The sequence below is a fragment of the Crinia signifera genome, chromosome 12 (genome assembly GCF_055691185.1).
Source record: "Crinia signifera chromosome 12, ASM5569118v1, whole genome shotgun sequence".
NCBI classification, from domain to species: Eukaryota; Metazoa; Chordata; class Amphibia; order Anura; family Myobatrachidae; genus Crinia; species Crinia signifera.
In genome coordinates, this window is record NC_139228.1 from 47,228,516 (window position 1) to 47,504,816 (window position 276,301).

General features: G+C 43.8%; 1 protein-coding gene across 1 annotated transcript; it reads left to right on the forward strand.

Moving 5' to 3' along the window:
* Nucleotides 1-81,934: 81,934 nt before the first annotated feature.
* On the forward strand, nucleotides 81,935-242,116 carry LOC146049537 (uncharacterized). The gene is made up of 9 exons (XM_083166070.1): nucleotides 81,935-82,088; nucleotides 86,302-86,519; nucleotides 140,415-140,539; nucleotides 162,218-162,312; nucleotides 166,265-166,439; nucleotides 206,375-206,479; nucleotides 211,596-212,713; nucleotides 235,136-235,274; nucleotides 240,448-242,116. Exons 5-9 carry the CDS (start codon nucleotides 166,391-166,393, stop codon nucleotides 241,575-241,577), a joined length of 2,541 nt encoding a protein of 846 aa, XP_083022196.1. The 5' UTR covers nucleotides 81,935-82,088; nucleotides 86,302-86,519; nucleotides 140,415-140,539; nucleotides 162,218-162,312; nucleotides 166,265-166,390; the 3' UTR covers nucleotides 241,578-242,116.
* The last annotated feature ends 34,185 nt before the right edge of the window (nucleotides 242,117-276,301 follow it).

Here is a 276,301-nt window from a genome sequence, read left to right on the forward strand (position 1 = left end):
ACAGCTGGGATAAAAATGTTTCATTGATTTGTGTTATGAAAGGGACATATTACAGAATGGTTATATACCACAAAAACCCATTTAAACACAAAAATATACCTAATAAATATTTCTAATCACAATATTTTAATCTTATATTAAATAATAGCCAGGAAGGTATAATAAGCCCCCGGAAAATATATATGCACAATAATGAATTTTTTGGTGACATTCACCAACAGTGGGTATAGTGGTCCACAAGTATAAATATGCTTTACTGTTTTGTATATTTAAGAATGTACTGTACTTTGATATTTATCTGCATGTAAAGTGTCAACATGAGTTACATATATATGCTGATTGTTGCGCTGCAAATACTGGTACCACTCTCCCATTGTTTACTAGACGTTTTTTGCCATTCCTTGTTTTTAAATGTTTTCAATCATCCCCTTTTTTGCTTCTTCACGTAGATTGCACTTCTGAATGCACCCGTATGCTTACAAGCAACGTGCATTCCATATTGACCCCTCACAGCCGCCGTCTGAGAGCCGTAGGAGACGCCAGCGGGTTGCCCTGACAACCATGCTGCTGCTGGAAGTCACGTGGCTACTCCCCCCGCCGGATGCCGGTCCCCGGGCTCAGCGCGGCGCAACAATCACATAAGTGTACCTCTTGCTATTTAAACTGTGTCATTTTTACCAGACTTGTGTTAGGAGCTGCGAAGCGGTCTCCCAGCGGCGCGTCCCGGCCGTTGCTAAGCAGCCGGGACGACGCCGCGTCATAGCGCCGTTACAGGGGGACAGTGTTAGGAGCAGCACACGCTCCTTCCACCTCCGCCCGGCGATTTCTCAGCAGTGCGTCTCGGCGGTTGCTAGGCAACCAGGACGCCGCTGCGTGAGGACACGGCGGGCTGTGTTAGGAGACCCGGATCACTCCCACTTCCTCCCCGGCTTCAGCGGTTGCCTAGGCGACGGGGGACGCCAGGCGGCCACGGGGAGGAAGGGGTTAGCTCTCAGCTGCCCTCAGCCATCATTAGAGTCCGGGACTAGGCATTGGCTGCCTGGAGTATTTAAACCCTTCCTTGACTATGGCCGACGCCGGTTATAGTTCTCACTACCTGTGCAGAGTGTTCCCGGTTCCTGAGGAGATTCCTGCCTGTCAGCTCGCTTCCTGTCCAGTGGGTTCGCCTCAGTTGTCCTGTCTTGATCCTGGTTCTCCTTTACCTGTCCGTGGCATCCCTACTCGCTACATTTCAGATAAGTTGAGAAATTCGTACCATCATTTTCTCACTACACACGCTGTACTTTCATCACAAGCTGTGTACGCTGGTAGGGGGTCAATGGCGTTTTTGATTGTTTATACTACCGTAGAGCATTGTTGCCATTCTTGATTGTTTATACCACCTAAGAGCATTGTTGCCAGTGATAGGATTATTCATTATTGTGTTCGGTCCATCCCTGTGGAACCGCTTTCCTGCAGATGGTTTTGAGGCTCCTGGCTTGACGAGTTTATTAGTTAGAGGTTCCCCTTGCTCTCCGCTAGCCTTGACAGACGCGTTGTCACACGTAAGACCTGGTGGCATCGGGGTTAGAGCCGGAATAACTGTCTCTCTCTGACGCGGCTATTATAGGTGAAGCCTAGCACCACACGCGTCCGTCAACTGCTGGTTAGAGGCATTGGAGTTAGGGGAGGCAGGACGCCGCAGAACCCTAACAACTTGATTGTTTTCTGCACGACTTTGCTATGTTGCCATTTTGCAACTATCAGCTGTCCTGATGAAGAAGCGCCAGCTCCGAAACCGTTGACGTACAGGCTGAGTTGTTGATTTTTTTCACTGTGTTATGATTTGATTCAATACACCGTTTTTTCACGTTGAGTGCCGCCTCCTGTTTCTCCATTCATTTGGACAAATTTGCATATATATATATATATATATATATATATATATATTATATATATATATATATATATATACAAAGCAGGGATCCCCACGGGGAACAAGCACGTCACTGCAGCAATTTCTTGTGAAGAATAGATGTTATGATTTGATTCAATACACCGTTTTTTCACGTTGAGTGCCGCCTCCTGTTTCTCCATTCATTTGGACAAATTTGCATATATATATATATATATATATATATATATATATATATATATATATATATATATATATATACAAAGCAGGGATCCCCACGGGGAACAAGCACGTCACTGCAGCAATTTCTTGTGAAGAATAGATGTTTATTATGCCTCGACGGGCTGTTTCGGGGTACAACCCCTTCCTCAAGAGACTTCAAACAGGTACAAAAATCACCACAGTGTTACACATTTAAATACCCTCACCTTGCCGCCAAAACACCTTCAGTCACGCAAGACACACCTCCTCTGCACGTCAGCCGGCTCTGGCGCGCAGCAGCAGCATCACCGCCTCACACACGCTGCTCCGCTGCCATGACAACCAGACGCCGGCCGGCGACCCGCTCACATCACACAGACGGGAGCGACCGCTACTCTCACCAAGTGGGAGCTCCCTGTCTGCGGGACAGACCAGGCTTACAGTGAACTGTGTGTCCACGCTGACACACTCACTGATTGTCTCCTCGATCAAAGCCGGCACCCAGAACGGCTCGCGGCGTCTCTCACAAGCCGCTGCCACTCTGATGGTAACCTAGCAACCCATCAAGCTGCCATGACGTCAACCAGGAAGCACACGCCCACGGCTCACACCACGCCAGCGCTGCTCCCATGGTAACGCCACAGCTGAGTCAATCATGAGTGTAGATGTTACATACAGGGTATGGACTAAAATACAGCAACTTCATGAACATCCTAGAAAATATAACTCAAGACAAATACTATTAAGTGAGCGATCAATCACCATCACATGTGGCCGAACTGTCTCTCACACACAGTTCAAACCACATAGGCGAGTGGTCGCACACATCAACTAAGCTGTCATCCCGGGTGCTCACACCAACCCAGGTCGACAGCTCAGATGTCGACAAACCTTATGCTGTAGACAATATTGACACCCTTCATAAATTGAACATCACCAACAAGACTAATACCAATTACAAGAAAACATTACAAAGAAACAAAAAAACATAACAAATCATAAAAATAACAGCAATAAAAATGATATCAAATATGGGTAAAGGTAGGTATCAACATCATATCTCATTATACACAGACCCAAAGAATAGCCTTCGGTGAGCTTCAATATTTCAAAAAGCAGCAGCTATAAATAAATAAAGAACCTAAGCATTCACATAAATGAACTCCATACCAGCCGCTCATTTAAGCCATGGGGTGCAACTGTATTTAATGTAAAAATCCACTTAGCTTCAAGTCTAAGCAGTTTTTTATAGCGATCTCCACCCCTAATTGAATCGGGGACATGGTCTATAATCTGGTATTTTAAAGATGCTAAGGAATGGCCCTTTTCTTTGAAATGCATCGCCACCGGTTGCTCTGCCACTTTGCTAGTTATTTTACCACCGATGGAGGCCTTAATGGCTGAGCGATGCATCGCCATCCTTTCCTTGAACTTACGCGATGTCATTCCGACATAGCATAAGCCACAAGGACAGCTTACCATGTACACGACATAGCGTGTATCACATGTCAGAACATGTCGAATGGAGAATAGTTTGGAGGAATGAGGATCTTTAAATTTATTGCCAGTAACAAGGAAGCTACAAGTGACACATTTTGGACACCTATAGCACCCTGGTGCTTTCACACTCATGTTGGCTACATTTATTTTATCAAAACCAGACACATCAGTATGTAACAAGATATCTCTCAAATTCTGTCCTCTGGTGTAACATGCCAGAGGGCAGATTTTTCTAAAGACCGGCAAGTCCTTGTCACTGGCCAGAATCGGCCAAAGTGCCTTGCTGGCAATGGGTACCACTGTACTAGATGTATCAAACTGGGAGATAAATGGAAAAACCTCCCCTTGCTTTTTAATAGTGGGTTTTAATAAATCACTCCTCTTTAACTTTAATGCCCTCTCTTTGGCTATTTTGAGCGTATTGAGGGAGTACCCCCTCTGACGGAACTTATCGACAACTTTATCCAATTCCTGTTCCACTGAATCATGATCACTGCAGATCCGCATTGCCCTCACCATTTGCGAATATGGCAACCCCTTCTTTAGTGGAGGGGGATGGTGGCTACTGGCCAATAACAATGTGTTACGGTCAGTCGCCTTGCTGAACAATGATGTGCTGATCCTACCACCCTGGATACTCACTGACACATCAAGAAAGTCAATCTTACTATCACTAGTTTTAAATGTGAATTTAATTGGGGTGTCAGCTTCATTAATTTCAGCCATCATAGTATTAAACAATTCAATGCCACCATTCCAAAACATAAACAGGTCATCGATGTATCTGCAGAACGCCCGGATGTGTTGGCCATAGCGATGTTGGAAAAAGTGTTCCTGCTCAAACTTGAACATAAACACATTCGCATAGGCCGGAGCCACCGCTGCTCCCATTGCACACCCGGACGTCTGCAGATACATCTCGCCATTGAAAATAAAATAATTTTTGGTGAGGACCAATTCAAGCAACTGCAGGTATAAGTCAACATTAAATTGGAAGTTGTCTAAATTACACAAAAAGTTCCTCATGGCTAATAGTTCCGTCAGAGGGGGTACTCCCTCAATACGCTCAAAATAGCCAAAGAGAGGGCATTAAAGTTAAAGAGGAGTGATTTATTAAAACCCACTATTAAAAAGCAAGGGGAGGTTTTTCCATTTATCTCCCAGTTTGATAAATCTAGTACAGTGGTACCCATTGCCAGCAAGGCACTTTGGCCGATTCTGACCAGTGACAAGGACTTGCCGGTCTTTAGAATAATCCGCCCTCTGGCATGTTACACCAGAGGACAGAATTTGAGAGATATCTTGGTACATACTGATGTGTCTGGTTTTGATAAAATAAATGTAGCCAACATGAGTGTGAAAGCACCAGGGTGCTATAGGTGTCCAAAATGTGTCACTTGTAGCTTCCTTGTTACTGGCAATAAATTTAAAGATCCTCATTCCTCCAAACTATTCTCCATTCGACATGTTCTGACATGTGATACACGCTATGTCGTGTACATGGTAAGCTGTCCTTGTGGCTTATGCTATGTCGGAATGACATCGCGTAAGTTCAAGGAAAGGATGGCGATGCATCGCTCAGCCATTAAGGCCTCCATCGGTGGTAAAATAACTAGCAAAGTGGCAGAGCAACCGGTGGCGATGCATTTCAAAGAAAAGGGCCATTCCTTAGCATCTTTAAAATACCAGATTATAGACCATGTCCCCGATTCAATTAGGGGTGGAGATCGCTATAAAAAACTGCTTAGACTTGAAGCTAAGTGGATTTTTACATTAAATACAGTTGCACCCCATGGCTTAAATGAGCGGCTGGTATGGAGTTCATTTATGTGAATGCTTAGGTTCTTTATTTATTTATAGCTGCTGCTTTTTGAAATATTGAAGCTCACCGAAGGCTATTCTTTGGGTCTGTGTATAATGAGATATGATGTTGATACCTACCTTTACCCATATTTGATATCATTTTTATTGCTGTTATTTTTATGATTTGTTATGTTTTTTTGTTTCTTTGTAATGTTTTCTTGTAATTGGTATTAGTCTTGTTGGTGATGTTCAATTTATGAAGGGTGTCAATATTGTCTACAGCATAAGGTTTGTCGACATCTGAGCTGTCGACCTGGGTTGGTGTGAGCACCCGGGATGACAGCTTAGTTGATGTGTGCGACCACTCGCCTATGTGGTTTGAACTGTGTGTGAGAGACAGTTCGGCCACATGTGATGGTGATTGATCGCTCACTTAATAGTATTTGTCTTGAGTTATATTTTCTAGGATGTTCATGAAGTTGCTGTATTTTAGTCCATACCCTGTATGTAACATCTACACTCATGATTGACTCAGCTGTGGCGTTACCATGGGAGCAGCGCTGGCGTGGTGTGAGCCGTGGGCGTGTGCTTCCTGGTTGACGTCATGGCAGCTTGATGGGTTGCTAGGTTACCATCAGAGTGGCAGCGGCTTGTGAGAGACGCCGCGAGCCGTTCTGGGTGCCGGCGCCGATCGAGGAGACAATCAGTGAGTGTGTCAGCGTGGACACACAGTTCACTGTAAGCCTAGTCTGTCCCGCAGACAGGGAGCTCCCGCTTGGTGAGAGTAGCGGTCGCTCCCGTCTGTGTGATGTGAGCGGGTCGCCGGCCGGCGTCTGGTTGTCATGGCAGCGGAGCAGCGTGTGTGAGGCGGTGATGCTGCTGCTGTGCGCCAGAGCCGGCTGACGTGCAGAGGAGGTGTGTCTGGCGTGACTGAAGGTGTTTTGGCGGCAAGGTGAGGGTATTTAAATGTGTAACACTGTGGTGATTTTTGTACCTGTTTGAAGTCTCTTGAGGAAGGGGTTGTACCCCGAAACAGCCCGTCAAAGCTTAATAAACATCTATTCTTCACAAGAAATTGCTGCAGTGACGTGCTTGTTCCCCGTGGGGATCCCTGCTTTGTATCTTATCCTTGCAAAGGCACGCAGCACAGATGAACTAATTGTGGGAGTGCCGGTCCAACACACGCTATATATATATATATATATATATATATATATATATATATATATATATATATATATATATATATATATATATATATATATATATATATATATATATATATAACAAGTGGAAACGAACCGGCACTCAAGATTCCAATGGTAACTGCCTCGGGTGCCAACTTGCAAAATGGGTAGGGAAGTTGGAATAAGTGTCACTCCAGAGGACTTAATACAACGATTTTTATGAATAAAAATCGTTGTATTAAGTCCTCTGGAGTGACACTTATTCCAACTTCCCTATATATATATATATATATATATATATATATATATATATAGAATTCGGTTGGACCGGCACTCCAAGCTGAAGGAGAGTACTGGCGCTGGTGCCTTCACAGCTGATGGTGCAGCAAATTGTAGATGCAGGATAGGTGCGGCACTCAGCTTTCTCAAGAAAAAACGACAATACAGTGTCTTGTAGGTGATCACCTACAAGACACTGTATTGTCGTTTTTTCTTGAGAAAGCTGAGTGCCGCACCTATCCTGCATCTATATATATATATATATATATATATATATATATATATATATATATATATAGACAGAGGACTGGCACTTGGAACAGCGGGGGTCACTGAGTGGAGGTGCCTTCCACAGTATAAGTATAGCAGCGTATCTTCAGTTAAATGAAAAAGCAGGTTTCTCCAAATAAAGAAAGACAGGAGGCGGCACTCTCAAATCAAAACGTGGGCAAATGTATTCAAAACATAAAGTAGTGAGAACAGGTCAGCATAACAGTGTCGACAAGTTTCGGAGCATTTAGCCCCTTCCTCAGGACAGCTGGCAAAGCAACAAATCAATGCATATAGTGCAGAACAAAATAGAGATGATTTACAACCAGGTATAAATAGAGAAGCAAACTTACGTGACACGCTGTGTTGGCTGGGCGGCGGATCGGACCTCCGGCAGCTAGTGCACGTGTATGGTGACGTCAGACAGTAGTCCAGGCAACCGGCCAGCGTCTGACCCGGCGCTCAGACAGAGTCTGTGTGTGGACAAAAAAAGGTGAATGCGCATGGACACATACTAAGAAGAGCGCATGTGGCTAGTGCTATAGTTAGCAAGCATTAAAGTGCAGAGTGCTCCTTAGTGTTACGGGGGAGATTAAAAACAATTAAAATGAAAGACATGAAGCACTGGCAATGTTGCAAAATCAGTGCCGAGGGGCATGTTATGGAGATCACGTAAGTGGGCTTCTGTGACAACGATAGTTGGCAGCACAGAAGCGCACACATATGTAAGTTCTGTTGCTGTAAAACAAAATACATACTTATAACAGAACTATAATACACTAATTATGCATCATAATACAATATAGTGGCCCCAAGGTGTTTCCCAGAGGGATCTGTTGTCACAACATGGCAGCTGTCTATGCAGAATGTATACTTAGCAAAGACAGCTAATAAAAGGTAGACTAAAAGTTGACACAATAAGTTGTACTCTACATGACACTGAAAGAAACTTTAAAGTTTTAAAGAAATATATTTAAAGAGGTCTTTTCATTCAAACCACGGGGTGCCACCGTATCCAATCTATGGATCCAGTGGGTCTCCTTTTGCAGCAATTTATATATGAAATAAATGCAGACTGGCACTCCGGGGTCTTTTAAACAAGCGTGTTGTCACAGCAATGAAACCAACGTTTCGGGGGTGGTCCCCCTTTGTCAAGGTGTACAGGTACACCTTGACAAAGGGGGACCACCCCCGAAACGTTGGTTTCATTGCTTTGACAACACGCTTGTTTAAAAGACCCCGGAGTGGCAGTCTGCATTTATTTCTTACCAATACCCCTTCGGCGGGGCACCAGGGCAGCTGAGTCTTTGTGGAGAGTGCCGAGCCGCCACCACATACACATACATATACATATACATATATATATATATATATATATATATATACGAAGAACAGAGTGCGCCAATATCGTAACTTTCCACCACCTATATACAGACAATGTTCAATGATAGTACAAAAAATGTGTAAAAAATATATAATGACACTTATCACAATTTTCAGTGATTTAATACATAAAAAAGATAAAAACTTTTTTGTTTGAAGTTTGAGTCATTTTCACACGGTACATTGAAACACCCAACGTGTTTCGTCACACTGACTTCATCAGGGGTGACTGTCAATGAATAATGTGATTTTAACACATGGATCGACTTCCACTTGATAAAAAAAGGACCTCAGACGTGTCCTATTAGAGTGTGCAATTATGCCGCATCAATTTTTCATAAAATCAAGTTCTACCAACAGGGAGAAGAATAGAGGGGACACTTGCTTCCCAAGATTAGCCTTAAGCCCAATGTATAGGAGCTCACAGTCTGTCATCCACTGCTGATGACAGACTGTGAGCTCCTATACATTGGGCTTAAGGCTAATCTTGGGAAGCAAGTGACCCCTCTATTCTTCTCCCTGTTGGTAGAACTTGATTTTATGAAAAATTGATGCGGCATAATTGCACACTCTAGTAGGACACGTCTGAGGTCCTTTTTTTATCAAGTGGAAGTCGATCCATGTGTTAAAAATCACATTATTCATTGACAGTCACCCCTGATGAAGTCAGTGTGACGAAACGCGTTGGGTGTTTCAATGTACCGTGTGAAAATGACTCCAAACTTCAAACAAAAAAGTTTTTATCTTTTTTATGTATTAAATCACTGAAAATTGTGATGTGTCATTATATATTTTTTACACATTTTTTGTACTATCATTGTACATTGTCTGTATATAGGTGGTGGAAATTTACGATATTGGCGCACTCTGTTCTTCGTATCTATCCATTCCCACTCTTCCCCTACTAACAGAGGGGACACAACAGAGTTGCTGCCCAGATAACCTATCTGATAACAGCGCATTGAAGGGGTACCCTCTTTTTTCCAATATATATATATATATATATATATATATATATATATATACACATACACACACACATACATACACATACAGGTGTGGGTCCCGGCACTCACATGCCTAGGCATCTTATTTACCTTCTCTGGCTGTTATTTATGCCATAATTTATCCTATATGAAGAAGGCTTGTGGAGTGCCGCTGAATTGTACATATATATATATATATATATATATATATATATAGATCCAGATATTCTCACTCAGCAGAATTCAACGTTTCGAACCTTTTATTTAACGGTTCTTCATCAGGATATACAAAAAATATAACACACATAACCATATTTATACATACCCACAAGACCTCACCACCAATTGTGTCCAGCTTGTTTGGCGCCAATGTCCCGCTCAACACACCCCCAGCGTGACGTGCGCACCACGTGCCACGCCATACAGGAAGCAGGAACGTGTCACGTTGCCATAACAAACCTTTGTTACCATGGTTATCAAACACTGTGCTACCGCTCCATAGCAGAGCACACAGACGATCGAGAACGGCTCCCAGCAACAGACGCGGTGAGCGTCATAAGGCGCGTCATCACGTTCAGTCGCGTTGCCGCTGTCAGATCCAGTCAGTGCGTCCGAGGTAGCCATAGCAACAGTGCACCTATACAACAATAAAATAATCACAGTATAACCGACAAATACGCCGGCAACATAAGTGCTATTAGAAAACATACAATTCAAGATACATTAACATAGTTATGCTTCACCAACACCTGAGTAGAAAAAATACAGAAAAAATGACAGATATAAAAATATACAAAAATAACGTACATACATACAAGTAAATATAATGGATTATCGAGCAGCATACTAAATAAATGCAGAGCTGAACATATTTAATCAATCAAAATCAGGCATATTAATCCATGCATAATTTTACAATAACTTGAAAAAGCACATACTCAGCTGAATCATACTCGGACATTAGTGAATGTACAATTACTAGAGAAAACAATGCAAACCCCGGAATTCATTCAAGCCTCTAGGAGCTAGCGTTCCTAGACGCTGTATCCACTGTGCTTCACACTGTAGTAACATGCGTGACCTGTCACCCCTACGTATAGACTCCGGGATGTGGTCAATAATCATGTAACGTAACATGGGTATGGTATGGTGTGCCTCATAAAAGTGTCGCGCCACCGGTTGGTCACTGACACCCTTTTCCAAGGCAACCTTAATGGAGTGTCGATGGCCCGCCATCCTTTCTCTCAGTGTCCTATCCGTTTTACCGATATAGCTAAGAGAGCAGGGACAGGTAATCATGTACACAATGTACTTGGTTGTACATGTTACCCTGTGCCTGATGCCATAACGCTTACCACTGGACGGATGACAGAATGAATCTCCTGTGGTAAGTGACCGACAGGTGATACAGTTTAGACATCTAAAACAACCTGGTTTGGCACTTAAAAAAGATTCACTACTATTCTGCTGCAATTTACCAATGTATAAAATAGATTCATTCTGTCATCCGTCCAGTGGTAAGCGTTATGGCATCAGGCACAGGGTAACATGTACAACCAAGTACATTGTGTACATGATTACCTGTCCCTGCTCTCTTAGCTATATCGGTAAAACGGATAGGACACTGAGAGAAAGGATGGCGGGCCATCGACACTCCATTAAGGTTGCCTTGGAAAAGGGTGTCAGTGACCAACCGGTGGCGCGACACTTTTATGAGGCACACCATACCATACCCATGTTACGTTACATGATTATTGACCACATCCCGGAGTCTATACGTAGGGGTGACAGGTCACGCATGTTACTACAGTGTGAAGCACAGTGGATACAGCGTCTAGGAACGCTAGCTCCTAGAGGCTTGAATGAATTCCGGGGTTTGCATTGTTTTCTCTAGTAATTGTACATTCACTAATGTCCGAGTATGATTCAGCTGAGTATGTGCTTTTTCAAGTTATTGTAAAATTATGCATGGATTAATATGCCTGATTTTGATTGATTAAATATGTTCAGCTCTGCATTTATTTAGTATGCTGCTCGATAATCCATTATATTTACTTGTATGTATGTACGTTATTTTTGTATATTTTTATATCTGTCATTTTTTCTGTATTTTTTCTACTCAGGTGTTGGTGAAGCATAACTATGTTAATGTATCTTGAATTGTATGTTTTCTAATAGCACTTATGTTGCCGGCGTATTTGTCGGTTATACTGTGATTATTTTATTGTTGTATAGGTGCACTGTTGCTATGGCTACCTCGGACGCACTGACTGGATCTGACAGCGGCAACACGACTGAACGTGATGACGCGCCTTATGACGCTCACCGCGTCTGTTGCTGGGAGCCGTTCTCGATCGTCTGTGTGCTCTGCTATGGAGCGGTAGCACAGTGTTTGATAACCATGGTAACAAAGGTTTGTTATGGCAACGTGACACGTTCCTGCTTCCTGTATGGCGTGGCACGTGGTGCGCACGTCACGCTGGGGGTGTGTTGAGCGGGACATTGGCGCCAAACAAGCTGGACACAATTGGTGGTGAGGTCTTGTGGGTATGTATAAATATGGTTATGTGTGTTATATTTTTTGTATATCCTGATGAAGAACCGTTAAATAAAAGGTTCGAAACGTTGAATTCTGCTGAGTGAGAATATCTTTATTGGGGGAGTGCCGCCGTCTGGATCTGTATGCTGACCCTGCGGGGTTATGGATGGCACCCTGACTTATTCTTCTGGTTGAGGACGTGCTGCTCCCATCTGGACTTTATATATATATATATATATATATATATATATATATATATATATATATATATATATATATATTGTGTAGTACAAGATCGCACTCCATCCACCATAATGCAACTCCCAGGGTGTCATCCAGAATTGGCAAGCAAATTCGTATGTATAGACGAAAAAAAAGGACGCACTCTCCAGGTTTTTTTAAATGCAAGATAAAATCAGCTGTGTATTTGATAAGTCATCAAGAATAAAGTAACATGATATACTCAACGTTACGTAGCGTTTCAGTCCATCTAGGGACCTTCATCAGGAGTTGAACAACATGGGCATCCAATGATAAGGCACAGCGTGGACCACACAGCAGGTTCCTACAGCAGGTTCCTACTGTATATATATACACACACACACACACACACAGACACACACACATACATACATCAGTGGTTCCCAATCTTTTTTAAATCATGGTACCCTAGAGCAGGAGTAGGCAAGTAAATGTAATTTTAATGGAGCTGGGTGCTGGGAGTCACAACAACAGACTCCCAATCCCGGGTTATATACCCTGCTAATTAAGATACAGTTGACGCCAGAATACGCCATGGTCAGGACCTTGGAACGCACACGAATGCGGCTTCGGGGCCATGAACCGCATGAGCCGCACTTCTGGCAAGCCCGGAAGTTGTTGGCTCTACGATGAGCATCTATCCTTTGCGGTCCGGAGATGGACCGCGGTCCGCCAGTTGCCTGTCCCTGGCCTAGAGTATATCAAAATGTTTTCACGGCACCCCTAGGCCCACCAAACATTAATTAGATTGGGTTTATATCTGATTCCTAGGGTCAGTTATGTGGTAAAGGGCAGGATTAGCGTCTGTCTGTATACATTTTATTATTCTCAGCAACCAGCACCGGTTTTACTCAAAAATAATTACCAATAAATAATTTGAATTGGTGTTGGACCACTGACCCAGGGCTCCTCTGCAAGTGTCCCGAGGCACCCCAGGGAGGCACGGCACACAGTTTGGGAACCACTGACCGACATTATAGAAATGTTTGTGTGTGTGTGTATACACACACACACACACATATATACACACACATATGTGTATAGGTTCACACCAGCTCCAGCGTTCCTGTGTCTTGTCCTTTACTAGACTCCTGATTGTTGTATTTGACCTCGGCTTGTTCCTGACTATTCTCCTGCCTTATCCCTCGGTACCTAACCTGTGTTATCCGGTGTTGATCTCAGCTTGTCCAGTGACCATTCTGCAGCCTCATCCCAGTGTACTGTGAACTGTGCCTTCCTGTGTATGACCCGGCCTGACTCTGACCATTCATTGCTGCATCCCTTGGTACCGTATCTGCTCACCTTTTATCGACTCAGCTAGATCTCGACTATCCGCTTGCCTCAGTCCCTGACACCGCTTCTGTCCGACTGTTACCGACCCAGCTTGACGACCGTGCTCCTTATTCCTCAAACCACTACCACTCATGCAGGGCACCTGACCAGGGGGCCGCGACCGACGTGTCGGGAGCCACAGAAGCCCAAATCTCGCTTGGAGGGGTCACTGGCAGAAAACCCCCGGCACGGTTAGACTCCGCTCCCCTGTGTCAGGTCTAGCCAATCCCTGAGTGGTAGTGCACCCAAGTTTGTGACAGAATACTCTGGCACTAACTGGAATATGGATTCCACCAGTGGTGTGTCTCATAAAGAACTTCTGGAACTCCTGCTGGCCAGGGTTAACAAGCAAGAACAGGACCAAGCTCTGATTATGCAAAGCTTGCAAACTCTGCAGCAGCAAATGGACCTAGCTCTATCCTCTCCAACACCAGTGATTTCTGATCCAGAGTCCATTAGGGTGCTTCGCCTGCTAATACAGCAGTTAAAGGAGCTGCTGTCTAACGTCCTCACCCTTTTCACCAAACTGCTCGGCAAGTCTACTCTGGGTTTGGTGCTTGCGAGACCCTCAGATTCCACTCCGGGTACCCCATTGGCAAATACATCTGTGCCCTTTAAGGCCAAGTACGTGAGTCGGCCTCGTCCCCAGTTGTCAGATGAGGAACACCAGCGGCGCAGGTCCACTTGATTGGGGATTGCTCCCTACGAGAGGCCAGGAATAAGGTTATTGCTTCTGTGCCCACTCAGGAAGAGTTTCATGGCTATCACTGGGGTCCAAGAACTAAAATCTTTTTACCTAAAACCAGTAAAATTTCGATTCAGGCCCCAAGTGGGGGTCCACCGTCTCCAGCTCCGAGTAGGGTTCCACAGTCTTCATTTCCAGCCCCAGGAGGGGGCGTCTCAGAATGTCACAAGCCACAGGAGGGGAATCCGAGTATCAAGACCTGAGATGGGAGTCCAAGGGTGACATTCTATGGGATGAGATTTCTGTTTTTTGGCGTTAATTAGAAAACAAAATGGCGATATCGCATTTTTCCGTCAAATTGCCTATTTAATAGGATGCGCTAAGGGACTGAAATCGCATATTATGTGCGTTAAGACATGCAGACCAAAAGTGCGAGATAAAATCGCATTTATATCGCATCCAGATGTTTTCGTACAGAAAAGTATACAAATCGCTTATTTAATGCAATGCGTTTTCCCAAATCGCACTTTTAAGGTGTCTAATTATCGCACTTATTTCAGACCAGGTTCTGTTTGGCGATTTGGCCCAGAACTCACTTTGGTCAAGTGCACACATGGTTAATTTCAGCACAGGTGCCCTCATTTTCACTCAGAAACACCCCTACATAAACCCCAACATCATTAAGGACACCTGTGAGGGTTTGAGACATGGAGATTTTGCAGAGTGGTTTGGAGTTGCTTATCTGTGATGTGGCCCATTTGGAGGAGCTGCGCAGGAGGGAGGAAGCTGCGCGCCAGATCCAGGTAGCCCCCCGACTACTGCGTACCCCACGTATGTATCGTGCTCGGCTGTACCTGGACTCCCTCTCGGATCAACAGGTTGTGGGGATGTTTAGGCTGAACCGCATTAACCTGTTGGACTTATATGAGCAGGTGAGAGATGGGGAGGCAACTATGCAGTGTCTGGGCTGCACAAATTAATGTGTGCCCTCTACTATTTGGCCACAGGCTCCACTCAGTCTGTGACCTCATGGTCCTTGGGGGTATCACAGGCCACTTTCTCTAAGCATTTTACTCAAGTGTTACTTGCTTTAAAGTTGTGGCGGACATACATCAGATTCCCCAGTTCTGAGTTGCAGTGGCAGGACCACAAGTTGGCTTTCTATAGACTCTCAGCATTCCCTCACGTGCTGGGAGCTATAGACTGCACACACATTGGGATTAGGGCACCGCACGTGCGGGGCCACGTCTACGTCAATAGGCGTGGGCGGCACTCTCTGAACGTGCAGGTTGTTTCCAATGCTCACCTCAAAATCCTGAGAGTTGTTGCAGGCTTTCCTGGGAACTGCCATGACGCCAATATTCTGAGACACTCAGCCCTCTGGAACCGATTTACCGACCACCAAATGCCAGAGGGCTGGCTACCTTTTTACATATTACCCTGTCTGTCCTTATTTGTACCTGCTGTAATGTGTGTGTGTTTCCTGTTTCACAAGCATATTGTTCTTCTACCAGTGTCTCCTGTTTGCAAAAAACACATACCTTACCATATAAGGCAATCACTTCCTATCTGTGTTTTAGGTGACTCAGGATATGGGTGTGTTTCCTGGCTCATGACACCTTTGCGCTCCCCAGAGGGCCCTGCACAGCACCGGTATAATGAAGCCCATATTGCAACCCGCAATGTGGTGGAGCGCACATTTGGCGTTTTGAAGAGTAGATTCCGGTGTTTGGACCGGTCATCGGGTACGCTGCTTTACCACCCTGCCAAAGTAGTGATGATCATCCAGGCTTGCTGCATGTTGCACAACATAGCCCTGTCCCAACCTGCCTATGTGGAGGAGGAACATGCAGCAGTCGTGCAGAAAGCCCAACCTACCACACCTCGGGTAGTGAGGGGTACGCAGAGGGGGAATCTGGTGCGCACACACATCATCAGCCGTTACTTTTCTGGTAAGCACATGTGCCCTGTATTCCAAAATGTACCTTTGCTGTAAGTGTACTCATAAACAAATTATTTACCAATACCATCTGTTTCCACCCACATTTAGCCTAATACACAGAGCCCAACGGATGCAGCTGGTGGTGCTGACCTATCCCTTGCTGGTATCAAGCTTGTAAGTACATTTGATACATGTATGAATTACGTTTGCTGAAAAACATGGCTCACTGGTGTTGTGGAACTACATGTGCCAGCATGCCCTGACACACTATAACCATTATAGTCCAAACCATGAGTGTCAGAGCTTGCTGGAATATGTAGTTGCACAACCTTTGACGGGCTAGGAGTTACCCCACACTACTTTACAACAATCCCATTGTCATATACCATTACACTATGTCATAATTCACACAACAATTGGTTGATAAATAATACACTGACACAATGGTATGCAGTTAGACACTTTTACTGCAGTATACTATGTCAGAAGCAATCTGCATTTTTGCAAGTAAAACATTAAAACTGTCGGGGGATGTAACAAGATGTATAGCATATTACAAAATTATCAAAAATATGAGCTATCTTCTCCCACCATCAGGCAACCCTACACCACTTCTAGAACCTGCACCCAGCCCACCACAGGTCCTAATACTCCAACGGGGTGGGGAAGTGGGGGAGCCACTTATTGGGGTGCTAGATACACTACTGAGAGTTGATGCTGCGCCACCTCCGACATTGGCTTCCAGCTGCTGTAGTTGGGCCTGCATACCTATTAAGGCATTGGTCTGCGCTGTGCATGATTGGCTTAGTGCAGCTATACTTTGCGCAAGGCTGCCAATATGGCTATTCTGTTCCCTTACAGCAGAAGTTAGATCTGCAAAACAGGTGTCAATGCTATTAGCAATGCGCACATGAGTGCCTACACCTACCCGTACACTAAGTGCAATTTTTCGTAATTGAAGAAACGTGTCACGCATGTACCCCTGGATGTTACCTATTTGCAGGCTTTGGGAGGCCATAAATTCTATTTGTTTCTCCTTGAAATTGACCAAGGAGTTAGCTACTTGGGAAGCAGAAGCTGCTGTATGGGGTGTGTTTGTGGGTGGGGGTGGGTTGGGAGACACCCCACTTGGGGGAAGATCACTCTGTGATGAGGTCTGTATTTCCTCCTCTGCCGCAAAGGTCTCCACGGGTTCAAGAATGATGTCCATTTCGTCTAACACCATCATTGAAGAATCTGTTTGATCTGTCCCTAGTTGTATAGTACCTGTGGATACAGATGAAGAGGTAAGTACTGATGCATATATAGGCCAGACTCTCTTCAGTACTGTTTTAGAAAGGGCTTGAGATGCTGGACGCACATACCTAGGGGTCTTATGTACTTACACATGTACCCCGATACAGCATATAACATTGACATTAATAATAAGTCACATGCCTAGCTCATATTACATTCATTTCCGTTGCAATGTAGCAGCAGGAGATGAATGTAGTGTGAGATATTGTTGATGTGACATGGGTTTGTGTACTGTATGTGTAATGGCGTGTTTTTTGATCATTTACCTGCTTCCACAGATTCAGCAGCAACGGGCCCTCTTGTCTTGGATGCGTGAGCACTTCGGGATGGACAATCTGTGAAAGGAAAGATGGGCAGCCATTATGTACCTTGCAATGGATAAGCATTTACGGCAAACATGCATTGAAATGACATTAATGGACAATACTTCATTTGGATAAGGACTACATTATTTATTCCCCACATTTTTTTTTTTCAGATTATTTTGTTAGAGTATTATTAAACTATTGTACACATGACAACTATTGGATAATCTGTGGTACAGTATGTAGGCATGGCAGCTAAACCACCAGTACACCTCTGTGTTTTTGGCCACATACATGTTAGGCTGCTAGAAAGAATGTTACAGTGTTGATCAATATGAGCAGTTGTGGAACTACAAGGCCCAGCATTATGAGCAATTTGAAAGTAGGAGCAGGCAATTTCTTGTGCATGACCTTGCTGGGCTATGTAGTTCCACAGCAGCACTTTACTTAGCATAACAATTCAAGTGAAGACTACAGTTAGAAAACATTGGCATGTTTGTTTAAGATTGCATGTGGTCACACTTACCAGCTCTGGATGGCGTTTGCGGCCTATCAGTATCCGCCACGTGCATGCCAGGCAGGACCTCAGGGGGTATGATGCGCTTCAACTTCACCTCATAGGATGTGTAGCACACAGTGGTGGGGCTTCCTCCGCCAGTCTTGGTGGCCTCCTCCAACTCCATGGCCATTTTACTTTTCAGCTGCCTTTTGATGTCATTGAATCTCTTCTTGACATTTCTGACCAGGCGCTTGTGCTGACTTACAGCGTTCACCGCCTGGGTGATGTCCTTCCACATCGCCCTTTTGCGCTGTGCAGTGGTCTTGTGGTGAGTTTTCCCAAGTAACCGGTCAAACACAGGCATGATAGCCCGGACAAGCGCAGCATTTTCCTCGTAGGAGAATCTGAACTTTCGGCCACTTTTTGTGCGCCCAGCTTCTACCTCCTCCTCATTTTCTACTCCAGCCATGTACCCCTCCTCCTCCATGCCAGTGTCTTCCTCCTCCACACCTCCATCTTCCTCCACCTCTGACATGTGGCCCTCCTGCAGCTGCTGTGGGGTATGGTCAAGGTCTTGGCTATAGGATGGGGATGCCAGCAGATCCTCCACCTCCTCCTGCTGGGGCTGGACGGCCAGGGCCTGGTCTGGGGCTGGCCTTGCTGTGGCCATGCTGCCTGCCACACTGCTGGCTCTCCCACTTGGCTGGCTGCTGCCACTTCTCCCTCTGCCACTGCTCCCTCTGTCACTGCTCCCTCTGCCACTGCTTCCTCTGCCACTCCTCACTCTGCCACTGCTCCCTCTGCCACCAACACCTCTTCCTCTACTCACACTGCCACTGCTCCTCTCCATGCTCCTTACTTCCTATCAAAGAGTGAAATGGTGCCAGTGCCCCTTTATATAGGGGGTGTGATGCATAATGGAGGGGACAGAGGTGGGCCAATAGGTTGGGGGGTTCTTAGTCATGCGGAGACAGTTTTGTAAATCGCACTCCGGTTGGTCCAAAACTCGCACATGATCGGTGGAAGAAATCGCACTTTTTTGTGACTTAAATTCGCACCACTTCGCCGCAAATCGCACCACTTCGCACTTTTCAGCCTCCAAAGCGCATCCCATTAAATATGCGAATTAATACAAAAAAATGGGATTTTAAAAAGGGCGAATAGCGGCGATGTGGTGCGAAAAAAAAACATGCGCATTTATCTCAATCCATAGAATGTCACCCCCAAATGTGTGTCATAAATTTGGTATACAATATTAAAATATTAAAATGCAGTGTTTCCCTCTTAGTTATGTGCTTCTCTGTGTTTTACTATTTATGGTAGTGATTGCTTCGTATGTGTATCACCTAGGTGACTTATTATCAGTGTATTACGGCCATGTCACCATTAGATGGTGCTCATGGTCTGTTCCATGTTTATATATGTATTTTTATCTTCATAATCAGCGTGTCCTTTTAGGACTGCTAAATGTTGCTTTAGAATCAACCTAATATTTAGACAAATAAGGAAGAATGTGAACTGTAGTGTATGTGAAATATTCCGATATTTATGGATTCTTTGATTATACAGAAGGTGAGGAATAATCATAAATATTTGAATGTGAAATCAACGTGAAAAATAAATGAAGTTACATAAAATATGTTGAAATGCAAGCTAGATAAATATACCATAGATTTAAGTTTACTATATAGTAACTGGTTCGTGTGTACAATAAAACCAAGCTCCATCTGTTGAGGCGGGTTTGGATATGTGAAAAAATGTAAAAAACTACAAACTTAATTATGTGCTTATTACTAATGTTCACTTATCTCTACAGCTGTTTTTTCGCTATTACTGGTGGCTATATATTCCACCCTCTTGTAGTGTTAGTGCCTGTTTTATATGATTATTAAAAAAATGTGTATTAGTTCAATGTGTCTTATATTTTCTACCGTCTGTTGCCCCCTAGTGGCAATTTTACTACTATACTCCTCCAATGGCTTTTGTCATGTCTATTCTATCCATAATGGATTTCTAACTATTCATAAAAAGCATTTAAAGTTTAGGGCCTCATTTAGTACATTGGGGTTCACTGTGTTGAGCCTGCTGATCAATCGACATTCCAATTGTAGAAGTCTCTTGTCCCTGTCTCCTCCTCGCAGAGAGGCCGGGACATGGTCGATCATTCTGTACCGGAGAGTTGCCATTCCATGTCTTTTCTCTCCGAAATGTCGCGCTACAGCCTGATCGCTAGTTCCGCTGTGTAGTACATCCCTTATCGCCTTGCGGTGTTGGGCCATCCTCTCTTTGAATTGTCTCGCTGTCTTACCTATGTAGTGTAAACCACACGGGCAAGACAGCAGGTAGACCACATGTGTTGTTGAACAGGTCAACACATGTCTCATTTTAAACACTCGGCCTGTATAAGGGTGTCGGAATTGGTCTCCTGTTACCATGTAATTGCATGTCACACATCCCAGGCATTTGTAACATCCGGGTTTCTTTGTCAAAAAGTATGTTGGTTTACTGATTCCCAAGCCGGTCACATCAGTTTTCACTAGAAGATCTTTGAGGTTAGGCCCCCGTATGTAGCTTGGCATTAGACGTTTACCATGTAGGCTTTTAAGTTCAGGGTCAGTGTTGACCATGGGCCAGTATGACTTTACCTTCTGGGTGATCTTTGGACTCTTGGTCGTGTAATGAGTCACCCATGTCATTACGCCTTCTTTTGTCTCCTTCTTTTTGCTTTTAAGGAGTTCAGATCTATTTCTCCTACAGGCCTTTTGTCTAGATTTAACTAGAGCTTCCTTCTGGTACCCTCTTTCTATGAATTTATTGTGCATCTCTTCTAGTTGATCGTCTCGTTTTCCCTGGTCACTGTTAATGCAGCAGACCCGTAAAAACTGGAAATACGGTAGACTGTAGATGGTATGTTTGGGGTGGAAGCTATGGCTATGGAGGATGGTGTTTTGAGTATAGTTGTGTGTGAATTTGTCCATCTGCTATCAGGATTTGTACATCCAAAAAGTTAACACTGTTTCTACTGAGATTGTACATCAGTTTTGCTGCGCAACATGTGTTGTGTTTTTGTAGAGTTTCGATGAGTAAATCTTCTGATCCTGTCCACAACAACAGGATGTCATCAATGTACCTCATGTACTTAAAAAACCTTGTTAGAGATTTCTGTGTTTGTGCAGAATAACTTCTTCTCTACCGAATGCATGTAGGGGTTGGCGTATACTGGGGCAGCCGCCGATCCCATGGCGCATCCTGCGCTTTGGTTGTAAAATCGCCCATCATGCAAGAAACAGTTGTGGGTCAAGGTGAATTTAATGAGGTTCAAAAAGAACTCTACCTGGAGTCCAGAGTACTGTTCATTATCCTCAATTAGTTATTTTACTGCTTCCAAACCTTGCTGGTGGGGTATGCATGTATAGAGGTTTGTAACATCTATACTTGCCAGGACGAGGTTCTCAGGGACCTGAGTGATGGATGCCAATTCCGTTAGCAACATGGTCGTTTAGATAGGAGTTAGCAATCCCTACCATAAATAGTAAAACACAGAGAAGCACATAACTAAGAGGGAAACACTGCGTTTTAATATTTTAATATTGGATACCAAATTTATGACACACATTTCATGTTATTTTGTTATTTCTATATTTTCTGATAGATGCCAGAATGAAGTACTGGCAGACAGGCCAGCACAGCGTATGCATGAAGTCCTCAGAGAGGGCGCTGCGTCACTTCCGGCTGCGACAATCAGGAAGGAGAGCCCGGACGCCGAGAAGGGGACTGAATGGCGACGCTGACACAGGGACCAAGTAAGCTTTAAAACCCCGTATTGTATTCTTGTATACTGTTTTCTGTCCTGAAGGCGGGCTCCAGCCCGAAACATTGTAGGCACGTTACAGTAAAGGCTGATTTATAAGCACCTGGAGTGACGCTTCTTCTTCATTGATTATATCTATGCACTGGACTTTACCAGTGGACAGCGGGCACCCAGACCAAGTAATATAAGTGGAGCAGGAGCCAGTGGGGAGTGACGGGCTTCTCTACATTGTATATATGTGTGTATGTATATATATATATATATATATATATATACATATATATACAAATCCAAAGACTGCCGACACTCTAATGGTTAAATGTTCAACATGCTCCCGGTGCCAGATAATGATAGTGCACAAGTCCAAATCTCCCATAGATATGGGAATAAACGGCACTCAAGAGACTGAATGATACAAACAAAGCTTGTATTGGAGGTTAACAAGGGGGAACGTTTTGGGGGTTCAACCCCGTCCTCAGCCCCAACCTACAGCAAGGAGTAACCCACACAGATACAATTTATACTTACCTGACTCAAGGCTTCTCACAGACGCGCTGGCAGCATGCATCCACCCGGCGGAAGCGGTCAGCTCACTACTTCCTGTGTGTGACGCATACCTATGGTTGCTAAGCAACCCATAGCATGCGCTTCACTAACCAGGAAGTGTAGCGTTCCAAGGGTCTCGCACGGAGGATCAGACGTCTACCGCCTACTGATGGGAGCCAGGGTCAGGTGCAATATTGTAACTGGAAGCTGCAAACCGCTATTGATCCAGCTCCAGCCGAAGGACACTGCGTGACCAGAGGCATGGATCTACTACCTGGTCAGAGTCCTCATCAAGATCACATCGGGGTGGATGGTTCACTGGATGGTGTCTTAATCGACACAGGAGCCTGATGACATGCCAGTGTGTCCACACTGTGACCACAACTGGGCTTCATGTTCAATTGCGGAACAGCGCCTGCAATACATAGATAAATGACAATTACACATAAATTGTAAGTGGTTAAAGAAACATAACACACACACGAAATAGCAGACTAGAATATAAACAAATTTCCCAGAGGGTGGCCACTGAGCTCAGATCAATACTCAAGATAAGCTGTTCCAATTGATTTTTTCATTGAGGCCATCTGGGTGAATGGTCCCCAATCTGAAAATCCATTCAGATTCTTTGATCAATAATTTCTTTGATCTATCTCCTCCACGTAATGTTTCCACTACATGATCACTCATGTAGTATTTGAGGGAAGAGATAGGGTGACCACATTTTTTGAAATGACGGGCCACCGGTTGGTCCACCTCCCTGCCTCAAAGAGACAGGTTGATGGCCGACCGGTGAGCCGCCATTCTTTCCCTGAAGGTTTAGGTGGTTTGCCCGATATAATATAACCCACATGGGCATACAATGATATATACCACGTGGGACATCCGACAAGTGAGCACCTGTCTAATGTCAAACATCTTAGGCCTATGGGGATGATTAAATTGCTTGCAAGCAATGAGGTGCTTGCACGTTTCGCATTATAAGTAACTATAACAGCCAGGTGCTTTGGTGTAGGTATTTGGTGGTTTTGGAATACCTCTACCTGTGATGTCTGCCTTCACCAGGCGGTCCCTTAGATTAGGGCCTCTGCGAAAGGCTGCAAGCAGTCTAATCGCTTGCAGGCCCGGTAGATCTGGGTCAGTTTTGACGATGGGCCAGAGGGCATTGGTGGCATGTCTAATCACCACACTAGCCGTGGTGAAAGAGCTGGACCATGGTAGTACAGCTGCCTGATTTTTGTCACGAGGGGTAAGGAGATCCATCTTGGACATTCTCAGAACCTCTTGCTTTTGGAGTATTAATGTATTGAGGTCATAGCCCCGGACCGCAAATTTGGAGACTAAGGTATCCAATTGGGATTCCACTTCAGCAGGGTTACTGATGATGCAAGCAGCTCGCATCATCTGGGAATGTGGCAAGCCACGTTTCAGGGCTGGTGGATGGTGGCTTGAACCCATTAAAAAAGTATTCTTGTCCACGTCTTTGAAAAACACATCAGTGCCAATTTTGTTGTGGTTAATCGATACTGCAACATCAAGGAAATGAGTTAGTGTCGTACTAAAGGTGGCAGTGTACTTGATGGTGGAGTGGCCGATGTTAATGTCGGCAATGAGTTTCACAAGCGCCTCCTGTCCACCCGTCCACCCGTCCACAGGATAAAGATGTCATCTATGTAGCGGGTGAACAGGAGCAAGCTATCTCTGACTTCAGGATCTGCAAAAAATCTAATTTCCTCCTCAAAGAACATAAAGATATTAGCGTAAGAGGGGGCCTCTGGAGATCCCATGGCACACCCTCTTAGCTGCAGGTAGAACCCGCTGTCAAATGGGAAGTAGTTGCGTTGAAGTGTCAAGGTTAACAACTGTATAAACAACTCATGGTCAAAGATGTTGGGATCCAAGTACTGCATAATAAACCTGCGTACAGCCTCCAACCCACCATTGTGTGGGATTGAGGTGTACAAACTGCACACATCAAGGTAAGCCATGATGGTGCCGTCAGGTAACACATCGAATTGGTTCAACAATTGGAGAAAGTTGGTAGTATCTTTCAAAAAGGATGGTTTGAGTGGTAATAATGGTTGCAGTAAATGATCTAGCAGTTGAACAACATTTTGGTATAATGAATTTCGTGCCGAAATAATTGGCCTTCCTGGGGGTGACAGAGGGTCTTTATGGACTTTGGGCAAAGAATAAAGAACAGGAACCATCGGATGTTCATTGAAGACCGCTTTGAACATTTTAGACGACATCTTTCCGTCATTCACGGCCTTGGTGAGAATATTGAACAGTTCCTGTTGGTACTTGCTCGTAGGGTTAGCATTGAGTTTTTGATAGACGTGGGCATCAGATAATTGATTGTAGAGTTCTGTACGGTAGCTAGTTATATCTTGAACGACGATTGCCCCGCCCTTATCGGCGGGTCTATTAACAATGTCCTTGTACTAGCTGAGAGCACTCAAGGCTTGGGATTCGGGTATAGTGAGATTTTTTCTCATTTTGCTTGGTGCTGCCGAGAACTTTGTGACAGATTCGTCTAGTAGCCTACCGAATGTCCTGATTGATGAATTAGTTGATATCGGATCAAAGCGTGATTTCTTTTTTTTTTTTCAAAATTTGTTTATTTGCGAATCACAATACAATAAAGAAATAACTCCATAACACAGAGATAACAAAGTCCACATTTAGAATGGCAGGATCAGCTGTGATGCAACAAGAAAACAAGAACGTGATTCTGTTTTTAAGAGTTTTATAGGAAGATAAGAAGAAAGTGTGAGAAGCGGAAAGTGAGAAAGGGGAGAGAGAGAAACCAAGCGGCATGGAGGAAGTAGAGTGAAGGTAATAAGCAAGGTAGAAAGGGGAGGAAAACGAAAGGAGAAAAAGAAGGAGGGTGGGTCCTCGGTGGGATATGGCGGTGTTGGTAATATATCAGAGGTCAGTCGGCGAGGCTCGGTGTCATATACTGAGAGGGGAAGTGATCTGTTGGATCGATGCCCAGGGGGTCCATACCGAATTGAATTTTGTAGAGGAGTGTTTAAGGATGCTGGTCATATACTCCATGCGGTACACATGCCACAAGCGGGATATTATGGAGTGCATGGAGGGAGCCTCCGGCTTTTTCCAATCCATCGCAATCTGGCAGGTGGCCGCAGAGACCACATGACGCATCAATTTGTTTTGTGGCCTGGTGAGAGATGGGACATCCAGTGGTAGGAGAAAATATTTGGGGTCATTGGGGATGGGTGCAGGTAGTAGGTTTTCTATGTAATGGATAACCTCTTTCCAAAGGTCCGCTATCTTAGGGCATGTCCACCATATATGCATGAATGATCCTTCGGCATCGCATCCTCTCCAACACCTGTCTGATACATCAGGGTATATTTTGCTAAGTTTGGAGGGGACATAATACCACCTATAAATCAGTTTATAGGTGTTTTCTTTAATTTTGACACATATAGAACTTGAGGCAGCGTTGCCCCAAATCTCCGACCATTCCTCTTCACTTAGTGAACCGTTTAAATCTGTTCCCCAGGCCTTTTCAGAAGCAGGTTGCTGGGGGGTTGATTTATCAGTAAGCAACGTGTATATAAGAGAGATTAGTCCTCTAGTGGTGGACCGTCGAAGGCATAGTGTCTCAAAGGTAGATAAGGGCCTATTGGTGATAGTAGACTTCACCGTGGAGTGAAGATGTCTGAGTTGGAGGAACTGAAAGAAGTTCCTTGTAGGTACACCTTTGTCGGCTTGGATCTGAGAGAATTGGGGAAAGGTCCCGTCTTTAGTGATGTCATTAAGAAACATTATGCCTCTGTCTCTCCATGGGAGGAAAGCGGTGTTGTGCATGCCCGGAGGAAAGGCAGGGTTATGTAGGATTGGGATAATAGGAGATGGGTTGGGTGCTAATCTATACTTTTTGTTTGCGTAATCCCAAACCGATAGAGACCGTGACACTATTGTGTGAGAGGTAGTACCCTTGGGGCGCTTGAGTCTCGGGATCCAAAGGAGGGAAGAGACAGACGAGAGCCCCAATTCAGCTGCCTCAATATCCGTCCAGACCTTCCTTGCCTCGGGGTTACACCATTGAACACAGTGAGCTAACTGTGCTGCTATATAATACCGTTTAAAGTCTGGGATACCCAGTCCTCCGCTATGTGTGGGGCGTTGTAGCGTTTGCAGTCGGATTCTGGGGCGTTTATTTGCCCAGATAAAACGGGAAGTTTGAAATCTCAGGAATTTAAACACATAGGGAGGAACAAAGATTGGGAGGGTCTGAAAGAGGTAAAGAAGTCTAGGGAGCACATTCATCTTCACCGAGTTTATCCTACCTATCCATGATATGAAGTGGGAGGACCATGCATGTAGGTCTGTTTTGATTTGATCTAGAACCCTGGGAAAATTTGCCTGGAATAGCTGGTGGAGCTGGTGTGTTAAAAAGATACCTAGATATTTAATTTTCCGCTTGTGCCAGTTAAATGGGAAGGAAGTCTCCAATGTTAGTTTAGTCGGCCCGGGAAGGTAAAAGTCTAGGACTTCGGTCTTGTCAGCGTTAATTTTATAGCCAGAAAATTGGGAATATAAATCTATTTCGGTTAGTAGGGGCTGAAGGGATTGAGTTGGGTTTCCTAGAGACAACATAACATCATCAGCATATAGTGCAATCTTATGTTCAGTCTGCCCAACCCGGACGCCTCCGATATCGGAGTTGTTTCGTATTCTTGTGGCAAGGGGTTCCATTACTAGGGCAAATATTAAGGGTGAGAGAGGGCAACCCTGTCTGGTGCCATTTGCGATGTCGAAGGGTGAGGAGGTGCAGCGGTTGACTGATACAGTGGCAGATGGGGATTGATAAAGGGCTTGGAAACCTTGAAGAAATTTACCGTCAAAACCCATCCTTCTAAGGACCTGGAAGGCAAAAGTCCATGAGATATGGTCAAATGCCTTCTCTGCATCTAGTGTTAGAATTAAACATGGCAATTTCTGCTTATGTATGGAGTGTATTATGTCTAGAGCTCGTCTGGTGTTATCTGATGCTTGTCGGCCTGGGATGAAGCCCACTTGATCAGGGTGGATCAGGTGGGGAAGGTGGGTGGCAAGGCGTGTCGCTAGGATTTTAGCATAAATTGAGGTCAACATTAAGTAGAGATATTGGCCTGTAGTTGGCACACTTCGAGGGGTCCTTGCCTGGTTTCGGGATCACTATTATATTAGCTTGCAGGGAAGCTGGTGCAAACGATGCTCCATTCAGGATATTGTTAAACAGGGAGGTAAGTTGGGGGGCGAGTTCTTTTGCGAATACTTTGTAGTATTGGGCTGTGAAGCCATCGGGACCTGGGGCAGCTGAGGGGCGCATAGATTTAATAGCAGTAATGGTTTCTTCAGGTGTGATGTCTAGATTTAAGGCAGATAGTTGGCTGTCCGATATACTTGGGAGCAGTGTGTTTGAGAGATAGGATTGGGCCTCCACTGATTCTCCGGAAGAAACGGGGGGTGTCGGTAGGTTATATAAGGAGCTGTAGAAGTCTCTGAATTCTTCCACCATTACCCGGGAGTCAAATGTGGGGCCATTCAGTTTGTTGGAATGTAGTTTGTCAATGGTGGTCAGGGCTTGTTTGCGTCTTAACTTGTTAGCTAACACGGGGAGTCAATTTTATCTGATATGTCGTAAAACCGTTGGCGTAGTTTCTGCAGGGTAATTGCTGCCCGTCGTGAGAGGAGAGTGTTCAATTGGCCTTTGAGTTTGTCTATCTGTGCGAGGAGTGATGATGTGGGGGATATTTTGTGTTGGGCCAATAAAGCGGAGATTTGGGTTTCTAAAGAGGAGATCTCCTGAGCTGCTTTTTTCCGCATAATAGAGGTTTTAACCATTATATGGCCTCGTAAGGTAGCCTTATGGGCTTCCCATATAATTCCAGGGGCAATATCTGAGGAGTTCTTATCCTCGAAATAGTGTTGGAGGATCGTTCTGAGTTCTGTTAGGGTGGAGGGTTGTAAGAGTAGTGTGTCATCCAGGCGCCATTTACATGGGGTTGGGAGGCCCTGTAGGAGATCTAGTAATATATATACTCCCGCGTGGTCGGTCCAGGTGAAGGGGGTAATGCCAGCATCAGAGATTGAAGATGAGATTGAGTGGGATATGTGTAGCATATCTATACGTGAATAGTGCTGGTGAGGAGCAGAGTAGTGAGTGTAGTCTCTAGCTGAAGAGTGACACAGTCGCCAAGAGTCGCATAGGTTTAATTGTTTAAGGGAAGAGGTGAGGGTGAGGGATGCTTTAGAGGTGGTGTTCGTTGATCCAGTGCCTGTGGTGTTTGATTTATCTAAAGCCGGATTGATGACAGTGTTGAAATCCCCACCGAGAATAATGTGACCTTGTGCTAATTTCTGAAGACGTTGGAAAATTTTTTGGAAGAATGGAGATTGGTCTTGGTTGGGGGCGTATATGGAGATAAGAGTAACAGTTTCTGATCACAGTGTGCCTATTACCATTAAATATCGTCCTTCTGGGTCTGCTATCGTCTTAGAGTGGGTGAAGGGAACGTTGCGGTGAATTAAAATGGCAACTCCCCGTTTTTTACAGTCAGCTGAGGCAAAGAAGGTCTGGGAGAACTGCTTACCTTGCAATTGGGTGTGTGAGCCCGTAAGGTGAGTTTCTTGAAGGAAGGCAATGTCTGTCTTCTCCCGTTTGCAGGCTGCAAGGACAATAGTGCGTTTTTTGGGGGAGTTAAGCCCTTTGACGTTAATAGACAGTAATTTCAGAGCCATGATCAAGTTATGGAGCCAATGTGATCTCTAGTGTGATTAAACAACAGAAAGAACCACGAGAGGAAGGGACAAACGGTACCGAGGACCCACCTTAGAAGAAAGGGTATAGTGGGAGAGAGAGGAGGAGGGAAACAGAAAGAAAGAAACAATTTAGAGGGAGAAGAAGACAGAAAGTGCCCAAAAGGGCCGTAACCCTGTAGGAATGGGTTCCACTCAGGAACCGCTGCAGTAAATATTTCACAGATGAAGGTCATTGTTAGTGCAGGGTGCATGGGGGTGGTGGACTAAAGAACTAGTGTGACTAAGACAACCTGGTCCCATCCTAGATGGGGCGAACAAATCATTTAAACAGGGAACTAATCCCTAACTATAGGGAGAAAGTTAATGAACGTGCTACCTATCAGGGAAAGGAAAGGTGGGTGGGGAGTTACTAAAGATTAACGTGGAGTTAAACAACTATGCCTATTTACTCTTGCTGTGGTAGCTTAGGGAAGTCTGGGGATGGACTCGATTAGAGGTAGACATAACCTTTTGATAACGTGTTGAAAGGAACCAACATGAGTAATAAAAACAAAACCAAATTGACCCATTATGGGGTCTCCCAGGATATAGAAAGGATATGCTGTACAGTCTGTGGGTGATTTCAAACGAGCCAAGGGCCCACAGTTATGTCTGCAGCCTTGATCAGTATAGGCCAAGGGGGTATCCAAATTGACCGCAATAGTTCAAGTAGAGTCTACATCCCGGTGCTGGTGGCGGCCGGCCCGTGTCCATTCAGCTGTCGGAGGCCGTGGTCGTTGCGGTTTAGGAGAAGTTGAAGTGGAAGGGGTGTGAGGAGGCTCGGGGAGAAGGTCCAATTTAGCCAGCATCTCTTGACCTTGAGTCAGGGTCTTAATGGGGTACATGGTGTTGTCTGTGAATTCTTGGAGAAGGAACGTGATGTTGGCGAAGAATCTTGGTGACTGGTTGAAGGTCTCTCCGTTTCTGAATGGTGGAGGGGGCTAGGTCTTGGTAAATTTGCAGGTGCATTTCTTGGAAGAAGATGTCAGAGGAGTCTCGGGTGGCAAACAGAATTTTCTCTTTGGATTTGTAATAGTGTAGACGGACAATAACATCTCTGGGGGGTTGGAACGCGGAGGGTTTGCTTTTAAGGGCTCTGTGCGCTCTATCACACAGGCAATCGTTGTCTGTGAGGTCTGGGATCAGATACTGAAAGAAGTCTTTAAGAAAGGCTTGCAAGGCAGGGCCGTGTATTGTTTCCGCGACATTCCGGATCCTAATATTGTTTCTTCTGGATCGGTTTTCTTGGTCTTCTTGCTTTTCTTTAAGTAGTTCAATCTCTTCATGGAGTCGAGTGAGTTCTGAATCCATGCGTTGTTGTGAGCGACAGAGGTCATCCGTTTTCGTTTCTAGGGTATCCGTTCTGGAACCCAGGGAAGCAATCTCTGTTTTGAATTCTGAGACTGCCTTGGTGAGTTCGTGGCTGAAGGCTGATTGTACTCCTTCCAGCAGACTGGTCATTACAGCTTGAATTTGGGGATCAATGCCAGTTTCAGGAGAGTGTGGAGTAGAGGGCGAGTTCGATGGAGACCCTTGACTTGGTGCGCCTTTTGTTTTGTTTCCAAAAAAGTTTGCAGAGGCTGCCTGGCCTTTTTTGTTTTTTTGCGACATTGTGGGGGGCCACAGAGAGGGGGGTTGGGGATGGTACTGTGCAGGTGAGGAGTGGGGGTATAATAGATAGCACTTCAGTACATCAGGGGACCAGGTTGGTCATGTGTCACTTTACGGGAGCATTTGCGGGTGAAGTCGCACTAGCAGTGCAGCGTGGGAAAACACTGGGTGGGTGCAGTTATTGGGGCCTTGAACTCCGCTATTGAGTCTGGGAGTGGACTAGGCAGGTTGAGGCAGCCTGTTGGGTCCCCAATCGAGGCTCCTGTCTTGGTAGCGGGTGCACACCTGTATGCTGACAGTGGGGATATTATCGGTGAATGTATCACCTTAGGCCCTTTCACTGGTGCCACTTAGGGCTGGTATGGGGAGGGCAGGGAGTGTCAAGCAGATTTACTATTTTTTTTAATTTTATTTTATTTTATTTTATTTTTTTTATTTTTCTGTAATATTTGCAGGGCCAGTATAAATCTAGGTGGCTGTACAGCTGTGGGCCATTAAGGCTTGCTGGGCCCGATAGTGCTGCAGGCAGCAGCAACGGTGTGGGAGGGAGAGAATAGTGAGGGGAGAGATTTTATCCTCCAAAAAGATGGCCGCCGTCACTGCTGTGAGGCAGGGGGGCCTGTTTCCCTCACCTTGTTCAGTGCTGCTGCGGCTAGATGGCCAGGGGAGGACTCCTCCGTCTGGGTGGGAGGTTGAGGACCAGCTCCGGGCACCGGCGTGGGGCGTTTCTTCCGCGATCCACGCCACGGAGCCCCGATCCCGGCCGGGTTCCCCAGGCGAGTCCCCGGCTCCGGCTGCAGTACAGGCCTTCGGGAGCTGATCAGCGTCTCCCGGTCAGCGGCAATGAGAGCCGCAGGTGGCGCCGTCGGTGGGCGTCTGTGTCCTGGCAGTCTCCTGTGTCAGCGGAGGCAGGGGAGGCTCCGGCTCGTCGAGTGGTCGTGGCGGGGGAGCACCAAAATTGAGGCCCCGGCTCCAGCACAGTGGGAAGGCCGCAACCCGCAGGAGCACTAATAAGTGCTCCCCGGCTCCGCAGCGCAAACCCACCGGTGCCGGGGTGCAGGGAAGAAGGTGGTGTGCGGCTGTGGGCTGCAGGGATGGGGGTTAAGGTAGAGAATTTGGGTGCTTTAGAGGGCTTAGATTGGGAGCTCCTCTGGGCTGCGTCCTCTCTCGTGTCCCGTCAGGCCACGCCCCCCAAAGCGTGATTTCTTACAAAGAAACTTATGCATCGGATCATAAGATGTAATAGTGAGAGTGGATGGAAAGTGTTCCTTCAGTCGTAATTTCCGCAGCAGCTGGTGGTGGTCACGCTTCCATGTGAATGGATCGTGTTGGTTAGTTGGAACATACGTGAGGCCTTTGTTGAGTACTTGGACTTCTAAGTTGGAAAGCTCACGGGAGGACAGGTTTATCACAACTGTTTCTTGTTGATCAGATGAGGTGGATTGCGCCGAATTTCTTTTGTTTTGGCCCCCCCTACGGGAGGGCGCTTTGCGCTGTGGGAAGTACTGGGGGGCACCGTGGCTCCACCTAATGGGATTTATCCGGCATTGGTGGCATCGTCTGAATCAGAAATTATGAAATCACTATCATGGTTAGCTTCACGGGCCTCACGTTGGTGTCGACCTTTACTACCTCGAGCCTGCCATGGGCGGCGTCTCCTGTCATTCCCATCTTGGCGTTGATTTACACCTGATAGCCAGCTATAAACGCGGTTGTCATCATAGTCGCTATCAACTGTTGACTTCTTATTCCGCTTGAACTTGATAAGTTCATTTTTGTAAGCCTGGCATTGAGCTTCCAATTTGTCGATCCACGCCACATTTGAGGCATCATTAAGCATCACATTGTATTCCTTGGCGAGATCTGCTAGTTTGTTTCTGGTTGTTTGGAGCTCCCGTCCTGCCTCTTCTATCACCAACACCATCAGGTGGAGAGAGCAGTGATTTAGGATGCCAATCCAGCGTTGCACGAAGTCGGGGTTGTGTCGACCGATAGTGGGTGTGTTACGCACCCTAAACCCTCGTGCAATACGCTTGGCTCTGTAGTATTCAGAGAGGGAAGTACCATAAAGCAAGTAGTCAGTCTCACGTTGACGTAATCGATGTAGTTGATGATAGATGTCCTCAATAGTGGAATCAAGCCCAGTTATGGTCACTGTGGACACACCGGCATGTCATCAGGCTCCTGTGTCGATTGAGACACCATCCAGTGAACCATCCACCCCGATGTGATCTTGATGAGGGCTCTGACCAGGTAGTAGATCCATGCCTCTGGTCACACAGTGTCCTTCTGCTGGAGCTGGATCAATAGCGGTTTGCAGCCTCCAGTTACAATATTGCACCTGACCCTGGCTCCCATCAGTAGGCGGTAGACGTCTGATCCTCCGTGCGAGACCCGTGGAACGCTACACTTCCTGGTTAGTGAAGCGCATGCTATGGGTTGCTTAGCAACCATAGGTATGCGTCACACACAGGAAGTAGTGAACTGGCCACTTCCGCCGGGTGGATGCATGCTGCCAGCGCGTCTGTGAGAAGCCTTGAGTCAGGTAAGTATAAATTGTATCTGTGTGGGTTACTCCTTGCTGTAGGTTGGGGCTGAGGAAGGGGTTGAACCCCCGAAACGTTCCCCCTTGTTAACCTCCAATACAAGCTTTGTTTGTATCATTCAGTCTCTTGAGTGCCGTTTATTCCCATATCTATGGGAGATTTGGACTTGTATATATGTATATGGGACATTGTTTGAACCATATAAGAGTTGAATAAAGAACCTCTTGGAAATCCAACGTTTTTGGTTTTATGAACATTGATGTGACACATGGACATTTGATCTAGGCGCTATACCACCATTTGGGAAATATATATATATATCGGAGGGAGATGGGTGGCACTCGCGGACTTAAGTAATGCAGGGAATATCAAAAAGACTCCCCACTCAGCTTAGCTGTGCTTCAACGTTTCGATTTTATTAATCTTTTTCAGGAATAACAGGTAAGTGGTACAGGTACAGGTATATATACAGGTGAGGTAACCTTGTGATCAGGGTGTGGGGGCATGGTGATGACATCATAGGTGTGAGACACCTCGGTCAGCTGCCACACAACCAGTGAATTAGCATATGAAAACAGTGAATGGAACACAATCATATTTACATTATGTTGATACAGTGTAGCAGTTAAATCAATATAAAAATCAACATTAAGGATGCTGCTGGTACTAGCAAGATTGAAACTCAGCATGCTCCGTTGTGCGCATTTAGTAAAAAAGTTACATTTATATAACAGAGGTTACAATCAAACATTTACAAGTAACAGTTCAGTGACAGATATTCGTTTAAACCGTTCGTGATACTGTGTTTAAATTATGTATCCATTTGGATTCTAACTGAGGTAACCTTTTAGTGCAATCACCTCCCCTTATGTCGTCGGGGACAGTGTCGATCATTTTATGTCTGAGTGATGCCAAGGTGTGTCTATGCTGTTGAAAATGTTTGGCTACCGGCTGGTCTATTTTTTTACCCTCTAGGGCAAGTCTAATAGCACTGCGGTGCTGGGCCATACGTTCTTTGAACGTGCAAATAGTTTTGCCTATGTAATATAGCCCGCAAGGACATCGTAAGAAATATATAACGTATTTACTAGTACATGTAAATACGTGTCTGATGGGGATCTTTTTGCCCGTATGCGGGTGAACAAAATGATCCCCTGTTTCCACGTGTGAGCAAGTAGTACATCCAAGGCATCTATAATTGCCATTCTTTTTTTGTCAGAAAGTGTGTGCTGGACTTTTGTTTATATTTGGTAATGTCCGTGTGGACTAATTTGTCTCTCAGATTTTTTCCCCGTTTGTAGCAAGGAAGCAGTGATTTGTTGCGCAGGGTTGATAAGTCTGGATCAGCCTGTATTACTGGCCATGTCTGTTTGGCTGTTTTTATCAGACTATTACTGCTGGTCGTGTAATTGTTTACCCATATTACAGAATTAAGGTTTTTGTCTAGATTTGTTGTTCTTGCTGGGGTTTGTTTGGGGGCTGAGAGGGCTTTGGATTTAGCAATTTGAAGTGATTTATTGCTATAGCCTTTCTGTAGGAATTTTTTGGTCATGGTTTCTAGCTGGATGATTTCATCCGCTGGGTCACTACAAATTCTGTGTACTCTAAGGAATTGGGAGTAAGGTAACCCTCGTTTGAGGGATTCAGGGTGATGGCTGGATACTTGCAGGAGGTTGTTACAGTCTGTGGGTTTGCAATAGATGGAAGTTTGTAATTTATTGGCTTCTTTGATGACATTAACGTCCAGATAGTGAATGTTTTTATCTTGGATTTCAAAGGTAAATTTTATGTCAGGGTCAATGGTGTTAACATCACTCATCATTTCACAGAAGTCATCTTTGGACCCACCCCACAATATAAATACATCGTCTATGTACCTGGTGTAAAAGATGATGTTATTGCTATATTTGGCATTTTTGAAAAATAGTTCATTTTCAACAGTAAACATCATGGCATTTGCATATGCTGGGGCTGCGCAAGAACCCATTGCGCAGCCCAGCGTCTGTAGAAAAAAATCACCGTTAAACAAGAAGTAATTACAGTGTAGTGTGAGAGAGAGCAGTTCAAGAAAAAAAGAAGGTTTGGGACCTTATATATATATATATATATATATATATATAGCTGAATGGAAAAAAGGCGTTACTCAGAGACTGGATAAACTTCAATGCTTTATTGTGTTTCGAGCAAACTGCTCGTCCTCAGGGTTCAGTTTGCTCGAAACACTGGTGTCGGTCACCACACAATAAGGCATTGAAGTTTATCCAGTCTCCGAGTGACGCCTTTTTGCCATTCAGCTACATTTGGTCGCAGACCTGGGAGGCCACCAGAGCAAGTATATATATATATATATATCCAATGTAGGGGTGCGGCACTCGGACTAATAAAACAGGTCGAAAAAAGGAGATGACTACTCCATCTGATGAAGTTTCAGTTTATTAATTGTTTTCAAGTCATATATATATATATATATATATATATATATATATATTTATACAAAACGGTGGGGACCGGCACTTGGGTCAGCAGGGCATAGGGAGGTGCCTTCCACATAGAAGGTATATAGAAACGAATTTTCCAAATGAATGGAGAATAAGAGGCGGCACTCTCAATCCAGTGTACAAAAAAAGTGTATTCACAGCATGATTAAAAGTAGTCCAAAAACGCAGCCTGTGTCAACAGTTTCGGAGACATTCTCTCCTTCCTCAGGACAGCTGGTGCCACAATATAACAACAGGGTATTGCAGAAAACTAACAGAAGTGATCCTGTTGCCGCGCTGGGTCCGGAGGCAGGCTTCCGGCATAGGCTGTAATCACATGACTTCCCACTGGTGTGGGTTGTCAGGGCAACCAGCAGGCGTCCCCCCCGGGCTTCAGGACGGCAAGTGCAAGTGGACAATAGGGTGTGCGCGTTGCTGAATAGCCGCGCGCGCACTGACGTGATACTGAGAAGTAAAATATAGAAAAAGGGGTGTTAAAAACGTGTCAATAAAAAACGTATAAAAAACAAGGAACGCTCAATTTATCGAATATAGAATGATGTACAAATGTAGTGTTGGCCATATTAATGGGCTGAGAAAATAGATCACTATAAGTGTGCTGTTTGCGCACAATCAGAGTCTGCAAAAAATTGCATACATTATTATAAACATTCGTTATGCAAGCAGTGGCACACATTAATATTGAGTACAACACACTCTATAATATAATGTAATTAACGTAAGAAGGAACCCATTATGTATTCACTGGGCAAGCTATCATATGTATAAAGGTAATATATAGAATAGATAGTCTAAGCTTTACTTATTTACACTGAAGGCTATTCAAATATATAATCAGACCAGTTATATTAGGTAGTTTACATGGTTCAAAGGAAGATGTTAAGGGACGTTTTTTCATTTAAGCCTCTGGGTGCTGCTGTGTCTAAGACATAAATCCAGTATGTCTCACGTTGTAGGAGACGTTTGTGTCTGTCCCCGCCACGAATTGGTGCGGGGATATGCTCAATTATTTGATAACGTAGGCTAACCAGAGTATGTTGGTGAGCCTTAAAGTGGCGGGCAACTGGCTGGTCAATGTCTTTGCCAGCCAGGCAGTTCTTTATCGCTGAACGGTGAGCTGCTGCTCGTTCTTTAAATGGTCGGCTGGTTTGGCCGACATAATACAGCCCACACGGGCATTTGATGATGTAAATGACAAAGGGGGTGGAGCAAGTGACCACTTGGTTGATGGTATATTTGCGACCAGATCTAGGATGTTTAAAGAAAGAGCCAGTGTCTAAAAAACGGCAAGCAGTGCAAGCAGGGCATCTATAGCAGCCGGGTGCCTTAATTTGGGTGCCACTGGGTAATGGAGGGGTGAGGTTGGTTTTTACCAAGATGTCCCGAATATTTCGGCCTCTTTTAAAGCTGGGCATTAAGGTGGTTTGGGCAAAACACGGTAATTCTTGATCCGTGGTGACCATAGGCCATGTGGCATTAAGGACCCGTGGAAGTGCTGCACTGGTGGAAGAAAATGTTGTTACAAACGGAATTCTTTTCCTAGTATCAGGGGTTTTACTTTTGGATAATAGATCTGTTCTGGGGATCTTAAGAACTTCCATTTTCTGTTTGTTTAGCAACCGATAATCATATCCTCGTTGTAGAAACTTGTTAACAATGATGTCTAATGCCTGATCAAGTTGGTCATGATTGCTGGTGATCCTGGCAATTCTTAGCATTTGAGAGCGGGGTAAACCCCTCTTCAAACTGGGTGCATGATGACTACTATGGTGAAGAAGGGTATTCCTTGTCACAACTGAAGGGCTGGATGAAGTCGTGTGGTGTGTAGCAACCGGAGACGGACCAGAGGAGGAAGGATTAAATCGTGCAGGTTTAATAATAGAATTCATAAATGAAATAATACACACTTGAATACTTTCTTAAAGTGGCAGTTAGTGGTAATAAGACTTGAGCCAGCACGGCACTTTGAAAGAAGAAAAAGTTCATAGAAACAATAACAGTTCACATACTGCGGACAGCAGGCTGGGGTCTTGAGAAATGAAGAAATCCGGAAAGAGAATGTACTTGATGGTAATGAGGGATCCTTGAAGACTGAAAGAAGCTGGATGATGACAAAAGAATGGGAAGTTGCTTGGAAGCAGACGGCTTGAAGGGCTTAGGCCAGGAAGCTCAGGGATGCAGGCAGAGACCAGACTGTGGAGAGAACTGGCAGCGATGGGGTTAAGCTGAATCGAGTCCAACACAGAGCACTGAAGCAAGGCACCAAGTCAGGAGAGGTGAGTCAGAGAGCCGGAGTCAGCTGGGAGCTGTGAACGCCTCTGGAGACTCTTTGTACTGACACTGAACAGGCCTAGGCAGATCCCCTATATCCCTAGAGGGCGGCTGCCATTGGCTGTCAGGTCAGTATGGGCGGAAACCTCAGACAAGGACCAATCTGCTATTTGCCCTTAACCAAGATGGCGGCGCCGGCCTCCCGGCGCCCTTACAGCACATACCGCTACACTTGCCGGCGTCCCACGCTGCCTGCTGCCCACCAGACTGCCGCTGCCTGCTGCCGCTGAACTGGAGACCACTACACGCTAGCCGACGGCGGGCGCGAACGGGTGGGTAGTAAGCCCGCCGCGCACCGCCGCGGCTGAGTGTGACAGTACCCCCCCTTTCTGGGTGACCCCAGGGCACCTACGCACCTTGTGTGGATTCCTTTGAAAGAATTGTCTCACCAGACGGGGAGCATGGAGATCTGCAGCATCAACCCAGGAATTCTCTTCAGGACCGAATCCAAGCCACTCTACCAGATACTGAAGATGGGTATTGCGGCAACGTGAGTCGATAATGCGCTTCACCTCGAACTCTGTCTCTCTCTCTGAGCCAATCTTGGGCGGTTTAGGCACCTTTTTCTGATATAAGTTCAGTCGTAAAGGTTTCAAAAGAGACACGTGAAAAGAGTTTGATATCTTTAAGGAAGAAGGGAGCTGTAGTCTGTAGGCCACCGGATTAATTACCTGAGTGATTGGGTACGGCCCGATGAACCGAGGAGCCAGCTTCATGGATGGTAACCGAAGGCGTATATGGCGGGTAGACAGCCATACTCGATCTCCAACCTTCAACTTAGGAGCCGCTCTTCTTTTCCTGTCTGCCATCCTTTTATATCGAGCGGATGCTTTGAGGAGAGCGGTATGGACGTCTGACCAGATCTTTGCAAACCGTTGTAGGGAAGAAGCAGCTGCAGGGACATCGGGCAATGATAGATCTGAAAACTCTGGAGATCGGGGATGTTTGCCAAAGACAGTAAAAAAGGGAGTGGTGCCGGAGGATGAATGATAGGAATTGTTGTGCGCAAACTCCGCCCAAGGCAGAAGGTCTACCCAGTCGTCTTGAGAGGAAGAGATGAATAAACGAATGAAGGCTTCCAAGTCCTGGTTGACACGTTCTGTCTGCCCGTTGGTTTGTGGGTGGAAAGCAGTGGAGAACTTGAGCTTGACTTGTACAGCGGAACATAGGGCCCTCCAAAACTTTGCGACGAACTGCACGCCACGGTCAGATATTATTTCTTTGGGCAACCCATGGAGTTTGAAGATGGTGGAAATGAAGAGCTGAGCCAACACTGGAGCAGATGGAAGGCCTTTCAATGGGAAGAAGTGCACCATCTTTGAAAACCGGTCAACCACCACCCAAATTACTGTGTGCCCTTTGGAGGGAGGAAGTTCGCAGATAAAGTCCATAGACAGGTGGGACCATGGTTCTGTTGGTATGGCTAGAGGTAGAAGAGGACCGACAGGAGACGTTCTGGAGGACTTATGCTGAGCGCACTTTACACAGGAGGCGACAAAGGTGGTTACATCGCGACGAATGGTAGGCCACCAGTATGAACGCAACAGGAACATTAAGGTCTTCTGTGCCCCGGTATGCCCTGCGAAACGGGAAGCGTGTGCCCAGGACAGCACTCTCTTTCGGAGACTGAGGGGAATGAAGGTCTTGCCTGGTGGAGGTGAAGGCTGGACTGTTACTTGAGCAAAGACCAGAGGATCGAGGATGGGTCGAGGAGGAGTGTCAAGATCAGCTGAAGTTTCAAAAGAGCGTGAAAGAGCATCGGCCTTGGCATTCATCGTCCCGGGTCTGAATCTGATTTGGAAATCGAAGCGTTCGAAGAACATGGCCCAGCGGGCTTGACGAGCTGTAAGACATTGGGCGTGCTTGAGGAATGAGAGATTCTTATGGTCGGAGTACACAGTAATTTTATGTCGTGCCCCCTCCAGGAGGTACCGCCACTCCTCCAACGCAGATTTGACTGCCAGTAACTCCTGCTCTCCAATGGGGTAATTCTTTTCTGCTGGAAGAAACTTCTTGGAGAAGAAGGCACAGGGATGAAGCACCTGGTCCTCCCCTCTCTGCGACAAGATTGCCCCCACCCCCTCTGAGGATGCGTCCACCTCAAGAATAAAGGGTTTGTCGAGGTTTGGCTGAAGAAGGATTGGGGCGGAGACAAAAGCATCCTTTAGTTGTTGGAAGGCTTGGGAGGCCTCAGGTGACCACTGACTCGGATCAGAACCCTTGCGGGTTAGAGCTGTAAGAGGTGCAGCAAGGGTGGAGAAGTTCCGGATGAAACGACGATAGTAATTTGAAAAGCCCAGGAACCTCTGGATGCCTTTGAGCGTTGTGGGCGCGGTCCAGTCTAAGATGGCTCTTACTTTTTCTGGATCCATCTCTATCCCAGTGCTGGAGAGGATGTGGCCAAGGAATGGAATGGAAGTGACCTCAAAGACGCACTTGTCTAGCTTGCAGAATAATTTATTTTGGCGAAGGCGCCGCAAGACCTCAGCTACAGTTTGCCGATGGAGATGGAGGTTAGACGAGAAGATGAGGATGTCATCGAGATACACCACGATGGAATGATATAGTAAATCTCGAAATATGTCATTTACAAATTGTTGGAAGACGGCTGGAGCGTTGCAAAGACCAAATGGCATCACCAGGTATTCGTAGTGGCCATCTCGGGTGTTGAAAGCCGTCTTCCACTCATCTCCAGATCGGATACGGATCAAGTTATACGCCCCTCTTAAATCCAGTTTAGTAAAGATGGAAGCCCCTCGGATTTTGTCAAATAATTCGGTGATAAGAGGTAAAGGATAGCGGTTCTTGATCGTGATATCGTTCAGGCCCCTGTAATCGATACACGGCCGGAGGGTTCCATCTTTTTTTTTCACAAAGAAAAACCCCGCTCCGGCTGGTGAAGTGGACGGGCGAATGAACCCCTTATCCAAGTTTTCTCGAATGTAGTCAGACATGACTTTGGTCTCCGGCAGAGACAAGGGGTAGATGCGGCCCCGCGGTGGGAACTTCCCAGGTATCAACTCTATCGGACAGTCCCAGGAACGATGAGGCGGCAGGGTATCGGCACCTCCCTTGCTGAAGACGTCAGAAAAAGAAAGATATGGTGTGGGTAACGACAAGGGTGGAGCTGATGAAGACAAAAGACTGGGACCTCCTACTTCTTGAGGATTAGTTTGATGGAGTGGAATGACACGAGGCATGCAAGTAGTTAGGCAGTTCGTACCCCAGGCTGTGATCTCCATACTGGTCCAATCAATGTGAGGGTTGTGCTTAGTAAGCCATGGTAGGCCCAGGACTACCTGGTGTGAGGATTGAGGAAGGACAAAAAATTCAAGAGTCTCTTGATGTAAGGCACCGATGAGAACTGTCACTGGATCGGTTTGAAGGGTGATTTGCCCACTGCTGATGCGACTCCCATCTACTGCAGTGAGGGCCAACGGATGGGCCAAAGGTTGCACCGTCAAGGAATGTTGCTGGACGAAAGAAGAAGAAAGGAAGTTCCCGGCTGCTCCGGAATCTAGTAGAGCCTGGATCTTGATTTTTCCCTGAGGGCACACAAGGGTAACAGGAATGGTGGGCACAGTTGAAGAGGGAGATGAAAGCAGGACTCCTAACCTGACCTCCCTCGGGGAGGTTAGGAGCGGTCGTTTCCCGGACGCAGTGGACAGGAAGCCAACAGATGAGCGGAAGAACCGCAGTACATGCATAGATTCTCACGACGTCTACGGGACTTTTCCTCCACGGAAAGCCGAGAGCGGTTGATCTGCATGGGTTCGTCTGGTGGTGTGGTTGTGGAAGGCCCAGATCTAGGAACAGGAACAGCGTTGGTGGTGAGACGAGGGCGGAGACGATCGGAGCGATTTCTCTCTAGTTGACGCTCCTGCATCCGTAGATCTACTTTGTTGCACAAGGAGATGAGTTCAGCCAAAGTAGCAGGAGAGTCATGGGTAGTTAATTCGTCCTTGATACGACCTGCCAGCCCATTCCAGAAGGCGGAGATGAGAGCCTCTTCGTTCCACTTTAATTCCGAAGCCAGAGTCTGGAACTGCACAGCATATTGTCCCACTGAACGACTACCCTGGCGAATCCTCAGGATCTCAGTAGCGGCAGACGACACTCTGCCAGGTTCGTCGAAGATGCGACGGAAAGAGGTAATAAAAGCTTCATAGTCATTGAGCAGGGGATCAGCACGTTCCCAGAGAGGGGACACCCAGTCCAAAGCCGACCCTGCCAGGAGAGACACAATATAAGCCACCTTTGCCTTGGAAGTAGGAAAGTGAGAAGACTGTAAGGTGAAATGCACATCGCATTGGTTCAGAAACCCACGGCATCCTTTCGGAGAACCATCATATTTGCTGGGGGTTGGTAATTGCATGTGATGAGGAACTATTGGTCCAGGTGTAGAAACAGGGACTGGAACCTCTGGAGCTGAAGCCACAGAAACTGAGGAAGCCGTCTGGGGCGGAGCCAAGACCTGAAGGAATTGAGCCACTTGACGTTGGGTAGCCTCCACTTGCTCCAGACGAGCCATGATGCTGTGAAGTGCGTCCGCCATGGAAGCCTGTTCTTCACCCGACTCCATCGGGTCAGTACAAACTGTCACAACTGAAGGGCTGGATGAAGTCGTGTGGTGTGTAGCAACCGGAGACGGACCAGAGGAGGAAGGATTAAATCGTGCAGGTTTAATAATAGAATTCATAAATGAAATAATACACACTTGAATACTTTCTTAAAGTGGCAGTTAGTGGTAATAAGACTTGAGCCAGCACGGCACTTTGAAAGAAGAAAAAGTTCATAGAAACAATAACAGTTCACATACTGCGGACAGCAGGCTGGGGTCTTGAGAAATGAAGAAATCCGGAAAGAGAATGTACTTGATGGTAATGAGGGATCCTTGAAGACTGAAAGAAGCTGGATGATGACAAAAGAATGGGAAGTTGCTTGGAAGCAGACGGCTTGAAGGGCTTAGGCCAGGAAGCTCAGGGATGCAGGCAGAGACCAGACTGTGGAGAGAACTGGCAGCGATGGGGTTAAGCTGAATCAAGTCCAACACAGAGCACTGAAGCAAGGCACCAAGTCAGGAGAGGTGAGTCAGAGAGCCGGAGTCAGCTGGGAGCTGTGAACGCCTCTGGAGACTCTTTGTACTGACACTGTACAGGCCTAGGCAGATCCCCTATATCCCTAGAGGGCGGCTGCCATTGGCTGTCAGGTCAGTATGGGCGGAAACCTCAGACAAGGACCAATCTGCTATTTGCCCTTAACCAAGATGGCGGCGCCGGCCTCCCGGCGCCCTTACAGCACATACCGCTACACTTGCCGGCGTCCCACGCTGCCTGCTGCCCACCAGACTGCCGCTGCCTGCTGCCGCTGAACTGGAGACCACTACACGCTAGCCGACGGCGGGCGCGAACGGGTGAGTAGTAAGCCCGCCGCGCACCGCCGCGGCTGAGTGTGACATTCCTATCGGTCATCTTTGTGAATACCGTGGTTTCCAAGTGACCGTCTCTCAAATGGATAGACACATCCAGGTAATTGATTTGAATAGGACTAGTTTGCATGCGACTTTGCATTTCAAGAATCAGATGAAGCATCCTCCTCTACTCAGATCCCTTTAGGCAGAGCCACTCGGGCACGAGGACCCGCTCCGGACCCACCCGCCGTGGAGGGCAAACGGAAAGGCTCCACAAAACCGCCCATAAACAAAGCGAAAAACTAATCTTCAACCTATCCTCCACACCGCTGACCCCTGTTGAATACAATGTGCTATCCAAAGGCCTCTCCTTTGTTCCGACAACAAAACATAAAGAAGTCGAGTGGAAAATCGATCTGCACCGATTTAATCGGAACTTACGTGTTAAGGAGTTTTTCCAGCATCAAGCCCCGAGCACAGTGCCTGATACACATCAGGATTACCTTAGAATTCACAGCAAATCAACATTCGACCCGCCCTCTCAAAATCCGTCGCTTAAAACATTCTCACGCCTTTTAGACAGCTCTATCAGCAAACTAGACAAAGTGCAACCAGATCGCCATCACAACCTGTCAAAGGTTGAACATCAAGCACTTCAAACCCTGTCCAAGCGACAAGACATCATTGTGCGCCCGGCGGACAAAGGGGGCGGTATAGTCGTCCAAGACCGCGTTCAGTATGTTGCCAACTTAGATCTCCATCTGGCGGATATGAAAACATACAAAAAACTGTCCGGTGACCCAACTGCCATCTTTAAAAAGGAACTCGACCGCATATTGCTATCTGCGGTTGAAGAAGGGCACATTAGCAAGAAAGTCCACAAAACCCTATCCTCGGATTTCCCCATCACCCCAGTTATCTACTCCATCCCCAAAATTCACAAAGACTGCAATAACCCTCCGGTTCGCCCTATCATTTCTGCACGCGGTTCCCTCTGTCAACCCATTTCTCAATTCCTGGATACCCTGATTCAACCCCTGGTCATGTCACAACCATACTTCTTGAAAGACACTACCCAGCTACTTAACAAATTACAACTACTACAGGACATTCCATCTACTGCATTGTTAACTACAATGGACGTTTCGAACCTTTACACGGTTATCCCCCACTCCGAGGGTCTGTCTGTGATGCGTGCATTTTTGTTATCTAATAATTTTGATCGGTTACCTATTTAATTATTTCTATGTTTGTTGGAATTCATATTAACAAAAAATTATTTTCTCCATAACGGTAATTATTATTTACAGTTGACCGGGTGTGCGATGGGGTCCAATGTGGCCCCGTCGCTAGCAAATGTTTATATGTTTTTCCAGGAGACCAATTTTTTCTTTACAGATGTCAACATTTCCAACAAAATTTTATTTTATGCACGATATATAGATGACCTCCTGATGGTATGGGTGGATAGTCTAGAAAAATTGTCATCTCTTGTTAACAACATCAATATGTTAAACAACCCCATCAAATTAACCATGCAAACTAGTCCTATTCAAATCAATTACCTGGATGTGTCTATCCATTTGAGAGACGGTCACTTGGAAACCACGGTATTCACAAAGATGACCGATAGGAATACCCTTCTTCACCATAGTAGTCATCATGCACCCAGTTTGAAGAGGGGTTTACCCCGCTCTCAAATGCTAAGAATTGCCAGGATCACCAGCAATCATGACCAACTTGATCAGGCATTAGACATCATTGTTAACAAGTTTCTACAACGAGGATATGATTATCGGTTGCTAAACAAACAGAAAATGGAAGTTCTTAAGATCCCTAGAACAGATCTATTATCCAAAAGTAAAACCCCTGATACTAGGAAAAGAATTCCGTTTGTAACAACATTTTCTTCCACCAGTGCAGCACTTCCACGGGTCCTTAATGCCACATGGCCTATGGTCACCACGGATCAAGAATTACCGTGTTTTGCCCAAACCACCTTAATGCCCAGCTTTAAAAGAGGCCGAAATATTCGGGACATCTTGGTAAAAACCAACCTCACCCCTCCATTACCCAGTGGCACCCAAATTAAGGCACCCGGCTGCTATAGATGCCCTGCTTGCACTGCTTGCCGTTTTTTAGACACTGGCTCTTTCTTTAAACATCCTAGATCTGGTCGCAAATATACCATCAACCAAGTGGTCACTTGCTCCACCCCCTTTGTCATTTACATCATCAAATGCCCGTGTGGGCTGTATTATGTCGGCCAAACCAGCCGACCATTTAAAGAACGAGCAGCAGCTCACCGTTCAGCGATAAAGAACTGCCTGGCTGGCAAAGACATTGACCAGCCAGTTGCCCGCCACTTTAAGGCTCACCAACATACTCTGGTTAGCCTACGTTATCAAATAATTGAGCATATCCCCGCACCAATTCGTGGCGGGGACAGACACAAACGTCTCCTACAACGTGAGACATACTGGATTTATGTCTTAGACACAGCAGCACCCAGAGGCTTAAATGAAAAAACGTCCCTTAACATCTTCCTTTGAACCATGTAAACTACCTAATATAACTGGTCTGATTATATATTTGAATAGCCTTCAGTGTAAATAAGTAAAGCTTAGACTATCTATTCTATATATTACCTTTATACATATGATAGCTTGCCCAGTGAATACATAATGGGTTCCTTCTTACGTTAATTACATTATATTATAGAGTGTGTTGTACTCAATATTAATGTGTGCCACTGCTTGCATAACGAATGTTTATAATAATGTATGCAATTTTTTGCAGACTCTGATTGTGCGCAAACAGCACACTTATAGTGATCTATTTTCTCAGCCCATTAATATGGCCAACACTACATTTGTACATCATTCTATATTCGATAAATTGAGCGTTCCTTGTTTTTTATACGTTTTTTATTGACACGTTTTTAACACCCCTTTTTCTATATTTTACTTCTCAGTATCACGTCAGTGCGCGCGCGGCTATTCAGCAACGCGCACACCCTATTGTCCACTTGCACTTGCCGTCCTGAAGCCCGGGGGGGACGCCTGCTGGTTGCCCTGACAACCCACACCAGTGGGAAGTCATGTGATTACAGCCTATGCCGGAAGCCTGCCTCCGGACCCAGCGCGGCAACAGGATCACGTAAGTGCACTGTTTGCTATATATATGTGTATGTTACATCACTTCTGTTAGTTTTCTGCACTACCCTGTTGTTATATTGTGGCACCAGCTGTCCTGAGGAAGGAGAGAATGTCTCCGAAACTGTTGACACAGGCTGCGTTTTTGCACTACTTTTAATCATGCTGTGAATACACTTTTTTTGTACACTGGATTGAGAGTGCCGCCTCTTATTCTCCATTCATTTGGAAAATTCGTTTCTATATATATTTATATATATATATATATATATATATATATATATATATATATATATATATATATATATACATACATACACACACAATATCTTCACCAAAACTTGGTAGACAACATTTCAGCACCTTTTATGTGGTCATCTAAGTTTACCACACCATATACACAATATACAAATCATGCAACACAATAGTAATATTTTTATACTGTACTTGCCTCTAACACATTATGCCACATGGAATGAGTAAAAATTCACACAGACTGAGCCAAAATTCACACTATGGCACACGGATTGAGTCAAAATTCACGTTTTGCCACATGAAATACACACTATACCAAATGAATTGAGCAAAAATTCCCAATATGCTTCATAAACAGGGACATATGTACACCATAATGCCCATTACATGTTAAATCACACATCATAATGTTCATTACGTATCATGCCAAACACCATAATGCCTATTAAAAATTATTCTACATAAGTGCTGCTTACCTACATGCTCATTACCAAGGGTTCCATGCTCATTGCCAGGGGTTTTAAGTTTTTTGCCATGTGGGATTACATGCTCATTGCCAAGGGAGAATACATGCTTGCAGTAACTGGGGAACAGCCGCCGCTGGGCAGAAGTGACAGTCATTGACAGCCGGGCAGAGAGCAGGGGCCTGCCCGGCTCTATTCAGAGCACTGCATGTCCCAGCTATTTGAAATAATACCCCTTTCACACCAGAAAATGTAGGGACTTACCCAGGAATATTGTCCCAGGATCATGCAGGGCCCCTTTTACACCCCTTTTAAACCACCCCCTTTAACCAACCGGCTATAGCTTCGGAACCAACTAACCCATTTACAAGAGACCAGTATCATATTGAAGAACTTTTGAATGGGCTTCAAATGATTTTGAGAAATCTACCCTCAAACAACATGAACAGCCATGAAATTACATTTCAGAAATAAAAAAATCGGTTTACCCGCATTATCTGTGGAACCAATTAACCCATATGGACTGGTATCAGATGAAAGGCCCAGTGACTTGGGTTCGACTGAGATCAACCTCAAGCTTCTGTGATGACCGAGGGGGAACTGGCAGCCATTGAAACCGGGTGGGGGTCGGAATTAGCGGGTCCCATGTTATCCTATTGAGAAAATGTTCCGGCTTTGCGCGGCGGTATCTCCGGTTCCCGGGGGGGAGGCCTATTTGGAGAGTGGGCCTGGAGCTGTAGCTCCATCAGGCCAATTGTTAATCCAGCCCTGCCCGTCCCGAACATATAGTCTTGTATCTATAATTGCCTCTTAACTATGCTGTGAGGTTACGAGGTTCCACCGAGCAGATGAAACCAAAATACGGTTTATTTTTATCACAGCACACAAGTAGATAAAGACAGGAACAAGAGGCAAAATGTAGCATAGAAACATCCAGGTAGCAGTCCAAGTCCTTTTTAGCATCACAGTTCCAAATCACAAAACTATCACTATCCACACAGCAGTGATAGCAGAAACCTGTGTAAATCCACACAGCACCGGACGCTCCACACCAGAGCTTAGTAGGATGCCCCCCCCGGGCAAACAATGTGTTCCACAAGATCCAGTGGAGGGTATGACCCCTGAGCCAGGATTGTGACTAACATCAGAAGCCGGCATGTGTACAAGTCATTTTAAAACCTTCTAAATTCCCACGGTGCACATACCAAAAGTGGGCTTGCACTGGGTCTCGATTGGTGGATTCAAGAGTTAGGTATATTCCCCCAGGTAATCTACAGCTGTCCATCTGCTGCTGCCCCCCCTGCTCGGTCCGGTTCCAGTAAGTCTGCTAGTGACCAGAGATATGCAAGGGAGTGTCAATACAAGGAACAATAACCAGCTGATTGCGTTATGTGCTGATCACCCCCTGTGAAGATTGTCCCTCAGCTATCACTCTCCTGTAAATAGCAGGAACAATAGTATGGTAATTGGACATAACATGGTGAAATCATACACTGTTCTTTCCTGTCCGACCATATTTGGGCAATATACAGTCTAATACTATGGTTCTGGAAATACACACAGATTTGGGGAATAGAACAAGAGGGTACAGAAGGACTAAAAAGTACATTAACCACTACACCTAATAAAATATAATAATTACAGTCTTACAGTGAGTCTGATAACTTCACATTCCTTCCCCTACTATTTTAGCTATCAATTTCTGAGGAAGCCGCCGAGTCCCTAATGAGGTGGGGAAACGCATCACTATACATTGTTTTATTGAGCATCCTTTCTTTTCCCACCTCCGGAGTATTGGAGCACTGTCTCCCTGTTACCTGCTGAAAGAATAGTATTTCTGCAACAAACCAGGAGCCCAGGCTTCCAGAAACGGACTATTGCTGAGTACAGCTACCCGGTACATAAATACAGGTACAGGGAGATACCTCCCTTTCCTTTTTTTTGTGTCTGACCAGACAATCTAAACAGAGAGCTCATGCCTCTTTCTTTTCTATAGTGGACAGATCACCATTCATCCACTTTCCAGGGGGACATTATAAAGCTGGATAACAGCAATATCGCTCACCACCTATCCCCACTGGGACTTTTTTTAAACCACCCACTGTGTCAGATTACATGTTTTTTAATATATGTTTTCTTTCATAATATAAATCCTATGCAATTTTATATTTAATTGTGTACCTGATCACTGGCCAGTGAATATTAGTGTAATAAATATTCCCTTTGTATATACAATGTTTCCAGCGCGCTTTATGTGATTTTCTTTTCTTTGTTCTATGCATCTTTGGAAATAGGCATTTCCGTATATAAACGCTGCAGGAACCTGTTGCAAACCTATACATACATTTGATTAGTGTCTATTTGCAGCAGCGTATAGGGTTTATACCCACTTCTGCGCACACCTCCTCCTCCTGGATAACCTCCTTCCCCAGCTGAATATGCTGGGCAGCCTGAAACAAGACGTCATCTGTGACTGGTATGCTTGTGGCCTGGATGTTGGCGAATACTCCTCTAACCACGGTGATCTCCTCTCGGACGCAGTCCTCATAGATCCCCTGGCAGCAGGTTAATAATTCACCATCTTCCACCTCAGCAAAAGGGAAGCTGTAGTGCAGCTCCTCCTGGGGTGCCTGGCTAACGGGCCCAACTTCCTTCACTTTGGGGATAACCTCCCCCAGTATAGAACACTGACCAGCTTCTTCCCTAGGCTGTAGGAGAAGCTTTTGCAGGCGGTGCCTTTCATCAGCCACCCTGCGACACTGGTCTCACCATGCTGGGGTGTCCAGGAGCCCGTGATCAGTCGCCTCTTCCTCTGCCACAATAAAGCACTCCTCCAGATACTCCAATTGTTCCCACACACACAACTGTGCACCGAAATTGAGGATCCATGCCCGATAATCAGTAAATGCTTTTGTCGGATCCCCCTGATCTTGAATTATCTGCTGGACGATTTCCCTGCACGTGCAGGATTGGACGGGTATACCTCGCAGCTGACATTCTGCTATCAGCTCCTCCATACTCATTTATTCAAGGGCAGGTAGGGGCCCCCCTGACAATGACTCTTCTCTCGTGGTAACAAATAATTCTGTGGCAGACCCCTCGGTTGTCTGCCCAGATTGCAGTAGCCCCAATCTGGACCTTTCCTCTGGCTATGTCTGGGACATCAATTTATTCTCGGCTTGTCCTTCAGCCTCAGAATATTGTCCTCTTTGTAGTATTTGGGTCACTGTAGCAATCACTTCCTCTGTAAATTCCACAAACTCTGGCTCCCCCAGCAGATTCCACGAGGTGGCCTCACCTTTACAGTGCAGGAATGCATCCCCTAGGTAACACAACTTGTCCTGTATGCTGGATACTCTCCATCCGCTGATCATCTGCTGAGCTTCTTCCCAGTACTCCCAGATATACTGCATTTTTCTGAATATAAATAACAGATCCGGCTTCCCAGCCTGCCGATACACTGAAGAACCTCCATCCCTGAGCTCCTCTGCTCCTGGGGTCTTGAGGCATCGATTTTCTTTCCTTGGGAACATTTTCCCTTTCACAGGACTGACACCTGCTCACTTGCTGAACTTCACCTTACTGCATTTTTCGTTTCCTTATATATGGTCTGATCCTCTGTTCTCTGTGCTCGATGGTTGGTGTCTGAATGATCCCACTGTCGCTGCCGCCAAATGTGAGGTTACGAAGTTCCTCAATCACTCAGACACCGAGCAGATGGAACCAAAATACGGTTTAATTTTATCACAGCACACAAAAGTAGATACAGACAGGAGCAAGAGGCAAAATGTAGCATAGAAACATCCAGGTAGCAGTCCAAGTCCTTTTTAGCATCACAGTTCCAAATCACAAAACTATCACTTATTCCACACAGCAGTGATAGCAGAAACCTGTGTAAATCCACACAGCACCAGAAGCTCCACACCAGAGCTTAATAGGATGCCCCCCCCCCTGGGCAAACGATGTGTTCCACAAGATCCAGTGGAGGGTATGACCCCCAGGATTGCGACTAACATCAGGAACCAGCATGTGTACAAGTCATTTTAAAACCTTCTAAATTCCCACGGTGCACATACCAAAAGTGGTCTTGCACTGGGTCTTGATTGGTGGATTCAAGAGTCAGGTATATCCCCCCAGGTAATCTACAGCTGTCAATCTGCTGCTGCCCTGCCTGCTGGGTCTGGTTCCAGTAAGTCTGCTAGTGACCAGAGATATGCAAGGGAGTGTCAATACAAGGAACAATAACCAACTGATTGCGTTATGTGCTGATCACCCCCTGTGAAGATTGTCCCTCAGCTATCACTCTCCTGTAAATAGCAGGAACAATAGTATGGTAATTGGACATAACATTTTGGTGAAATCATACACTGTTCTTTCCTGGGTATTTCCTGTCCGACCATATTTGGGCAATATACAGTCTAATACTATGGTTCTGGAAATACACACAGATTTGGGGAATAGAACAAGAGGGTACAGACGGACTAAAAAGTACATTAATCACTACACCTAATAAAATATAATAATTACAGTCTTAGGGGAGACTGTATATATGAGAGCGCCACAACAAACACAGGGCTGGAGGCTGACGCCAGCCGCATGTCCCCGACAAACTTTGTCCCGCACACATACCCATGGAAACACCCATCATTTTCATGGGGATTTCCATTAAACACTGGGCATTCCCATGTACCATCGCTGCCACAGCCCTCTGAGAGTTGGGGTTTGCTCATGTGTAGAAATGAAACCCCGACCATCGGGCAGGAGCTGAATTATTTTCACTAAGAGTGACCAAGAATCAGCCCCATAATGTTCCCAGTAGCAGCAATGCCACAACCTGACAATTTAGTGCCCTGCAGCAGAAAAGGAATTGGTGCCACCACCACCAAACACACACACACACACACACACTAAAAACACAGATAGTGCGCACAGAATAATTTAGAACATGGGGAAGTGGTGTGGCCACATAATAGCACCCATTCACATTACACCGCGCAGTTGTGTACGTTATTCACATTACACAACAGAGTAGTGCCACTTAAACACATTGCGTCAGCTAGAGCCCCTTAGACACATTGCACCAGGATTATGCACACTGTATTGCCCATTAAACATTAACCCACTTACGGGGTCCTGCAGGCTCTGCCCATTTTCCCTGTGGCCCCCCCCCCCATCACACACATCCCCTCTGTACCCTCCCTTCTACATTGGGGGAGGGGACAAGCTGCTAGATGCAACCAGTGAGAGGGATTTCATCAGCCACCGCCATGTACTTCCTGCTATAGCCACAGCACAACACTACACGCACCCGGCCTGTGCCAGCACACATGCCCATCTATTGACCATCCCTACCTACATAGTGCCCACATAGTGTACTGGGCTGTTTGGAGGGGGGGAGAGAAAGGACAGAGAGAGAGACACCCCACTGTCTGTCTATTTGCAGCAGCCACATACACCAGTATAATTGGGAATGGGCACCTTATTTACGCAGTGTCACCACCGCTGATCAATTAACACCCCTTCAGTGACGGGGAGCACACCTGCCATGTGCCGGCTACTGCAGGGTATTGGAGGGGGGGTTTGATACTTTACTTCTCTCACAGATGTAGGGCGTCTCAAGCATTGGACGACCCCTACCTACATACTCATACTCACAGGGAAGGAGAACGTTGCAGCAGATTTTAGAGCGCAGGGAGTGGATGCCATGGTGATAGGAGCGCAGGCAGGGACCTCTGCACGCTGACAGCCGCTGAGCTGGGAAAGACTCAACTAATTCAGTCTATGGCAGACTTTATAAAAGCCTCCTACCATCTTAAGTTAAGCACTTTTGTCTAATATTTAAACTTGTATATGCAATATTTTTAGATAGGAAGTCCTCATATTTTTTATCTTTATATACATATATATTTTTTACAACTTTTTGTCCTATCCCCCTTATAGTATTTTTGTAATTTTATGTCCATTTTATTTATGTCACCAAAATGAATACAATTTTATATTTATACTGCAGTCTCATCCGTACAGTAATTAGTCGCCGCTATCTTTATCCATATGTCTACATTTTCTAAGTGATATACCTTCACTTCTTTTTAAAGATTGGCTGACACCCTATATTTAATAAGGGAATATTCCCTCCAGGAATAAATCAAATGCCGTGGTGCACAGCTGAATAAGTAAATGTACAGACCAGTCCAGATCAGCGGCACCCAGCGGACTTCTCACAGATGAATGACACAGGACACCAGAAGTGCAAGCTTTCGGGTTTATTCACCCTTCATCAGGCGGCGTACTCGTATTTGTATGCCGCCTGATGAAGGGTGAATAAACCCGAAAGCTTGCACTTCTGGTGTCCGCTGATCTGGACTGATATATATATATATATATATATATATATATATATATATATATATATATATATATATATATATAGATAGATATATATATCTATCTATATATATATATATATATATATATATATATATATATAGGACAATAAACCGGCACTCACTTTCTCCACTTATGTATCCTGCTGGGGTGCCTCCTTAGGATTGATACAACAACCCAATGCAATATTCTGGAACAAAGTAGCACTCCTCAGACTTCTTAGCAGGTAAAACTTAGTCCTTTATTTAAGGTGCCCAACGGCGTTTCGGGGCGTACCCCCGTCTTCAGGGACAAGCAGACAATAAAACCACATACACATACCAGTTATATACCATATACAAGCCAATCAAAAAACACAATTGATTAAAACTGTTACTCACAACACCTGTGCCAAACACAGACTCAGCCTTCCTTCCCCGTCCACATGGCTTCCCTGTGTCCCACAAATGGTGACGTCATAGCTAGTTGCCATTATGTTGCTTAGCAACTGGTATACAAAGAAGTAGCTTACACCTGATCACAGTGCTGCCGTGTGATCAGGGAGGGGAGGGCTGTAGGATGTAAACAGAAAACACATGATTAAAAACTTTGCATTGTTAAAATAGCACATGCACGTACCCAGAGCTGGACAAACTCCAAACCCGGGCAGGCATTTGCTTAATCTGCACTCATTTAAATGCTAAATAATTGAAAACTTTTTTTCAAGAATATTTTAAATCATATTAAATCTTTTTAAAGGGACAGTACTTATCTGTGCACAACAGTGTCGACCTATATGTCGACTCACAAAAAAATACCACAAAACTTCAAAAAAATACATTTTTAGTTATGCAATAATACTCCTTACATTGTTAGAACAGATCATCTCCTAGCAGTTATCCATTATGTACTCATATATCACAGAAAACATTGAAGGCTCAGATATTCATTTAACCCTTTTGGGGTAATGGTGTTTAGATTGAATATCCACCTACTCTCACATTGGAGCAAAGCACGGGCTCTATCACCACCCCTGGCTGTTGCCGGTACATGGTCTATAATGATTGCCCGCATACTGGCCACACTATGTTTGGCTACCAGACAATGCCGGGCTACCGATTGATCTGCTTTTTGCGTTTGCAATGCTTGTTTAATTGAGCTCCTGTGCATGGCCATGCACTCCTTAAATTGGCATTGGGTCTTTCCTATGTAGGAAAGACCACAGGGATATACCAACATATATACAACGTAGGAAGATGAACATGTTAAAACATGATTCATTTTAATTTTTGCACCAGAATGGGGGTGATTGAATGTAGAACCTACCATTAGGGTATTACAGGTTACACACCCCAAACATCTGTAGCAACCGGGTCTCCGTCTTAGAAAATGCTTACTCTCTTGTACGCTCATGCCTACAATATCTAATTTAACAATATAATCCTTAATATTGCGGCCTCTACTGTAACTAGGCATCAGTCTGGAATCTTTCAGCTTCACTAAGTCTTTATCTGACTTTATTATTGGCCACCACTTTTTTTCTTGTTTAGTTGTAATATTGCTGCTCACGTTAAATTTATTTACCCATGGGATAGTTTTGTCTAGATCTTGTTGTTTAGGGGTACTGCATAATGTTTTTTCTCTAGGGATCCAAAAGGGTATTTTCAGGAGTGAGTGGCTAATTGCCAAGCACAAACCTGCAAATTCCGGCGCTAAAAATAATCGTTTGTAATACTTAGGTAATAGTAGTTTAAATATATATAAACACCAATTGCTGCATGTGCTAAGTGAGTTAGACTGAACTCAAAAAAAGAAATGTAGAAAGTGGGGTTTAACACTTTGCGCTAATGGTGTAATTGTTGCTCTGGTAGATATTAGTGAACAATATGAAAACTGGACACACCTCTGAATTAAGCATATAATATTTAATTAGTACAAAATAAAGAAAAAAGGTAAAAGAGACAATAAAATAAGCAAATAGAGCTTATAAGTATAATAAAACATGCAGTAAATCGCTGAATGTACTGCACAAATAGAAAGCTATATATAGCAATAGCAAGGCTTAATTAACTGTTCATCACGCATGCAGATTAATTCTCCGTGTAATTGGTATATTTAGTAGCACAATCGCTCAAGTCAAGCTGAAAAGTTAGTAGTAGACAAGCTAAAGGTGATAAGCCCCTTTATATTGGTTAGCATGTATGAAAACACGCACAAGGCAGTCCAACGGGGTAACACAGTAGCTTATAGTAATTGAGTAGTTATCTCACCCTTCCGTAGTTGTGGGGAAGGAGGCGGGGAGCCTGATGTTTCTGCGGCTCAACCCGCTGGAATGAATGAGTAGCCGGCTCAGATGTTAATGCCGGATAGCGGGGAATAAATCTCAGTCCGCTTAGTTTGAAGTCGGAGGGGAGCAGGAGTACGGTACCATATAGTATAGCGTTGGCGTCCGTGCCTGTCGAATCAGGTGAATGGAAGGAGCCGGTGCTGGCGTCTCACTTTTTCAGGGACGTGTCGTCCAAACAAGCTGGGTTGAGCTAGGCTGGAGTAACGGAGAGTGCTGGCGTGATGACGTCACGTGGAAGTAGTAGGTGTCAACGCGTTTCGTCTCTATGGTAACAAGAGACTTTCTCAAGACGGATGTGGACTTCCATATTGTGATGCTATTTAAATGCTCAATGCTAATTAATCAATCAACAATTACTTATTTGCAATAAAGATAAAAATAAAAATATAAATAAAAAGCAGGTGTGTCCAGTAGTTACAGAACATAATACATAAATAGTGCATAGAAATATTTACATATAGGAATTTATAGATATATAGGTGCACTTGATTCAGTGCGTTCAGGAGATTTTTATCATTAAATGGATAATTGGCACAGGTGTCTGTGTCAGTAATTTCCAAAGGAGGGAGAGAGATATATGTCTTTTAGTTGTACGATTGTCAGCAACAGAGACAGATTAGGACACAATTGTATTTGTTGGAGAATTTATACAAAGTAGCCAAATATAAAACGTTATTGATTCAGGTAGCAATTAAAGTTTAAGAGGCAGTAGTTGCGCGATAGAGGAATTTAATTTACACATATATATATTTTCATCGCTAAGACCAAAGTAGTGATTGTAATCATAATAGCTATTTATATCAAGTGTTATGTAAATAATCATATAAATATTATAAGGAGAATAAAAAGAAATAAAATTCAAAGAAATAGATTGTAGGGATGCACATATATGAAATATTGGAGGAATAACTATATTATGTTTTTACATATTTAAAAAATCATGAAATTATGCAAAAAATTCCTTGCAAAAATTTTTTCTTGCAAAAAACTTTTTGCAAAAAAATTATATATATATATATATATATATATATATATATGAATCATTTGACAAGAACCCATAGGGTTATGTAAAACATAAGGCTGAGGTTATAAACCCTAGGAGTGGGGGGAGCGGCATCTGCAAACCCATGTCATCACGGGATAATCCCACGCAACAAAGGTAGATGCCGGTCGCCTCAGTCCTCATAGGTTGAACGACAGGCTATTTGGAGGGGGGGGGGGGAAGAGATATACAGAAAGTATATATATATATATATATATATATATCTCCCCCCCCCCCCCCCCTCCAAATAGCCTGTCGTTCAACCTATGAGGACTGAGGCGACCGGCATCTACCTTTGTTGCGTGGGATTATCCCTTGATGACATGGGTTTGCAGATGCCGCTCCCCCCACTCCTAGGGTTTATAACCTCAGCCTTATGTTTTACATAACCCTATGGGTTCTTGTCAAATGATTTATATATATATATATATATATAATTTTTTTGCAAAAAGTTTTTTGCAAGAAAATTTTTTTGCAAGGAATTTTTTGCATAATTTCATGATTTTTGAAATATGTAAAAACATAATATAGTTATTCCTCCAATATTTCATATATGTGCATCCCTACAATCTATTTCTTTGAATTTTATTTCTTTTTATTCTCCTTATCATAATATTTATATGATTATTTACATAACACTTGATATAAATAGCTATTATGATTACAATCACTACTTTGGTCTTAGCGATGAAAATATATATATATATGTGTAAATTAAATTCCTCTATCGCGCAACTACTGCCTCTTAAACTTTAATTGCTACCTGAATCAATAACGTTTTATATTTGGCTACTTTGTATAAATTCTCCAACAAATACAATTGTGTCCTAATCTGTCTCTGTTGCTGACAATCGTACAACTAAAAGACATATATCTCTCTCCCTCCTTTGGAAATTACTGACACAGACACCTGTGCCAATTATCCATTTAATAATAAAAATCTCCTGAACGCACTGAATCAAGTGCACCTATATATCTATAAATTCCTATATGTAAATATTTCTATGCACTATTTATGTATTATGTTCTGTAACTACTGGACACACCTGCTTTTTATTTATATTTTTATTTTTATCTTTATTGCAAATAAGTAATTGTTGATTGATTAATTAGCATTGAGCATTTAAATAGCATCACAATATGGAAGTCCACATCCGTCTTGAGAAAGTCTCTTGTTACCATAGAGACGAAACGCGTTGACACCTACTACTTCCACGTGACGTCATCACGCCAGCACTCTCCGTTACTCCAGCCTAGCTCAACCCAGCTTGTTTGGACCGACACGTCCCTGAAAAAGTAAGACGCCAGCACCGGCTCCTTCCATTCACCTGATTCGACAGGCACGGACGCCAACGCTATACTATATGGTACCGTACTCCTGCTCCCCTCCGACTTCAAACTAAGCGGACTGAGATTTATTCCCCGCTATCCGGCATTAACATCTGAGCCGGCTACTCATTCATTCCAGCGGGTTGAGCCGCAGAAACATCAGGCTCCCCGCCTCCTTCCCCACAACTACGGAAGGGTGAGATAACTACTCAATTACTATAAGCTACTGTGTTACCCCGTTGGACTGCCTTGTGCGTGTTTTCATACATGCTAACCAATATAAAGGGGCTTATCACCTTTAGCTTGTCTACTACTAACTTTTCAGCTTGACTTGAGCGATTGTGCTACTAAATATACCAATTACACGGAGAATTAATCTGCATGCGTGATGAACAGTTAATTAAGCCTTGCTATTGCTATATATAGCTTTCTATTTGTGCAAGACATTCAGCGATTTACTGCATGTTTTATTATACTTATAAGCTCTATTTGCTTATTTTATTGTCTCTTTTACCTTTTTTCTTTATTTTGTACTAATTAAATATGATATGCTTAATTCAGAGGTGTGTCCAGTTTTCATATTGTTCACTAATATCTACCAGAGCAACAATTACACCACTAGCGCAAAGTGTTAAACCCCACTTTCTACTTCTCTAGGGATCCCCAGAACTTTCTTTTTCAAAGTCTGGAGCATATTTCTACAATAGCCCCGCTCTACAAACTTTTCCACCATTTCATCCATGGATTTTTCTGTCTGAGCTGGGTCTGAGGTTATTCTCCTTACTCTCAATAATTGAGAGTAAGGAAGACCCTGTTTGAGGGGTGACGGGTGAAAGCTGCTGGATAGCAATAAAGTATTGCGATCCGTTTCTTTTGCATATAAAGAGGTCTCCAATTTACCAGAACTGAGAGAAATGGCCACATCCAGATAGTGTATCCTAGTGGAATCAATTTCAAATGTAAATTTGATATTACTATCTGTATTATTATGTGTGACCAATAAATCCTCCAACTGCTGCCTATCCCCAGACCAAAATATCAGAAGGTCATCTATATAGCGTAAATATAGATTAATATTTGATCTGAGGACACCACCTGGAAAAAATAAATCCATTTCAACAGAGTACATGTAACAATTGGCGTAGGCCGGAGCCACCGCCGACCCCATTGAGCATCCTGCAACCTGTAAGTAGAACTGACCATTAAAAATAAAATAATTTCTTGTTAGTATCAAAGATAATAATTCTAGGAACAGTTCTATGGGAGGACCTCTGTACTCTGGATTATTAGTAATCATGCGACGTACTGCCTCTACACCTGCACCATGAGGGATACAGGTGTAGAGGCTAGTAACGTCCGCACTACACAACAATACATCATCAGGCAGCACTTTTAGAGATTGTAATTTCAACAGTAAAGCCAAAGTGTCCTTTAAGTAAGATGGAATTTTTTGCACACAAGGATTCAAAAAGGCATCTAAATAAAGAGAAATAGGCTGGAACAAAGACTCACAAGCCGACACGATGGGGCGTCCCGGTGGCATGATCAAAGTCTTGTGGACTTTCGGTAACGAATAAAACAGTGGTACCTTCGGAAAAGCCACAGTCAAGGCTTTATGTAGATCCTCATCAATGAATCCCATCTCAAATGCATTCAGCAAAATTCTGTCCAGTTCCTTTTTATAAGCAATTGTAGGATCCTGTGGGAGCCGGCGGTAAGTCCCCACATCCGCCAGTTGTCTCTCACACTCTTCCCGATAGTCCTTTAAGTCCTGGACAACCGTAGCTCCGCCCTTGTCGGCACTCTGTATGATGATATCTGTACATTTTGATAAATTCTTTAGTGCCTCAAATTCAACCTTTGTAAGATTTTTATATTCCCTTGTTGTGTTTACTTCAGTTATATCAAGGTTTTCCAATAATCTAGTATAGGTCTTTATTGAAGGATTCTGGGTTATTGGATCAAATGTTGAAGCAGGGAGGACTTTTTTTAATTGACGTGGTACGGTATCTGGTTTGGGATCTTTCATTTTAGGATTGGAACTTCTCCCAAAGTATTCCCTATAACGGAGGGTCCTATTCAGTTTGAAAACGTCCAACTTCCATTGGAATGCCTCCTCTCTCACAGTCGGCACAAATGATAGGCCTTTAGCCAATACACAAATCTCCTCCTCCGATAGGGCAATACTGGATAAATTGATGATGGAATCTTTATTTATCTGCCGGTTCTTTTGTTTCTGTATCCTCTGGCTCTGCCCCGACCTCCTCGTCCTCTTCCTCTTACGGGTGGGGCGTATAGAGTGGAGCGAGTTTGTAGCCCCGAAGGGCCTGCCCCGTCCCCCGATACCTGAGCGGTTGATTCCGCCTCACTGTAGGATGTACTGGAATCCTCATATCGGTTGTGCACTGGGCGGGGCTTGCGGGGTCTCCGATAATTATCGAACCTTTGTTGGTTGCTCCCACTATTCAGCCAAGAGTATACAGCCCGTTGATCATAGTCTTTTTGAACTTTTTTTAGTTTTTCCTTTTTGAAGGTAATTAGATCACGCTGATATTGTTCCATCTGCGTATTCAGCTTTTCCAGCCATTTGGTATTTGTATCTGCAATAATGGTGGTCTTGAATTCCTTTTCAAATTTGTTAATTTGCTCTTGGGTGGACGCCAATTCTTTTGTAGACTCCTCTATAACAAGGAGGATAAGGTCCATAGAGCACTTATTCAATATGGCCACCCATTTGCGGCAGAACGCCACATTGTACCTGCCTATCGTAGGCATATTTCTTATGCGGAAACCCCTTGGAATTTGGTTACTCCGATAATAATCAGATAAACTGATGCCATGGAATTTGAAGTCACACTCTCTCTGTTTCAATTTTATCCATTGCTTGAACAAGATGTCAGTAGTAGGTGGGGCTGCTGTCTCGTCTAGGCGCTGTTTTATCAGGATGCCCTGAGCCTCCACATCAGAGTAGCTCCATCTTTCCTTGGCATCTTGTTGGATAAGATCCAGAGCCTCATCCATATAGGTCTCTGCTGTCATATTTGCACAGATCACTTGCTTTTTATTTGCAGTGAAAAAATTGTACTGTTCAGTGCCTCTAAAAACATGTGAGACACATACAAAAAAACGTGAAAAACTCACTTGAAGTACTGTCCCTTTAAGACTTTGTTAGCTTGCTGCTGTAGACTGGTTGTAGCAACTTTGGAGTTTTATAGCGGTGCCATGCCAAACAACTTGAGCTTTAGCCAAACTGCATGCATAGAGGACAATAAACCGGCACTCACTTTCTCCACTTATGTAATCTGCTGGGGTGCCTCCTTAGGATTGATACAACAACCCAATGCAATATTCTGGAACAAAGTAGCACTCCTCAGACTTCTTAGCAGGTAAAACTTAGTCCTTTATTTAAGGTGCCCAACGGCGTTTCGGGGCGTATTCCCGTCTTCAGGGACAAGCAGACAATAAAACCACATACACATACCAGTTATATACCATATACAAGCCAATCAAAAAACACAATTGATTAAAACTGTTACTCACAACACCTGTGCCAAACACAGACTCAGCCTTCCTTCCCCGTCCACATGGCTTCCCTGTGTCCCACAAATGGTGACGTCATAGCTAGTTGCCATTATGTTGCTTAGCAACTGGTATACAAAGAAGACGCTTACACCTGATCACAGTGCTGCCGTGTGATCAGGGAGGGGAGGGCCATGGGATCAAGCCACCGGGACGCCCCATCGTGTCGGCTTGTGAGTCTTTGTTCCAGCCTATTTCTCTTTATTTAGATGCCTTTTTGAATCCTTGTGTGCAAAAAATTCCATCTTACTTAAAGGACACCGGCTTTACTGTTGAAATTACAATCTCTAAAAGTGCTGCCTGATGATGTATTGTTGTGTAGTGCGGACGTTACTAGCCTCTACACCTGTATCCCTCATGGTGCAGGTGTAGAGGCAGTACGTCGCATGATTACTAATAATCCAGAGTACAGAGGTCCTCGTACAAGAGAGTAAGCATTTTCTAAGACGGAAACCCGGTTGCTACAGATGTTTGGGGTGTGTAACCTGTAATACCCTAATGGTATGTTCTACATTCAATCACCCCCATTCTGGTGCAAAAATTAAAATGAATCATGTTTTAACATGTTCATCTTCCTACGTTGTATATATGTTGGTATGTCCCTGTGGTCTTTCCTACATAGGAAAGACCCAATGCCAATTTAAGGAGCGCATGGCCATGCACAGGAGCTCAATTAAACAAGCATTGCAAACGCAAAAAGCAGATCAATCGGTAGCCTGGCATTGTCTGGTAGCCAAACATAGTGTGGCCAGTATGCGGGCAATCATTATAGACCATGTACCGGCAACAGCCAGGGGTGGTGATAGAGCCCGTGCTTTGCTCCAATGTGAGAGTAGGTGGATATTCAATCTAAACACCATTACCCCAAAAGGGTTAAATGAATATCTGAGCCTTCAATGTTTTCTGTGATATATGAGTACATTGTGGATAACTGCTAGGAGATGATCTGTTCTAACAATGTAAGGAGTATTATTGCATAACTAAAAATGTATTTTTTTTGTATTTTTTTGAAGTTTTGTGGTATTTTTTTGTGAGTCGACATATAGGTCGACACTGTTGTGCACAGATAAGTACTGTCCCTTTAAAAAGATTTAATATGATTTAAAATATTCTTGAAAAAAAGTTTTCAATTATTTAGCATTTAAATGAGTGCAGATTAAGCAAATGCCTGCCCGGGTTTGGAGTTTGTCCAGCTCTGGGTACGTGCATGTGCTATTTTAACAATGCAAAGTTTTTAATCATGTGTTTTCTGTTTACATCCTACAGCCCTCCCCTCCCTGATCACACGGCAGCACTGTGATCAGGTGTAAGCGTCTTCTTTGTATACCAGTTGCTAAGCAACATAACGGCAACTAGCTATGACGTCACCATTTGTGGGACACAGGGAAGCCATGTGGACGGGGAAGGAAGGCTGAGTCTGTGTTTGGCACAGGTGTTGTGAGTAACAGTTTTAATCAATTGTGTTTTTTGATTGGCTTGTATATGGTATATAACTGGGGGTTGGGATCGTTTGGTCGAATGCATTATGGTCGAATGTCATTACATCGAATCCATTAGGTCGAATTGCTAAAAGGTCGACATGATTCTAGGTCGACATGGGAAAAGGTCGAAATGATTCTAGGTCGAAAGGTCATTAGTTCGACAGGTCATTAGGTCGACAAGGTCATTAGTTCGACATTGTCTAGGTCGACATTCACAAAGTCGACATGGGGTTGTTCACTGTTTTTTTACCTGAATGTCAACACAGTCGACATGGACACAGTTTAAAGTGCACTGCATCCCCTCGCATCGCTCGCTGCGCTCGCTATGCGTCGGGCACGGTGCCTCGCTACGCTCGGCACACTATTTTATTCTCCCACCACGCCCTAGTGGATGGTAGGGCATGAAATACCGCCTGTCAGCACATGTCGGCTCAAAAAACAGTGAAAAACCCCATGTCGACTTTGTGAATGTCGACCTAGACAATGTCGAACTAATGACCTTGTCGACCTAATGACCTGTCGAACTAATGACCTTTCGACCTAGAATCATTTCGACCTTTTCCCATGTCGACCTAGAATCATGTCGACCTTTTAGCAATTCGACCTAATGGATTCGATGTAATGACATTCGACCATAATGCATTCGACCAAATGACCGCATCCCATAACGGGTATGTGTATGTGGTTTTATTGTCTGCTTGTCCCTGAAGACGGGGGTACGCCCCGAAACGCCGTTGGGCACCTTAAATAAAGGACTAAGTTTTACCTGCTAAGAAGTCTGAGGAGTGCTACTTTGTTCCAGAATATTATATATATATATATATATATATATATATATATACTGTATATCTCATGTATGTCCGGCACTCCATTCTGCAGTCCCCTAACTAGGGGAGAAGTCACTGGCCGGGGTGCCTACCTGTCAGGCTTGGATAAAGAACAGTTGTTTCCCTTAAGAAACTCATGCTGGCACTCCTCGGACTTTGTATAAATGGTGTTCAAAGGTTAATTGTGGCATCATATCGACGTTTCAAAGCCAATTGGCTTTTTCATCAGGGTACTTATAGCGGCGCCCCCTATGTACATCGTACGATGAACGCGTCGCATCGCATGCCATGTACCGGATGGCATGCGATGCGACGCGATTTTGACCCCCTATACGATGAAAAATCGTATAAGCACCCTAAAGGGTGCTTACAATGTTAAATGCACCCCCACGCCACCCCCCCACTATAAACGTGAACCCGAAGCGTGGCGAGCGCAGCGAGCCCGCGAGGGGCGGCGGTACGCGTCCTACGACCTTTTCATACCCCCACTATCCACGTCGGCGTGGAGTTGAGAATAGAATAGTGTGGCGAGCGCAGCGGATACCTTCACAGGTAAACGCGTCCCTTCGCGGGCTTCACAGGTATCCGCGTCCCCTCGCGGGGCTCGCTGCGCTCGCCACGCTTCGGGCTCGGTGGCTCGCTGCGCTCGCCACACTATTCTATTCTCAACTCCACGCCGACGTGGATAGTGGGGGTATGAAAGGGTCGTAGGACGCGTACCGCCGCCGCTCGCCACGCTTCGGGTTCACGTTTATAGTGGGGGGGTGGCGTGGGGGTGCATTTAACATTGTAAGCACCCATTAGGGTGCTTAACATTGTATAAGCACCCATTAGGGTGCTTATACAATGTTTAATCGCATCGCATTGCATCGTATGGCATTGTATGCCATGTACAAAGCCATACAATTTGAAAATTGTATGCCATCGCACACTATCGAACGAAATCGCGTCGCATCGCATACCATCGTATGCGTTATGGTATGCGATGCGATGGGCGCCGCCAAAATACACAAGTACCTTCATCAGGATACACAAAATGTGTATCCTGATGAAAAAGCCAATTGGCTTTGAAACGTCGATATGATGCCACAATAAACCTTTGAACACCATTTATACAAAGTCCGAGGAGTGCCAGCCTGAGTTTCTTGAGGGAAACAACTGTTCTTTATATATATATATGTATATGTCACACTTCTGAAGTAGCACTCCTCAAAGTAAAGATATTCAGGTGCACGCCACAAGCCTGCCAGCAGCAGGTCAAAACATCCACAGCGTAGAGGCGGCACACAAATCAGCAATAAATAGCAGGCACGGACCCTGTATTAGGTCAACGTTTCGAAGCTTTATTTGTAACGCTTCTTCCTCAGGACCAATATACAAAATACACCAAGTGAAAAACAAGAAATATATACATACATGTATGTATATATTTCTTGTTTTTCACTTGGTGTATTTTGTATATTGGTCCTGAGGAAGAAGCGTTACAAATAAAGCTTCGAAACGTTGACCTAATACAGGGTCCGTGCCTGCTATTTATTGCTGATTTGTGTGCCGCCTCTACGCTGTGGATATATATATATATATATATATATATATATATATATATATAGCATAGAACACCCACCGTGTCTCCCCGCAGGGTGGTGAGATTAAGAGGCGGCACTCCACGGGCTTGGTGTAAAATACATTTTTAGTGGTACATCAAGTAGGACAATGTTTCAAGACCACTCGGGGTCTTTTCGTCAGGTCCACAGTAACAAAATAGATCAGTGTACAGACAGAAATCAAAACGTCTTACCATTAGTGGAGGTATAAGTAGCTGCCTGTGTGACTAGCGTCTGACTCACGCTTGGCGTGGACACCCCGCACTTCCGGGTTGTTCCGTCAGGTCTGGCACGCCCCATGGGGGAGTGCTGACATCACGTCACTGTGTCTTCCCGTCAGAGCGGTGAGCAGATGAGTAATTATTCTGGTGCACATAGAAAACAAAATCAATAATACAGTGCTGGCAACTTAAACACTACAAACAACGTGATGTGCAAAATAAATAATTGAGTTTGTGTAAATGTAAAAAAGGGCGCGTATGTGTTGCGGAATGTTTGTGCAGAAAAAGCTGGAATGTGTACCGGACTGTGTTGAAGCAGATCGCAACTAGTGAAAGAAAAGAGGGGGGATGAACTGAATATAAATGTGACAGAACGTGGATGTGAATAAAAGTTAAAAGCAATATATGTATATATATGAATGTGTATAAATAAAGCATTAAAACATAATGCATAAATGAATAACTGAATGAATACATGAAGTCAGGGAAATAATATAGAGACACTAGGGATTCGTACTAACGTACGATATATTTATGCTTCCATATAATGAATCCTGCGTGTTTAGCCTGTAAATAAATATTAAAGCAATTAATTAGAAAGAGGCCTGTGTTTCTATGTGTCCCCAGGAAGGTAGTTCATAACTCCCGTATAGACTGGGACATGTATATTGTCCCGCCTGGGTGTTTGCGCTGCAAGTGCTGCTGTGTGCCGCTAATGCTTAAAGTATGTCAGAATAGGTAATTATAGTATATAAATCATCAATCCATGATACCACACGCTGAAGTAGGCTAGAAACATCAGAGTATTAGATACTGTTAAATGAATCAGAGCGATGGATTGAATTACAGAAAAATATTCCAAGAGAACTTTTCATTTAGTCCGTTCGGAGCAATGGTGTTTAAAGTACATTAAGCCACAAGGGCAAATTATGACGTAAATAATGTATGTAGTAGTACACGTTAGGGTATGTCGAATCAAATGTCTGTATCCAGTATGTGGGTTTTTTATGTAGGTGCCAGGTTCCATGAAACTGCATGTGGTGCAGGTCGGGCATTTCACACTTCCAAGTTTTTTAGCTGTTAAGAAAGTGTCTCTAGAGGGGGTTAAGTTGGTCTTGACTAGAATGTCCCGTATGCTGCGACCCTGTTTGTAGGCTGGCATAAGTACTTTATTTTTGAAGCATGGTAGCTCTGGGTCGGATGTCACCATGGGCCACAGTTGCTTGGTGGTGGGAGTCAACTGTGCACATCTCGGGGTGTACGTGGTGACAAAGGGAATTTTCTGTTCTATACTTCTGCGTTGCACATTCTTCAATAGCTCAGAGCGGGGTATCTGTAAGATCTCTCTTTTTTGACCCAGTAAGGATCTATAGTCATATCCCCGAGCCACGAACTTTTGGATCATCCCGTCCAGGGTATCAGATAAGACTTGATGATTGCTTGAGATCCGAGCAGCCCGGAGCATTTGCGATCTGGGTAAACCCTGTGTTAGTGCTGGAGGATGGCAACTGGCTTTTAGGAGGAACGTGTTGCGGTCCGTGGTTTTTTGATAAACCGAAGTCTGGATCATCCGTTTATCAAAAAACCACGGACCGCAACACGTTCCTCCTAAAAGCCAGTTGCCATCCTCCAGCACTAACACGGGGTTTACCCAGATCGCAAATGCTCCGGGCTGCTCGGATCTCAAGCAATCATCAAGTCTTATCTGATACCCTGGACGGGACGATCCAAAAGTTTGTGGCTCGGGGATATGACTATAGATCCTTACTGGGTCAAAAAAGAGAGATCTTACAGATACCCCGCTCTGAGCTATTGAAGAATGTGCAACGCAGAAGTATAGAACAGAAAATTCCCTTTGTCACCACGTACACCCCGAGATGTGCACAGTTGACTCCCACCACCAAGCAACTGTGGCCCATGGTGACATCCGACCCAGAGCTACCATGCTTCAAAAATAAAGTACTTATGCCAGCCTACAAACGGGCTTGCAGCATACGGGACATTCTAGTCAAGACCATCTTAACCCCCTCTAGAGACACTTTCTTAACAGCTAAAAAACGTGGAAGTATGAAATGCCCGACCTGCACCACATGCAGTTTCATGGAACCTGGCACCTACATAAAAAACCCACATACTGGATACAGACATTTGATTCGACATACCCTAACGTGTACTACTACGTACATTATTTACGTCATAATTTGCCCTTGTGGCTTAATGTATGTAGGTCAAACAATTAGAGACCTAAGAACAAGGATGGCTCCACAAATGATCCGCAATTAGGGCAGCCTTGGAGAACAAAGACACTAAAGGGATGGATCAGCCGGTGGCCCGGCACTTCAAGACCATGGGACATTCCTTAACCAGCCTACGATGCAAGATCATCGATCACATCCCTAATCTGACACGGGGTGGGGACCGCCAAAAAAAACTCTCCCAGTGTGAATCCAAATGGATTCACACTTTAAACACCATTGCTCCGAACGGAATAAATGAAAAGTTCTCTTGGAATATTTTTCTGTAATTCAATCCATCGCTCTGATTCATTTAACAGTACCTAATACTCTGATGTTTCTAGCCTACTTCAGCGTGTGGTATCATGGATTGATGATTTATATACTATAATTACCTATTCTGACATACTTTAAGCATTAGCGGCATACAGCAGCACTTGCAGCGCAAACACCCAGACGGGACAATATACATGTCCCAGTCTATACGGGAGTTATGAACTACCTTCCCGGGGACACATAGAAACACAGGCCTCTTTCTAATTAATGAACAAAGATGGAGTGTCTGCGCTGTTTTTATATATCTATTTGCACCATGGATGAAGTCACTTCACATACACAATTTTTGTCTGTTTCTAAATATTGATTTTCATATATTTATTTGTATAAAAAAGAGTTAATCATATAAAATACAATACAATTTTATAGGCGGCCACCTACAGATACATAAGATAATATTATAGCAACTGCATAACCATTTTATATATCATGCAATCGATATGTAAACAGAAAATGAATACACAAATACATATAAAAAAAATACATAGATATAAAAAAATGTATATATATATATATATATATATAAATTATTATATATATATGAGAATAAAAATAAACAGTGTTATACTTTGTGTTTTATAGCCTTGGGATAGCGAATGCTGTAGACTCAGTCCATGTATCTAGAATTCTGGACAGAGAATATGTTTTCTGAAGAAAGACTAAACTGGACGGGTCATAATTTTCGTATGGACCCTAATAGTCTTTAATTGTAGATACAGTCCTTTCCAATTAAAGATAGAATACACGTGAATAATTGTGTGCACAACCTTGTGCCTTTGGTTGGTTTAAGGGTATATACAGGGCCGGCGCTACTCACTCAGCAGCTCCTGCAAAGCAGGGAGGCGCCATACTGAAAAGGCGCTGTCTCCCTCCCTGCTAAAGCTGCCTCAGCCCTCACTGTCACTGCCTCCTGCACGCTGCCCGCAGCGCCTGTCTGACAGCTGGCGGCAGTATGGAGCGGCTGAGCTGCTCCCTGCACCGCGCACACACGGTCCTCCTCCTGCGACCTGCCCCCTCTTCCTCAAGTACACTTGCGCTGAGGAATGTAGCGCTGTCTGTGAATGCCTGGATGACATGTCATGTCCGAATCCGCCCCCTACCCATTGCTCCCTGCGCCTGTCAGCTGTCAATCAAATGACGAACAGGCAGCAGCGCCGCCTCCCCTTCCTTCCCTCTTCTCAGTGTGCTGTGCCGCTGCCAGTCCTCAACACTCCGCCCCCTCTATCTCCTCCCCTCTTCTTCCATCTCCACCTTCTCTCCCCTCCTTTCCCCCTCAGTCACGAGTGCTGCACATACTTTTTGTACTGCTTTCGGATCGCATTGCACACACATTGCTGCTCTCACCTGCGCCGCTGTATCACCTGCTTCTCACCGGAGTTCTCCTGGCAGCTTGGAGGGCGTGATGACGTGTAGTTTGGTCTGTGTTTCTCCCAATCAAATTGTGCTGGTGGTATTGGACACGGGAGATATAACAGGATCCAGGCAAATAATTTTTCTTCAGAATTGAAGGCTCTAAGCTGGGCGAACCTCTAACGCGTTTCGCCCTATCAGAGGGCTTTTTCAAAGAGTCACCTCTTTGAAAAAGCCCTCTGATAGGGCGAAACGCGTTAGAGGTTCACCCAGCTTACAGCCTTCAATTCTGAAGAAAAATTATTTGCCTGGATCCTGTTATATCTCCCGTGTCCAATACCACCAGCACAATTTGATTGGGAGAAACACAGACCAAGCTACACGTCATCACGCCCTCCAAGCTGCCAGGAGAACTCCGGTGAGAAGCAGGTGATACAGCGGCGCAGGTGAGAGCAGCGCCGGCTGTCCGGTTCCAACTACATGGGTGAGTGAGACGCCAGCCAACAACATCTACGCGGTGTCCTCCCCTACTACCCCGCTCACCGGAGGGACACTCCATTACCAGCGCAGACATCTGAGCACAGTGTGTGCAGAGAGACACTCCGCTGCCGGTGCAGATATTCACGCACAGTCCGTGCAGGTGAGAGATGCACCGCTGTGCAATTCACTTTTCCCAAAGGTATATACCCTTAAACCAACCAAAGGCACAAGGTTGTGCACACAATTATTCACGTGTATTCTATCTTTAATTGGAAAGGACTGTATCTACAATTAAAGACTATTAGGGTCCATACGAAAATTATGACCCGTCCAGTTTAGTCTTTCTTCAGAAAACATATTCTCTGTCCAGAATTCTAGATACATGGACTGAGTCTACAGCATTCGCTATCCCAAGGCTATAAAACACAAAGTATAACACTGTTTATTTTTATTCTCATATATATATATAATAATTTTTTTTATATCTATGTATTTTTTTTATATGTATTTGTGTATTCATTTTCTGTTTACATATCGATTGCATGATATATAAAATGGTTATGCAGTTGCTATAATATTATCTTATGTATCTGTAGGTGGCCGCCTATAAAATTGTTTTGTATTTTATATGATTAACTCTTTTTTATACAAATAAATATATGAAAATCAATATTTAGAAACAGACAAAAATTGTGTATGTGAAGTGACTTCATCCATGGTGCAAATAGATATATAAAAACAGCGCAGACACTCCATCTTTGTTCTTATATTGTCTTTATTCGTATCTGTCTAGAACCTGTACCCTAAAAAGTCGGGCAATAGACAGATTAGGTGTATCCACACTGATACACATGGGAGAACTGCAAGCTAAAATATAGATTGACTAGATTTGAAAATATTATAATTTAAATAATTATTTCTTCTGTATTCGATACTAATTAGCGCCCAATCTTCCACTAATTAAGTGGTCCCCCTTTCTTTCTAATTAATGCTTTAATATTTATTTACAGGCTAAACACGCAGGGTCCATTATATGGAAGCATAAATATATCGTACGTTAGTACGAATCCCTAGTGTCTCTATGGCCCTTATTCTGGTTGGTGCGGCCGGAGCCGCATATGCGGCTCCGACCGTGCAGGCGAATCCCCGCCTTCCATACGGATCGCCACCTGCCGTCTGTACGCGGATATGTGGCGATCCGCATGAAATTGGACGGGGATACGCCTCCTCCATGGTGGGAGCAGCCCCTGCATTCGATGGTCGCCGAACATCGAATGCAGGGCCGCACGCTCCACCAGGTCCCGCAACACAAGACCACACGGACACTTGTCCGTGTGAAATCTTGTATGGGGGCGGGCAGCTGACATCCGGCGATGTCAGATGCCAGCCCCGTACCCACGCGTCACGGCCTCATTACCATGCATACGCCCCGCGTTTGCATGGGAACGCCCATGAAACGCGGGGCGTATGCATAGGGTAATGAGGAGAAGTAGCCCCTCACGCCCCTCTACGCCCCCTGTGCGGCGTATAGAGAATCCTTGCGGCGAAATCGCCTGCACATGCGCAGAGTGACCTCTGCACATGCGCAGAAGATAAACATCGGCGGCCCGTACGCAAGCGGGAATATCCGCATCGATCAGAATAAGGGCCTATATTATTTTCCCGACTTCATGTATTCATTCAGTTATTCATTTATGCATTGTGTTTTAATGCTTTATTTATACACATTCATATATATACATATATTGCTTTTAATTTTTATTCACATCCACGTTCTGTCACATTTATATTCAGTTCATCCCCCCTCTTTTCTTTCACTAGTTGCGATCTGCTTCAACACAGTCCGGTACACATACCGGCTTTTTCTGCACAAACATTCCGCAACACATACGCGCCTCTTTTACATTTACACAAACTCAATTATTTCTTTTGCACATCACGTTGTTTGTAGTGTTTAAGTTGCCAGCACTGTATTATTGATTTTGTTTTCTATGTGCACCAGAATAATTACTCATCTGCTCACCGCTCTGACGGGAAGACACAGTGACGTGATGTCACCACTCCAACATGGGGCGTGCCAGACCTGACGGTACAACCCGGAAGTGCGGGGTGTCCACGCCAAGCGCGAGTCAGACGCTAGTCACACAGGCAGCTACTTATACCTCCACTAATGGTAAGACGTTTTGATTTCTGTCTGTACACTGATCTATTTTGTTACTGTGGACCTGACGAAAAGACCCCGAGTGGTCTTGAAACGTTGTCCTACTTGATGTACCACTAAAAATTTATTTTACACCAAGCCCGTGGAGAGCCACCTCTTAATCTCACCACCCTGCGGGGAGACACGGTGGGTGTTCTATGCTATATCTTCTTTTGGAAGGCACCGCGGCATTACAACTTTTATCTGGAGTGCCGATCGTCCAAACTCTACTATATATATATATATATATATATATATATATATATATATATATATATATATATATATATATATATATATATTAGAGATGTGCGGCGGGCACTTTTTCGGGTTTTGGTTTTGGATCTGGATCTCCCTTCGTGTTTTGGATCTGGATTGGTTTTGGCAAAACCACCCTTGCGGGTTTTGGTTTTGGTTTTGGATCTGGATTTATTTGGAAAAATGCTAAAAATTGCTAAAATAATAGTTTTCAGGCCTGTTTTTGCCGCTAAAGTGTTATTAAGCTCAATAACATTAGTTTCCACTCATTTCTAGTCAATTTTGATCACCTCACAGCTCACAAAATCGTTTTCATTTACTGTAGTAGGGCCAAAAGGTTATCCTGAGGTAGCTGGATGTCTAGGCTAGGCGACAGCAGTGGGCATCACATACAGGTGGACCTTACACTTCCAACCTGGCACATGTTAGAAGCAGAGCAGCACTGCAGGGGCAGATAGGGTGGCAGTTGAAATTGTCCTTGTAGCTGCGCTCCTCTGTTAGAAGAACCTCCACACAAGTACCAAGAGCCCAATGTGGATTGATTTTGCAGTTTGGCATGTGCAGCCAAGGAACAGTGGGCGTTTGGTGCAGCATTGACTGTGTCTGCAAGTTAGTATCTGTTTGTATCAGTTTAATATCTAATAAGACCACTATCTGGCGTGAGGTCAAGTGGTTTCTGGATGCTGGGAACAGTTGCCTGCTTATCAAGCTTGAACAGACTGGATAGGCGTGCATTCCACCACTTCACCACTTGACGTGTGTTCCTCCCGAAGCCACGCGCTTGGTCTAGTATGCTGACCATCAGCAGCTGTTGGGCCTTCTTCTTCCCAACCAACCATCCATCAATCCATCCATCATATCCCAATGATATGACCAATTCATGTGTGTTCCTCCCAAAGCCAGGCACTCGGTCTAGGAATGGATAAGACCATGGATGTGCCTGAGGACATTTTTTCACCCATTATGGATGAGGTGGAGAGCGAATCACCCATCTCCCCACCATTCATCCATCAGATGCCCAAAAAGTCTTTCTTGCTCCGAAGAGCCAAAAAAGACGCAAAAAGACGAGGAAGGAAATGATTGGTGGTGGCCCCCCCACCCAATAAATATATATATAATAATTAGAGGAATGGCGAAGACCACGGATGTCTCTGAGGACATATTGTCATTCATAATGGATGATGATGGAGAGCGAATCACCCATCTCCCCACCATTCATCCATCAGATGCCCAAAAAGTCTTTCTTGCTCCGAAGAGCCAAAAAAGACGCAAAAAGACGAGGAAGGAAATGATTGGCGGTGGCCCCCCCACCCAATAAATATATATATAATAAATAATTAGAGGAATGGCGAAGACCACGGATGTCTCTGAGGACATATTGTCATTCATAATGGATGATGATGGAGAGCAAATCACCCATCTCCCCACCATTCATCCATCAGATGCCCAAAAAGTCTTTCTTGCTCCGAAGAGCCAAAAAAGACGCAAAAAGACGAGGAAGGAAATGATTGGCTGTGGCCCCCCCACCCAATAAATATATATATAATAATTAGAGGAATGGCGAAGACCACGGATGTCTCTGAGGACATATTGTCATTCATAATGGATGATGATGGAGAGCGAATCACCCATCTCCCCACCATTCATCCATCAGATGCCCAAAAAGTCTTTCTTGCTCCGAAGAGCCAAAAAAGACGCAAAAAGACGAGGAAGGAAATGATTGGCTGTGGCCCCCCCACCCAATAAATATATATATAATAATTAGAGGAATGGCGAAGACCACGGATGTCTCTGAGGACATATTGTCATCCATAATGGATGATGATGGAGAGTGAATCACCCATCTCCCCACCATTCATCCATCAGATGGCCAAATATTTACTCTTGCTCCGAAGAGCCAAAAGACACCAAAAGACGAGGTAGAAAAAGATTGGCTGGGGCCCTCCCACCCAGCCCGACATCCGGGACATCCCATCCAATAAATATATATGATAATTAGAGGAATGGCGAAGACCATGGATGTCTCTGCTCCAAAGAGCCAAAAGGCACCAAAAGACGAGGTAGGGCCCTACCACCCAGCCTGACATTTACATGTCCGATTGTACAAAATAGAAAGAAAAATGACCAAGCCATAGTACAGAAATGCAACAGAAAAATCTACCAAATTATCAGTCTCCCAGGAAAAGGATCTGCAATGGAACCTCTGCAGAGAGTACAACTTACTCCACGCCCAAAAAGCAAAAGGTGATGAAGTCTTCAGAAAAGTCTTCCGAAAAGAAAAGTGAGGAAACCAGGGTGAAACGTCGATTAAGTGCAAAATCACCAACTGCTTTCCAACGTATCGACCAAAGTCCTGTAAAAAAGAGTCCTGCAAAAAATTCTGTACAAGAGTCCTACGAAAGACTCACCACAAAAGGAAAGCAAAGCGCTTGTCAATTCAAGTCAAAAAAATAAAAGGCGAGAATATGTAAAAGATATATTTAGTATCTGTTTGTATCACTTTAAAATCTAATAAGACCCCTATCTGGCCTGATTTTCTGATTAGTGATTAATTAATTATCATTTGCTATAATAAACTGATCGGTGAACTCTGGGAACATTTCCAGTCGCCTCTTCATTTATCACCTAATTGGTGGAGGGGAGGGGGTAGTTGGTGGCAGATGAACAAATTCCTCCACCTCTCTAGGACCCCAGGTTTGGAGATCTAGTCCACCCTAGACTGTGGTGTTTGTGAGGTCAATGAGTCTGCGACATCTGTCACCCAATTTACCGCTAAGGTTAATTTGTTTGGTATGGCTGGCTAGAGCCAAAAAAAGATGAAAAAAGAAGAAGAAAAACATTTGCTGGGGCCCTCCGACCCAGCCATCCATCCAGGACATACCATCCAAAAAGAAGTACGATAATAATAGTTAGGGTGAGTTCATGGATGTCCCCGATGACATCATTGAATCTATAATAGATGAGGTGGCGAGATAAATCGCCCATCTCCCCACCATTCATCCATCAAAGATTTTAAAATTAATGACGCTCCAAAGAGCCCACAAAACGACGCAGAAAGAGGTGCAAGATGACATTGTCCTTGGGCCCTCCCACCCACCCTTATGTTGAATACAGGACATACACAGTTTAACAAACCAATCATTTCAGCGACAGGGACTGCAGCGGGAGGGACTGTCAACTGTGGCTGAAATGATTGGTTTGTTTGGGCCCCCACGAAAAATAAAAGGCAATGGGCATTGCACAAACTGGCTTTACAAGAGGTCATCCTCAGCGTCAGATTCCTCAGCCTCATCCTCTTCTTGACACACAATTAATTCGTCGTCGCTGGAATCAACCAATACAGGAGGACTGTGTGCAGTAGGAGGACGTAAGTGTTGGCGAAGGAGGTCCAGTTCGTGGAATTTGAAATTCATTTTTATGAAGAGCATCTTCTCCACGTTTTGTGGAAGTAACCTCCTATGCCGATCGCTAACAAGGTTCCCAGCTGCGCTGAAGACTCTCTCAGAATAGACACTGGAGGGTGGACAACTTAAATAAAGCAAAGCCAGTTTGTGCAAAGGATGCCACATTGCCTTTTTTTCCTGCCAGTAATGGAATGGACAGTCTGACATACCTATATTGATGCTATCAGCAAAGTAGTCATCCACCATTCTTTCAATGGTGATAGCATCATAGTCTGTGGCAGTCGACGTGTCCATGATGCTAGGAAGCTCCTTCAGTCCGGACCAGATGTCAAATAGATTTCCGGACTGAATAGCAGTCGGTCTTTTAGGAAAATTGAGCTTTTTCCTCGCAACCCCTGTGGTAGAAATTGAAGGAGAAGTTGTGCGCCTGCCACGTTCCGCTTCAGCTGACAATTTTTGGACCAAGAGGTCTTTGCACCTCTGCAGATTTGTTCCCATTGGTAACAAAGACACGATGTAAGACTTAAACCTAGGATCCAGCATTGTCCCCAAAATGTAAAGATCTGATTGTAAGACATCCGCGACCCTTGGATCGTTGCAAAGGGAACTAATGGCGTGATCCACTAGCCCAACATATCTAGCAGAATCAGTGTACTTCAACTCCTCCTTCAATTTCTCCAACTGCTTCTGCAAAAGACCTATCAAGGGAATGACCTGGCTCAAGCTGGCAGTGTCAGAACTAACTTTGCGTGTAGCAGCCTCAAAGGGCTGCAGGATCTTGCACACCACGGAAATTATTCTCCACTGAGCTTGGCTCAGGTGCATTCCCGATCCTCTCCCTATGTCATAGGTCGAGGTGTAGCTTTGGATGGCCTTTTGCTGCTCCTCCATCCGCTGAAGCATATAGAGGGTGGAATTCCACCTCGTGACCACCTCTTGTTTCAGCTGATGGCAGGGCAAATTTAGCTTTTCTTGCAAGTCTTGCAATCTCCTGCACGCACTTGCAGAATGGCGAAAATGTCCACAAATTTTCCGAACAACGGACAACATCTCTTGAACACCCCTGTCCTTTTTCAAGAAATGGTGCACCACCAAATTTACTGTGTGAGCAAAACATGGGACATGTTGGAATTCGCCCACATGTAATGCACTCACAATATTGGTGGCATTGTCGGATACCACAAATCCCGAGGAGAGTCCAAGTGGGGTAAGCCATTGCGCAATGACTTCCCGTAGTTTTTCTAGGAGGTTTTCCGCTGTGTGCCTTTTACTGAAACCGGTGATACACAGTGTAGCCTGCCTCTGAATAGCAATGGGAGATGATGTTGCTGCTGCTGCTATTGGTGCTGCTGCTGAAGGCAATACATCCACCCAGTGAGCAGTCACAGACATGTAGTCTTTTGTTTGCCCTGTTCCGCTTGTCCACATATCCGTGGTTAAGTGGACAGTGGGTACAGAGGCAGTGGCGTAACTAGATACATGTGGGCCCCATAGCAAAATTTTGTAAGGGCCCCTATTTATCACCTTATGCTGAAAAATGTATACAGCATATGATACTTTGACAGGCAAAGTGGGCCCCCTTCTTCTCTGGGCCCCATAGCAGCTGCACTCCCTGCACCTATGGTAGTTACGCCCTTGTACAGAGGCATTTTTAAGGACAGTAACAACGCTTTTTTTAATGTCCGTGTACAGCCTGGGTATTGCCTTCCTGGAGAAGTGGAACCTAGATGGAATTTGGTAACGGGGACACAGGATCTCTAGCAACTGGGTAAAACCCACAGAATTAATTGCGGATACTGGACGCACGTCTATTACCAACATAGTTGTTATGGCGTCAGTAATACGCTGTGCAACGGGGTGACTGCTGGCATACTTCATCCCCCTTTCAAAGGATTGACTTACAGTCAGTTGCTTGGCTAAGTGATCAGGACTAGCATTCCTGGTCCCTTTCCTTGAAGCAGCAGCAGCAGCACCAGCAGCAGCAGCAGAAGCAACAGGTGTACCTGATAAGGATGCTTCTGAGGAATCCAGGATAGGAGAGGATTCAGTCAGGATCATAACATTGGGTGCAGGACTACTTCCCAATCCCATAATCTCTGAGGATGGGGATGATGCAGTTGTTTGAGGAGATTGCAGGACCTTGGATTTAACAGAGAAAGGGGAGCAGGACGGTGACGCTGGGCGGGCTGCTACATGTTTGTTCACAGTTTCTTTTGACAAAAACTTCTGATGGATGCGCTGCAAATGCCGTAACAGTGAGGAGGTCCCAAGGTGCTGCACGTCCTTACCTCTACTTACAATGGAATGGGATCATTCGTCAGACTGCATTTAGGTCTACAGTCATTAGGTCGACCCCACTAGGTCGACTGGCAGGAAGGTCGACCTGACTGAAGGTCGACATGGGCCAAGGTCGACATGACTTAAGGTCGAATTTGCATAAAGGTCGACATGAGGAAGGTCGACTGGTCATAAGGTCGACATGGGTTTTTCACTGTTTTTTTATCCGAATGTCGACACAGTTGACATGGACACAGTTGGCAATGAGAATCGGACCCTCGCATCGCTCGCTTCGCTCGCAATGCTTCGGGCACGGTGCCTCGCTGCGCTCGGCACACTATTTTATTCTCCCACCACGCCCTAGTGGATGGTAGGGCATGAAATACCGCCTGTCGGCACATGTCGGCTCAAAAAACAGTGAAAAACCCATGTCGACCTTATGACCAGTCGACCTTCCTCATGTCGACCTTTATGCAAATTCGACCTTAAGTCATGTCGACCTTGGCCCATGTCGACCTTAAGTCAGGTCGACCTTCCTGCCAGTCGACCAAGTGGGGTCGACCTAATGACTGTAGACCTAAATGCAGTCTGACGAATGACCGCATCCCCTTACAATAGCTTTGCAAACGCTACACACGGCTTCTCAGTTGTTGTCCGGATTTGGGTAGAAATAATTCCATACATACGAGGTGGATTTTTTGGTCTTTTGCCCTGGCATGACAATGGGCTTTTCCACACCCCGGACAACAACTGTCTCCGTCGGTGCCTTAAAACAAACAACATCATCCCCAACATCGTCATCATCCGCATCCCTCTGTGTGACAGCTTCACCAACAGAATCCACATCCAATTCCTCAGAAGCATCCTCAATAACCAGGTCAAAATCTTGACTGGGGATGCTCTTGCACACACTTGCAGAGGGCATGCAAATGGTGGAATGAACCTCCTCTTCACAAACAGTATTTGAAAGGTCCGGCTCACATATGGCATCCACGGACACACTTAGACTCTCCTCTGGGATTTGTGACATTTGTGAACTCGCCTTTGTCTTAAAAACTTTCATTCTTTTTTTTGTAGTAGCAGAAGGGCTACCATCATTCTTCTGAGACGCTGTACCATCAGTCAGAAACAAAGGCCAAGGCCGTAGCCTTTCCTTCCCACTGCGTGTGGTGAACGGCATATTGCCAATTTTATTTTTCTCCGCACGTGACTTAATTTTTTTTTTATGGACCATTGTAAAATTTGATTTCTGCTTTGCTTTTACATGGCCTCTAGGCCTTTGACCATCGGCCTTGCCATCATGATTCTGACTGGTGGTAGCAGCTTCAGAAGTTCTATCAGGTTGCTGATCTCCCACTATTTCCTCCTCCATCATCCTCCCCCCAAAAAAATTTTTTAATACTTTTTTTTTTTTTCTGATTTTTTACACTGGACACAGCCTGTGACACTGGACACTGCCCCTGGTCACTGGACACTGCAGCACGACACAGCCCGTTACACAGGATATATGTCGTCACACTGGACACAGGATATATGTCGTCACACTGGACACAGGATATATGTCGTCACACTGGACACAGGATATAGGTCGTCACACTGGACACTGGATATATGTCGTCACACTGGACACTGGATATATGTCGTCACACTGGACACAGGATATATGTCGTCACACTGGACACAGGATATATGTCGTCACACTGGACACAGGATATATGTCGTCACACTGGACACAGGATATATGTCGTCACACTGGACACAGGATATATGTCGTCACACTGGACAATGGATATATGTCACGCTGGACACAGGATATATGTCGTCACACTGGACACAGGATATATGTCGTCACACTGGACAATGGATATATGTCATCACAGTGGACACAGGATATATGTCGTCACACTGGACACAGGATATGTCGTCACACTGGACACAGGATATGTCATCAGTCGTCACACAGGACAGGACACAGGATATATGTCGTGAGTGACTTGTGACACTGGATAAGATATAGGCCGTCACACTGGACACAGCCCCTTGTATTAATGCTGCCCCTGTATGTACTACTCAGCAGCACTGCAGCCCCTGCGTGTGAGCACTGCAGCACGACACAGGATATATGTCGTCACACTGGACACAGGATATATGTCGTCACACTGGACACTGGATATATGTCGTCACACTGGACACTGGATATATGTCGTCACACTGGACACAGGATATATGTCGTCACACTGGACACAGGATATATGTCGTCACACTGGACAATGGATATATGTCACGCTGGACACAGGATATATGTCGTCACACTGGACACAGGATATATGTCGTCACACTGGACAATGGATATATGTCGTCACAGTGGACACAGGATATATGTCGTCACACTGGACACAGGATATGTCGTCACACTGGACACAGGATATGTCGTCAGTCGTCACACAGGACAGGACACAGGATATATATGTTGTGGATCTACACATACATCCCAGCATGCCCTGCAACAGTTTCAGCAATTCATTATATAAAATCTATGGCAGGGCATGCTGGGATATGTAGTCCCTCAATAGCTGGAGGGTCATGAATTTGACACCACTGCCATAAAGGAACAAACAACCTCCCTATGTATATGTATAGTACTAATTGCAGGCTTCAGCTGCACTCACTGGATGCTATTGTATTTGTGCTGAAATTACAGTGTGTGACCATTGACCAATGAAATTACAATTCTCAGAATGCTCTGTTTTACACTGAAATCATGTGACCCTCTCAGCCAATCGCTGGAAATGTCTCTGTCCACCTTACTTCCTGTTTCACGTACAGGAGTAGATTGAGCATAGAAGAATAGAATAGAAAAGCAGGGGTGAAGGAGGAATGCAATACCGTACACACATGGATGGTGAAGATGAATTAAACACATACTGATGGGGGAGGCATAATTTGTGGTAAAGTATAATGTTATTACATTATATAAAGATGCTGCACTGATAATGGGAAATATGTGTTTTTTTTCTCCTATAACTGCTATGGTTTTTAGCAATGCCAATGCTATTGTGCATCATTCCTTATTTTCCCTTAGCATCTCTGCATTTGTTATGACTGCATTAGCTAGGGTATATGGTCGATTACTGAAGGTTGACATAAGCATTTTGCCGACAATGGCTAGGTCGACATGCTTTTTTTCCCCACCTTTTTGTTCTTTTTTTTTAAGTCAACATTTGCTGACAGGCGGATTTTTATACCCTACCATCCACTAGGGTGTGGTGGGAGAATAGAATAGTGTGCCTGGAGCATGGAGAGCATAGTGTTACACTTTTCTGATGTCCATGTTGACCATGCTGACATTCAGAACAAAAAACACATGAAAAACTCATGTAGATCTTTTGACCTAGCCATTGTTGACCTAATGCTTGTCAACCTTCCAACCCTGTAGTACTAACCATGTCAACCTATTTCATGTGTTGACCTTCTGTGGTCGACCCAATGATTGTCAGCCTAATGACCCATACCCGTAGTGAGTTTTTCAGTCATGATTTTATATAGTATATGCACACTCAAGGCCCCCTTACATTTGTCCGACTTGTCATAACGACAAGTCGGACCCGATTGTCCCAGCAGCTCCCCGGGAGGGAACACATGCGATGGCACTTCATGTGCCAAGTTTTGCATGTGATGAATCGCATGCGATTTATCACATGCCACTCCCGGGGAGCTGCAGGGACAATGGGAGCGGGGGACAGCAGCAGGAATATGCCCGCAGAGTGGGCAGGGGGGGGGTCGGGGTGCAGGGAGCCGGGCAGGAAGCCGCTGGGCAGGGAGCAGGGGGGGGGCGGCGGCGCAGAGTACCAGGGAGCCGGGCAGGAGAACACGATGCAGCAGCAGCACTTCCAAAAAAAAAGAAAAACGCCATACAAATGAATAGGAGGCCATTGATTGGCTGAGACCTCTCTCAGCCAATCAGCGATTGGCTGAGAGAGGTCTCAGCCAATCACTGATTGGCTGAGAGAGGTCTCAGCCAATGAATGGCTTCCTATGCGTTTGTATGGCCCTTTTTTTTTTGAAGTGCTGCTGCTGCAGCGTCTTCTCCTGCCCGGCTCCCTGTACTCTGCGCCGCCCCCCCTGCTCCCGCTGATGCTGCCCGGCTCCCTGCGCCTGACTCTGGTAGGTCCCCTGTTGTGGGGGAGCACGGCTCCGGGCAGCACATAAGATTTAGCAAATCTTATGTGCAGCCCGTCCGACCTCCCATCTCCGATCCGATGCACACGGGGCCGCGCATCGGGTCGGAGGGGATGTCACCATATGCGATTTGGGACGATTTCACGGCCCGATTTGTCCGAATCGGGCAAAATCGTGCCCAAATCGCATAATGTAAGGGGGCCTTCATTCTAAGACCATAGGTGAAATTTAATAGGATGAGAGAATCAGAAAGTGAGAGATTTGGTAAGAAATCTCCAGGGTGTTTTTTAAAGCTGCAATCATTTACACTGCTTTAAAAAACTAGAGATTTCTTACCAAATCTCACACTTTCTGATTCTCTCATCCTATAAAATTTTACCCCATATTTCCTTTTATTCTGTTAATTTGAATGTATCAAAAAGTCTGTTGTAGGATAATTACAGTAGATATTCTATTTATGGCTAGGGGAAAAATATGCTGTAAAAACCAATTGTATTAGGGATCCTGGGATTGGCCTTAAGCATACACTATGCAATTTTGGGACGATTCCATCCGATTTAGGCACTTCAAGCCGATAACCGGGTGAAATCGCCCCAAAATCGCAGGTGTGTGATATCTGATCCGATCCGATGCGCATCGGATTGGATCAGGGAGGTCGGACGGTCAGCACATAAGATCACGTCCGACCTCCCTGTATGCATATGCCTGCCCACCTGACCGGCATATGCATGCAGACTGACCGGGGGAGCAGTGGGTGGGACAGCGGGACCCTGAGCGCTTAACTGGCGGCGCCGGAGGGTGCTGACCTGGCGGAGCGGTGTGATGATCACAGATATCATTCAGCAGCGCTATTTTTAAAATAACTGTCAAATGACTGGCCGTTTTCTGATTGGCTGAGAGCTCTCAGCCAATCAGAGAATTGCCAGTCATTTGACAGGTATTTTAAAAATCTAATAAACGCCACTGCACGTCCTGTCCCGCAGCGCTGCTGATATCTGTGATCATCACACTGCCCGGCCAGGTCAGCACTCGCCGGCGCCACCAGCTACTCGCTCAGGGACCCGCTGCCCGCCCCACTGCTCCCCCTGATGAGGATCACCGCCGGCCCCCTGCCCCTCACCGCCCACCCCCTGCTCCCCGACATGTGATAAATCACAAGCGATTTATCACATGTATAATTTGGCTCAACAAGTGCCAAATTGTATGTGAGCCTCCCGGGGAGCTGCCGGGCGGCTCACAGGAGAAATGGGTCCGACTTGTCCTAAGGACAAGTCGGCCTAATGTATGGGGGCATTTTTTTTACCTCTCTGGCCCTGGAAGAGGTGAGTGCGCAGAAGGACGCGGTTCTCCTCACCACCCGACTGCACACCAGGTCCCGAACAAGAAGCATGGTAGGGCTAAGGCGCCCCCAGCACCCTCACCCCCTCAGACGTAGCGATGTGCCCAGGTGGGAACGGGCTCTCCCTCTACTCCGTCGGGTTCCCAGCTGCAGTTCCAGTGGGGTGCCGGTCGTTTAAGGTGGTTCCCCTCCGTGCCTGGTCAAGCAGCTCCATTAACGGAATGCCGCAATAGCCTCACCACTCGGCTCCAGCTATAGAGCCCGACTCGGGGTTAAAGACAAAATATAAGCTCAAAATAAAAACACCTGCATGTTCCCCTAGGCAAGAGGAGCTTAGTGCTTGTGGTGGTATGAGTGATATAGATGCTCAGAGATCAGGTTGGCAATGGATATTCTCTGTTAAAATGCAGCCATCTTAGATGCCCCACCCACCAGGTTGGCGCAACGTCACTTCCGGCATGTGAACCCGGAAGTCGACTGAGGAGCACCATGGCTGGCGGATGAGAGAGCGGGCGGCACCTGGACGGGTAATGTGTATATATATGTCACCTTTTTGCACATTTACTATGTATGTCCTGAAGACGGGTAAATCCCAAAACGCAGTAGGCACTAGTAAATACTTTATTTGAAATCATCAAGACCCGGCGTGACATCTGTTTTGGAGGAGTGCATTGTGTGGGACCCAGTTCCCTCTGGAGGGGCACCCGGGCCAAGAGTATCTTTGGTGAACCAGGGTAGTGCCGGACATTCGTGCAACATATATATATATATATATATATATATATATATATATATATATGTATATGGGGCATATATAAGGAGACTTTCACCTGGCATGAGGGTATATATGGGGGGACTGGTGGGTAGGGTGAAGACTGCACTGCCTCTGGGTTCGGGAGAAGGGGTGGGCGGGGAGAGTGCACTGCCACCGGGTGAAGTAGATGCAGAAGAGAGGGGGTGCAGAAAGCTAAACCACTGGTGAGAAAGGGAATGCAGCCGCAGGTGAGAACCGAGGTGTGTTTTGAGGAAGGGGGGGCTGGGTTCCGTGCACAGCCGCAGGTGAGATCTGAGGGGAGGCTGGGTGCAGTCTTGGGCGGAAACTGGGGGAATGCAGGGGTGGTGCGGGTGAGAACTGGCGGAGTGTGCAGCTGCAGGCAAAAACTGGGGGGGGGGGGGTCCATGTGTGGTCCTGGATGTAAAACTTGGGAGGGGGAAGGGGCAGCGAGTGTCAACCGGGGGTTGTTCTTGATGGATGACGCCGCTGATATAAAAAGAGAGTGAGAACCAAGTGGGGTGCAGCCTCAGGTGGGAACTGAGGGGGGGCTTTTGGTGTGTGCAGGGGGGTGTAGATGAGAAGAGGGTGGGGCTCAGGTTAAAAGGGGGGGGGGGGGGTCAAGCCACAGGTGTGTACCAGAGGGGGGTGCGTCTGGGTGCAGCCATGCGGGGGAGGGTGCGGGTGCGGCCTCCTGTGAAAACAAGATCATTAGTTTATATGAGCTGTAATGTGTGCAATCATAGTATATATCCATAACTAAATGCTGTGCATGGTGCTAAGGCTAGGTCTAGCAGTGCATTAACCTTGCCACTGAGACCAGTGAGAAGCGCTTTATGCATATTTTGACAACTCTTCTTTTTAATTGCAGCACTGTAGACCTGATTCCAGAGTCCCACACCTACTGGCTGAATCTGTGATATTTGGCACTGTGCATGCTCAAAAGGCGTATTTATGCAAATCGCTGATTTGTGAGGCTATTTATAAAAGCACAGAAGTCAACGGCTCCAACACTTGTTTCTAAATGTGTTTATCTGGTCAGCATCGGTGCTTGCCTGTGTATGTAGACAGATTTCGGCATATTCAAAGGTAAGTGGTACATGCAAAGATCAGCAGATAGATCTCTTACCACCAGCTAAATGCTCAATATTATGTATTAAAGTAGTGTTTTTGCTGTTCACATACATTGCTACTAATTAGATTTTTTTCCATTCTGTCCTTTCTAAATAGGGTAAAACCTGATATAGTCATGATTTTCATTGCCACAATATCTAGATCTTATTGCAATTAGTTCTGGGATTTTAACTCCTAAGCTCCTGATATTAGCACACATACAGAAATATCGGCATTCATCATTGCTCAACATACAGTATGTGGTATGTACATGGCTGTAATTCCACACCCTGGGTGCGATTTTCTGAGCCAAAAGGGCACTAGTGGCCATATTGCAGCATTGATGAATGCAAGGGTAACAGGGAGGGGGAATCATCCATGAATTGGGGGATCTCACAGACGTCCCAATGTTTGTCAGCTCTCACTGCTGTGTCTGCTGGTACTGTGAACACAATCGTGGGACTGCGGGGAGTAAGGAGTAAGTGGTGGGGTAAGGTCTATGTTTGTAGACTTGTAATGGTGTTTGTGGATATATATCTACAAACACCATCACAAGTCTTCACAAGTCTCCTCCTTTGCTGGGAGTCGAGCGCACACCGCTTATACTGCACTGTCACTCCCGGCGGACGCTCACCAGCTGAACCCGGAAGTGACTGCTGTGGCAGTTGAAGCGGTGTGAATCTACAGCCGGCAGCCCTGCCAGCAGTGTGGGTGCCGGTGAAAACAACAGGAACTTGCAGTGAGGGAAGTCTAGTGAACATCAGCCTCCAGGGTATTGGGTATGTGTGTAATGCACCACCGGCAGGGTTAGAGACGCCAGCCCACGGTGCCATTCACACACTCACCTCGACCCCACGGATGCTCCACTCAGAGACCTTGCTTGTGGCTCCCCTTGCCCCACCTTCAATCTGTGCATTGCCCAAACACAGATTACAAACATTGACCTTACCCCTTCACTCTTCTCCCCGTGGTCGCACGATTGTGTTCACGGTACCAGCAGTCAGCAGACACACACTGGGATGTCTGTGAGATCCCCCAATTCGTGGACGATTCCCCCTCCCTGTTACCCTTACACCCTTGAAGTATCACTCATTCTTTGTATATCATATTGCACCTTTAAATTAAATTAACACCTTATACATACCTAACTGTGCATACCTCTTAATGTTTACCTAAACACTGGGAATTGATAGTTGCACCCATCCAATATAATGTTAGAAGGTGAGCGCGGGGCTAGCACCAATTTCATAAATATTGCATTTAGGAGTCTGGACAAACTCCAGCTCGGCAGCCCCTTCGGTCACAAGTTATCTTTAGCACTGGCACACCAGCAACTTCAATATTGATGAGTGCGGCAATGTCTGCATCTTTAAAGCCCCAATAGACATTGATGATTTATAGATAACGATATATGGTCATCGTAAGTCTCAATATCAATAACATTGCATGCCCTCGCAAATTGATAACAGCCCCCCGTTGCCTTTGGTGCATGCTTAATGTTGACTATATTGTCAACTATGCATGCTAGGGGTATGGGTCATAAGGTCAACGGTCGTTAGGTCAACATGCATCAAGGTCGACATGACTGTAGTTCAACGTGGGGTTAGAGCGACAATGATTGTGTCAACATTAGGTCGACAAAAGCATTAGGTTGTCTTTCACAAGGTCAACAGTCAAAAAGACGACATGGTGTTTTTCACTTTTTTTGTCCCGAATGTCAACGCATAAAAGAGTGCACCACGTCCCCTCACATGGCTTGCTGCTCTCACCGTGCTACGCTTAGCACACTATTTAATTCTCCCACCATGTCTTAGTGGATGGTAGGGCATGAAATACCACATGTCGGCTCAAAAAAAAAAGTGAAAACCCCCAGGTTGACCTGTTGACTGTCAACCTATTGCTTGTGTTGACCTAATGACCATGTCGACCTTCAGTCATGTCAGCCTCCAGTGGTCGAGCTAATGACTGTCGACCTTCCTCTTGTCAAGCTGGTGACTGTATACCCATGCTAGCGGGGGGGGGTGTGATGTAACTAAACAATATCATTAAAAATATTGATCTTTCAACTAGGAGCACAGCGAATTGTGTAATGTGTATGGTCGCTTAAGGTAAGGCTGCTGGACCAGTATCAAAGTATTGATTCGAATTTGCCGTTTATATGTGCCTTTGCAGCAGGGGTGTAGTGAGGGCGGACGCCGAAAGATCCCAGGGTGCCGGAGCCGTGCACCACCAGCTCTCCCGCTCTCCGCTGTGCACCGGCTGTCTGATGCTATGATTAATTCAAGTCTCCCACTGGACCGCTAGCCAATAGGCGCATGCGGTCCAGCAGCCATCAATGCTGCTTCTGATTGGCTGCTGGACTGTGTGCACCTATTGGCTAGCGGTCCAGCAGGAGACTTGAACTGAAAATAGCAGCAGACAGCTGGGCGCAGCAAAATTCAGTCCCCCTTGGCAACAAGCAATTTTAGACCCCCTTGACAACTAGCAATTTCAGTTTCCCTTGGCAACGAGTAATTTCAGTCCCCCTTGGCAATGAGCTATTTCAGTCCCCCTTGGCAACGAGCAATTTCAGTCCCCCTTGGCATCTAGCATGAAGCCCCTTGGCATTGAGCATGAAGCCCCTGGCATTAATCATGACATTTCTGTAGATGTTGGGGGTGGGATCCAATAACATCTATCACACTATGACTCCACCCAGCATTATACACACAGTCACAGAGTGACAGATCTGGCAAAATATATTATAACACGTACCTATATACCTTCCTTACCTCTCATCGTCCACGCCAGCAGCCGGGCGTGTGCTGTGCAATGGCGTCATTGCTTCCGGAGCAGCAGGAATGGCCTCATTGCACAGTGCCCACCTGGCTGCTGGCGTGGATGACGAGGGGTAATGAAGGTAAATAGGTAAGTGTTTGTTTTATTCACATTGTCTTCTGCAACTTGATAAAGCACTGGCTTGGAAACATTGGTGATTTATCCAGTATCCTGGTCTCAATTATTTGTTGTGTGCCACTGCTACTCTCATCTATTTTTCCAGCCCGCAATATCTGCAGACTGTGCACGGAGGGCACCACATTATTTTTTCATTTATTTGTTGCCACCTGGGAGTGCAGTTGTGCTCATAAGTTTCATAAGTTTCTTTATTTTCTCAGACGGTAAAGCTGCCCATTCTTCTTGGCAAAAAGCCTCCAGTTCCTGTAATTTCTTGGGATGTCTTGCATGAACTGCATGATTGAGATCTCCCCAGAATGGCTCAATGATAATGAGGTCAGGAGAATGAGTTGGCCACTCCAGAACCTTCACTTTATTCTGCTGTAGCCAATGAAAGGTTGACTAGGCCTTATGTTTTGGATAATTGTCATGGTGGAACGTCAAAGTACGTCCCATGTGCAGCTTCCGGGTTGATGAGTGCAAAGTTTCCTCCAGTATTTTTTGATAACATGCTGCATTCATCTTGCCATCAATTTTGACCAAGTTCCCAGTGCCTTTGTAGCTCACACATCCCCAAAACATCAGCGATCCACCTCCGTGTTTCACAGTAGGAATGGTGCACATCATAGGCCTTGTTGACTCCTCTCCAAATGTAACATTTATGGTTGTGGCCAAAAAGTTAAATTTTGGTCTCATCACTTCAAATGAATTTATTCCAGAAGTTTTGAGGCTTGTCTCTGTGCTGTTTGCAGTATTGTAAGCGGGATGCTTTGTGGCATTTGTGTAGTAATGTCTTTCTTCTTTCTTATGAGCCCATTTTTCTTCAAATTCCTCCTTATTGTGCATCTTGAAACAACCACACCACTTTTTTTCATAGAGTCCTGCGTTTCAGTTGAACTTATTTGTGGATTTTTCTTTGCATCCTGAACAATTTGTTGTGGCTGAATTTTTTGTTGGCCTACCTGACTGTGATTTGGTTACCACATAAGCCCTCATTTTCCATATCTTTATTAGAGTTTGAACACTGCCGATTGGCATTCTCAATTGCTTGGATATCTTTTTATATCCCTGTCCTGTTTTATACAGTTTAATTACCTTTTCCCACGGATCCTTTAACAATTCTTTTGCTTTCTCAGAATCCAGACACGTCAGTGCAGCAGTAGATGAAAGATGCAAAACTCACTGACCTTTTATACACACACACACTGATTACAAGCAAACAGATCACAGTGGAGGATGGTTACCTTTAGTATTTATTTTTTATTTATTAACAGTTTCTTATATAGCGCACACATATTCTGCAGTGCACACATATTCTGCAGCGCTTTACAGAGAATATTTGAACATTCACATCAGTCCCTGCCCCAGTGGAGCTTACAATCTATATTCCCTAAAAAACAAAGTGTTGTTTGGTACTTATTTTGCGTTGATGTCTGAATGCTGCTGGTAATTGATATCAGAAGGTTCACCCACCTTCTAGCAAATTGGATACAACAAGAGAAAAATCAAATACCCCTAGCACTTTCAGATAACTTACACTATAATAGCAAGGTAAGTGTCCTCAGTATATTGTGTAGAGGTACATAAGTCCTTGAATAATTCAAAAGGGAACATCAAATACGAGATCCCAATCCTCCAGTGTGAAATGGAAAGGGTGATGGTTTCAATCTCTGTATATTCTATAAAAGAAAGAGAAATAGTGCAACACCTTTTGCTGAAAGGGGATAACAATTTTATTTTTGCACTCACAATTTCGATATAATAAAAAGCATATAGTCACCAGCCGGTGATATAGTAGTGGGAGGTTACACCCAAAATTTCTTCAACGATCCTGCAAGGCTCCGGAAACCTCCCTTGGTCGTGTTGAAATCAAAGGATGACAAACAGAACTCCTCCAAATAAAACGGGTGATTCTACCAGCCACGGGAACACCTGCTTAATGCATTTCGGACCTTTGGGTCCTTCATCAGAAGAATAATGTTTCCCGTGGCTGGTGGGATTTAAATAGCAGAAAAAGGGCACCAAAGAAACTCACGTTCTCTGGCGCCAGCACTGGGACCGGAAGTGAACGGAGCTTCCGTTGGAAGTTGGACACGCACCTCTTGTGTGCGTTCCTGCGTTCCACCCCGAGTTCCTCCTTGCGTTCCGGCACAATGTAAACATACTATTGCACAAAGCCCAATGTTATAAGTTATTTACACTATTAACACAAATTAATACAAGCGGTTTCTTCACAGGGATTCTTTTCCCGCCGTCAGTCCTTATTCTTTTTCCAAAACAGTGGGGTCCCTTGACGGGGGCTGCAGGCTTAAATGCATTGATCAATTCAGGAACCAAATCTCCACTATTTATTATCAGTTAATTTAGTGTGTGCAGAGCCCATCCAATGTGTATATATATATATATATATATATATATATATATATCGAATAAACACAGGCGTCACTCCGGGGCTTCCGTGAAAAAACTTTTACTGTGTGGCGGTCAACGCCGTTTCGGGTTTCCCCGTCGTCAGGACCAAAATTCACAAACAACTATGTGATGCAAAGTGCAGTGCTTAAATACAGAAAAACTTACATTTGGACGCCCCTCTGCGCTGCTCCATCACCCGACCGAGGCTGCCGCTGTCCCTACTGGATCCACCCAGGAAGTGAATCGCCAGAACTCCGGGCGGGGAGGTCACAGTCAACTAGGGGAAAAAAGTGCAAAGTGCATATTAGTGCATACGCATAAAATGATGCATGATATAACAATATATTGAGAGAAGACATGCATATACAGTGAAATGATTAAAAATAAAGTGCTAGTGCAAACTGGTAAAAATGAAAGAAAATTTCCTCAGCTGACAACCTGGGTGGCCACTAGATGGCAGTGTGGCCATGCCGTGCAGAGAACAAATGTATAATCAATGACAATGTATACATGTATTAAATAAATGAAAAATATATGAATCACTATACATGTTCTGCTAACAGGTGTCACAATCTGTCACTACACCCCAGGACATAACATCACCTATGGTGGAGGATGTAGATGATGGCATAAAAAGTTATGCAAACTATTGGGTGTATGGCCACTGATAAGTGGTGAATTAATGAGAACTAGAACATCCTTCTCTAATCAAAATATAAAAGACAAAAAATATATACAGAGAAAACTGTGTAATGTGAATCATAGGAAGCTACCCAAATTGAGGGTCTCATTTAGACCGCCAGGCGTTAGGGTGCCCAGCCTATAAATCCACCGGCTCTCAAGCTGCAACAACCGTTTATCCCTGTCCCCACCTCTGTGGTTGTCAGGGATTTGGTCTATGATACAGTAGCGAAGGGTGGCCATGTTATGTTTGGCCTCTAGGAAATGACGGGCCACAGTCTGTTCGCTGTGGCCTTTGACAACCGCTGCCCTAATCGCTGCCCTATGATTGGCCATATGTTCCTTGAATGTACACCTGGTTTTACCCACATAGTTGAGCCCACATGGGCATGTGAGAAGGTAAACTACGTACTTGGATGTACACGTGAGAACCTGACGAATGTGATAGACTTTACCCGAATGCGGGTGTCTAAATGTGTTCCCTGTTACCATGTAACTACAGGTTACACAACCTGTACATTTGTAGCACCCTCCCTTTTTGGATAGGAAATGTAGTGGTGTGCTACGTATGAGGGAGACATCAGATTTGACTAGTTGGTCGCCAATGCTGAGTCCACGGAGGTAACCTGCCCTTAAGTTGGTCCCCACCAAGCTGGGTAAATCCGAATCGGTGTTGACCATGGTCCACAAATTTTTTGTTTTTTTATTAATAGTGGGACTTTTATTTGAAAAGTGGTTAACCCAAGTGATCACCTTATTCTGCTCGGATTTAGGGGCATTTTTGGATGTGGCTCCTGTTAATAGAGCATTGCGATCCAATGCACATGCTTTATTTTTGGCCGTTTGAATTAAGGACCATGGATAACCTCTTTGCAGAAATTTTTCGACCATTTGCTCAAGTTGGAGATCTCTCATATGGGGGTCGCTGTTGATCCTGCAGACTCGCAGGAACTGCGAGTAAGGGAGGCTGGTCATGGTGGAGGTAGGATGAGAACTGTTGAACTGTAGTAGCATATTTCTATCAGTTTCTTTAGTGAATAACTGGGTGCTGATTTTATTACCTGATTTTAGGATGCGAACATCCAAAAAATCTCACTGACAGGCACTTATTTTGAAAGTAAATTTTACCGGACTATTGGATGCATTATGATTATTCAACAGGTTGACCAGTGTCTCCTCTGGCCCTGACCAAAACAAGACCAGGTCATCAATATACCTGGCGTAAAAAATAGCATGTTGTTGGAATAAAGCATTTGTCAAAAAGATCTCATTTTCTACTTTGTACATAAAGGAATTTGCATATGAAGGCGCTGCCGGGGAACCCATTGCGCAACCTGATGCTTGACTGTAATATTTGCCATCAAACACAAAGATGTTGTGTGTGAGGGTGAACTCAAGCAATTGCATCAGGAAGCCAGGGTTGGGGCCACAGTACTTGGGGTTGTCTCTAATAAGATCACTAACCGCTGAGAGACCCTGAAGGTGGGGAATGCAGGTATAAAGACTTGTGACGTCTATTCCTGCCATGATGGTATGGTCAGGGATGTCCCCTAAGTTGTTTAATTTGACCAATAGGTCAGTGGTGTCTCTAAGGTAAGTACATGTGTTTTGTACACAATCCTGCAGGAAAACGTCCACAAATTTAGCGAGAGGCTCGCACAAAGATCCCCGAGCGGCTATAATAGGCCTACCAGGGGGTCTCAGGGCGTCCTTGTGCAATTTCGGGATAATGTAGAACGCCGGAATGGCGGGTTTGGGCCGCAACAGGCTTTTCTTCGCGTCCATAGGGATATGTTGCTGAGTAATGGCATTGTCCAAAATGGTGTTTAATTCATGGATATGACTCTTGGAGGGATCCCGATCCAATTTTACATAGGTAGTTGTATCCTGTAGTAATCGGTGACATTCTTCCAGGTAATAAGTAAAGTCCATGACCACCACCGCACCCCCTTTGTCCGCCGAACGGATCATGATATCTTTTCTTTCACTGAGCTGTTTCAACGCTAAACGTTCCTCCTGGGTGAGGTTAGGGGTCGGTGGGGTGGTGATGTTTTTATCAATGTTCTCTAGAACTCCAGAACAATTCCACGTTGAAAACATTCGCCAGAGTTCTAGAGAACATTGATAAAAACATCACCACCCCACCGACCCCTAACCTCACCCAGGAGGAACGTTTAGCGTTGAAACAGCTCAGTGAGAGAAAAGATATCATGATCCGTTCGGCGGAAGTTTTCTCTGTATATATTTTTTGTCTTTTATATTTTGATTAGAGAAGGATGTTCTAGTTCTCATTAATTCACCACTTATCAGTGGCCATACACCCAATAGTTTTCATAACTTTTTATGCCATCATCTACATCCTCCACCATAGGTGATGTTATGTCCTGGGGTGTAGTGACAGATTGTGACACCTGTTAGCAGAACATGTATAGTGATTCATATATTTTTCATTTATTTAATACATGTATACATTGTCATTGATTATACATTTGTTCTCTGCACGGCATGGCCACACTGCCATCTAGTGGCCACCCAGGTTGTCAGCTGAGGAAATGTTCTTTCATTTTTACCAGTTTGCACTAGCACTTTATTTTTAATCATTTCACTGTATATGCATGTCTTCTTTCAATATATTGTTATATCATGCATCATTTTATGCGTATGCACTAATATGCACTTTGCACTTTTTCCCCCTAGTTGACTGTGACCTCCCCGCCCGGAGTTCTGGCGATTCACTTCCTGGGTGGATCCAGTAGTGACGGCGGCAGCCTCGGTCGGGTGACGGAGCAGCGCAGAGGGGCGTCCAAATGTAAGTTTTTCTGTATTTAAGCACTGCACTTTGTATCACATAGTTGTTTGTGAATTTTGGTCCTGACGACGGGGAAACCCGAAACGGTGTTGACCGCCACACAGTAAAAGTTTTTTCACGGAAGCCCCGGAGTGACGCCTGTGTTTATTCGTTTTACATACGGTAGAGTCCTTCTACCTAGGAAGGCACCCGGGCAGTTACATCCTGAGTGCGAGGAGTGCCGGACACCCCCCTGGTTATATATATATATAGAGAAGGGGGTGTAGAGGTGCGCTCAAAAGGTAATATCACCAATCAACAATTGTAAAAATACAAAATTTATTTCGTACAATAAAATGGTTTAAAATACATATGTCATGGGTGATTTACAAAAATTGTTGATGGTTTACAGAGATTATTGAAGGTAGTAACTCATAATGATTCCGTACAATGGTGTAGATTTGATCATGCGAGATAACCCTACGCGTTTCGTCCACTAGGGACTTCCTCAGGGGTAATACACCAAGATCTATGGAATCTTTATGCATACAAATTGAAGTACACTCTTTGTGGATTATTTTATAAAGAAGAAAGAAGGTGTGGTCACCGTTGTGAGTCAAATGACCCGGTAGTGCTTCCACTGAAGCAAAACAGCAATATCAAAATTAAAAGGCGAAATGACACACCTCTCCGACTGAAGTCAATTTCAGGTAAGCAGTTGATTCCAAATCAGCTATCCACAGTCTCGATCAGCAAGGAGAGACGGGCTCCGGCCCGAAACACTGTAGACGAACAGTAAACTGTTATTATACTAGTACCTGGAGTGACGCTTTATTTCACCACTATCTACAAGCGCTGGTTCAGAGCCAGCGAACAGCGGGCACCCAGGCCAAGATACCCAGTGGAGCAGGGACAAGTGAGGAGTGCCGGACCTCGTATCATATATATATATATATATATATATATATATATATATATATATAATATATATATAGTGGGAGTAAGCGGCACTCAGAGATTGTAGTAAATGGTGGAATCCAATAGGAATATTTATTCCATGTGCGAGTAACAAAACGTTTCGGAGCTCGCAGGCTCCGTCGTCAGTTGAGAGTAAGCACAAACATAATTAAAAAAACAGTGAAATATATAGGGAACTTACCCGCCCCCTGTGCGTCCCGTCCATGCTCTCCCTCGGCGGCTTCCGGGTTGGCGCCGTCTCCGTGACGTCACTGGCGCAGGTTCGATGGTCGCGATGTTGACCTGCGCATCGTCACTGATGCGCGCTCCCGGCGGCCGGCTGAGGCGTCACGTGGGGCGGCTGTGCACTGCAAAACAAAAGCAGAGTGATATAATCATGTGGCCATGGTGCATGATAACAATAAACATTGCCCAACTAATGCTGTATATATAAAAAAAGACTGGTTTCCAAGTAAAAACAAAAGCTTAAGGGAAACTGTAAAACATGCAAAGAAAACAATAAACAAATATTGAGCTGGGTATGTGAAGAATAAGTGTGGTGAAGTGCTGCCACCTACTGGGCAGATAATATATAGGTCAAAATAATGCAACATAACAGAACAGACATAGTTAAAATAATGCAAACAGCATTAGGGGACTGCCCCTGCCACCTGTATCCACAGGAGGACATGTGCCCAAGCAGAGGGCTATCCTATGGCAAGGGGGATTTTCCTCACATGAGGGTGTAAGGAAAGGAAAGACTGATTATGTCTTTTCCGGGGCACTCTTTATTTATTTGATAGGTATGATAATGTTTTAATTTAAAAACTAACTTTTATTAGGTATACCTTAAAACGAATGGTGCTTGTCAATACGAAAAAAATGAAAAAAAGAGAATAATGCATACATAATCAAAATTCATTAAAATATTCGATCAGAATTATGATCACAAATTTTTAGTTATACAGAGGGTTATATACATTTTCCTCTGGTTTCCCAGATTTTGCCAGTTTGCGAAAATATTGCTGAAAAAATAGGAGATCAGTAATCTGTACTGCCCTATTTTAATATTAGGGGTATTTACTGCTCCCTGTCCCAGCACTAGTTCTCCTGCTTTCCGTTCCAGAAATGGGAAACAGAAAGGTCTGATTGACACCAAATTTATATGCTGCAGCTCAGATTTCCAATCTAGACAGTTTGTTTAAACTTTTGTTTCAACATTTGGTAACATTGTAATCAGTGATCTGTGTGTTGACACTTAAGTAGATACTGTTGCAAACCACACTCAAAAGGATTATATTCCCATGAGAGGGTTTGTGATCAGGTTTGTAAGGGATAGTTCAGAGAAAATATTTGTGTATAAAGGTAGTGCAAGTCTCTCCCTTATGAACCTATCCTATCCTATGGCCCATATGGGTCTGCTAAACAACAATGGGGAATGTACTGAAAGGTATAAACGATCCCCCAGTGTGGGAAGGGCACCATGTGTCGGTACATTGATGATCTGCTGATCATATGGAACGGGCCCCTCACTCCCCTAGAGGTCCTCATTACAGCACAAAATGCCTCTGACCATCCAATTAAATTGTCACTAACATCTAGTCCATTAGAGATTCATTTCCTGGACGTGAATATCAGTATAGCGCAGGAGCAGATACACACTGCACTTTACATCAAGCCTACTGATCGGAACACCATTCTCCGTCATAACAGCTTTCACCCCCGTTCCACTGTGGAAGGACTGCCATATTCGCAGTTCCTGCGCGTATGCAGAATTACCTCTGACCCCCAATTGCGTTCACAGCAACTGGATGAAATGCTGCACAAGTTTACACAACGCGGGTATCCCAGGGCCAACCTTACCAAAGCCAAGGATAGGGCGCTGGCACAGGATAGATTGGCTATGATTACTGACAATCAGCCCAAAAAAATGCAAACCCCAGCGCTACCTTGGGTCAACGAATACAGCACCTCCAGTCTGATTACCACCAAACTTGCAAAAAGCTGGTGGCCCATAATTACGTCCGATCCAGATCTTAAAAGCCTTAAAACCACCAGATTATTGCCAAGCTATAAACGCAGCAGTAACCTGAAAGATCGATTGGTAAAATTGGATATTACATCGTTTCACTCCCAGGCACCAGACAACGGGCCAATGGGTGCTATCGTTGCCTGGGATGCACCACGTGCAGTTCCCTTACACCTAGTACCATTATTCAGCATCCCCACACTGGGCAAAAATTTAAAATATGCTGGCCCCTGATATGTACATCCAAATTCATTGTATATGTGATCATCTGCCCCTGCGGCCTGTACTACGTGGGGAAAACTGATTGTACTTTCAAGGTCAGAATGGCTCAACACCATTGTGCCATACGCGCAGCCCTAAGTTCTGGCAAAAGTGAGCAGCCAGTGGCTCGCCATTTTGCCACATTCAAACACGGCATGGCGACCCTGCGATACAAGATAGTGGACCATGTACCATTTTCTGTTAGAGGGGGCAACAGATCTAGAAAGCTGTTACAGCTTGAATCCCAATGGATCTTTAAGTTAGACACTTTGCGGCGCCTTATAAATAAACGTACTACTACTACTACTGTTCGCATTTTCCATCCCAGCCGCACTGGCCCAGTCCTGGCAGGCAGCCTTTATATACATAGTAGGCACCCCTCAGGACTTACCTAGGCCTTCTCCTTCAGCAGGTGGCCCATACTTACCCGTTTTATGGTCACCCTTTCCTTTCCAGGGGATCCCACCTTTTTGGTGGGCTTTGTGTTGTCTTTTATACATTTTCTCTTTCAATGGTCCTGGTGACACAGCTCAACACTGGGATGTAGGAGGGTCCGAAGGAGCCAGGCACCTATCCTAAAGTTTTCAGAGGGTAGGCTCCTCCCCTACTGCATCCCACACTCTTCAGTTCGTGTTAGGTGCCCACTGGAGTGGGTGCTATTCTAAAGGGCTGCAGGAGCAGCTGAAGAATTAGAGTAGTTAGGGGAATTTTATTATTTTATTAATTTTACTCTAGCTAGGTAGGCACAGTGTGAGGATTCTCATAGTGAATCCTCACACTGCTAGCGCAGCAGGAGCTGACAGAAGCGCGTCCTGTCAGCTCACTGTGCACTGTGCCTCCCTGTGCAGCGCTTACAGCTTCTTTTAAGAAGCTGCCTGGGCTCCGGAGTGTCCTGAAACCGGCTTCACGCTTAGGTGGGGATCATGGGGGACAGGCGCTCCGTGATGGCGGCGGCCATTTTCTGCGGAGCTTACACACTGAGCTCCTGTATGAGAGGACAGCAGTGTTGTTACAGGCATGTTCCAAGTGGTCCCCAGCCGAGGGGGAGATACTGGAACTAGGAAATCCTACCAAGGGAGCGGCTGACTGGGGGTGGTCACGGACCCCGCAGCAGCAGGGACTTTGGTCTCTTCCCTCACTCTGCTTTTGGCGCCTTTCAGAACGCTTGCAGCGGAGCTGAGCTGGCTTACAGATCCTGGCAGAGTGTTTGGATTTCCTGGGCATTGTTTCCCCGCATCTGAAACCGACAGACAGCTAAGTGACTGAGTGCATTAAACCTGTATAATCGCTAGTACATTGTATGCACTGTGTAGTTCACTTTTCATCATGTCTGAGCAACATGCTGTGGTTTTGGGGGAGGGAGCCCTTATTGCACTGAGCGCTTGTAATGTGTGTACACAAAAAATTGTCCCTGAGCAGATGGCCAAGGGGGGCTTATGTAATACTTGCGCTGCTGTGAGACCCATGGGGAGTGAACCTCAGAGGGCAGAGCAGATTGAACCCGCGTGGGCTAGTGCCCTGGGCAGGTCAGTGAACGCTTTGGTGCAGTTACTGGACAGACAGAGTGATGTCTTGGTAGAATCTCAGAGACCTATGCCATCATCTCAGCAGTCCTCTGGCTCCTTGCCTCTTACCCAGGCAGATCCTGCCTTTATTCAGGTGATGCAGGATACTGCAAGGGGGATCAACAGGTTTAGTGAGATACTAGACAAGATTGATGTTGATGTTGCAGGGACCCCTAAAAGGTCTTATGCTATGCCTGTATTGGTAGATGAGGAGGAGGGAGCGTATACTGACATCCCCTGGGATCAGGGTGATGATTTGGAAGATACCTCTTCTGCAGGGGTAGAGGATCTTATTATAGCTGTGAAACAGGCTTTGAAACTTTCAGTGGAGGGTAAGACTCCTGCTAAAGGTGTGTTTAAGCGACAGCATAAGGAGGCTGTTACTTTTCCTTCGGATGAAGGTTTACAGGAATTGTTGGAAGGGGCTTGGAAAACCCCTGATAAGAGGCTGCAGATGCCTAAGAGATTCCTTAGTCTGTACCCCATGCCAGAGTCTCATGCGGAGCTCTGGGAAAAAGTGCCAGTTGTGGATGCCTCAGTGGCACGTTTGTCCAAGGCTACTGTATTACCAGTACAAGGCGGTGCAGCTTTCAAAGATCCGGTGGACAAAAAGCTGGAGGGAAACCTCAAGGCTATATTTGAAGGGGTGGGATTCACCCTACATCCTCTTATTGCTTCAGCCTGGGTCTCTAAGGCCATGATTGAGTGGGCTAATGATTTATGCACCATGCTACAGGCTGACCCTGGTGTATTGCTGCTGGCGGAGAAGCTTAAGACGGCTGCAGAGTATGTGTTGGAAGCAGAGGGAGAAGCACTCAAAATGGCAACCAGAGTGTCCACAGTGTCTATTAATGCCAGGAGAGTGCTCTGGCTTAAGGCCTGGGAAGCAGACAATGAGTCTAAGAAGGCCTTAGAAATTTTAGCTTTCAAAGGAAAGTTATTATTTGGATCAGAATTAGAGGAGATCATTAAACAAGCCACGGGCGGCAAAAGTACATTTCTGCCGGCCCCCACGGCTAAGCAGACATCCAGATTTTCTGCCTTTAGGCCGTCCTTTCGGCCCTCCCCTAGAGGTGGTGCGTCCTTTCGAGGACAGTCTTTTAGGGGAAAGTTTCAGTCTTCCAGGGGCAAGGCCCCGAAGTCTAAGTTTGGCTCCTTTCACAAGAAGCCTGCCACCAAAGGAGAGGACAAACCCTCCGCATGACTGTCAGGGGATTTGCCCGGCAGTGATAAAGGTGGGGGGCGTCTCTCACATTTCAGGGACACATGGGCTTCTCTAGACCAGGATGCCTGGGTGTTAGACATTATAGCCCAGGGCTACAAAATTCCTTTCAGAGGTCTGCCTCCGAAAAGATTTATCCCCACATCTTTGCCAAAGGAAGCTCGGCTCCGTACAGCTCTTGTTAGAGCAGCTCACTCCCTGTTAGAGAAGGGGGTGGTTACTCTGGTTCCCAGGGCAGAGTGAAAGAAAGGCTTTTATTCCACTCTGTTTCTGGTGCCCAAACCAGACGGGTCTTTCAGACCAATACTAAATTTGAAGTCTCTAAATGTCCATTTATGGGTAGACCATTTCAAAATGGAGTCTCTACGGTCAGTGCTCCTGAGCCTAGACCAGGGAGAATTTTTGGCGTCCATGGATGGCCAGGACGCATATCTGCATGTTCCTATATACCCAGAACATCAGGCCTTGTTGAGGTTTGCGATAGGAGACCTGCATTTACAGTTCCAGGCGTTGCCCTTTGGTCTGGCCACCGCGCCAAGGGTATTCACAAAAATAATGTCAGTGATGGCGGCTGTGCTGAGGCTCAGGGGAATCACAGTGATACCTTATTTGGATGACCTGCTGTTCAAAGCAGAGTCAGCAGCCATGCTTCAGAGTCATTTGGCAGAAGCCATCAGTTTTTTGCAGGGTCACGGCTGGATTTTAAACTTACAAAAGTCTCAGTTGGTACCGTCACAGAGGCTCCAATTCTTGGGAGTCATTCTGGATACCCATCTCCATCGGGTATTTCTCCCGGAGGCAAAGGCCAGGGATCTGGTCACCTTAGTCCAGGAGATTCTCAGCGCTCGGAGCATTTCAGTATGGAGGTGCCTCAAGCTGCTGGGGAAAATGGTGGCGTCGTTCGAGACGCTGCAGTTTGCCAGGTTCCACTCTCGGGTGTTTCAATGGAACATCTTGACGGCTTGGTCAGGAAACACACAGACCATGAAGTCGGAGCTGATAGTGCTGTCTTCGGACACTCGAGACTCCTTGAAATGGTGGACAGAAGTGGATTCCCTTCAGTGGGGTCGGTCATTGCAGACCTGGAACTGGCTGGTAGTTACTACCGACGCCAGCCTCAGGGGCTGGGGGGCAGTAGTCTTAGACCTCAGGCTGCAGGGCTTGTGGACTGCAGAGGAGTCGGCCCTACCGATCAACATCTTGGAGCTGAGGGCTGTCTGGAAAGTGATTTCCTTGGCTGGAGACAGGTTACAGAACCTCCCTTTAAGGATTCAGACCGACAATGCCACAGCTGTGGCGTATCTGAATCACCAGGGAGGTACACGCAGCAAACTGGCCATGTGGGAGGTGTCCAGAATCTTCCTGTGGGCGGAACAGAATGTTCCAGCTGTATCAGCTATATTCATACCAGGAGTGGAGAATATAGAGGCCGACTTCCTGAGCAGGGAGGAGCTCAAGGAAGGGGAATGGAGTTTAAACCCTCAAGTGTTTCATCAGATCACCTTGAAGTGGGGAACTCCGGATGTGGACCTGATGGCATCCAGGTTCAACCATCAGGTGCCCAGGTTCTATGCCAGAACGAGGGATCCACTAGCGGAGGCGGTGGATGCCATGACTATCCCCTGGGAGGGGAATCTCTTTTATGCCTTTCCGCCAGTACCAATGCTGGCGAGACTTTTAAAGAAAATACAGGCTCAGGCGATTCCGGTGATCTTAGTGGCCCCAGATTGGCCAAGGAGGTCCTGGTACTCGAGGCTTCAGAGGTTGTCTGTGGACTCGTGGCGTCTACCTCTGAGGCCAGACCTTCTAAAACAAGGCCCATTCAATCACCTGGATTCAGCTCGATTAATTTTGACGGCCTGGCTATTGAGACCGCCATTCTGAGAAATAAAGGATTTTCTGACGCAGTGGTTCACACTATGATTAAAGCCAGGAAGTCTGTATCCTTGGCAAATTATTATAGAGTCTGGAAGACTTACATTCGATGGTGTGAGAGACGGAAGTCACACACATCTCGTTTTAAGTTATCAAAAATGATGGAATTTTTACAAGATGGCTTCTCATCGGGACTAAGCCTTCAGTCATTAAAAGTGCAGATCTCGGCTTTGTCCATCTATTTCCAGAAAAGGATAGCTGTCTTACCGGAAATTCAGACTTTTCTACAGGGGGTATCTCGGTTGAAACCTCCATACAAACAACCAGTAGCGCCTTGGGATTTGTCGCTGGTTTTGGAATGCCTTCAGAAGGCACCCTTTGAACCTTTGAGGTCGGCGGACCTTAAGTTTCTCACATGGAAGCTGGTGTTCTTGTTGGCAGTGGCATCAGCTAAGAGGGTGTCAGAGTTAGGTGCTTTGTCATGCAAATCTCCTTTCTTAATTTTTCATGATGATAGGGCGGTTCTTCGGACAGTGCCTCAGTTTTTGCCGAAGGTAGTCTCTGCCTTTCATCTAAATCAGGAGATAATTCTACCTGTGTTTCAACCCCCAGAGGGTTCGAGAAAAAGGGACAAATTGAGGAATTTGGATGTTGTGCGTGCTTTACGCATTTATGTGGACAGAGTTAAGAGTGTCAGAAAGACTGACACCTTGTTGGTGTTGTATGACATACACAAAATTGGTTGGCCTGCATCTAAGCAGACCATTGCTAGGTGGTTGCGTTCTGTGATAGCATTTGCATACACCAAAGTGGGAAGGCCTGTGCCGGCCAGAATAAATGCGCATACCACCAGGTCAGTTGCCACCTCTTGGGTGGTTCGACATGGGGCAACAGCTGAGCAGGTTTGCAGGGCTGCCACTTGGTCATCTGTTCATACATTTGCCAAATTCTATAGATTCCATGAGTTCGCGTCAGAGGACGCATCATTCGGGCGAGCAGTGCTAAGAGCTGCAGACCTGAGCGTACCCACCCAAAGGACCGGCTCTGGAACGTCCCAGTGTTGAGCTGTGTCACCAGGACCATTGAAAGAGAAAAAGGGATTTTTGTAAGAACTTACTGTACCGTTCGAATCCCTTTCTCTGATATGGTCCTGGTGACACAGCGATCCCTCCTTTATGCTCAGTAAGTATGTCAGTGTTCATGATGTTCATGTTAAATTGGTTAAAGAAACATTTATTGTTAAAAAATGTGCATATAATATGTGCAGGCGTTTGTACTGAGTTAATGTATTCCAGTGGCTTTGAAAGATTGAACTGAAGAGTCCGGGATGCAGTAGGGGAGGAGCCTACCCTCTGAAAACTTTAGGATAGGTGCCTGGCTCCTTCGGACCCTCCTACATCCCAGTGTTGAGCTGTGTCACCAGGACCATATCAGAGAAAGGGATTCGAACGGTAAGTTCTTACAAAAATCCCTTTATTCTCTTTATTCCTCTTTCCTGACACATTGACATCTGCGCATGTACCCACACATGGTGCCCTTCCCACACTGGGGGATCGTTTATACCTTTCAGTACATTCCCCATTGTTGTTTAGCAGACCCATATGGGCCATAGGATAGCCCTCTGCTTGGGCACATGTCCTCCTGTGGATACAGGTGGCAGGGGCAGTCCCCTAATGCTGTTTGCATTATTTTAACTATGTCTGTTCTGTTATGTTGCATTATTTTGACCTATATATTATCTGCCCAGTAGGTGGCAGCACTTCACCACACTTATTCTTCACATACCCAGCTCAATATTTGTTTATTGTTTTCTTTGCATGTTTTACAGTTTCCCTTAAGCTTTTGTTTTTACTTGGAAACCAGTCTTTTTTTATATATATACAGCATTAGTTGGGCAATGTTTATTGTTATCATGCACCATGGCCACATGATTATATCACTCTGCTTTTGTTTTGCAGTGCACAGCCGCCCCACGTGACGCCTCAGCTGGCCGCCGGGAGCGTGCATCAGTGACGATGCGCAGGTCAACATCGCGACCATCGAACCTGCGCCAGTGACGTCACGGAGACGGCGCCAACCCGGAAGCCGCCGAGGGAGAGCATGGACGGGACGCACAGGGGGTGGGTAAGTTCCCTATATATTTCACTGTTTTTTGAATTATGTTTGTGCTTACTCTCAACTGACGACGGAGCCTGCGAGCTCCGAAACGTTTTGTTACTCGCACATGGAATAAATATTCCTATTGGATTCCACCATTTACTACAGTCTCTGAGTGCCGCTTACTCCCACTATATATCTCTGGAGGATTCTCACCCTCTTGCTAGAGGGCACCGGAGCCAGTCGTCTATTGGCATTTCCCTCAGTCCTGAGTGCCGGCCTCCCTGTCCTGTATGTATATATATATATATATATATATATATATATATATATATATATATATATATAGACATTGTAGGGGCTCTGCACACACTAAATTAACTGATAATAAATAGTGGAGATATGGTTCATGAATTGATCAATGCCTTTAGGCCTGCAGCCCCCTTCACGGGATCCCACCTTTCTGCAGGTCCTAGCACTATCGCTCAACATGGCTACAATACACATAGCTATAACATCAATGTTTGAATCCAGGCATGCTATCTGGTCTAAAGCTCACAGCAGACTGTGCTTTTATAGGTGAGCAGTTACCAACACACCTGTCACTAATCATCTAGGGCAGGGCTTGACAATTTTTTAAAAAATCTAGGAGCCAGGATGAAAATGTAGGAGCCAGAAAAAAAGTGACAGTGTGCGCCAAAAAGTAACACCATTATGCCTATTACACATGTCATATATCCATTACACATACCCACACGCCACAATGCCCATTACACATTATGCCACACACTGAAAAACCTTTTGCATACTGTACCACACACAATAATGCCCATTACATATACCGCACACACCGTAATGCCCATTACATGGTAAACCAAACACCGTAATGCCCATTACATATTACCACACGCCATAATGCCCATGGCATATTATGCCACAGTGCTATTTACCTACATGCTCATTGCCATGGGTTTGTGGCTTGATGCCAGGCAGGGGCAGACTGAGAAAAAAAAATTACGGGGGGGGGGGGGGCATGGGGGAGCCTCTGTTCTCTGGTGCCTCTGTTCTCTGGTGCCTCTGTTCTCTGGTGCCTCTGTTCTCTGGTGCCTCTGCGTAAGCAGCGGGTCCCCGTGGTGGGTTATAATGTGCAATACAACAGCCAGCATAGTGGCAGCCCGATAAAACAGGGCAGATGGACAGGGAGCTGGCAGCAGCATCTCTGTACGCAGTGGGTCCACGTGGCTTGCTATTATATCAGCACTTACAGCAGCCTTGGGTGCCCGTTTCATACACTTAAAAAGATGGCGCCGCAGTGGGTTATGTTCAATATAACAGCCAGCCCGGCAGAGCGGTGCAGAACTCTCCCGGCTGCCGCTGTATCAGAGCAGTTCAGCAGCACGCCTATTTCAAAGCTCAAGCACGGCTCTCGATTAGCTCTTGTAATAGGCACGCCGCGGACCTGATCTGATGCAGTGGCAGCCGGGAGAGTTCTGCACCGCTCTGCCGGGCTGGCTGTTATATTGAACATAACCCACTGCGGCGTCATCTTTTTACGTGTCTGAAGCGGGCACCCAAGGCTGCTGTAAGTGCTGATAGCTAGCCACGGGGACCCGCTGCTTACAGAGACGCTGCTGCCAGCTCCCTGCCTCTCCCTGTCCATCTCCTGACAGCCGGGAGTGTTGTGAACTGCGCTGCCCGCTGCTATCAAGCCACCACTCTGCCTGGGGGTTCTGCTTACTGGAAAATCTGGTCGCCAGGAAGCAGAATCTGGTCGCCATGGCGACCTGGCCCCCGGGTATTGTCGAGCCCTGATCTAGGGAACTGGTTAACATAAGCTATGATTAAGGTATGCTGTGCCGCTGTCACTACAAGAATCGTGAATCAAATTACAAACTGTACAATATAAACGTGAATAAAAACATAAACTTTTAGCGGTTTGCATCCTAAAACTTGAGTGGGTGTATTATTGTAAGACATTAAAAAGCATTTAAAAAGCATGATTCCGTTGTTTAGAATTGCTTAGTCTACCTAGGTGAAAGTGACTTATTACTTTACTTCTGTTTATTCACATACTGAGGGGATGTCTCCCATCTATTGGTATATGCTACGCGTTAAATTTACTTATTGGAGTCCCGAGTGCCGCGTCCTCCCCGCACCGTGTACAAGGGTGCTTGCTCAGCAAGTGAACCCCGCTGGCGAAGGCACCGGGCACAAAGACTCTATTTGGACCAGAGTGCCGGCAACAACCCACTGTATATATATACATATATATATGTATATATATATATATATATATATGTATGTGTGTGTGTGTGTGTGTGTATATATATATATATATATATATAGCCCTCCAAAAGGAAGTATGCAGATAGGTATACAGTGCTTATATATATATATATGTGTGTGTGTGTGTATATATATATATATATATATATATATATATATATATATATATATATATACATATATATATAGCCCTCCAAAAGGAAGTATGCAGATAGGTATACAGTGCTGGCGGCACTCAAACAGGGACTTCATACAGACAATTATGAGTTGAGACCATGATCAGCTAGTGCTAACCATTTTGGTACTTTAATTCCTTCGTGTTAGGGCCAGCAGAGGTGAAACCAGACCTGCCCTCTAACTCTATTGCCCCAGCCCGCAGTCAGCAAACACGTGCGGTACTAGTTTTCACCTTTAACCGCCCCGGCTGTAAGGGCGAATTAGGTCTGCCCAGACTCCATTGCAGTCAGGTCTTGAGATGGACAACGTGTTTACTGAGGCGGACCAGGTGCAAGAGGGAAGCTAACTTACCCAAGTATGGACAGGCTGGAACCATCCTGAGAAGGCCCGGGGGGGGGGAAGGACCCACACCAGATGCTATAGAATATCAGGGTAACTCCAAATGATAGGAGTTAACACACAGTAGCGGTGTAATTCGGTGTAACTGCAAGTGCACACAGAGGTGATATATGAATATATGTGAATGCAACAATGCACAGCGGTGGTATATAAATAAATACAATGGAGGACTCCTGACTTATCTCTGAGAATGGAAAATGGAGACCAGCACAGGAGACCCTCTGGACGGACCGGATGGACACCAGACGCCACAGCAGGAGAAGGCAAGGGCAGAGGGACAGGCACTTTCAAGACTGAGACACTGACACTGCAGGGAAACTTCTGCTGGAACCGGGAACACTCTGGATGTGGCAAGGCAAGACAGAACTCCTCTAGGACATAGGAGCTCAGACCAACTGACAAGCTCACAGGACTGGAAACTAGGAACTCTCTGGAGCAGGAACCTAGACAAAACAGGCTAGCACTGAGGACTAAACAGAACTATAACTGGCAGGGTCTGCATGCTGAGAACCTAACTAAATCACCTTGCATGCAGCCACACCCAAGAAGCAGGGTATGCAAGAAACCCAGGGAGCTGGATCCACAAAACCCGGAGTACCGATCCAGGGAAAACACACAATCTACAAACAGGTAAACGTAGCGCCTGGTGAGTTTGAAGTTTGCCCTTCTGAATTCCTTGGGGTCTTACCCTAATGTACCCCACAGAATACAGAAACGATATATGTGGATGGAATTCAGATACTAGGCGCTCTTCATATGGATGTAAAGAGGATCTGAAGATGATAGGGAAAATATGATATACAAAAAATTACTTCCCTTGGTGAACAAATGATGCTCTTTTTTTTTTGTTTGGACGATGTTTTCTCTCCAATCTTCTTTGTGTTCTCCGCCGGGTTTATTTGGGTATATGTAAAAGAATATATACAGGTATTATACATCCGGCTTTGCAAAACCGGAAGTGGGAGGGGATTCAAGAATATAAGGGAGAAGTGCACACAATAATCTGAGCCCTGATGAAGACACACATAGTCTCGAAACATGTTGACTCAGATCTAAGTGTGCAAGGAATGGAGGACCACAGCTGATATCGGGTGAGTGTGTATGTGTCAGTCCACTACCATTTGGGTCCAGAATACCATCTGGGAGTGTTGATTATACATTATCACCATCTGCATAAAGTTTGTGGTTCAAACAGTCTGGAGAAATATTTTAAACTGTGTCTGCATCGTTGTGTGTGTCAATAAAAAGTATTTGGGAGAAATTGAGAAAGAAAGATACCTTTTATGAGCTTCACATAGCAGATAACATCGTGAGTACGGGTGCGTGTCACCTAGTAGAAAGACACCTTGATATATGTGTTCAACCACTACCTATAGTGAGTTTGGTACGCTTGTGAATTTCTGAAAGAGCTGTCAGATACATCTTGCGTGTTAAGAGTAAAGGATATAACACATTGCCTGTAAATATTCTTTTACATATACCCAAATAAACCCGGCAGAGAACACAAGGATGATTGGAGAGAAAACATTGTCCAAACAAAAAAAGAGCATCATTTGTTCACCAAGGTAAGTAATTTTTTTGTATATCATATTTTCCCTATCATCTTCAGATCCTCTTTATGTCCATATGAAGAGCGCCTAGTATCTGAATTCCATCCACATCTCGTTTCTACAAACAGAATATGTAAACTGCACATTAACATTGATCCGCTGGAGGTGGATCATAACAGTACCCCCCTCTTGAAGAGGGGTCAAGGGACCCCAATACCAGGTTCTCCAAAACCCTGGCAAGAGGGTACAAACAAAAACAATAAAAACAAACAAGCTGACTACTGGACACAACAAGACTAGACAAAAATAAATTTACAAGCATGGCCAAGGCAACCGTCAGTGCCTCTTTTTATACTTCTTTTTCCCCTGTGCATGCTTGGAGACACCAGGAAAGGAAGAGATCTCTGGTTCAAAATAATCTTCAAAAAATATAGGTCGAGCAACCAGATGATTCTTCCCTTTCCCACCTGAATGCCTAGACACATTGGGAATCCCCTCAGCTTCCAAATCTGAGAAAAGACCATAGATTGGTTCCATTTCCCCTAGGAATTGAAACTTTAGGAGAGTTCCTGTAGGGAGAAGACAGTTGAGCACATCCAGCGGAAATAGCTATAGGCTGAGTCTTTTGCACTGACTGGCTTGAATGGTACACTGGGGTAATGGCACCAATGACCTCATTTGAGGCTGTGACTTTAGAGACCCCCTTAGGGGTTATGGTCTTCAGCATCTCATCTAGGACTGTGAGCCATTCTGAGGCAGTGGCCTTCGGGACCTCGGCAGACGCAGTGGCCTTCGGGACCACACTAGGGACCAGAGATTGAGACTGTGGGCCCCCACTCGGGGCTACCAACCGAGACTGTGAGCCCCCACTCGGGGCTACCAACCGAGACTGTGGGCCCCCACTCGGGGCTATCAACCGAGACTGTGAGCCCCCACTCAGGGCTACCAACCGAGACTGTGGGCCCCCACTCGGGGCTACCAACCGAGACTGTGAGCCCCCACTCAGGGCTACCAACCGAGACTGTGGGCCCCCACTCGGGGCTACCAACTGAGACTGTGGGCCCCCACTTGGGGCTATGGCCTTTGGACCCCCACCCTGGGCTCCGGGTCATAGGACCCTAGTTATATACTTGGCGCACTTGGGAACCTTTGACACCTTTTTTGGAAGAAGGGCTGCTTGGAAGCACTGTTTGAGGCAACTTGTCAGACAGTACCTCAGGACTAGAAGCATCACTTCTTCCTGACCTGCGGAGGGAACAATCCTTTATTAAGTGAGTAGCACATCCGCAGTACATACAGAGACCGTCCTTCTTTTGTCTCAGGCGTTCTGCCTCAGAAAGTTTAGGACGCAGGATACTCCGAAATCTTCCCTCAGATAATGGAGTAGGGATCACCTCAGAATTAAATAAATTCAACCCTGCTGTCTTCTCTGCTTTTAAGGAATGAGACATTTTATTGGAATATAAATCACCTCCAACTACGGCAGTCAGCTGACTTTTGTCAGAGGGTGATTTTGACAACTGCTCAGCCACAGTCTGCACAACCACTGATTGCCCAGGACTCTGATTACTGGCAAACACAGAAGGTGGAGAGCAAGTCATTCTTAATGGTGCCATTACCACTTTGTGTGCATGATTGGCAAAATTTTGATTTGTCCAAAAACTCTTCTCCTTTAATAGAAGTTTGCTGCTGCAGAGTATCTACTCTGATGGACAGCCCCAGGAAGGCTTGTAATATGAGGTTCTGCATGTCCTCATAATATTTCAGTCTGCCTGACAGGACTATAACAGAATCCCCCTCCATACTCTGACTGGAACCAGAAAACTGGACTGAATCATGCAGCTATACTCCAGCAATAGGCTGGACTGGACTAGACGGAACAAGACAGGACTGGACAAGACAAGGATAGCTCCAGAAATCTTTTGTTGGCCAGTTATAATGTTAGGGCCAGCAGAGGTGAAACCAGACATGCCCTCTAACTCTATGGCCCCAGCCCACAGTCAGCTAGTTTTCACCTTTAACCGCCCCGGCTGTAAGGGCGAATTAGGTCCGCCCAAGAGGGAAGCTAACTAACCCAAGTATGGACAGGCTGGAACCACCCTGAGGAGGCCCAGGGGGGGAAGGACCCACACCAGATGCTATAGAATATCAGGGTAACTCCAACTGATAGCAGTTAACATACAGTAGCGGTGTAATTCGGTGTAACTGCAAGTGCACACAGAGGTGATATATGAATATATGTGAATGCAACAATGCACAGCGGTGGTATAGAAATAAATACAAAGGAGGACTCTTGACTTCTCTCTGAGGATGGAAAATGGAGACCAGCACAGGAGACCCTCTGGACAGACCTGGTGGACACCAGACGCCACAGCAGGAGAAGGCAGGGGCACAGGGACAGGCACTGGCAAGACTGACACTGCAGGGAATCTTCTGCTGGAACCGGGAACACTCTGGATATAGCAAGGCAAGACAGAACTCCTCTAGGACATAGGAGCTAAGACCAACTGACAAGCTCACAGGACTGGGAACTGGAAACTAAGAAATCTCTGGAGCAGGAACCTAGACAAAACAGACTAGCACTGAGGACTAAACAGAACTATAACCGGCAGGGTCTGCATGCTGAGAACCTAACTAAATCACCTTGCATGCAGCCACACCCAAGAAGCAGGGTATGCAAGAAACCCAGGGAGCTGGATCCACAAATCCTGGAGTACCAATCCAGGGAAAACAAACAAGCTACAAACAGAATATGTAAACTGCACATAACATTGATCCGCTGGAGGCGGATCGTAACACTTTGTCAGAGTACAAAAAAGCAAACAATGAACTTACCGTATATACTCGAGTATAAGTCGACCCGATTATAAGCTGAGGCACCTAATTTTACAACAAAAAACTGGGAAAACTTATTAACTCAAGTGGGACCCTCACTCGAGTAGGCCGAGGGGGGGCGTTTTCAGCATAAAAATTGTTCTGAAAAAGTAGGCTTATACTCGAGTATATATATGGTACCTAGATAAGCTCCCTAACACCAACACCCATGCAGCAACAGTTCCCACGCTCCCCAGTGCCGACGAGCAGGGGTGACCTCATCACCAGCGCAGTCCGCAGCAGCCAGAGCGGGTTGTCATGGTAACCTGCATAAACAAAGAGTGAGTGAGATCAGAGGAGAAAGACGCAGAGTGAAAACACTGGGGAGACCAGAAAAATACAGTACATATTGAATAACAATATGGGGAGACAAGAAAAACACAATACATATTGAATAGTAGGATTGGGGGAAAAGATCAAACTGGGGTAGGAGAAGGGGGAGGCAAGAGTTACAGACAATATCCAGGACACTAATAAGGGTATTATCATGGGTAATTCACATGGTGTTTCAGGAATGTTAAATAACAACATGTATGTTACCTCATTACAGCTCTTAGATACAGTCAATCTTAGAGTAGGCGAAGGCGTGAATGATACAGGAGAAGGTTTAAAAATGGTAATTAGATCAGACAGCGGACGTGGGGGGGAGGAGGAATGTAGAGAGCCTATTGAGGGGGTGATAGGTATAAAGAAGATAGCAAGGAGTACAAATTAAACTAGGGGAGGAAACAAATACAACGTTAGGGACACAACTAAAAATAAACATAAACTAAAATGTTTATTGGCTAATGCAAGAAGCTTAGCAGGAAAAATCGGGGAACTAGAAACTAGTCACTAGGGACAATTATGACATTATTGGTATCACTGATACATAGTGTAATGAGTCGCACAACTGGGCATTAAGCATGAATGGTTATACACCCTACAGAAAAGATAGGGAAAATAGAAGGTGTGGGGGGGTGCCTTTATTAAAAAAAAATATTTAACATCGTGTGAGAAAGAAATGATCACTGGTGCAGAGGATGACAGCTCAGAGGCCGTGTGGGTAGAGATAACCGATAATAGCACAAAACCCACTAATACAATTCTAATAGGGGTACGCTATAGACCACCGAACATGAACGATAGGGACGAGTCACTACTATTAAAACAAATCAAGCAATCTTCGGACCAGGGGTAGGTATTAATTATGGGGGACTTTAATGTGCCCGATATTGACTGGAAAAATGACACCTGTAAAACAGCAAAAAGCAGTGGCTTCCTAAGCTTGCTCAAAGATCAATTTAATGCACAAACAGTAGAAGCTCAAACTCTCAATGAGGCAGTATTGGATTTAGTATTAACCCCTTCCTGACAGAGCCTGTTTTTGCCTTCCTGACAGAGCCCTTTTTTTCAATTCTGACATGTCTCACTTAAGTGGGGATAACTTTTTTTTGCTTTTACTTATCCCAGTGATTTTGAGATTGTTTTTTCGTGACACATTGTACTTCAAGTTAGTGGTAAATTTTCGTCGATACAGTCTGTGTTTTTTTGTGAAAAATACCAAAATATCGTGAAAAAATGGAAAATTTAGCGATTTGCAAAATGTTAAATTTTCTGCTTGTGAGACAAATAATCTTACCACTCAAAATAGTGAATAACTAACATAGACCATATGTCTACTTTATGTTGACATCATTATTTCAACTTCCTTTTAATTTTTTGGGACACTAGGAGGCTTACAATATGAATAGCAAATTCTCAAATTTTCAAGAAAATTTCAAACACTGATTTTTTTAGGGACCAGTTCAGTTCTGATGTGACTTTGAGGGACTTGTATGTGAGACACCCCCATAAATGATGCCATTTCAAAAACTGCACCCCTCACAGTATTCAAAACAGCATTTTGGAAGTTTGTTAACCCTTTAGGTGTTTCACAGGAATTAAAACAAAGTGTAGGTGAAATTTCAAAATTTCTTTTTTTTTGCAGATTTGCAATTTTAATACATTTTTCTAAGGAACACAGTACATTTTACTAGAGAAATGTGACTAAAAATTGATTCCCCCAATTCTTTTGTTTTCATAAATATCCTATATGTGGCCCTAGTGTGCACGGTGACCAAACCACAGGCTTCATAATAGAAGGAGCACCTACTTGATTTTGGAGCCTCCTTTTTATGAGATTATTTTTTAGGCACCATGTAGGTTTCTAGGCACCATAACATGCTAAAAGTTAGGAACCCCCCCACAAGTGACCCCATTTTGCAAACTACACCCCTCAGGGAATTCAGCTAGGGGTATAGTGTACATTTCAAACCCGCAGGGGTTTCACCAATTGTGGTACAACTGGGCAGTGAAAATGAAAAATTATTTTTTTTACACAAAAATGCAGTTCTGGCTCCAAATTTGTCATTTTCAGAAGGTATGAAGGAGAAAAAGCACCCCAAAATCTGTGCCCCAATTTCTCCCGAGTACAGCAATGCCTCACATGTGACCAAAAAATACCAGTTGGGTGCATGGCAGGACTCAAAAGGGAAGGAGTGATTTTTGGATTTTGCAGCTCAGATTCTGGTGGAATTTTGGTGGGTGCTATGTCGCATTAGCAAGACCCCCCAAGCACCAATACAGTGGAACCCCCCCACAAGTCACCCCATTTTGCAAACTACACCCCTCAGGGAATTCATCTAGGGGTATAGTGTACATTTCAAACCCCCAGGGGTTTCACCAATTTTGATACAAGTGGGCAGTGAAAATGAAAAATTACATTTTTTTACACAAAAATGCAGTTCTGGCTCAAAATTTTTCATTTTCAGAAGGTATGAAGGAGAAAAAGCACCCCAAAATCTGTGCCCCAATTTCTCCCGAGTACGGCAATGCCTCACATGTGACCAAAAAATACCAGTTGGGTGCATGGCAGGACTCAGAAGGGAAGGAGTGATTTTTGGATTTTGCAGCTCAGATTCTGGTGGAATGAATGGTGGGTGCTATGTTGCACCAATACAGTGGAACCCCCCCACAAGTCACCCCATTTTGCAAAGTACACCCCTCAGGGAATTCATCTAGGGGTATAGTGTACATTTCAAACCCCCAGGGGTTTCACCAATTTTGATACAAGTGGGCAGTGAAAATGAAAAATTACATTTTTTTACACAAAAATGCAGTTCTGGCTCACAATTTTTCATTTTCAGAAGGTATGAAGGAGAAAAAGCACCCCAAAATATGTGCCCCAATTTCTTCCGAGTACGGCAATGCCTCACATGTGACCAAAAAATACCAGTTGGGTGCATGGCAGGACTCAGAACGGAAGGAGTGATTTTTGGATTTTGCGGCTCAGATTCTGGTGGAATTTTGGTGGGTGCTATGTCGCATTAGCAAGACCCCCCAAGCACCAATACAGTGGAACCCCCCCACAAGTCACCCCATTTTGAAAACTACACCCCTCAGGGAATTCATCTAGGGGTATAGTGTACATTTAAAACCCCCAGGGGTTTCACCAATTTTGATACAAGTGGGCAGTGAAAAAGAAAAATTACATTTTTTACACAAAAATGCAGTTCTGGCTCAAAATTTTTCATTTTCAGAAGGTATGAAGGAGAAAAAGCACCCCAAAATCTGTGCCCCAATTTCTCCCGAGTACGGCAATGCCTCACATGTGACCAAAAAATACCAGTTGGGTGCATGGCAGGACTCAGAAGGGAAGGAGTGATTTTTGGATTTTGCAGCTCAGATTCTGGTGGAATTTTGGTGGGTGCTATGTCGCATTAGCAAGACCCCCCAAGCACCAATACAGTGGAACCCCCCCACAAGTCACCCCATTTTGAAAACTACACCCCTCAGGGAATTCATCTAGGGGTATAGTGTACATTTCAAACCCCCAGGGGTTTCACCAATTTTGATACAAGTGGGCAGTGAAAATGAAAAATTACATTTTTTTACACAAAAATGCAGTTCTGGCTCAAAATTTTTCATTTTCAGAAGGTATGAAGGAGAAAAAGCACCCCAAAATCTGTGCCCCAATATCTCCCGAGTACGGCAATGCCTCACATGTGACCAAAAAATACCAGTTGGGTGCATGGCAGGACTCAGAACGGAAGGAGTGATTTTTGGATTTTGCAGCACACATTCTGGTGGAATGAATGGTGGGTGCTATGTTGCACCAATACAGTGGAACCCCCCCACAAGTCACCCCATTTTGCAAAGTACACCCCTCAGGGAATTCATCTAGGGGTATAGTGTACATTTCAAACCCCCAGGGGTTTCACCAATTTTGATACAAGTGGGCAGTGAAAATGAAAAATTACATTTTTTTACACAAAAATGCAGTTCTGGCTCACAATTTTTCATTTTCAGAAGGTATGAAGGAGAAAAAGCACCCCAAAATATGTGCCCCAATTTCTTCCGAGTACGGCAATGCCTCACATGTGACCAAAAAATACCAGTTGGGTGCATGGCAGGACTCAGAACGGAAGGAGTGATTTTTGGATTTTGTGGCTCAGATTCTGGTGGAATTTTGGTGGGTGCTATGTCGCATTAGCAAGACCCCCCAAGCACCAATACAGTGGAACCCCCCCACAAGTCACCCCATTTTGCAAACTACACCCCTCAGGGAATTCATCTAGGGGTATAGTGTACATTTCAAACCCCCAGGGGTTTCACCAATTTTGATACAAGTGGGCAGTGAACATGAAAAATTACATTTTTTACACAAAAATGCAGTTCTGGCTCAAAATTTTTCATTTTCAGAAGATATGAAGGAGAAAAAGCACCCCAAAATCTGTGCCCCAATTTCTCCCGAGTACGGCAATGCCTCACATGTGACCAAAAAATACCAGTTGGGTGCATGGCAGGACTCAAAAGGGAAGGAGTGATTTTTGGATTTTGCAGCTCAGATTCTGGTGGAATTTTGGTGGGTGCTATGTCGCATTAGCAAGACCCCCCAAGCACCAATACAGTAGAACCCCCCCACAAGTGACCCCATTTTGCAAACTACACCCCTCAGGGAATTCATCTAGGGGTATAGTGTACATTTAAAACCCCCAGGGGTTTCACCAATTTTGATACAAGTGGGCAGTGAAAAAGAAAAATTACATTTTTTACACAAAAATGCAGTTCTGGCTCAAAATTTTTCATTTTCAGAAGGTATGAAGGAGAAAAAGCACCCCAAAATCTGTGCCCCAATTTCTCCCGAGTACGGCAATGCCTCACATGTGACCAAAAAATACCAGTTGGGTGCATGGCAGGACTCAGAAGGGAAGGAGTGATTTTTGGATTTTGCAGCACAGATTCTGGTGGAATGAATGGTGGGTGCTATGTTGCACCAATACAGTGGAACCCCCCCACAAGTCACCCCATTTTGCAAACTACACCCCTCAGGGAATTCATCTAGGGGTATAGTGTACATTTCAAACCCCCAGGGGTTTCACCAATTTTGATACAAGTGGGCAGTGAAAATGAAAAATTACATTTTTTTACACAAAAATGCAGTTCTGGCTCAAAATATTTCATTTTCACAAGGAATGAAGGAGACAAAGCACCCCAAAATCTGTGCCCCAATTTCTCCCGAGTACGGCAATGCCTCATGTGTGACCAAAAAGTGGCAGGACTCAGAAGGGAAGGAGTGATATTTGGAGTTTGCAGCACAAATTCTGGTGGAATTTTGGTGGGTGCTATGTCGCATTAGCAAGACCCCCCAAGCACCAATACAGTGGAACCCCCCCACAAGTCACCCCATTTTGAAAACTACACCCCTCAGGGAATTCATCTAGGGGTATAGTGTACATTTAAAACCCCCAGGGGTTTCACCAATTTTGATACAAGTGGGCAGTGAAAAAGAAAAATTACATTTTTTACACAAAAATGCAGTTCTGGCTCAAAATTTTTCATTTTCAGAAGGTATGAAGGAGAAAAAGCACCCCAAAATCTGTGCCCCAATATCTCCCGAGTACGGCAATGCCTCACATGTGACCAAAAAATACCAGTTGGGTGCATGGCAGGACTCAGAAGGGAAGGAGTGATTTTTGGATTTTGCGGCTCAGATTCTGGTGGAATGAATGGTGGGTGCTATGTGGCATTAGCAAGACCCCCGAAGCACGGTGAAATTATGAACCTAATATTCCATAGATGTGTGGTATAATTTAAAACACTCCTTTATACATAGGCCGGGTTTGTCGGGGCAAGTGTCACACTGGAAAATAGTTTGCTTTCTTATTCCCTTTTTATAGCAAACTTTGCACCTTTTTTGTGTCCTGCCCTTTTTTCCAGTGGAGGGGATTTCATCAGGAAAATGCTGCCCTGGTACAATACGGGGGCCAGTACTAGAAGTACTGGGGCCCTCTGCCTGCTGGTTCCCAAATATTAGGCCCTTTATGACTTCCTCTTGAAAGTGCATAAATGTCCCCCTCTGGCCGGTAGAACGGAATAGCACGTAAGCGTTATACAGTGCCATCTGGATGATATACACGGCCACCTTCTTGTACCAGATTTTTGTTTTCCGCAGGGCACTGTACGGCTTCAGTACCTGATCTGAAAGATCCACTCCGCCCATGTACCTATTGTAATCCAGGATACAATTAGGTTTTGAGGTGTGGGTACTGGTACCTCGTACAGGGACGGAGGTGGTACTGTCTCCGTGAATTGTTGTCAGTATAAGGACATCCCTCTTGTCCTTATATTTGACCAACAACATATTTTCGGTGCATATTCCCCTGCTTTCACCCCTTCTCATTACTTGGGCAATGTGCGTTTTTGGGAGGCCTCTTTGGTTCTTGCGCACAGTACCGCAAGCTGCTGTACCTCTTGAACCAAGGGCCTTAAACAGGGGGATGCTAGTGTAAAAGTTATCCACATAGAGGTGATAACCTTTATCCAGGAAGGGGTGCACTAAATCCCAGACAATTTTCCCACTAACACCTACGAGGGAGGGGGGGCATTCTGGCGGTTGAATTCTTGAATCCTTCCCTTCATAAACCCTAAACCTGTGGGTGTACCCTGAGGTGCTTTCACACAGCTTATACATTTTTATGCCATACCTTGCCCTCTTACTGGGAAGGTACTGGCGGAATTTAACCCTTCCTTTAAAATGTATAAGGGACTCGTCGATACAAATAAATTTTTCAGGGATGTACACCTCTTCAAATTTGGCACTGAAATGATCAATGACCGGCCTGACTTTGAATAGCCGGTCAAAGGTGGGATCATCTCTGGGTGGGCACTGTGCATTATCGGTGTAATGTATGAATTTAAGAATTGTCTCAAATCGAGTCCGGGGCATGGCCATACGGTAAAATGGAGTACTGTACAGAACATCTGTACTCCAATATTGCCTAATTTCTGGCTTTTTTACTATGCCCATATGAAACACCAGACCCCAAAACGTCATCATCTCTACTGCATCTACAGGGGTCCACCTAGCAAATGATGACGTGGGGTTTTGAGCAATAAACTGCTGGGCATATAAATTAGTTTGGTCCACCATTAAATTTATAAAATCATCAGAGAAAAATAATTTGAAAAAGTCAATTTCTCTGAGACCTGTGGAATCAAATTGGATTCCTGGCATGCCCAAAAACTCAGGAACCTGGGGCTCAAAATTGTCTGGTGGTGGGGTCCATACTAGATCAATTATTGGGGGGGGAATCTCAGCTGATCTACGGGGGCGTCTTTGAGGGGGTCCCTCATCAGCAGAGGAGGAAGAGGAGCTTAAGGCAAATCCTTCAAATTCCCCGCTTGCATCACTGCCTGTGTCAGAGTCAGAAGCAAGCATGGCATATGCCTCCTCCACTGAATACATTCTCCTGGATGATTGGGAGGACATTTGGGAGGACATTTGGGAGGACATTTGGGATGCCATTTTTATTTTTGTGTTACCGGTAGTGAAATGTTTCAACACGTGTATAGTGTAGGGGGGGGCACAAACTTTATTTCAATCCGGGGGGTATGTAGTGTGTAGTGTGTATGTGGTGCAGAAAAAAAAAAAAATGCTTTATACCAATAAAAAAAAAAAAAATGAAGGGGTTAAAAAAAAAAAAAAATGAAGGGGTTAAAAAAAAAAAAAGGAAGGGGTTAAAAAAAAAAAAGGTCCTGCGCCAAAAATTGAGCACAGATGTTGGTCAGTAACGTCTGTCACTGAACAGCGCTCAAAGGCAACAGGAATTTGATCAAAAAAAAAAAAAAAATAGATCAACCCTGTGCCGAAAGAGATGATCAGTGATGTACGTCACTGATCAGCGCACAGCGGCCACAGGACACCCACAAAATCACAGTGTGTGTAAAAAAAAAAATTAAAAAAATACCCCACAGCACACACACAAAAAAAAAAGGTGATCAGTGATGCGACACTGATTACCAGTGAGGTGCAGCAGGTGCACAACCTTTGGTGCAACTGACAGGTATATATAAAAAAAAAAACCTCTGTACCCCCAAAAAAGTTGCTGATCACCTCAGATATAGTGATCAGCACAAAAGGCGGGGACAGCAGACACAAAATTTAGCACTCTCTATCACTATCTCTCTATCTCTCACTATCTAACACTATCTAACACTCTATGACACTGCAGCAGCAGCACTCACAGGTATATCTATATATAAAAAAAAACCTGCGCCCCCAAAAAGTTACTGATCAGTTAATTTATACTGATCAGCACAAAAGGAGGGGGCAGCAGTCAGTTATATAAAAAATAGTAGCACAATCTGTCACTATCTCTCTCTATCTCTCTCTATCTCTCTCTCTCTATCTCTCTCTATCTCTCTATAACTATCACACTGCAGCAGCACAAAATATAGCACTCTGTCAGTAGGCCTCTCTCTCTATCTCTCTCTCTCTATCTCTCTCTCTCTATCTATAACTATATCACACTGCAGCAGCACAAAATATAGCACTCTCTGACACTATCTCTCTCTCTATCTCTCTCTATCTCTCTCTATCTCTCTCTATCTCTCTCTCTATCTCTCTCTATCTCTCTCTATCTATCTCTATCTATCTCTCTCTATCTATCTCTATCTATCTCTCTATCTATCTAGCTAATACTAATACAGTGCAGCAGCACAATATCACAGTATGGCACAATTATTGCACAGGATCCAGGAAGCAATCAGCAGCGATCAGGTAAGTATTGCAGCAAGTATTTCTGGTCAGTATGGCGGCAGGGGGGTACGGTGACCGCACTGCACGCTTTCCAGACCGGAATGGCGTCTGCAGTGCAGTCACCGTTAGTTTAAATCTCCCTCCTTGGCTGTGATTGGTCCGTCGGTCCGACGGACCAATCACGGCCTTTGGGGGCGGGCGGGGTGAGGTGGGGTGACACCAGTGTCACCCTTACACCCCGCGGTGATTGGTGCTGTACTTTACAGCACCAATCACCTCTGATCCCGTGTCACCGGCGAACGTTATTCGCCGGTGACACAGGAAAACGCTGTGAATGGCTGTTCACACTGAACAGCCAATCACAGCGATCGCCGACGGGGGGGCGGCATCGCAGCCCCCCCGGGGCATGCACGGACATGTCTGCTGTCAGGGACAGCAGACATGTTGAAACTGTCACCGCGTCTATAGACGCGGTGACAGTTTAAATCCATGACGTACATTTACGCCATGTGTCGGGAAGTGCTTCCCGACCATGACGTAAATGTACGTCAAATGTCGGGAAGGGGTTAACAAATAACATAGACTTAGTTTCAAACACCAAAGTAATTGAACATCTAGAGAACAGTGACCACAACATGGTTTCACTAGAAATCAACTTCTGTAAAGTGCATCATAAAGGACCGGCTAAAATACTTAACTTCGAGTTATTCAGGGAAGCGCTAAATAAAGTTGTGTGGAAAGAGGTATTTTAGGGAAAAAAATGCAGAGGAGATGTGGGATACACTAAAAAATGTGCTGGAATCTTTAACAAATTTATACCAAATTTTAATAAGGGTAAATTCAATAAAAAAAAGCCATCATGGTTAGATAAAAAAGTTAAAAATAACGTAAATGAGGAGGCGTTCAACAAGTACAAAGATTAAACCAAAATTTGTAAAAGGGTAATCAAAGCAGCTAAAAGGGAAAATGAAGAGCGCATAGCCACTGAAAGCAAAACCAACCCCAAGAAGTTTTTCAAGTATATAAATAGTAAGCAAATAATTAAAGAGAACATGGACCCACTAACCGATATCAATGGTAAAAAGTTTTATGGAAGATAAGGGAAAAGCAGAACTGCTAAATGGGTTCTTCTCATCAGTGTTTACTAGGGGAGAGTAGGCAGTGGAACGCACATGTACCTCAAGCGAGACAAACAAGCCGGATCTCAATATTGATTTCACAATTAAGGAGATAATATTGAGGCTCAACAAAATCAAAACAAACAAATCACCAGGGCCGGTTGGGATTAATCCTAGGGTACTAATGGAATTAAGGATGGAACTAGCGACCCCTCTATATTACATTTTTGATAACTCACTATCATCAGGAAAGGTACCAAAGGACTGGAGAATAGTTGAGGTAGTGGCAATATACAAAAAAGGAAAAAAGGACGAACCAGCAAATTACAGGCCGGTGAGCTTAACATCAATAGTGGTTAAAATATTTGAAGGATTCTTAAGGGATGGTATCCAGGAATATTTAGACCTTCATAGTTTGCTCAGCACTAACCAGCATGGGTTCGTGAAAAAAACGCTCATGTCAGACACATTTACTAGGCTTCTACGAGGACATTAGCAAAAACCTTGATAACGGAAACGCCGTAGATGTGATCTTCCTAGATTTTGCTAAAGCCTTTGATACTGTACCACACAGGAGGTTGATAATTAAATGGAGGAGTTAGGATTGGGGGCAAATATCTGTAGATGGGTAGGGAGCTGGCTGTGTAATAGAGAACAAAGAGTGGTTGTTAACAGCGCTGAATCAAATATGATCCCAGTATTAAGTGGGGTGCCACAGGGTTCGGTCCTTGGGGCAATCTTGTTTAACATTATTATTAACGATATTGGGATGGGGTTACCATGGGGTATCCATCTTTGCAGACGACACAAAATTGAGCAGAGTTATTAATTCACCTGAGGATGTCGCTGCGCCTCAAAATGATCTTGACACCCTAGATGAGTGGGCAAAAATGTGGAAGATGAGGTTCAATGTAAATAAATGCAAGGTTATGCACCTTGGGAGACATAACCAGTGTGCTAGTTATAACCTAAGCAGCCAGATGTTGGGTAATTCGGTACTGGAAAAAGATCTGGGAGTCCAAATTGATGACAAACTAGGGTGTTGTGCTCAATGTCACATAGCAACAAAAAAAGGCCAAAATAATTCTAGCATGTATTAAAAGGGGCATGGAAACTAGAGACTCAAAAGTAATTATGCCACTGTACAAAGCATTGGTTAGACCTCACCTTGCAATTCTCGGCCCCACACTATAAAAAGGATATCATAGAATTAGAAAAAATACAAAGAAGAGCGACAAAACTAATTAGGGGAATGGAGAATATAAGCTACGAGGATAAATTGAGACATTTTGAACTATTTACACTAGAAAAGAGACGTTTAAGGGGGGACATACTTAACATGTACAAATATATCAGGGGACATTATAAGGAACTGTCAGCAGAGGCGTAGGAAGGGCGGAGCCACCGAAACTCACGCTCCAGGCGCCGATTGGTGGAATGGCGCCGCCGGCCCGCCCCCCCTCCGCAAATAATACCTGCATAAAGTTAACATAACAGAGTCTGTGACACAGACTCAGTGACAGTCACACACTAGTAAAACTAACACGGCAGGCAGCGTGTCATGCCAAGCGTCATGGACGGAGGCCGGGCGGCTGACTCACTCACTCCTCGAGTCTTCCTCTCTAAATTGTTGCTGCTGCTCGGTCTGTCTTCTGGCAGCGCAGCGCAGCAGCAGCAGCAGCACTCCAGACTCCTCCCAGAGTCACCTGCCTCGCTCTGCTAAGCTGTAGCCTGGAGGAGGAGAAGGGTTTCTGCTACCGCCCGTGCCGCCCTGTTCCTGCTATTATCGCATTATTCAAGGTGGATTTTTATTTTACAGCTTAATAATGATGTTAATAAACATATTAATAAACTTGTGATTTGGGGGGGAGGGAGGGAGAGAGAGTGAGTGAATCTCTCTGGCTTCTGCTGCCTCCCTGATGTGCTGTATATATCTTTATTTATTTACAGCATCTTATAGCACAGCAGATTCCGTTACAGTGTCCTATATAGCGCAGCAGATTCCGTATCAGTGTCTTATATAGCGCAGCAGATTCCGTTACAGAGTCTAATATAGCGCAGCAGATTCCGTTACAGCTTCTTATATAGCGCAGCAGATTCCGTTACAGCGTCTTATATAGCGTCAGCAGATTCCGTTACAGTGTCTTATATAGCGCAGCAGATTCCGTTACAGCGTCTTATATAGCGTCAGCAGATTCAGTTGCAGCGTCTTATATAGCGCAGCAGATTCCGTTACAGCGTCTTATATAGCGCAGCAGATTCCGTTACAGCGTCTTATATAGTGCAGCAGATTCCGTTACAGCGTCTTATATAGCGCAGCAGATTCCGTTACAGCGTCTTATATAGTGCAGCAGATTCCGTTACAGCGTCTTATATAGCGCAGCAGATTCCGTTGCGCTTTACAATAGTAGACCGTGATAAAACAAACTGTGTGTATATATATATATATATATATATATATATATATATATAACTTGAAGAACACAGCGGCGGCACTTGGAGACTTGTAAATAAACAGCTTTATAAAATCATCAAACAGGTACAAACAAAGACCGACGTTTCGGGGGGAAGCCCCGTTTTCAAGGTGCAGGAGTGACCTTGAAAACGGGGCTTCCCCCCGAAACGTCGGTCTTTGTTTGCACCTGTTTGATGATTTTATAAAGCTGTTTATTTACAAGTCTCCGAGTGCCGCCGCTGTGTTCTTCAAGTTATCCACTCTATATTGGAAGGCACCGGAGCAGAAACAACCATCTGGGATTGAGTGCCGGTCCGCCCCCCCACGCTATATATATATATATATATATATATATACACATGTTAGCCACGCCCCCAATTAATTACCGGTTGGGGGGGGGGGGCGCGAAATATGCCCTTGCTCCGGGCACCATGGCACCTAGCTACACCGCTGACTGTCAGACACCCTTTTTACTGCTAGAAAGGAATCTAGGACATGAGGGCATGAGTTTAGATTAGAAGAAAAAAGATTTTGTTCCCTTAGTAGAAAAAAATTATTTTTGGTCAGAGCAGTCAAACTTTGGAACGATATTCATGGGGAGGTTGTGTCAGCAGAGACAATAAATACGTTCAAATTAACGTTGGATAAACATTTATTGATTAATAACATCCATGGGTACAATTATTAATCATAAACTGTCTGTAACCAAATACTATAAAGCAAGGGATAAGCTATTAAAAAAAACCTAGGTTGAACTTGATGGACGCAAGTCTTTTTTCAACCTTACCTACTATGTAACTGTTAAACAAGGATGTCTTCGGGGAGCTGCACTATGTATTAGGAAATGAATTTACATTAATATTAATATATTGGGGGACATAACTGAATATAATTTATTAGGTAATTCTACATTGCACATCACCTTACGATTTCACCCTTTGGGTATCAGTCGCATGTGTGATGCTCAGTGGTGCACCCCCGAGTTATAACATGTCATATTTACAAGAAGAGAGAAAAAGAAACTCTGGTGGGGTGCACTCTAGGTTCCCCAACTAAAGCTATTCTGTTAGATTATATTATTGATATTTTTTAACTTTTTTATGATTTTATCTGCTGTGCCCAATTAAGTGTAAGTTTTTGTGTTCTTATTTTTTATTTTATATTTTTTTTATGTATTTTAATTAATTAAAGAAAAATTGGTTGGACATCAGGTTTCGGCGGCTACATGTTCGGCGGCTAGGAGAGCCAGCTCCACTGCTACCCCCGTCCTCTTACCCTTAAACAAGGCTTTAAGCCTCTATAAACGGCACCCCCTGCTTCACACAGCCTGGCGGAACGCAGCGGGCGCATGGACAGGTATCTGGCGAACATGCCCAGCACTAAGAGCTGCACGCAAAGGGAGAGAGAGAAGAGGGACAGACTATCCAAGATGCCGCTGCCCACCGGAGCAAGCGTGTCCCGATCAGCGTCTCCTGCACTGAGTAGCTGCCCCTCTGAGGACGATCAGCCCAGGGAGAACAGACAGGTACTTACAGCACCTCACTCCCCCCTTATGAACACCTCACATACCACAACAGAACCGGACCCCACAGCCCCCGTCCTGTATGGGGATTTAATAGCTGCAGTAAGGGCGGCCGTGAGCCCCCTTCTAGACAAACAGACAGCAGACATGAACAAGCAGCTGGCGCAGCTACAAAAGAGGGTACTGATGACGGAGCATAAAATGGGAGAAACATTCGCTGAAGTCTTCAAAATGAAAAGTGTCACTGAGGACCATAGTAAAACTATCTTACAATTGCAAAATAAGGTCCAAGACCTGGAAAATAGGTTGAGACGGAATACCTTGAGGATAATTGGTCTTCCTGAAACAGTCAAGGGTCAAGAATTATATGACTTCATAAGTATAACTCTCCCTACTCTTTTAAACATCCAAGACCGGTGCACTGACCTGGTTATAGAGAGGGCACACAGGCTAGGCCCTCAGAGACCACAGGAGGGAGCCAAACCGCGTGCTATCATATTTAAGTCACTGAATTATTTGCACAAAGAACTATTTTGGGTCGCTTCCCATAAAATCAAGGACATTCAATGGAATGGCCACAAAATACTGCTGTTTCAAAATTACTCAGCCGAATTTACCAAGGCCAGGAAGGACTTCTCCCCTGTGTGCACTAAGTTAATTCAGGAAGGCCGGATGTTTGCACTTCTATATCCAGCGCGTCTGCACATATTCGAGGGCTCCGAATACAGGAACTTCATGTCAGCACCGGATGCTGAGGCATACCTGAGAGAAGCCACTGTGACCCAACACCCCTCACACCATATGTCTGATTGTGACTAAAGTGGCTAAGAAGATTCACTCCTGTTATACTCTTTTACATACGCCAGTCCCACCTACACCTGGGACACCATTGATCCATATCGAACACCTGAAGCATGGTTTTTCTTTTCATTTTGCCAAGTATACATAATGTCCTGCTTAACATTAATTGACTGCTATATAAGCCTGATGTACTGCACCAAACACGGGACGTTTATATAAGCATCTCCCTGTTGTTGACGTGCACGGACCTTATTTGACTATTCAGAGATGTGTGACAGGCTGTTACCCCGAGCACGTTATCTTATTTTTCTTTTTTCTTTTTTTTTTAATTCATTAGTATCACGACCACACTGACAAGAATACTCTCTATTGCTATTAGCCTGCTACGTACAAAAGCTACCACTACCCACAACATCACTGAACTAACTCGGCAATCTTACACGTGACTTTTTCTTCCTAGCCTTTTGCCACGCACACTAATTGTTTTGCTGGTCACTTTATGACTGACATTTCACCATCCAGACACACCCCACCATTTGTGTAACTTTATTTCATTTTTTTCTCTGTTGGTGACACATACTGAGAATGGTAGAATATTGAGTGTGGACGGTCAACCTCTGGCGCCATAAGGTGTCTTAATGTTGTATAAGACCGTTTAAATATATAATTATAGTATATACAAATTGGACGGCTGGCCCAAGGAGCCAGGCCTTTCACATAGGAATTTGATCATCATGATCATACACTTTCAAAATTTGTCACGGAAGTATTATCTACTAATGTAACATTAATGTACTTAACCCCCGCCTTCCCCTCTGACCTCCCTCGATATCTCGATCTATATCCCTACTATCAGAGAATGCCGTTTACATGTATACCTAAGGCAATGCTAGGAAAGTTTTATTATAAATGTAGAAAGAATCTATTGTATCACGAGCTATCATTATTTACACTGACTTCTTACCATGTCTCTTAAATTAGGCAGCTGGAATATTGGGGGCATAAACTCCCCCAAAAAAGAGGAAAAATGTGTTAATGTACATGAATAAATTACAAATGGATGTAGCATTGTTGCAGGAGACTCATCTGACTGCAGTGGAAACCCTCAAACTTGGCATCATGGGATGGAAGCTAGCAGCAGCGGCTCCATACAGCTCCAAGGCCAGAGGTCTAGCGATTCTGGTAAGAGCTAACCTACCCATTACGATATCCAGTGTGGTACCTGATCCAGAAGGTCGATATTTACTGTGCCATATGCTCTATGAAACTCAACCATTTTTATGTGTGTCGGTGTACAACGTATATTCTAAACCCTTCTTTTTAAAACTAATATCACTATTGACACCACACCTTGATATACCCATAGTGGTAGGTGGAGACTTAAACTTGATCACATCCTCTATACTTGATAGACAGATCCAGAATAAAAATCGCAATAAACTCCCAAAATTTGGAGTACAAGCATTTGCCACGCAACTGCAAATGGTTGACGCATGGAGGGTTCTGAACCCCATTGAGAAAGATTTCACCTGTTTGTCAGCATCTACTGGCCAATTATCTAGGATTGACTACATCCTAACCTCTACTACTCTATTACCTAAAATAGAGGATTCCCACATTGAACCAATCACATTATCCGACCCTGCGGTGGTTTGGATAAAGCTTAAATTAAATAAAGAACAATCCACTTCTATATCGTGGAGATGTCCCTCCGCACTGGCCACCTCACCTCAGCTAAAGGAGAAGATTAAAACTGCCTGGGACCAATACCATGATAATAATAAAATCACTTTAGACTCAGACCCACTTTTATACTGGCAAGCCTCCAAGGCCACCATAAGAGGCATCATTCTCTACCTCCCAGAGGCGAAACACAACCAAAAAATATATAGAAGCCCAACAATGCCTAACGGAATCATTCCAACAATTTAAAATACACCCGACCCAACCAAACAAAATGCAATATATACAAGCCCGAAATAAATATGAAGCACTACTCGCAAAAATGGAGGCATGGTACTCTTTTAAAAAATACTTTAGATTTAACAAGTATGGGAACAAATCCGGAAAGCTATTATCAAACCTACTGAAGGGACAACGTACCCCGTCCACTATCCACCCCCTGAAAAAACCTGATCTTACCAAAACAAAATCAGATGTAGAGATAGCCCAGGTCCTAAATGACTATTATAGCACCTTTATTCTCAACCTAACTCCGATCCCGCCGAAACTTCCACATTCTGGGAAAATTTGGCACTGCCACAACTTCCTGAAGTACACAGCGTGCCTTTAGCCAAAGACATTACACATCAAGAAGTGACAGAGGCCATCTCCAAACTAAAACCAAACAAAGCTCCCGGCCCAGATGGATTCGTATCAGAATACTACAAATTATTGCAACATAACCCTGCCTGGTTGCAGTTTTTAACTATCTTACATGCCAAGGCCATTCCCCCAAGCTTTAATATGTCAAACATACGAGTACTACCAAAATCTGGAAGAGACCTCTCAGACCCAGCCTCTTAAAGACCAATATCATTACTCAACCTTGATTACAAATTACTGACAAAAATCTTAGCAGAACGACTAAAGCTAATTATCCCCTTGCTAGTACACAATGACCAGACGGGGTTCGTTATGGGTAGACAACCTGTAACAAACATTAGACGAGTACTGGCAGTGATTTGTGACTCCCAGTGTGCTGTGTCGGAGAAGCCAAGGGCAATCCTATCGCTGGACGCTAAGAAGGCTTTCGACATGGTGCACTGGGATCACCTATTCCATACACTGGAGAAATTTGGCTTCCCAACTGTGTTTGTTACCTGGCTAAAAATTCTATACTCAGGTTCCTCCTCTAGGATAATCTGCAATGGAAGTATATCAGACCCATTTCCTATAATACAGGTACGAGACAGGGGTGCCCCATGGCCTTTTTGCATTGGCCCTGGAGCCCCTAGCGGTCACTCTGAGAGAGTCGCCACTTTACCAAGGTATCCAGGTGGGAAATGTGGACCTAAGGGTCGCTCTATTTGCAGATGATAGGCTGCTATTCTTCTCACACCCAGAGCACTCCATCCCAATAGCTACTGTATGCAAATAATACAGCATTTTGGCAGCTTCTCTGGCTACAAAATTAATGTAAGTAAGTCAGAACTTCTAATGCTACGCGGCATCGCTCCTGCTTTCCCGTTCTCCCCAATTCTACAAACTGTCAAACTGAAACCAAGGTACATCAAATACCTCGGAATACAAATACCAAACAAAACTAATCTCTATAAAATAAATTTCTCCCCGGCCATTACTAAGGCAAAACAAACAATGGAATCATGGCACAATCTCCCTCTTTCGCTTCTGGGCAGGGTGGAAGTAGTAAAAACAATTATACTCCCAAGAATAACATACTTACTGCAACTGCTTCCCATTAAACTTACCACAGCTGATATCATATTCTTTATGCAAATATGACCAAATTTATTTGGAAATCGGGTAAACGTAGCATAGCACTATCTAAACTTCAAATGCCTAAAGCGGAAGGGGGTCTAGCACCCCCAAATGTACCATTATATTCCAAAGCTCTTCGGACTAGTTACGCCATGGATTGGTTATTGGAATCAAACAAATTCTCTGTACACAGACTAAACTAGTCGCCGGGGGCATTACTTCACACACCTAAGACACACATCCCAAAACATATCTTCAGCCATCTCTTCTTCAAAGACACGTATGCCGCTTGGTGGTCCACATGCAAAACCCTTAAAATATCCCCAGTAAGAACACAATGGTTACCAATATGGGGGAACCCAATGTTTTCCCCCAGAATTCAAAACCCAGCATTCCAACAGGTGTACCAGAAAGGTCTAAAACTCATATCACAAGTATTCGATCCAGGTGGCCGAGTACTTAGTTACAGTACAATAAAATCAAATTACAACTTGAATGCACTAAGTATATTTCCCATAATGCAGTTACTGCATTACATAGCATCGCAACCCCCCGACACACCAGATCTGCAAAATGCAACCAAACTACAAAGCATTGTAACCAAATTCAATAGTGGTCGCTTTAAAGTCAGGATGATATACAATGAACTCCTTAGACCCAAAATACCTGCGTTACAAGAACAATCCAGGACACAATGGATTAGGGACATTCCTTTATTATCGTCCAGTGATATATTATTTAAATACATAAATAATACTTTACATATACTGCGATCCTCCATGCTACAGGAAACACACATGAAAATAATTCATAGGGAATATATCTCTCCGGCGCATCGCATTCACTTCGTCCCAGATGATCCGGGCTGTTTGAAGTTCGGTCTAGCCTCTGCAACACTATTCCATAATCTGTGGACCTGTGGAAAAATAAAGAAATTCTGGCATAAGACAATAAATACATCAGTACCACACTGGACATCAAGGCGACTATGCATCCCTTCCCCCTATTGTTTGCCAACTTTGATATATGGGAACTGAATAAACAACAACAAAAAGCAATTCCCTTTCTGACACTACTGGTCACAGTGGCCAAAAAACTCATCATGAAACACTGGCTATGCAGGAACCCCCCCCCATTTAACTGAATTGATCCAAATGCTGATGCACATCCGTAACTATGATAAATATTTTCATGCCTCTGCTCCTTCAAAGCTGCTAGAAAGATGGGGCCAGCTGGCGGACCCCAACAACAATACCATTACCCCTTAGAGTTTGAGAGCTGAAGTTGCGACCTGCACTGTCCTCACTACGAGACCTGTTAGAGACATGGACCCCTGAGCACGCCTAGATAACCTTCTTTACAAAAAAAGGGTAATATAGATCACCCCTCCCCCCCTTCCCTACTATTTCTCCCTATACCTCCCCCCCCCACAATATCCCCCCCCTGTTGTTATATATGTATTACAGCTGTTCTTTTAACAATGTGAACCATATGCGGACAGTATCCTCATTGCATACCGAACTTGCAGATCATTGATCGATCTGAGAGACAGTGCTACGCGAATATTCATATGTCACTTACTGTCGTGAATGTTAACTTGATTACTGTTCTGCTATTTGTTCTTTTTGACTGTTACTCGCAGTTGTAATGCTGAAAATGACAATAAATAGATTTGAAAAGAAAAGAAAAATTGGTTGAAAATTTCTGAGTGTGAATTTTATTTAAAACCAATAAAATATATGGCTGTGTGAAGAGAATTTTTTTGCAAGAACCCTGCGATTTTACAAAGTTGGTTATACAGACACTGGTATATCCAATTAGGGCAACCCTGTTCGATATTTATCGATATTATATCGATGGATGAAAAATTATCTAATTGATACATCTATGGTGTATTGTTGATAGGGTTATATGATGGTCAACTTTTCTTCATCGAAATAATATCGATAAATATCAAACAGGGTTGCCCTAATTGGATATACCAGTGTCTGTATAATCAACTTTGTAAAATCGCTGGGTTCTTGCAAAAAATTTATCTTCACACAGCCATATATTTTATTGGTTTTAAATAAAATTCACACTCAGAAATTTTCAACCAATTTTTCTTTAATTAATTAAAAAAATACATAAAAAAAATATAAAATAAAATAAAAAGTAAGAACACAAAAACTTACAATTAATTGGGAACAGCAGATAAAATCATAAAAAAAGTTAAAAAATATCAATAATGTAATCTAACAGAATAGCTTTAGTTGGGGGACCTAAAGTGCACCCCACCCGAGTTTCTTTTTCTCTCTTCTTGAAAATACTACTATGTAACTATATATATATATATATATATATCTACAAAAGAAACGATAAGAGCAAGCGCACTATAGTGCATGAATCAATTTTAAACAATTTATTGAAGGGTACACAGAAGATAAAACAGGTAGCGGGTGTCACGTACCACAACAAGCGGCACTAATCGCCGCAGTAGAATCGCATAAACTGCTTTTCCCAGCAGTAGTTTGTAGGAGAGGTTACACTCAATTGTGGCATCCACAGCAGCAGCGGTTGCGGTCTCACACCCCACAGGTTCAAAGTTCTTGGTCAGAGAAGACGCTAGGCCACGCCCCAACGCGTTTCGTCATCGACTTCGTCAGAGGGCTCCAATAAAGCCTGGGCTTCCAATAAAGAACTGCTTTTTACATTCGAGGTATTTGGTATTATTTTGAAGTATACGAATACTCCGTCTGAATATAAGTGACCTGCAGGATCACACCAATTTGGGACTATTTACCCTTTCTGGCTAGGTGGTACCATTTGAGCGCACTCTGGACACCCCCTTTTTTGTGCATTCTATCTTCTGTCTCTCACTAACAGGAGAGTCGTTCCAGAGGTGCAGCTGGTCGAAAGACCTACTCTAAGCGCAATTCCTGACCACATTGTTTGTTTTATATATATATATATATATATATATATATATATATATATATATATATATAGCCTCTCCAGGGACCGGCACTCCAAAATCTCCCAAACAACTGCCGGGTGCTCGCAGAAAAAAGAGCATACAGCCAACCACGAGTGCTGCGTGCACTCCCACGGACTCCCGAAAGTAAAACTCAGACACAGTGAACTGAAGTGCTGACGTTTCGGGATTTAATTCCCGTTTTCAAAGCAAACAAGCGGTGCAAGACAAATAAGAAGGTGAATACACTCACCTATATAGCTGAGAGAGGAGTCGCCCAGTTCTCCAGACGCCGTCCATCGCCGCCCCCAGTCCCCGCTCAGGTGACCCGGAAGTGCGTCTCTCGGCGACGTCATGGCAGCGTCCCTAGCAACCTAGACGTCCGCTCGGCTAGTTCTCTGGGTACGGCGCATAGTCTCGGCGTCCTTGTTGTCATGGCGACATAACACTGCAAAACATACACAAATATTAAAGATCGTGCAAAAGTGTATCATAAATAGAATGAATAAGCTGTGTGAAAAAACAAAATATACAAAATATTAATGTAGCAAAAATGATGAGAATCAAAATAGACAAATAATGTAGATAAAATCAGACGGACTAAAGAAGAAAGGAAGAGACAAAAGGGTACATGGCGCAGACTATAGGAACACGTTGAATGAGATCTGCTCATTCAACCCTCTGGGGGTAATAGTGTCTTGGTCTCCAATTGCAACAGTTTCTTCCCTCTATCACCTCCACGGATGTCTTCAGGCACCTGGTCAATAATCATATGACGAAGCATAGCCAGGCTGTGTCTCTCTGTCAGAAAATGTTTAGCCACCGGTTGGTCACTGTTGTTCTTCTCGTAGGCCTTTTTTATGGCCGACCGGTGTAGGGCCATCCTGGTCTTAAATGTCCTGATCGTCTTGCCCACATAACAGAGGCCGCATGGGCATTTTATGAGATACACCACGTGTGTACTGGTGCATGTCAAAGGAGTGCGGATGGAATATCTTCTCCCAGAGTGAGGGTGGAAGAACCATTTGCCAGCTGTCGTGTAGCTACATGTAGTGCAGCCCACGCATTTATAGCAGCCACCAGGTTTAGTACGAGTGAGAGGTTTACTTCTCTTGGTAATGTCCATCTTTACCAGCATGTCTCTGAGATTTTGTCCTCTGGTGTAGCAGGGCATAATTTGAGTATGCTTGAGTTTTTGTAGATCCTTATCACGTTGGACCATTGGCCAGAGCATCTTAGAAGTGTTGCGGATTGTGGCATCAGCCGAATTATAGCTGCGCACCCAGTGGATCTTATCTTTTTTCTTGTCATCCGGATTTATAGGTTTTTTTATCAACAACTTGTCTCTGGGAACTTGTTCTACTTTTTCTAGGGCTTGCTGGATCAGATCCTGTGAGTACCCTCTGTCTCTGAATCTAGAGGCCATTTTCTCCAGGTTGTCTTGGAGATTCTCAGTTTCACTCGTAATTCTTTTAACTCGCAATAATTGCGAGTATGGTAGGCTCCTTTTGGTGCTTTTGGGATGGTGGCTATCTGCCGCAAGAATGGTGTTGCGGTCAGTAGGTTTTTGGTATAAGTCGGTTTCAAGTTTTCCATCTTTGAAGTAGATGCGCACATCTAGGTATTGTACCTCCTTTAAACTCATATGAAAGGTAAACTTAATGGGACAATCAAGGATGTTGATCTTCTCCATCAGTTCTCTGAATGACGATTCTGTCCCTTGCCACAGGAGCAGGACGTCATCTATGTACCGGCAGAAGAATAGCAGCTTGTCCTTGCTTTCTGAGGTAAAGAATAACTCCTGTTCGATGACATGCATGTATACAGTATGTGCCTATGCACATCCTTGCTGGCGGGTCGCCAGAACGTACGCGCTGGCGACCCGCCAGCAGCCTCGCCAGCGAGGAGACTGAGACGCGCGTGCGTCTCACGCGCACGCGCGTCTCAGTCTCCGTCGCTAGCGTGGCGGAAACCCTGTCCGTCTCCGCCTCAGGGAGACGGACGGGGTTAGGGGGGGGTTAGGGTGGATGCGGGCAGGCGGCGGGGACCCCGGGTTACCGCCGGCAAGCCGGCGGGGACCCGGGGAAACGTTTGGAAGCGCCGTCGGAAGGGGGCGCGCGCGCCCCCTTCTCACGATCGCCATGGCGCTGGCGGGGGATGGCGGCTGGCGACGCCAGCGCCATCCCCTGCAAGGATGGGAACAGACCCATCTGTACATTCGCGTACGAGGGTGCGACAGGAGAACCCATCGCACACCCCGTACGCTGCAGGAAGAACTCGCCATCGAACAGGAAATAATTTCGATATAGGATGAGTTCCAACAGTTGCATCATAAAATCAGTCTGTGGACCCTGGTATGTGTGTACACTCCATCATCCTGCGCATGGCCGCAAGACCCTCAGGGTGGGGTATGCTCGTGTAGAGGCTGGTAATGTCCAATACACATAACCAGGTGCCCGTGGGTATGTCCCTAAGCAGATCCAATTTGAGCAAGAGATCAGTGGTGTCTTGTAGATACGTGGATTGGGTCTGCACACAAGGTTGAATGAAGTGGTCTAAAAATAACGCTGGTTTACTGAATAGAGATTCTCTGGCCGAGATGATAGGCCTCCCTGGTGGTCTAGTAGGATGTTTGTGTATCTTAGGTAAACAGTATATTATGGGTACCACAGGGAATTCTGTTTTCAGGTATTCTGCCACTTCGATGGTGATGATTCTATGGCTGACCGCTCGATCCACAATGATGTCTAGCTCAGCTTTAAATTTCTGGGTGGGATTGAATTTGAGGCGTTGGTAAACTTCAGAATTAATAAGTTGAGAGTAAACCTCACGTTTGTAGTCCTGTAAAGTTTGGAGTACGATGCCGCCGCCCTTATCCGCCGGCAGTATCATCACTTCATTCAGCGACTTTAAATGTTTGATCGCCTGCCATTCTTGCCCAGACAGATTGGAATGTTGAAGGGGGGACTGAGAGGTGGGGACATGGTAGTTGAGGGTTTTGATGAAACTGGTGATTGAAGTATTGGTGGATATTGGATCAAATTGCGATTTCTTTTTGAATTTAGAGTATTGATTAGTTGTCAAGTTCATACTTGAATCTTTATCTTTGAAGAAGTCGCGTAATTTGAGCTGGCGATGTAATCTGGTGGTTTCAATATGCCATTGTAGGTCTCTGAATTTGTTGGTAGGAACAAATGACATCCCTCGGTTTAACACTGATTTTTCCGCAGCCGATAACTCGATGTCAGTAAGGTTAAAGATGGCATTTACTTCCTGCCTTTCTTTTTGGTGGTTGTTACGTTTGTGTTGCCCACCTCTTCTGCTGGGTCTGTTGGCCCCCCGCGCGTTGCGCGGGTCCTCACCCCTAAAGGGGGTTTCTTGGAGTTAGAAGATTTGGTGGAGGAGCCTTCTTGAGCAGATGACTGTGAGTCGCTGGAGGTATCATAATTACGATTTCTCCTAGTAGTATATTTCTTAGGGCGAGCAGGAGGTCTATTGGCATGAGTGCCTGTCAGCCATGTATAGACATTGGCTTCAGCATAATCTCGATTCACTGTTTCAAACTTCTTTTGTTTGAACAGCGTCAGTTCTTTCTTGTATGTGGAGAGTTGTTTCTCGAGTTTATCCACCCAATCGGCAGATTTGTCTGCAATGAGTTTGTCCTTGTATTTAGCCTCATACTCTTTGCACTTATCTTTAGCTGCAGCCATTTCTTTGGCTGACTCTTCAACTACCAGAGTCATGAGGTCGAAGGAGCAGTTATTGAGTATTGCTACCCAGCGACGACAAAACTCATTATTAAATCTCCCGATGGTTGGGGTGTTCCTGACTCGGAACCCCCTGGGTATTTTTCTTTCACGAATGTATTCGGATAACGTCACTCCATGCATGAGAAAGTCAATTTCTCTCTTCCTGATTTTAAACAGCCCATTGTAGATATCCTCCACCGATAGTTCTCCCAGTACATCCGCCAATCTCTCCTTAAACAAAACTGACTCTGTTTCGCTGTCGGAGAACCTCAGTCTCTCTCCAAGGGGAAGGTCAATTCTGCTGTGAGCCCTCGGGTCTCTCCCATCACTCTCTGGTTCCGTCATGGTGCGGAGACCGTGAACCAAAGTGCTGGTGAATTAAAAGTCACTTGCTGTACTTTCTGTCCCCTTTGTTGGGGAAACAGCAAGGGTATACACTTATCTGCACGTTAGTGGATGCCGTGAAATTTCTCTCCCACTGAAGGTAGGTGCGGAAAGAACAGGGTGGTGGGTGCCTTGTCCAGGTAACAGATCCTCTGTGTGTAGGACATGAACCAAGAAAAAAGATAAGATCCACTGGGTGCGCAGCTATAATTCGGCTGATGCCACAATCCGCAACACTTCTAAGATGCTCTGGCCAATGGTCCAACGTGATAAGGATCTACAAAAACTCAAGCATACTCAAATTATGCCCTGCTACACCAGAGGACAAAATCTCAGAGACATGCTGGTAAAGATGGACATTACCAAGAGAAGTAAACCTCTCACTCGTACTAAACCTGGTGGCTGCTATAAATGCGTGGGCTGCACTACATGTAGCTACACGACAGCTGGCAAATGGTTCTTCCACCCTCACTCTGGGAGAAGATATTCCATCCGCACTCCTTTGACATGCACCAGTACACACGTGGTGTATCTCATAAAATGCCCATGCGGCCTCTGTTATGTGGGCAAGACGATCAGGACATTTAAGACCAGGATGGCCCTACACCGGTCGGCCATAAAAAAGGCCTACGAGAAGAAGAACAGTGACCAACCGGTGGCTAAACATTTTCTGACAGAGAGACACAGCCTGGCTATGCTTCGTCATATGATTATTGACCAGGTGCCTGAAGGAGGTGATAGAGGGAAGAAACTGTTGCAATTGGAGACCAAATGGATCCATGAATTGGACACTATTACCCCCAGAGGGTTGAATGAGCAGATCTCATTCAACGTGTTCCTATAGTCTGCGCCATGTACCCTTTTGTCTCTTCCTTTCTTCTTTAGTCCGTCTGATTTTATCTACATTATTTGTCTATTTTGATTCTCATCATTTTTGCTACATTAATATTTTGTATATTTTGTTTTTTCACACAGCTTATTCATTCTATTTATGATACACTTTTGCACGATCTTTAATATTTGTGTATGTTTTGCAGTGTTATGTCGCCATGACAACAAGGACGCCGAGACTATGCGCCGTACCCAGAGAACCAGCCGGGCGGACGTCTAGGTTGCTAGGGACGCTGCCATGACGTCGCCGAGAGACGGGTCTACGCAGCAACGCACTTCCGGGTCACCTGAGCTGGGACTGGGGGCGGCGATGGACGGCGTCTGGAGAACTGGGCGACTCCTCTCTCAGCTATATAGGTGAGTGTATTCAACCTCTTATTTGTCTTGCACCGCTTGTTTGCTTTGAAAACGGGAATTAAATCCCGAAACGTCAGCACTTCAGTTCACTGTGTCTGAGTTTTACTTTCGGGAGTCCGTGGGAGTGCACGCAGCACTCGTGGTTGGCTATATATATATATATATATATATATATATATATATATATAGATCAATTGAGAATATGCAAATGGGAAAAGTATCAATAATGCACAATATGTTGAAATACAGATATCATATGAGACAACTACAGTAATAAACAATGGGTCAGATGATATCAAATAAGACATAGCACGATGGGCCGAAGGCATGAAAAATCTGATATTGAAAGGAATCATGGTAAGTTTACAAGAAGCAAATAAGTGTCAAATATTTTTTAAGCCCAGAAGGGGCAATGGTATTGAGGTGGAAGATCCAGAAAGCTTCCTGCTGTAACAGTAGCTTGTGTCTATCACCGCCTCTGGTGAGAAAAGGCACATGTTCAACCATCCAATAATGCAATGTGGGCAAGGGATGCTTGTGGTCCTTGAAATGCCAGGCAACGGGTTGATCAGATATCGCTACTTCTAAAGCTATTTTTATTGAAGAGCAGTGAGCAGCCATCCGTTCTTTGAATGTCCTAGATGTCTTGCCGACATATAGTAAACCACAAGGACATCGATAGCATAGATCACAAACCTACTGCTGCACAGCAGCACTTGTTTATTTTTTATCGAACTACCCGATTGTGGGTGTTTGAATGACGCTCCAGTCTCCAGATGTCGGCAAGTTGCACAGCTGACACAACGGTAGTTGCCTGGTTTTCTGGTAAGGAAATTACCAGTTTGTTGTATACGGGAAATTTCACTTTGACAATATAGTCCAGGAGATTACAAGAGGGGCCGTAACCTTCCGGACTATCTTGTCAAAAGTGACATTTCCCGTTGTGTCCGCTGTGCAACTTGCCGACATCTGGAGACGTTTTCACTGTGCGTCTTTCTCCTCTGATCTCACTCTCTCTATTTGTTTATGCAGGTTACCATGACAACCCGCTCTGGCTGCTGCGGGGCACACTGGCGATGACGTCACCCCCACTCGTCGGTGCTGGGGAGCATGGGAACTGCTGCTGCACAGGTGTTGGTGTTAAGGAGCTTATTTTGGTAAGTTCATTGTTTGCTTTTTTATACTCTGACGAAGGAATTAAAGTTCTGAAACTGTTAGCACTAGCTGATCACGGTCTCAGCTCATCATTGTCTGTATGAGGTCCCTCAACTAGGGAATGATCCCTATTTTCATCAAAAGGTATCTTTATTGCGTAATCCAACAGACCACGTGTAGCCACTCCAATGGTAAACAAACAGGTTTATTTGTTTTTAAAATGTAGACCTCACACTCTCAAAAGCGGTGTCTTTGCTCCCTCACCCGAAATGAAAAAAGCAGGATACAGTCCATCCACAGATGGCAACAAGGACAGAAAAGTGGAGGTCCCAATTAGAAGTCTTTAAAACATCAACGCGTTTCAAACTTTAAAAGTTCTTCCTCCGTGTGTAGAATCTACACCCGGAGGAAGAACTTTTAAAGTTTGAAACACATTGGTGTTTTAAAGCCTTCTAATTGAGACCTCCGGCACTGCCCAACTGCCAGGCTAGCAAATGAAGAATTGCCCAGGTGCCCGTTCCAGGGGGTAACAACCCCATTGTGTAAATAGCAGCAAAAGAAAAACGTCACTCCGGGACTTGTGTTGGAAAAAAAACAGTGTTTCTTGTCAACAGCGTTTCCAGACTCAGCTCGTCTTCAGGACACTTAATAGAGTGCAACCAACAAAACAAATTTATAAGAGTGTACATATATCAAATGAATCAGCACACCCACCGGCGTCCAGTGCTCCGTCTGAGACTCCCTGCGACTTCCGGATTGCAGACCAGAAATTACGTATCACCGGCATCAGAGTGCCCAGCACCCCCGGGGGGACTGTAACAAACATAAAGTTGATTGAAACAATAAAGTTTATTTAAACAAACATTTTTTGACAATAAAAAAAACAGTGAGTTGTGATGACGTCACTGAGGTGCGTGTCCCGCACCAGCATCTTGACAGACACCCCTTGGGGCGTGTCAGGAAGCATAAACAAATAATAACCATGGGAACTGTCGGGGAAATGTAGTAGTAGTATTAGTAGTACATTTCTTTATAAGGCGCCACAAAGTGTCCGCAGCGCCGTACATAGCAAACAAAAAACAAATTACAAGGTAACGTACAGGGTGTGTTGATAAAATACAGCATAAATAGGGGTATAGCTGGTAGAACTAAAATCAGCATCAGTTCTGAAGTAGGTGTCAAAATTGTTGAGGAGACTGAAGATGAAGTAGAGGAAGGAAGAACAGGGCAGGAGCACTGGTGAGGTAAAGAGGTAGGGTGGGTATGTGAGGAAGGAGGGCCCTACTCATAAGAGTTAACAGACGTAAAAGAGGTGGGTGGAGGAACGCAAAACAATAGGATAAGTAGGAACGGATGGAGGGGTAGGGTAGGCAGGATAGGAGGAGCAAAAGAGGTTAGGAGGAGGGATAGGCCAGTCGGAAGAAGTGGGTTTTGAGGGAACGATTGAAGGAGGTAAGGGAATCAGAAAGCCTGATGGGTGGCGGGAGGTTGTTCCAGTGCAGGTGGGGGGGGGGGGGCAGCGCAAGAGAAGTCTTGGACATGGGAGTGGGAGGAGGCTATTAGGTGAGAGGTCAGTCTGTGGCGGAGCGAAGAGGACGGGAGGGAGTGTGGATAGAGATCAGTGAAGAGAGGTAAGGAGCAGTGGAGGAGGAGAGAGCCTTGTATGTGGTGGTGAGGAGTTTAAAGAGAACCCGCAAAGGAATGGGGAGCCAGTGAAGAGATAGACAGAGGGGGGAGGTAGAGATGGAGCGGCGGGAGAGGAAGATGAGCCTAGCAGCATCATTAAGAATGGATTGGATAGGGGCGAGAGGTAGCCCAGAGAGAAGGATATTGCAGTAGTCAAGGCGGAAGATGACAAGAGAGTGAATGAGAATTTTGGTCGCGTCAGTGGAGAGGAATGGTCTGATGCGCGAGATGTTGGGAGGTGAAAGCGGCAAGACTGTGAGAGAGCACGAATGTGGGGGGTGAAAGAGGGATGATTCAATGATGACATTGAGGCAGCACGTTTGGTCGGTGGAGGTGATCTCGGTTTCACCAATGCTGATGGAGAAAGTTGACGAAGAGGGGATGTTCGTGGGATGGAAGATTAGAAGTTCAGTTTTAGCCATGTTTAGTTTCAGGAAGCGTTGGGTCATCCAGGCTGAGATGGCCGTGAGGCATTTGTAGACCTTGGACAGGAGTGATGGGAATGGGTCGGGGGAGGAGAGATAGATTAGGGTATCATCAGCATAAAGGTGGTAATGGAAGCCATAGAAGCTGATGAGGTTGCCCAGAGAGGTGGTGTAGAGGGAGAAGAGGACAGGGCCAAGGACTGACCCTTGGTGAACACCGGCTGACTGCGGGGTAGTAGGAGAGGAGGAGCTCGGAGTGGAGACGGAGAAGGAGCGTTCGGAGAGGTATGAGGTGAACCAGGAGAATACCATGCCAGTGATGCCAAAGGAGCGGAGGGTGTTGAGCAGGAGAGGGTGGTCAACAGTGTCAAAGGCAGCCGACAGATCAAGCTGGATGAGGATAGCAAAGAGGCCTTTGGATTTAGCGATAGTAGATCGTTAGTGACTTTGGTCAGGGCAGTTTCAGTGGAATGTAAAGGGCGGAACCCGGATTGGAGGGAGTCTAGAATGGAGTAAGTAAGGTGGCTTAGGAGACGATTATAGGCCAGACGTTCTAGGAAATTGGAGGCAAAAGGGAGATGGGCCTGTAGTTGGACGGAGAGTTGGGGTCCAGATTTGATTTCTTGAGAATTGGGGAGACAAGAGCGTGTTTGAAGGAGGAGGGGAAGATCCCAGAGGATAGGGAAAGATTAAGGAGGTGAGCCAGGTGACAGCAGACCGGCTGACTGAGACGACGGATAATATTGGAGGGGATAGGATCGAGCGGGCAGGTGGAGGGAGAAGCGGATTGAAGGATAGAATGGACTTCAGCGGCAGTGGTGGGGTAAAATGAGGACAGGGGTGGGAAAGAGGGGAGTGTATATGTAGGAGGGGAGGAGGGAGAGGGTGAGGTCATGGCAGTGATGGCAGTCCTGTGACATACCACAATACACAATAAAAACTAGCTATATATGCTCAATATTTGTGCAGCTGATACAGTCGGGAAACCCATTTAGGGTTACATAAAATAAATGTATCTACATTTTTATATTTTACAGGAAACAATATACAGTAAACTTTGCTTCTAATTTAGCCCAAAGGGGGCAACTGTCTGTAACCAATCAATCCAACGTGCTTCCCTTTGTAACAAAACCTTGTTACGATCGCCACCTCTAATAGAAGGGGGAACCCAATCTATCATTTTACATTTTAAAGAGGCAATGGAATGATTCATTCGGATGCAATGCCTAGCTACAGGCTGTTCATTGCATGGTGAATGATCATAACAAGGCTTTTCTGATGTTAGAACGGTGTAAGGCCATTCGCTCTTTAAAAGACCGAATGGTCTTCCCCACATACAATTTACCACACTGGCATTTGATGTAATACACCGCATGTGTACTGGAACAAGAGCGGAGAGTGGATACAATATTTTTTTACCCGATCTGGGGTGGGAAAAAGAATCTCCAGGTTCAGGGTCATTGCACGTAGTGCAGCCCAAACATTTATAGTTGCCTTGTTTTCTAGTAAGAAAATGAGGAGTATGATTGCTTTTAAAGGACGAGATATTATGGACTACCCACTGTTTAATATTTTTGCCTCTTCGATAACCTGGCATAATGGTCTTATTTTTAAGCATAGTCAGGGAAGAGTCATTACTGACCACTGGCCATATAGACTTAGCTTTTTGTAGTATGTCAACGGACTTGGTGGAATAATCCATAGGAAATATCATCCTATAGGTAAGATTATTATATTTTTATATTACAATTCTTTTATTTTTTTATTTTTTTTTATAGTCTTTTTATTGGTAATTTTTCAATAAACATTAAACATACATAAAGAAATGTCTTTACTTGTCATGAATATTACATGTTACATTTTGCAGTGATTAAGCAACAAGTGTCGGTCTAGATAGACATATGATAAACATTAACCGTAGTAATCGGACTATAGACACACACATGAGGAGGAGGGATAAGGGGGGGGAGGTCAGCTATGGATCAAGTTTTCACTTCAGTTTACATTCTAACATATCTAAGAGCGATACAAATTCAGTTAGAAAGTAGACATACAACAGAAGCCTAAAGATAATGAAAGCGCACTAGTATACGCAGGAGGTCTGGATCTTTATGCTTGGCGGCTTGAAACAGTGATTGGTAAGAGAGTGAGTATTATCTCTTGGGGGGTTTTTTTGTTTTTGTTTTTTTTCCCTCTCTCTTCCCCAGAACTTCTTAGTCTGGAATTGGGGATGTGATTTTAAGATATGGGCATGCCCTCAGCCACTCCTGTCTCCCAAAAAAGCTTTGGATGGTATTCTGTGATTGCTTATCCATGGAGTGAATGAAGGCATCCCATTTGTTATGAAACGATTTTATTGATGATGCATCATTAGTCATCAGGGATTTTAAGTATAAAATTTGCAATAGTTTTGTTGTCAACTCTTGTATGGAGGGGGGCTGATCTCTTGGTCCAATGAACCAGGACCAGTTTTTTCGCCAAAGTTAATGTTAATATCCGAAAGGGGATACATTTAGACGGGTGAGGGGTTAGACACGTGGTGTCGATTTCGTAAAGGAGGCATACTTCGGGGGTGGGTAATACAGATATTCCTAATATTTGGTTAACATAATTAATAACCTTTGCCCAAAATCTCCGCACTTTAGAGCAATCCCAGAAGCAGTGAAAATATTTAGCGTTTGCCATTTTGCATTTGATGCAGTTGCCTGAATCTGGGTCTACCGTGGACATGTATTTGCGTTGTGCTGGGGCAATATAAGATCTATGAAGGAATCTTAGGTGGGTTTCCTGTAGATAAGCCAAATTCAGATGTCGAAGATATTTACCATAGTGTTCTATTGTAGTTAAAGTGATTTTGGCTGGCTCAGGAATGTCAGCCTTCCATTTTGTATAGAATTCTTGTAGGAGGGGAGGGTAATTATTATTTGCTTCTATTAGGAAGGGGTAAAGGTGTTTTAGTTTGTAATCTTTGGACCTCCGTAGCTGGAGGAGAGTAGGAATGATATGTGTCTTCTTGCCCATCAGGGAATCCACATTGAGGGTGTGGACATAATGTCTAACCTGAAGATATAGGTAAAAGGTTTTGTTGGGGAGTGTATATTTCCTTTGTAGGTCAGCATATGATAGGATGTGACCCCCTGGATCGAAAACTTTGCTTGCCTTATCAATACCCGCCATTTGCCAAATCTTGAATGTAGGATTAGTTAACGATGGGCTGAAGCCAGGGTTTCCCCATAGAGGTAAATATGGAGAGGAGTGATAGTCTTGTTTAAGTTGTTTATTCAGGCCTACCCAGATGTTGTAAGTGTCTTTGAATAACACATTTGAATATATATCTTTCGGGATAGTGGAGGGTTTCATATGTAGCAATGCAGAGGGGGAGTAGGGATCAAAAACTGCATGGTCTAAGGCAATATCTGTGTGTGTGGATTTTTCTAGCAGCCAGTCTCCCATGTATCTAAAAAATAAAGATTTAGTGTATAGATTAAAATCTGGTACGCCAAGGCCACCTTGAGGTTTAGGAAGAGTTAGTTTTGATAATGAAATTTTGGCTCTCTGTCCTTTCCATAGGAATTTAGATATTGCGGATGTGATTTTTTTTAAGGTCTGTACGTTGAATAGCAGTGGGGAGCATTTGAATCGTATAGAAGAGTATGGGGAATATCACAGTTTTGACTGCTGATGCTCTACCCATCAACGATAGGGGAAGAAGGTTCCAGGTGTTCATAAGATTGATTAGTTTGTTTATGGTAGGGGTAAAATTAATTTTATATAGATGTTCGATTTTATTAAATATATGGACCCCTAGGTATTTTAACTGTGTCGTTTTGGTTTTGAGTTTTGGTAAGATGGGGGAGGATGTTGGATCAAATGAGTAATTTCCCAATAGCATGATGTCTGATTTATTTAAATTGACTTTGTAGCCTGATTCAGCACCAAAGCCATCAATTATCGAGAGTATCGCCGGAATTGAGAACATGGTTTTTTTTTTTTTTTTTTATGATTTTTATTAAAGTTTTTTCAACCATAAAATATACAAGATAAACAACATAATGTTTGTTACATACTGTTAAAATCTTACAGAAATTACTATGTTACCTTTTATATTTTCTCTTTCAATGGTCCTGGTGACATAGCTCAACACTGGGCTGTAGGAGGGTCCGAAGGAGCCAGGCACCTATCCTAAAGCTTTTAGAGGGTAGGCTCCTCCCCTACTGCATCCCGGACTCTTCAGTTCGTGTTAGGTGCCCACTGGAGTGGGTGCTATTCTAAAGGGCTACGGGAGCAGCCGAAGAATTAGAGTAGTTAGGGTATTTTTATTGTTTTATTAACTTTCACTCTAGCTAGGTAGGCACAGTGTGAGGATTCTCATTAGTGAATCCTCACCCTGCTAGCGCAGCAGGAGCTGACAGAAGTGCGTCCTGTCAGCTCACTGTGCACAGGGGAGACGCTGTCTGGCCTCCCTGTGCAGCGCTTACAGCTTCTTTTAAGAAGCTGCCTGGGCTCCGGAGCGCTCTGAAACCGGCTTCACGCTAGGTGGGGATCATGGGGGACAGGCGCTCCGTGATGGCGGCGGCCATTTTCTGCGGAGCTTACACACTGAGCTCCTGTTATGAGAGGACAGCAGTGTTGTTACAGGCATGTTCCAAGTGGTCCCCAGTCGAGGGGGACCAGGAGATCCTACCAAGGGAGTGGCTGTCTGGGGGTGGTTGGCGCCAAAAGTCACGGACCCCGCAGCAGCACGGACTTGGTCTCTTCCCTCACTCTGTTTTGGCACCATTCGGAACGCTTGCAGCGGAGCTGAGCTGGCTTACAGATCCTGACAGAGTGTTTGGATTTCCTGGGCATCGTTTCCCCGCATCTGATACCGACAGACAGATAAGTGGCTGGGTGCATTGACTCTGTATAAGCGCTGTTGTACATTGTATGCACTGTGGGTTACTTTACATCATGTCTGAGCAACAAGCTGTGGTTTTGGGGGAGGGAGCCCTTAATACACTGAGCGCTTGTAATGTGTGTACACAAAAATTTATACCTGAGCAGATGGCCAAGGGGGGCTTGTGTATTGCTTGTGCTGCTGTGAGACCCATGGGGAGTGAACCCCAGAGGGCAGAGCAGATTGAACCCGCGTGGGCTAGTGCCCTGGGCAGGTCGGTTAATGTTTTAGTGCAATTGCTGGACAGACAGAGTGATGCCTTGGTAGAATCTCAGAGACCTATGTCATCATCTCAGCAGTCCTCTGGCTCCTTGCCTCTTACCCAGGCAGATCCTGCCTTCATACAGGTTATGCAGGATACTGCAAAGGGGATCAACAGGTTTAGTGACTTGCTAGACAAAATTGATGTTGATGCTGTAGGGACCCCTAAAAGGTCTTACTCGGTGCCTTTATTGGTAGATGAAGAGGAGGGAGCATATGCGGACATCCCCTGGGAGCAGGGTGATGATTCGGAAGATTCCTCAGCCGCAGGGGTGGAGGATTTGATTACAGCTGTTAAACAGGCTTTAAAACTTTCAGTGGAGGATAAAACTCCTGCTAAAGGTGTATTTAAACGGCAGCGTAAGGAAGCTGTTACTTTTCCTTCTGATGAAGGTTTACAAGAATTGTTGGAAGGGGCTTGGAAATCCCCTGATAAAAGGCTTCAGATGCCAAAGAGATTCCTAAGTCTGTACCCCATGCCAGAGTCTCATGCGGAGCTCTGGGAAAAAGTGCCTGTTGTTGATGCTTCTGTGGCGCGTCTGTCAAAGGCTACTGTATTACCAGTGCAAGGGGGCGCAGCTTTTAAGGATCCTGTGGACAAAAAGCTGGAGGGTAACCTCAAAGCTATATTTGAAGGGGTGGGATTCACCCTACGTCCTCCTATTGCTTCAGCCTGGGTCTCTAAGGCCATGATTGAATGGGCTAATGATTTATGCACCATTTTACATGCTGATCCTGGTGTATTGCTGCTGGCGGAGAAGCTTAAGGCAGCCGCAGAGTATGTGTTGGAAGCGGAAGAGGAAGCTCTCAAAATGTTTCCACAGTATCTATCAATGCCAGGAGAGTACTCTGGCTTAAGGCCTGGGAGGCAGATAATGAGTCTAAGAAGGCCTTAGAAACATTAGCTTTTAAAGGAAAGCTATTATTTGGATCTGAATTAGAAGAGATTATTAAGCAGGCCACGGGTGGCAAGAGTACCTTCCTGCCTGCTCCCGCGGCAAAGCAGACATCAAGATTTTCTGCTTTTAGGCCGTCCTTTCGGCCCTCCCCTAGAGGTGGTGTGTCCTTTCGAGGACAGTCATTTAGGGGAAAGTTTCAGTCCTCCAGGGGTAAGGCCCCGAAGTCAAAATTTGGCTCCTTTCACAAGAAGCCTGTCACCAAAGGAGAGGACAAACCCTCCGCATGACTGTCAGGGGATTTGCCCGGCAGTGGTAAAACTGGGGGGTTGTCTATCACATTTCAAGGAAGCATGGGCTTCTCTAGACCAGGATTCCTGGGTTTTAGACATTATAGCCCAGGGCTACAAAATTCCCTTCAAAGGTCTTCCTCCGAGAAGATTTATTCCCACGGCTTTACCAAAGGAAGCTCGGCTCCGTACAGCTCTCTTAAGAGCAGCTCACTCTCTGTTAGAGAAGGGGGTGGTAATCCCGGTTCCCAGGGCAGAGTGAAAGAAAGGCTTTTATTCCACTCTGTTTCTGGTGCCCAAACCAGACGGGTCTTTCAGACCGATACTGAATTTAAAGTCTCTAAATGTCCATTTGTGGGTAGACCATTTCAAAATGGAGTCTCTACGGTCAGTGCTGCTAAGCCTGGACCAGGGAGAATTTTTGGCGTCCATGGATGTCCAGGACGCGTATCTTCATGTCCCTATACACCCAGAACATCAGGCTCTGTTGAGGTTTGCGATAGGAGACCTGCATTTACAGTTCCAGGCGTTGCCCTTTGGTCTGGCCACAGCACCAAGGGTATTCACCAAAATAATGTCTGTAATGGCGGCTGTGCTTCGGCTGAGGGGAATCACAGTGATACCTTATTTGGACGACTTGCTGTTCAAAGCAGAGTCAGCAGACAGGTTGCAGAGTCAATTGGCAGAAGCCATCAGTTTTTTGCAGGCTCACGGCTGGCTTTTAAACTTACAAAAGTCTCAGTTGGTGCCGTCACAGAGACTCCAATTCTTGGGAGTCATTCTGGATACCCATCTACATCGGGTATTTTTACCGGAGGCAAAGGCCAGGGATCTGGTTGCCTTAGTCCAGGAGATTCTCAGCTCTCGGAGCACATCAGTGTGGAGGTGCCTCAAGCTGCTGGGGAAGATGGTGGCGTCGTTCGAGACGCTGCAGTTTGCCAGGTTCCACTCTCGGGTGTTCCAGTGGAACATTTTGACGGCTTGGTCAGGAAACACACAGACCATGAAGTCAGAACAGATAGTGCTGTCTTCGGAAACTCGAGCCTCTCTGAAATGGTGGACAGACGTGGATTCCATTCAGTGGGGTCGGTCACTGCAGTCCTGGAGCTGGCTGGTAGTAACTACCGACGCCAGTCTCAGGGGCTGGGGGGCAGTAGTCTTGGACCTGCGGCGGCAGGGCTTGTGGACTCCAGAGGAGTCGGCTCTACCGATCAACATCTTGGAACTGAGAGCTGTCTGGAAGGTGATTTCTCTGGCGGGAGACAGGCTACAGAGACTCCCTTTAAGGATTCAGACTGACAACGCCACAGCTGTGGCGTATCTGAATCACCAGGGAGGCACACGCAGCAAACTGGCCATGTGGGAGGTGTCCAGAATCCTCCTGTGGGCGGAACAGAATGTTCCAGCAGTATCAGCTATATTCATACCAGGAGTGGAGAATATAGAGGCCGACTTCCTGAGCAGGGAGGAGCTGAAGGAAGGGGAATGGAGCCTAAATCCTCAAATATTTCATCAGATTACCTTGAAGTGGGGAACTCTGGATGTGGACCTGATGGCATCCAGGTTCAACCATCAGGTGCCCAGGTTTTATGCCAGGACAAGGGATCCACTGGCAGATGATGTGGATGCCATGACTATTCCCTGGGAGGGGAATCTTCTGTACGTTTTTCCGCCAGTTCCAATGCTGGCGAGAGTGTTGAAAAGGATACAGGCCCAGGCAATCCCGGTGATCTTAGTGGCCCCGGATTGGCCAAGGAGGTCCTGGTACTCGAGGCTTCAGAGATTGTCTGTGGACTCGTGGCGTCTACCTCTGAGGCCAGACCTTCTAAGACAAGGACTGTTCAATCATCTGGATTCAGCTCGATTAATTTTGACGGCCTGGCTGTTGAGACCGCCATTCTAAGGAATAAAGGATTCTCAGAGGCAGTGGTTAACACCATGATAAAAGCCAGAAAGTCAGTGTCTTCGGCAAATTATTATAGGGTCTGGCAGACCTATATTCGATGGTGTGAGAGACGGAAGTCACATAAATCACGTTTTAAATTGACAAAAATGATGGAATTTTTGCAGGATGGTTTTTCCTCTGGGTTAAGCCTTCAATCCCTAAAGGTGCAGATCTCGGCCTTGTCCATCTACTTCCAGAAAAGGATTGCCGGAAGTTCAGACTTTTCTACAGGGGGTGTCTCGGTTGAAACCTCCCTACAAACAACCAGTAGCACCTTGGGACTTATCGCTGGTTTTGGAATGCCTTCAGAAGGCACCTTTTGAACCATTAAGGTCGGCGGACCTTAAGTTTCTCACATGGAAACTGGTATTTTTGTTGGCAGTGGCATCAGCAAAGAGGGTGTCAGAGTTGGGAGCATTGTCATGCAAGTCTTCCTTCCTGATATTTCACGATGATAGGGCGGTTCTTCAGACGGTGCCCCAGTTTTTGCCTAAAGTAGTCTCTACTTTCCATCTAAATCAGGAGATAGTTCTACCTGTGTTTCAACCCCCAGAGGGTTCGAGAAGAAGGGAAAAATTGAGGAATTTGGATGTTGTGCGTGCCTTACGCATTTATGTGGACAGAGTTAAGAGTGTCAGAAAGACTGATACCTTGTTAGTGCTGTATGACATACACAAAATTGGTTGGCCTGCATCTAAGCAGACCATTGCTAGGTGGTTGCACTCTGTTATAGCAATTGCATACACTAAAGTTGGTAGGCCTGTTCCGGCCAGGATTAATGCGCATACCACCAGGTCGGTTGCCACCTCTTGGGCGGTTCGACATGGGGCAACAGCTGAGCAGGTTTGCAGGGCTGCCACTTGGTCATCTGTTCATACATTTGCCAAATTCTATAGGTTCCATGAGTTCGCGTCGGAGGACACATCATTCGGGCGAGCAGTAATGAGAGCTGCAGACCTGAGCGTACCCACCCAAAGGACCGGCTCTGGAACGTCCCAGTGTTGAGCTGTGTCACCAGGACCATTGAAAGAGAAAAAGGGATTTTTGTAAGAACTTACCGTTCGAATCCCTTTCTCTGATATGGTCCTGGTGACACAGCGATCCCTCCCTTAAGCTCAGTAAGTATGCCAGTGTTCATGATGTTCATGTTATAATTGGTTAAAAAAAAAAAAAAGTTATTGTTGAAAAATGTGCATATAATATGTGCAGGCGTTTGTACTGAGTTAATGTATTCCAGTGGCTTTGAAAGATTGAACTGAAGAGTCCGGGATGCAGTAGGGGAGGAGCCTACCCTCTAAAAGCTTAAGGATAGGTGCTTGGCTCCTTTGGACCCTCCTACATCCCAGTGTTGAGCTGTGTCACCAGGACCATATCAGAGAAAGGGATTCGAACGGTAAGTTCTTACAAAAATCCCTTTATATGTCTCTTAAGCATCCATTGTCCGAAGTAAAGTTTTGATATTTCTAATAAACCTTAAGTCTTTTATTTTTCGGACTCCATTAGAGCGGTTAACTAGAGCTCCTGTAATTATTATGCATAGAAGGTATATAAGGAGAGAAAATTGAAACACAAACATTTCTATTATACTAAACATTTACACATAGAGACAAGACCGGGGAGACAAAGGGAAACAGAAAGGAATGTGTGAAAAAAAAAGGGGGGGGGGAGGTAGGGAGGGTGGGTGGGGGAAGAGAGAACATGGGGTTAGTAACATATAGCAGCATGTCATCTGCGAAAAGAGATACTTTTTATTTCGGATCCTAATATTTAATCCCCTGGAAGTCAGGGGAGCTTCGCAACAGCATCGCCAGAGGTTTGATGGCTATAGCGAAAAGCAGGGGGGATAAGGGGCATCCCTGTCTCGTACCCCTGTGGAGACTAAAATAATCTGATATCTGTCCATTGCACATAATTTGTGATACTGGTGAAGTGTATAGCAGCTTTATATAGGATATGAATTCCAGGGGGATACGGAACCTTTCCATCATGTTATATAAGTGGGGCCAAAGGACAAGGTCAAAGGCCTTTTCTGCTTCGAGACATAATTGCTCCAATAGGTGATAGGCCAGACTTGTTTTGAAGGTGTTGAACAGCTGCAGTAACCTTCCTAACGTTGAGGACCGAATGGCGACCTGCAATGAAACCTGTCTGGTCGGGATGAATGATGTCAGGCATTATTCCCTTTAATCTATTTGTCAGTATCTTTGCCAGGATCTTATAGTCCGAGTTAAGCAAAGAGATCGGTCTGTAAGATCCTGGCATTGTGAGGTCCCTTCCCTGTTTGGGTAAGATTTTTATATAGGCTGCATTGAAGTACAGGGGAGGGGTCTCAGATTGTAAAATGGCATTGTATACCCTGGTTAAGGGTTCTATAATTTGCGGAAGCATAAGCTTATAAAAACTCCCTCCTAACCCATCTGGGCCAGAGGCCTTTCCTGTTTTTTTTGTCTTAATGGTGTTAAGGACTTCCTCAGATGTTATAGGGGTTATAAGATGTTTAGTGTTTTCCGTCTTAAGTACAGGAAAGTTAAGAGTATTCCAACCAGGAATAGTGGCTCTTGGACTCATGGTATCATTCGAGGGAAGCTGGTTAGGGAGAGAATATAAGGAAGAATAAAATTATTTCATGGTGTGAGCTATCTGTTCGTTTGAAGAAGTAGAAGAGCCGTCTGGGAGTTTTAAAAAGTGGACAGTCGCCGATGGTCAGGTGCAATTAAGCATATTAGTAAGCAATTTGCCTGTCTTATTCCCAAAACGATGATATCGATAATTTATACTATAAAGACTTTTGTTCCCGCTCGCATGAAGGTATTCATTAAAATGGGTGTTAGCTATTTTATAGCTTTGTTTATTAGCTGGTGTGGGGTTTAGCTGGTATTGTGTATATGCACATGTGAGAGTTTTTTGAAGTCTTAGGAATGTTGATGCATGTGTTTTGTTGAGTCTAGCGGTATATGAAAGGATATTGCCTCTTAAGACCGATTAGGCCGTTTGCCAGAAAAGAGGGGGATTTGTGGCCGCATGTGACAGATTGCTAGAGTATTATTCTTTCCATCCATCCTTCAACATCTGTTTAAATTCACTAGACACTAAAAGGTGGGCGGGAAATCTCCAAATTTTGTTATGTGAAGTTTCATCTGATAAATGGATCTTAATCCATTGTAGTGAGTGGTCAGATATATTTTATGTATCTCAGATATATAGTTATGGGCTCAATTTCTGAGGAGGATATTTTAGCAAGCAAAGTTTTAGAGGTGAGAATAAAATCGATCCTAGAGAAAGTATGATGGGCTTTTGACAGACACGTGTATTCCCTTGCCGTGGGATTAAGTGTTCTCCACAAATCAATCAGCTTTAGGCGTTCTGACAGCTGGGGTATTCCCAACCTGGGCAAGGAGACAGTATGTTTCGGGTAAGAGGATCTATCCAGGGTCGCATCAGAAATTAAATTAAAATCTCCACATACCACCAAGGCCCCGTCAGTAAAAGGGGTTAATTCACTGATAAGTTGTGCGAAAAACCTTTTCTGATAAGATGTGGGGGCATTGACATTACAGAGCCTGTAATTTTTAGAGTAAATTGAAATGTGGGCTATTACATACCTTCAGTATCTATAGTGGTTTTAATAAGATCGTATGGGACTGACTTTTTTGTTAATGACTACACCCCTGGACTTAGAATTGTATGGGGCGGAAGCCATCAGCCTCCATCCCAGCATCTGAAGTTTAAGGACCTCTGTCTGAATTAAGTGAGTTTCCTGTAAAAAAAGCATATCCAGTTTTAACTTGTTACAGTAAACTAAAACCTTCCTCCTTTTCGCCGGAGAATTAAATCCCCCTACATTCAATTAACCAATTTTAAGTTCCGACATGGTGGGGGGGGACGGGACGGACCAGAGCTGAACGTATCCTAAGCCTAGACAATTAACTATTATATTACTCATGATTATATTTTGCAATGGGAGAGACACATGAGGAAGCGGGGAGACAAGGTACATCAACCAAACATGAAAACAAAAGCATAATAGAACATAAGAAAGGCGTTGAGGTGCGCCGCACCCCAACACTATATTTTTAGAAATCAACAGACCTCCATTGTAACAATTTAACACTAATGTTGATAATATCAGCTTTGGAATGCACATTTCCGTAGCTAGGCTCCCTCGTGGCCCGACTTGGGCTAACATTTTAAGGCCTTGTTTATTTAAATTTAAATGGTTTGACTGCTAGGGCAATCGGGCCAATCCCTTTATCAGGAGTGGCTTAGATATTTTGCAGTAAGAGGAGACGGGGAGGGGGGAAGAGGATGGGGGGGTAATAGGGCGAGCGGCTATAACATTTTTATCAAGCCATCATAAAGTAGATGTGGCTGGTTAACTTTAGCATTAAGAAATCAGTTCTTATCTGCGATGTCGTGATCAGACTGTAGTTCCCTTTCCCGCAGATATTTGGCTGCTTCTGCCGGTGAGGTGAAGTCATAATGAGTGTCATTGTGGAATATGCGTAGTTTCGCTGGATAGATGAGGGCAAATTTTTGTTTGTCTGAGATTAGACAAACAAAAATCTCTAGATGGGGGAGAAGGCTCTTCGGGCTTTAGTCACTTCGGCAGAGAAGTCTTGAAAGATGTGGATGGTTTTTCCTTCCCATTTAATTGAGGAGTGTTTTCTTGAAGCTTTCCAAATTTCCATTTTATGAGTGTAACTCAGGCATTTGAAGATAGTTACCCTGGGACGGGTGTCATTAGGGCATGGAAGTGGTCCTATTCTATGGACTCTCTCGATTACCATGGTGGAGCAGGCTTCTTGGATGTCCAGTAGTTGTGGTAGAGTGGACTGAACAAATTGATCCAGGGAGGGGCCTTTTAAAGTTTCGGGAAGACCCACAATTCTTAAATTGTTACGTCTGGAGCGATTTTCGATCTCTTCCACTTTATTGATCAGAGAGTAGTTAGCTTTCTCAAGCCGCTTAATTTCACATTGTGCATCTGCCATGTTTTGGGCCAATGCCCCAATTCTATTCTCGGTAGTGTCTACTCTTAGACTCAGTTGTTGTAGTTGTGTTTTGATGTCGCGTACAGCTTTGTTTAGAAGTGGGCCCATCGTGGAGGTAATGGCATCTACTAGGTCTTCATAGGTAAGGGCGTTAACCCTTTGGATATCTGAGTCTGGGTCTAGTGAGGATGTTACTGTTTTCTGTGAGGCGTGGGATGTGTCTATCGCCTCCTTATCTTCCTCTGTAGGTGGGATGATCCCTCTCTTCACCTGTCTCATGGTTTGCTGCGTTGAACGTTGAGGCTGCTGCGATGTAATATATTTGTCCATTGCTGCTGTTTGGTTTAATGTCCTCAGTAAGATAAATTTAAAGACAAAGAGACTCCTGAATTGGAAATACCCGTTCGATATTAAGTGATATTGAGCCTTTGGTTATGACTGAGTAACCACACTTGAATTTATCCAGGGGTCTTGTGACCTTTTAATTCAAGGGTATGGTAAAGGCGGGGGGGGGGGGGGTGATTGAGCTTCCCTTTTGTCTTTTTCCACAGGGTATAAAATGAGTGGAAACACCAGAGTTTTTTTTTCTTCTTTCCTTTTCCTGTAGCTATTATTTATGAGCCTTGATATGGGCCTTTCTTTGCAGTAGGTATCTTTGTCCCACTGTCTAAGTGTCCCAACGCTCCAGCCCTGGTATCAGGCCTTCAAGTAACAAAGGTTACTTTCCACTGTAGCTGTCGTGGTTGTTGGGGGACCCTCAATGGAATAGACAATCAAAATGCAGTCCAAATGTGAGAGACAGCAGAGGGGGGGGGGGGGATCAGTGGGTGTTGCCGAAGGTTCTTCTGGGAGCAGTAGTGCACCGAAATACACTCGTCATAGGAGTCAGCCTTTTCCTGTGTTTATTATCTGTGGGCCTTAGTAATGATTTTCATGAGGAATAGGGCGGCTGTATCACAGTCTATGCAGCACAGTGCTCCAAACCTGATTTCAGGCCTTCAATTAGGAGGGTTACTTCCACAGTATTGGTGTTAGTTGTTGGGACTGTGAGGAAGACTCTAATATAGGTGTTTATGCCACTTTATTTGTTGAGGGGGATGAGTAAGTAGGCCTGAAGTAATGCGGGAATCAGCTGGGGGAGATCAACGGGTGGTGCTGCAGGTTGATTTGGGAGCAGTAGTGCACCGGCTCTCACTCACCATGTACGCTAGGCTGGGACGCTTTCGGCATCTGCGGCAGCGGAGGAGTTAGATCCCGGAGCCTTCCCTTCTTAGAGTGCGGCGCTGAGTTTCCCCGTAGTTGCCGGGTGGCCAGCCTCAGGTCCGTGGGGCGGGAGCTTGCATCAGATGAGCCGCGGGAGACGCCGCAGGTAAGGCCGTTGCCTGGGCGTGTAGGAATCGCCGTAAGGTCCCGCAGTCTGCAGCTTGGAGGTGAGGAAGCATCCGGGTTGCTAACAGGCGAGTTAGGAGGCTAGATAGCCTTGTAAAGTGTCTTTATAGTCGGGCCGGGACGGAGCCTTGGAGTCGCCCTGCTACTCCATTGCAACCGGAACGCACTAAGATTATTTTTATCTCGAGGATAAAGAGTTTCTGCACTGGGGATACTTAAAACCTTTGTTTTAGCCTGCTGTAGGGTAGCCCAACTATAACCTCTCTTCAAAAATGTATTAATCATAGAGTCCATCTCAACAAGAGCATCACAGTCATTGGTACAAATCCGCCAGATCCTAAGAAGCTGACAGAAAGACAGGCCTCTTTTAACGCTGTTGTCAAACTGAGGAACCTGCCGAGTCGAGTTAAAGGCGTAGAAATGCGTATTTGAGTGAGCCTCTTGTCAGCTGGTCCCGCAGATCAGATGTTGAAAGCGCTGGTGGATGTACAAAAATCCTGTGATCTATATAGTGGAGTAATACTTCCATCCTATTATTTCCAGAGTGCATTTCTGGTAAAGGAGGGGAGAGACTGACCCAAACTTTGAACCCCCAAAAAAGTGCATTACCTTACAGTGATTTGGAACTTTAAAGTATGTGGGACTGGTAAATATAACATAGCCTTTGCCTCTGAAAAAACTTTTTGATAATCTAAAGCAGGGGTCCTCAAACTTTTTAAACAGGGGGCCAGTTCACTGTCCCTCAGACCGTTGAAGGGCCGGACTATAGTAAAAACAAAAACTATAAACAAATTTCTATGCACACTGCATTTATCTTATGATCTGCCTATACAGGGTGTTTACATGCTTGTACCCCAAGGGTTAAATGCTCATTGCATTCCCAGCAAAAACAGCACTGCTGCCTCTTCAGTCTCCCACCCCAGCGCTTGCTCATGTCTAGGATCACAAGCGGTGGCCGGGAGCTGCGTGTACCATCTCTAGTTAGTTACACAGCTCCGCAGCCACAGACCTTTCTGCCTCACCTGCCCACAGCACGGAGGAATACACGCCAGCACATACTACCAGCCTCGCGCTGTTCTGCCAAGGCTACCCAGGCCAGCAGCAGCATAGCCACCGGAAAACATGAGGAAGTGGTGTGCGTTTTTTTTTATGTGGCCGCGCACCATTCCTCGACTTCTATATATCAGCGTCGGGGCTGCTTGGCTGCGGAGCCTGGTGTATGAAAGGAGCGGAAGCAGGAGCTGTTTGCCTGCCTCCTGCTGCAGCCCGACACACCGCACGTAGGTGGGCAGTTCTGCTCGAAACGTGTTGGAGGCAGTGACTGTTTGGACTTTCATTGGACTGAACCTGACCAGTGCTAAGGTATTTGGGGCCACAGCAGGGTGCACTTCCGGACTGCATCCCTGCCTTTTTCCATCCCTTGCTGGCTCCAAATACCCTGAGGGGTAAGGATTCATCCTTTCTCTTTTTTAATTACATGTCATTTGTCTAAATAAATCTTTTTATGTTTTTACGAAACCTCTGGTGCCTGTAAATTATCACATTCAACCAATTTCAATATCAGTGATCAAGTCTTTCCGAGTGCCAGATTATTCTTTCCTCTATATATATATTATCTATATATTATCTATATGTTATCTATATGTTGACCTGTCCGTGTGGGCTCTCATATGTTAGGAAGACCGAACGACAGCTTAAAGAAAGGATTGCATAGGAGTTTGATAAAACAGGCATTGCTATCCCAAAAAGCTGATCAACCAGTGGCGCGGCACTGTTTGGCAGTGTTGCTAGTATGCGTGCCATCATAATTGATCATGTACCCCCTACTATTAGGGGTGGTAATAGAGCACGCACTCTCTTACAACAGGAGAGTAGGTGGATTTTTGATCTAAATACTATTGCTCCAAAAGGACTCAATGAGTACCTCAGCTTACAGTGTTTTCTATGAGTATTATACCTGTTAGTGAAATTGCATACACTATCGCTTTAAGAATGACAGGATATCGTGTTTTATCAAAATGCTTCATAATGCCATATAATGTATGTGCTGTCCCTTCACGTTCAGTGTGATTTAAATTACACTTGATTTTAACATCTCTGTTTTGAGGGCGTGGCCTAGCTGTGCAGGCAGCTGGTCGCACGAGCCAAGAGCTCCTGCTTAAAACCCTCAAATCAGCCCCTTAAAAGCCTCATACCTGGGGTTCTGCCAGCCCAGGGTCCGATCAGGAGCAACCCGGGGACGCGCTGACTGTGCGGGAGGAGTGCTGCGGAGTCGGGGACCAGAGAGATCCTGTCCCGCGGATTGCGGCCTTCTCCGGCACTGAAGCCGCGGCCTCAATTTGGAACCAGGCACCCGCCGTCTCGGCCCCGACAACTACGCCGCGGCGTGTGGCATCCGGAGGCGCCCGGAGCTGACTATCCCCGCCTGGTACACCGGCCGAGCGGGCGGTGGGGTCCCCGCCGCGGGAGAGGTAGGAGGCGCTGCGGGTGCTCCCCCCGCTCTGCGACGGCTGCTGCGGCCGTCACTCAGACTCAGGCGCGGGCCTGCCGGGTCCACAGGTCCTGCGGCTGCCCGCTCCTGCATATCGCAGGACAACACATACCGCCGGCGGACGCCCCCTCCCCCCCCCCCCCCTCAGACACTGGGGGGCAGTGAATGAGACACACTAGGCTGAGGCCTAGCATAAAACCCAAAGCAGGGGCCTCAATTTCCATGGCACCCACAGCAGCCTGCTCTGGCTATTACTACCCACAGCCACCCAACTCCTCAGTGGCCCTCATATGCCATCATATATATTATAACAACACCTCTGCCGGAGGAAAACCCTGGTCCCCCCCCTCCCCCCCTGCACTGGATCCTGCTGTTAATGCCTACAAGCAATGGGGCATAACTGACAATTTAGACATCATCCCTGTGTTCAGCCTGATATTTTTCTACAATACCTGCGAATGGCAACATACTGCATCCCATAAGATTTTATAGGCCTGCTATACAGTTACAATATACATGCTCTCACCCTGAGCCCCTCACATTACTGGGACACTCACTGTCTCTCATCGCCCCCCCCCCCCCACGTCCACTTTACCATGCTGATTTCCCCTGTTGTGTAACCTCACACGGATGGGCCTGGACTATTGCTGACCATTTACATTGTCTCTGCCCCGATCTTATCCTCTAATATGTGACTGCAGGTACCCTCGCTGCCACCAATGTGAGGCCCGGATGTCCGTCTAACTGCTCCCTGCGCATTGTTGGTCTTTTTTTTCTATATCCTTCTATGAAAAGATTCCTGGTACCTGCTTCAATGACCCCCACTGGTTCTGTCTCAGCCTCTCAGGACGGTACTACAGGTGGCAATTCTTCTGATTCTGACCACACTACATCCCGCTCTGCTTCCCAGCGGCGACGCAAAACCAAGTCAAACACCCCTATGCCTAAAATGAAACCCACCGACATAGCAGCGGTGCTGGGTCCCCTGCTAGATGAAAAATTGGCAGGCATCAAGGAGGCAATTGAGTCCACCTTGACTCAACTACAACACCACTCTGGCCGTCTAGATGAGGCGGAACACAGGATATCCTCCCTGGAGGACGATCTGCACACCGCACAACAAACAGTGGAATCCAACAAAAAGAGCTTGACGGAATGGCCACTAAATTGGATGACCTTGAAAACCGCAGTAGACGAAATAACTTGCGAGTAATCGGCATACCGGAAGTAGTCAGGGGATGTGAACTTCTAGACCTTCTCTCCACCTGGCTCCCAGAACAATTAGCCCTGGACCTGAAAGGGACCCCACTGGCAATAGAGCGAGCACACAGGATTGGCCCTGAGCGAAAACCCTCCTCTGGCCGCCCACGCCCCGTGATCATGAGACTACTAAACTATGCCGATAAAGTGAAGCTCTTAGATCACTACCATAAAACCGCAGCCGTCCATTACAAGGGAGACCGTTTGCTTATTTTCCAGGATTTCTCTACTGTAGTTGCCAACAAGCGCAGGGAGTTTGCCCCCATCTGCAAGCAGCTATTTGATACCAAAGTCAAGTTTTCTCTACTCTACCTGGCCAAACTGCGGGTATACGAGAATGGCAAGCCGCTCTTCTTTGAGGACCCTGAAGCGGCTAAGTCCCACTTCTCCCTCCCCGACACCTGACTTTATCTTCAATTCATATAATTAACTCTGCTTGTGGTATATGCACCCCCCTTTTTTTCTCAAGGTCCGGCCCGCACGTGCGGAGCGCTCACATACTCACGGTTTGCTCTTATGCATACTGTTATGTTTAGACTGTTTATTAATCTTTATATGTTTGTTTGTTATGTTGCCTGCCGGTGCTCTAGTCGCTGCCCTATCTGGGTTTACCCTCTCCTTGCTCGCTGGGACGGGAGGGGGCCCCTGCATACCTTACAACAACCTTTTATGATGTATCCGTCTGTGGGGATAGGTTGATATGCCACTTCATTCCTCTTCCCAATTGAATACTGAAGAGGATTCACAAATTACGTCCATCAATATTGTTTCTTGGAACGTAGAGGGGCTAAACCACCCCATAAAGCGTAAAAAGGTGCTCTCTCCCATTTAAAACGCCTGTCCCCCCACTCCTCCAGGAGACACACTGGCTGGATGATACCCGCAATACACTCCGTGCTCCCTGGATTGGAGAATGTATATCTGCACCATATAGCAACAAATCTAGGGGGGTGGCAATTTTGTTTCACAAAAATTTGCAGTATTCAGTAAATAGGAAATTTATAGATCCGGATGGGAGATTTATATTGCTAGATGTCCTGGTTGATGGTACTACCTATACTCTTTTAAACCTGTATGCGCCAAATATCTCACAACATTCTTTCTTTGCAGTCGTTCTAGAGAAACTTGTGTCTTGGGGTGGTCAAAACCTAATAATTGGAGGAGATTTCAACCTAGTCGTCGATCCATCCATGGACAGATCCGGGGTAAGTAATGCTCATGCTGGCTCTTCTACAAATCTTCTGTCCTCTTTCTGCTCCCAACTTGACATACTAGACCCATGGTGCATTCACAACCCCACGACGAAAGACTACTCCTTCTACTCCCACCCTCACTCATCACACTCCCATATTGACTATCTTTTTATCTCCCCAAGTATCTTCCCTAAAATATCCCAAACAACCATCTCCAACATTGTGATTTCAGATCACGCCCCAATCACTATGACCTTACAACTTTCCCTGCCTCTAATTTTCTCTAGATGCTGGCGTTTCCCTACATACCTCCGCCATTCCCATGATTTCTTATTACACCTAAGACATGCATGGCGGATGTACTCAGCAAACAATGAGGCCCACAAATCTAATACACCTTTGTTCTGGGGGGCCTCTAAGGCTGTTCTTAGAGGACACATTATGTCCTACACCCACTCAAAAAAAAAAAGAAATATCAAACTAGCCTGAGAGATGTCAGCACTACACTTACCTCGGCTTATAGGAACTACAAGCGACACGATACTGACACTAATAAGGAGATATACCTCTCTGCCAAACAAATATATGATACCTTTCTCACCGAACAAGCTAAGATGTCATATGATTTCCAACGGAATAAGTTTCACAGATTGGGCAATAAATCAGGCAAACTTCTGGCCAATTTGCTCAAGGGACAAAGGCCCAGAACGTGGGTCAATATGATAAACACTACTACGGATAAAGTAACTGATCCCTCACTTATATGCTCGGAATTCATGACGTTCTATAAAACCCTTTATACTAAAGGACCAGATAATGCACAAACGGGCCTATCCTTTCTAGAAAAAGCCCAATTGCCTACTCTCTCCCAGGGAGATAGGGAGCTTTTGGATAGCCCATTTACTGAACAGGAGGTGAAAGACACCATTTTAAATCCCTACCTAATAATAAAAGCCCTGGCCCTGATGGATTTGGAGCAGAATACTACAAGATGTTAAGCGAAGAGTTAACTCCGACTCTAACCACCCTGTACAACCATATCCTTCAATCCAAAGAAATGCCCCTCCGCTTCAATGAAGCAAAAATTATAGTCCTTGCAAAACCTGGCAAAGACCCCTCACTTGTCAGCTCCTATAGACCCATCTCACTCCTCAACCAGGATTTCAAAATCCTGACTAAGTTGATGGCCAACCGACTCCAGACATGCCTCTCTAGTCTAATTTCGCCCGCGCAACTCGGCTTTGTTAAAAGTTGGCAATCAGTACAGGGAATTAGAGCTGCTATTGCCGCCATAACACATTCGCGTACCCAGAAAACACTTACAAACATACTTATTAATTTTGTGCCAGCGCTGGCTGTTTTAAGAAAAACAATACGCGGTTCTAAAGATACAAATTTACAAATTTATTAATAATAACAACATCATATTAAAAACAAACAAGCTAAAAGGTGAATCGCTCTAGATGGTGCTATGTAGCACTGTATTATAGCATCACTTGCACAAGAATAATGGATTGTAAATTAGGCTGTATATTACCATCCCATTGCACCTGGTGGTTTTTGGAGCCAGGGTATAGTGAGAATGTGTCCGTGGTATGTCCTATAATTTCAAGGACTCAAGGTTCCCAATTTGAATGTCCTCTGATTGTCGTCTGGAAGGAATTAGGGACAAAGCGGATATCCCAAATGAACAATTGTAATCCAGGAATTCTTGAGGATCATCTAGGGATGGATGGACACGTCACTTGTGGGAGGATGGATGCCAATCGTACAGCGGGTTTTAGTGGTGCTCAACGCGTTTCCCTGGTATCACCGGCTTCATCAGGAGCAAGTATGTCTGTGGTGAGCTCAGAGCATGGTTTTTATACCTGTTTGTTAATTACCTAGGTGATTAACCTGTACAATCAATTATGTCTAAATAAATAAAACATATAGTTACCGGAGTGTCAGGCCTCTCCGTTGGACCGTATGAGATCCGGTCCAACGGAGAGGCCTGACACTCTGGTAACTATATGTTTTATTTATTTATATATATATACACCATCGGTATCTAAAACACTCGATTAGAGTATAAGTGGATCACTTCCGGGTCCTGTGACCCTCGCAAACATACTTCCTGTCTATGTATAATTTTTGTTGGTAAAAAAACGGTATTTGCACATAACAAAGTATATGCAAATCTAATTGACTGCCTCCTCCACAAATACCACTATGTAGATATTATAATATATACGCGGTTCTTATATCACAAAATGTTTTTAGACATAATTGATTGTACAGGTGAATCACCTAGGTAATTAACAAACAGGTATAAAAACCATGCTCTGAGCTCACCACAGACATACTTGCTCCTGATGAAGCCGGTGATACCGGGGAAACGCGTTGAGCACCACTAAAACCCGCTGTACGATTGGCATCCATCCTCCCACAAGTGACGTGTCCATCCATCCCTAGATGATCCTCAAGAATTCCTGGATTACAATTGTTCATTTGGGATATCCGCTTTGTCCCTAATTCCTTCCAGACGACAATCAGAGGACATTCAAATTGGGAACCTTGAGTCCTTGAAATTATAGGACATACCACGGACACATTCTCCCTATACCCTGGCTCCAAAAACCACCAGGTGCAATGGGATGGTAATATACAGCCTAATTTACAATCCATTATTCTTGTGCAAGTGATGCTATAATACAGTGCTACATAGCACCATCTAGAGCGATTCACCTTTTAGCTTGTGTGTTTTTAATATGATGTTGTTATTATTAATAAATTTGTAAATTTGTATCTTTAGAACCGCGTATTGTTTTTCTTAAAACAGCCAGCGCTGGCACATTATTTCTTTTTTCTCTCTATATTTGGGCCTGACAAACCCAGTGCCAGCAGCTGTTGATAGCGCGCCACACAGTACCTTTTTCCTATACTTATTAATTTGGATGCAGAAAAAGCATTTGACAAAATAGCTTGGTCACATTTGGATAGGGTACTGCACTTTCAGCACTTTGGCCCATCCTTTCGTGACCTTATACGTACCCTCTATGATACACCCATGGCACAAGTAACAGTTAATAATGTCACCTCCCTGCCATTTATTTTGGAAAGAGGCACTAGACAGGGATGCCCTCTGTCCCCTCTTCTCTTTAACATAGCCCTGGAGCCCCTTATACGCTACATTCTGCTACTCCCTGGATTCAAGGGAATCCAGATTGGTAATAGGGAACTCCATATTACTGCATTTGCGGATGATATATTTATTATACTTGACACCTGCTCTATTTCGATGCTGGAATAAATTTATCCAGACCCTACCCCCTGCAACTAAACTTGCTCTTAGGCAATGTTTCCAATCTACGACCTGGTACTCCTATCAGCTCCTTGGCAATAAAGACCCAATTCCCATATAAGACCACCTTTCTCCTCCCCCCCTCTTCGTCCTCCCTCCCTACTCCTCTTCTTACTCGAGCCTCTCCCATGGACGGACTGCCCTATGGATGGATCGGCGGCCTTGGGGACCGGGCGGGCACCAAAGGTTTGTTTTGTTAATGTAGTATATAGTATTTTGTCCACTGTTTTGGACAAAATTTAGTTTTGTTATGCACACACCTTTCTAGACGAGTCACAGATTATTGCATTTTATCGATATAAGGACCTTCATACTATATATGTGTATAGTAATCTGATACAACCCGCATAATCTATCTCGTGCAGGACAGACTCCTACTCTAGATACGTGTGTATTACTCTCGTGATTAGAATCGTTATATAAAGTTAGAAAAAGGTTTTTGAAGCTTCTCATTGCCCCAGACTATTACAAGATATAAGTGTGCAATTTTTTGTTCAAATACTCTTATACAATGTATATACATATATTCTCATTGTATACTGTCCCATCATTTAAGCTTCAATAAAATACATTTGAAAAAAAACAAAAAAAAAACATGTCTGTTTTGTTATTTGTTTGTAGGCAGCATCTCCCTCCCTGATCGCACGGCCATGCCGGTGTATATGTGAGCGTCTCTGTTGTATTTACATGTTGCTTAGCAACATGGGTGGCGATTAGCTGTGACGTCACAGATTGTGAGACACTGAGATGCCGCGCAGATGGGACGGACGGCTGCAACATGCTTCACACAGATGGTGTGAGTAAATGTTTTAATTGTTACTGTGATTTTATTGGCTATGGTGTTGTGTGTGTGTATATATATATATATATATATATATATATATATGTGCTGTTTGCATTGTATTATTGTTCTGCTTGTCCCCGAAACGCTGTTGGGCTATCCTAATAACGGACCGTTTTACTGATTAAGAAGTCTGAGGAGTGCTACTTTCCAAACTCACTTGTATGTATTGAAAGCTTCTGTCATGCGACCTTCCTTTCAAGAGCACGCAGTTATCTCAGAGCCTTAGAAATGACTGCAGACGGTCTCTTTCCAACAGGTTTATTCACCGTACCTTCCTTAGCTCGTTGGTCATACCATGAAACACAAATAATTCCTCCCCCTTATGGGAGGGGATATTACCAAATACATACATGTTCACATGCTACATTCCCTTAGTGTGGAGTTACAAAGTCTATAACTGGTTTGACGTAACTTTACTATGCCATCTCCGATGACATAGAAGAGTGTATTTCCCCATATGGGTGTCATTAGTAACCTTGAGTTATCTACAGAATCTGAAACTCAGAAGGAATATATCTCTTAACCCATTCAGCTTCCTGTACACAAGATAAGTATATATAATGCTAGTACATATGGGTCTTTATAATACTCTGTACTGACAAGACTTATGCTATGGTATAAGTAATATAATGTTGAGTAAGATAAACGCTATCATTTACTCCCTCCTTTTTATAATAATTAAACATTACAATTGAGATTACATTGTTTACATACAGTAGTAAACAAAGAAAAAATACAAAAAAACTATTATAAATATAAGAAAAACTCATAGTGGTCGGACATCTTACAATTCAAACTGCCTAACTATGCAAAGGATTAGTCTCATCAGATGGTTATATCCCTGAGAAAGGGTAGCTTCTCCCCCTAAAGTCAGAGGGCAACTGGCCGTTGGCTCACATCCATCGGAATAGACTGATGCTCTGCTTTCTGTGTCCTTCCAGGTATGAGTTTCTTGAACTTGGTTGTAGATGCTGCGGACTGACACTGTTTTAGACAAATAGAGAAAACACACATCAATACCTTGAAAGCAAATATAAGCAAGTATGCATAATCCTATAATTTTTTAGATCTTCATGATTTATCACTTGTGCTGCAGGTACTATGCGTCCTAGGGTGCAATTCCCATAGTCGCCATAAACAAACCACTTGTAGGCGTATTTCCCACATAAATAATATAGATTCTTTGGGAGAATTGGAGGTATGTTGTCCCACATTCTCCTTAAGTTATCCAAACCTCTTTCTGTCGTTAGACTATCAATTACAAACTCGTTGGAATTGCTTCCTGTCTCATTCATCAAATGTGATGGGGAAGAATGTCCACTCTCCTCCCCCTCCTGAAGTAGGACCATGTGAACAGATCCAACAGTTCGTAGTATTAAGGGCATTCCCTACCAAATTATGCAATTGCAACAACATGTTTTGGTTTTCTCCAGTAGGGGCCTTACATCATTCTATGCCTGTTTCCTCAGGTGGCTGTCCACAATACTCACAAATACACCTTGAGATGAGTGGTAAATTCCTACATTCATGGTTAGGGCTTACTACTTCCCTTTTTCTCACATAATGTGGTTTGGGATAGACTATAGAGGTAACTTGTACTGTACTATTGTTATTAACTTAATCTGGTGCCTCTAGTATTGTACATAACCATATTATTGCCACTATTGTGGTTGCCAAACACATAATACATCCCCATAGACTTTTATCGGGTTTGGGCCCCAATAACATCTCAGCAAACTGCATCTTCAAACTTAACTTTGTAATCGTTTACAATGGGAGGCATGAATCCATGTGTCCCTCCCCTGTAGCTTCACTGATGTTGGTGCAGTCAGTAGGACCTGAAATGGACCATCATATCTGGGCTCAAGCGATTTCCGAACATGTCTCTTAAGATACACCCAATCTCCTGGCTGGAGATGATGCGGATTGTTTTCTGCTGTAGAATCTGTAAAGTGTGTCCCCCATCTGACTCAATGACATCTGGGACACCATATCTACAGACAATTTCTGAGAGGATTTTCTTAGCTGTATTCCTTGCTGTGGCCTTTGCTACAGCGGAAGCCTCCACCCATTTTGATAGAATGTCCACTATTACAAGTGCATATTCATACATTCCACACTTAGGCCCCTGAATGTAGTCAATCTGCAGTCTCTGAAAAGGAGCTGTTGCTTTTGGTATTGCCCCTTGTGGAGTTTTTACTCTTATCCCTGGATTGCTTGTTCCACAGATCCAGCATGCTTGTGTATGAAGTGCTGCTGCTGATTGGAATCCCGGAGCAATCCATCTCTCTTTAGTAATGGCAGTCATTTGATGTTTCCCAAGGTGGGTCTGTCCATGAGTGACTTGGCACATGGCAGGGTATAGTACTCTGGGTAGACATAACAGTTCATCTTTTTTTTTTTTTCCAGAGCTCTGTTTCTTCATCTTTTGCCGCTCCTTTCCTTTGCCGCTCTGCTTTTTCCACTGGACCTGCTTGGTCTTGGAACTTCTTTAATTGCTGCATATCTGCCATGTGTTGTGGTTCTTCCGTTTCCGTCACAACCAAGTAGTGTCTTTTTTTTCTACTGGCTGGGCTTTTGCTGCTCTCTTAGCTTCTGCATCTGCAAGATTGTTTCCTCTTGTTTCTTTTGTTTGATTCTTTGTGTGTGCTTGAATCTTTATGATGGCAACTTTGTGTGGCTTCATTAATGCTTGAAAAAGTTTTTTAATGAGGTCAGCATGCTGTATCTGTTTACCTGTAACTGTTTTAAAGTCTCTGCTTTTCCAGATCAATCCATAGTCCATTGTCACTCCCCATCTGGAATCTGTATAAATGTTCGCTGTTGTATGCTCTGCGTGCTCCAATGCTTTAGTAAGGGCCACAAGTTCAGCTGCTTGTGCTGATAAGTGTGCTGGTAGGGCTCCAGAAGTTACTACTTCAGTGTCATTAGTGAAGGCATATCCAGTGTAGGGCTTGCCATCTTCATAGTATCTGGACCCATCAACATATAGTTCGTAATGAGCATTGGGTATGGGCATATCTTGGACGTGTGGCAATGTTTGGGTTTCTTGTTCCATCAAAGCAAGACAGTCATGGGAAAAATTTTAAGTATTAGTATTTTCCTTTTTTGTCCTCACTTTCAGCTTCTGTATCGACTTCCATTCTCTGGGCTGTGTTAGATGATACTGTGCTGACAGAAGGAATTGTCCCCTCATTCTCCCTCCTTTTGAACATTGATGTTCATACTCCTTTTGTTCCGACAACAGAGCTGGTAAGAGTGTCAGGATTGAGGGTAGTGCACCTCTTGATTGTCATGTTGGTTGCACACAATAGGGACACTTCGTACTTGGTGAGTCTAGCTGCTGAAAGATGTTTGGTTCTTGCTTGTTGTAGGATTTCTGTAACAGCATGTGGCACTTCTATAGTTAGTTCATGATTAAGAACAATGTCTATGCACTTGTCCTTCAATACAGCAGCCGCTGCTACAGCTTTAATACATGTAGGTGATCCTTGGATGATATTGTCAAGCCTGCTGGAATAGTAAGCAAGAGGTCTTTGTCTTGTTCCGTGGATCTGTGTTAACACTCCCAAAGCATGTCCTCTTTCCTCATGGCAATATAAGGTGAAAAGTTTAGAATAGTCTGGCAGGCCTAAGGCAGGTAAAGAAGCAATGGCCAACTTTAGTTGCTGAATTGCTTGAGCTATGTCTTCATCTGTTGGATGTGGACCCTCTGTTTTGATGGCCTTGTATAATGTTTGCATGTAAACTGATGCAAGAGGTATCGAGTCTCTGCAATAGCCCACCAGGCCCAGGAATGACCTGACTTGTTTCACAGTCTTTGGTACTTTGGCTTGCAGTATTAGCTGCTTTCTGTCTTCTGTCAGGTGTTTGATGCCTTGAGAGATACAATGTCCAAGATAGATGACTTTTTGCTTACAGAGCTGTAGTTTTTCTTTTGAAGCTCTGCAGTCTTGTTCTTCCAGGAACTTGAGTAGAGACACTGTTTCCTGTTGGCATTTGTCTTGAGTTGTAGTAGTTAACAAGAGGTCATCGACATACTGGATAAGCTGAGTTTCTTCTGAGAAAAAAGGGTCTTCAAGCCTGGAGAAACCAGTGACATGGCTTCAGAGTAGTCACTGGGACGATTAGCAGCCCCCTGGGGTAATCGTGTCCAGCAGTATTGTTTGCCATCATGTGTAAAAGCTAACAGTTCTTGAGAGTCTTTAGTGATGGGCACAGCATTTGCCAGATCGATCACCGTAAACCAGGCCCCTGATGGTGGGATCTGATTCAGCAAGGTGTGTGGATTAGGCACAATGGGACAATTAATTAACAGTCTCTTGTTGACCTCTCTAAGGTCATGAATCATTCATGAAACAAAGACGTCGACCCTGGAGATCTACTTTGAACAAGGATGCCGGACTGAAGATAAGCTTGTAGTTGCTTGGTGATGGCGACTCTTTGATTAGGATTCAGTGGATATTGCCTTACGGATACTGGCACTGCTCCTGGCTTTAGTTGCAGTTGGACAGGTTGTACGTTCAGCTTGCCAGTGTCCATCTTCCCCTTAGACCACAGCTTGTCCGGTACTTGGGATGTGATCCAATCTGGGAGGATAACTTCAGCAAAATCTGTAATAGATGACGGGGAGAGAAACTGCCTATACCCACAAATGACACAAAACAGACTATAAAGTCCACTAATGAGCACACAAGCTACACCTGTGCAGCCTAACAGAACACTCAAGCTATAGATCCATAGGAGTAGCTGTGCCCACAAATACAAGAACAAGTGAATAAGGCAAAACCCCAAAAGCTAATGCAAAACCTGGAAAGCTAATCCAGAGAGACCATACAAACTAAACACAGAACAGAACATTTCTAACGAAATACCCAAAACAGAAATGAGCCACTCTGTGGCTTGCAACAATGTTCCAGTAAAGTATCATTGTTCATATTAGGCTATGAAAGATAACATAGGGGTTTATTCTAGTTCATTCTTTCTGACAAAATCCTTCTTAGATGGACAAAACCATGTGCACTGCAGGGGGGCAGATGTAACATGTGCAGAGAGAATTAGATTTGGGTGAGTTTTTTTGTTTCTGTGCAGGGAAAATACTGACTGCATGATTTTACACTGCAATATAGATCTCACTTTGAAGAAAAAACCCACCCAAATCTAATTCTCTCTGCACAAGTTACATCTGCCCCACCCGCAGTGCACATGGTTTTGTCCATCTAAGAAGGATTTTGTCAGAAAGAATGAACTAGAATAACCCCCATAGTCACATATGAACAACAATAGGAACTGTGTTTATTTTAGCACTGCATTTTTAACGTAAAACTAAATTTCCAAATAATGTCATAGTAAAGAAGTATAACGTTCCCTTCAAATACTAAGTTCTTATTAAATGCACACATATGTGTTTGAGTATGTGTGTGTGTGTGTGTGTGTGTATATATCCACATATTTTCTTACTTTAAGGAAAAATTCAAGTAGTAATACCCAATGAAAATTAAGAAATATCTGATATGCAAAAAAAAAAACACTTAATTGTACTGAAAAGTTTGCTATGATTCTATAAAAAGAGAACAGAAATAGCAGTCAGCTCGTATCTTTAACGTTCTACTAAGGAGACAGAAAACAACAAATGTTACTGTCACATAATTGTTTTAAAAAAACAAATGAAACATACAACTTAAATACTGATCAGATTTCTAAAAGAAAAAGAAAAAGACAATTTTAAAGTCAGCGCTTCAATCCTAAAAAAATGATTCTTGTAGCTAGCTTACTTCAATAGCAGCTGTTGTTGACATCACATGCATTGAACATAAAAAGACATTCACTGTTACACACACTGAGTGTTCAACATAGAGCAGCTACGTGACCTTTCGTGACCTTTGGCTGTCATGCAGTCAGTTAAATCCTTAACATGCTTAAATGTTAAATACTGAATGTTTAAATACACTTTAGTATTAAAATTCACCAAATGCAAAGATCATAATTGCATACATATGAATTAGACATGCACATTAAACATTACAAATGACTACACACATGTAATGACACAAATTTGATGATTTTAGTTCATTACTTTGAACACAAAACTGTACATTTGATTCTGCTCATTAGTAATATAGGGAAAATTAAGATATTCATTTACAGTATTTTCCTGGCCAGGATACATTTTCCAAAATCACCAACTTGCAGACTTTCAAACATAAAGCTTTTTATTTTCTCAGATCAGTTGTTTGATCTGGGCACATATTTATTTATTCCTAGGATTTTTAAATAAAAACAAAACTTTAATTTCTTTTTATAGTTACTTTGGATGCCATTATTTTTATCTGGATTTTTATACTGTCTGTCTTTGTTTAAGATACTTATTTTTTATTCTTAATTGCTTGCGTGTCCTAGCCTCAGATAACCCATCTTTGGGTGGACTTTCAAATGACAACTCCTTAACTTTTCTTGTCTCATCATCTAATTCTTGTGACACTGTAAGCCATATATTAACTGTATCTATATAACCTTTTTCTGTAGCCAATGAGCGTTCGTCACTTGGAATCGCTTCCATGCGACAGGATCTAAACTTCTATCCTTATGAAAATTAGCCCTTCTTAAAATCGAAACGATCGATTTGATCGATTTCTTACCTTCCCTTTCTGCCACAACCTCTAGGGGGGAGCGCTCCATGAACCTTCCACTGTTCCCTCCCATTGGATTAATTACTTCCTGTGGGTGTGGCCTTTATCCACGTGCGTAAAGCAGTGTGTAACATTGTGCAGAAAGGTAAAACAACTGTGCTTCTATTGGCTAAAGTTTAATATAGATGCAGCTTTCAGTTCCCTGTTTTCAATCTAAGTCAAAATATCATAACCACCTATCAGGACAATAATATGATACCACTTTTATAACCTAGGCAGGCACCCTGTTCTGAGCACTTTAAAAATGTATTACTGCAAGCAATTCTGTTATATGCACCTTATGCTTGTTGCTAATTAAATGACAGTTAGACAGACGATCAGTCACTCACACCCCAACATGTATGTAAACACTTTTAGTTTTATAAGGGCTGTATCCTAATTAGTTCAAGATGGCTAAATCATACAACATGAAACATGTGCATGCATATTCTGACAAACAAATATAACACCATTCAAACAAACAAAAAAACAACAAAAAAATTAAAAATAAAATAAAAATAAATAAATAAAAAACAAACACAAATTATGCAGTCATATCCAAAGCTGTGCGATATCCAAATGCTCTATATATGGGTTTTTTATATGAAGTTTGCAAGAGAAACGCAAGTGTACATTTATGCTCTGCCTTCCAAAACAGGGATTCTGAGAGAGTAAAATATATACATATATTTATATATCTGAAAAGATATGGTGGGCGCTCCAATAGTGCAAAATTATCGCTGGTACAAAAGTATATTTATTTAAAAATCACATAAAAACACAGGGATGGGTGACGTACCACAGACGGCGGCAAACAAATAGCCGCAATTCAGACAGCATATAAATCACAAGTTGGAGTAGTTACACTCTCTCCTGGCTCCACGGTCACGCTTTGACGCTAGGCCAAGCCCCTACCGGTTTCGTCTCGGAGGACTTCGTCAGAGGGCTGGCCTAGCGTCAGGCAGACTCCTCTTAAATTCTATATGCACAGGTGTTGCTCATTACATCAGCTTTCACCTCTATTACACCGTTTGCAGCCTAAGTACAAAACACTGGCATAATGCATGTTTCAAAAGGCAACTATTTTTCACATGAAATAACTGATACATATAAAGATGCATAAACTGATGGAATAAAAAACTATTTCCTTTTGCAATTAGAATAGCAAAAGAGAAGATTATATTCTCTGGCTGAATACAACACTGTGTATGATCGGTATATAGTAAAAACAGAACTGGATCTTCTTAATAGAACAGACCCATATACATATATTAAAGTGTACATATCATCATGGAAAAGATCACATTCTAGAACCAATGTGAATCTCCCTCCATGAATTCTTATTTAAAAAGCTTAATCTAAACCACATTGGTTTCTGCTAAAAAAGCATTTTTGATAGACAGAACAGTGTAAACGATAACATTTTCATACAACCATCGATGAAAAATCGATATATATCGTTTTCAACAACATAAAATCATATCAAAAAATAAAAACTCAAAAAATCGATCGATGTAAACCCAATATATAAATGGGAAATTGATACAAAAAATGAGAAGAGAAAGAAGACACAATATATAAAATATTCCAAAATTCATGAGTCCCGATTTATCTCGGCGGGACATAACACTGACGTAATTATTTAGCAGAATAATAGGGGATAGTGATGTATACTCTGACCTTGAATATCAATTAATCAAAGAAATGCGCAACTGGTGGGATATAGAAACCATTGAAAATTATGTTAAATGCGCACGTGTACCGAGAGGTTTATGCTTGGTTAAAGAACCTTCATTCGGACAAAACAATGAAAAATTTTTAGAAGAATGGTATAGAATTCTTGATGAAAGCTCCCTGAAACTCATGCGTTTAATTATTTGCGAAAAAAAGAAAAATCAAAAAGAAATTGAAAACAACATCGCAAACCTAGAAGCTAAACTAGAGAATAAAAACCCTACAGAGGTAGCAGAATTTAAAGTGTACATTAGTGAAAAAATAATCAAAGTAGAGAGTGATGTAATACAAATAAAAGTAAAAAAATTTAAAAGAGATAAGGAGGACTATGACACCAAACAAACTAGAACATGGTTTAAAAAACGTAACGAATCAAGACAAAATAGATCCTCCTACAAACCGATAAGACAAAAGTGGGTTAAAAAATGGGAAGATAGACAGAACGATGCAATATATCCTAAACAGCAGACCCCGTTAAAATGGACAAAGGTAAATAGGGAAAAAGCATGGAGAAGAAATCCAGTCCAGGAGCCAAGATCTCCTGCACTACAAAATAGATTTCAACCTTTACAATCCGTTTCAGGTACCAGTAATTTTTTAGATCAGCGCCAAGGTTCAATGTTCAAACCAACCCCGGAGGTCCAGAACCCACAACGATGGGGCAAAAGAAATCGTGACGAAGGGGCAAGAGAGGGGGAAAAAATACCCACGTTCAAGAAAAGAACCCTGAATTAGAGAACATTGAGCCTAAAGGTATTTTTAATCTTTCAAGTATAACATTGACTGCACAACAAGTAAAATTATTACAGAAAGGGCTTTCTTTCGCCCCTGCAGCAAAACCCAATAAATTTGAGCTTTATGTCGACTTAAACCTGTATATAAGGAAGTTGACATTAAAGCGGCATTTTACAAAAAATAAAAATGAGATCACAGAAATAGGAACCCCCTCAATTGATCCAATAAATAAAACAGGTTTAAAAAAACGTAGCACATTTTACCCGGTGGAATCCAGGGGACCAAATGTCGATTTGTTTTTTCAACTGGTCAAAAAAGACCTGGAAAAAATCCATGACCAATTAAAAATAAACAAGTTTAATTTATCTCCACACGAAAATAAAGCATTAAAAGAACTCCTAGCAAATACAAATGTAGTATACAAACAAGCAGACAAAGGAGGAGGTCTAGTAGTAATGGACAGAGACAGTTACATCAAAGAGATGCTCAGGTTACTGTCCGATCCATTATCTTATAGGATTCTGCCAAAAGACCCCACGTTAGAGTTTTTAGATGAATTAAAAGATTTATTAAATAGAGGTCTAGCAGAAAAATGTATATGCAAAGACGAGTTCGAATACATGTTAAACAATAAACCTAGGGTGGCGACAATATATCAATTACCGAAAATACATAAAAATAAAACAGCGCCCCCCGGACGTCCAATTGTGTCCGGGGTGGATTCATTAACTTCGAGAGTATCGGAGTGGGTCGATTTCCATCTTAACAAATATGTACCAAACAAAAAAACAAAGAAAAAAGATGACTCTCTTTTTGGGGCACTCTTTAAATATTTTATAAATGATCTATTGATAGAATGTATTATAACATGATAATTGACAGTTTAATTACAGCTGGGTGCATTCATATTGCCAGCTCAACACTTGACCACATGAAAAAAATGTGTGAATGTATCAGCGGGGATATTTGATGTTCCTCAGATTGCGGGTTAACACAACCCTATGAGACATTCGTTATCCCCTGCTGAATTTAATGTGCAAGTGATACAATTCAAGAAAATTAAATCATAGAAATAAAACAATTTTTTTTATATTTTTCTAATGCAATTAAAAACTCGGCGAAATCTTAACATGCTTATGCTTTTTCTGATGGGATACCTCTGTTCATGACCCTCTTAAATAGAGGCATTCATATAGTCATGCTTAAGAATTGAGAGGAGGTAAGAATAGAGATAAATGCAGCTCACCAATAGATTTCCTTTGGTGGACCTTTTCTACTCAGCCGTGTGTCCGGAGGACAGTGAACGGAACTGAGAGGTTTTCCTCCAATTACCGGGATCTCTATTGGATGAGTGAAAGAAAATATGGGGATCTGCTGTTGCTGACAGAACCCAGGGGCACCCCTGTTAGTTAACCCAGTGCAAGGGTACTTGCTCTGGGACTGGCAGCAATGAGAGTCCCCTAGTTTGACGAGAGAGGAGAGGACAGTGTAAATATGTTATATTTATTTGATAATTTCCTTGGATACACCGGAATTGTTCCCTTTAAATCTCGTTAACAAATATTCTCTATGAAGGCTAATTAATCTGGTGATCTCTAATCAGGATGTGAAAGTTTCAACAATGTCATATTAGTGACAAACTTTAGGCTTCCAGATAGTATTGGTAATATCTACCTAATATTACACACTAATTAAACTGGCAACAATTTGAGAAGAGGGTTCTCTTATATAGTGTGTATATATTTCAGCCAGGTAATCCCCTTACACATTGCTCAGTGTGTATGCCAGATATTGGCGAATAGATCATACAGGCCTGGAGTGCACTGATATTATTTGCATGTATTTTGCCAAGTCATGAAGAATGTGCTGCCTATTCAGTAGGTCTAATGGATTTACAGGGTTCCACATATGGTATAAAAATTGCTCAATGTGTATGTCGGCCTAAGATACACAGGCTCTGGTCTATATATACACATGTGGAATACTCTGTTGTCTAATAGGCAGAGGTATACTACTTATGCCAGAAGGCAGCTCTATTGGCAAAATCACAAATATGTTCCACACTTAAGTTGCTTAAGGACACAGACCAAAATTACACACATTAAACATTCCATCCAATTGGGACAAATGTTGCCAAATGAGTGGTAAGATACCACAAAAAAATGTATCAATGCAATATGAGGATTATAGAGACAATTTTGCATACAAGCTGGATGTAAACGGCTAAGTTACACTAGCCTAAGATATCCAGACACGGATACACTTTGTCCAAAGACAATGTTGCCAAATTCAATGAAACATTTTCAACATCCTATACATAAAGAGATTCACTTAGCCTTTTAGTGACCCTGCTACGAGGTCTCCTCCGTCCCAAATCATGTGTAGGATCCCATCAGAGTTTAGGCATTTGCGTGATGGACGCGCGTTTCGCCTTGAATACTAAGGCTTGTTCACCCACGTGCTGTGTGTTGCTGCTGGACTTGTTTTATAGCGCTGTATTAGCCCTTCATCTGTGACGCAGGAGGTCGCATTCCTCCTGATAGGATAGTTACTCCTCTGGCTGCCCCACGTGGGACCGACTCGCTGTTTCCCCGCTTCCTGTATGTGTAAGTGTGTTTGAGGAACGTGATGACGTCCTCTCTCTGAGCTTCCCCACGTGTCCCCAGTACTCGCGCATAGAGCGTTGCTTAGTTACCTCCACACAAATGATCGTGATTTCGTAGTCCCTGCCTGTTTTCAGAAAGACGCTTTATCCCTACCAGTCTAGGTGTTTGCTTTACAATGAATCTATAATAGCATGCGTTCTTACTATATTACGTGTTAGGCTTTTTATGTGTGTGACCATTAAGTAGTTCTATACTCATTCTGAGGATATTTTAGTTATTCCCCTTGACAGGGGTGGTTAAGGTTTACAAGGATAAGAAATTAAAGTTCATTTATGGATATTTTATGAGATATGTGAAAAATACCAATAAATATAAGGAAATATTAATATTAAATATGTGTATGTGTTTTGTGTCCGTGACTATTAGATAAGGGGGACAAAATTTTTTTTTTTTTTTTTTTTTTTATATAGCACCCTAAACAGTGATACAAAAAGTTTTTTTTGAATATGTGATATTAATAACTCGGTGTGAATGTTCTTGTGTATTCATATAAGTGAGTACATATAAATTCTTATCTAAAAGAGATCTATATGTTCCCTTATTTTTGTGATCATATAGATGAATTGAGAAAATGAGTGTTGTGCAAACAAAAATTGTATGTTTGAGTGTGCAAAACTTAAAATACTGAAAAAAACGTGAAAAATAAGTAAAAAAAATGTATATATGGAATTTTTAGAAGAAGGAAAGTTATATCCTATGGCCATATATTCCTATTGATTTTTTATATTGTAATATGGTTATACCGCCTGATGGTTTATGCATATTTATTTCTTTAAGTAACATGCAGGGGATTCCCTACACCTAGATACAGTGAATCTGGAGGTCCTAGCTCTAATTGCTATATTAATTGGCATCATTCCTAGCTTGGATTGTACTTTGCAGGAATGAGTATGGTTTATGCCAACAGGAGGACCAAGGGGAGAGAGGACCAGATAGGGAGGCTGAGAATGAGAATGAAGGAGATAATGAGAGTGAAATACTGCCAATGGTAGTCAAGGGGAATTGATCCAGAGTTTGAGAGAAGAATATTTATTGAATGTTGTTTTGAGAAAGTCTGTAGTCTGATGTTATGATGATCCGGAAGATGGTCCCTCTACATTGTAATTCTGGCCTCAGATAAAAACCTGATAGTTTATGTACTCATTTAGGCCTTGTGGGGTCAATGCATTCAATCTAAATGTCCATTCGCTTTCTCTCTGTAGTAGGGTTTTCTGTAGGTCCCCGCCTCTGATGCCTAGCTTCACCTTCTCCAGGCCGAATACTCTTGTGCCTGTGAATGAGTTGTTGTGCACATGGTGGAAATGGCGTGCCACTGATGTCAATTTTTTGAATTTGGTGAGATCTGATGTTGCGTTTCTCACTGTACCCACATGTTCGAGAACTCTCTGTTTTAGGGCCCTGGTGGTCATCCCAACATATCTTTTGTTACATTGGCATTCGATGCAATATATGACTCCTGTTGAGTTACAGTTGATGAAGTTCCGGATTTGTATAGTGTTGCCATACCTGTCCTGTATTCGATCTTTTTTATACATGAATTGGCAGGCCTTACATTTCCCACATGGGAAAGATCCTACAGTTTTTTCAGTTTTTAATGGTTTTGCAAGGAAGTGACTGTGTACTAATTGGTCCCTTAGATTTGGTGATCGTCGCCAGCTCATTGCGACTTTGGGATCCAAGAGTTTATTCAGGTCTTCATCAAGAAGGAGGACCGACCAATGTTTCTGGATTATTGATTGAATTTGTCTCCATTCATTGCAATATTTGCCAACGAAGCGAATTTTCTCTATCGCGTTTTCCTTCTTCTTCCTATTGAAGATCAGTGTTTCTCTCCTGGTACCAGCTACTTCTTTTTGGGCTCTTTTAATCGATCTTTTGCTATAGCCTCTTTCCACCAGTCTTTCTGCTAATTCCTGTGCCTGTATCTCGAATATCTTCCTATCCGAACAGTTTCTCCTCAACCTGAGGAATTCTCCCCTGGGGAGGTTTTGCACGGTTGGGGGGAAGTGGGCGCTGGTTTGATGGAGGATGGAATTGGTTGCGGTCTCCTTTCTGTACAATTGTGTATGAAGATTGCCGTCTTGATGTTTATAAATCTTCAAGTCCAAGAAAGGTACCGATTCCTTGCTAATGTGGTGGGTAAGTGAAGGAGAATTGCCCAATACTTACTTAGTTATCGGGGTTCGTCCTCATCTATAATTACCCTTTTGACCTCAATGTGATTACTTCTTAGAATTCCGTGAGAGTTAACCCCGTATATACAGATCAATAACAGAGACCACGTATGCAAGGTGTAACTCTGATTTAATTATGACAAAACAACATATTTATACATAACATACGGCGCTGGTTCAATTACATGATTGGTTAATATTTGGTGCAGAGGTAGGGGAATAACAGCATCTGTTGGCTTATACGTCGCCTTGTAGGGGAGTGTGTAGCAAAGTTATGAGAAATCACAGAATGTACGGTTTCTGAGGAAAGTTACAGAGTACGGGATAGCAAGCGAGTACTGGAAACAAGCCAGAACATAACTGCTTGAGATAAGCAGGAACAGAAACTATAAGACAGAGAAACAAGATGGCTGATTAACCCTTCAATCCCCTCTTAGAATCAATGTCCTTTTTAGACAATTTGATTCTTGTAGATGGCATCTTGTTTGGTACGGTGAATTTTGACATATTCACCATAATCTTCTGGTGAGGGAGGGCTTTTGGCGAGATCAGTGTACATAGCAGGTGTTACATTATCCAGGTACTTGGAACCAATCTTCTTGCATATGGGAAAGACACAATATCCTACTATCATAAGTACGATAATTACAATGAGAATAAATATGCCTATTTGTGTTAGTGCGTGTTTCCAATCATTTAACCATCCAAACCAGCTACTCCAGGGGTCCGTGACACCTGAGTTCTTCTTGAGTTCGATGGATAAATCTTCTAGATGTTTAATAGCTAGGGTAGTTTTCCCATTAGGACCTGTGTTGTCTGGGATATAAGTACAGCATCCATCAACCTTACCTATGTACACACAGGTTCCTCCTTTCTCGGCAAGCATCATATCTAAAGCCATGCGATTCTGAAATGTCATTTGTGATGTAGCTTCCAACTGTTCAGCAATACCTTTCAAAGCGTCCCTAGTATCATTAACGAAGCGCTGTTGATTATAATATATGTAATTTATCCAGTTCACATTTTTATTGATGGTTACCTGGGGAAACAGGGACTCGAAGCCGGCAGCGACCTCATCACGAGCCTTAAATTCTTTAGGAACTCCCCGGGGAACACCAATAGTGTCTATGTATATGTGTGGATCGAAGCTTTCCTTTGGAGCTTCTCTTTTGTTTCTGGAGTTTGTGTTAGGTTTATCTGTGGGAGGAGGCTCAGGCAAATCGGCTGGGAGAATGTGTATGGGCATAATGATCTTTGCCAGGGCACACTCTCCTTTCCAAGGATTGTCCAGCTTTGTCCTGAGTCTCATGTCTCCACAAATAAAATAAATGTCTCCTAATGATTTTTTCATGGTGGGTACACTGATATGTCTTCGTTCAGCACAATACCCATCAGGAAACAATTTCAGATCTACAGTGTTTTGTGCAGTGCTGTTTGAGTAATAACATGTATAATTACCAGGATAAATGGTTATGGTACTACCAGGATTGGTATTCTTTACCATTATGGGATATTCTTTCTTCCATTGTTCACATTTAGTTTCTTCTACAATAGTATCAGTATACAGGCTAAAGAAACATTTATCTTGGTCTGAAGGTATGTGTATGGGCACCGTACCCAAGTGGGGTCTGGATTTTCCACACACATAACAATCAGTTTGATTAACTTTACGTGCATTATATTTCATCCATTCTAGCCAATAATTTACGTCAGATAATCCAGTTTCTATGGATATAGTGTCTTCGTAAGTGGGGTTGTTAATGGCTAACATTTCATTAAAAGTAGTGACATGTGGTTTAAAGAATGATGATGGTGTTTTAGGTTTTACAGTGGTTTTGAGGGCGGTGTATTCTGGGTTATCATACATGTCCTTTAAATGGAATCTTCCCCTTGGGCCCCCGCTTTCTCCTGATTGATGTTTACCCATGACATACAGTCCGGCATCGCCGGGGGCCGGGTTTTCTATGTTAATGATAAATTGGCTATTGCAAGTGCCCTTTTTTCGTAGGGACATACGGGTTAGTAAGGATCGACCATGGGACCATTTCTGGAGGCCAACATCGGGGCGATATCCCCAGTTTTGGCTGCTCTCAAAGACAGTGGTATCTGCTCTAGTGTTCCACCCAACAGCCCTCCATGAGTCGCAGGAATCTCCCCAGTAAGTGCTGGTGACACAGATATACACGTGACTTACTGCGTGTGGTGCGTGGTGGACATTACACAGCCATGGCAATGGTGGTTCTCCTCGGTTGCCGCCTTGATTATTTGAACAAAGTACAATATCACAATAAGAAAATATAAAAGTAGCGACAGTTGTACTAGAAGAATTATACCAGAAGGTAAAACGTCCATCATTCTGAGTAATATCAACTTCAGCAAAGCAGTTATAAAGAACAAGCCCGAGTAAAGTCGCTAGGGCTAAGGTGGGGGGAATCATGTCCTGTGTCGTTGTCCTCGGCTTCAGAATGTTGTATTTCTGATTCCTCGTCACTTCCAACCGGCAGTTCTTCTCCAGGTTGGAGGTCAGAGCCACTGGCCCCCGTTATTACCTCGTCCTGTTGGAGGTCAGGGCTGTCTGCCCTCGTTAGCACCTCTCTCGTCCCGTCTGTGTCAGTCTCGGGATCGGTGTCGACCTCTGTGTTGACGTGTGGTGGAGGTGGAATTTTCTTCACTCTGGATGCATGGATCCACGTTGGTCCTTCGTCGGTGAGGACAGCCGTCCTGGTAACCGCGACCACTTCTGTTTCTGGACCGTAGGTGAAGTCTCCTGGATGCTTATTTCTGGGTAGGATCTTTACAACGACCTTGTCTCCAACCCTAAATGGGTGAGTGGGTATCTGTGGATGAGAAGGATTCTTAAAGATAACATTTTGTTCAACTTCATTAAGTTTCTGTATTAGGGATCTGACGTACTCTTCTCTTATTATTTCTAAGTCTCCTTCTGTGGTAACTAAAGGTTTCCTTGCCCAGGGAGTGGGGAAAGGTCTGCCCATTAGTACTTCAAAGGGGGAGTAATCTAGAGTCTTTTGTGGCGTCATTCTAATTTCAGCCAATACGATAGGAAGGACTTGTTTCCATTTTGCAAATGTACCTCCTGTAGCTTTACGTAGTTTATCCTTAAGAGTACGGTTCATGCGTTCCACGATACCGGAACTTTGTGGGTGATATGGAATGTGAAATTTCCATTCTATTTGCAGTGCTTTGACTAGTTCTGCTGTGACTTTGGCTGTGAAGGCTGAACCTTTATCGCTATTGATTTGGAGCGGGCATCCCCAGCGCGGAATGATCTCTCGCGTGAGTATGCGGGCTACTGTTTTTGCATCTTCTGATTTAGTGGGATATGCTTCCGGCCATCGGGAAAACATGTCGACAATGACCAGGGCATATTCCTGTCTTCCTGCATTATTGATATGTGTAAAATCTATTTGAAGATGTGTGAATGGTGTGGTTGGGTATTCTAGATGTTGGTGTCTTGCTTTATTTGGGTTGTTTGGGTTGTTTCTAAGACACACTATACATCTACTGATGTACTGTTTTACAAGTTCTTTGGCATTAGTAATGTAGAAATCATTGGAGAGGAGTAAAGTAGTTGTTACTATACTATGGTGTCCTACTCCGTGGTAATGTGCTATGAACAATGATGCACTGGTTTGGGGTATACATGGTTTCCCCTCTTTGCAGATTAATCCAGTCCGTGGATTCTTCTGCAGTATTGGATATGTCCAATCGGATAGATCTGAATTAGAGGCAGCAGCCTGTAATTCTGTCAGTAGGTATGTATCATCTAACGAAGGAGGCGAGATGACAGCAAGAGTGAGGTTATATGTTGCTGTAGTGGCAGCACGTTTAGCAGCGGTATCAGCGAGAGCGTTGCCTTTGCTGATGTCATCCTTTCCTCCAGTGTGTGCTTTACAATGAAGGATGGCAATTTGAGATGGTAATGTAATTGCGTGTAAGAGATCTGTGATGAGTTGCGCATGTGATATGCCTTTCCCATCAGCGCCAGTGAAGCCTCGGCGTTGCCAGATCATACCATGATCATGAACAACTCCGTAAGCGTATTTGGAGTCTGTGTAAATTGTGACAGGTTTGTCTTTGTAAATGTGACAAGCTCGAGTGAGTGCAATGAGTTCTGCAGCCTGTGCTGACTGTAAGGGGATTGTCTTTGCTTCAAGGGTGGTGTTTGGAAGTTTAACCACTGCATATCCTGCCTGGTACGTGTTGTCATTGGGACGGCTGCAGGAGCCGTCAACAAATATTATGTCGGCATCGGGGATAGGCACAGTCGACATGTCTTGTCTGGGTGAAGTTTCTGAGTCAATTGTCAGAGTACAGTCATGTTGAGGCGGCGCCTCGTCGTCAGGTCCTTTAAGACCTAAAAGTGCGTTTAGTACAGGGACAGGTCCTTCTGAGTTTGTTGCGTATTTTACAGTGAGAGAAGGGTTCCCTAGTAGGAGTACTTCATAGCCGCTGAGTCTTTGGGCAGACATGTGTTGTGTGTGTAGACCTTTGAGGATGGAGAGGACATTATGTGTGGTATGTAACACAGTGGGATGTCCTAATGTAAGTGATGTGGACATCTCAACAACCATTGCACAGGCAGCCAGTGCTCGAAGACAAGCTGGCATTCCCTGCACAGTGACAGGCATTACCTTTGAGAAGAATGCGACTGGGCGCATTTTGCCTCCATGAAGTTGGGTTAGTACGCCCGCCATAGTTGTACATGTGTCCCTTGCAAACAAGTGAAATGATAACATATAGTCCGGGAGACCAAGCGCGGGACTCTGTACTAACATTTCTTTCAACTTTTCAAATGCAGAATACATTTCATCTGACCATTGTATAACCTTGGGTTTGTCTTTAAGTGTGCATTGTCTCAAGATATTATCATAGTAGGAACAATCAGAAATCCACTGTCTGCAGTAATTTACCATACCCAAGAAAGACAACATATCCTTCTGGGTAGTTGGGGTGACCAGGCCCAATACAGACTGTATGCGTTGTGGACTGATTTTCCTTTCTCCCTCAGAGAGTACAAAACCCAGGTAATTGACATGCGTTTTACACCATTGCAATTTTGCTCTTGACACCTTGTGTCCACATTCTGCTAACCAGTTTAACAATGAAATTCCATCTAACCGGCTGGCCTCCTCGGTGACACTACAGAGAAGCAGATCATCTGCATACTGTAGCAGGACAGAACTATGGGGGGGGTGCCATGGAGCCAATGTGGCTTGGAGGACTATGCTATAGACCACGGGAGAGTCAATATAGCCTTGGGGTAAACGACACCACGTTAATTGTTTACCTTCAAATGAAAAAGCAAAGAGTAATTGGGTCTCTGTGTCAATAGGAATACTGAAAAACGCATTTTTTAAGTCTATGACACTAAAGAAAGCTGCGTTTGCAGGGATGGCTGAGATGAGTGAATTGATGTCAGGTACTATGGGTGCAATAGGAACAATGAGATCATTTACTTTTCTCAAGTCTTGTACGAATCTAACAGAGCCATCGGCCTTAGCAACGGGGTTGATGGGTGTCGAGTAAGGTGAGACAATGTACCTGAGTATGCCTTGTTCGAGGAAGTCATGTATCATAGGTCTAAGACCTTCAATCTTTTCTGGTGAGAGTGGATATTGTCTGCAGAACACGGGTTGTGTATCTGGTTTGAGCTTGGCTTTGTATGGTGTACAGGGTATGAAGCCAGTGTCATGAGGGCCCTTGGCCCAAATTCTTTCATCAATCTGATCAAGGGAATCTTGTGATAAAAGAAAATGAGGTGATGTGACATGGAGTCCACTTCCTTTTGGGGAAGGTGTGATTGAGATGTGAAATTTACTAAATAAGTCTCGTCCAAGTAAATTTACAGGACATTCTGGGACGATTCTAAACCGGTGATGTCCTAAGTATCTGCCTTTGTCAGAATGTATGGTAACTGGGTCGGTCAGGTAGGTATCAGTGGGTATCCCGTTGATTCCCATTGAAGGAGTAGTCTTTTGCAGTTCACCATCATAGTTAAGGGAACATAGAACACTGGTAGTGGCCCCACTGTCTACTAGGAAGGACAGTTTCTTATCATCTACATATAATGTGATGAGGGGAGAATCTTCCCAGTGAGTAGTGAACTGTACAAAAGATGGGATACCCTCCTCCGGGCCCCGTCAATGGGTAGGGTCGGTCCAGTCAACTCTGAAACGTACGTGTTCTTGAGGTGGTGTAGGACCCTGTCGGGAAAGCCCTTGTTGGGGTCTTGGCGTGTAAGGTTGTTGTGGTTTCTGAGAAGGGAAAGGGCAATCTCTAGCCCAGTGTGTGTTCTGGCCACAGTTGAAACAAGTAGTCTGTTTATGAGCTGCGCCAGTGTTGTTGTAATCCCTGTTGTATGGTGGTGCACGAAAGGTTTGGTTCTGTGGAGGCCTAAAAGGTCTCCTGTTACTTTGTGGGGGTCCCCTATTTTGTCTATTGGGCGGACCCTTACTATTGTTCTGGAAGTTGTGAGTAGAGGAAACTGCAGTTTTCTTCATGTCAAAACAACCAGCTGATTCTTTCTCATACAAATGATCACTGAATTGTGGGATTTTATCAGAGGTCCAAGTGGAAACACTCTGTTTGACAGTGACAACTATGGATGGATGTAAATTGTTAATAAATGTGGATATGAGGAGTGTGTCCATCCCTTCAGGGTCGAGACCTGCTTCCTCAGACCAACATTTTCTAAATCTTTTCCAAAACTCAGTAACTGATTCAGTGGATTTTTGTTTACAAGCCACTGCAATGGGCAATGAGGATTTGGTTTTAAATACTCTGATCATTTCTGTGGATATCTGGGTCCACAGGGTTTTGATTCCTTCAGGATTATTTAGAGGATAATCCTTGGTATTCATTTTTCCGGGACACTCACCTATAGTGGCGACATTGTTCCAGTTCCAATTTCTATTGTGATCTGTGACATTTTCAATGATTAGAACAATGTCATCATGTGTGTATTTGCGGCCTGAACAAGCCTTCTTTAAATAAGCTATGGTGCCTGTGGGGCTGACATGAGGTTTAGGGCAGTGTTTGATAATTTTATTTAATTCCTCAATGTCCATGGCTTTTATTAAGAGTTGTTCTCCGATGGTCATGAAGGGACCCACAAACGTGGAACAGGCGGCGCCACCAGAGGCAGAATCTTCTGTGTCTGATTGCGCATCACCTGAGGTTTCCAGGTTGGTGCCTTTTCTAGTAACTCTGGGTTTTGTTAGGGAGCTCTGGTCAATTATGGAACCATCGGCAGATACTCTAGTTTCCCTTTGTTCTAATTCTTTTAATTCTTTTGCTCTTTCTTGTAATTCTAGAATGTATTCTTCTATTTCCTGTGAAGTGGGTTTTTTAACGGGAAATTTGTATTTATCATCAGTGGCTGGCTCAGAGTCACCACTGGAAGTTGATGCCCTCCGTGGTCTATCAGGGTGACCATCAATAGGAGGGGGCACTTGGTCCGGTGGGTGTCTTTCCGGCGCGGGTGGTGCGCCAGGGATGTTAGGTGCACTAGGATATAAGGTGTGGTGACCTATGGCTAACAGGTCTGTGTCTGTGAGTGAGGGATATACCGGACTGTAGGGGGGTGGAGATAGTATTTTAACTACTTTCTTAATTCTTTTTTCTTCTTTTTGATGTAATGATTTTGATATTTGTCTTATTTGTCTTTGTTTCTTTGTAATTGTGGTGTCATGCCAGAAGGGAGCAATGGTAAGCCATTGCTCGCCTCCAGCAGACATGTATTTCATGTCCCAAGATGGGTCTGCATCATACCATGGCCAGGCTTGTTTATCTCCAAGACATAAACCTTTTACCATTTCCATGTAGTATGGGTAATTTCCACCATCTCTGGGAAAGGCATCTTCACTTCCACAATTTTCGGTCCACCCCGCTAAATTATCTACCCAAGGGTCAATTAAAAAGTAATTGGTAGGTGAATTACGTGCCACGTAATCTTTACATGTTTCACTGGGTAGTGGAGGTGGGTAGACTACAGTCATTTTACTTTGTTTTGATCCCATATTTGTGTACAGTTCTATTATGATTCCGTGTGAATGTTTTCCACTTTTTGATTTGTTGTTGATGACTATAATCTTCACTAAGATCTATGAGGTTTAGAATCTGGCTACTTTCTGGTAATTGTTTTATTTGTTCAATAGATTTCGGGCAAATAATGGGATAGGTGAAAAGATTGATTGGTAGATCTGTCACGAAGGAAGGATAGAGTTGATCAATATATCTACTGGTGATTTCTGTGCGTAAGTGACAACCTACTATGAGGACTGCCTCATACACAATGCCATTAGAGAATGTTTGAATTGTGGATTTAAATCTTGTCCTTTGTTCGTTGACAGATACCAATATTGGATAATATTCTGGATTCTTATACCACAATATTAAACTACTTTGGCAACTATTGCAATTTCCTATCGGTGGACATTCATAATCTGACATGTAATATGAGAGCGTGAAAAGATTCAAAGTGTATGGACCAGGGGCGTCGTCACAGAGAGGCAGGTAAAACCTGTTGCAGCAGACTGTGAGGGTTAGTCTTTATCCAAACACTTATAGAATCATGTATTCACTTTAGACATCTCATAAATTGTTAGTTATATATGATTTGTTAGTGGAACCACAGACTGTCTATGTGACAGTGGATAGAGTCCAGTGGTTATAATGTGAAAACTGTATATGAAGCCTCACGTTGCGTTACTCCGAAGGGGAGAACATAAGTCCGCAAGTCTGTTGGCATACAGTAATCAATGAGACAATAGAGTTATTGTGCGTGAACTTACCAACCGCACGGCACAAAATTAAAACAGATATCAGTTGTGCGTAAACTTACCACCCACACAATGATATTATAATATAAAACTTATATTTTATAAAAGTGACAGTAAGGAATGGCCATGAAAAGGTTTTAAGTGATCAAATTGAGGTACTATGAATTAGTTTATAGACTCCCAGTCTCCTCGTACTCCAAGTACGGCAATCTGATCCCAGATCAGTCTGTGTATATAAAATAAAAGTTCAAGACTTTACTACGTGATCTCTGATACTCTCCGAGAGTAGAGTCACAGGTTCAGGTCGAAATATGTCTATGATCTTACATTAATTTCAGAGCAGACTCTGGGTCTGGTGACAGGTATGTAATAATAGACTTCGATCCCGGTGGCCGAGCCCCCAGCTTGAAGGAGAATTGCCCAATACTTACTTAGTTATCGGGGTTCGTCCTCATCTATAATTACCCTTTTGACCTCAATGTGATTACTTCTTAGAATTCCGTGAGAGTTAACCCCGTATATACAGATCAATAACAGAGACCACGTATGCAAGGTGTAACTCTGATTTAATTATGACAAAACAACATATTTATACATAACATACGGCGCTGGTTCAATTACATGATTGGTTAATATTTGGTGCAGAGGTAGGGGAATAACAGCATCTGTTGGCTTATACGTCGCCTTGTAGGGGAGTGTGTAGCAAAGTTATGAGAAATCACAGAATGTACGGTTTCTGAGGAAAGTTACAGAGTACGGGATAGCAAGCGAGTACTGGAAACAAGCCAGAACATAACTGCTTGAGATAAGCAGGAACAGAAACTATAAGACAGAGAAACAAGATGGCTGATTAACCCTTCAGTAAGCTTGATGTTCAAGTCATTGTGATTGAGTTTATCAATGAAGAGTAAAAGTTTTTCTTGGTCCCCTTCCCAGATTAGCAGGACGTCGTCTATATACCTCCACCATGCTATTACATGGTCCGTATATAGACTATTTTCATCATTAAAGACTGTCTCCTTCTCCCACCACCCTAAGAAGATATTTGCATATGTAGGGGCACATGCCGCCCCCATTGCAGTGCCCCTAGTCTGCAAGTAATACTTGTCTCCAAAGGTAAAGTAATTTCGGGATAAGATGAATTCCAGGAGTTCAACTAAAAAGGAATGAAATTCTGTGTGTCCTTCCATTTGTAGGAAATATTTTACAGCTCTTAGACCGAGTTTGTGCTCTATGCTGGTATATAAGGACTCCACATCTAGTGTAACTAGTATGTGGTGTTCCTCTAGCTTGATGTCATTGAGCTTACGGAGCACATCGGAGGTATCCTGGATGTAGGAAGGTACCCCCAATACATGATGCCGCAAGTGTAGGTCCACAAAGATACTTGGATGTTCTGATATTCCTCCTATCCCGGAGACAATTGGTCGTCCGGGTGGCTCCAAAAGGTTCTTGTGGACCTTCGGCAGAAGGTAGAAGGTCGGTGTTTTAGGATGTTCAATTTTTAAATATTCATATTCTTGTTTTATTATCACTCCAGTTCTTAGAGCTTTTTCAAGAATTCTGTTCAGAATTATATTGTAATTCTCAGTTGGATTGAATAACAGTCGTTTATAACACCTGACATCTTCTAACTGTCTGTTGGCTTCCTTCAAATACATAGTTGTTGGCCACAGAACAACGTTCCCACCCTTATCAGATGGTTTTATTTGTGTTCCGTCCCACTCTCTGATTTCCTTGAGAGCATTTTGTTCATCCCTCAAAAGGTTACTACATCCGTACATCTTCTTTTTCTTGATTGCTCCTTGTAATTGGTCCAAGTCCCTGGAAACTAGCTCTTGAAAAATTCTGACTTGTGGGCAGTTATGGTCCTGAGGGAAGAAGTTGGATTTCTTACGACAAAGAGGTCTTCCTATGGTACCAGTCACTTCACTTGTATTGTTCTCTGATTCTAGGTCAAGTTCCTCCAAAATGTTTATGGCTTCTAGATCTTGAGTATCAAAGACATCGAGTCCCATGTTGGTGTTTTCTTGTAAGGTAGAAGTATTCAAAGTTGGTAAGTCATCCTTATTCATGAAGAACTTTTTTAGGAGGACCTTTCTCCCAAATAATTTTAGGTCTCTCTCCCACTGGAATCGACTGAAGGAAATGGATGGTGAAAAAGATAAGCCCTTCTCCAGGACATTAATTTGATGTTGTGTTAATTCCCTGTCTGTGAGGTTAATGATCTTAAAAGTATTTAATGTTTCTTGTCCCTGGAGGGGTACTTGGATGTTCGCTGATAACTCCAATCCATTTTTTCGCGGTTTCTTCCTACTCCGCCTCGTCTTCCTGGTTGTCGATACCGTGCCCTGTCGCCATAAGCCCCCTCTAAAAAAGGAGGATTTGAGGAGGATGGTGTTGAGGATTGGTCTTTGTATGGATCTCTTCTATAATTTCCTTCGTTGTTGCTGGTTCCACTATTATCCGAGAAATCCTCCCCTCCTGATGACTCAGTTTCTGTTTGCGCATAGTTGGAGTCATCTCTTGGTCTGCGAGTACGTTTTCTGTATTCCATTCTACTCCATCTAAAGATGTTCCCGGTTTCGAAATCTCTCTTGTCCCTATTGAATTTATTCCGCTTTCTATTGATAATCTCTTGTTCATAGTTCTTAAGGTCTTTTTTCATTTTCTCAAATGATTTTTGGAAATTTGTGTCTTTTTGCCATGGTTCCAATTTTGTTCCTAGATCCTCAATCTCCTTCTCACAGGTACTGAGTATAAGATGGTTATGTTTTATCAACAGGGACATTAATTCATGGGAGCATTTCAAAAGGGTTTCTTCCCAATCTTTTGTGAGGGTTTCGCTAGCCAGTTGGAAGGCCGGGAATACTTTGGGTCGCAGACCCCTAGGTGTGATCTTGTTCTTCAGATAATTTTCTAGAGTTGTCATATCCCAGGCAACTCTTGCTCTCTTTTGTAACTTTTGTCTGAGATCCCCCAAATCCTCATTCCATTTCACCTGGGTCCGTTCCCCCAGGTTCAAATCAGGGAAAATATCCTCCAAGTCTTCCAAGTTTTTTCGCTTTGATGATAATTCGTTTTTTAAGGAGAAAGCAGCCATTTTTGCGTTTTCTGAGATGCACCCAGTAAGCTGTAAAGATAACTGTCGTTTTAAGTTCTCTATGTAAATAATAGCAAGGCAGAATATATTGCCTCTGTTGTAGGATTTATCTGAGTGTCGTGCTGAGAAAGGAATCTGAAGTTTAAATCAGTTTTGCTGTATCTTCACAAGGGAAAAAGAGGGGGAAACGGGGAAGGGAAAGGAAATTCTCGCACTGACTTCCTATGTCAAGGATTCCACAGCTGTCCTCAAAATGGTGGAGGAAATTAAGTGGAATAAAAATGCCAGTTGGGGGACGATTGACATAGACTCTTTGTATACATCGATCCCCCACGACAAAGGTCTAGAGTGTGTTTACAATGTATTATCCAGAGATTCCACCTTGGTTGAGGAAAAAAAGCGATTTATTATTAATTGTTTGAGGTTTGTGCTCAAATTTAATTATTTCACATTCCTAGGTGTGTATTATCTCCAGCAATGCGGGACGGCAATGGGGACAGTTTGTGCCCCTGGGTTCGCGAATTTATATTTAGGTGAATGGGAATGTGAACATGTATATGACAACAATCCATACAGTCATCTGATAACCCTGTATAAGCGGTATATCGATGACTTGATCCTAGTGTGGTCGGGCACACAGGAACAATTCACAGATTTTGTGAAATACATGCACAATAATACATACAATTTGTCATTCACCTATAAGTTTGAATCAAATACCGTAAATTATTTAGATCTCAACATCAATGTCCTCGAGAATCAAGACACCAACGAGTTTGACATTGAAACTTCCACCTTTTTCAAAGCTGTAGATTCCAACAATTATTTGGACTACGGGAGTTGTCACCTTAACAAATGGAAAAGTAACTTGCCTTACTCTCAACTGCTGCGGCTACGCCGCAACTGCAGCAGTCTGGAGCTATTTGAAAAACAGGTGAACACATATTGTGTCCGCTTTAGGGAAAAGGGATATCCTGAGAACCTTATCCAACAAGCTATAAATAAATGTAGAGACTTGGATAGGAAGGATTTGTTAAAATATAAGCCGAAGAATGAGAGAAATAAAGATCTTGTCTGTCCCTTTATCACAACATATAATACCAAGAGTGATGAAATAAGACGGGTACTGACCAAACATTGGTCCATAATAAAAATGGATCCCTATCTACAAGAGATAGTGGGAGATAGACCCGAAATTATCTTTAGACGAGCAAGTACCCTAAAGAGCCGTCTAGCACCCAGCCTTTTACAGCTGGAACTTAGATTGAGTACAACACCGTTACTATCATCACCACAGGGTTTTTTTCCCTGTGGTAAATGCAAAATGTGTTCTCACTGTTTAAAAGGAATTAAGAAAATTGAAGGGAAAAACAAAAAAGAAATGTGCTTGAAGGGTTTCATGAACTGTTTAACAACCCACGTGGTGTATCTTCTAGTCTGCCCATGTGGGAAGAAATACGTGGGGCAGACAAAACGAATGCTCAAAATTCGCATCTTGGAGCACTATCGTAATATTAAAAATGGATTAACAACCCACAGTGTCCCTAGACACTTTAAGAAGTGCCAAGCAAGTGATCCAACAGGAATGAGGTTCGTAGGATTAGAACATGTTACGTTGGATATCAGGGGGGGAGATAGAGAGAACGTACTGTTGAAGAAAGAATCATATTGGATATATGCCCTAGACACACTGTGTCCAACCGGATTAAACGAAGGGATGGAGATAACACCATTTCTCAGATGATATGAATATAAATGTAGATTAAACTCCATGGCCCATGTTTATTATGATATGATAACTGGGATCGACATTCTAACATAAAACATCCCCATAGAAATTCTTTAAAAAAATCTCCAAGATGCAGTTTTGAATATATCGATAATTATGTTATCAGTGTATTATTGTCCTGCAAAATTATGTACGTGTATAGCATAATACATGGGAGTACCTTTTTTGAAATATTTTCTGCTAAATAATTACGTCAGTGTTATGTCCCGCCGAGATAAATCGGGACTCATGAATTTTGGAATATTTTATATATTGTGTCTTCTTTCTCTTCTCATTTTTTGTATCAATTTCCCATTTATATATTGGGTATATCGATCGATTTTTTGAGTTTTTATTTTTTGATATGATTTTATGTTGTTGAAAACGATATATATCGATTTTTCATCGATGGTTGTATGAAAATGTTATCGTTTACACTGTTCTGTCTATCAAAAATGCTTTTTTAGCAGAAACCAATGTGGTTTAGATTAAGCTTTTTAAATAAGAATTGTTCATGGAGGGAGATTCACATTGGTTCTAGAATGTGATCTTTTCCATGATGATATGTACACTTTAATATATGTATATGGGTCTGTTCTATTAAGAAGATCCAGTTCTGTTTTTACTATATACCGATCATACACAGTGTTGTATTCAGCCAGAGAATATAATCTTCTCTTTTGCTATTCTAATTGCAAAAGGAAATAGTTTTTTATTCCATCAGTTTATGCATCTTTATATGTATCAGTTATTTCATGTGAAAAATAGTTGCCTTTTGAAACATGCATTATGCCAGTGTTTTGTACTTAGGCTGCAAACGGTGTAATAGAGGTGAAAGCTGATGTAATGAGCAACACCTGTGCATATAGAATTTAAGAGGAGTCTGCCTGACGCTAGGCCAGCCCTCTGACGAAGTCCTCCGAGACGAAACCGGTAGGGGCTTGGCCTAGCGTCAAAGCGTGACCGTGGAGCCAGGAGAGAGTGTAACTACTCCAACTTGTGATTTATATGCTGTCTGAATTGCGGCTATTTGTTTGCCGCCGTCTGTGGTACGTCACCCATCCCTGTGTTTTTATGTGATTTTTAAATAAATATACTTTTGTACCAGCGATAATTTTGCACTATTGGAGCGCCCACCATATCTTTTCAGATACAAACCACCTGTTGGATCCAGGAAGAACCTTTTGGTTCATAAATTGTGTGGAGCTGCCGGCTTTAAAAGCCAAAAGTGCTGTGAACTTTTGTGTGTGGAGGATTAACCCACCGTCATCCATTTTCATTGGATCACCAAAGGACTGGTATTTATACTGGGACATTGAATTACCCAACTGCGCACTGTACTTTGTTCCCATATATTTATATATATATATATATATATATATATATATATATATATATATATGCAATAAGATCGCACTCCATACAAAATATGCAACCGCTGGGGTGATGTCCAGAACTTTCCTTACAAGAAACAAAGTCCATGTATATAAAGACCAAAAAGACACACTCTCCAGACTGTTTGATGCAAAATAAAAAGCTGTGTATTTGTATTCACATAGACATCATAGTATAAAGAAGGGTACTCAACGTTAGCGTTTCAGTCCATATAGGACCTTCCTCAGGAGTTAGACAACAAGGGCATCCATTTGGGGTGAAGCACAGCGTGGACCACACAGCAGGTTCCTACAGCTGTAGGAACCTGCTGTGTAGTCCACGCTGTGCTTCACCCCAAATGGATGCCCTTGTTGTCTAACTCCTGAGGAAGGTCCTATATGGACTGAAACGCTAACGTTGAGTACCCTTCTTTATACTATGATGTCTATGTGAATACAAATACACAGCTTTTTATTTTGCATCAAACAGTCTGGAGAGTGTGTCTTTTTGGTCTTTATATATATATATATATATATATATATATATATATATATATATATATATATATATATATATATATATATATAACGAAGCGTGGTGGTCCGGCACAGCCGCTTACAGTAGCTCAGCTTGGACGGGTGCCCGCAGTCTGCATGCAATGCCACATAGAACTCCAAATACTGCAGCACTCCAGTTGTTTTCCAGGAATGAATGGAAAACAACTGGAGTGCTGCAGTATTTGGAGTTCTATATATATATATATATATATATATATATATATATATATATATTTAAAAGAGATTCCACTCACCTCAGATCCCTCTGTAAATAGCAGACACAAATGTACGCATTCCTTCCTGCTTCTGTCATCCGAGGACGAGCCACCACTGAAAGCGTCTGTCATGCGACCTTCCTTTCAAGAGCACGCAGATATCTCAGAGCCTTAGAAATGACTGCAGACGGTCTCTTTCCAACAGGTTTATTCACCGTACCTTCCTTAGCTCGTTGGTCATATACTTATACCATAAAACACAAATAATTCCTCCCCCTTATGGGAGGGGATATTACCAAATACATACATGTTCACATGTTCACATGCTACACTCCCTTAGTGTGGAGTTACAAAGTCTATAACTGGTTTGACGTAACTTTACTATGCCATCTCCGATGACATAGAAGAGTGTATTTCCCCATATGGGTATCATTAGTAACCTTGAGTTCAGGGGCAAACGCAGGATTTTCAGAAGGAGGTTTCCAGAGGTGCGGAGCAAAGTACGGAGATGGACACTTAGGTGACCCAGTATATGTTTTGATGTCCCGCGGGTGGTAGGGGGTATTATATCAACCGCTCAGCATGTAGGGCCTGGATCAGTAATTTCCACTAATTACCCCTTTACTGTACAGATGGTGGGAGATGGAGTGGAAGAAGGGGGCATTGGGCTGAATGAAGGGGCCCTGATACATAACTTCCAGGGTGGTAGGGGATGTTTAATATGCAGAGGAGGGGTGTATAGTGGAGTAGGCTTATTATTCATAATTTTCTGGTGGGAGGACAACTTGCTTGACTGCAGATATCTCCAGTTCCCGGAAATAGATTTCTTAGATTTTAATGGAATTAAAAACTAGAGAATCATACCTACCAAATGGTGTTAGGGACGAGGTGATCAGAGTTCAGGAGGCAGAGCAATCTGCCAAGGAGTATATAAAACCAGGTGTGTGGAGCTGGAGCAGTAACCAGCTGCTTGAAGGCTGATATCTCTGGTTCTGGAAAAAGTAGAGACAAGCTTCTAGTGTCCTTCAAAGGGGGAGAGTCCCAGATTTTGGAATATATCCTCAGAAAAACTCTACGTCAAACAGAACCTGAAATATCTGACTGGGAACAGCAATTAACAGGCTTGGATGGGGACCACTGCTTTGAAGTCAGATATCTCCGGTTCCCAAGGTCCGATTTTAAAAATTCTTGTACTTTTGGAAAGAGGGGACCCTCAGTTGCCCGTAGATTCCTGGGGGGGTTTCTGGGTACTCGGAAACCCCCCCTGCGTGCGCTACTGCAGTTATCTACAGAATCTGAAACTCAGAAGGAATATATCTCTTAACCCTCTCAGCTTCCTGTACACAAGATAAGTATATATAATGCTAGTACATATGGGTCTTTATAATACTCTGTACTGACAAGACTTATGCTATGGTATAAGTAATATAATGTTGAGTAAGATAAACTCTATCAGTATGTATGTATTTCTGCTTCTGCTTTGATAAAGGGGATCACACCCCGAAACGTTAACACATTACCTGTGTTTGGCTGTTTCTTTTGTGAAAACCGCAGGAGTGCACCTCTATTCTGTCTGGATACCTATTTCATTGAGCGAGCACCCCGGCCGTTATACCCTGGAAGGATATGGAGTGCCGGTCCCTACACTGCCATATATATATATATATATATATATATATATATATATATATATATATACACACACACAGAGGAAATCACAAGGTAGAAAGCTAGCTGGTATGGATACAATTCAAATGAACCCTACAAAAATGAATATCTCATTTTCCAAAATTACATACATTTAATTTGAGTAGTAATTTTCACTTTTTGTTTCCTTTTATTATTTTTCGTTGCACTAACTTTTGTAAAATGACATAGATACATTTTTTTTACAATTATTGGTGTATAAATATTTTAAAAGAACACAAAATGATTTTCTAGTTTGCGGATTTAAAACAACCAAGAGATACTAAGGGATCAGCGTTCATCTGCCCTGAGCTGTCACATGTGGAGGAAGCAGCAGCATTAATCCTACAGGCATTAGTGGGAATATCTGAGACCGTATGCAGCCAGTGGCCAGACACAGAGGGACCGGATTCCTGACCACACACTACTCTACCGCTATTAAGGACACGCATACCACTAACTTTTACTCCACTCGTAATTTCTGTGGATATTACAAATTGAGAGTAGGGGATACTCCTCAATGGTATCTGGTCCCTGGGTATACAATGTCTAGGTCGACCACTTGTGGTCGACAATGACTAGGTTGACACCCGTAAATGGTTGACATTGACAGAAGACATTAACATTGACACAAGCAAAAGATCGACATTCACATGGTCGACACTGAAAAGATTAACATGAGTTATTAATGTTTTTGTATTGTTTAAACATGCTTGGTTCATACTTTACCATCCAAGCAGGAATAGAGTTAGATTATAATAGCGTGTCAAACACAATGAGGACACTGTACACTTATACAGTGTCCATGTTGACATATACACTAAATAAAAGGTGAAAACTTGTGTCGACCATGGCAAAGTCTACCTAGGGTATGTCGAATTTTTAAAGGTGTCCACCTTGTCACTGTTGACCATTAGTGGTCAACCTATTGACTGTCTACCTAGACATTGTTGACCCACTATCCCAGAAACATCATAAATTAAAAGCTAATCAAGGGGTACAGGATAGAAAAAAGGTTAGGAACCGCTGGCTTATATGAATGGACAGGAATAAGAAATAACAATATCACTTGTGCTATGGAATGTTTCAACTGTAGACAATGTACATATTACATGATTTTCCAATTTTTCAAATGCTGATATGATATGGTCCAGCCCACACATGTCTCGAAAATATATATCTTATATATAATAGCCCAGATATGTCACTCTGTGACTGTGTGGGTTATTTTGGTTCACTCTTTGTGACAAATTCCTTCTTAGATGGACAAAACCATGTGCACTGCAGGTGGGGCAGATGTTACTTGTGCAGAGAGAATTAGATTTGGGTGGGGTTTTACTTCAAAGTGAAATCTATATTGCAGTGCAAAATAAAGCAGCCAGTATTGACAGATCCCTTATAGGCAGCAGAGCCAGGCCATATTATGAGCGCACAGGAACACGACACTGTGATCACACTTCATTCTAAATGTGACAGCAAATTCTTTACAGCATGATGAGAACTATTATTAAATGCACCCACCTCACTGCCAACCTGTCCCAGGCCCAGCAGCCTGTCTCGTTTTGACATCGCTGCTGCCGCCCTCCTCTTCCTGCTTGCTGAATGGAGCTCAGAGGCTCATGGGAATTGAAGTCGACTGGCCTTCCTGCTGCGGAAGCTCCGGTCTAGCTAGGACTACATATCCCAGGCACGCAGCAGGGAGGCCAGGAAGTGGGTGTGAGTAGTGTACTCATACATACACAGTACACACACACACAGTGCTGATAGATGATTTGTAACTAAGGGTAAATTCACAAAAAAAAGCAACCATGGTTGGACAAAAAAGTTAGGTCAGCAATCAACAATAAAACCAGAGCATTTCAATTCTGTAAAAATAACTTAAATGAGGCGTTCACCAAATACAAAGAATCAAACAAAATTTGCAAAGGGGCAATCAAAGTAGCTAAAAGGGATTATGAAGAGCACATAGCCACTGAAAGTAAAACTAACCCCAAGAAGTTTTTTTCCAATACATAAATAGTAAACGTATAATTAAGGACAACCTAGGCCCACTGACCGATATCAATGGAAAAAGTTTTATGGAGGACAAGGGAAATGCAGAACTGTTAAATTAGTTCTTCTCATCAGTGTTTACTAAGGGAGAGCAGACTGTGGAACGCACACATACCACAATATTGAATTCTCTACCGAGGAAATAAGGTACTTGTGGAGTATCACGGCTCCCCCGATGTGCATCGCATGCTAAAAAATCGCATCGCATGCGATCTTGCACTGAAATGCATCCAAATGCATTGAAATGTGCAGCAAACATGTTAAATGCCCCCAAATGTCATTTTTTAGAGTGTACCACCCCCACTATCAACGCCAACCCGAAGCGTGGCGAGCGCAGCGAGCCCGCGAGGGGAGTCAGTACGCGTCCTATGACCTTTTCATACCCCCGCTATCCACGTCAGCGTGGAGTTGAGAATAGAATAGTGTGGCGAGCGCAGCGAGCCACCGAGCCCGAAGCGTGGCGAGCGCACGCGGATACCTTCACAGGTATCCGCGTCCCCTCGCGGGCTTCACAGGTGTCCGCGGGGCTCGCCACGCTTCGGGCTCGGTGGCTCACTATGCTCGCAACACTATTCTATTCTCAACTCCACGCCGACGTGGATAGTGGGGGTATGAAAAGGTCGTAGGACGCGTACCGCCACGCTTCGGGTTGGCGTTGATAGTGGGGGTGGCATTTGGATGCATTTCAGTGCAAAAACGCATGCGATCGCATCGCATGCGATTTGATTGCATGCGATTTGATTACATGCGATTTTTGCTAAAAATAGCTTAAAAACAGTAAAAATCGCATGCCATCTCATGCCACTACATTTGGCATGCGATGGCATGCGATGGGAGCCGTGATACTCCACAAGTACCGGAAATAATATTGAGGCTCAGCAAAATCAAAACAAATTAATCACCTGGGCCAGATGGGATTCATTTTGTATCCCAATTGCACACTGAATGAGAAAATAACTACATATTAATCAGATAATACAGAGATTTTGGTTGCATATATCTGCAGATATAGGGCTAAGCCCCCAGGCCGTATGTCAAGGCCTCTCTATCACTGGGGGTCCCTAATACTGGGTATGGGTCTGGGGTGTGGGCCCCCAACATGCCGACACAGGCTTAGTACTCCAGGGCAGCACACAAATGAAAATTAGTAAGGATTAATAAGAAGCACATAAGTGCTATGTAGGGAAGTGAAGGTGGGATTAAAATACAAAATATATATATAATATAATTTGTCTGTAAAATACCAGAACCTACCAAATCAGCAATGGATATCTATACCAGGTTGAACTAGATGGACGCAAGTCTTTTTTCAGCCTTACCTACTATGTAACTATGTAACTATATACAATGTGATAGGAAAAATAAGAGTTATTTTTCCTATCACATTGTATATATTTTGTATTTTAATCCCACCTTCTTATTAACCCTTACTAATTTTCATTTGTGTGCTGCCCTGGAGTACTCAGCCTGTGTCGGCATGTTGGGGGCCCACATCCCATACCCAGTATTAGGGACCCCCAGTGACAGAGAGGCCTTGACGTACGGCCTGGGGGCTTAGCCCTATATCTGCAGATATATGCAACCAAGATCTCTGTATTATCTGATTAATATGTAGTTATTTTCTCATTCAGTGTGCAATTGGGATACAAAATGTTTTTTTGGTACTTCTTTACTTTCACGGCGCCAGCATGGCGCCGTGCGTCAGAGTCCCCTTGCGGGGCTCGCTTCGCTCGCCCACGCTGCGGGCTCGGTGGCTCGCTACGCTCGCCACGCTAATTAAAATCAACTCCATGCCAACATGGATAGTGGAGGTATGAACTATCCATGTTGGCATGGCGTTAACTCCGTTTATTTAACTTAATTAGTGGCGAGCGTAACCCGGAAGTACGCGTGGCGCCATGCTGGCGCCGTGAAAGTAAAGAAGTACCGTTTTTTTCCTAGACAGAATTACCCCTCCCTTTTGGCACCTGAATGACACACCTCTGCTTGAGCAGCTTACCAACAAAAGTGTTGTCCAGATGGGATTCATCCTAGGGTACTAATGGAATTAAGGGAGGAATTAGCTTCCCCTCTACACTATATCTTTGATAATTCACTATCATCAGGAAAGGTACCAAAAGACTGGAGAATAGCAGAGTTAGTGCCATTATTCAAAAAAGGAAAAAAAGGAGGATCCCGCTAATTACAGACCTGTTAGTTTAACATCAATAGTGGGTAAACTATTTGAAGGATTTTTAAGAGATGGTATCCAGGAACATTTAGACCTTCGTAGTTTACTCCGTAATAACCAGCATGGGTTCGTGAAAAATCGTTCATGTCAAACTAATCTACTTGGATTCTATGAAGATGTTAGCAAAAACCTTGATAATGGAAACGCTGTAGATGTGATTTTCCTACATTTTGCTACAGCCTTCAACACAGTCCCACACAAGAGGTTGATAAATAAAATGGAGGACATGGGATTAGGGGCAAATATCTGTAGATGGGTAGGGAACTGTCTGTGTAATAGAGAACAAAGAGTGGTCGTGAACAGTGCCAAATCAAATATGATACCAGTACTAAGTGGAGTGCCACAGGGTTCGGTTCATGGGCCCATTTTGTTTAACATTTTTATTAATGATATTGGGATGGGGTTACTCAGCAATGTATCCATCTTTGCGGATGTTACAAAACTGAGCAGAGTTATTAAATCATCAGAAGATGTCACCACGCTTCAAAATGATCTTGACAATGTAGATGAATGGGCAAAAAAGTGGAAGATGAGGTTCAATGTGAACAAATGCAAGGTCATGCACCTTGGGAGACATAACCAGTGTGCTAGTTATAACCTAAGCGGGGATGAATTGGGTAAATCAGTACTCGAAAAGGATCTAGGAGTCCAAATAGACAATAAACTGGGGTGTAGTGCTCAATGTAATTGTCACGTTTCGTGAAGCACCAGCTGGAGTGTAACGGAGGCTGGGTGCTTTGATATAAGGTTGTTGCATTAACGACAGAAGGGAGTGAAGCAATGAGATGAATTAAAACCTTATTTAATGAAGATACTGCGATACAGGTTGTAAATGGTGGCACAATAATATACTGTAGGTTATGGAATGATTAAAGTCAATAATACAATACTTTATTGAAGAGGATGGAGATGCTTGGTAATTGGAAGAATTATTGGAGGATTGGTTGAAGAATTGGATGATTAGTTTTAGGGTTAGATGATTGCATGAAGAATTGGATGATTGAATGAAGAGTTGAATGCTTGAATGCGGATTGGATGAAGAATTGGATGAGGGGTTGAATACTTGAATGAGGATTAAATGATTGGATGAAGAATTGGATGAAGGGTTGAATACTTCAATGATGATTGGATGATTGAAAGAACAATTGGATGGTTGGAAGAATAATTGGTTGAAGATTAAATGGTGAAGTTTGAATATCCTTGCTGGATTGGATCGTGGCTGGGGAACCGGGAGTGACCATGGAGAATAACCGTCAGGAGTGAGGAGAAAGATAAAACCCCTTTTGGGGCTAACCTTGTCCAGTCCATATTGGCGGCAGCAGGTTCCGTGGTACACAGGTGTAGCAGTGAGACGATCAGCAGGAGTTAGAAGGGAACTTCATCAAAGGCGCAAGAACTGTAGAAACCACTACAGACAGCCAGGAGTGAGCAATGATGCGTAGGCATGGACGTCATTGTACTGACTGACGGTCTTGCCTGGCCAGTCAGTACTTAAGGAGTGAGCTGTGCGGCGATTGGATAGCCGTTTGACAGGTGGAGGTGGAGCCCCACAGTACAGGTTGCAAGATCCCAAAAGATGGCGGCCGCCATCGGAGGCGACATAAACCAGCCGGCGGTGAGTGTGCGCAGCTGCACAGTTTGCCAACGTTTCCAGCCAGAGGCCTAACCAGGCACAGACACACATGGTGGCTCACATCTCACGCCACCCTTGCCCTGCATGTCACGGGAACACAAAGCACCACTGTCACCACGAGGTGACAGTGCGGGAATATGCACCCCACCAGCACAAGGAACAGGAGCGGAGGTGAGCGCCAGGGTAGGAGACACGCTATGAGAGATCCCATAACTATATACCTGCTGGGGGGTTTTGATCTGCTGTGTGCATATTACTGTACAGTATCTATCACACTGACGATGATTAATGGCACACATATGTCTGTGTATAGACATTGTTTTTTTTTTTTTATTGAAGCGCCAAGTACAACAGATACAGAATAAAACAATACAATCAAATTTTAAATGATATGGAATACATCGGACATTTTTCTACAATTTGAGAATGTATCATAGAAGGTCCTATACATTTTCAGGAGATATGAACAATATCCAGCATGCATTTTTTTTTTGCAGATTTTATTAGCAAAATCATTTGTTAGAAATTATAGAATACAATCAAATTCAAAAGTAACAAATGATGTGAAGTACATCAGACATTTTTTTACAATTGAGAAGGTTCTATACATTTTCAGGGTATATTAACAATATCCAGCATGCATACCTTTTTTTTTGTAGATTTTATTAACAAAATTATTTGTTAGAAATTATAATAGATCAAAGAAAATTAAAGAAAAATTGTGGCTCCACACCCCGCCCCCCCAGCCCCACCCCGCCCAAGGACAGTGTGTCTATATGTTTTTATTGTCTAATGTTATAGGTGGGTGCCCGCCTATTAGTCGCAAAAGGTACCACAATGTGTTTTTGAGACCTGAAATGCCCTGATTTCTCATATCCAAGGAGAGGGTTGCGATATAAGTTTCCCACATGGAAAATAACTTTTCCACCTTCATTTCTTTCTCCAGAGAAACCTCCACCCAATCCATACGAAATAAGTTAAAAAGTTTGGATTTAAACAAAAAACGGAAAGGTATTGTAGTAGAAATCCATTCATGGAGGATAGGCTCCTCCCCACAATTCAAAAACATACTGCAAGGGTAACTGGATTTTGGCAAAACATATGGGGCCCATGAGGGTATCCAGATGATAGATGGACATTGTATTGTTGACTTCATATCTGTGCAGAGTTTGTATATTCTCCCTGTGCTTCCGTGGGTTTCCTCTGGGTACTCCGGTTTCTTCCCACAATCCAAAAATCTACTGGTAGGTTAATTGCCTCCCAACAAAATGACCAATGCACCCACCCATGGCATCCCAGTATGCCCACATGCACATGCAGATCATCCGCACCCAACCCTCACCTACCCGCAACACCTCTGCACCTGCCCTTACCCCAGCCACAGCACCCCCGCAATGCTCCATATAATACAATATATAATCATATTTCATGCAATAAAGGAGTTCACAGGTTAAGAGGGCGAAGCCCCTTACAACGGTGTGAATAGCGCCCATAGAATAATCACTATATAATATATCTTTTATATATATATATATAGAGTTTAGATGGTCCCACTTTCGTGTTATCCCCAAATGTGATGACATTTACATGTATATTAACTTTAGCAAAGTGGTCATAAGATTATCCGATTATTCTCTTAAGGGCCACCATATAACAAAGCTCTTCTGTTATTTACTAAGGAGCCAGCCTCATCTATCCGTCTCTGGATAGCCATGCTGAGCTAACATCTATTGTTCTCAGTTGCAATACAATACATTGAAGAATACAGTAGGGGATTAACAGAGTAATCACATTACTCACTTAATCCTTTTAAAGGGCTAGATGTGGATGGCACCATCTGTATAACAAAGCTTTACCTGCGGTAAAATAACAAGCACTGACATTCTGCTCTGCTCTGCAAGTACCCCAATGCACCCCGGAGTGCCACGGCACACAGTTTAGAAATCACTGGTCTACAGTGTTGTTTTTTGGGGGAATGTTAAGAGACTGAACAATGGGTAGTCTATAAACTTCCACCAAAGAAAGGTTAATAATTAGATATGCATGTTCTATTCGTGAGATGCTTTATTAAAAATAACATTATAATAAAGTGGGTGTGGTATAACTGCCCGATAGTTGGGATTCCAGTGGTCAGTATCCCAACGTCTGTGTCCCGACAGGGGGACAAGCGCAAAGAAGCCCCTTGCGGGTTCGCTGCTGGCTCGCCACAGGTTGTATTCTCACTCTATGAGGGTCATGGACCCCCAAGAGGGAGAATAGCCCTTGTAAATTGACAGTTAAACAGTTTGGATTCTGACGTCGAAGTACTGACCATCGTAATCCCGACTGTTGCCAGGACATCCGACACCCAATAAAGTTTCATTCAGAGATCAAAGTGCCCATATTGTATAATTCTGCAATAAATCAGTTTCTAGGCAATGTTCCTTTTACCCTTTCACTCCGTATACTCCATGTTAGTGGAGTAATATTTATTTCCTATTATCTTACACAGGTTTAAACATGGATCCCAAGATTACACCAAAGAGTGAAATTGACAAACCAAGCACAAGTGTTACCCAGGATTATCCACAGCGCTTGGACTCTGATACCAACACAAGTGAGTTATCACTTTTAGAGCAGTGATGTGCCAGATCAGAAAGTAATTTAGACTTATGGTCTGACGTAGCAGGAGTCGCTTTAGACCAGTGGTCGCCAACCTGTGCTTGCGGTAGAAATCCTGGTGGCTTGACCACTCTGCAAACACTCGCCCGTCCCTCCATTACCCGACGCTGATTCCCTTCTGAGGGAAGGGGAGTGTATCCCTGTGACTGGGCCATCAGCCAATCAGGAATTGGCCCGCGAGCTTTGATTGGCTTACATCTCAGTCACAGGGAAGTGAGGGGAAGGGGAGATATGCTGTGGTCTCCTCCCCTCAGGAGGGCAGCGGAGGTGGAGACAGACAACCAGCAGGAAGACACCGGACTCTCCTCTCCCCAGCAGCAGCAGGAATAACAATGTTGAGTTGTGCTGCTGCTTGGAAATTGGGGGCATATGTGTTTCTTGCACAATTGGGGAATACCTGGCACTGCTGTATCTGGCACTATTGAGGACATATGATAGTAGGTCATGCCCCCTAATTTTGGGGCATGTGCAGATGTCCCTTCTCCTCTGCCTCCAGTGTTGGGAAGTATGTATGTGGCATATTGGAAATTGCAGTGTGTGGCATATTGTGTCTGGGGCATTGCGGTATGTGGCATAATGTGTCAGGGGCATTACAGTGTGTGGCATAGTGTGTAAAGGGCATTTTTCGATTATTATGCTGATTTCTCTTTTTTTATTTTTTTTAGTAGCTCTTCAGGCAGTTTATTTTGTCAAGGTTTACTAAAGCAAGTAAAACAGTCAAGTGGTAGTGTGCCCATAGCAACCAGCTAACTGGCATTTCGTTTTTGCGTTCTAGAAAATGACAAACAGAATCTGATTGGTTGCTATGGGCAGCCCAACCACTTGACTGTTTAGAAGCTTTAGTAAAGTTACCTCTGATTTGATTTGAAAAGGCACTAAGAAAATATCAAATACTATTTGACATATGTTTGTGTAAGTGTACAGTAGTATTTAAATTCTTTAGCTGAGAATAGGTTGCTTAGCGCTTTGAGCAGTCATTGGTGTCAGTGAATATTGGAGGCAATTCACCCCCCCGGCCAATGGTGGAGGTTTGTGCATGCATGAGTATGTGCATGTGCAAACCCCGAAGAGTTCCAAAGTTTGACTGCTCTGACCATAAAGACATTTTTTCTTTTGAGGGAATGAAATTTTCATTCCTCTAATCTAAATTCGTGCCCTTGCGTCCTAGATTCCTTTCTTGCAGTAAAAAGGGTGCTTGAGAGTTCCTTATATTTGCCCCTGATATATTTGTACATGTTGAGCATGTCCCCCCTTAAACGTCTCTTCTCTAGTGTAAATAGTCCCAGCTTGCTTAATCTCTCCTCATAGCTTAAATTCTCCATTCCCCTAATAAGCTTTGTTGCTCTTCTTTGGGTTTTTTTCCAATTCCATGATGTCCTTTTTATAGTGTGGGGCCCAGAACTGTACTCCATATTCAAGGTGTGGTCTAACCAATGCCTTGTACAGTGGCATAATTACTTTTGAGTCCCTAGTTTCCATGCCCCTTTTAATACATGCTAGAATTCTGAACACTGCACCCCAGCTTATTATCTATATGGACTCCTAGATCTTTTTCAAGTGCTGAAGTACCTAATGCCTCCCCGCTTAGGTTTAACTTGCACACTGGTTACGTCTCCCGAGATGCATAACCTTGCATTTATCCACATTGAACCTCATCTTCCACTTTTTAGCCCACTCATCTAGCTTGTTAAGATCATTTTGAAGTATGTTCACATCCTCTGTTGATTTAATAACTCTGCTCAGTTTTGTGTCATCAGCAAAGATGGATACATCGCTGAGAATCCCCATCCCAATATCGTTAATATATATGTTTAACAAGATGGGCCCCAGTACCGAATCCTGTGGCACTCCACTTAGTACTGGTATCAAAGTTGATACTGCACTGTTCACAACCACTCTTTGTTCTCTATTACACAGCCAGTTCCCTACCCATCTACAGATATTTGCCCCTAATCCCAGGTCCTCCATTTTATTTATCAACCTCATGTGTGGTACTGTATCAAAAGCTTTTGCAAAATCAAGGAAGACCACATCTACTGCGTTTCCATTATCAAGGTTTTTGCTGACATCCTCATAGAAGCCCAGTAAATTTGTCTGGCAGGAACGATTTTTCACAAACCCATGTTGGTTAATACTAAGTAAACTATGAAGGTCTAAATATTCCAGGATACCATCCCTTAAAATTCCTTCAAATATTTTACCCACTATTGATGTTAAGCTCACAGGCCTGTAATTTGCAGGGTCATCCCTTTTACCTTTTTTAAATATTGGCACTACATCTGCTATTCTCCAGTCTTTTGGTACCATACCTGTTGATAGTGAATTTTCAAAAATGCAATATAGAGGGGTCGCTAGTTCCTCCCTTAATTCCATTAGTACCCTAGGATGTATCTCATCTGGCCCTGGTGATTTGTAAGTTTTTATTTTGATGAGCCTCAAAATTATATAATCGTTCGAGAGATCCATATTGAGATCCGGTTTGTTTGTCCCAGTTGTGGTATCTGTGCTTTCCACTATCTGCTCTCCCCTAGTAAACACTGATGAGAAGAACTTATTTAACAGTTCCGCTTTTCCATTATCCTCTGCAAAACTTTTACCGTTGATATCTGTTAATGGGCCTACGTTCTCTTTAATTATTCGCTTACTGTTTATGTACGTGAAAAACTTCTTGGTGTTAGTTTTGCTTTCTGTGGCTATGCGCTCTTCATTTTCCCTTTTAGCTACTTTGATTACTTCTTTACAAGTTTTGTTTGATTCTTTATACTTGATGAACGCCTCCTCATTTACGTTATTTTTATAGAATTTAAACGCTTTTGTTATATTGATCCCACATTTCCTCTGCATTCTTACCTTCGAATAACTCTCCCCACTTAATTTCTTTTAGAGCTTCCCGGAATAAAATGAAATTAGCTTTTCTGAAGTTTAGTACTTTACCCGGTCCTGTATATTGTGGTTTACGGAAGTTGATTTCCAGTGAGACCATGTTGTGATAACTGTTCCCTAGGTGTTCAAATATGTAGTGTAGAGTGAAGGAAGAAAAGAGACAAAAGACAAAGAAGACAAAAATGTACTGCTTATAACAGTGAACCTATGCAGATCCTACCCTATAGAATAGAAGAATACTCCAAAACAACTCTAAACAACTCTAAGCAACCCGATAATTAAAAAAGCACAAAACAAATTGAGATACAGATTAAAAAAAAACAAAACAGTACAATAAGTGGCAAAAGAAGAAGACAAGAGAGAAACTTATAGTTTGATGCAGTATACTTGCGGTTTTATGCTTCCTCAGATGATCGTGCAGCTCCTTGCTTCGCAGCGTACCCCGTCCTTTTCCTGGTGCTTGCTTCACCTGACCGACCTGCTATTCTTCTCCTATCTCCACCTCACCTCCTCCTCCTCCACTGCACACGTGCGTCCTGCTCCAGGCTCCCTGGTGATTCTTCTTTGGTACCTGGTTAGGCACCTGTTTGATGGCGCCTGTTTGTCAGTGAAGTGAAGGTCTGAACTGGCCTGGTTCCTGCCCGAGGGTGTCCAGGCTTCACCTTGTCCCCCTGGAACCCTGGTGCAACCCTGGTGCTACTGTACAGCCCCTTGGACCGGTCCTCCTTGCCTGGTCCCCCTGGACAATAATGGTGCCACTGTTCAGCCCCTATACAGCCCCTTGGTGCCGCTGGTGCCACTGTACAGTCCCTCTCCCGGCCCTCCTTGCCCGGTGCCCGGGCCCCCCTGGAGCCCTGGTGCCGCTGTACAGCGAGATTCAGTGTGCAGCGTGCAGCTGACTCGCGTCTCCCCCCGCGTCACACATCGCGTCACTCAGCGTGTCACTCAGCGTGTCAGCGTCCTCTCAGTCTCAGTGTTCTAGGTTTGTTTTTTTAACCCATGGATACCTACATGGACCAAAGACGCAATATACACTGGGTGAGTATATAATTTATTTCCACAGGTACACCTATGGACATCTACTGATGAAGAGACAGGCTTATGGTGGACCCTATAAGTAAGTATGTATGGGTGAATATAGTATGTATTGAAGTTTTATTTTCTATGGTGTGTGTGTGATTTTAATGCCCCTCATGCTGGGACTTGTGGTTCTCCAAGTCCCTGCATGTCGGGAGGCTGAATGGGACTTGTAGTTCCACAACTTAACCGAATATTTATTAAATCTATTAGATATCAACCTGATGCCCATCGCCTAGGGGAACTGGAGACAAACCCTGGCTCCAGCCTGGACAGGAGATGCCCTGGAGGGAGGGACCCCTTTATTGTGGGGCCCGGGCTGACCAGTCAGGGGTTAATGTTTTGGCAGAGGAACTAGCTGTGGCATTTGCTGGCTGTTTGGGCCCAGTGCTGGTTTTCAAAATACAGGGGACCCCTGCTCTATTTGTCTCCCATATTTTGGGAACCAGGACCAGTCCATGAGCCTTGTGCTGGTTATAGAAATACAGGGGGACCACAGTTTTTCGCTCCACTGTATTTTTATACTGAGAAGCCTGCACGGATCTGACTGATACATGCAGGCTTTAGTCAAATACAATCATGATCAGATAAAACACAATGGCCACATATGGCCTTGTTCTATCGATGGTGAATATGGTTGACCCGGCCATGTACAGTATACATATGGCAGATTCAGCTGATAGTAAATCAGTCGGTCATCCAGTCCCGGCCATATCTTACATCAAATGGGTACAGATGAATGCATTTGTACCCATTCCAGCTTAGTAAATTTACCCCTATGTGTGCCTGTTCACTTTTTGTTTTGTGTTTAGCGGTCACCATTTCAAGGAGATGTGTATTTGTTTTAACAATTGAAATAAAGGTATAATTTTTAAATGTATTAATTTAATTAAGTTGTGCCCCAGCAAAAATAGTCTTCTTTCCCTACTCTTTTGGTTGTACTTATAAAGTTACCTGTTCTCAATCATAGATATAATCATGGATATCCTTAATATCTAGACTGTAATTTCAGATAATTTCACTAAAACCTTTCATAGAGAAGCAATTGTTTTAAAAACTTTACTACCATACATTTTTTGCTTTTCCACCAGAACCTGTTTGTCCAGGTGGATGTGAGTCACCCAGTTTAAAAGAAGAAGAGAAGAAAGATAAGTATCACCATTCACATCGAAAACTAAGATGGCGGAAACCTAGTAAACAAAAAAACATCACTTTAAGTTCTGCAGAGTCTGCAGGCTTTGAGGATGTAGATAACACAGCTGAAAACATAAATTCTCCAGAAGAAGGAACAGAAAGCCAAAATGAAGACAATGATAAAAGGAACAGTAGCAATCTTTGTATTCACAAATCCACAGTGGAGTCAAAATATAAATGCAGGAAACATAAAGATTCTTCAGAGCTCTCAAAGTTAACAATCCGTTATACACCTTACAAAGTACAGAAGACCTACATATGCACCGAATGTGGTCGGAGTTGTATCTCAAGTTCACATCTTATTATACATCAGAGATCCCACACTGGGGAAAGACCATTCTCTTGTAACGACTGCGGAAAAAGTTTTGCCAGAAAGTCATCTCTAGTGATACATGAGAGGATCCACACAGGAGAGCGGCCTTATACCTGCACACACTGTGGGAAGAGCTTCACTAGTAGTGCTACTCTGTCTACTCATATTAGGATCCACACTGGAGAAAGGCCTTACGTCTGCTGGGAATGTGGGAAAAGTTTCACCAGCAACTCCTCTCTATTTATACATAACCGGACACACACTGGAGAGAAGCCATATATATGCATTGAATGTGGAAAGACGTTTTCATGTACATCCGCTTTGGTCATACACAAGAGGGCTCACACGGGAGAGAAGCCTTTCACGTGTGAAGAATGTGGTAAGAGCTTTGCTGATAATTCTAGGCTTGTAAAACATAAGACAGTCCATACAGGCGATTGGGCATTTATCTGCACTGTATGTGGGAAAGGATTCACTTGTTACTCCAATCTTAATGTGCACCAAAGATCGCACACTGGAGAGAGGCCATACGCATGCAACAAGTGTGATAAGAGATTTGCCCTCAATAGGGATCTTGTCCGACACCAGACAACACACACCGGAGAAAGGCCTTATGCATGCTCTGAATGCGGAAAGTGCTTCACTCGTAAAGCTCATCTTACCACCCATGTCAAAATCCACGCCAGACTAAAAACAGTTAAGGTTCCTGAATAAACAAAATCAAGGTTATTTTTCCTACAGAATTTTATTGACTGTTCTCTTTGCCAGGTGTTAAGTGGAAGACCATTGTGACGGAGGCTCTTCAACTTTCCAATTTCTTATTCTTGTGCAAAACTGTATGTGGAATATTGTCACTATAGAAAAATACATGTTGCATGGCTCTTTCAATAAAAAGTAATAGCCAACATTAAGTAATGCAATACATAACACTTAGAGACTGTAGCTTACTATGTATTGTTACCTTTTATTAACTATACAGCTCTGTATATTCTGTTTAACCACACATTGAACAGTAATACTTCTTGCCCCTTCATTACTGTTTAGTAATTTTCAGGAGAGAAAAATTCAGTTTCAGGTTGAGACTCCCTTAACCACAATTCCAGAATATGAAATATTCTGGAATACGTAATTTTTATTATTTTATGAGACTGTGATAGTAGCACCTTTGCTTTCATTTGCTTCACTGTACACAAACTTTGTTTCATGCACAACATTTTTGAAACTCCATTCTAAATGTGACTATTCTGGGTAATTAACTTGGCAGAGTTGTGCATTGTCTACTCTAGTCACACTGCACAAAAGTGGAAGCAAGGAAGAGGTAAGCAACTATCGACCAGTGAATCAGTAGTAGGGAAATTGATGGAAACACTCTTAAAACAAAGAGTTGTAGAATATCTCAAAACCAGCAATTTACAGGATCCAAAACAGCATGGGTTTACTGGGGGAAGATCATGTCAAACAAATCTTATTGACTTTTTTGACTGGGTGACTAAAGTAATAGATCAAGGTGGGGCTGTAGATGTAGCTTATCTAGACTTTAGTAAAGCTTTTGACACATCGCAGACTGTTAAATAAACTTGAAAGCTTGGGATTGGATTCTAAGATCGTTGAATGGATAAGAGCGTGGTTGCAGGACAGAAAACAGAGAGTTTTAGTAAACGGAGTACAGTCAAAGGAGGGAAAGGTTACAAGTGGAGTACCCCAGGGATCTGTACTTGGACCGGTGCTTTTTAATATCTTTATTGGTGATATTGCAAATGGAATTGAGGGTAAAATGTGCCTTTTTGCAGATGACACACAGGTATGCAACAGGGTAGACACACCAGGAGGGGTAAAACAAATGATTGAGGATCTAGGCAGATTAGAGAAATGGTCAAGAGAATGGCAACTACAGTTTAATGCCAAAAAATGCAAAATCATGCACTTGGGTCTCAGAAATCCAAAGACTCAATATAGTATAAATGGCACTATAATGGAAACTACTGAGGAAGAGAGGGATCTAGGTGTCACTATTTCAGGGGACTTAAAAGCAGGTAGGCAATGTAACAAAGCAATGAAGAAGGCAAGTCACATGCTTGGTTGCATAGGGAGAGGTATCAGCAGTAGAAAGAAAGAAGTAATAATGCCACTGTATAGGTCATTGGTACGACCTCACCTAGAGTATTGTGTTCAGTTCTGGAGGCCATATCTCCAGAAGGATATAAATACATTAGAGACTGTACAAAGAAGAGCAACTAAAATGGTGCATGGCCTACATCACAAAACGTACCAGGAAAGACTAAAAGATCTTAATATGTATACTTTAGAGCAGAGAAGGGAAAGGGGGGACATGATAGAAACTTTCAAATATATCAAGGGCTTTAACAAGGTACAGGTGGGAGACATTCTTCACAGGAAGAGGAGCAACAGAACACGAGGACATGCACTGAAACTAGAGGGAGGAAGATTCAGGGGAAATGTGAGGAAGAATTTTTTCACAGAAAGAGTAGTAGATAAGTGGAATAGCCTCCCAACAGAGGTGGTAGACGCAAATACAGTAGTACAATTTAAACATGCTTGGGATAAGCATATTGATATCTTTACAAAAAAATAAGGATCAAATATGGTTTGAGGTAACTTGTTTAAAAAAAGGGGCAGACTAGATGGGCCAAGTGGTTCTTTTCTGCCGTCAAATTCTATGTTTCTATGTCTAGGTCAGGCATTCCCAACCACAGGAATCAAGGCATACCAACAGTGCAGGTTTTAGTGATATCCAGGCTTCAACACAGATGGAAACACAACGGGTGGTGGAGCGCTAGCACAAAAAATATAAGTTTGACCAATTGGGTATTACAAATATTTTATTTTGGCTAAAAGTTCATTGTCTTAAAAGCAATTAAGTATAATAGTATAATAAAAGTGTACAGCCTGAAATGGGATACACGATTAGTTTAAGCACAGATAAATACAGTTTGGGGTGTCTCACTTGTTCCTAGAGTTACTCTCCTGAGTTGGATAGTCACAAACTCCCACATATATTCTGATGGAAACTGGGGTGGAGGGTGTCCATAAACCTGCTGGAGTTGTTATATACCTGCTCCAGATTTTGTATGGATCCTTTAGAGTTTCAGTCCTTAATCAGGTAGCTCCAGATGTAATAGCAGGTGGTGGTGTCCCTTGTGATATCCAGTGTAAACGTCCAACAATTTAGAAGTATAGGGAGGAGGAGATTTGGTCCAAGTGAGGAATCCTTTTGTAATCCCAAGGTGGTCAGACTGTATACGCTCGGACTGACGCGTTTCGTCTTCCACAGACAACTTTTTCAAAGGTATATGATAATACCTTATACAGTACCTTTGAAAAAGTTGTCTGTGGACGACGAAACATCATTTTTCAAACCTGTAACATGACATGTAGAAGCTGATTGGCTGGCTGTTTATCACTCTCCATTTTAGCACTTTTTGAAGCTTGATACATCTGGCCCATTGAGTGGAAAGAAAACCTGTATGTAATTACAGCGGATGTCAAAGTACTCTACACGAATATCCCACATGAGAGGGATATTCTTAGGTTATTCTGAAGAAAATAAAGATTTCACCTAGCAATTTAATTTATTTGAACAAATAATCACTTTTTCTTTAACGGGGACTACTACAACCAACAAATTGAGATGGCCATGGGAGCATCATGGCTGAAAATGTGGCACTTTTTATATTGATGACGTGCTATTGGTAAAGGAAGACTTGGATACATTTAGTAAAGATCTGAATAAGTATCAGCTTAAGTTACACTTAAGCGAACATCATTCTCCCCTAAATTCATATATGGAATGGTCCTGAATTTGAAAGTTGTCACGGACGGCCGCGGGGCACGGCGGGTCCGGTACTCACCCCTTCGTGCCCGCCGCCGACTGTCCGTTCTGGGGCTCTGGTGTGGGCGCGCTGCTGTGTCCCGGCCAGGAGGCACTTTGTGATGGGTGCGGGTCCCTGTGAGTGCCAGGGGAGTTGTGACTTAGGCGGAGCCAGGAGGCCAGCGCCGCCATCTTGGATGTGGGCAAAATGCAGATTGGACGCCAGGTTCAGATTTCCTGACTTCCTGCACCGTCTAAACCAATGACAGCCGCCCACTATGTATTTAGGGGATATGTCCTGGTGAACTGGTGTCAGTGCAAAGGTTTCCTAGTCTTGTGCAGTTGGAGACTCCTGTCCACTGCAGCCTTCACCTCAGTCCACCCTGATACTGACTCTGGGAATCCTGACCTCTCAGTGCCTTCCTGCTTGTTCGCCGGTGATACCAGTGCTACCTGTCCGTGGGCCCCTGCCAGTACCCCGAAATCCGTCTGCACCCCACAAAGTGACATCACCTCCTGGGGTATCCTGCATCCTGGAAACCACCCGCCCATCTCCTCAGCGAAAAGAGCTAGAAAGCCAATAATGCAGATGTACACTTGTAGGCATAGTGTGAACAAGATAGCGTTGAAAATTCGGGTCCAGCTCATTCCGATTTGGAGCAAACCGCGTTGATATGTATACCATATGCCTTGCAATATCTCCTCAACGAAAAGAGCTAGAAGGCCAATAATGCAGATGTACACTTGTAGGCATAGTGTGAACAAGATAGCGTTGAAAATTCAGGTCCATCTCATTCCGCTTTGGAGTAAACCGTGTTGATATGTATACCATATGCCTTGCAATATCTCCTCAGCGAAAAGAGCTAGAAGGCCAATAATACAGATGTACACTTGTAGGCATAGTGTGAACAAGATAGCGTTGAAAATTCGGGTCCAGCTCAGTCTGATTTGGAGCAAACCGCGTTGATATGTATACCATATACCTTGCAATATCTCCTCAGCGAAAAGCTCTAGAAGGCCAATAATGCAGATGTACACTTGTAGGCATAGTGTGAACAAGATAGCGTTGAAAATTCGGGTTCAGCTCATTCCACTTTGGAGCAAACCGCGTTGATATGTATACCATATGCCTTTCAATATCTCCTCAGCGAAAAGAGCTAGAAGGCCAATAATGCAGATTTACACTTGTAGGCATAGTGTGAACAAGATAGCGTTGAAAATTCGGGTCCAGCTCATTCCGATTTGGAGCAAACCGCGTTGATATGTATACCATATGCCTTGCAATATCTCCTCAGCGAAAAGCTCTAGAAGGCGAAAAATGCAGATGTACACTTGTAGGCATAGTGTGAACAAGATAGCGTTGAAAATTCGGGTCCAGCTCATTCCGCATTGGAACAAACCGCGTTGATATGTATACCATATGCCTTGCAATATCTCCTCAGCGAAAAAAAACTAGAAGGCCAATAATGCAGATGTACACTTGTAGGCATAGTGTGACCAAGATAGCGTTGAAAATTCGGGTCCAGCTCATTCCGCTTTGGAGCAAACCGCATTGATATGTATACCATATGCCTTTCAATATCTCATCAGCGAAACGAGCTAGAAGGCCAATAATGCAGATTTACACTTGTAGGCATAGTGTGATCAAGATAGCGTTGAAAATTCGGGTCCAGCTCATTCCGATTTGGAGCAAACCGTGTTGATATGTATATCATATGCCTTGCAATATCTCCTCAGCGAAAAGCTCTAGAAGGAGAAAAATGCAGATGTACACTTGTAGGCATAGTGTGAACAAGATAGCGTTGAAAATTCGGGTCCAGCTCATTCCGCTTTGGAGCAAACCGCATTGATATGTATACCATATGCCTTTCAATATCTCCTCAGCGAAAAGAGCTAGAAGGCCAATAATGCAGATTTACATTTGTAGGCATAGTGTGAACAAGATAGCGTTAAAAATTCGGGTCCAGCTCATTCCGATTTGGAGCAAACCGCGTTGATATGTATACCATATGCCTTGCAATATCTCCTCAGCGAAAAGCTCTAGAAGGCGAAAAATGCAGATGTACACTTGTAGGCATAGTGTGAACAAGATAGCGTTGAAAATTCGGGTCCAGCTCATTCCGCTTTGGAACAAACCGCGTTGATATGTATACCATATGCCTTTCAATATCTCCTCAGCGAAAAGAGCTAGAAGGCCAATAATGCAGATTTACACTTGTAGGCATAGTGTGAACAAGATAGCGTTGAAAATTCGGGCCCAGCTCATTCCGATTTGGAGCAAACCGCGTTGATATGTATACCATATGCCTTGCAATATCTCCTCAGCAAAAAGCTCTAGAAGGCCAAAAATGCAGATGTACACTTGTAGGCAAAGTGTGAACAAGATAGCATTGAAAATTCGGGACCAGCTCATTCCACTTTGGAGCAAACTGCGTTGATATGTATACCATATGCCTTGCAATATCTCCTCAGCGAAAAGCTCTAGAAGGCCAATAATGCAGATGTACACTTGTAGGCATAGTGTGAACAAGATAGCGTTGAAAATTCGGGTTCAGCTCATTCCACTTTGGAGCAAACTGCGTTGATATGTATACCATATGCCTTTCAATATCTCCTCAGCGAAAAGGGCTAGAAGGCCAATAATGCAGATTTACACTTGTAGGCATAGTGTGAACAAGATAGCGTTGAAAATTCGGGTCCAGCTCATTCCGCTTTGGAGCAAACCGCATTGATATGTATACCATATGCCTTTCAATATCTCCTCAGCGAAAAGAGCTAGAAGGCCAATAATGCAGATTTACACTTGTAGGCATAGTGTGAAAAAGATAGCGTTGAAAATTCGGGTCCAGCTCATTCTGCTTTGGAGCAAACCGTGTTGATATGCCTTGCAATATCTCCTCAGCGAAAAGAGCTAGAATGCCAATAATGCAGATGTACACTTGTAGGCATAGTGTGAACAAGATAGCGTTGAAAATTCGGGTCCAGCTCATTCCGCTTTGGAGCAAACCGCTTTTATATGTATACCATATGCCTTGAAATATCTCCTCAGCGAAAAGAGCTAGAAGGTCAATAATGCAGATTTATACTTGTAGGCATAGTGTGAACAAGATAGCGTTGAAAAATCGGGTCCAGCTCATTCCGCTTTGGAGCAAACCGCGTTGATATGTATACCATATGCCTTGCCATATCTCCTCAGCGAAAAGAGCTAGAAGGCTAATAATGCAGATTTATACTTGTAGGCATTGAGTGAACAAGATAGCGTTGAAAAATCGGCTCTAGCTCATTCCGCTTTGGAGAAAACTGCGTTGACATTTTTTCCAAATGCCTTGCAATATCTCCTTAACTAAAAGAGCTAGAAGGCTGAAAATGCAGATTTAGACTTGTAGTCATTTTGTAAACAAGATAGCGTTGAAAAATCGGCTCCAGCTCATTCCGCTTTGGAGAAAACCGCGTTGACATTTCTTCCAAATGCCTTGCAATATCTCCTTAACGAAAAGAGCTAGAAGGCTGAAAATGCAGATTTAGACTTGTAGGCATTGTGTGAACAAGATAGCGTTGAAAAATCGGCTCCAGCTCATTCCGCTTTGCAGAAAACGGCGTTGACATTTTTTCCAAATGCCTTGCAATATCACAACGAAAAGAGCTAGAAGGCTGAAAATGCAGATTTAGACTTGTAGGCATTGTGTGAACAAGATATCGTTGAAAAATCGTCTCTAGCTTATTCCGCTTTGGAGAAAACCGCGTTGACATTTTTTCCAAATGCCTTGCAATATCTCCTGAACTAAATGAGCTAGAAGGCTGAAAATGCAGATTTAGACTTGTAGGCATTGTGTGAACAAGATAGCATTGAAAAATCGGCTCCAGCTCATTCCGCCTTGGATAAAACCGCGTTGACATTTTTTCCAAATGCCTTGCAATATCTCCTCAGCGAAAAGAGCTAGAAGGCTAAAAATTGCAGATTTAGACTTGTAGGCATTGTGTGAAAAAGATAGCGTTGAAAAATCGGCTCTAGCTCATTCCGCTTTGGAGAAAACCACGTTGACATTTTTTCCAAATGCCTTGCAATATCTCCTTAACGAAATGAGCTAGAAGGCTGAAAATGCAGATTTAGACTTGTAGGCATTGTGTGAACAAGATAGCGTTGAAAAATCGGCTCCAGCTCATTCCGCCTTGGAGAAAACCGCGTTGACATTTTTTCCAAATGCCTTGCAATATCTCCTTAACAAAATGAGCTAGAAGGCTGAAAATGCAGATTTAGACTTGTAGGCATTGTGTGAACAAGATAGCGTTGAAAAATCGGCTCCAGCTCATTCCGCCTTGGATAAAACCGCGTTGACATTTTTTCCAAATGCCTTGCAATATCTCCTCAGCGAAAAGAGCTAGAAGGCTAAAAAGGTACTCTTTACCTAGATGGGCGCCCGTCGCGGTCATCGCGGGTACATTTATGTCTGCCCACGACGCGACCGACGCGATGCCCGCGATTTCCCATTGAAACCCATGTTAAACATGGAAATCGTGTCGGTCGCGTCGCGGCCGGCCATAAATGTACCCGCGATGCCCGCGACGCGATGCTCCCGATTTACCATAGGAATCAATGTTAAAAGGCGCGATGGACCCGATTTTACTGTTAAATGGCTCAATGGACCCGATTTGGCCATAGGAATCAATGTTAAATGGGCCACAGAGCCCATTAACCCTTAAATGTCCCCCCCCCAATTTTTAACGCCACCCCACGATCCACGCCAACCCGAAGCGTGGCGAGCGCAGCGAGCCCGCGAGGGGCGGCGGTACGCGTCCTCCGACCTTTTCATGCCCTACTATCCACTAGGGCGTGGAGTGAGAATATAATAGTGTGGCGAGCGCAGCGAGCCACCGAGCCCGAAGCGTGGCGAGCCCCGCGAGGGGACGCGGATACCTTCACAGTTATACGCGTCCCCTCGCGGGCTTCACAGGTGTCCGTGGCGACGCCGACACCTGTGAAGCCCGCGAGGGGACGCGTCTACCTGTGAAGGTATCCGCGGGGCTCGCTGCGCTCGCCACGCTTCGGGCTCGGTGGCTCGCTGCGCTCGCCACACTATTATATTCTCACTCCATGCCCTAGTGGATAGTAGGGCATGAAAAGGTCGTAGGACGCGTACCGCCGCCCCTCGCGGGCTCGCTGCGCTCGCCACGCTTCGGGTTGGCGTGGATCGTGGGGTGGCGTTAAAAATTGGGGGGAACATTTAAGGGTCAATTGTGCCTATTTGGGCTCTGTGGCCCATTTAACATTGATTCCTATGGCCAAATCGGGTCCATTGAGGCATTTAACAGTAAAATCGCGGTCAATCAGCCTTTTTAACATTGTTCCCTATGGGAAAATCGCGGGCATCCCGATTTACCCGCGATGACCGCGATGACCGCGATTTTTACCCCCGACGACCGCGATTTCAATCGCTGGCGCCCAACTAAGTAAAGAGTACCGCTAAAAATTGCAGATTTAGACTTGTAGGCATTGTGTGAACAAGATAGCGTTGAAAAATCGGCTCCAGCTCATTCCGCCTTGGATAAAACCGCGTTGACATTTTTTCCAAATGCCTTGCAATATCTCCTCAGCGAAAAGAGCTAGAAGGCTAAAAAGGTACTCTTTACCTAGATGGGCGCCCGTCGCGGTCATCGCGGGTACATTTATGTCTGCCCACGACGCGACCGACGCGATGCCCGCGATTTCCCATTGAAACCCATGTTAAACATGGAAATCGTGTCGGTCGCGTCGCGGCCGGCCATAAATGTACCCGCGATGCCCGCGACGCGATGCTCCCGATTTACCATAGGAATCAATGTTAAAAGGCGCGATGGACCCGATTTTACTGTTAAATGGCTCAATGGACCCGATTTGGCCATAGGAATCAATGTTAAATGGGCCACAGAGCCCATTAACCCTTAAATGTCCCCCCCCCAATTTTTAACGCCACCCCACGATCCACGCCAACCCGAAGCGTGGCGAGCGCAGCGAGCCCGCGAGGGGCGGCGGTACGCGTCCTCCGACCTTTTCATGCCCTACTATCCACTAGGGCGTGGAGTGAGAATATAATAGTGTGGCGAGCGCAGCGAGCCACCGAGCCCGAAGCGTGGCGAGCCCCGCGAGGGGACGCGGATACCTTCACAGTTATACGCGTCCCCTCGCGGGCTTCACAGGTGTCCGTGGCGACGCCGACACCTGTGAAGCCCGCGAGGGGACGCGTCTACCTGTGAAGGTATCCGCGGGGCTCGCTGCGCTCGCCACGCTTCGGGCTCGGTGGCTCGCTGCGCTCGCCACACTATTATATTCTCACTCCATGCCCTAGTGGATAGTAGGGCATGAAAAGGTCGTAGGACGCGTACCGCCGCCCCTCGCGGGCTCGCTGCGCTCGCCACGCTTCGGGTTGGCGTGGATCGTGGGGTGGCGTTAAAAATTGGGGGGAACATTTAAGGGTCAATTGTGCCTATTTGGGCTCTGTGGCCCATTTAACATTGATTCCTATGGCCAAATCGGGTCCATTGAGGCATTTAACAGTAAAATCGCGGTCAATCAGCCTTTTTAACATTGTTCCCTATGGGAAAATCGCGGGCATCCCGATTTACCCGCGATGACCGCGATGACCGCGATTTTTACCCCCGACGACCGCGATTTCAATCGCTGGCGCCCAACTAAGTAAAGAGTACCGCTAAAAATTGCAGATTTAGACTTGTAGGCATTGTGTGAACAAGATAGCGTTGAAAAATCGGCTCCAGCTCATTCCGCTTTGCAGAAAACCGCGTTGACATTTTTTCCAAATGCCTTGCAATATCACCTTAACGAAAAGAGCTAGAAGGCTGAAAATGCAGATTTAGACTTGTAGGCATTGTGTGAACAAGATATCGTTGAAAAATCGGCTCTAGCTTTATTCCGCTTTGGAGAAAACCGCGTTGACATTTTTTCCAAATGCCTTGCAATATCTCCTGAACTAAATGAGCTAGAAGGCTGAAAATGCAGATTTAGACTTGTAGGCATTGTGTGAACAAGATAGCGTTGAAAAATCGGCTCCAGCTCATTCCGCCTTGGATAAAACCGCGTTGACATTTTTTCCAAATGCCTTGCAATATCTCCTCAGCGAAAAGAGCTAGAAGGCTAAAAATTGCAGATTTAGACTTGTAGGCATTGTGTGAACAAGATAGCGTTGAAAAATCGGCTCTAGCTCATTCCGCTTTCGAGAAAACCACGTTGACATTTTTTCCAAATGCCTTGCAATATCTCCTTAACGAAATGAGCTAGAAGGCTGAAAATGCAGATTTAGACTTGTAGGCATTGTGTGAACAAGATAGCGTTGAAAAATCGGCTCCAGCTCATTCCGCCTTGGAGAAAACCGCGTTGACATTTTTTCCAAATGCCTTGCAATATCTCCTTAACGAAATGAGCTAGAAGGCTGAAAATGCAGATTTAGACTTGTAGGCATTGTGTGAACAAGATATCGTTGAAAAATCGGCTCTAGCTTATTCCGCTTTGGAGAAAACCGCGTTGACATTTTTTCCAAATGCCTTGCAATATCTCCTGAACGAAATGAGCTAGAAGGCTGAAAATGCAGATTTAGACTTGTAGGCATTGTGTGAACAAGATAGCGTTGAAAAATCGGCTCCAGCTCATTCCGCCTTGGATAAAACCGCGTTGACATTTTTTCCAAATGCCTTGCAATATCTCCTCAGCGAAAAGAGCTAGAAGGCTAAAAAGGTACTCTTTACCTAGATGGGCGCCCGTCGCGGTCATCGAGGGTACATTTATGTCTGCCCACGACGCGACCGACGCGATGCCCGCGATTTCCCATTGAAACCCATGTTAAACATGGAAATCGTGTCGGTCGCGTCGCGGCCGGCCATAAATGTACCCGCGATGCCCGCGACGCGATGCTCCCGATTTACCATAGGAATCAATGTTAAAAGGCGCGATGGACCCGATTTTACTGTTAAATGGCTCAATGGACCCGATTTGGCCATAGGAATCAATGTTAAATGGGCCACAGAGCCCATTAACCCTTAAATGTCCCCCCCAATTTTTAACGCCACCCCACAATCCACGCCAACCCGAAGCGTGGCGAGCGCAGCGAGCCCGCGAGGGGCGGCGGTACGCGTCCTCCGACCTTTTCATGCCCTACTATCCACTAGGGCGTGGAGTGAGAATATAATAGTGTGGCGAGCGCAGCGAGCCACCGAGCCCGAAGCGCGGCGAGCGCAGCGAGCCCCGCGAGGGGACGCGGATACCTTCACAGTTATACGCGTCCCCTCGCGGGCTTCACAGGTGTCCGTGGCGACGCCGACACCTGTGAAGCCCGCGAGGGGACGCGTCTACCTGTGAAGGTATCCGCGGGGCTCGCTGCGCTCGCCACGCTTCGGGCTCGGTGGCTCGCTGCGCTCGCCACACTATTATATTCTAACTCCACGCCCTAGTGGATAGTAGGGCATGAAAAGGTCGTAGGACGCGTACCGCCGCCCCTCGCGGGCTCGCTGCGCTCGCCACGCTTCGGGTTGGCGTGGATCGTGGGGTGGCGTTCAAAATTGGGGGGAACATTTAAGGGTCAATTGTGCCTATTTGGGCTCTGTGGCCCATTTAACATTGATTCCTATTGCCAAATCGGGTCCATTGAGGCATTTAACAGTAAAATCGCGGTCAATCAGCCTTTTTAACATTGTTCCCTATGGGAAAATCGCGGTCATCGCGTGCATCCCGATTTACCCGTGATGACCGCGATGACCGCGATTTTTACCCCCGACGACCGCGATTTCAATCGCTGGCGCCCAACTAAGTAAAGAGTACCGCTAAAAATTGCAGATTTAGACTTGTAGGCATTGTGTGAACAAGATAGCGTTGAAAAATCGGCTCCAGCTCATTCCGCTTTGCAGAAAACCGCGTTGACATTTTTTCCAAATGCCTTGCAATATCACCTTAACGAAAAGAGCTAGAAGGCTGAAAATGCAGATTTAGACTTGTAGGCATTGTGTGAACAAGATATCGTTGAAAAATCGGCTCTAGCTTTATTCCGCTTTGGAGAAAACCGCGTTGACATTTTTTCCAAATGCCTTGCAATATCTCCTGAACTAAATGAGCTAGAAGGCTGAAAATGCAGATTTAGACTTGTAGGCATTGTGTGAACAAGATAGCGTTGAAAAATCGGCTCCAGCTCATTCCGCCTTGGATAAAACCGCGTTGACATTTTTTCCAAATGCCTTGCAATATCTCCTCAGCGAAAAGAGCTAGAAGGCTAAAAATTGCAGATTTAGACTTGTAGGCATTGTGTGAACAAGATAGCGTTGAAAAATCGGCTCTAGCTCATTCCGCTTTCGAGAAAACCACGTTGACATTTTTTCCAAATGCCTTGCAATATCTCCTTAACGAAATGAGCTAGAAGGCTGAAAATGCAGATTTAGACTTGTAGGCATTGTGTGAACAAGATAGCGTTGAAAAATCGGCTCCAGCTCATTCCGCCTTGGAGAAAACCGCGTTGACATTTTTTCCAAATGCCTTGCAATATCTCCTTAACGAAATGAGCTAGAAGGCTGAAAATGCAGATTTAGACTTGTAGGCATTGTGTGAACAAGATATCGTTGAAAAATCGGCTCTAGCTTATTCCGCTTTGGAGAAAACCGCGTTGACATTTTTTCCAAATGCCTTGCAATATCTCCTGAACGAAATGAGCTAGAAGGCTGAAAATGCAGATTTAGACTTGTAGGCATTGTGTGAACAAGATAGCGTTGAAAAATCGGCTCCAGCTCATTCCGCCTTGGATAAAACCGCGTTGACATTTTTTCCAAATGCCTTGCAATATCTCCTCAGCGAAAAGAGCTAGAAGGCTAAAAAGGTACTCTTTACCTAGATGGGCGCCCGTCGCGGTCATCGAGGGTACATTTATGTCTGCCCACGACGCGACCGACGCGATGCCCGCGATTTCCCATTGAAACCCATGTTAAACATGGAAATCGTGTCGGTCGCGTCGCGGCCGGCCATAAATGTACCCGCGATGCCCGCGACGCGATGCTCCCGATTTACCATAGGAATCAATGTTAAAAGGCGCGATGGACCCGATTTTACTGTTAAATGGCTCAATGGACCCGATTTGGCCATAGGAATCAATGTTAAATGGGCCACAGAGCCCATTAACCCTTAAATGTCCCCCCCAATTTTTAACGCCACCCCACAATCCACGCCAACCCGAAGCGTGGCGAGCGCAGCGAGCCCGCGAGGGGCGGCGGTACGCGTCCTCCGACCTTTTCATGCCCTACTATCCACTAGGGCGTGGAGTGAGAATATAATAGTGTGGCGAGCGCAGCGAGCCACCGAGCCCGAAGCGCGGCGAGCGCAGCGAGCCCCGCGAGGGGACGCGGATACCTTCACAGTTATACGCGTCCCCTCGCGGGCTTCACAGGTGTCCGTGGCGACGCCGACACCTGTGAAGCCCGCGAGGGGACGCGTCTACCTGTGAAGGTATCCGCGGGGCTCGCTGCGCTCGCCACGCTTCGGGCTCGGTGGCTCGCTGCGCTCGCCACACTATTATATTCTAACTCCACGCCCTAGTGGATAGTAGGGCATGAAAAGGTCGTAGGACGCGTACCGCCGCCCCTCGCGGGCTCGCTGCGCTCGCCACGCTTCGGGTTGGCGTGGATCGTGGGGTGGCGTTCAAAATTGGGGGGAACATTTAAGGGTCAATTGTGCCTATTTGGGCTCTGTGGCCCATTTAACATTGATTCCTATTGCCAAATCGGGTCCATTGAGGCATTTAACAGTAAAATCGCGGTCAATCAGCCTTTTTAACATTGTTCCCTATGGGAAAATCGCGGTCATCGCGTGCATCCCGATTTACCCGTGATGACCGCGATGACCGCGATTTTTACCCCCGACGACCGCGATTTCAATCGCTGGCGCCCAACTAAGTAAAGAGTACTGCTAAAAATTGCAGATTTAGACTTGTAGGCATTGTGTGAACAAGATAGCGTTGAAAAATCGGCTCTAGCTCATTCCGCTTTGGAGAAAACCACGTTGACATTTTTTCCAAATGCCTTGCAATATCTCCTTCACGAAATGAGCTAGAAGGCTGAAAATGCATATTTAGACTTGTAGGCATTGTGTGAACAAGATATCGTTGAAAAAATCGGCTCTAGCTCATTCCGCTTTGGAGAAAACCGCGTTGACATTTTTTCCAAATGCCTTGCAATATCTCCTTAACGAAAAGAGCTAGAAGGCTGAAAATGCAGATTTAGACTTGTAGGCATTGTGTGAACAAGATAGCGTTGAAAAATCTGCTCCAGCTCATTCCGCCTTGGATAAAACCGCGTTGACATTTTTTCCAAATGCCTTGCAATATCTCCTCAGCGAAAAGAGCTAGAAGGCTAAAAATTGCAGATTTAGACTTGTAGGCATTGTGTGAACAACATAGCGTTGAAAAATCGGCTCCAGCTCATTCCGCTTTGGAGAAAACCGCGTTGACATTTTTTCCAAATGCCTTATAATATCTCCTTAACGAAAAGAGCTAGAAGGCTGAAAATGCAGATTTATACTTGTAGGCATTGTGTGAACAAGATAGCATTGAAAAATCGGCTCTAGCTCATTCCACTTTGGAGAAAACCGCATTGACATTTTTTCCAAATGCCTTGCAATATCTCCTTAACGAAAAGAGCTAGAAGGCTGAAAATGCAGATTTAGACTTGTAGGCATTGTGTGAACAAGATAGCGTTGAAAAATCGGCTCCAGCTCATTCCGCTTTGGAGAAAACCGCGTTGACATTTTTTCCAAATGCCTTGCAATATCTCCTTAACGAAAAGAGCTAGAAGGCTGAAAATGCAGATTTATACTTGTAGGCATTGTGTGAACAAGATAGCATTGAAAAATCGGCTCTAGCTCATTCCGCTTTGGAGAAAACCGCGTTGACATTTTTTCCAAATGCCTTGCAATATCTCCTTAACGAAAAGAGCTAGAAGGCTGAAAATGCAGATTTAGACTTGTAGGCATTGTGTGAACAAGATAGCGTTGAAAAATCGGCTCTAGCTCATTCCGCTTTGGAGAAAACTGCGTTGACATTTTTTCCAAATGCCTTGCAATATCTCCTGAACGAAATGAGCTAGAAGGCTAAAAATACAGATTTAGACTTGTAGGCATTGTGTGAACAAGATAGCGTTGAAAAATCGGCTCCAGCTCATTCCGCCTTGGAGAAAACCGCGTTGACATTTTTTCCAAATGCCTTAAAATATCTCCTCAGCGAAAAGAGCTAGAAGGCTAAAAATTGCAGATTTAGACTTGTAGGCATTGTGTGAACAAGATAGCATTGAAAAATCGGCTCTAGCTCATTCCGCTTTGGAGAAAACCGCCTTGACATTTTTTCCAAATGCCTTGCAATATCTCCTTAACAGAAAGAGCTAGAAGGCTGAAAATGCAGATTTAGACTTGTAGGCATTGTGTGAACAAGATAGCATTGAAATATCGGCTCCAGCTCATTCCAAATGAAAAAGGGGTGGTGGTGACCCTGACCCCACAGAGTGGGTCTGGGTGCAGGTGCGCCTGGCTGGAGCTGTGTTTCCCTAGCTGCTGCTCTGGGACAGGATAGTTAGTCCTGTACTGAATGAACAAGAAAAGAAAGGGGTGTTGAGCTGCGCTTGGTATAACTTAGTAAAAAGTGAGGTCATGAAACCTGTAAAGTTGGGTGAAAAAAATGAGGGATTGGTTGATCTAGTACAAAAAGATTTAATGTCTAAAATACATATAGCCAGAATACATTGATAATTCTCTAAAATCACATAAAATTCATATCTCACCAACCAAACTGGGGAAAATGTATGGCCCGGAGAGTCCCAAGAGTCCTGTATAGGGCTGAGATGTAAATCGTCCTGTATGGAGCTGCAATGATATGCCCAATTGGAGCAGTAGGGAGGGAGGACCAGATGTAAGAATAAGGAGCGGCTTAAGTTGACACAGATTGCCGACTCCCTCCGCTGGATGGACTGGAGCGGGATGGGTCCTCTACCTTACTGTAGGAATTTGTAATCCAAATGGAAACAGTGGAGGTGGTATTACCAGACTGGGATCTGTGCGTGGCCCAAGAGGACCCCCAGGTCCTGGTGAGGCGTGATGGTTGTCTCCAATGTAGCAGATGGTGGGGAGGACTTGAAGATGTTGATAAGGAGCGGCCCAGGATGGCACAAATAACCAACTCCCTCCGCTGGATGGAATAGAGCGGGATACAGTCCTCGACCTCAACCTTGCTGCTAGGACTTGGTGGTCCAATTGGACAAAGGGTGGTAAGTGTGTGCACAAATAAGCACTTCCGGGTTCTTTAGGGTTACCAGTTTGGTATTCTGGAAGGAGATAGAAACCTGAGTCCAACTTTACAGGTTTCATTACCTCACTTTTTACTAAGTTATACCAACCGCAGCTCAACACCCCTTTCTTGTTCATTTTTTCCAAATGCCTTGCAATATCTCCTTAATGAAAAGAGCTAGTAGGCTGAAAATGCAGATTTAGACTTGTAGGCATTGTGTGAACAAGATAGCGTTGAAAAATCGGCTCTAGCTCATTCCGCTTTGGAGAAAACCGCGTTGACATTTTTTCCAAATGCCTTGCAATATCTCCTTAACGAAAAGAGCTAGAAGGCTAAAAATGCAGATTTAGACTTGTAGGCATTGTGTGAACAAGACAGCGTTGAAAAATCGGCTCTAGCTCATTTGATTGCATGCGATTTGATTACATCGATTTTTGCTAAAAATAGCTTAAAAACAGTAAAAATCGCATGCCATCTCATGCATGCGATGGCATGCGATGGGAGCCGTGATACTCCACAAGTACCTGAAATAATATTGAGGCTCAGCAAAATCAAAACAAATTAATCACCTGGGCCAGATGGGATTCATTTTGTATCCCAATTGCACACTGAATGAGAAAATAACTACATATTAATCAAATAATACAGAGATTTTGGTTGCATATATCTGCAGATATAGGGCTAAGCCCCCAGGCCGTATGTCAAGGCCTCTCTATCACTGGGGGTCCCTAATACTGGGTATGGGTCTGGGGTGTGGGCCCCCAACATGCCGACACAGGCTTAGTACTCCAGGGCAGCACACAAATGAAAATTAGTAAGGATTAATAAGAAGCACATAAGTGCTATGTAGGGAAGTGAAGGTGGGATTAAAATACAAAATATATATATAATATAATTTGTCTGTAAAATACCAGAACCTACCAAATCAGCAATGGATATCTATACCAGGTTGAACTAGATGGACGCAAGTCTTTTTTCAGCCTTACCTACTATGTAACTATATACAATGTGATAGGAAAAATAAGAGTTATTTTTCCTATCACATTGTATATATTTTGTATTTTAATCCCACCTTCACTTCCCTACATAGCACTTATGTGCTTCTTATTAACCCTTACTAATTTTCATTTGTGTGCTGCCCTGGAGTACTCAGCCTGTGTCGGCATGTTGGGGGCCCACATCCCATACCCAGTATTAGGGACCCCCAGTGACAGAGAGGCCTTGACGTACGGCCTGGGGGCTTAGCCCTATATCTGCAGATATATGCAACCAAGATCTCTGTATTATCTGATTAATATGTAGTTATTTTCTCATTCAGTGTGCAATTGGGATACAAAATGTTTTTTTGGTACTTCTTTACTTTCACGGCGCCAGCATGGCGCCGTGCGTCAGAGTCCCCTTGCGGGGCTCGCTTCGCTCGCCCACGCTGCGGGCTCGGTGGCTCGCTACGCTCGCCACGCTAATTAAAATCAACTCCATGCCAACATGGATAGTGGAGGTATGAACTATCCATGTTGGCATGGCGTTAACTCCGTTTATTTAACTTAATGAGTGGCGAGCGTAACCCGGAAGTACGCGCGGCGCCATGCTGGCGCCGTGAAAGTAAAGAAGTACCGTTTTTTTTCCTAGACAGAATTACCCCTCCCTTTTGGCACCTGAATGACACACCTCTGCTTGAGCAGCTTACCAACAAAAGTGTTGTCCAGATGGGATTCATCCTAGGGTACTAATGGAATTAAGGGAGGAATTAGCTTCCCCTCTACACTATATCTTTGATAATTCACTATCATCAGGAAAGGTACCAAAAGACTGGAGAATAGCAGAGTTAGTGCTATTATTCAAAAAAGGAAAAAAAGGAGGATCCCGCTAATTACAGACCTGTTAGTTTAACATCAATAGTGGGTAAACTATTTGAAGGATTTTTAAGAGATGGTATCCAGGAACATTTAGACCTTCGTAGTTTACTCCGTAATAACCAGCATGGGTTCGTGAAAAATCGTTCATGTCAAACTAATCTACTTGGATTCTATGAAGATGTTAGCAAAAACCTTGATAATGGAAACGCTGTAGATGTGATTTTCCTACATTTTGCTACAGCCTTCAACACAGTCCCACACAAGAGGTTGATAAATAAAATGGAGGACATGGGATTAGGGGCAAATATCTGTAGATGGGTAGGGAACTGTCTGTGTAATAGAGAACAAAGAGTGGTCGTGAACAGTGCCGAATCAAATATGATACCAGTACTAAGTGGAGTGCCACAGGGTTCGGTTCATGGGCCCATTTTGTTTAACATTTTTATTAATGATATTGGGATGGGGTTACTCAGCAATGTATCCATCTTTGCGGATGTTACAAAACTGAGCAGAGTTATTAAATCATCAGAAGATGTCACCACGCTTCAAAATGATCTTGACAATGTAGATGAATGGGCAAAAAAGTGGAAGATGAGGTTCAATGTGAACAAATGCAAGGTCATGCACCTTGGTAGACATAACCAGTGTGCTAGTTATAACCTAAGCGGGGATGAATTGGGTAAATCAGTACTCGAAAAGGATCTAGGAGTCCAAATAGACAATAAACTGGGGTGTAGTGCTCAATGTAATTGTCACGTTTCGTGAAGCACCAGCTGGAGTGTAACGGAGGCTGGGTGCTTTGATATAAGGTTGTTGCATTAACGACAGAAGGGAGTGAAGCAATGAGATGAATGAAAACCTTATTTAATGAAGATACTGCGATACAGGTTGTAAATGGTGGCACAATAATATACTGTAGGTTATGGAATGATTAAAGTCAATAATACAATACTTTATTGAAGAGGATGGAGATGCTTGGTAATTGGAAGAATTATTGGAGGATTGGTTGAAGAATTGGATGATTAGTTTTAGGGTTGGATGATTGCATGAAGAATTGGATGATTGAATGAAGAGTTGAATGCTTGAATGCGGATTGGATGAAGAATTGGATGAGGGGTTGAATACTTGAATGAGGATTAAATGATTGGATGAAGAATTGGATGAAGGGTTGAATACTTCAATGATGATTGGATGATTGAAAGAACAATTGGATGGTTGGAAGAATAATTGGTTGAAGATTAAATGGTGAAGTTTGAATATCCTTGCTGGATTGGATCGTGGCTGGGGAACCGGGAGTGACCATGGAGAATAACCGTCAGGAGTGAGGAGAAAGATAAAACCCCTTTTGGGGCTAACCTTGTCCAGTCCATATTGGCGGCAGCAGGTTCCGTGGTACACAGGTGTAGCAGTGAGACGATCAGCAGGAGTTAGAAGGGAACTTCATCAAAGGCGCAAGAACTGTAGAAACCACTACAGACAGCCAGGAGTGAGCAATGATGCGTAGGCATGGACGTCATTGTACTGACTGACGGTCTTGCCCGGCCAGTCAGTACTTAAGGAGTGAGCTGTGCGGCGATTGGATAGCCGTTTGACAGGTGGAGGTGGAGCCCCACAGTACAGGTTGCAAGATCCCAAAAGATGGCGGCCGCCATCGGAGGCGACATAAACCAGCCGGCGGTGAGTGTGCGCAGCTGCACAGTTTGCCAACGTTTCCAGCCAGAGGCCTAACCAGGCACAGACACACATGGTGGCTCACATCTCACGCCACCCTTGCCCTGCATGGCACGGGAACACAAAGCACCACTGTCACCACGCGGTGACAGTGCGGGAATATGCACCCCACCAGCACAAGGAACAGGAGCGGAGGTGAGTGCCAGGGTAGGAGACACGCTATGAGAGACCCCATAACTATATACCTGCTGGGGGGTTTTGATCTGCTGTGTGCATATTACTGTACAGTATCTATCACACTGACGATGATTAATGGCACACATATGTCTGTGTATAGACATTGTTTTTTTTTTTTTTATTGAAGCGCCAAGTACAACAGATACAGAATAAAACAATACAATCAAATTTCAAATGATATGGAATACATCGGACATTTTTCTACAATTTGAGAATGTATCATAGAAGGTCCTATACATTTTCAGGAGATATGAACAATATCCAGCATGCATTTTTTTTTTGCAGATTTTATTAGCAAAATCATTTGTTAGAAATTATAGAATACAATCAAATTCAAAAGTAACAAATGATGTGAAGTACATCAGACATTTTCTTACAATTGAGAAGGTTCTATACATTTTCAGGGTATATTAACAATATCCAGCATGCATACCTTTTTTTTGTAGATTTTATTAACAAAATTATTTGTTAGAAATTATAATAGATCAAAGAAAATTAAAGAAAAATTGTGGCTCCACACCCCGCCCCCCAGCCCCACCCCGCCCAAGGACAGTGTGTCTATATGTTTTTATTGTCTAATGTTATAGGTGGGTGCCCGCCTATTAGTCGCAAAAGGTACCACAATGTGTTTTTGAGACCTGAATGGACCTGATTTCTCATATCCAAGGAGAGGGTTGCGATATAAGTTTCCCACATGGAAAATAACTTTTCCACCTTCATTTCTTTCTCCAGAGAAACCTCCACCCAATCCATACGAAATAAGTTAAAAAGTTTGGATTTAAACAAAAAACGGAAAGGTATTGTAGTAGAAATCCATTCATGGAGGATAGGCTCCTCCCCACAATTCAAAAACATACTGCAAGGGTAACTGGATTTTGGCAAAACATATGGGGCCCATGAGGGTATCCAGATGATAGATGGACATTGTATTGTTGACTTCATATCTGTGCAGAGTTTGTATATTCTCCCTGTGCTTCCGTGGGTTTCCTCTGGGTACTCCGGTTTCTTCCCACAATCCAAAAATCTACTGGTAGGTTAATTGCCTCCCAACAAAATGACCAATGCACCCACCCATGGCATCCCAGTATGCCCACATGCACATGCAGATCATCCGCACCCAACCCTCACCTACCCGCAACACCTCTGCACCTGCCCTTACCCCAGCCACAGCACCCCCGCAATGCTCCATATAATACAATATATAATCATATTTCATGCAATAAAGGAGTTCACAGGTTAAGAGGGCGAAGCCCCTTACAACGGTGTGAATAGCGCCCATAGAATAATCACTATATAATATATCTTTTATATATATATAGAGTTTAGATGGTCCCACTTTCGTGTTATCCCCAAATGTGATGACATTTACATGTATATTAACTTTAGCAAAGTGGTCATAAGATTATCCGATTATTCTCTTAAGGGCCACCATATAACAAAGCTCTTCTGTTATTTACTAAGGAGCCAGCCTCATCTATCCGTCTCTGGATAGCCATGCTGAGCTAACGTCTATTGTTCTCAGTTGCAATACAATACATTGAAGAATACAGTAGGGGATTAACAGAGTAATCACATTACTCACTTAATCCTATTAAAGGGCTAGATGTGGATGGCACCATCTGTATAACAAAGCTTTACCTGCGGTAAAATAACAAGCACTGACATTCTGCTCTGCTCTGCAAGTACCCCAATGCACCCCGGAGTGCCACGGCACACAGTTTAGAAATCACTGGTCTACAGTGTTGTTTTTTGGGGGAATGTTAAGAGACTGAACAATGGGTAGTCTATAAACTTCCACCAAAGAAAGGTTAATAATTAGATATGCATGTTCTATTCGTGAGATGCTTTATTAAAAATAACATTATAATAAAGTGGGTGTGGTATAACTGCCCGATAGTTGGGATTCCAGTGGTCAGTATCCCGACGTCTGTGTCCCGACAGGGGGACAAGCGCAAAGAAGCCCCTTGCGGGTTCGCTGCTGGCTCGCCACAGGTTGTATTCTCACTCTATGAGGGTCATGGACCCCCAAGAGGGAGAATAGCCCTTGTAAATTGACAGTTAAACAGTTTGGATTCTGACGTCGAAGTACTGACCATCGTAATCCCGACTGTTGCCAGGACATCCGACACCCAATAAAGTTTCATTCAGAGATCAAAGTGCCCATATTGTATAATTCTGCAATAAATCAGTTTCTAGGCAATGTTCCTTTTACCCTTTCACTCCGTATACTCCATGTTAGTGGAGTAATATTTATTTCCTATTATCTTACACAGGTTTAAACATGGATCCCAAGATTACACCAAAGAGTGAAATTGACAAACCAAGCACAAGTGTTACCCAGGATTATCCACAGCGCTTGGACTCTGATACCAACACAAGTGAGTTATCACTTTTAGAGCAGTGATGTGCCAGATCAGAAAGTAATTTAGACTTATGGTCTGACGTAGCAGGAGTCGCTTTAGACCAGTGGTCGCCAACCTGTGCTTGCGGTAGAAATCCTGGTGGCTTGACCACTTTGCAAACACTCGCCCGTCCCTCCATTACCCGACGCTGATTCCCTTCTGAGGGAAGGGGAGTGTATCCCTGTGACTGGGCCATCAGCCAATCAGGAATTGGCCCGCGAGCTTTGATTGGCTTACATCTCAGTCACAGGGAAGTGAGGGGAAGGGGAGATATGCTGTGGTCTCCTCCCCTCAGGAGGGCAGCGGAGGTGGAGACAGACAACCAGCAGGAAGACACCGGACTCTCCTCTCCCCAGCAGCAGCAGGAATAACAATGTTGAGTTGTGCTGCTGCTTGGAAATTGGGGGCATATGTGTTTCTTGCACAATTGGGGAATACCTGGCACTGCTGTATCTGGCACTATTGAGGACATATGATAGTAGGTCATGCCCCCTAATTTTGGGGCATGTGCAGATGTCCCTTCTCCTCTGCCTCCAGTGTTGGGAAGTATGTATGTGGCATATTGGAAATTGCAGTGTGTGGCATATTGTGTCTGGGGCATTGCGGTATGTGGCATAATGTGTCAGGGGCATTACAGTGTGTGGCATAGTGTGTAAAGGGCATTTTTCGATTATTATGCTGATTTCTCTTTTTTTATTTTTTTTAGTAGCTCTTCAGGCAGTTTATTTTGTCAAGGTTTACTAAAGCAAGTAAAACAGTCAAGTGGTAGTGTGCCCATAGCAACCAGCTATCTGGCATTTCTTTTTTGCGTTCTAGAAAATGACAAACAGAATCTGATTGGTTGCTATGGGCAGCCCAACCACTTGACTGTTTAGAAGCTTTAGTAAAGTTACCTCTGATTTGATTTGAAAAGGCACTAAGAAAATATCAAATACTATTTGACATATGTTTGTGTAAGTGTACAGTAGTATTTAAATTCTTTAGCTGAGAATAGGTTGCTTAGCGCTTTGAGCAGTCATTGGTGTCAGTGAATATTGGAGGCAATTCACCCCCCGGCCAATGGTGGAGGTTTGTGCATGCATGAGTATGTGCATGTGCAAACCCCGAAGAGTTCCAAAGTTTGACTGCTCTGACCATAAAGACATTTTTTCTTTTGAGGGAATGAAATTTTCATTCCTCTAATCTAAATTCGTGCCCTTGCGTCCTAGATTCCTTTCTTGCAGTAAAAAGGGTGCTTGAGAGTTCCTTATATTTGCCCCTGATATATTTGTACATGTTGAGCATGTCCCCCCTTAAACGTCTCTTCTCTAGTGTAAATAGTCCCAGCTTGCTTAATCTCTCCTCATAGCTTAAATTCTCCATTCCCCTAATAAGCTTTGTTGCTCTTCTTTGGGGTTTTTTCCAATTCCATGATGTCCTTTTTATAGTGTGGGGCCCAGAACTGTACTCCATATTCAAGGTGTGGTCTAACCAATGCCTTGTACAGTGGCATAATTACTTTTGAGTCTCTAGTTTCCATGCCCCTTTTAATACATGCTAGAATTCTGAACACTGCACCCCAGCTTATTATCTATATGGACTCCTAGATCTTTTTCAAGTGCTGAAGTACCTAATGCCTCCCCGCTTAGGTTGTAACTTGCACACTGGTTACGTCTCCCGAGATGCATAACCTTGCATTTATCCACATTGAACCTCATCTTCCACTTTTTAGCCCACTCATCTAGCTTGTTAAGATCATTTTGAAGTATGTTCACATCCTCTGTTGATTTAATAACTCTGCTCAGTTTTGTGTCATCAGCAAAGATGGATACATCGCTGAGAATCCCCATCCCAATATCGTTAATATATATGTTTAACAAGATGGGCCCCAGTACCGAATCCTGTGGCACTCCACTTAGTACTGGTATCAAAGTTGATACTGCACTGTTCACAACCACTCTTTGTTCTCTATTACACAGCCAGTTCCCTACCCATCTACAGATATTTGCCCCTAATCCCAGGTCCTCCATTTTATTTATCAACCTCATGTGTGGTACTGTATCAAAAGCTTTTGCAAAATCAAGGAAGACCACATCTACTGCGTTTCCATTATCAAGGTTTTTGCTGACATCCTCATAGAAGCCCAGTAAATTTGTCTGGCAGGAACGATTTTTCACAAACCCATGTTGGTTAATACTAAGTAAACTATGAAGGTCTAAATATTCCAGGATACCATCCCTTAAAATTCCTTCAAATATTTTACCCACTATTGATGTTAAGCTCACAGGCCTGTAATTTGCAGGGTCATCCCTTTTACCTTTTTTAAATATTGGCACTACATCTGCTATTCTCCAGTCTTTTGGTACCATACCTGTTGATAGTGAATTTTCAAAAATGCAATATAGAGGGGTCGCTAGTTCCTCCCTTAATTCCATTAGTACCCTAGGATGTATCTCATCTGGCCCTGGTGATTTGTAAGTTTTTATTTTGATGAGCCTCAAAATTATATAATCGTTCGAGAGATCCATATTGAGATCCGGTTTGTTTGTCCCAGTTGTGGTATCTGTGCTTTCCACTATCTGCTCTCCCCTAGTAAACACTGATGAGAAGAACTTATTTAACAGTTCCGCTTTTCCATTATCCTCTGCAAAACTTTTACCGTTGATATCTGTTAATGGGCCTACGTTCTCTTTAATTATTCGCTTACTGTTTATGTACGTGAAAAACTTCTTGGTGTTAGTTTTGCTTTCTGTGGCTATGCGCTCTTCATTTTCCCTTTTAGCTACTTTGATTACTTCTTTACAAGTTTTGTTTGATTCTTTATACTTGATGAACGCCTCCTCATTTACGTTATTTTTATAGAATTTAAACGCTTTTGTTATATTGATCCCACATTTCCTCTGCATTCTTACCTTCGAATAACTCTCCCCACTTAATTTCTTTTAGAGCTTCCCGGAATAAAATGAAATTAGCTTTTCTGAAGTTTAGTACTTTACCCGGTCCTGTATATTGTGGTTTACGGAAGTTGATTTCCAGTGAGACCATGTTGTGATAACTGTTCCCTAGGTGTTCAAATATGTAGTGTAGAGTGAAGGAAGAAAAGAGACAAAAGACAAAGAAGACAAAAATGTACTGCTTATAACAGTGAACCTATGCAGATCCTACCCTATAGAATAGAAGAATACTCCAAAACAACTCTAAACAACTCTAAGCAACCCGATAATTAAAAAAGCACAAAACAAATTGAGATACAGATTAAAAAAAACAAAACAGTACAATAAGTGGCAAAAGAAGAAGACAAGAGAGAAACTTATAGTTTGATGCAGTATACTTGCGGTTTTATGCTTCCTCAGATGATCGTGCAGCTCCTTGCTTCGCAGCGTACCCCGTCCTTTTCCTGGTGCTTGCTTCACCTGACCGACCTGCTATTCTTCTCCTATCTCCACCTCACCTCCTCCTCCTCCACTGCACACGTGCGTCCTGCTCCAGGCTCCCTGGTGATTCTTCTTTGGTACCTGGTTAGGCACCTGTTTGATGGCGCCTGTTTGTCAGTGAAGTGAAGGTCTGAACTGGCCTGGTTCCTGCCCGAGGGTGTCCAGGCTTCACCTTGTCCCCCTGGAACCCTGGTGCAACCCTGGTGCTACTGTACAGCCCCTTGGACCGGTCCTCCTTGCCTGGTCCCCCTGGACAATAATGGTGCCACTGTTCAGCCCCTATACAGCCCCTTGGTGCCGCTGGTGCCACTGTACAGTCCCTCTCCCGGCCCTCCTTGCCCGGTGCCCGGGCCCCCCTGGAGCCCTGGTGCCGCTGTACAGCGAGATTCAGTGTGCAGCGTGCAGCTGACTCGCGTCTCCCCCCGCGTCACACATCGCGTCACTCAGCGTGTCACTCAGCGTGTCACTCAGCGTGTCAGCGTCCTCTCAGTCTCAGTGTTCTAGGTTTGTTTTTTTAACCCATGGATACCTACATGGACCAAAGACGCAATCTACACTGGGTGAGTATATAATTTATTTCCACAGGTACACCTATGGACATCTACTGATGAAGAGACAGGCTTATGGTGGACCCTATAAGTAAGTATGTATGGGTGAATATAGTATGTATTGAAGTTTTATTTTCTATGGTGTGTGTGTGATTTTAATGCCCCTCATGCTGGGACTTGTGGTTCTCCAAGTCCCTGCATGTCGGGAGGCTGAATGGGACTTGTAGTTCCACAACTTAACTGAATATTTATTAAATCTATTAGATATCAACCTGATGCCCATCGCCTAGGGGAACTGGAGACAAACCCTGGCTCCAGCCTGGACAGGAGATGCCCTGGAGGGAGGGACCCCTTTATTGTGGGGCCCGGGCTGACCAGTCAGGGGTTAATGTTTTGGCAGAGGAACTAGCTGTGGCATTTGCTGGCTGTTTGGGCCCAGTGCTGGTTTTCAAAATACAGGGGACCCCTGCTCTATTTGTCTCCCATATTTTGGGAACCAGGACCAGTCCATGAGCCTTGTGCTGGTTATAGAAATACAGGGGGACCACAGTTTTTCGCTCCACTGTATTTTTATACTGAGAAGCCTGCACGGATCTGACTGATACATGCAGGCTTTAGTCAAATACAACAAAAAAAGTTGTCTATTTGACATTCAGTACGAATGATTGTACACTTGCCGATCAGATAAAACACAATGGCCACATATGGCCTTGTTCTATCGATGGTGAATATGGTTGACCCGGCCATGTACAGTATACATATGGCAGATTCAGCTGATAGTAAATCAGTCGGTCATCCAGTCCCGGCCATATCTTACATCAAATGGGTACAGATGAATGCATTTGTACCCATTCCAGCTTAGTAAATTTACCCCTATGTGTGCCTGCTCACTTTTTGTTTTGTGTTTAGCGGTCACCATTCCAAGGAGATGTGTATTTGTTTTAACAATTGAAATAAAGGTATAATTTTTAAATGTATTAATTTAATTAAGTTGTGCCCCAGCAAAAATAGTCTTCTTTCCCTACTCTTTTGGTTGTACTTATAAAGTTACCTGTTCTCAATCATAGATATAATCATGGATATCCTTAATATCTAGACTGTAATTTCAGATAATTTCACTAAAACCTTTCATAGAGAAGCAATTGTTTTAAAAACTTTACTACCATACATTTTTTGCTTTTCCACCAGAACCTGTTTGTCCAGGTGGATGTGAGTCACCCAGTTTAAAAGAAGAAGAGAAGAAAGATAAGTATCACCATTCACATCGAAAACTAAGATGGCGGAAACCTAGTAAACAAAAAAACATCACTTTAAGTTCTGCAGAGTCTGCAGGCTCTGAGGATGTAGATAACACAGCTGAAAACATAAATTCTCCAGAAGAAGGAACAGAAAGCCAAAATGAAGACAATGATAAAAGGAACAGTAGCAATCTTTGTATTCACAAATCCACAGTGGAGTCAAAATATAAATGCAGGAAACATAAAGATTCTTCAGAGCTCTCAAAGTTAACAATCCGTTATACACCTTACAAAGTACAGAAGACCTACATATGCACCGAATGTGGTCGGAGTTGTATCTCAAGTTCACATCTTATTATACATCAGAGATCCCACACTGGGGAAAGACCATTCTCTTGTAACGACTGCGGAAAAAGTTTTGCCAGAAAGTCATCTCTAGTGATACATGAGAGGATCCACACAGGAGAGCGGCCTTATACCTGCACACACTGTGGGAAGAGCTTCACTAGTAGTGCTACTCTGTCTACTCATATTAGGATCCACACTGGAGAAAGGCCTTACGTCTGCTGGGAATGTGGGAAAAGTTTCACCAGCAACTCCTCTCTATTTATACATAACCGGACACACACTGGAGAGAAGCCATATATATGCATTGAATGTGGAAAGACGTTTTCATGTACATCCGCTTTGGTCATACACAAGAGGGCTCACACGGGAGAGAAGCCTTTCACGTGTGAAGAATGTGGTAAGAGCTTTGCTGATAATTCTAGGCTTGTAAAACATAAGACAGTCCATACAGGCGATTGGGCATTTATCTGCACTGTATGTGGGAAAGGATTCACTTGTTACTCCAATCTTAATGTGCACCAAAGATCGCACACTGGAGAGAGGCCATACGCATGCAACAAGTGTGATAAGAGATTTGCCCTCAATAGGGATCTTGTCCGACACCAGACAACACACACCGGAGAAAGGCCTTATGCATGCTCTGAATGCGGAAAGTGCTTCACTCGTAAAGCTCATCTTACCACCCATGTCAAAATCCACGCCAGACTAAAAACAGTTAAGGTTCCTGAATAAACAAAATCAAGGTTATTTTTCCTACAGAATTTTATTGACTGTTCTCTTTGCCAGGTGTTAAGTGGAAGACCATTGTGACGGAGGCTCTTCAACTTTCCAATTTCTTATTCTTGTGCAAAACTGTATGGAATGTTGTCACTATAGAAAAATACATGTTGCATGGCTCTTTCAATAAAAAGTAATAGCCAACATTAAGTAATGCAATACATAACACTTAGAGACTGTAGCTTACTATGTATTGTTACCTTTTATTAACTATACAGCTCTGTATATTCTGTTTAACCACACATTGAACAGTAATACTTCTTGCCCCTTCATTACTGTTTAGTAATTTTCAGGAGAGAAAAATTCAGTTTCAGGTTGAGACTCCCTTAACCACAATTCCAGAATATGAAATATTCTGGAATACGTAATTTTTATTATTTTATGAGACTGTGATAGTAGCACCTTTGCTTTCATTTGCTTCACTGTACACAAACTTTGTTTCATGCACAACATTTTTGAAACTCCATTCTAAATGTGACTATTCTGGGTAAATAACTTGGCAGAGTTGTGCATTGTCTACTCTAGTCACACTGCACAAAAGTGGAAGCAAGGAAGAGGTAAGCAACTATCGACCAGTGAATCAGTAGTAGGGAAATTGATGGAAACACTCTTAAAACAAAGAGTTGTAGAATATCTCAAAACCAGCAATTTACAGGATCCAAAACAGCATGGGTTTACTGGGGGAAGATCATGTCAAACAAATCTTATTGACTTTTTTGACTGGGTGACTAAAGTAATAGATCAAGTTGGGGCTGTAGATGTAGCTTATCTAGACTTTAGTAAAGCTTTTGACACATCGCAGACTGTTAAATAAACTTGAAAGCTTGGGATTGGATTCTAAGATCGTTGAATGGATAAGAGCGTGGTTGCAGGACAGAAAACAGAGAGTTTTAGTAAACGGAGTACAGTCAAAGGAGGGAAAGGTTACAAGTGGAGTACCCCAGGGATCTGTACTTGGACCGGTGCTTTTTAATATCTTTATTGGTGATATTGCAAATGGAATTGAGGGTAAAATGTGCCTTTTTGCAGATGACACACAGGTATGCAACAGGGTAGACACACCAGGAGGGGTAAAACAAATGATTGAGGATCTAGGCAGATTAGAGAAATGGTCAAGAGAATGGCAACTACAGTTTAATGCCAAAAAATGCAAAATCATGCACTTGGGTCTCAGAAATCCAAAGACTCAATATAGTATAAATGGCACTATAATGGAAACTACTGAGGAAGATCTAGGTGTCACTATTTCAGGGGACTTAAAAGCAGGTAGGCAATGTAACAAAGCAATGAAGAAGGCAAGTCACATGCTTGGTTGCATAGGGAGAGGTATCAGCAGTAGAAAGAAAGAAGTAATAATGCCACTGTATAGGTCATTGGTACGACCTCACCTAGAGTATTGTGTTCAGTTCTGGAGGCCATATCTCCAGAAGGATATAAATACATTAGAGACTGTACAAAGAAGAGCAACTAAAATGGTGCATGGCCTACATCACAAAACGTACCAGGAAAGACTAAAAGATCTTAATATGTATACTTTAGAGCAGAGAAGGGAAAGGGGGGACATGATAGAAACTTTCAAATATATCAAGGGCTTTAACAAGGTACAGGTGGGAGACATTCTTCACAGGAAGAGGAGCAACAGAACACGAGGACATGCACTGAAACTAGAGGGAGGAAGATTCAGGGGAAATGTGAGGAAGAATTTTTTCACAGAAAGAGTAGTAGATAAGTGGAATAGCCTCCCAACAGAGGTGGTAGACGCAAATACAGTAGTACAATTTAAACATGCTTGGGATAAGCATATTGATATCTTTACAAAAAAATAAGGATCAAATATGGTTTGAGGTAACTTGTTTAAAAAAAGGGGCAGACTAGATGGGCCAAGTGGTTCTTTTCTGCCGTCAAATTCTATGTTTCTATGTCTAGGTCAGGCATTCCCAACCACAGGAATCAAGGCATACCAACAGTGCAGGTTTTAGTGATATCCAGGCTTCAACACAGATGGAAACACAACGGGTGGTGGAGCGCTAGCACAAAAAATATAAGTTTGACCAATTGGGTATTACAAATATTTTATTTTGGCTAAAAGTTCATTGTCTTAAAAGCAATTAAGTATAATAGTATAATAAAAGTGTACAGCCTGAAATGGGATACACGATTAGTTTAAGCACAGATAAATACAGTTTGGGGTGTCTCACTTGTTCCTAGAGTTACTCTCCTGAGTTGGATAGTCACAAACTCCCACATATATTCTGATGGAAACTGGGGTGGAGGGTGTCCATAAACCTGCTGGAGTTGTTATATACCTGCTCCAGATTTTGTATGGATCCTTTAGAGTTTCAGTCCTTAATCAGGTAGCTCCAGATGTAATAGCAGGTGGTGGTGTCCCTTGTGATATCCAGTGTAAACGTCCAACAATTTAGAAGTATAGGGAGGAGGAGATTTGGTCCAAGTGAGGAATCCTTTTGTAATCCCAAGGTGGTCAGACTGTATACGCTCGGACTGACGCGTTTCGTCTTCCACAGACAACTTTTTCAAAGGTATATGATAATACCTTATACCTTTGAAAAAGTTGTCTGTGGACGACGAAACATCATTTTTCAAACCTGTAACATGACATGTAGAAGCTGATTGGCTGGCTGTTTATCACTCTCCATTTTAGCACTTTTTGAAGCTTGATACATCTGGCCCATTGAGTGGAAAGAAAACCTGTATGTAATTACAGCGGATGTCAAAGTACTCTACACGAATATCCCACATGAGAGGGATATTCTTAGGTTATTCTGAAGAAAATAAAGATTTCACCTAGCAATTTAATTTATTTGAACAAATAATCACTTTTTCTTTAACAGGGACTACTACAACCAACAAATTGAGATGGCCATGGGAGCATCATGGCTGAAAATGTGGCACTTTTTATATTGATGACGTGCTATTGGTAAAGGAAGACTTGGATACATTTAGTAAAGATCTGAATAAGTATCAGCTTAAGTTACACTTAAGCGAACATCATTCTCCCCTAAATTCATATATAGAATGGTCCTGAATTTGAAAGTTGTCACGGACGGCCGCGGGGCACGGCGGGTCCGGTACTCACCCCTTCGTGCCCGCCGCCGACTGTCCGTTCTGGGGCTCTGGTGTGGGCGCGCTGCTGTGTCCCGGCCAGGAGGCACTTTGTGATGGGTGCGGGTCCCTGTGAGTGCCAGGGGAGTTGTGACTTAGGCGGAGCCAGGAGGCCAGCGCCGCCATCTTGGATGTGGGCAAAATGCAGATTGGACGCCAGGTTCAGATTTCCTGACTTCCTGCACCGTCTAAACCAATGACAGCCGCCCACTATGTATTTAGGGGATATGTCCTGGTGAACTGGTGTCAGTGCAAAGGTTTCCTAGTCTTGTGCAGTTGGAGACTCCTGTCCACTGCAGCCTTCACCTCAGTCCACCCTGATACTGACTCTGGGAATCCTGACCTCTCAGTGCCTTCCTGCTTGTTCGCCGGTGATACCAGTGCTACCTGTCCGTGGGCCCCTGCCAGTACCCCGAAATCCGTCTGCACCCCACAAAGTGACATCACCTCCTGGGGTATCCTGCATCCTGGAAACCACCCGCCCATCTCCTCAGCGAAAAGAGCTAGAAAGCCAATAATGCAGATGTACACTTGTAGGCATAGTGTGAACAAGATAGCGTTGAAAATTCGGGTCCAGCTCATTCCGATTTGGAGCAAACCGCGTTGATATGTATACCATATGCCTTGCAATATCTCCTCAACGAAAAGAGCTAGAAGGCCAATAATGCAGATGTACACTTGTAGGCATAGTGTGAACAAGATAGCGTTAAAAATTCAGGTCCATCTCATTCCGCTTTGGAGTAAATCGTGTTGATATGTATACCATATGCCTTGCAATATCTCCTCAGCGAAAAGAGCTAGAAGGCCAATAATACAGATGTACACTTGTAGGCATAGTGTGAACAAGATAGCGTTGAAAATTCGGGTCCAGCTCAGTCTGATTTGGAGCAAACCGCGTTGATATGTATACCATATACCTTGCAATATCTCCTCAGCGAAAAGTTCTAGAAGGCCAATAATGCAGATGTACACTTGTAGGCATAGTGTGAACAAGATAGCGTTGAAAATTCGGGTTCAGCTCATTCCACTTTGGAGCAAACCGCGTTGATATGTATACCATATGCCTTTCAATATCTCCTCAGCGAAAAGAGCTAGAAGGCCAATAATGCAGATTTACACTTGTAGGCATAGTGTGAACAAGATAGCGTTGAAAATTTGGGTCCAGCTCATTCCGCTTTGGAGCAAACCGCATTGATATGTATACCATATGCCTTTCAATATCTCCTCAGCGAAAAGAGCTAGAAGGCCAATAATGCAGATTTACACTTGTGGGCATAGTGTGAACAAGATAGCGTTGAAAATTCGGGTCCAGCTCATTCCGATTTGGAGCAAACCGCGTTGATATGTATACCATATGCCTTGCAATATCTCCTCAGCGAAAAGCTCTAGAAGGCGAAAAATGCAGATGTACACTTGTAGGCATAGTGTGAACAAGATAGCGTTGAAAATTCGGGTCCAGCTCATTCCGCATTGGAACAAACCGCGTTGATATGTATACCATATGCCTTGCAATATCTCCTCAGCGAAAAAAAACTAGAAGGCCAATAATGCAGATGTACACTTGTAGGCATAGTGTGACCAAGATAGCGTTGAAAATTCGGGTCCAGCTCATTCCGCTTTGGAGCAAACCGCATTGATATGTATACCATATGCCTTTCAATATCTCATCAGCGAAACGAGCTAGAAGGCCAATAATGCAGATTTACACTTGTAGGCATAGTGTGATCAAGATAGCGTTGAAAATTCGGGTCCAGCTCATTCCGATTTGGAGCAAACCGTGTTGATATGTATACCATATGCCTTGCAATATCTCCTCAGCGAAAAGCTCTAGAAGGAGAAAAATGCAGATGTACACTTGTAGGCATAGTGTGAACAAGATAGCGTTGAAAATTCGGGTCCAGCTCATTCCGCTTTGGAGCAAACCGCATTGATATGTATAGCATATGCCTTTCAATATCTCCTCAGCGAAAAGAGCTAGAAGGCCAATAATGCAGATTTACATTTATAGGCATAGTGTGAACAAGATAGCGTTAAAAATTCGGGTCCAGCTCATTCCGATTTGGAGCAAACCGCGTTGATATGTATACCATATGCCTTGCAATATCTCCTCAGCGAAAAGCTCTAGAAGGCGAAAAATGCAGATGTACACTTGTAGGCATAGTGTGAACAAGATAGCGTTGAAAATTCGGGTCCAGCTCATTCCGCTTTGGAACAAACCGCGTTGATATGTATACCATATGCCTTTCAATATCTCCTCAGCGAAAAGAGCTAGAAGGCCAATAATGCAGATTTACACTTGTAGGCATAGTGTGAACAAGATAGCGTTGAAAATTCGGGCCCAGCTCATTCCGATTTGGAGCAAACCGCGTTGATATGTATACCATATGCCTTGCAATATCTCCTCAGCAAAAAGCTCTAGAAGGCCAAAAATGCAGATGTACACTTGTAGGCAAAGTGTGAACAAGATAGCATTGAAAATTCGGGACCAGCTCATTCCACTTTGGAGCAAACTGCGTTGATATGTATACCATATGCCTTGCAATATCTCCTCAGCGAAAAGCTCTAGAAGGCCAATAATGCAGATGTACACTTGTAGGCATAGTGTGAACAAGATAGCGTTGAAAATTCGGGTTCAGCTCATTCCACTTTGGAGCAAACTGCGTTGATATGTATACCATATGCCTTTCAATATCTCCTCAGCGAAAAGAGCTAGAAGGCCAATAATGCAGATTTACACTTGTAGGCATAGTGTGAACAAGATAGCGTTGAAAATTCGGGTCCAGCTCATTCCGCTTTGGAGCAAACCGCATTGATATGTATACCATATGCCTTTCAATATCTCCTCAGCGAAAAGAGCTAGAAGGCCAATAATGCAGATTTACACTTGTAGGCATAGTGTGAAAAAGATAGCGTTGAAAATTCGGGTCCAGCTCATTCTGCTTTGGAGCAAACCGTGTTGATATGCCTTGCAATATCTCCTTTAGCGAAAAGAGCTAGAATGCCAATAATGCAGATGTACACTTGTAGGCATAGTGTGAACAAGATAGCGTTGAAAATTCGGGTCCAGCTCATTCCGCTTTGGAGCAAACCGCTTTTATATGTATACCATATGCCTTGAAATATCTCCTCAGCGAAAAGAGCTAGAAGGTCAATAATGCAGATTTATACTTGTAGGCATAGTGTGAACAAGATAGCGTTGAAAAATCGGGTCCAGCTCATTCCGCTTTGGAGCAAACCGCGTTGATATGTATACCATATGCCTTGCCATATCTCCTCAGCGAAAAGAGCTAGAAGGCTAATAATGCAGATTTATACTTGTAGGCATTGAGTGAACAAGATAGCGTTGAAAAATCGGCTCTAGCTCATTCCGCTTTGGAGAAAACTGCGTTGACATTTTTTCCAAATGCCTTGCAATATCTCCTTAACTAAAAGAGCTAGAAGGCTGAAAATGCAGATTTAGACTTGTAGGCATTGTGTGAACAAGATAGCGTTGAAAAATCGGCTCCAGCTCATTCCGCTTTGCAGAAAACGGCGTTGACATTTTTTCCAAATGCCTTGCAATATCTCCTTAACTAAAAGAGCTAGAAGGCTGAAAATGCAGATTTAGACTTGTAGTCATTTTGTAAACAAGATAGCGTTGAAAAATCGGCTCTAGCTCATTCCGCTTTGGAGAAAACCACGTTGACATTTCTTCCAAATGCCTTGCAATATCTCCTTAACGAAAAGAGCTAGAAGGCTGAAAATGCAGATTTATACTTGTAGGCATTGAGTGAACAAGATAGCGTTGAAAAATCGGCTCTAGCTCATTCCGCTTTGGAGAAAACTGCGTTGACATTTTTTCCAAATGCCTTGCAATATCTCCTTAACTAAAAGAGCTAGAAGGCTGAAAATGCAGATTTAGACTTGTAGTCATTTTGTAAACAAGATAGCGTTGAAAAATCGGCTCCAGCTCATTCCTCTTTGGAGAAAACCGCGTTGACATTTCTTCCAAATGCCTTGCAATATCTCCTTAACGAAAAGAGCTAGAAGGCTGAAAATGCAGATTTAGACTTGTAGGCATTGTGTGAACAAGATAGCGTTGAAAAATCGGCTCCAGCTCATTCGGCTTTGCAGAAAACGGCGTTGACATTTTTTCCAAATGCCTTGCAATATCACCTTAAAGAAAAGAGCTAGAAGGCTGAAAATGCAGATTTAGACTTGTAGGCATTGTGTGAACAAGATATCGTTGAAAAATCGGCTCTAGCTTATTCCGCTTTGGAGAAAACCGCGTTGACATTTTTTCCAAATGCCTTGCAATATCTCCTGAACTAAATGAGCTAGAAGGCTGAAAATGCAGATTTAGACTTGTAGGCATTGTGTGAACAAGATAGCATTGAAAAATCGGCTCCAGCTCATTCCGCCTTGGATAAAACCGCGTTGACATTTTTTCCAAATGCCTTGCAATATCTCCTCAGCGAAAAGAGCTAGAAGGCTAAAAATTGCAGATTTAGACTTGTAGGCATTGTGTGAACAAGATAGCGTTGAAAAATCGGCTCTAGCTCATTCCGCTTTGGAGAAAACCACGTTGACATTTTTTCCAAATGCCTTGCAATATCTCCTTAACGAAATGAGCTAGAAGGCTGAAAATGCAGATTTAGACTTGTAGGCATTGTGTGAACAAGATAGCGTTGAAAAATCGGCTCCAGCTCATTCCGCCTTGGAGAAAACCGCGTTGACATTTTTTCCAAATGCCTTGCAATATCTCCTTAACAAAATGAGCTAGAAGGCTGAAAATGCAGATTTAGACTTGTAGGCATTGTGTGAACAAGATATCATTGAAAAATCGGCTCTAGCTTATTCCGCTTTGGAGAAAACCGCGTTGACATTTTTTCCAAATGCCTTGCAATATCTCCTGAACGAAATGAGCTAGAAGGCTGAAAATGCAGATTTAGACTTGTAGGCATTGTGTGAACAAGATAGCGTTGAAAAATCGGCTCCAGCTCATTCCGCCTTGGATAAAACCGCGTTGACATTTTTTCCAAATGCCTTGCAATATCTCCTCAGCGAAAAGAGCTAGAAGGCTAAAAAGGTACTCTTTACCTAGATGGGCGCCCGTCGCGGTCATCGCGGGTACATTTATGTCTGCCCACGACGCGACCGACGCGATGCCCGCGATTTCCCATTGAAACCCATGTTAAACATGGAAATCGTGTCGGTCGCGTTGCGGCCGGCCATAAATGTACCCGCGATGCCCGCGACGCGATGCTCCCGATTTACCATAGGAATCAATGTTAAAAGGCGCGATGGACCCGATTTTACTGTTAAATGGCTCAATGGACCCGATTTGGCCATAGGAATCAATGTTAAATGGGCCACAGAGCCCATTAACCCTTAAATGTCCCCCCCAATTTTTAACGCCAACCCACGATCCACGCCAACCCGAAGCGTGGCGAGCGCAGCGAGCCCGCGAGGGGCGGCGGTACGCGTCCTCCGACCTTTTCATGCCCTACTATCCACTAGGGCGTGGAGTGAGAATATAATAGTGTGGCGAGCGAGCGAGCCACCGAGCCCGAAGCGTGGCGAGCGCAGCGCGCCCCGCGAGGGGACGCGGATACCTTCACAGTTATACGCGTCCCCTCGCGGGCTTCACAGGTGTCCGTGGCGACGCCGACACCTGTGAAGCCCGCGAGGGGACGCGTCTACCTGTGAAGGTATCCGCGGGGCTCGCTGCGCTCGCCACGCTTCGGGCTCGGTGGCTCGCTGCGCTCGCCACACTATTATATTCTCACTCCACGCCCTAGTGGATAGTAGGGCATGAAAAGGTCGTAGGACGCGTACCGCCGCCCCTCGCGGGCTCGCTGCGCTCGCCACGCTTCGGGTTGGCGTGGATCGTGGGGTGGCGTTAAAAATTGGGGGGGACATTTAAGGGTCAATTGTGCCTATTTGGGCTCTGTGTCCCATTTAACATTGATTCCTATGGCCAAATCGGGTCCATTGAGGCATTTAGCAGTAAAATCGCGGTCAATCAGCCTTTTTAACATTGTTCCCTATGGGAAAATCGTGGTCATCGCGGGCATCCCGATTTACCCGCGATGCCCGTGATGACCGCGATGACCGCGATTTTTACCCCCGACGACCGCGATTTCAATCGCTGGCGCCCAACTAAGTAAAGAGTACCGCTAAAAATTGCAGATTTAGACTTGTAGGCATTGTGTGAACAAGATAGCGTTGAAAAATCGGCTCTAGCTCATTCCGCTTTGGAGAAAACCACGTTGACATTTTTTCCAAATGCCTTGCAATATCTCCTTAACGAAATGAGCTAGAAGGCTGAAAATGCATATTTAGACTTGTAGGCATTGTGTGAACAAGATAGCGTTGAAAAATCGGCTCTAGCTCATTCCGCTTTGGAGAAAACCGCGTTGACATTTTTTCCAAATGCCTTGCAATATCTCCTTAACGAAAAGAGCTAGAAGGCTGAAAATGCAGATTTAGACTTGTAGGCATTGTGTGAACAAGATAGCGTTGAAAAATCTGCTCCAGCTCATTCCGCCTTGGATAAAACCGCGTTGACATTTTTTCCAAATGCCTTGCAATATCTCCTCAGCGAAAAGAGCTAGAAGGCTAAAAATTGCAGATTTAGACTTGTAGGCATTGTGTGAACAACATAGCGTTGAAAAATCGGCTCCAGCTCATTCCGCTTTGGAGAAAACCGCGTTGACATTTTTTCCAAATGCCTTATAATATCTCCTTAACGAAAAGAGCTAGAAGGCTGAAAATGCAGATTTATACTTGTAGGCATTGTGTGAACAAGATAGCATTGAAAAATCGGCCCCAGCTCATTCCGCCTTAGAGAAAACCGCGTTGACATTTTTTCCAAATGCTTTGCAATATCTCCTTAACGAAAAGAGCTAGAAGGCTGAAAATGCAGATTTAGACTTGTAGGCATTGTGTGAACAAGATAGCGTTGAAAAATCGGCTCCAGCTCATTCCGCTTTGGAGAAAACCGCATTGACATTTTTTCCAAATGCCTTGCAATATCTCCTTAACGAAAAGAGCTAGAAGGCTGAAAATGCAGATTTATACTTGTAGGCATTGTGTGAACAAGATAGCATTGAAAAATCGGCTCTAGCTCATTCCGCTTTGGAGAAAACCGCGTTGACATTTTTTCCTAATGCCTTGCAATATCTCCTTAACGAAAAGAGCTAGAAGGCTGAAAATGCAGATTTAGACTTGTAGGCATTGTGTGAACAAGATAGCGTTGAAAAATCGGCTCTAGCTCATTCCGCTTTGGAGAAAACTGCGTTGACATTTTTTCCAAATGCCTTGCAATATCTCCTTAACTAAAAGAGCTAGAAGGCTGAAAATGCAGATTTAGACTTGTAGTCATTTTGTAAACAAGATAGCGTTGAAAAATCGGCTCCAGCTCATTCCGCTTTGGAGAAAACCGCGTTGACATTTTTTCCAAATGCCTTGCAATATCTCCTTAACGAAAAGAGCTAGAAGGCTGAAAATGCAGATTTAGACTTGTAGGCATTGTGTGAACAAGATTGCGTTGAAAAATCGGCTCCAGCTCATTCCGCTTTGCAGAAAACCGCGTTGACATTTTTTCCAAATGCCTTGCAATATCACCTTAACGAAAAGAGCTAGAAGGCTGAAAATGCAGATTTAGACTTGTAGGCATTGTGTGAACAAGATATCGTTGAAAAATCGGCTCTAGCTTATTCCGCTTTGGAGAAAACCGCGTTGACATTTTTTCCAAATGCCTTGCAATATCTCCTGAACGAAATGAGCTAGAAGGCTAAAAATACAGATTTAGACTTGTAGGCATTGTGTGAACAAGATAGCGTTGAAAAATCGGCTCCAGCTCATTCCGCCTTGGAGAAAACCGCGTTGACATTTTTTCCAAATGCCTTAAAATATCTCCTCAGCGAAAAGAGCTAGAAGGCTAAAAATTGCAGATTTAGACTTGTAGGCATTTTGTGAACAAGATAGCATTGAAAAATCGGCTCTAGCTCATTCCGCTTTGGAGAAAACCGCCTTGACATTTTTTCCAAATGCCTTGCAATATCTCCTTAACGGAAAGAGCTAGAAGGTTGAAAATGCAGATTTAGACTTGTAGGCATTGTGTGAACAACATAGCATTGAAAAATCGGCTCCAGGTCATTCCAAATGAAAAAGGGGTGGTGGTGACCCTGACCCCACAGAGTGGGTCTGGGTGCAGGTGCGCCTGGCTGGAGCTGTGTTTCCCTAGCTGCTGCTCTGGGACAGGATAGTTAGTCCTGTACTGAATGAACAAGAAAAGAAAGGGGTGTTGAGCTGCGCTTGGTATAACTTAGTAAAAAGTGAGGTCATGAAACCTGTAAAGTTGGGTGAAAAAAATGAGGGATTGGTTGATCTAGTACAAAAAGATTTAATGTCTAAAATACATATAGCCAGAATACATTGATAATTCTCTAAAATCACATAAAATTCATATCTCACCAACCAAACTGGGGAAAATGTATGGCCCGGAGAGTCCCAAGAGTCCTGTATAGGGCTGAGATGTAAATCGTCCTGTATGGAGCTGCAATGATATGCCCAATTGGAGCAGTAGAGAGGGAGGACCAGATGTAAGAATAAGGAGCGGCTTAAGTTGACACAGATTGCCGACTCCCTCCGCTGGATGGACTGGAGCGGGATGGGTCCTCTACCTCTACCTTACTGTAGGAATTTGTAATCCAAATGGAAACAGTGGAGGTGGTATTACCGGACTGGGATCTGTGCGTGGCCCAAGAGGACCCCCAGGTCCTGGTGAGGCGTGATGGTTGTCTCCAATGTAGCAGATGGTGGGGAGGACTTGAAGATGTTGATAAGGAGCGGCCCAGGATGGCACAAATAACCAACTCCCTCCGCTGGATGGAATAGAGCGGGATACAGTCCTCGACCTCAACCTTGCTGCTAGGACTTGGTGGTCCAATTGGACAAAGGGTGGTAAGTGTGTGCACAAATAAGCACTTCCGGGTTCTTTAGGGTTACCAGTTTGGTATTCTGGAAGGAGATAGAAACCTGAGTCCAACTTTACAGGTTTCATTACCTCACTTTTTACTAAGTTATACCAAGCGCAGCTCAACACCCCTTTCTTTTCTTGTTCATTTTTTCCAAATGCCTTGCAATATCTCCTTAATGAAAAGAGCTAGAAGGCTGAAAATGCAGATTTAGACTTGTAGGCATTGTGTGAACAAGATAGCGTTGAAAAATCGGCTCTAGCTCATTCCGCTTTGGAGAAAACCGCGTTGACATTTTTTCCAAATGCCTTGCAATATCTCCTTAACGAAAAGAGCTAGAAGGCTGAAAATGCAGATTTAGACTTGTAGGCATTGTGTGAACAAGATAGCGTTGAAAAATCGGCTCCAGCTTATTCCGCCTTGGAGAAAACCGAGTTGTCATTTTTTCCAAATGCCTTGCAATATCTTCTCAGCGAAAATAGATAGAAGGCTAAAATTTGCAGATTTAGACTTGTAGGCATTGTGTGAACAAGATAGCGTTGAAAAATCGGCTCTAGCTCATTCCGCTTTGGAGAAAACCGCGTTGACATTTTTTCCAAATGCCTTGCAATATCTCCTTAAAGAAAAGAGCTAGAAGGCTGAAAATGCAGATTTAGACTTGTAGGCATTGTGTGAACAAGATAGCATTGAAAAATCGGCTCCAGCTCATTCCGCTTTGGAGAAAACCGCGTTGACATTTTTTCCAAATGCCTTGCAATATCTCCTCAGCGAAAAGAGCTAGAAGGCTAAAAATTGCAGATTTAGACTTGTAGGCATTGTGTGAACAACATAGCGTTGAAAAATCGGCTCCAGCTCATTCCGCTTTGGAGAAAACCGCGTTGACATTTTTTCCAAATGCCTTATAATATCTCCTTAACGAAAAGAGCTAGAAGGCTGAAAATGCAGATTTATACTTGTAGGCATTGTGTGAACAAGATAGCATTGAAAAATCGGCTCTAGCTCATTCCACTTTGGAGAAAACCGCGTTGACATTTTTTTCCAAATGCCTTGCAATATCTCCTTAACGAAAAGAGCTAGAAGGCTGAAAATGCAGATTTAGACTTGTAGGCATTGTGTGAACAAGATAGCGTTGAAAAATCGGCTCCAGCTCATTCCGCTTTGGAGAAAACCGCATTGACATTTTTTCCAAATGCCTTGCAATATCTCCTTAACGAAAAGAGCTAGAAGGCTGAAAATGCAGATTTATACTTGTAGGCATTGTGTGAACAAGATAGCGTTGAAAAATCGGCTCTAGCTCATTCCGCTTTGGAGAAAACCGCGTTGACATTTTTTCCAAATGCCTTGCAATATCTCCTTAACGAAAAGAGCTAGAAGGCTGAAAATGCAGATTTAGACTTGTAGGCATTGTGTGAACAACATAGCGTTGAAAAATCGGCTCCAGCTCATTCCGCTTTGGAGAAAACCGCGTTGACATTTTTTCCAAATGCCTTATAATATCTCCTTAACGAAAAGAGCTAGAAGGCTGAAAATGCAGATTTATACTTGTAGCCATTGTGTGAACAAGATAGCATTGAAAAATCTATCTAGCTCATTCCACTTTGGAGAAAACCGCGTTGACATTTTTTCCAAATGCCTTGCAATATCTCCTTAACGAAAAGAGCTAGAAGGCTGAAAATGCAGATTTAGACTTGTAGGCATTGTGTGAACAAGATAGCGTTGAAAAATCGGCTCCAGCTCATTCCGCTTTGGAGAAAACCGCATTGACATTTTTTCCAAATGCCTTGCAATATCTCCTTAACGAAAAGAGCTAGAAGGCTGAAAATGCAGATTTATACTTGTAGGCATTGTGTGAACAAGATAGCATTGAAAAATCGGCTCTAGCTCATTCCGCTTTGGAGAAAACCGCGTTGACATTTTTTCCTAATGCCTTGCAATATCTCCTTAACGAAAAGAGCTAGAAGGCTGAAAATGCAGATTTAGACTTGTAGGCATTGTGTGAACAAGATAGCGTTGAAAAATCGGCTCTAGCTCATTCCGCTTTGGAGAAAACTGCGTTGACATTTTTTCCAAATGCCTTGCAATATCTCCTTAACTAAAAGAGCTAGAAGGCTGAAAATGCAGATTTAGACTTGTAGTCATTTTGTAAACAAGATAGCGTTGAAAAATCGGCTCCAGCTCATTCCGCTTTGGAGAAAACCGCGTTGACATTTTTTCCAAATGCCTTGCAATATCTCCTTAACGAAAAGAGCTAGAAGGCTGAAAATGCAGATTTAGACTTGTAGGCATTGTGTGAACAAGATTGCGTTGAAAAATCGGCTCCAGCTCATTCCGCTTTGCAGAAAACCGCGTTGACATTTTTTCCAAATGCCTTGCAATATCACCTTAACGAAAAGAGCTAGAAGGCTGAAAATGCAGATTTAGACTTGTAGGCATTGTGTGAACAAGATATCGTTGAAAAATCGGCTCTAGCTTATTCCGCTTTGGAGAAAACCGCGTTGACATTTTTTCCAAATGCCTTGCAATATCTCCTGAACGAAATGAGCTAGAAGGCTAAAAATACAGATTTAGACTTGTAGGCATTGTGTGAACAAGATAGCGTTGAAAAATCGGCTCCAGCTCATTCCGCCTTGGAGAAAACCGCGTTGACATTTTTTCCAAATGCCTTAAAATATCTCCTCAGCGAAAAGAGCTAGAAGGCTAAAAATTGCAGATTTAGACTTGTAGGCATTGTGTGAACAAGATAGCATTGAAAAATCGGCTCTAGCTCATTCCGCTTTGGAGAAAACCGCCTTGACATTTTTTCCAAATGCCTTGCAATATCTCCTTAACGGAAAGAGCTAGAAGGTTGAAAATGCAGATTTAGACTTGTAGGCATTGTGTGAACAAGATAGCATTGAAAAATCGGCTCCAGCTCATTCCAAATGAAAAAGGGGTGGTGGTGACCCTGACCCCACAGAGTGGGTCTGGGTGCAGGTGCGCCTGGCTGGAGCTGTGTTTCCCTAGCTGCTGCTCTGGGACAGGATAGTTAGTCCTGTACTGAATGAACAAGAAAAGAAAGGGGTGTTGAGCTGCGCTTGGTATAACTTAGTAAAAAGTGAGGTCATGAAACCTGTAAAGTTGGGTGAAAAAAATGAGGGATTGGTTGATCTAGTACAAAAAGATTTAATGTCTAAAATACATATAGCCAGAATCACATAAAATTCATATCTCACCAACCAAACTGGGGAAAATGTATGGCCCGGAGAGTCCCAAGAGTCCTGTATAGGGCTGAGATGTAAATCGTCCTGTATGGAGCTGCAATGATATGCCCAATTGGAGCAGTAGAGAGGGAGGACCAGATGTAAGAATAAGGAGCGGCTTAAGTTGACACAGATTGCCGACTCCCTCCGCTGGATGGACTGGAGCGGGATGGGTCCTCTACCTCTACCTTACTGTAGGAATTTGTAATCCAAATGGAAACAGTGGAGGTGGTATTACCGGACTGGGATCTGTGCGTGGCCCAAGAGGACCCCCAGGTCCTGGTGAGGCGTGATGGTTGTCTCCAATGTAGCAGATGGTGGGGAGGACTTGAAGATGTTGATAAGGAGCGGCCCAGGATGGCACAAATAACCAACTCCCTCCGCTGGATGGAATAGAGCGGGATACAGTCCTCGACCTCAACCTTGCTGCTAGGACTTGGTGGTCCAATTGGACAAAGGGTGGTAAGTGTGTGCACAAATAAGCACTTCCGGGTTCTTTAGGGTTACCAGTTTGGTATTCTGGAAGGAGATAGAAACCTGAGTCCAACTTTACAGGTTTCATTACCTCACTTTTTACTAAGTTATACCAAGCGCAGTTCAACACCCCTTTCTTTTCTTGTTCATTTTTTCCAAATGCCTTGCAATATCTCCTTAATGAAAAGAGCTAGAAGGCTGAAAATGCAGATTTAGACTTGTAGGCATTGTGTGAACAAGATAGCGTTGAAAAATCGGCTCCAGCTCATTCCGCTTTGGAGAAAACCGCGTTGACATTTTTTCCAAATGCCTTGCAATATCTCCTTAACGAAAAGAGCTAGAAGGCTGAAAATGCAGATTTAGACTTGTAGGCATTGTGTGAACAAGATAGCGTTGAAAAATCGGCTCCAGCTTATTCCGCCTTGGAGAAAACCGAGTTGTCATTTTTTCCAAATGCCTTGCAATATCTTCTCAGCGAAAATAGATAGAAGGCTAAAATTTGCAGATTTAGACTTGTAGGCATTGTGTGAACAAGATAGCGTTGAAAAATCGGCTCTAGCTCATTCCGCTTTGGAGAAAACCGCGTTGACATTTTTTCCAAATGCCTTGCAATATCTCCTTAAAGAAAAGAGCTAGAAGGCTGAAAATGCAGATTTAGACTTGTAGGCATTGTGTGAACAAGATAGCATTGAAAAATCGGCTCCAGCTCATTCCGCTTTGGAGAAAACCGCGTTGACATTTTTTCCAAATGCCTTGCAATATCTCCTCAGCGAAAAGAGCTAGAAGGCTAAAAATTGCAGATTTAGACTTGTAGGCATTGTGTGAACAACATAGCGTTGAAAAATCGGCTCCAGCTCATTCCGCTTTGGAGAAAACCGCGTTGACATTTTTTCCAAATGCCTTATAATATCTCCTTAACGAAAAGAGCTAGAAGGCTGAAAATGCAGATTTATACTTGTAGGCATTGTGTGAACAAGATAGCATTGAAAAATCGGCTCTAGCTCATTCCACTTTGGAGAAAACCGCGTTGACATTTTTTTCCAAATGCCTTGCAATATCTCCTTAACGAAAAGAGCTAGAAGGCTGAAAATGCAGATTTACACTTGTAGGCATTGTGTGAACAAGATAGCGTTGAAAAATCGGCTCCAGCTCATTCCGCTTTGGAGAAAACCGCATTGACATTTTTTCCAAATGCCTTGCAATATCTCCTTAACGAAAAGAGCTAGAAGGCTGAAAATGCAGATTTATACTTGTAGGCATTGTGTGAACAAGATAGCATTGAAAAATCGGCTCTAGCTCATTCCGCTTTGGAGAAAACCGCGTTGACATTTTTTCCAAATGCCTTGCAATATCTCCTTAACGAAAAGAGCTAGAAGGCTGAAAATGCAGATTTAGACTTGTAGGCATTGTGTGAACAAGATAGCGTTGAAAAATCGGCTCTAGCTCATTCCGCTTTGGAGAAAACTGCGTTGACATTTTTTCCAAATGCCTTGCAATATCTCCTTAACTAAAAGAGCTAGAAGGCTGAAAATGCAGATTTAGACTTGTAGTCATTTTGTAAACAAGATAGCGTTGAAAAATCGGCTCCAGCTCATTCCGCTTTGGAGAAAACCGCGTTGACATTTTTTCCAAATGCCTTGCAATATCTCCTTAACGAAAAGAGCTAGAAGGCTGAAAATGCATATTTAGACTTGTAGGCATTGTGTGAACAAGATTGCGTTGAAAAATCGGCTCCAGCTCATTCCGCTTTGCAGAAAACCGCGTTGACATTTTTTCCAAATGCCTTGCGATATCACCTTAACGAAAAGAGCTAGAAGGCTGAAAATGCAGATTTAGACTTGTAGGCATTGTGTGAACAAGATATCGTTGAAAAATCGGCTCTAGCTTATTCCGCTTTGGAGAAAACCGCGTTGACATTTTTTCCAAATGCCTTGCAATATCTCCTGAACGAAATGAGCTAGAAGGCTAAAAATACAGATTTAGACTTGTAGGCATTGTGTGAACAAGATAGCGTTGAAAAATCGGCTCCAGCTCATTCCGCCTTGGAGAAAACCGCGTTGACATTTTTTCCAAATGCCTTAAAATATCTCCTCAGCGAAAAGAGCTAGAAGGCTAAAAATTGCAGATTTAGACTTGTAGGCATTGTGTGAACAAGATAGCATTGAAAAATCGGCTCTAGCTCATTCCGCTTTGGAGAAAACCGCCTTGACATTTTTTCCAAATGCCTTGCAATATCTCCTTAACGGAAAGAGCTAGAAGGTTGAAAATGCAGATTTAGACTTGTAGGCATTGTGTGAACAAGATAGCATTGAAAAATCGGCTCCAGCTCATTCCAAATGAAAAAGGGGTGGTGGTGACCCTGACCCCACAGAGTGGGTCTGGGTGCAGGTGCGCCTGGCTGGAGCTGTGTTTCCCTAGCTGCTGCTCTGGGACAGGATAGTTAGTCCTGTACTGAATGAACAAGAAAAGAAAGGGGTGTTGAGCTGCGCTTGGTATAACTTAGTAAAAAGTGAGGTCATGAAACCTGTAAAGTTGGGTGAAAAAAATGAGGGATTGGTTGATCTAGTACAAAAAGATTTAATGTCTAAAATACATATAGCCAGAATACATTGATAATTCTCTAAAATCACATAAAATTCATATCTCACCAACCAAACTGGGGAAAATGTATGGCCCGGAGAGTCCCAAGAGTCCTGTATAGGGCTGAGATGTAAATCGTCCTGTATGGAGCTGCAATGATATGCCCAATTGGAGCAGTAGGGAGGGAGGACCAGATGTAAGAATAAGGAGCAGCTTAAGTTGACACAGATTGCCGACTCCCTCCGCTGGATGGACTGGAGCGGGATGGGTCCTCTACCTCTACCTTACTGTAGGAATTTGTAATCCAAATGGAAACAGTGGAGGTGGTATTACCGGACTGGGATCTGTGCGTGGCCCAAGAGGACCCCCAGGTCCTGGTGAGGCGTGATGGTTGTCTCCAATGTAGCAGATGGTGGGGAGGACTTGAAGATGTTGATAAGGAGCGGCCCAGGATGGTACAAATAACCAACTCCCTCCGCTGGATGGAATAGAGCGGTATACAGTCCTCGACCTCAACCTTGCTGCTAGGACTTGGTGGTCCAATTGGACAAAGGGTGGTAAGTGTGTGCACAAATAAGCACTTCCGGGTTCTTTAGGGTTACCAGTTTGGTATTCTGGAAGGAGATAGAAACCTGAGTCCAACTTTACAGGTTTCATTACCTAACTTTTTACTAAGTTATACCAAGCGCAGCTCAACACCCCTTTCTTTTCTTGTTCATTTTTTCCAAATGCCTTGCAATATCTCCTTAACGAAAAGAGCTAGAAGGCTGAAAATGCAGATTTAGACTTGTAGGCATTGTGTGAACAAGATAGCATTGAAAAATCGGCTCTAGCTCATTCCGCTTTGGAGAAAACCGCGTTGACATTTTTTCCTAATGCCTTGCAATATCTCCTTAACGAAAAGAGCTAGAAGGCTGAAAATGCAGATTTAGACTTGTAGGCATTGTGTGAACAAGATAGCGTTGAAAAATCGGCTCTAGCTCATTCCGCTTTGGAGAAAACTGCGTTGACATTTTTTCCAAATGCCTTGCAATATCTCCTTAACTAAAAGAGCTAGAAGGCTGAAAATGCAGATTTAGACTTGTAGTCATTTTGTAAACAAGATAGCGTTGAAAAATCGGCTCCAGCTCATTCCGCTTTGGAGAAAACCGCGTTGACATTTTTTCCAAATGCCTTGCAATATCTCCTTAACGAAAAGAGCTAGAAGGCTGAAAATGCAGATTTAGACTTGTAGGCATTGTGTGAACAAGATTGCGTTGAAAAATCGGCTCCAGCTCATTCCGCTTTGCAGAAAACCGCGTTGACATTTTTTCCAAATGCCTTGCAATATCACCTTAACGAAAAGAGCTAGAAGGCTGAAAATGCAGATTTAGACTTGTAGGCATTGTGTGAACAAGATATCGTTGAAAAATCGGCTCTAGCTTATTCCGCTTTGGAGAAAACCGCGTTGACATTTTTTCCAAATGCCTTGCAATATCTCCTGAACGAAATGAGCTAGAAGGCTAAAAATACAGATTTAGACTTGTAGGCATTGTGTGAACAAGATAGCGTTGAAAAATCGGCTCCAGCTCATTCCGCCTTGGAGAAAACCGCGTTGACATTTTTTCCAAATGCCTTAAAATATCTCCTCAGCGAAAAGAGCTAGAAGGCTAAAAATTGCAGATTTAGACTTGTAGGCATTGTGTGAACAAGATAGCATTGAAAAATCGGCTCTAGCTCATTCCGCTTTGGAGAAAACCGCCTTGACATTTTTTCCAAATGCCTTGCAATATCTCCTTAACGGAAAGAGCTAGAAGGTTGAAAATGCAGATTTAGACTTGTAGGCATTGTGTGAACAAGATAGCATTGAAAAATCGGCTCCAGCTCATTCCAAATGAAAAAGGGGTGGTGGTGACCCTGACCCCACAGAGTGGGTCTGGGTGCAGGTGCGCCTGGCTGGAGCTGTGTTTCCCTAGCTGCTGCTCTGGGACAGGATAGTTAGTCCTGTACTGAATGAACAAGAAAAGAAAGGGGTGTTGAGCTGCGCTTGGTATAACTTAGTAAAAAGTGAGGTCATGAAACCTGTAAAGTTGGGTGAAAAAAATGAGGGATTGGTTGATCTAGTACAAAAAGATTTAATGTCTAAAATACATATAGCCAGAATACATTGATAATTCTCTAAAATCACATAAAATTCATATCTCACCAACCAAACTGGGGAAAATGTATGGCCCGGAGAGTCCCAAGAGTCCTGTATAGGGCTGAGATGTAAATCGTCCTGTATGGAGCTGCAATGATATGCCCAATTGGAGCAGTAGAGAGGGAGGACCAGATGTAAGAATAAGGAGCGGCTTAAGTTGACACAGATTGCCGACTCCCTCCGCTGGATGGACTGGAGCGGGATGGGTCCTCTACCTCTACCTTACTGTAGGAATTTGTAATCCAAATGGAAACAGTGGAGGTGGTATTACCGGACTGGGATCTGTGCGTGGCCCAAGAGGACCCCCAGGTCCTGGTGAGGCGTGATGGTTGTCTCCAATGTAGCAGATGGTGGGGAGGACTTGAAGATGTTGATAAGGAGCGGCCCAGGATGGCACAAATAACCAACTCCCTCCGCTGGATGGAATAGAGCGGGATACAGTCCTCGACCTCAACCTTGCTGCTAGGACTTGGTGGTCCAATTGGACAAAGGGTGGTAAGTGTGTGCACAAATAAGCACTTCCGGGTTCTTTGGTATTCTGGAAGGAGATAGAAACCTGAGTCCAACTTTACAGGTTTCATTACCTCACTTTTTACTAAGTTATACCAAGCGCAGCTCAACACCCCTTTCTTTTCTTGTTCATTTTTTCCAAATGCCTTGCAATATCTCCTTAATGAAAAGAGGTAGAAGGCTGAAAATGCAGATTTAGACTTGTAGGCATAGTGTGAACAAGATAGCGTTGAAAAATCGGCTCCAGCTCATTCCGCTTTGGAGAAAACCGCGTTGACATTTTTTCCAAATGCCTTGCAATATCTCCTTAACGAAAAGAGCTAGAAGGCTGAAAATGCAGATTTAGACTTGTAGGCATTGTGTGAACAAGATAGCGTTGAAAAATCGGCTCCAGCTTATTCCGCCTTGGAGAAAACCGAGTTGTCATTTTTTCCAAATGCCTTGCAATATCTTCTCAGCGAAAATAGATAGAAGGCTAAAATTTGCAGATTTAGACTTGTAGGCATTGTGTGAACAAGATAGCGTTGAAAAATCGGCTCTAGCTCATTCCGCTTTGGAGAAAACCGCGTTGACATTTTTTCCAAATGCCTTGCAATATCTCCTCAGCGAAAAGAGCTAGAAGGCTAAAAATTGCAGATTTAGACTTGTAGGCATTGTGTGAACAACATAGCGTTGAAAAATCGGCTCCAGCTCATTCCGCTTTGGAGAAAACCGCGTTGACATTTTTTCCAAATGCCTTATAATATCTCCTTAACGAAAAGAGCTAGAAGGCTGAAAATGCAGATTTATACTTGTAGGCATTGTGTGAACAAGATAGCATTTAAAAATCGGCTCTAGCTCATTCCACTTTGGAGAAAACCGCGTTGACATTTTTTTCCAAATGCCTTGCAATATCTCCTTAACGAAAAGAGCTAGAAGGCTGAAAATGCAGATTTAGACTTGTAGGCATTGTGTGAACAAGATAGCGTTGAAAAATCGGCTCCAGCTCATTCCACTTTGGAGAAAACCGCATTGACATTTTTTCCAAATGCCTTGCAATATCTCCTTAACGAAAAGAGCTAGAAGGCTGAAAATGCAGATTTATACTTGTAGGCATTGTGTGAACAAGATAGCATTGAAAAATCGGCTCTAGCTCATTCCGCTTTGGAGAAAACCGCGTTGACATTTTTTCCAAATGCCTTGCAATATCTCCTTAACGAAAAGAGCTAGAAGGCTGAAAATGCAGATTTAGACTTGTAGGCATTGTGTGAACAAGATAGCGTTGAAAAATCGGCTCTAGCTCATTCCGCTTTGGAGAAAACTGCGTTGACATTTTTTCCAAATGCCTTGCAATATCTCCTTAACTAAAAGAGCTAGAAGGCTGAAAATGCAGATTTAGACTTGTAGTCATTTTGTAAACAAGATAGCGTTGAAAAATCGGCTCCAGCTCATTCCGCTTTGGAGAAAACCGCGTTGACATTTTTTCCAAATGCCTTGCAATATCTCCTTAACGAAAAGAGCTAGAAGGCTGAAAATGCATATTTAGACTTGTAGGCATTGTGTGAACAAGATTGCGTTGAAAAATCGGCTCCAGCTCATTCCGCTTTGCAGAAAACCGCGTTGACATTTTTTCCAAATGCCTTGCAATATCACCTTAACGAAAAGAGCTAGAAGGCTGAAAATGCAGATTTAGACTTGTAGGCATTGTGTGAACAAGATATCGTTGAAAAATTGGCTCTAGCTTATTCCGCTTTGGAGAAAACCGCGTTGACATTTTTTCCAAATGCCTTGCAATATCTCCTGAACGAAATGAGCTAGAAGGCTAAAAATACAGATTTAGACTTGTAGGCATTGTGTGAACAAGATAGCGTTGAAAAATCGGCTCCAGCTCATTCCGCCTTGGAGAAAACCGCGTTGACATTTTTTCCAAATGCCTTAAAATATCTCCTCAGCGAAAAGAGCTAGAAGGCTAAAAATTGCAGATTTAGACTTGTAGGCATTGTGTGAACAAGATAGCATTGAAAAATCGGCTCTAGCTCATTCCGCTTTGGAGAAAACCGCCTTGACATTTTTTCCAAATGCCTTGCAATATCTCCTTAACGGAAAGAGCTAGAAGGTTGAAAATGCAGATTTAGACTTGTAGGCATTGTGTGAACAAGATAGCATTGAAAAATCGGCTCCAGCTCATTCCAAATGAAAAAGGGGTGGTGGTGACCCTGACCCCACAGAGTGGGTCTGGGTGCAGGTGCGCCTGGCTGGAGCTGTGTTTCCCTAGCTGCTGCTCTGGGACAGGATAGTTAGTCCTGTACTGAATGAACAAGAAAAGAAAGGGGTGTTGAGCTGCGCTTGGTATAACTTAGTAAAAAGTGAGGTCATGAAACCTGTAAAGTTGGGTGAAAAAAATGAGGGATTGGTTGATCTAGTACAAAAAGATTTAATGTCTAAAATACATATAGCCAGAATACATTGATAATTCTCTAAAATCACATAAAATTCATATCTCACCAACCAAACTGGGGAAAATGTATGGCCCGGAGAGTCCCAAGAGTCCTGTATAGGGCTGAGATGTAAATCGTCCTGTATGGAGCTGCAATGATATGCCCAATTGGAGCAGTAGGGAGGGAGGACCAGATGTAAGAATAAGGAGCGGCTTAAGTTGACACAGATTGCCGACTCCCTCCGCTGGATGGACTGGAGCGGGATGGGTCCTCTACCTCTACCTTACTGTAGGAATTTGTAATCCAAATGGAAACAGTGGAGGTGGTATTACCGGACTGGGATCTGTGCGTGGCCCAAGAGGACCCCCAGGTCCTGGTGAGGCGTGATGGTTGTCTCCAATGTAGCAGATGGTGGGGAGGACTTGAAGATGTTGATAAGGAGCGGCCCAGGATGGTACAAATAACCAACTCCCTCCGCTGGATGGAATAGAGCGGTATACAGTCCTCGACCTCAACCTTGCTGCTAGGACTTGGTGGTCCAATTGGACAAAGGGTGGTAAGTGTGTGCACAAATAAGCACTTCCGGGTTCTTTAGGGTTACCAGTTTGGTATTCTGGAAGGAGATAGAAACCTGAGTCCAACTTTACAGGTTTCATTACCTAACTTTTTACTAAGTTATACCAAGCGCAGCTCAACACCCCTTTCTTTTCTTGTTCATTTTTTCCAAATGCCTTGCAATATCTCCTTAATGAAAAGAGCTAGAAGGCTGAAAATGCAGATTTAGACTTGTAGGCATTGTGTGAACAAGATAGCGTTGAAAAATCGGCTCCAGCTCATTCCGCTTTGGAGAAAACCGCGTTGACATTTTTTCCAAATGCCTTGCAATATCTCCTTAACGAAAAGAGCTAGAAGGCTGAAAATGCAGATTTAGACTTGTAGGCATTGTGTGAACAAGATAGCGTTGAAAAATCGGCTCCAGCTTATTCCGCCTTGGAGAAAACCGAGTTGTCATTTTTTCCAAATGCCTTGCAATATCTTCTCAGCGAAAATAGATAGAAGGCTAAAATTTGCAGATTTAGACTTGTAGGCATTGTGTGAACAAGATAGCGTTGAAAAATCAGCCCCAGCTCATTCCGCCTTAGAGAAAACCGCGTTGACATTTTTTCCAAATGCTTTGCAATATCTCCTTAACGAAAAGAGCTAGAAGGCTGAAAATGCAGATTTAGACTTGTAGGCATTGTGTGAACAAGATAGCGTTGAAAAATCGGCCCCAGCTCATTCCGCCTTAGAGAAAACCGCGTTGACATTTTTTCCAAATGCTTTGCAATATCTCCTTAACGAAAAGAGCTAGAAGGCTGAAAATGCAGATTTAGACTTGTAGGCATTGTGTGAACAAGATAGCGTTGAAAAATCAGCCCCAGCTCATTCCGCCTTAGAGAAAACCGCGTTGACATTTTTTCCAAATGCTTTGCAATATCTCCTTAACGAAAAGAGCTAGAAGGCTGAAAATGCAGATTTAGACTTGTAGGCATTGTGTGAACAAGATAGCGTTGAAAAATCGGCCCCAGCTTATTCCGCCTTAGAGAAAACCGCGTTGACATTTTTTCCAAATGCTTTGCAATATCTCCTTAACGAAAAGAGCTAGAAGGCTGAAAATGCAGATTTAGACTTGTAGGCATTGTGTGAACAAGATAGCGTTGAAAAATCGGCCCCAGCTCATTCCGCCTTAGAGAAAACCGCGTTGACATTTTTTCCAAATGCTTTGCAATATCTCCTTAACGAAAAGAGCTAGAAGGCTGAAAATGCAGATTTAGACTTGTAGGCATTGTGTGAACAAGATAGCGTTGAAAAATCAGCCCCAGCTCATTCCGCCTTAGAGAAAACCGCGTTGACATTTTTTCCAAATGCTTTGCAATATCTCCTTAACGAAAAGAGCTAGAAGGCTGAAAATGCAGATTTAGACTTGTAGGCATTGTGTGAACAAGATAACGTTGAAAAATCGGCCCCAGCTCATTCCGCCTTAGAGAAAACCGCGTTGACATTTTTTCCAAATGCTTTGCAATATCTCCTTAACGAAAAGAGCTAGAAGGCTGAAAATGCAGATTTAGACTTGTAGGCATTGTGTGAACAAGATAGCGTTGAAAAATCGGCTCCAGCTCATTCCGCTTTGGAGAAAACCGCGTTGACATTTTTTCCAAATGCCTTGCAATATCTCCTTAACGAAAAGAGCTAGAAGGCTGAAAATGCAGATTTAGACTTGTAGGCATTGTGTGAACAAGATAGCGTTGAAAAATCGGCTCCAGCTTATTCCGCCTTGGAGAAAACCGAGTTGTCATTTTTTCCAAATGCCTTGCAATATCTTCTCAGCGAAAATAGATAGAAGGCTAAAATTTGCAGATTTAGACTTGTAGGCATTGTGTGAACAAGATAGCGTTGAAAAATCAGCCCCAGCTCATTCCGCCTTAGAGAAAACCGCGTTGACATTTTTTCCAAATGCTTTGCAATATCTCCTTAACGAAAAGAGCTAGAAGGCTGAAAATGCAGATTTAGACTTGTAGGCATTGTGTGAACAAGATAGCGTTGAAAAATCGGCCCCAGCTCATTCCGCCTTAGAGAAAACCGCGTTGACATTTTTTCCAAATGCTTTGCAATATCTCCTTAACGAAAAGAGCTAGAAGGCTGAAAATGCAGATTTAGACTTGTAGGCATTGTGTGAACAAGATAGCGTTGAAAAATCAGCCCCAGCTCATTCCGCCTTAGAGAAAACCGCGTTGACATTTTTTCCAAATGCTTTGCAATATCTCCTTAACGAAAAGAGCTAGAAGGCTGAAAATGCAGATTTAGACTTGTAGGCATTGTGTGAACAAGATAGCGTTGAAAAATCGGCCCCAGCTTATTCCGCCTTAGAGAAAACCGCGTTGACATTTTTTCCAAATGCTTTGCAATATCTCCTTAACGAAAAGAGCTAGAAGGCTGAAAATGCAGATTTAGACTTGTAGGCATTGTGTGAACAAGATAGCGTTGAAAAATCGGCTCCAGCTCATTCCGCTTTGGAGAAAACCGCGTTGACATTTTTTCCAAATGCCTTGCAATATCTCCTTAACGAAAAGAGCTAGAAGGCTGAAAATGCAGATTTAGACTTGTAGGCATTGTGTGAACAAGATAGCGTTGAAAAATCGGCTCCAGCTTATTCCGCCTTGGAGAAAACCGAGTTGTCATTTTTTCCAAATGCCTTGCAATATCTTCTCAGCGAAAATAGATAGAAGGCTAAAATTTGCAGATTTAGACTTGTAGGCATTGTGTGAACAAGATAGCGTTGAAAAATCAGCCCCAGCTCATTCCGCCTTAGAGAAAACCGCGTTGACATTTTTTCCAAATGCTTTGCAATATCTCCTTAACGAAAAGAGCTAGAAGGCTGAAAATGCAGATTTAGACTTGTAGGCATTGTGTGAACAAGATAGCGTTGAAAAATCGGCCCCAGCTCATTCCGCCTTAGAGAAAACCGCGTTGACATTTTTTCCAAATGCTTTGCAATATCTCCTTAACGAAAAGAGCTAGAAGGCTGAAAATGCAGATTTAGACTTGTAGGCATTGTGTGAACAAGATAGCGTTGAAAAATCAGCCCCAGCTCATTCCGCCTTAGAGAAAACCGCGTTGACATTTTTTCCAAATGCTTTGCAATATCTCCTTAACGAAAAGAGCTAGAAGGCTGAAAATGCAGATTTAGACTTGTAGGCATTGTGTGAACAAGATAGCGTTGAAAAATCGGCCCCAGCTTATTCCGCCTTAGAGAAAACCGCGTTGACATTTTTTCCAAATGCTTTGCAATATCTCCTTAACGAAAAGAGCTAGAAGGCTGAAAATGCAGATTTAGACTTGTAGGCATTGTGTGAACAAGATAGCGTTGAAAAATCGGCCCCAGCTCATTCCGCCTTAGAGAAAACCGCGTTGACATTTTTTCCAAATGCTTTGCAATATCTCCTTAACGAAAAGAGCTAGAAGGCTGAAAATGCAGATTTAGACTTGTAGGCATTGTGTGAACAAGATAACGTTGAAAAATCGGCCCCAGCTCATTCCGCCTTAGAGAAAACCGCGTTGACATTTTTTCCAAATGCTTTGCAATATCTCCTTAACGAAAAGAGCTAGAAGGCTGAAAATGCAGATTTAGACTTGTAGGCATTGTGTGAACAAGATAGCGTTGAAAAATCGGCCCCAGCTTATTCCGCCTTAGAGAAAACCGCGTTGACATTTTTTCCAAATGCTTTGCAATATCTCCTTAACGAAAAGAGCTAGAAGGCTGAAAATGCAGATTTAGACTTGTAGGCATTGTGTGAACAAGATAGCGTTGAAAAATCGGCCCCAGCTCATTCCGCCTTAGAGAAAACCGCGTTGACATTTTTTCCAAATGCTTTGCAATATCTCCTTAACGAAAAGAGCTAGAAGGCTGAAAATGCAGATTTAGACTTGTAGGCATTGTGTGAACAAGATAACGTTGAAAAATCGGCCCCAGCTCATTCCGCCTTAGAGAAAACCGCGTTGACATTTTTTCCAAATGCTTTGCAATATCTCCTTAACGAAAAGAGCTAGAAGGCTGAAAATGCAGATTTAGACTTGTAGGCATTGTGTGAACAAGATAGCGTTGAAAAATCGGCCCCAGCTCATTCCGCCTTAGAGAAAACCGCGTTGACATTTTTTCCAAATGCTTTGCAATATCTCCTTAAGGAAAAGAGCTAGAAGGCTGAAAATGCAGATTTAGACTTGTAGGCATTGTGTGAACAAGATAGCGTTGAAAAATCGGCCCCAGCTCATTCCGCCTTAGAGAAAACCGCGTTGACATTTTTTCCAAATGCTTTGCAATATCTCCTTAACGAAAAGAGCTAGAAGGCTGAAAATGCAGATTTAGACTTGTAGGCATTGTGTGAACAAGATAACGTTGAAAAATCGGCCCCAGCTCATTCCGCCTTAGAGAAAACCGCGTTGACATTTTTTCCAAATGCTTTGCAATATCTCCTTAACGAAAAGAGCTAGAAGGCTGAAAATGCAGATTTAGACTTGTAGGCATTGTGTGAACAAGATAGCGTTGAAAAATCGGCCCCAGCTTATTCCGCCTTAGAGAAAACCGCGTTGACATTTTTTCCAAATGCTTTGCAATATCTCCTTAACGAAAAGAGCTAGAAGGCTGAAAATGCAGATTTAGACTTGTAGGCATTGTGTGAACAAGATAGCGTTGAAAAATCGGCCCCAGCTCATTCCGCCTTAGAGAAAACCGCGTTGACATTTTTTCCAAATGCTTTGCAATATCTCCTTAACGAAAAGAGCTAGAAGGCTGAAAATGCAGATTTAGACTTGTAGGCATTGTGTGAACAAGATAGCGTTGAAAAATCGGCCCCAGCTCATTCCGCCTTAGAGAAAACCGCGTTGACATTTTTTCCAAATGCTTTGCAATATCTCCTTAACGAAAAGAGCTAGAAGGCTGAAAATGCAGATTTAGACTTGTAGGCATTGTGTGAACAAGATAGCGTTGAAAAATCGGCCCCAGCTCATTCCGCCTTAGAGAAAACCGCGTTGACATTTTTTCCAAATGCTTTGCAATATCTCCTTAACGAAAAGAGCTAGAAGGCTGAAAATGCAGATTTAGACTTGTAGCCATTGTGTGAACAAGATAGCGTTGAAAAATCGGCCCCAGCTTATTCCGCCTTAGAGAAAACCGCGTTGACATTTTTTCCAAATGCTTTGCAATATCTCCTTAACGAAAAGAGCTAGAAGGCTGAAAATGCAGATTTAGACTTGTAGGCATTGTGTGAACAAGATAGCGTTGAAAAATCGGCCCCAGCTCATTCCGCCTTAGAGAAAACCGCGTTGACATTTTTTCCAAATGCTTTGCAATATCTCCTTAACGAAAAGAGCTAGAAGGCTGAAAATGCAGATTTAGACTTGTAGGCATTGTGTGAACAAGATAGCGTTGAAAAATCGGCCCCAGCTCATTCCGCCTTAGAGAAAACCGCGTTGACATTTTTTCCAAATGCTTTGCAATATCTCCTTAACGAAAAGAGCTAGAAGGCTGAAAATGCAGATTTAGACTTGTAGGCATTGTGTGAACAAGATAGCGTTGAAAAATCGGCCCCAGCTCATTCCGCCTTAGAGAAAACCGCGTTGACATTTTTTCCAAATGCTTTGCAATATCTCCTTAACGAAAAGAGCTAGAAGGCTGAAAATGCAGATTTAGACTTGTAGGCATTGTGTGAACAAGATAGCGTTGAAAAATCAGCCCCAGCTCATTCCGCCTTAGAGAAAACCGCGTTGACATTTTTTCCAAATGCTTTGCAATATCTCCTTAACGAAAAGAGCTAGAAGGCTGAAAATGCAGATTTAGACTTGTAGGCATTGTGTGAACAAGATAGCGTTGAAAAATCGGCCCCAGCTTATTCCGCCTTAGAGAAAACCGCGTTGACATTTTTTCCAAATGCTTTGCAATATCTCCTTAACGAAAAGAGCTAGAAGGCTGAAAATGCAGATTTAGACTTGTAGGCATTGTGTGAACAAGATAGCGTTGAAAAATCGGCCCCAGCTCATTCCGCCTTAGAGAAAACCGCGTTGACATTTTTTCCAAATGCTTTGCAATATCTCCTTAACGAAAAGAGCTAGAAGGCTGAAAATGCAGATTTAGACTTGTAGGCATTGTGTGAACAAGATAGCGTTGAAAAATCAGCCCCAGCTCATTCCGCCTTAGAGAAAACCGCGTTGACATTTTTTCCAAATGCTTTGCAATATCTCCTTAACGAAAAGAGCTAGAAGGCTGAAAATGCAGATTTAGACTTGTAGGCATTGTGTGAACAAGATAGCGTTGAAAAATCGGCCCCAGCTCATTCCGCCTTAGAGAAAACCGCGTTGACATTTTTTCCAAATGCTTTGCAATATCTCCTTAACGAAAAGAGCTAGAAGGCTGAAAATGCAGATTTAGACTTGTAGGCATTGTGTGAACAAGATAGCGTTGAAAAATCGGCCCCAGCTCATTCCGCCTTAGAGAAAACCGCGTTGACATTTTTTCCAAATGCTTTGCAATATCTCCTTAACGAAAAGAGCTAGAAGGCTGAAAATGCAGATTTAGACTTGTAGGCATTGTGTGAACAAGATAACGTTGAAAAATCGGCCCCAGCTCATTCCGCCTTAGAGAAAACCGCGTTGACATTTTTTCCAAATGCTTTGCAATATCTCCTTAACGAAAAGAGCTAGAAGGCTGAAAATGCAGATTTAGACTTGTAGGCATTGTGTGAACAAGATAGCGTTGAAAAATCGGCCCCAGCTCATTCCGCCTTAGAGAAAACCGCGTTGACATTTTTTCCAAATGCTTTGCAATATCTCCTTAAGGAAAAGAGCTAGAAGGCTGAAAATGCAGATTTAGACTTGTAGGCATTGTGTGAACAAGATAGCGTTGAAAAATCGGCCCCAGCTCATTCCGCCTTAGAGAAAACCGCGTTGACATTTTTTCCAAATGCTTTGCAATATCTCCTTAACGAAAAGAGCTAGAAGGCTGAAAATGCAGATTTAGACTTGTAGGCATTGTGTGAACAAGATAACGTTGAAAAATCGGCCCCAGCTCATTCCGCCTTAGAGAAAACCGCGTTGACATTTTTTCCAAATGCTTTGCAATATCTCCTTAACGAAAAGAGCTAGAAGGCTGAAAATGCAGATTTAGACTTGTAGGCATTGTGTGAACAAGATAGCGTTGAAAAATCGGCCCCAGCTTATTCCGCCTTAGAGAAAACCGCGTTGACATTTTTTCCAAATGCTTTGCAATATCTCCTTAACGAAAAGAGCTAGAAGGCTGAAAATGCAGATTTAGACTTGTAGGCATTGTGTGAACAAGATAGCGTTGAAAAATCGGCCCCAGCTCATTCCGCCTTAGAGAAAACCGCGTTGACATTTTTTCCAAATGCTTTGCAATATCTCCTTAAGGAAAAGAGCTAGAAGGCTGAAAATGCAGATTTAGACTTGTAGGCATTGTGTGAACAAGATAGCGTTGAAAAATCGGCCCCAGCTCATTCCGCCTTAGAGAAACCGCGTTGACATTTTTTCCAAATGCTTTGCAATATCTCCTTAACGAAAAGAGCTAGAAGGCTGAAAATGCAGATTTAGACTTGTAGGCATTGTGTGAACAAGATAACGTTGAAAAATCGGCCCCAGCTCATTCCGCCTTAGAGAAAACCGCGTTGACATTTTTTCCAAATGCTTTGCAATATCTCCTTAACGAAAAGAGCTAGAAGGCTGAAAATGCAGATTTAGACTTGTAGGCATTGTGTGAACAAGATAGCGTTGAAAAATCGGCCCCAGCTTATTCCGCCTTAGAGAAAACCGCGTTGACATTTTTTCCAAATGCTTTGCAATATCTCCTTAACGAAAAGAGCTAGAAGGCTGGAAAATGCAGATTTAGACTTGTAGGCATTGTGTGAACAAGATAGCGTTGAAAAATCGGCCCCAGCTCATTCCGCCTTAGAGAAAACCGCGTTGACATTTTTTCCAAATGCTTTGCAATATCTCCTTAACGAAAAGAGCTAGAAGGCTGAAAATGCAGATTTAGACTTGTAGGCATTGTGTGAACAAGATAGCGTTGAAAAATCGGCCCCAGCTCATTCCGCCTTAGAGAAAACCGCGTTGACATTTTTTCCAAATGCTTTGCAATATCTCCTTAACGAAAAGAGCTAGAAGGCTGAAAATGCAGATTTAGACTTGTAGGCATTGTGTGAACAAGATAGCGTTGAAAAATCGGCCCCAGCTCATTCCGCCTTAGAGAAAACCGCGTTGACATTTTTTCCAAATGCTTTGCAATATCTCCTTAACGAAAAGAGCTAGAAGGCTGAAAATGCAGATTTAGACTTGTAGGCATTGTGTGAACAAGATAGCGTTGAAAAATCGGCCCCAGCTTATTCCGCCTTAGAGAAAACCGCGTTGACATTTTTTCCAAATGCTTTGCAATATCTCCTTAACGAAAAGAGCTAGAAGGCTGAAAATGCAGATTTAGACTTGTAGGCATTGTGTGAACAAGATAGCGTTGAAAAATCGGCCCCAGCTCATTCCGCCTTAGAGAAAACCGCGTTGACATTTTTTCCAAATGCTTTGCAATATCTCCTTAACGAAAAGAGCTAGAAGGCTGAAAATGCAGATTTAGACTTGTAGGCATTGTGTGAACAAGATAGCGTTGAAAAATCGGCCCCAGCTCATTCCGCCTTAGAGAAAACCGCGTTGACATTTTTTCCAAATGCTTTGCAATATCTCCTTAACGAAAAGAGCTAGAAGGCTGAAAATGCAGATTTAGACTTGTAGGCATTGTGTGAACAAGATAGCGTTGAAAAATCGGCCCCAGCTCATTCCGCCTTAGAGAAAACCGCGTTGACATTTTTTCCAAATGCTTTGCAATATCTCCTTAACGAAAAGAGCTAGAAGGCTGAAAATGCAGATTTAGACTTGTAGGCATTGTGTGAACAAGATAGCGTTGAAAAATCGGCCCCAGCTCATTCCGCCTTAGAGAAAACCGCGTTGACATTTTTTCCAAATGCTTTGCAATATCTCCTTAACGAAAAGAGCTAGAAGGCTGAAAATGCAGATTTAGACTTGTAGGCATTGTGTGAACAAGATAGCGTTGAAAAATCGGCCCCAGCTCATTCCGCCTTAGAGAAAACCGCGTTGACATTTTTTCCAAATGCTTTGCAATATCTCCTTAACGAAAAGAGCTAGAAGGCTGAAAATGCAGATTTAGACTTGTAGGCATTGTGTGAACAAGATAGCGTTGAAAAATCGGCCCCAGCTCATTCCGCCTTAGAGAAAACCGCGTTGACATTTTTTCCAAATGCTTTGCAATATCTCCTTAACGAAAAGAGCTAGAAGGCTGAAAATGCAGATTTAGACTTGTAGGCATTGTGTGAACAAGATAGCGTTGAAAAATCGGCCCCAGCTCATTCCGCCTTAGAGAAAACCGCGTTGACATTTTTTCCAAATGCTTTGCAATATCTCCTTAACGAAAAGAGCTAGAAGGCTGAAAATGCAGATTTAGACTTGTAGGCATTGTGTGAACAAGATAGCGTTGAAAAATCGGCCCCAGCTCATTCCGCCTTAGAGAAAACCGCGTTGACATTTTTTCCAAATGCTTTGCAATATCTCCTTAACGAAAAGAGCTAGAAGGCTGAAAATGCAGATTTAGACTTGTAGGCATTGTGTGAACAAGATAGCGTTGAAAAATCGGCCCCAGCTCATTCCGCCTTAGAGAAAACCGCGTTGACATTTTTTCCAAATGCTTTGCAATATCTCCTTAACGAAAAGAGCTAGAAGGCTGAAAATGCAGATTTAGACTTGTAGGCATTGTGTGAACAAGATAGCGTTGAAAAATCGGCCCCAGCTCATTCCGCCTTAGAGAAAACCGCGTTGACATTTTTTCCAAATGCTTTGCAATATCTCCTTAACGAAAAGAGCTAGAAGGCTGAAAATGCAGATTTAGACTTGTAGGCATTGTGTGAACAAGATAGCGTTGAAAAATCGGCCCCAGCTCATTCCGCCTTAGAGAAAACCGCGTTGACATTTTTTCCAAATGCTTTGCAATATCTCCTTAACGAAAAGAGCTAGAAGGCTGAAAATGCAGATTTAGACTTGTAGGCATTGTGTGAACAAGATAGCGTTGAAAAATCGGCCCCAGCTCATTCCGCCTTAGAGAAAACCGCGTTGACATTTTTTCCAAATGCTTTGCAATATCTCCTTAACGAAAAGAGCTAGAAGGCTGAAAATGCAGATTTAGACTTGTAGGCATTGTGTGAACAAGATAGCGTTGAAAAATCGGCCCCAGCTCATTCCGCCTTAGAGAAAACCGCGTTGACATTTTTTCCAAATGCTTTGCAATATCTCCTTAACGAAAAGAGCTAGAAGGCTGAAAATGCAGATTTAGACTTGTAGGCATTGTGTGAACAAGATAGCGTTGAAAAATCGGCCCCAGCTCATTCCGCCTTAGAGAAAACCGCGTTGACATTTTTTCCAAATGCTTTGCAATATCTCCTTAACGAAAAGAGCTAGAAGGCTGAAAATGCAGATTTAGACTTGTAGGCATTGTGTGAACAAGATAGCGTTGAAAAATCGGCCCCAGCTCATTCCGCCTTAGAGAAAACCGCGTTGACATTTTTTCCAAATGCTTTGCAATATCTCCTTAACGAAA

Coding starts and splice junctions, on each gene's coding strand:
- LOC146049537 (XM_083166070.1), top strand. CDS start 166,391: ATGCCGCGCAGATGGGACGGACGGCTGCAACATGCTTCACACAGATGG. Junction 212,714..235,135: donor CCAGACTAAAAACAGTTAAG/GTTCCTGAATAA, acceptor ACTCCATGTTAG/TGGAGTAATATTTATTTCCT. Junction 235,275..240,447: donor GGACTCTGATACCAACACAA/GTGAGTTATCAC, acceptor CTTTTCCACCAG/AACCTGTTTGTCCAGGTGGA.